The sequence below is a fragment of the Meles meles genome, chromosome 7 (genome assembly GCF_922984935.1).
Source record: "Meles meles chromosome 7, mMelMel3.1 paternal haplotype, whole genome shotgun sequence".
Classification (NCBI taxonomy): domain Eukaryota; kingdom Metazoa; phylum Chordata; class Mammalia; order Carnivora; family Mustelidae; genus Meles; species Meles meles.
Genome location: NC_060072.1, coordinates 41,929,845 through 42,180,617, shown reverse-complemented (window position 1 = coordinate 42,180,617; position 250,773 = coordinate 41,929,845). Strand labels below are relative to the sequence as shown.

Genomic DNA, 250,773 nt, shown 5'->3' with positions numbered 1-250,773 from the left:
TTGTCTTTTCAATGTGCATGCTATGACTTTTTAACACCATCTCTGGATATAGTTAGAAATCTATGCTCAGGATTTAAAGATTGACTCCTGAGTTTTTTGTTTTTTTTTTAAAGATTTTATTTTATTTATTTGACAGGCAGAGATCACAAGTAGGCAGAGAAGCAGGCAGAGAGAGAGGAGGAAGCAGGCTCCCTGCGGAGCAGAGAGCCCAATGCGGGGCTCGATGCGGGGCTCGATGCGGGGCTCGATCCCAGGACCCTGAGATCATGACCTGAGCCGAAGGCATCGGCTTAATCCACTGAGCCACCCAGGCGCCCCTACTCCTGAGTTTTAATTAAGCTCAGAGGGCATCCTGAACTCCAAATAAATTTTTGTAAAGGAAGAAGAACCCGTTTCTTTCTGATATCTGCCTAGCCTGCACATTCCCAGTTGTAAATATGTTCTTCATTTCAATTTCAAGAGAGTGTATAAAAAGCTATTTATCATAGTTATGTAAACATGTAAAGCATAGGACACATAATTCCTTAAATTTCTGAAGTTGTGGTAACTACAATGCAAAGAAATTATACCTTACTTTTTTTTTTAACCAAAGCTTTACTCTTTCTTTTCCTCAGCCACATAAGATTATTTGAAACATATTTACTTCTATAGTACTTTCCTGAGAAAACCAAATCATAATTTCACTGGACAATGTCCAAATGACTTTCATTACTTTATATTTTTTAACATATAAGAGATTATATATTACTAGAATAGATTATTCCAGTTAGCTTTCTCATACCTGTGTTTATACATCCATAAACCTTCTGACAGTTCACAAGTAATTCATATAAACCAGACTGTACATTAATTCTTTCAACTTAGTAAGTTACTGGTTTTTACTCTGTCCAAGGCTCATCCTATTTACAAAAAAATTATTTAAGTATCTGTAGTTTACTTCACCTCTTTTCTGAAATGAATGGGAAGCTAGCAAGAGGCCTCACTCTACAGTGTTTCAAAACTGCCATTTGTGCTCTTCTCTCCTAGCAATGAAGGTGCCATACGTACAACATTATCAGGTAGCAGCCATCTACCCACCCCTCCCAACAAGGACAGGAGCTACCTAGATGACTTTTGTCAAATCTCCTACTAGTCATTTATTATCTTTTTTTAAAGATTTTATTTATTTATTTGACAGATAGAGATCACAAGTAGGGAGAGAGGCAGGCAGAGAGAGAGAGAGAGGAGGAAGCAGGCTCCCTGCCAAGCAGAGAGCCCGATGCGGGGCTCGATCCCAGGACCCTGGGATCATGACCTGAGCGAAAGGCAGAGGCTTTTAACCCACTGAGCCACCCAGGTGCCCCTATATATTATCTTTCTTATTCTTTCAGAACACTGGTGCCCAGAGGTGACAAGGTGAAGAAAGAAGGCACCTTCCCTATATTCCAGTAATGTCTGTCCAAAGCATTCTTGTCAGGTTCATCCCTTGGTTCTAGGCCCTGTTGATATTTTCCCATAGGTGTTCTCAGTCAATTCCTATGGGAGCCTAACTTACTGGTATTATATGCAAAGACAGCTGAGACCAGACTCCCAATCCTATTCCCCAGCTGTTTCCTTTAACCCCTAATCCCTATAACACCCTCTTGGAATGGACTGGAGTTAGGATACATCTATTTTTTTTTTTTTATTTTAAAATATCAGCTCCTTTCCAGAGGTGGCCAAACACTTTGCCCCTTGTGGTCCCACATTGTGTTAATTACTTTGACTTTCTTTTGCTGTCAGCCAGTAGTCTTGGACTTAACATTGTTTGCCTCCCAAACCCCCTTCCTGAAATTTTTAGAAAAACAGTATACCATATGAATACATTGCTATAAACTAAGAACAGGGAAAATACTAGGAGAAAATTACCTTTATGCAATAAATAAAGGCAAGGAAATAACAAGGGGCACTATTATTATTAAAGTAGACTCATCAATGAGAAGGAAAGAGAAAAAATGGTGTCCACGGATTACAGTATGTATAGCCAGGCTGCAGCCCACTCAAGAATATGCACAGACCATCCAGGCATATGGGCAGCGAAGTTATGGAACCTATGGACAACCCACAGATGTCAGCTTTACCCAGGCTCAGATCACTGCAACCTATGGGCAGACCGCCTATGCAGCTTCTTATGGAACAGCCTCCTCCTCATTACACTACTCCAGCTGCCACCCAGGCATACAGTCTGCACTGTATGGCACTGGTGCTTATGATACCCCCTGCTATAGTCACTACCATCCAGGCCTTCTGTGCACCTCAGTCTGCATACAGCACTCAGCCTGCTTACCCAGCCTACGGGCAGCAGCCAACAGCCACAGAATCTGTAAAACCGCAGGATGGTAACAAATCTGCTGAGACTAGTCAATCTCAATTTAGCACAAGAAGTTACAACGAGCCCAGACTATGATATGGACAGAGTAACTATAGTTACCCCAGATACCTAGGAGCTACCCCATGCAGCCAGTCATAGCACCACCATCTTCTCCTACCAGCTATTCCTCTGCATAGCTAGCTAGATATGATCAGAATAGTTACTCTCAGCAGAACACCTATGGGCAGCCCACCAGCTGTGGACAGCAGAGTAGCTATGGTCAACAAAGCCGCTATGGGCAGCAGCTGTCCACTAGTTATCCCCGCCAAACTTGATCCTGAAGCCAGACTCCAAGTCAATATAGCCAACAGAGCAGCAGCTACAGGCAGCAGAGTTCATTCCAACAGGACCATCCCAGTAGCATGGGAGTTCCAGGAGTCTGGAGGATTTTCCAAACAGGAGAGAATGGAACATGAGTGGGCCTGATAACCAGGGCAGTGAAAGAGGGGTATTTGATCAGTGGAAGCATGAGCAGAAATGGGCAGGGAGGAAGATGCAGAGGAACGGGTGCTGGAGAGCAAGGTGGCTTCATGGTCAAAGGACCAGATCTTTATCTAGGCCCAAATGTAGATCCAGATGAAGACTCTGGCAATGTGCAATTTATGTGCAAAGCTTAAATGACAATGCGATTCTAGATGATCTGGCAGACTTCATTAAGCAGTGTGAAGTTGTTAAGATGAACAAGAGAACTAGACAACCCACGATCCATATCTACTTGGACAAGGAAACAGGAAAGCCCAAAGGTGGTGTGCTACAGTGTCCTATGAAGACCCACCAATTGTCAAGGTTGCCATGGAGTGGTTTGATGGGAAAGATTTTCAAGGGAGCAAACTTAAGGTTTCTCTTGCTAAGAAGCAGCCTCCGATGAACAGCATGCAGGGTAGTATGCATCCCCGTGAGGGCAGAAGGATGCCAAAGTCACACTGTGGAAGTCCAGGTGGTCCACGAGGGCCTGGGGGTCCCATGGGTCACATGAGAGACCGTGGAGGAGACAGAAATGGCTTTCCCCCAAGGGGGTCCCAGAGTTTCCAAGGGAACCCATTCGGAGGAGGAAACATCCAGCACAGAGCTGGGGACTGGCAGTGCTCCAATCCAGGGTATGGAAACCAGAACTTCGCCTGGAGAATAGAATGAACCATTCTAAGGTCCCAGAGCCTGAAGGCTTCCTTTCACTACCCTTCCCACCACTGGGTGGTGACTGTGGCAGAGGCAGCCCTGGTGGCAGGCAGGAAGGAAGAAGCGGCCTCATGAGCTACGGTAGTCAGGGTGGGATGTTCAGAAATTGTCATGGTGGAGAAAGAGTTGGCTTTCTGGTGGCCGGGCATGGACAGAGGTGACATTGTGAAGGATGATGGGGTGACCCTAATGGGTCCCCTGGACCTTTGATGGAACAGATGGGAAGAAGACGATGTGGGCGTGAAAGACCTGGAAAAATGATAAACATGAGCACCATCAGGAAAACAGACCAAACCTACTAGATGCAGAGACCCTGCAGAGCTTCACTGACTACAGATTTATTTTTAAACCATAACATGTTTTAAATTTATAATTCCATATTTATAATGTTGGCCACAACATTATGATTATTCCTTGTCTGTACTGTCGTATTTTTCACCATTTGTGAGGAAACATTAAAACAAGTTAAATGATTATGGACGTTGGGGAGGGTATGTGCTATGGTGAGTGCTGTGAAGTGTGTAAACCTGGTGAGTCACAGACCTGTACCCCTGGGGATAAAAATACATTATATGTTTATAAAAATAAATAAATAAAAAAATTTTTAAAAAACCAAGTTAAATGGTAGTGTACTGTTTTTTCCCTTCTTTTAAAGATGGTTGTTTAGGGGTGCCTGGGTGGCTCAGTCATTAAGCATCTGCCTTTGGCTCAGGTCATGATCCCAGGACCCTGGGATCGAGCCCAACATTAGGCTCCTGCTCAGAGGGAGGCCTGTTTCTCCTTCTCCTTGTTCCCCTGCTTGTGTTCCCTTTCTTGCTAGGTTTTTCTCTCTTAAATAAATAAATAAAATCTTTAAATAAATAAATAAATAAATAAATAAATAAAGGTGGTTGTTTAAGACAATAATGGAAACCCCTTGTGCACATTGCTCAGTATCATTGTGGAGAACCAAGAGGGCCTCTAATTGTAACTGTTCATGATTGTGATGTTCTATTTTTATTTAATAAAAGTACAAATGTTTATTTAAAAAAAATAGAATCATCAGACATATCAACCAAATACAGTATATGGACCTCTTTTAGATTGTTTCAAATCACTTTTATAAAAGACATTATTGAGATAATCAGGGAGATACTAATACTTGTTGAATATTACATGATATCAAGGAATTATTATAATCATCTTAGGCATAATAATATGTGATTATTTTTTTAAATGTCTCATTTCTTAGAGGTATATACTGTATAATTGGGCCCCTACTTTAAAGGAAAAAAACCCACGTTCAAATTATGTCACTTTCTTTTCTCTATCTGTAGGTCAAATCCATGGGAATGTACTCTACAATTACTACTTGTTATTTTCTACCCTAAAGATAGTAATCATTTCCTCTTAATGATTTCTATTTTTTTAAGATTTTATTTATTTGAGAAAGAGAAAGATCATGAGCAGGGAGAGGGAGAAGCAGACTCCCTGCTTCAAAAGCAACTCATGCTATCTGTTATTTGCTCCAAACCTCCATTAAATCACTGTGAAAGGCCAAATATCTCATGACCTATGGTAAATAAATCTGATTAAGCACATTAACATGTTCAAATTTTTATAAAGCATTCTGCAAATATGGATTACTCTAGAGATGCTAAGAAGCAGATGTACTGATCTCCTTGGCATTCACATGATTCAGCTACAAATAGAATTTGAACACATTCCAAATGCACAACTGTCAAATTCATAAAAAGTAGCAAAAAAAGTCAAGTGAAAGTTTAGGCTTTACCTTGATTAGCACTGACTGTTTTCCAGAAAAAAAATACTTGAAACTATTCTGTTAATGTTTTATTTCTTCAGTCCTAATATTTGACAAAAACTAAGTACTTTCATTTTATGCAGAGATGTTCCCATTAGGTTAGCAGTAATAATCCAGAAACTGTTATGAGTTAGTATTACTATTAAGTTGGTAGAAAATCTTGAAATCAATTTAATCAGTTAGTTAAGCAGCTGATTCTTGATTTCACCTCAGGTCATGATCTCAGGGTCTTGAGATCAAGCCCCACATTGGGCTCTGTGCTCAGAGGGGAGTCTGCTTGAGGATTCTCTCTCTCCCTCTGCCCTCTCTCATGCACACACTCTTTCTGTCTTTAAAATAAGTAAGTCTAGGGGCACCTGGGTGGCTCAGTGGGTTAAAGCCTCTGCCTTCGGCTCAGGTCATGATCTCAGTGTCCTGGGATGGAGCCCCGCATCGGGCTCTTTGCTCAGCAGGGAGCCTGCTTCCCTCCTCTCTCTCTCTCTCTCTGCCTGCCTCTCTGCATAGTTGTGATCTCTCTGTCTATCAAATAAATAAATAAAATCTTTAAAAAAATAAGTAAGTCTAAAAAATAAATACATAAATAAAAATAAAATAAAATAAGTAAGTCTTGGAATGCTTGGGTGGCTCAGTTGATTAATCATCTGTCTTTGGGTTAGGTCATTATCCCAAGGTCGTGTAATCAAGTCCCACATCAGGCTCCTTGCTCAGCATAGAGCTGGGCTCTCCATCTACCTGCTGCTTCCCCTGCTTGTGCTCTGATAAATAAAATAAAATCTTTAAAAATAAATAAATCTTTCTAAAAAATCAATTCAATCAATATTACAAAATTCATCAATATAAACTTGACTCACTGAAGTAGTATAGTGCAGTGGGGTTGAACGCCGACTCTAACATCAGATAAATAATGCTAACCCCATCATATACTGGCTGTAAGACCTCACCAAGACTCTTTCCTCATATGTAAAGTGGAGTTAAATTTTTTTTTTTAATTTTACAGTGTTGTGATAAGAAAAACTCAAGAAACATAAACTGTTATGATTACTCTTTGGGGAATATTATACACAATATTACTAACTGTATTTTCACTTTTCTCAGTTGTGAAAAGTATTACAAATAGACTATACTCTACCAACCTTCCATTGATACCAAAACTTTGTGGCAACTGGCCTAATTCTGAGAATTATAGAAGATACATAGATGGGCATAACCTCGGGCCATGGAAGCAGATTTATTTAAGAATCTCAAACACCCCCATTCAAGTATCAGGTCTCACATGAGATGTGAGAATGAAAGCTATTTCTTCAGCAACCAGGAAATGGACTCAATTTGAGAGTTGTATTTTCTGTTCAAATAAGACTTCAAACAGACATTAGAGTGTTGCAATACATGAAGTCAACACTCTAAGCCAGTCCTCTCTTGCCAAACTTATTTCTTAAGTACAATGAATCATAGTAAAACAAAATTTATCTCTAAGCACAATGCAGTAATGCATACGTTTCCTTATTCTCCTGCCCTTGCAATGGTACTTAGCAATCCAGAACACCTTGTTTATGATAGTCAATAGATATAAAAATGACCTTTTGGGGACGCCTGGGTGGCTCAGTTGGTTAAGCGGCTGCCTTCAGCTCAGGTCATGATCCCAGCGTCCTGGGATCAAGTCCCGCATCGGGCTCCTTGCTCCGTAGGGAGCCTGCTTCTCCCTCTGTCACTCTGTCTGCCTGTGTGCACGCTCTCTCTCTCTCTCTCTCTCTCTGACAAATAAATAAATAAAATCTTTAAAAAAAATGACCTTTTGAAATATTTGAGAGGTATTAGATGTAAAGATTTGGTAGATTCAAGTTAAACCTTTGAGCTAGAATAATCATAGGTAATGTAGTATATTTTGTATAGTATCTTTCATGTTATTCAATTAATGTTCAATTAGTAATGCTTAGACTGATATTGAAATAATGATATGGCAGTCTCATCCCTACGTTATAAACTCATGACTAGGAAGTTATTTGTATGGCATTACTTTGATACCATGCATATGCTTAGTTTCTCTTCAAACAAACCTCATGTATTAACATGTTGAAAAGCCTTGTACAAGTCAATAATTTTGATAAGAATTGCAAGATAATTTTAATACCATCATGCATTCTATATTCTGGCTTTTTTTTTCCCCAGCAAAATAGAGCTTGACTTTATACCTAGAACTATTTGGTTACCTTAAAATACAGTTCATACAGGAAAGGAAAAATAAATAATTCCTTAGTTTTAGTTAGTTATTTTCAGAATAAAGATAATTTGGTGACTAATGGGGAAATCTGCATTTGGGTTTTAGATAAGATGAAAATTCATTGACTAGGAAAGGTAGAGATTGTTAATTTAAAAAAAATAAGTTTGTAAAACTGCACACCAGATATGAAACCATTTGGATTAAAAATATATATATTTATTGGGGCGCCTGGGTGGCTCAGTGGGTTAAGCCTCTGCCTTCAGCTCAGGTCATGATCTCAGGGTCCTGGGATTGAGACCCGCATCGGGCTCTCTGCCTGGCAGGGAGCCTGCTTCCCTTCCTCTCTCTCTGCCTGCCTCTCTGCCTACTTGTGATCTCTGTCTGTCAAATAAATAAATAAAATCTTTAAAAAATATATATATATATATATATTTATCTGCATATATAGAGATAAGTAAAGGTATGGAAAGATATATAATAAGTTGTTAACAATGGTAATAGATGGGAAATATGGGTTTTATTTTTCTAATTTACCTATATATAGTTTCCAACTTTCTACCATGTGTGTACTACTTTCATAGTAACAGAAGTTTATTTTATTTTATTTTTTTAAAGAAAATCACTATTTCCTACTGGGCCTACATATAGCTTCTGAGTCATCATCAACATGAGACTGTAAACATTTCAGCATGAGGAACTTCCAGGGCACCAACATAGCTGATTACTTCTTTAAAGCCTCTCTGTTTGCAGATTTCCATTGCCTTTGCATCTTACCCATGGTTTGTAGGCTGCCTCAGCACTAGATCCATGTACCCCTCACACTGTAGCAGTCTTCATGAATTGGCAGCTTCTTTGGCCTTGGGTAGAAACTCACTTCTTTACAGCTTTTATGTTATCATATTTTCTTCCTACCTTTCTGTACATTCCTCATTCTCTACAAGTTTATCCTTCCCTCATTTTATTTATTACTCCAAAATTTCATACTCACTTCTTCTCTTTTCACTTTACATCTTCTTCCTAGAAAAGAGAGGAGAAAATGGATCTTGTTTTCTCATTCTTTTTGATCTAATATGTATCTCTAGTCTAGTCCTCTCTCCTGAGCAACAAAATCGTATTTATAGTCAGTAATTATTATACTCTCTAGTTAGACATTTACATATTTATAAATTATTATATTTACATATTTAGGTGCTCCCCTGCCTGACTATTAAAATAGGAATATGCTACTTTCAGAACTTTCGGGAAGAGTAACTTCCATTTTTATTTCTGCCACCTTCCCTAAGAAGAAAGAGTTATTTCACATATTGGGTGATTTAAGAAGAAAATAAGACCCAGCCCCTTTCTTGCCACGTTTTTCAAACCTACCTACCCACAACAGATTATATTCTGTTCTGTTTCTCATTCTGCATAATAATCTAAACCCACATGGATCGAGCTTAGGCTTGCTTTCTAGAGGCAGGTCTGAGTCCTAACCCTCATTTTTTTCTATGGTTGACCTCACTGGGTATGGAAAGCAATGATTCTGCTCAAGCTTATCTGTTTTGTAGACCCAATTTTTCCTTTTATTATACCATTTCCCATTTGGACTTGAGGAGAAGTATTGAAAAGCCTGGTTGTGGCTATACCTTGAAGTCATATTGTGTTTTTTTTTTTTTTGTTTTTTGTTTTTTTTAAATTTTATTTATTTGACAGAGAGAGATCACAAGTAGAGAGGCAGGCAGAGAGAGAGAGAGGAAAGCAGGCCCCTGCTGAGCAGAGAGCCCGATGCGGGACTCGATCCCAGGACCCCGAGATCATGACCTGAGCCGAAGGCAGCGGCTTAACCCACTGAGCCACCCAGGCGCCCATGTCCAAACAGCTTTATCAGAAAGATGGTGGTTTTTCATCTTTCTCTATCTGGCTCCCTATTAATTGGTTCTGAATTCAGAAGAGAGTTAAGATAAATGAGCAGCTCTCACTGCCCAAGCTCCATTATTGCTAGGACAACCCTATCCAAAAGTAATTGTTTAATGAGAACCTAGATCTGATAAAAGGACTGGAAAATGAAATCTTACCAATCTTACCAACAAGGAAATAAATGATCCCAGAATAAAATGATAGCAAATATCAGAGAATCAGCAAAATAAGAATTTGTTCATTTATTTCTGAATGCCTACTGTGTGTTAGGCATTGTTTCAAGAAGTTTAAAGAGTAAGAATACTTTAAACAAAAGTTACCTGGTACTCTATGGGGCACCTGAGTGGCTTAATTGGTTAGGTCTCCAGCTTTGGGGTGTAGCTCAGGTTGTGATCTCATGGGTTCTGAGACTGAGCCCTGCTTTGTCAGGCTATGGGAGTCTACTTGATGATTCTCTCCCTCTGCCCCTGCTCCCACTTGAGTGCTAGCTCACTTGCTCACACATTCCCCCCCAATAAATAAATAAATAAGTTACCTGATACTCTAATTTGACAGAATTTTGAATCATTATAATAATCAACAACAAAGCAATACCTTATATTCAAAGCTAATATGACTGATTCAATATAATCCAATATATTGAATTCAATATAACATTCAAGTGCTATTATTTATCAAACAAGAAATTCCCATACCATATCTGATTGAATCATCAAAACAACTCTATGAGGCAGAAGAGAATAGTCTAGGTTATTCTGCAGTTGAAAAAAAAAGTCAGTGATTTAACCAACAAAGATTTATTTCTTATTCTAAAATGTTGGCTCCGGCTGCAGGGAACTGTCTTCCATACAATGGTATGATAATCTAGGCTCTTTCAACCTTGTGGTGCCACCATCTTAATATGATTCTTTTTACCTGATTGCCCCGGTTAGGAAAAGGGATGGGGAATTTCATATTGGCTTTTCATGGCTTCATCCAGAAACTGGTACATGTCAATTCCACAGTATTTCATTGCCGGACCAAGTCACATGGACCCATCTAGTTGCTGGGGTGCTAAGAAAGAAGAGTCAATCCACTGAGTGCCCAGAAGAGGAAGAGAACTGAATATTGATTAATAAAACAATGTGTACCATAAATAGCTATCATTACTGCTCTTTTTGTATAGGTGAGGAAATGGAGGATTAGCAAAGTTAAGTAATTCATCCAAGGGTACGTAGAAAGTAAGCAGAAAGAGCATTATGTGAACCTAGATCATCTGACCCCAGAGTTCATGCTTAACCTCTATCCCATAGTACTTCCCAACTCCACAGTGGAACCCTAGCAGAGCCCAGCCACCACTAGAGATATGTAATTCCATTTATGTAAATTCAGTTCAATTCAATCCACATATGTTTACTGAATGCTCTCGTTGTGAGGGTCATTGCACTTGCATCTGAAGGGAGTTTGGATTATTTGACCATAGAGATCTCTTCCAACACACTGGTTCTGTTTCTATGAAGAATCATGACTAATACAACAACCTTAAAATTAGTCTCTATAAAAGAAGGTTAGGAAATGATACTTTATTAAATTTTATGTTAAAGATGAGATCTTATGCAATTCTTAATTACTTTGATCTTAGAATGTCAAGTGCAATAGAAGAATCCTAGAATAACCAGAAATCAGTCAATGTTTATTATATTTTCTGTAACACAAAGTTAAAAAAAAACCTCATTGGTTATAAAATATATAGATTTTTGCAAAGAATCTTGTGAACTGAAAGAACAATCAAAACAACCTGCCAATTTTACTTAGGGGAGTGTTCTAATTATCTTCACAAATTCAATATTGTGAGAATGTGATGAGGTTTAATTATCGTTTTAGAAGGAATTTAGTACTACTGAGAATGCTCATAGTCTCTCCAATTTTAATGTGTCCCTGTACATGATGTTGTTTCTGAAGTATTTAGTTGCCCCCTGCTGGTCACATAATTATAAAATTCCTAAAGATAACGTATTTTTCAGATTTCACGGAATGACAAACTTCTGAGATGCATTAAACTTTTTCATCAAATGAATTTACAATGGATTTCCAGTGTTCAATTGAGATATGTAAGTTAACCCAGAGTTCTTAAATACAATCTTCTTCCTATAAAATGTATTTCATATTTTATATCTCTTTAAGTCCTTTTTGAAACCATGTGGGGATAAATTGAGAGGGAAAAATAGCACTTGTTCAAATATTTTAAATACGATTTTTATCCTATCTCTGCTCCTGCCTTTCTTGCTAATGTTGGACAAGGCTCTTTAACTTCTTTATATCTGTTTCCTAATCTGTAATATGAAGAATAATTGACATACAATAAACTGTGCATATTTAAAGTATAATTTGATAAGTTTGACATATGTGTTCAGCCGTGAACTATTGTTACCATAGTTCGAGATAGCTCAAGATAGTGAACATATTTATTATTCCCAAAGTCTTTTTTTAAATTAACTTACTTATTTTGAGAGCGAGAGGGAGAGAGCACACAAGTGGAAGGAGGGACAGAGAGAAAGAATCCCAAGCAAACTCCCTGCCTAGAAGGGAGCCTGATGCAGGACTGGATCCCATGACCCTGCGATCATGACCTGAGCTGAAATTAAGAGCTAGAGGCTTAACCTACTGAGCTATCCAGGCACCCTATTCCCAAAAGTTTTTTTGTGCCACTTTGTATTTCCCACTTCCTGTCTCCTGCCCCTCCCAGCCCTCTCCCATCCTCCAGTAACCACTGATGTGCTTTCCGTCACTATAGATTAGTTAGCATCTTTCAGAGAAAAACAAAAGTCTTAAGCTCACTAGTTTAAAGACTGAAACGAGGTATGGAAACATTTAAATTCTTTTTAAATATTAAAAACTTTACTTGGATGGTGCCTGGGTGGCTCAGTCAGTTAAGCATCTGCCTTGAGTTCAGGTCATGATCCCAAAGTTCTGGGATTGAGTCCTCATCAGGCTCTGTGCTCAGCCTCCTTTTCCTTCTCCCTCTGCCTGCTGCTCCTCCTGTTTTTGCATGCTCTCTCTCTGTCAAATAAATACATAAAATCTTTTTTAAAAAGTTTAAAAAAGAAGGCTTTTAACTTTAGGGTCAGCAGATATGAGCTTGGGTCTTGGCTATTTTGTTTACTAACTGTGTGACCCTAGGCAAGTTATTCAACATCCTAACTCCAAGGTTAACAGTTTCCCCATACTTAGGAGAAAGGATAAGAATATCATCTATTCCCATAGAGTTGTTGGGAAATTGCGTGCAAAGCAATTAGCTCAGTGCTGGGCCTGTAACATAATATACTCAACCAGTAGTAGCCATATACCTTTAGACATTTCAAAGAGCACCAGTCCAGTTTTAAGAAAAGGAAATGAGATCCCTGACCATGTAGCCAGTATAACCTTAAGGTAACCATTTTAGAAGTTTTATGTGAGAATAATTCACGTGTTAGCCACAGTATCCAGATGACTCTGACTCAGGTCCTTTTCTTAAGCACCCCATTGGTTTTCCTTCCTCATAACTCCTTCCCCAATTGTCATAATTTTCCTTTCTTTGTAATTCCATCCCTACCAAACATATGACCTGACAGTCCTCTCATTTCACCTTTATGATCTGACAAATAACTTGACCAATGTAAAGTGAAAGTTACTCTACCAAAGCAAAATGAGTGGTGGTTACCACTTGAAGTGACAGACATCATGGGAATAGAGATACCAAAGAAACTAGTGTGTTTTTGTTTGTGTTCTTTTATAGTTTTCTCCTCTATTTTCAAAGACTTCTGTCACTCTTTTTGAGCTGGTAAGCTCTGCCAGGTTCATACTTGATAAAATCCTCTCTCTACAACAGAAATTTATTGAGCTCCACTCATCAGCCTAGCCCAATCCAGTACCCAGGGCAAGTTCTGCCTTTCCAGAAGAGAGATACTGTATCTTGGAATCCTTTTGTGTGCTTTCTTCCATGAAGTTTTAGTATTGCATTTAGCATTGAATCATTACTTCTGAGAAATTATGTGTGTGTGACAAATAGGCTAAGGTCACTCCCAGTGATCTGTGTCTTCCAGTAGGAGTGCCCCTACCCCCAAACATGGGTTGCTAACCTGAAAAATAAAAGGCAGTTATTTTATCAGCAAAAATGGATTTATTTGGGAAAAAACAGAATTGCAATTCAGGATAACAAATTGTAGCAAAATTATTGACAAGTCTAACAAAGGAAAGGAGTGATATTTTATGTAAAAGGAGGAAGTTGGGAGTTTTTTTGATCCAAAGTTGGAGAAAAACACGAGTCTAGGGTAATGAAAGCCTCTCATTGGCTGAGTTGCAGGGGTAGCTAATTTCTTGTAGCAGATGCAATGTACATCTTTCCCTCTTGGAGCCTGTATTTGATGATTCTTCCCTATTGAAGATTCTTTTTTTAGGGGTCTGTAATTGACAATTCTTCCTATAATTGACATTGAGTAGTATGGTTTCCCATTCCAGCTTTCCCTTCTATTATCCCAAGTTCACTTTAATGAGGTTTCCCCTTTATTAATTTTCACAAGATACAGTCTGTGAATTGCTTCTAACCAATAGAATATGGCAAAGGTGATAAGAAATTACTCCCATAAATATATTACATTGTATCATAGATGTGGTAGGATACATCACTCTCACCATCATGTCACATTTTATAAGAATCCATCTTGTTAGCAGAATTGTTCTTTCTTACTCTCCTGCTGGCTTTGATGAAGCAAGCTGTTACTTTGTGAGCTGCCTGTGGAGAGGACCATGTGGCAAGAAACTCAGGTGGCCTCTAGAAACTGTAGACAGCCACTGGCTGACAGCCAGGAAAAATCCTCCAAAGCTCTTACTCCTACAGCTGCAAGGAAGTGAATTTTGTTAAAAATCTGAGGGAGTCTGGAAGCAGATTCTTCTTCACTTGAGCCTCCAGATGGGAACACAGCCCAGCCAACACATTCAGTGTAGTCTGGAGAGACCTAAAAGTGGAAAGCCTAACTGGCTGTGTCTGGACTCCTGACCCACAGAAACAGAGATAATAAAGTGTGTTGTTTTAAGCTGCTAAATTTATGGGATTTGTTACACATAAATAGAAAACTATACAGATTTTGGTTCCCAGAAGTGGGGTACTGTTATAACAAGTACTTAAAAATGTGTCTGTGGATGGAGTAGTGGGTGGAGGGTGCAGAATGTTGAAGAGCATGATAAAGTCTAACTTGCCATGACCAGATTATCAGTAGAAATATGGAACTGAGTACATTACTACTGAGGGCTCAGAAGGAAATGAGGAACATGTTACTGGGAACTAGAGGAAAGAGAATCCTAGTGGCAAACAACTTAGTGAAATTGGCTTCTGCCATTACGTTGAAAGCAGAACTTGTAAGTGATGAACTTGGTTATATAGATAAGGAGATTTCCAAGCAAAATGTTGGAGGTGACAACTGGTTTGTTCTTGCTACTTATAAAAATTCAAGAAAAGAGATAATTTAAGGGAAGAGTTGTTGAGCAAAAAGGGGTCAGGACTTGATGATTTTGAAAATCTTCATTTTCCCCAGGTGGTAAAGATAATAACACTAGGAGATGGTTTCTGAACACTGTCAGGGAATCTTACCTCGAGAAAATGCCCAGGGAGTAACTCCACAACCTTTTGTTAAGACCTCAAAGAGATCAAAAAAAAAAAAAAAAAAAGACAAGGTGCTTAAGCACGCAAAGGACTATTTCAAGAGATTGAGGGTGTCCTCAGGTCTCTTCAGTCAAACCTTTGGGCCTCTAAGAAGTTTAAAGGTGCGATTCCTCAGTTCTAGGCTCTTAGCAGGAGACAAAGATAGAGATGAGATTATTTTATGGAAATCAACTGTAGTAGATTGTGTGGTCTTTGTCTAATGGCGCGAACCTCACTGAAATACTTGAAGACCCACTAAGTTCCTGAGAAATTTATTTCAGCAGAAACAGTGCCAGCTCAGAACGAGAAAGACTATAAAACAAAAGGAGGCTATAAGACTGCCACATTCCCAAATTTATAGGCAGGAAATAGGCTGATAAACCTACTCATTTGTGAACACATGCTACCTTCTATTAAAAATGAAGGATGACTCAGAGGCCAAACCAGGCCAATCCAGGGGCCAGACCTAAGAGCCTTGCAGGTTTATCTGCAAGCCAGAGAACCTAATCAAGGAACTCCCAACATTCATCCAGTTGCATTTCAAAATGCTATGGACCAAGAAACTTACCTTTCATTTTTTCTTTTTGGGTATGTTGGAGGCAGATCACTTGTTACTTTAGTTTCTCAGGTCCTTAGATGAAGAGTAATTGTACTCAGGAGCTATCTTTTTGAGTCCATTCAAAATGGGCAACCTTCCAAGTCACCCCAAGTGTTGTATATGATGGTTCTCTGTGCCTTTTTCCTAGTGGTAGGATACTTATCACTTCATTCTCCTTTCCAGCTTTCCATCAGTACCTTCTATTGGCTGAATCTAACTAGAGATGAGTTGACAAATGGGTACTGGGAAATATGGTTTAACCTGGTCATGTCCTGTGATTCAGAGTATGGAGCAAGGGAGAGTCTGAGAAGGATGGATCTAAGAGAAAATAGGTTAATGACCACCACCGTTAGCACTTAGAATACGTTTTACATCTGGGAATTTGCTACACCTCAGCCCTAATTTGGTCTGTTCTCTGATGAAAGATTAGACCCTCCTTCCCATTTCTATCCTGTTTTTGTCAGTGTTTTTTGTTTTTCGTGTTTTTTTTTTTTTTTTGCTTTGTTTTGTTTTGTTTTACAGCTTAGGTCAACATTTGCTTTTTCCTTTATTAACTTTGTCTAATTTACAGACCATTGCCTATAGTTGAGACAAGTAATTAGACCATTTTCCTTTTCATTACTGAATTCCTCCAATAGCAGTAATACAGCCCTCCACTTTAAATGTCAAACCCTCCTTTCCACATTAACTATATTTTCCATTTTCTTGTCCTCCGTGTCTTTCACTATACTTTAGCCATGTACAACTAGTTTGGAGAACTACAAACTATTTAAACCTGCAAGTAAATGCTCTTTCATGAAACTGATGCAGTTCTGAAGGTCTACTACAACTTATGTCAGGGACACTCTTGCATAGAGGAGACCAGATTTGGGCTGGTTATGAAAATCTCATTCCTAATGCCCTCGAAACACACCCAGTCTCTTCTTGTGCCTCCTCTCCACCACGAAGATCATAAAACTAAAACTCCTCTTCATTTTCTCTCTCAGTCGATATTTGACCAGTTTCTCTTCCTCTAAAGCAAAATAAGCTCCCCAGTTTCTTGCAGCCCACATTCTCCTCTCCCATTCTAGTGGATGATATAGATTATGAGCTTAGACCATCTGATCACCTAACTACAGTGAAAATAATTGTAGTTTTCCTAACTAGGAAAGGTATGCTTCAGAACAGACGTAGGAGCTCAGCACCCAAATCCACAAATTGCAACCAATCTGGGAGTTCTATTGTCATTAATCCCAGGCCCCAGTCTGTCTTCGAGAGGCTACCTTGAGGTGGGCGCATCAAAACTCTGACCAAATAAAGCTAAAGTTTGGATCAGACATCAATAAACCAAGGGATGTAGATAATCCTAACTTCATCTGACTCTGCTACTTTGGCCAAAGAACAGATTTGAACAATTTCTGAACCAAAAATACGTAGTCATTTATGCAGTCATTTATGCTACCCCTTCCTTAACCTCTGTTTCCTAACAGTCCTAAGAAGATTGCCCTGGGGTAGGGCTATCAAGGGCAGCAGTTCTTAAATGTTTGATCTCAGGACTCATTTATACTTTAAAAAATTATGGAGAATTCCAGACAGCTTTTGTTTATATGAATTATATTTGTTGATATTTACCATGTTAGAAATTTACAGCGTAATTTAAAAAAAATTATTGATTCCTCTAAAAATTACAATAATAAACTCATTATATTTTAACATAAATAACATATATTTCATAAAGTTTAACTGTAGTTTCCAAAATAATTTAGTGAAAAGAATAGTATTGGTTTTTCATATTTTGCAAATCCCTTTAATGGCTCGCTTTATAGAGGACAGCTCAATTCCTTTAGTATTTTATTTTTTTAATTATTTTTCTTTAGATTTTATTTATTTGTTTTAGAGAGAGGGAGAACACGGGGAGGGGGAGGGCAAGGGACAAGCTGACTTGGTGCTGAGTGCAGAGCTGACGCAGAGCTTGATCCCACAATCCTGAGACCATGACCTTATTTATTTATTTAGAGAGAGAGAGAGAGAGATCGGGCGCACATGAGTGGGGGGAGGGGCAGTGGGAGAGGGAGAAAAACAGCCTCCCTGCTGAGGGAGCCCAACCCGGGGTGATCCCATGACACTGAGATCATGACACAAGTGAAAATCAAGAGTTGGATGCTTCATTGACTGTGCCACCCAGGTGCCCCTGGTATTTCTATTTTTAATTTTTTGAGGTAACTCTATACCGTTGTCCACAGTGGCTACACCAATTTACATTCCCACAAATAGTATATAAAGTTTCCCTTTTCTCCACATCCTTGCCAACACTTGTTATTTCTTGTATTTTTGATACCAGCCATTTAGACTGGTATGAGGTAATACTTCACTTGGTTTTGATTTGCAATTTCCTGATGATTAATGATGCTGAACATCTTTTCATCTGTCTGTTACCATCTGCATGTCTTTTTTGTAAGAATATCTGTACAGGTCCTCTGCTTATTTTTTTTAATTGGATTGTTTGTTTTTATGTGTGTGTTGAGTTGTATGAGTTCTTTATGTATTTTGGATAGTAACCTCCTGTTGAATATTTCATTTGAAAATAAATTCTTTCATTCAGTAGTTTTTTTTTCATTTTTTAAAATCATTTCCTTCATTTTTTAATCATTTCCTTCACTGTGCAAAAGCTTTTTAGTTTAATGTCATCCCAACTTTTTTTTTTTTTTAGATTTATTTATTTATTTATTTGACAGAGAGAAATCACAAGAGAGGCAGGCGGAGAGAGAGGAAGGGAAGCAGGCTCTCCGCTGAGCAGAGAGCCCGATGTGGGACTCGATCCCAGGACCCTGAGATCATGACCTGAGCCAAAGGCAGCGGCTTAACCCACTGAGCCACCCAGGCGCCCCAGTCATCCCAACTTTTAATTTTTGCTTTTATTTCCCTTGCTTGAGGGGACAGATCCAGAAAAATACTGCTAAGTCCAATTTCTAAGAGTTCACTGCCTATGTTTTCTTTTACGAGTTTTATGTTTTCAGGTCTTGTATGTAGGTTTTTAATCCATTTTGAGTTTATTTTTGTTTATGGTGTAAAAAAGTTGTCCCATTTTGTTCTTTTGCATGTAGCTGTCCAGTTTTCACAAAACAATTTATTGAAGAGACTGTCTTTTCCCCATTGTATATTCTTGTTACATTTACCAGAAATTAATAGACTATATAAGTATGGGTTTATTTCTAAGCTCTCTATTTTGTTCTGTTGATCTATGTGTCTGTTTGTGCCAGTACCATACTGTTTTGATTACTATAGCTTTGCAGTATAGTTTGAACCCTGGGATTGTGATACCTCTAGCTTTGCTCTTCTTTCTCAAGATTGCTTTGGTAATTCAGTATCATCTGTGGATTCATACAAATTTTAGGATTATTTATTTTAATTCTGTGAAAAAATACTTTGGTATTTTGATAAAGATTGTGTTGAATCTGTAGATTGCTTTGGGTGGGATGGACATTTTAACAGTATTAATTATTCCAGTCCATGAGCATGGTATATCTTTTCATTTGTGTCATTTTCAATTTCTTTCATCAGTGTTTTATAATTTTCAGAGTATAGATCTTTCACCTTCTTAATTTTTTTCCTAGGTATTTTGTGTTTTTTTGATGCAACTGTAAGTGGGATGATTTTCTTAATTTCTTTTTCTGTTACTTTGTTACTAGTGTTTAGAAATGCAACATATTTCTGTATAATTGATTTTGTATCCTGCAACCTGAATTCATTTATTAGTTTTAATAGTCCTTTGGTGGAGTCTTTAGGATTCTCCACATACTGTATCATGTCATCAGCAAATAGTGACGGTTTTACATTTTCCTCACCAATTTGGATGCATTTTACTTCTTTTTCTTGTCTGATTTCTGTGGGTAGGACTTCCACTATTATGTTGAGTAAAAGCAGTGAGAGTAGGTATCCTTGTCTTGTTCCTGATCTTAGAGAAAACACTTTCAGTCTTTCATCATTGAGTGTGATGTTAGCTATGGGTTTGTCTTTAGCTATGGCCTTTATTATGTTGAGGTATGTTCACTCTAAGCCCACTTTGTTGAGAGGTTTTTTTTTTTTTATCATGAATGGATGTTAAATTTTGTCAGCTGTTTTTTTCTGCATCTATTGAGATGATCATATAATTTTTACACTTCATTTTGTTAATGTGATATATCACATTGATTGATTTGCTAATATTGAGCCATCCTTGCATCCCCATATTAAATCTCACTTGACATGCTGAATGATCCTTTTGATGTATTTTTTTAAGTTTTAGTTTTAATTCAAGTTGTTACCATATTAATGTATTTTTGAATTCAGTTTGATAATTTATTGAGGATTTTTGCATCTAGGTTTATCAGGAATATTGGTTTGCAATTTTCTTTTTTTGTACTGTTTTGTCTGGTTCTGGTAGAATGAATTTGGAAGCTTTCCTTCCTCATCTGTTTTTTAGAATAATTTGAGAAAAATAGATATTAATTCTCCTTTAAATCTTTAGTAGAATTCACCTCTGAAGCTATTGAGTCCTGGACTTTTTCTTGTTCAAAGTATTTTAAAGTTATAAATTTTTATTTTTATTTATTTTTTTAAGCTTTTATTTTATTTTTAATTTGACAGAGAGAGATCATAAGTAGGCGGGTGGGGTGGGGGAGCAGGCTCCCTGCTGAGCAGAGCGCCCGATGTGGGACTCCCAGGACTCCAGGATCATGACCTGAGCCCAAGGCAGAGGCTTAACCCACTGAGCCACCCAGGCGACCCCAAGATTTTATTTATTTATTTGTCAGAGAAAGAGAGAAGACAAGCAGGAAGAGTAGCAGGCAGAAAAGCAGGCTTCCCTGCTGAGCAGGAAGCCTGATGTGGGGTTCCATCCCAGGACCCTGAGATCATGATCTGAACCAAAGGCAGATACTTAACCAACTGAGCCACGCACCAACTGAGCTCAGTTGGTTTTTTGGGTTTTTTTTTTTTTTTTTGTTAATCATCAGCTCATTTCTTTACTAGTAATTGGTCTGTTCAGATTTTCTATTTCTTCCTGATTCAGTCTTGGGATTTTGTATGTTTCTACAAGTTTATTTATTCCTTTTAGGTTATTCAATTTTTTGGCATGTAATTCTTTATAGTTGTCTCTTATAATCCTTTATATTTCTGTGGTGTTAGTTGTAACTTTTCATTTCTGATTTTACTTATTTGTGTTATCTCTTTTTCTTGATGAATCTGGTTAAATGTTTATCAATTTTATCTTTTCAAAGAACCAGCTCTTAGTTTCATTGACCATTTCTATTTTTTTAGTCTCTTTCTTTTTCTTTTTTTCTGCTCTCATCATTAGTTAGTTAATTAGAGCTTTCTACTAACTTTGGGCTTTGTTTGTTTTTCTTTTGGTAGTTCCTTTAGGTGTAAGGTAAATTGTTTATTTGAGATTGCCCATAGCACTTCTGTTCCTGGGAAAAACTCCTGCAATCACTGCCCCTCTGGCATATGTCCTAAAATTAGTAAATCTCCTCCATGTATAACCTAGGCACTTTCAAACTCTTGCTTCTCTCCTGGATCTTGGACCTAGTGGTATAGCATGCTGGTCCTTTAGGAATGGATATTCAGTTTTCTGTAGTCTCCTGGCAGAGTTAAGCCCCACTGATTTTCATAGTTCATGGAATTAAGCTCACTGATTTACAAAGCCAGACTTGTGAGGGCTTGTTTTCCCAGTGTAGGTCCCCAAGGCTGGGATGCCTAATGGGGACCCTTGCTCCTCAACACCTGTGTGTTGCTGTACTGGTGGTTTGGTTCCTCAGCAAGTCTCTACCCTTCCTATCCTCCTTGATATGACTTTCTTTTTATGACTTTACTGTGAGATCCATTCTGCTAGTTTCAGAGTGAATTACATTACATGTAGTTTTTGGCTTAGTGTATCTATGGGAGAAAGTAAGCTCAAGATCTTCTTACTCTGCCATCTTCCCCTGACTATTGGTGAACTCTCCTTTCTGAAACCTAAAATCATTCTTATTCGGACATCATGATTGTTACTATTTAAACAGGAGAGTATTGTTAACATCAGTGGACATTTTATTTCTAAATGAGTCTACTTTCTCAATAGAGTTGCCATAGAGCAAATTCAGGACAACTCAATTCTTTTTTTTTTTTTAAACTTTTTTTTTTTAAGATTTTATTTATTTATTTGACAAAGAGAGAGAGACACAGGGAGAGAGGGAACACAAGCAGGGGGGGTGGGAGAGGGAGAAGCAAGCTTCCTGCTGAGCAGGGAGCTTGATATGGGGCTATATTCCAGGACCCTGGTATCCTGACCTTAGCTGAAGGCAGATGCTTAACGACTAAGCCACCCTGTCACTCCAAGACAACTCAAATCTTATATCTACTTCTGTATTCAATCTGTCCTGTATTTGTTTTGATTGAAATAAGTTTAGAAATCCAGTCTCACACATATATGTAATTGGAAAAGGAAGGAATGTTTTAGTTTTTTAAAAAGGTAATTGTGAATATTCTTCTTTGATATCATACTGCCAAAATCCTACAAGTGATAGTTTCTTAAAGATAGTAGCAATGTGGAATATGTATGGACATTTATATACTATAATATTAATGATTACTGATATGTTATGGTATATCTGGAACTCTGAATGGATCTTTTACCTATGCTTTATTTTGTAACATCATGCATTGGTCATTTGGAAAATAGTGGTTTATTGAGGTATGCATATCTTCCAAATATTGATACATTTCATATCAATGAAATGATATTTCATTTGAAATATCAAAGACTCACATTCATGACTATCACCACTGATCTCAACAGGAAAGTCCTTAAGAATTAGGAAACCGTCAAACTCCTGTGTAGATACAAGTTTCCCAAAATTCTGAATTTTTTCTTGAAAGCTTAAATTTTATCTTTAACAACAAATGCTGTACGTTGTTTTCATTGAAGTGACAGACTTCACTAAGTTTTGAGACAATGTCTGCCAAATACCCAAGTCTAAATAACTATATTTTATTTACTTGTCATTCTTTTTAAAATTTTTATTTTATTTAAATTCAATTAGTTGGTGTGCCTGGGTGACTCAGTTGGTTAAGCCTCAGCCTTCAGCTCAGGTCATGATCTCCCGGTCCTGGGATGGAGCCCCATAGCGGGGAGACTACTTCTCCCTCTCCCGTTCCCTCTGCTTGTGCGCTTTCGTTCTCTCTCTCTCTCCCTGCCAAATAAATAAATAAAATCTTAAAAAAATAAATAAATTCAATTAGTTAACATATAGTGCATTAATACTTTCAGAGGTAGAGTTCAGTAATTCATCAGTTGCATATAACACCCAGGGCTCATTACATCACATGCCCTCCTCAATGCACATCACCCAGTTACCCCATCCACTTACCCACCTCCTTCCAGCAACACTCAATTTGTTTCCTATAGTTAAGAGTCTCTTATGGTTTGTCTCCCTCTCTGACTTTGTCTTATTTTATTTTTCCCTCCCTTCCCCTATGATCCTCTTTCTTGTTTCTTAAATTCCACATATGAATGAAATCATATGCTAATTGTCTTTCTCTAATTGACTTACTTCACTTAGCATAATACCCTTTAGTTCCATTACGTCATTGCAAATGGTAATATTTCACATTTTTGTTAGCTGAGTAATATTTCTTGTATATATGTTCCACATCTTCTTTACCCATTCATCTGTTGATAGATACCTGGGCTCTTTCCATAGTTCGACTGTTGTGGATATTGCTGCTATGAACATTAGGGGGCAGGTGCCCCTTTATATCATTATGTTTGAATCCTTTGGGTAAATACCTAGTAATGCAATTGCTGGGTCATAAGGTAGCTCTATTTTTAACTTTTTGAGGAACTTCTATGCTGTTTTCCAAAGTGACTATACTGGCTTGCATTCCCACTAGCAGTAAAGAGTGTACTCCTTTTTCTGCATTATCACCAATATTTTTTGTTTCCTCACTAGTTAATTTTAACCATTCTGACTGGTGTGAAGTGGTATCTCATTGTGGTTTGATCTGTATTTCCCTGATTCCGAGTGATGTTGAACATTTTTTTCATGTGTCTGTTGACCATTTGTATGTCTTCTTTGGAGAAATGTCTGATCATGTCTTCCATTTCTTGACTGGATTATATGTTTTTTGGATGTTGAGTTTAATAAGTTCTTTATAGATCTTGGATACTAGTCTTTTAAGACATTTGCAAACATCTTCTACCATTCTGTATGTTGTCTTTAGGCTTTGTCAACTGTTTCGCTGGCAAAAGCTTTTTATCTAGGTGAAGTCCCAGTAGTTCATTTTGTCATGTCATTCTTTCAAGTAAAAATAGTGTTCCATATAAAAAGTGGCTTGTTCAACTCACAACTGAATCACATAAATCCTTTTTCTCAGAACAACCATTGTACCTTGGTATTCAGTAGGAGTTATTTGTGCATTTTTTATCATAGAATTTTTAAAAGACATGTAATCAGAAGTTCAGATTAAATAAAATTATTAATTGTTGCTATTTTATCAAGCATATTATTAAATGAAACTCTTTTTTTCTTGTGAGTATATAGCAGTGACCAATACAATGGCTATTAGTCTAGGCTGGTATTTCTGTCTTGATTTCTATTAATGCACCAGCAATTTTACCCACCATTACCTTTGTACTATAATACAAATGTCAACATAGTTTGAAAGGCAAATAATGTCACAGTATTATTTTGAAAATAGTTCTGACCTTGCAGATACTTGAAACGTTTTCAAGGACTCCATGGGGTCTACAGACCACAATTTTTAAAAACAATATTTTATTTATTTGACAGAGAGAAATCACAACCAGGCAGAGAGGCAGGCAGAGAGAGAGGGGGAAGCAGGCTCCCTGCAGAACAGAGAGCCCAATTCGGGGCTCGATCCCAGGACCCTGGGATCATGACCTGAGCCGAAGGCAGAGGCTTTAACCCACTGAGCCACCCAGGCGCCCCTACAGACCACATTTTGAGAACTGCTGGCTAAGAGCAAACCTAACTTTTAAGCTAGCAATCCATTTTTCACACAATTTGCCATCACACAGTATTTTTCACACTCTGAGAAGAGTCTATGGTGTTTTAACAAATCTTAGCCTAACTGTTCTCATGAACCTCTTCTGCTTACTGGTAATCGTAACCCATCATATTCTATTCTGGTTCTAGCTTATTTCCCCATTTCTAACCCTCCATTCTTCTTGTCAAAATAAAGAATACTGGCCTTTTTGTCTGCCTAATCAAACCCCATATCAATTTTCTAATGATTCCAGTTTAATTCTTAATATTATTGCCAGGAATCAACCTAGCCCTTCAGGGTAGAATTTTATTTCTTTGTATGTATGTATGTATGTATGTATGTATGTATGTATTTAATGGATTAAGTAAATTCATTGATTTTAAAATGGATTTTCTGCAAATCTACTATTTCACTTGCTAGAGATAGAGCATTTGCTTGGGCTTTAAAGAGTGACATGATTAGGACAGGTGAAATGAGACTGCATATTTTTCAAAGTATAAGAAATAATAATAGTTGTATGAAGGTAAAAAAGCACAGGGATTGCTTAGGAAAAGGCAAGAAGGATGCAGATAATAGAGTAATTAAAAGACATGGTCAGAAATGTAGTAAGGGGTCATGTCATGGAAGGTGTTGAACGCCTAGAGTTCATTTAGTAAGCAGTGGGGAGCTGCCAGAGATGTTTCAGAAGAGGCAGAGTTAATGAGGTAAAACAGGTTCAATAATCAAAGCGTTATTTGTTTATTTATTTTTATAAATAAAAATTTATTTATTTATTTATTTATTTATTTATTTATTTATTTATTTATTTTTAAAGATTTATTTGGCAGCTACAGATGAAAAGAATGTGATGGAGAAAAGAGCCTGAGGCAAGAAAACCAGGTTGGAGGCCTGAATTAGGGTGGTGGCCCTTAATGTGGAGACAGGTGGAAATAGATTTTGAGAACACTGAGGAAGTAAGACCAGTAAGTGGTCGTGAGGGAGAAGTGGTTGTGAAAAAATGATTAAAGTGTTAAGTATGAGTTACTGAGAGAACGGTGATGCTATTCATAGAAATCAGGAAGTCAGAAAAAGGAGCGGTTTGTGTGAGGCAAAACGATGATTTCAGTTCTCTGCCCATTAGGCATATAAGCAGTATACCCAAGGGGAACTAATTTTATACCACTTACAAGAACTGGAACCTAACAGATATTAGAAGATTGTGGTTATTACGTGTTTAAGTGGCTACTCTCAGGGGAAACTAATTTTATAGCACTTATGAGAACTGAAACCTAATATATTAGGATATTAGAAGATGGTGGTTATAACTGGACTGACTTTGTATTGTCTCTTTACAATGTAGATGTAAAGGGGAAAATGCAGTCAGTATTTTAATTCTCTGTAGAGTTTCTAGACATCTGTAGGTTTCTTGTGGTCCATGTAACACAAAGATAGCTCTAATAAAGTGATACATATTATCAAATGATTTACATGTATTATTTATTATGCTAAATTTTGTCAGTCAGTCCTCACGACAACTCTTAGATAGTATCACCTGGATTTTCATAAGAGAAATCAAGGTGCAAAGAGGTTAAGTAACTTTATTGAGGTCAAACAAGAAGTGGTAGAAGGACATTTGAAACCAGGTTCTGTGTGATTTCAAAGTTCTTTTTTCTTCTACTCTATGTAGCTACATTATTTATTCGCCTTTCTCCCTTTTCCTTTTCACAAAATGAAAAGGAAATAGCGCATTTTAGCATGGGCTATGGTTTTTACTATATGATTGTATCCAGAGATTTATTTAATGCATGCTTAGGACATCTATGTTAAGAAAGGCTTGTGCTCAGGGACCCTTTTTTTTTCCTTCAAGTTTTTTTGAGATATATTTGATATACATTACTGTATAAGTTTAAGGTATATAGCATAATGATTTCACTTATGTATATTGTAGAATTATAACTGCAAGAAGTCTAGTTAGCATCCATCATCTTATATAGATAAATAAAGGGAGAAAGCAAAAAAACAAACATTTTTTTCCCTTGGTGAGGAGAACTCTTAGGATTTGCTCTTTTAACAACTTTTCCATAAATCTTACAGCCATGTTGACTATAGTCATCACGCTGTATGTCATATCCCTTGTACTAACTTATCCTGTAATTAGACCTTTTTACCTTTTGACCGTCTTCCTCCAGTTCCTTTCTCCTTAGGGGTAAGGAGTTAACTTGGTAACCATAAATCTGATCTTTTTTTGTGAGTTTGATCTATTTTTATTTTTTTAATTTAATTTTTATTTTTAAGGATTCTGCACGTGAGATTTTACAGTGTTTGTCTTAATCTGTCTTATTTCCCATAGCATATTGCCCTTAAGGTCTACCCATGTTGTCCCAAATAGGAGGATTCCCTCATTTTTATGGATAAATAATATTCTAGTGTGTGTGTGTGTGTGTGTATGTGTGTATCTCACAACTTCTTTTTCCATTCATCCACTGATGAACATTTATGTTGTTTCCATGTCTTGGTTATTGCAAATAATGCTATGATGAACATAGGGGTACAGATGCCCTTTTGATTTAGTGTTTTTGTTTCCTATGGATATATTCCCAGAAGTAGAATTGCTGGATCAGATGGTATTTCTATTATTAATTTTTTTAGGATCCTCCATAATGTTTTCCATAATGGTTGTTCCAGTTTGCAATCTCACCAACAGTGCACAAGAGTTCCCCTGTCTCTACATTCTTGCCAGTATTTGTTATTTCCTATCTTTTTGATGATGGCTAGATTAACAAGTTTGAGGTGATACCTAATTGTGGTTTTATTTGCATTTTGTTAATGACTAGAGATATTGAACATCTTTTCATGTACCTGTTGGCCTTTCATATATCTTCTTTGGGAAAATGTCTATTCAGATTCTTTGCCCATTTTTAATTGGATTATTATTATTATTATTATTATTATTATTATGGCTATTGAGTTGTATGAGTCCTTTATATATTTTAGTTGTTAACCCCTTATCAGATATATGCTTTGCAAATGTTTCTCTTCCCATTCTGTGTGTTGTCTTTTCATTTTGTTGGTTGTATTTTTACTGTGCAAAAGTTTTTTAGTTTGATGTATTTCTACTTGTTAATCTTTTATTTTGTTGCTAGTGCTTTAGGTGTCACATCTGAAAAATTATTGCCAAGACCCATGTAAAGGAAATTTTTTCCCTAATTTTCTTCTATGAGTTTCATGGCTTCAGGTCTTGTTTTTAAGTTTTAAATCCATTTCAAGTTAATTTTTGTGAGTGGTGTAAGATAAGGGTCTAGTTTCATTCTTTTTCATGTGAATATCAAATTATCTCAGCAGTATTTATGGAAGAGACTTTCTTTTCTCCAGTGAGTGGCTGTCCTTGGGGGACAACTACTTTCTTCGCTGGAATGACAATTCCTATCTTTTGTTATCAAATGTAACTATAGTAAAGTCATTTAAAAAATAATAAAGGGCTAGGTAAGTTCCTAATGCCACTTTAAATTTACACAAATAGCAGAGAATGCTCTTAATAGCAAATCTGAGCATTCAAGTGTGGAAGTCTTCCTCTAGACAGAGGATGATGAGTCTAGAAATTAATGTTATAATTAGATGCTCCCACAAGGTGCAATGATCAGGGATCCAAGAAAGACATGCCTGTGCTATGTCCTTTACATGAGCCACATGGCACTTGGTACTCAATGAATTTAAGCCCCCTCCCCTTTTGCAGTTTGCAAGATGCTTCCATATATCTCATTTCATTTTTCTATATATTAAAAAGAAAATCCCAAGGAATAGGCCATTATTCTTATTGTACTAATACATAAGAATCTTTATTCACTGAGGTTGAGAATGATTGGATAATTCTGCTGTTCAGTCTCTGTAAACTGAATGTTCCGGACTGGCTAAATTGATCATATAGGAATTGATCATATGTCCCTCTGGCCGCTAAGATATGATAATGACAGAAAGTCTGATAGGAAAGGTCTTCTTGTTTATAATCCAAACTGAACATGGTTCCCACTTAAGTGAAGACTCATGACACTTTCTGTGTAACACCATTGAACTTGCCTTGTGCAGTGGCTGAAGACACTACTATTAGTCCCTTTATCCCTAGGGTTGAATGGGTAACATTTTGTATTGCAAAAATATACCAGTTGTTTAATTTCACAGAGTTCTCAAAGAAAGTCTCATGGAAAGTCTCAGACATGAGATGGAAAAGGTGGAGTTTCTAGAACTGAACATTTGTGTAAGTTAGAAAGAGCTTTGAAAGTGTATCAGACACGTAGAAAAGCAAAGCATGTTGCAATCATGTCACACAAAGGAGACCTCCATGCAAACAACATAAAAGGAAAATAGAAGATGAGGTTAACTAGACAGGTATTCAAAGTTCAGACAATAGAAGTTACTGACTAGGAAGATTATAGATTATGACTGTGATGTATTTAAGAAAAATTTGACTATTAAGAAGGAAAGAATTTATTTACAAGTAAAGCCATATAACCTTATTTAAGACATGTTCTTATGCCTTTATTTCAGGCTCCTTCATTCTGTGAAGAGAAAAGGGCAGTAAAGCATAATGACTGAGTAACTCAGGAGAACCACAGACCTCATGTTCTCTAAAGGAGAGTAGGAAGAGTAACTCTCAGAACAGTATGGGTGATTGCGGAGCCTGGCTGGCTCAGTCGTTAGAGCATGTAACTCTTGATCTCAGGATTTTGAGTTTGAACTCCACGTGGGGTGTACAGATTACTTAAATAAGAAAAAAAAATTTTTAAGGAGAAAAAAGAACAGGGGCGCCTGGGTGGCTTGGTCAGTTAAGCATCTGCTTTTGGCTTGGGTCATGATCCCAGGGTCCTAGAATTGAGCCCCACATAAGGGTTCCTGCTCTGCAGGGAGCCTGCTTCTCCCCCTGCTTGTGTTCTCTCTCTGTCTCTTTGTCAAATAAATAAATAAAATCTTTTTAAAAAAGAAAAAAAAAGAACAGTATAGGTGACTTCTTCCCTCAGCTAGTGTCTAGTGTCTGACACTAGGAAACTCAGAAAATTTCCTTATTATTACTAATTTCGGGCCCTTACAAAATCAGAATCCTGTATATCATAAGATAGTTAAGCTAAGCTTCCTAACTCTCTTTTATACAATCACCTAGAAAAAACAGAGTGACATCCTGAGTGAGCCAGAATATCTGCAAAAAAAGTTTAAATAGATCTGCATTGGATCTAATATCTATATATCATACCTAATATCTATATTCTATTAGTTCATTCAATCATTATGTATAAATTCCCTACTATATGTCAGGCACTGAGGATACAGTGTTTATGAGACAGATAAGATCCCTGACCTCATGGAACTTGCAGTCTCCTGTGGAAAACAGGCATTATATAGCAATGCATTAATTTTTTCCTGTATACCTTTGTAAAAAGCAGATATCTTTTGAGGTTTTATGCAAGGTGTAAATGATACCAAAATTGCTGTCTTCAAGACAGTGAAAATTGAATCCACTTTGTGGGAATGTATTACATTGGTAAAATTTTGCTAATTGTTACTTTTAGTGCCCAGTTATGCTGGACATTTCTATTACCTTATAATGTAATTCAACCCAAATCCCCTTTCTGTTCAAATCCCCATCTCAATCCACTTGCAGCTATTATAGAATATATCACTAGTTACTACTGAAGGCTAATCAAAAGAGCCTGTGGATTCTTCCACTGAACAGAATTTCTCTGCCATATTGAACCTCAGTTGATATGAAACAGGCCTATTCACTTCTGTTTCAGAAAGTAGAAAGGTGCATTTTCTTTTATCTGAGGGCTTATGGAACTCACAAGATATGAAAAGCCCATTTTAGAAAATGGAACAGATAAAGACCCTGGTCCAATAGTTTTATTTTTAGGACTTGTCCATATGTGTTAACAATTGAGTTTCAGATTATAAGAAGTTTGTAGTTTAGGCCACTTTAAGGCAATATAACTAGAGGCAAAGGTAAGCACACTGCCCTCAAAAAACATCAGAGGGACTATTTCTGAGTCATCAGACAAATACAGTAAGAGCTTATATCTTTTGAGTTCACCCCTCTAAAAATAGACCAGGAAAGTCTCAGAGCATATAGAGCATTTAGGTTTCTGGTCTCAGTTTTGGAGCTATAGAGTGATTCATCGCATCTATTAGCTGACAATCATCAGTACAAGAAATCCAAAAGTAAACACTGTCAAAGGTTCAACTAAGACTGCAATAATTTGAGATATATTACCTTTATGCAATAATTTTAATAGTGAATAACCTTTTAAAAATTCAGTCTGGCTCCTCCAACTAAAAGAAAAGAAAAATATAAAACTCAAATAGAATTCCTAAAGGAGGGGCGCCTGGGTGGCTCAGTGGTTTAAGCCACTGCCTTCGGCTCAGGTCATGATCTCAGGGTCCTGGGATCAAGTCCCACATCGGGCTCTCTGCTCAGCAGGGAGCCTGCTTCCCTCTCACTCTCTCTGCCTGCCTCTCTGCCTACTTGTGATCTCTCTCTGTCAAATAAATAAATAAAATCTTAAAAAAAAAAAAAAAAGAAAAAGACTTAAAAAAAAAAAAAGAATTCCTAAAGGATTCCATAGTGTCACAAATTTGGAAATGTATATTTAAATAAAATTTTAGGGACACCTGGGTGGATCCGTGGGTTAAAGCCTCTGCCTTCAGCTCAGGTCATGATCTCCGGGTCCTGGGATAGAGCCCTGCATTGGGCTCTCTGCTCAGCTGGAAAACTGATTCCCTTCCTCTCTCTCTCTGCCTGCCTCTCTGCCTACTTGCGATCTCCGTCACTCTACTAAATAAATAAAATATTAAAAATTTTTAAAAAAAATATTAACAACTGTTCCATGGAATGCTCTCTCTTTTTTTTTTAAATTGGTGAATTCAAGGCAGAGCAGAGATATGTATGATATGCTGATAAACTGACTTTCTGAAAAACAAAAACAAAACCCAACAACTCTGATTTCAAGTCTTCCTCGATTTCTTTAGCATAAATACCCCCACCATGGCCAATTTCAAGTTACCAACCTGAAATCACTGAGCTTAGAGTTGGAAGAGATGTGCACAATCTACTCTTATGAGCCTGTGGAAGCCAGCTCTAGCACCCACCGACTGTGATCTAAGGAAGAGAAAAATATTACTTTAGCTTCTGTTAAGGAGCCAAAAGACTACATTTTTTCTGAGATAGTTCCTAGAAAATCCAGTCTTTGGAATTATATCTGTGTTTGATTTTAATGTTTTATCATGCTAAAGATTCCTTTTATAAATCTTTTCAACGATGCACACTTTGATGTGATTTAGGTTGAAACGTGGCAATCGGTTTTCCCTAATGAGAAATATAAAGATACAAACATTTGTTATCAAGGCAATAATATTAGAAAGATTTCTAATAAAATTTCAAGTTGCTCAACTTAGCAGTAATGTTTCTATTCCATTGGATGAAGTGAATTTATATTTAAATTTTATTTATTTACGTCCACTAGATGGCAGACGTTTCACAGTAACCTTACAAACAAGGCACATCATTTCTACAAGGCTGAGCAGTAATTTTTTAGATGCTAAAGGGAATTAAAAGAACTTTCATTACACAAGAAATGCAGGATCGCATTTGCAACTTGGATTGCACTCTTATTTCCCTTCCTCCAGCCCGTTTCACTTCTTGGGTTCCAGAGGACATTATCTCACTTCTCTTGTCTGATATTTTTATTACAGAAACATGCGAATTTAAACACAGTTGAAACTGAACTTTCCTTCCTCTCCACTTCTCTTTTAGTCTTTCCTTCCAGCTGCTGATTTCAGAAATCTGGAAATCACCTTTGATAGTTTCACTTTTCCTGCCTTCTCTATTGAATTCAACATCAACCCTACAGATTCCTGTCTATCATCTTTTCTTGGGATGATTACCACAGTCTCCTAACTCACCTCCTTTCTATTCTCCACACAACAGAAAAAGCATTGTTTTAAAAATATAAATCAGGGGTGCCTGGGTGGCTCAGTTGGTTGGGCTACTGCCTTCGGCTCAGGTCATGATCCTGGAGTCCCAGGGTTGAGTTCCACATCCAGTTCTCTGCTCCACAGGGAGTCTGCTTCTCCTGCTGACCTCTCTCCTTTCATACTTTCTCTCCATCTCTCTCAATTAGATAAATAAAAATCATATATATATATATCATATATTTTTATATAATAAAATCATATATATATTTTATATAATAAAATCATTCATACATATATATATACATATATATATATATCAGAACATGTTATTCTTTTAAAATCCTTTAGTGGCTTGCATGAACCTGAAGAAAATTTTTCCTTTCCAGTGTTGATCTTTTTTACCCCTTAAGGTAATTAGCTTCTTACTTTTTTTCTTTTAGCTTTTTTTTTTTAGCTTCTTACTTTTTAAAACAGAGTCTCAGAAATCAATAAATCAATACAAACAAAGTCTCAGAATGAACTAGTAAATGTGAGTAGATAAAAGGAAAAGCAATAAACTGCAATAATTCCACTGGATACAGCTAGTAGTATGATGTAGTGCAGATGCTGTTCTGTAGTTTGTTCTGTAGAGTAGTGCAGGTGCTCTCAACAGAAAATAAGTTGTTACTTTAGTGTCCTTAGGGTCATAATCTATATGCCACCTACCACAGGAAAATTATTTGCCTGTCTACCTCAGAGAGGTTAAAGGCGGATTTTAGGATCTTATTTTGAGGGAATGGAAGTCTCTTGAGAGAAATTGTGAAGGAAAATTTGGGATGATGGTTAGATCTGAAGACAATAATATTAAGTGCTTCTGACCAGAAAATATTGAGATAAATCTACCTCATTTCCTTGGGAGTATTCTTCTCTGTTCCCATTATCTATAGCTGTATTACAAACCACCTCAAATCAGTAGCCCAGAATAGTAGTCCATTTTGTATTATTATCATCACTCATGGCTCTGGAGGCTAACTAGATTCAGTTAAGCCCAACCTCTCATGGTTACAGTCAGACTGGCTGGAGCTGGAGTCATCTTGAGGCTTCTTGCATCTACATGTGTACAGAGATATGGGCTATTGGCTGGAACCTTAGCAACAGCTTTTGACTGGAACATGTACACATGTCCTTTCTATGTGGTTTGGGCTTCTTCAAAATAATTGATCAGTGTGGAAGCATAAAAACCATCTTGGGGCCAGCCTGGGACAGTGCAGAAGGGCCATTTCAGTTCTAGAGCTCCCTGAGCATCAGCCAAGGTTGTCACTGGGACTGCATCACAATTTAACTTCTCCCTCTGTCTACTCTTGCTTTGCTTCCCTTCCCTTCCCTTGCCTTCCACAGGTGCTAATCCCAAGGCATTCCTTAATAAAAAATCATACACAATAACTTAATCTCCTTTGGGACCCAGCTTACAACAACATGGGAACTATAAATTTGGTTGGGAAAACTAACTTGTGAGAGTCAAATGAAGTGTACCCATATGAGGCCAGTCAGTGCTGATGCCAGAATTTTCACTTGGGGACATTGGAAGCGGCATTATGTTTTGCATATGTGTGTTTTTAAGGAAATTGGAGTGGGGAGGGGAACTTACTTTGGGGGTTTATTTTGAAATTGCTTATATAGAAGTACACTATGACTTCATTGTATATTTATTTAAGGGGCTTGTCTGGACAGCTGATGGAGATAAAGGGATGAGAATAAAAGACCCTGTGTACCTATACACAAACACTCCACTCCCCACTTGTCACCCTTAGGATGACCATCTAAGGTTGGCTGAAAGAGTTGTGGAATTCTCCAGAAAGTCTTACAAAAAACTAAAGCACTTAACATTGTTGGTGGTGTTTTGTGGCCAAAGATGAGCAAGAGAATAATTGTAGGAGCAGAACCAGAAACTGCCATGACAGAGCTGAGGGAGGAGGGCACATGAACCAGTAACAGTCACTGCTTAAATTAAGATGGTCTTGTAAGAAAATTCACTTGATGACTTTAAGAAGATTGTTGGAGTCTGAGAATCAAGGAAAAAAAACTCAGGGCTTCAAAACTCATTCCCTCCCAAATATTAACATAGTTTACTCACTTTGTTTCCTTTAAGTTTTTATCAAGTATCACCTTCTCAAAGCTGTTTCCTTGACCATTCTCTCTACTTAGACTAGAACCTCTTTTGATGGTAGATATTTTCTGTCCTATTGTCTGCAGAACAGAGACATCTAATGTACAGGAAGAGAGAAGAATGTAGACTTGGAAGGGAAGAAGAGACCCCCTCCAGAACTGAGAGCCTCTCTTGATTTCCCATTGGTGCTTGTGGCCCTGGATCCTGTATCTCTGCTCTTTTCCCGTTTTTTTCCCTCTTCATGTAACTCAGTTTGTTCTCTATCAATTGCCACCAAAGGTTCTAACAAACATGCTTTTCTTTAGTAATTTTTAGGTTTTACTCTTTCCCCTCTAACTACCCCTGAAATTTTTCAGAAAAGCAAAAAAGTATTCAAAAAACACTTTTCCATGGGGAAAGGTGTTCTTTTTTCTCTTATAGAGAAGCAGACAGTCCTCAGCATCATAAAGGTATTTCTGATAAAAGGTTGAGTCTAAGATGTTCAGGAAAATATCATTCTAATATTTCTGTTCCATTTGAGGGCACTTGTAAAAACCTCACCCTTGGAGAACCTGAGAGGCTCAGTTGGTTAAGCATCCAACTCTTGATTTTGGCTCATCAGGTCATGATCTCATGGGTCATGAGATCAAGCCCTGCTTCCAACTTCACCCTCAGTGGAGAGGTTGTTTGAAGATTGCTTCCCTCTGCAACCCCTCACGTGCGCGCACTCTCTCTCTCTCAAATAAATAAATAATAAATCTTAAAAAAAAAACAAAAGCCAACCCATAATCCTGTGCTGTTTTCTGTTGTTTTAAAATTCTCTGAAAGATATTTATACAAAGAAGTCTTTTAAAAGCAGGCAGACTTGAGGAGACATTGCTATGTCCTCTGAGAAGTTCTGTACAACCTGGGACACTCTGCAGATCTAACCGGTTATCTTAATAATTTAATTCCCTAGTAATTATTTTTTTTAAGATTTTTTTATTTGACAGACAGAGATCACAGGTAGGCAGAGAGGCAGCCAGAGAGAGAGGAAGGGAAGCAGGCTCCCCGCTGAGCAGAGAGCCAGATGTGGGGCTCGATCCCAGAACCCTAGGATCATGACCTGAGCTGAAAGCAGAGGCTTTAACCCACTGAGCCACCCAGGTGCCCCCCTGGTAATTATTTTTAAAATGACATATTTACTCTTTATTTTTTTTATAAAGATTTTTATTTATCTATTTGACAGATAGAGATCACAACTAGGCAGAGAGGCAGAGAGAGAGAGAGAGGAAGGGAAACAGGCTCCCCGCTGAGCAGAGAGCCCAATGCGGGGCTCCATCCCAGGACCCTGAGATCATGACCTGAGCCGAAGGCAGAGGCCTTAACCCACTGAGCCACCCAGGCATCCCAACATCTTTACTCTTTAAAAGGTAACTAAATATTTGTGAGGTTTCTTTGTTAAACCAGAAAAAAGATTTTAGAATGTCTTTTTCTTTCCTTTTTTTTTTTTTTAATATTTTTTATTTATTTGACAGAGAGAAATCACAACTAGGCAGAGAGGCAGGCAGAGAGAGAGGAGGAAGCAGGCTCCCTGCAGAGCAGAGAGCCTGATGTGGGGCTCGATCCCAGCACTACTGGGATCATGACCTGAGCCGAAGGCAGAGGCTTTAACCCACTGAGCCACCCAGGCGCCCCTCCTTTTTTTTTTAAATTTTCAAAAATATTTATTTATTTGTCAGAGAGAGCAAGCACAAGCTGTGGAAGCTGCAGGCAGAGGGAGAAGCAGGCTTCCCACTGAGCAGGGACCCATGTTGAGCAGGGAGACTCGATCCCATGACCCTGGGATCATGACCTGAGCCAAAGACAAATGCTTAACCAACTGAGCTACCCAGGCATCCCAAGAAAGTCTTTTTCCCTTTATGCACAAATGAATAGCATCTTTGACTCTTGGCTTCCTTATTCAAGTAGGTGAGAGCTTTTGTCTCATTAACTGGAACAGTCAAGGTTGCAATTGCTTCCCAATTCAAACTTATCTTAACTGTTATCACTCAATTTATTTTAATTAACTGGTCCCTAATACTAGGGAAAGTATTTTAATTCTATGGGTATTTATTTCTTATTATTTCCCAAACAATATTAAAAGACAGAGTTTTTATATCTATAGTATAAGCTTACTGCTTCTCAGGATCCTAGGGCCTGAATGAATATGAATGCTACTTGAAGAAGAAATATTTTATTTTTGCAGTCTCTTAGAAAAGCATAAAACTCTCTGTAACATCATTTTGTCAGGAAAACAGATTTGCATTTGAGTGCATCTCCAAATACTGTATATCTTATTTGGTATACTTGAATGGTGTCTTCTAAATTTTAGAGACTTACTTGGTTCTAGGATTGTTTATTTGAGTACATAGTCCAGGTCTGGGCAACACAAGTTAAGGAAGGGACCAAATTGTTGGTTAACTGGGGCCTTATTATCTTTGGTGAAACTAGTCAAAGGTATCCTTTAACTGAAGCCTGACTAGGGTTTCTCAAATGTAGGTGTTGTTTTTGTTTTTGCCATATTTATCCAAAGAATGGATTTTGTGTTCTTCTTTCCTTATTGCTCTTCGTCCACTGGGTCATCTACCTATTACATCTTAGCTATGCAGTTAAAGCACAAAGCTTTTGTAATATATGTGGGGAAATATTGGTATACTTACAAAAAGGTAATCTGATTCACAACAAATTTCTTCATTTGCTTCTAGTCCATATAGAGAACTCTCTTACTTTTCCTGATTTCCTAGGAAGTGAGATTTCTTTCCTTCTTTATTTTTCTAGGTTAACTTTTGAAATGAAATTCATTTCATGGGTGCTTGTAATGTCCTATACACTTTAAGTCTCTTACTCATTGAAGCTTATTCTTAACCAGTCCCTCTTCTCCCCGGGCACATAGGCTCTGAACAATATACTTGATTTTTTTTTTTCTTTTTGAAAAAGAATTTTCCAAGGGTGCCTGGGTGGTTCGGTGGGATAAGGTGGTCCGACTCTTGATTTCAGTTCAGGTCATGATCTCAGGGTATTTAGCTGGAGCCTGCTCAGCAGGCAGTCTGCCTGAGAGTCTCTCCTTCGGCCCTATCCCCACTCACACCTGTGCGCTCTCTCTCTTTCAAATACAACAATAAATCTTTAAAAAAATTTTCCCCCAATTCTTGAGAGTTTCAAGGCCATCTAGCTGGTCGATGAAGATGTCATAATTCAAAACCGGGCAGTCTCTTTCTAGAACCTGGAGTCTTAGTCACTTTAGTACCTCTTCTAAAGAATGGACATGGGATGAGCATGAGGCAGAGGACAGAAGATTGGAGAGAGGTTCCAGTGCAGTTATTTCACATATCTTGAGAATAAGTGGGGTAATACAGCCAGGATAGATTTAAAAAAACAAAGCCAAAGGCAGGGTGGGTATAGCTTTTGTTTCATCATTTTCTTGTGGTAAGTATTAATTGTGGAATACTATGAAACTTAATACCAATTCCAAATCTTTATACTTTCTTCTTGTAGACTTTTGGGTCTACGTGAAAATAGAATTCTTAGGTAACTTTTTCTTTTTAAGTTCCCAAAGTAGAACATACAGATTTGTACCCTCCTCCCCAAGTAGGCACATACCCATGAGCAGACACACACACACACACACACACACATGCACACACACACACACACATGCACACATGCACACAGACATATCCATTCTCTATATGACATGTGCTGTAATTAGCTCTTTAAAAACTACCAAAATACAAACTTCTCTCATTTTCAGTTCTTTCCCTCTCAGGTCTTCCCAGTATGTATTTCTTCCAGTAATACTAACATACTTATTCCAGTCATAATTGCTGTGTAAGAAACCACCTCCAACGTAGTGGAGTAAAACAACAACAAACATTTTATTATGGTTTCTGTGAATCAGGCTCAGAGACTCTCATGCTAGTGACATCAGACACTGACTGAAATTGTAACAGCATTTGGGGCATTTTAGGGCTACAAAATAAGAGTGTTCCAGCCAAAAAGACAGAAACTGCATCACCTTTAGTGACCTAGCCTCAGAAGTTATATAGTGTCTTTGATTATAAGTAAGTCACAAGCCTGTCCACATCTATTAATTTCATTGCTTTCTGCCTTTCCATTGATAATAAGATCATGATGGAATCATAAGCCCAAAAGGAACCTCAAAAGTTACCTAGTCCCATCCTCTATTTCATGCAAGTTATAATAACTCTCTGAAAAAAGTTTCTGTTATTTACATTGACTTTCTCTTCAAATTTTAATCATTTTCTTAAAAATGTGAATTCTAACAAGTTTTGCACTTCATTTTATTTTTAATAATCATACATGTTTTTGCAAAACTACTTAAAAACATAATACAGTAATAATTATGTTCAAGGAGTTAACAGTTCAAATGAGACAGGATAACCATACACACAGGAAAAGGACAAGCATAGGCCCATACTTTAAATAAATACTCAAGGAAAGGACAGTTTAGGGAATAGTCAGAAACGTCTACTTAAAGACTACAGGCAGGTGGGGTTTGCATGATGAGATTAGTGCTTGTGCTCCTTCTCTCTCTCCCTTTCTCTCTCTCCCCTACCCCCCCCCCCCCCCAATTTTCCATATGAAGATAGAGCAAGAAGTCAACCATCCATAAACCATAGAAGGTACTGGCTCCTTAATCTTGGAATTTCTAGCCTCCAGAACTGTGAGAAATAAATGTCTGTTATTTAAGCCACCCAGTCTACAGTATTTTAGTGGCTTGAATTGACTGACACTAAGGAAATTGAATATTTAGGTTTAGAAATGCATTTTCCTATAGGAAACTTGATTTAAATAAAGATTCATTTCTGAAATAGGCCATTAATTGAATCCATAATATAGTTGAAATAGCAAATATTTTAAAATAAAAAGACAGTTTTAAAAAACTGTTATAATATTGATTTTTATTTATTTTATTTTTTTAGATTTTATGTATTTCTTTGACAGAGAGAGACCAAAAGTAGGCAGAGAGGCAGGCAGAGAGAGAGAGGGAAGCAGGCTCCCTGCCAAGCAGAGAGCCCGATGTGGGACTTGATCCCAGTACCCTGAGATCATGACCTGAGCCAAAGGAAGCGGCTCAACCCACTGAGCCACCCAGGCACCCCTATAATATTGGTTTTTAAATGCAACAGGTAAATAAAGCTGGGTTGTCTTGTCTGCTATTCTCTGGCTGTGTTAATCTGACCACATCATCTTACCTCTCTGGGTATCCTTTTCTTCACTTATAAAATGAAAGGGTAGGTAAGGTTGTGGAAAAATAATATTTAAAAAAATTCCTTCCAATTCCACACCCACTAAAAGGAACTCAAAGAAGCTAGTTAGTGAAGGAAACTTTACCCACACTGAAACTGGGAAATGCCTTAACTTCATACTGCAATCTCTGATGAACATTAACCACAAGTCAGCAGAGAAGCCAGGCTATGGTACATGGTTCTCTTGCTCTTGCACAAATGCAAACTATGTAGGTAAGACTGAGGCACATCTAACTCTATTCAGTTTAGAGGAATGAAGTCTTCAAAGGAGGGTGGCCTTCAGGAAAAACAGCAAACAGCTGAAGAACAGTTCAAAAACAGCTGAAAAATAGCTCAAAATTCTTTGAGTTGTTACCCTGCTAAAGGTCTCCAGGAGAACATGGCATGTCTAGAAGTTCTATTTAAGATGGGTGTGAGGCTGTAGATTGGTTAGCAGGGGAAACTTAAAGCTGATTTTGCAAAGTATATAAGACTGAGGAAATGTCAAACTTCAATATTAAAGAATTGGGGAAGGGATACCTCTGAAATTATGGGGCCTGCAGTCCCTAGGTAATGTTCAGCTCTGTCATTGCCAAAAGTAATAGGAAAGGAGGAGAAAGCCTTCAATAAAGAAGAAAATTATCTTTCCTTTTTAGAAACTACTTGGAAGGCAGTAGTGGGAAACAATGCTGAAGCCCCAAGCTCAGAACAGCTGATAGCTGTGCCATCCTTTGTGTCTTGCTGGGTGTCCCTAATGTAACACAAGAGGAGTAAGGAATTGAGGCCTTGGAAGCCTAACATTTAACCCATCTCATGGTTAACTTCTGTCTAATGGCTGGACAGGAGAGTTTTGCAGGTTTTGGCATGACTCAAAATAATTATTACTGATATCGGCAAAGAGTGAAGCCAAGTTCTAGCCCTGACAGGATTACCCCTTTGACAAATAGTATGAACAACAGCATGACTGTTACTCTTTCTGGCTATAGTTGCAGCTGTCATAGATGGAAATGGACACCACCTTATTTGTGCTCATGAGAACTCTGGACACCCAGCTGAACCTTTGGTTACACCTGAGGAGACCACAGATTTAGCTGAAAAACAAGATGAAAAACCACTAGAAGATCTGTGTCTTCATTTGAATATTGAGAAATTAAATATTTTATGGTGAAACATGCAGAAATCTACAACTTTCTCTTTAATTGCCCCTGGCAACCTCTGGACACACTTCACTCTAAAATCCCAGATGAGACCTCAAAGAAGCCATGTTCATTAAGTTACCCAACTATTATATTAATTGTATCCTGTTTTTGGTATATATATATATATATATATATATATCCATATACACACACACACACACACACACACAAATTTCCAGAGTGTAAATGTGATTGATGTGATAAAGTATAATGTAAATAAATTTCACTAGCACAACAACAAAAGAAGTGAGACCTGCCAGAGACATGGCATGCCTAATTGCCCAACCCAGCTCTAACACAGGCCTTCCTTTATGAATGACAGCAGGGACTGTGGAGAAAAATGTAGAATCAGAAGCTGGTCCCATCAACCAATCAACAAATGTGAAATAGATTTTAGGTGACAAACAGAGTAGAACCTTAAACAGAAGTGTTGAACTCTAGGGGCACGTAGGTGGCTCAGTCAGTTAAGTGTTTACCTTTGGCTCAGGTCATGATCTTGGGGTGTTGGGATGGAGTCCCTAGGATTGAGCCCTGTTTCAGGGTTTCTGCTCAGCAGGGAGCCTACTTCTCCATCTCCCTCTGTGCCCTCTCTTTCATTCTCTCTCAAATAAATAAAAATCTTAAAAAAAAAAAGGTTGAACCCTAAATCTTCTCTATGGCTCCTTCCATCTCAAATATTCTAAGACAGGATGGGTAAGAAATCATCTTGAATGTTGGTACTTAGCAAAATATAGATTTATTTATTTATTTACTTATTTTTTAAAGATGAAAAAAAATTTTTTTATTTTCTTATAAACATATAATGTATTATTAGCCCCAGGGGTACAGATCTGTGAATCGCCAGGTTTACACACTTCACAGCACTCACCATAGCACATATCCTCCCCAATGTCCATAACCCCACCACTCTCTCCCTCCCCCCTCCAGTCCCCCTCAGTTTGTTTTGTGACATTAAGAGTCTCTTATGGTTTGTCTCCCTCCCGATCCCATCTTGTTTCATTTATTCTTTTCCTAACCCCAAACCCAATCTCCAGGTTAGGTTGAACCCTAAATCTTCTTTATGGCTCCTTTCAACGCAAATATTCTAAGACATGATGGGTAAGAAATCTTCACCTTGAATATTGGTACTTAGCAAAGTACCAAAATATAGATTTATTTATTTATTTATTTATTTATTTATTTTTAAAAGATTTTGTTTATTTGACAGAGAGAGATCACAAGTAGGCAGAGAGGCAGGCAGAGAGAGAGAGAAAAGGAAGCAGGCTCCCTGCTGAGCAGAGAGCCTGACGCTGGGCTTGATCCCAGGACCCTGAGATCATGACTTGAGCCGAAGGCAGAGGCTTTATCCCACTGAGTCACCCAGGTGCCCTTAGACTTATTTTTTTTTAAGATTTTTATTTTATTCATTTGACAGAGACACAGTGAGAGAGGGAACACAGAGGAGTGGGAGAGGGAGAAGCAGGCTTCCTGCTGAGTAGGGAGCCCGATGTGGGGTTCGGTCCCAGGACCCTGGGATCATGACCTTAGCTGAAGGCAGACTCTTAATGACTGAGCCACCCAGGCACCTCAAAATACAGATTCAAGTGAAAGTGAATGAAACGGTCAGTAAGAACTTCATGATGATTCTGAAGAGGACTCTGAACAACTTTCAAATATATTAGATTCAATTTTTCTGTTATCATTGATTTTACCCCCAGCATTGAGACTCTCCTGCAGGAAGGTCAAGAGCATGATCCTCAAGGTGGTAGGCACATGGACAGTACACTTTGAGATTGTAAATGGCAAAGACAGTGGGAGTGGAATTTTTCTATGAATGCACCAAGATTGGAAGTAGAGGGGGTGCCTCAGTGGCTCAGTGGGTTAAGCCTCTGCCTTCGGCTCAGGTCATGGTCTCAGGGTCCTGGGCTCTCTGCTCAGCAGGGAGCCTTCTTCTCCCTCTCTCTGCCTACTTGTGATCTCTCTCTCTGTCAAATAAATAAACACAATCTTAAAAAAAAAAAAGAGTAAATTGGCAGCCCATTCCTTTCTGATGGCCATAATTAAAAAAAAAAAAAAAAGATTGGAAGCAGAAAGAAAGACCAGTTGAAAATGGTGTGCAGGCCATGGCCTGCTCCTTGCCTCCAGCAGGGTCCTCTGCTAAATCTAGATTTTATTTATTTATTTGACAGAGAGAGATCACAGGTAGGCAGAGAGGCAGGCAGAGAGAGAGGAGGAAGCAGGCTCCCCGCGGAGCCGAGAGCCTGATGCGGGGCTTGATCCCAGGACCCTGAGATCATGACCTGAGCCGAAGGCAGCGGCTTAATCCACTGAGCCACCCAGGCACCCCTCCTCTGCTAAATCTAAATGTAGATCAAAGTGGCTGCAGAGATGAGTTCTCTTGAGGGGGACTTCTCCATACACTGTTGGTGCTTACATCCTTGATGTCTTGCCCTCACTGTCTTCTGTGTCTTGGTCCTGGAACCCCACCAGCCCTGCACGCAGCCTGCTCATCAAGGAAGACAGAGGCAAGCTGGTTGAGCAGGCTGATCACCTGTATGAAGACCATGACAGAGCATAGCACCAAGCTGCCCAGTCAGAGTGTAGCCTGCTCTAGGTGGCCTATAAGAATGTCTTCAGATGCCCCTAAAGGATTTTTTAAACTATGGAGCAAAAGATGAACACCTCTGATAAGAAGTCACAACTGAAAAATCTGAACTGAGATTCATCTGCACCACTGTCTGACAATTGTTGGTAAGAACTTAATAGCCGATGCAACCAATCCAAAAAGTAAAGTCTTTTATCTGAAAATGGAGTTTACTTCCAGTAACATTTGTTGAACATGGTGATGATTAAAAACAAACTATAGATAATTCTGGAGGAGCTTTCCAAAAGGCATTTGATACAAACTATAAAGAGAGGCAACCCATACACCCAGTCCACATGGGGCTGGCTCTTAACTTCTCTGTACTCTACTATGAGATCCTTAATAACCCAAAGCTTGCCTGCATACTGGCTAAAACTACTTTTGTTGTTGTTCTGTTTTATTGAATTATAATTAACATACAGTGTTATAATGTTTTAACATAAACATTATATAATGATTTTACATTTGTATACATTACTCAGCGCTGGCAACTTTTAATCCCCTTTATCTATTTCCCCATCTCCCCACCGACTTCCGCTCTGGCAACCATCAGATTGTTCTCTGTATTTAAGAGTCTGGATTTTTTCTTTGTCTTTTTCTTCTTTCTTTGTTCATTTGTTTTACTTCTTAAATTCTACATATGAGTGAAATCATATGGCATTTGTCTTTCTCCGTCTTACTTATTTCACTTAGCATTCCATCCTCTAGGTCCATCATTTATATTGTTGCAGATGGCAAGATCTCATTCTTTTTTTGGGGGGGGGGGGCTAAGTAATATTTCACCCCACATCTTCTATATCCATTTATCCATTCATCTATCGATGGACACTTGTATTTCTTCCATATCTTGGATACTATAAATAATGTTGCAAAGAACATAAACGTGCATATATCCTTTTGAGTTAGTGGGTAAATACCCAATATTTTGTGGAATTACTGGATTATATGGTAATTATATTTTTAACTTTTTAAGCCACCTGCAAACTGTTTTCCACAGTGGCTATACCAATTTTGTTCCAATCAACAGTGCAGGAGGGTTCCTTTTTCTCTTTATCTTTGTCAATGCTTGTTTCTTATCTTTTTAATGCTAGTCATTCTGACAGGTGTAAGGTAATGATATTGCATTGTGGTTTTGATTTGCATTTCCCTGATGATTAATGATGTTGAGTATATTTTAATGTGTCGGTTTGGCCATCACTATGACTATTTTTTGAAAAATGTCTATATGAGTGTGCTGCCCATTTTGATTGGATTGTTTGTTGTTTCCTTTTTGGTGCTCAGTTGTATAAGTTCTTTATATATTTTGGATATGAATCCTTTCTTGGAAATATCATTTACAAAGATCTTCTCCTAGTCAGTAGGTTACCTTTTCATTTTATTGATGGTTTTCTTTGCTGTGCAAAGGCTTTTTAGTTTGATGCAGTCTCAATAGTTTGTTTGCTTTTGTTTCCCTTGCCAGAGAAGACATCTAGGAAAAAATGTTTCTAGGACCAATATCAAAGAAATTACTCTCTATGTTTTTTCCTAGAAGTTTTATGGTTTCAGGTCTCACATCTAGGTCTTTAATCCATTTTAAGTTTATTTTTGTGTATGGTATAGGAAACTGGCCCTGTTTTATTCTTTTTTTTTTAATTTTATTTATTTGACAGAGAGAAATCACAACTAGGCAGAGAGGCAGGCAGAGAGAGAGGAAAGGAAGCAGGCTCCCTGTGGAGCAGAGAACCTGATATGGGGCTCGATCCCAGGACCCTGAGATCATGACCTGAGCCGAAGGCAGAGGCTTTAACCCACTGAGCCACCCAGGCGCCCCTACCCTGTTTTATTCTTTTGCATATAGCTGTCCAGTTTTCCCAGCACTATTTATTGAAGATTCTGTCTTTTCTCCATTGTATATATCCATTGATCTATTGTCTATTTTTGTGCCATGCCTAAAACCAATTTTGATGAAGCCATCACAGAACTTAATACACTGAAAGAAGACTCATACAAAGACAGCACCCTTATCATGAGGTAGCTTAGTGACAACCTAACACTATAGACATTGGACAATGCAGAAGAAGAAGGTAAAGTGCAAAAGAAGCAGAAAACTAAATGTATACAGGATGTCATCCTTTTTACCTACAAGAAAACTTTTTACAATCTCCATTCCTTGGATTTTCTTTCTTTCTTTTCTTTTCTTTTTATTTTTTTTCCAGGATTTTATTTATTTGTTTTTGCAAAACAGAGAGACAGAGAGCCTGCGAGCCCACAGGCTAGGGGAAGGGGCAGAGGAAGAAGCAGACTCCCCACTGAGCAGGAAACCCCATGTGGGACCTGGGAAAATGACCTGACCTAGACATGACCCTGAGATCATGACCAAGAGCTGGACACTTAACTGACTGAGCCACCCAGCTGCCCACCTCCACTTGGATTTCCTACAGTAAAGAAACCCATTCATGTTTATGGAATCATCCATTGGGTATTTCACAATGGATTACATTTCTTAGGGTACGTGTTTTACTATAGATGTCTCATAAGCCGTATCTTCTTAGATAGAAATAATATATGTTGAGTTCTGTAGAGAATAAAGTGGATATTTAAAACCAGAAATAAAGCAGTGAGAGCAATGTAGAACAAAATCCGACTAGAATAGAATTATAGGAAAGGTACTGAGTCAGACAGTTCCCCATGCTGATCAACAGGTGGCATTAGAGTAGCTTGGATGTCAACTGGAACAGAGGGGGGAAATATTCAGGATCAAGGCAAACCTTGGTTGAATGTGTGGGGAGGCAGTGTGACTGGTTGTCTATATTTAGTTATGTCTTATCTCTCTAAATTGTTTATTTCTTAAATATAGGAACATTTTCACATACAACTAAAAGTTGTACTGAACTTTTCTGTGCTTTTTCTCCCTTTAAAATGGATATAACAATGATAGCTACCTCATAGGATTATTGTGAACAATGAAGAGTTAATGCATGTAAATGAACAATGCAGATTGCAGGGTAAATGCTCAATAAATGTTAGTCAGTATGACTGCACAATGACCTTGAGGCACATAGTAGGTACATGTAATATCAGCACATATTAGTGGATGCATAAATGGAAGGATGCTCTTAAACCTGATATTTATAAAACTCAGAGACTACCTGGCATTAAAATATTCGTAGAACATATTGGTAAGGGAATAATCATTCACACTGGTAATATGATACTTTACTTTAAAAAGTATATAGTCTTGGGGTACCTGGCTGGCTCAATTGGTAGAGCATGCAACTGACCTTGTTGTTTGAGCCCCATGTTGGGTGTAAAGATAACTTAAAAATAAAAACTTTAAAAAAAATTATATAATCTCAAGAGTCCATTAAAATGGTATCTTCCTGAGTATTATTTAGAGTTTATGCATAACTCATTGATTCTTTCCAGAGAGGTGTTATATTAATATTGCAAAGCTAGGCAAACCTCTTTTAGTTTGTTCCTCAGGTAAGAAGGACGGTCCCTACAATGTTCAGCTCTGTCCATACACAGACATGTCTGTTCAGCCTCATGAATTCAGTTCTATCACTACCCAGAAGGCTACTCAAAAAAGAGGCTGGAATTAGTCTTCCTGTTCTAAGCTTGATAGTCAGTGGACCAGATGAGGATTCTAGGATACTTGCTTAGCCTTCAAGCTACATTTTCCCTTCCTTATTTTTGACTCCAGGAGTTCAGGTGTTAGAGAATGGGGCTTCTACGCAGATGCCTGGTTTTTATGTCAATTTTTCCTGAGACTATTACTCAGTTCTGGACCCCCAGCTAGGGTCTTGACAACCTACCTATCCATTTTTCACTTTCTTATCCTGATATCCCAACTATGCCACTGTCCCTTGAATGTTAGATGAGAATCTGCTTCAAACATCATGGCTCCCTCTGGAACAAATATCACTGTCCCTTTGACAAAAACTTCTGTAGTCTAAGAGACAGTAACAATTATCACATCCCGTCCTGGATGTGGATCCAAATTAACCCTGAATTCCCCATACACTTCAGACCCTATTATTGTGATTTCTAACAGGCTAGCAAAAGCTGGTCAAGCTACCGGGTTAATCTTCCCTTCCCTAGTCCGTGCTCATTTCTACCTTCCATAGTGGCTCAGAAAGCCTCATTCATGGCTGATAGGAAAGGAAGATTGGAATGGAATAAGAGAAAGGCAGATGTTGCAAGGAAGAGGAGTGATAAGAATACTTTTAGCTCCAGAGATATAAATTCTATATGTGGAAATGGAAAATAAAATGATTCTGAAATTTTACCATGATTTCATAGAGGCAATATGGAAATAAAACGGGATTTAGCATTTTGAGTCCCATCTCTTCCACTTACGGGTTATTTGACTTTTGTGCAAGCCTAAGCTCTCTGAGTCTCAATGTCCTCATGTGTAAAATGAGATTATAAAAATATTTATTTTGCAGGGTTGTGATGATTAAATAAGATAAGGCATGGAAAAATGCTCCATTTTGGAGTGATGCTTGTCCCTTTTTTTTCTTTTCCTTCCTTCCTTCCTTTCAACTTAGATGCCATTCTTCAAAAATTAAGAAATTTCACTCAAGATTCCAAGTTCCTTGTGAAAAGTCAGATATTGTGGCAACAATAGATTCATTTTCCCACAAGGAAAACTGGCAGTCCCCTTTAAATAAGGCTTAAATTCCTTTAAATTCACCCCCATCTCTATCACTGTCAGTCTTTCCCATGTTGAGTTGAGTGCCGATTGCCATTTAATGTCATGTTTTTGTAACTGGCCATGAGCTGCTTGAACCAGGAGTGGCCAATGGACCAGAGTACAGGAGAAAAAAGCAGACATGTGAAATACCAATGGGTCATGGTAATTAACAATAATACAGAAGGGTCACATCTATGAATTTCTGCTTGAGGTCCCAAGAAATGCCATGTATCCAGAACCCCATTTCTTACACTATTACAGCAATTACTTATGGGTATTCTAGGATTGATATGACAACAGTTTTATTGCAATGTACTATATAAACCCCTTTCATTTAAGTTAACTTGAATTAGTCTTTGTTCCTATCCACCCACACAGATTACTGACTGGGATAGTGGAAATGTAAATAAAACATTGCATTTATTGTCAATTAGTACTTTTTAAATCAAACTTATTGCTATCATCGTCATTGCCAAGAATAGTTGGAATGGACTAAAATATGTCAATAGAAAGGAAAATCTTGTTCAAAGGAAATAGGTCTAATGAATATTCAAGTAGTTCTACATATCAATGTATGCACTTATTTACTAACTCAACAAATGTTTACCAAACACCTACTGTGTGACAAGAAAATAATATATAACAAAATAAAATTTTATCTTTATATTCCTAACATCTAGAAAAGTACCAGGCCAGGAGTTTGGATTCAATAAATGTTTCCTGACTTTAAAAATAATGTTCACTTATAAGGAGATCTAGAAACCCAAGCATAAAGATAATGGAAATAATTTTATTCTGTACAAAAAGGGAGAAATGCAATGTATATTACTGTAGGATTATGCTGCATGTTACATACCTAGACAGATGTTTGAGATGTTGCTTTCTAATTCCAGTTACAAAAGGCTAAAGAAGAAATTAGGGAAGCTTACACTCTAGACTTGACTTTTTCTAATAAGGAAAAACTAGGTAGTGAAGTATACAGAAGCTACAAGGAGATCAAGAGAAGAGCAATGTCACATTAGAGTTGGACACTGGGAGTAGAGTCTGAATTTGTTAGTATTTTTAGTTGTCAGTGGCAAGAATCCAATTCAAATCGACATGGGGCTCAACATTGGGTTCCATCCCAGGATCCTGGGATCATGACCTGAGCTGAAGGCAGACTCTTTTTTTTTTTAAAGATTTTATTTATTTATTTGACAGAGAGAGATCACAAGTAGATAGAGGGGCAGGCAGAGAGAGAGAGAGGGAAGCAGGCTCCCTGCTGAGCAGAGAGCCCGATGCGGGGCTCGATCCCAGGACCCCAAGATCATGACCTGAGCCGAAGGCAGCGGCTTAACCCACTGAGCCACCCAGGCGCCCCTGAAGGCAGACTCTTAACGACTGAGCCACCCTGGCACCCCGGCTTATTTTATTTTATTTTTGATGTTGTTGTTGTTTTGTTTTTAAAAGATTTATTTATTTTTCTGGTTCCTAAACTTAAATTTAATGTAAAAATAACAGAGGGATGATAGATATGATTACATAAAAATGTAAAAGTTTTACACATCAAAACACAAAATAGAAATAAAACACAAAGAATAAACTGACAATAATATTTACCATATATAAGACAAAAACTTGATGTCATTAGTATATAAAGATTGCATACACATCTATGAGAAAAAAGTAGTGAGATCTTTTTAAGGGGGTAAAGTGTACCAATAAACTAGTTCTCCGCGTCTTTGAAAAATGGCTAATAAGCATAAGAAAAATGTATTCAACCCTAAGAATAATCAGGAGAATGTAAATGTTAAAAGCTATAATTTTTACAAGTTAAAGTAGCAAATTGTTTTGGATAAAATATTTCATACTGGCCTAGGTATTGTGAGACAAATTCTTGTGTGCTCTGTTGGAGTGAATATAAATAAGGCCATCTTTTCAGGAAAACAGTTTGGTTGTTTGTCTCAGAAGTGTAGGCTTATTTTAGATTCCAGACATATAACAGTGAATAATAAAGACAAAAATCCTTTTTTATTGGACCTTGCACTCTAGTGGGATGAGAAAAAAATAAACAACTACATTAATAAAATATATAATATTTCAGGTAGTGATATGTGCTGTAGAAAAATATCAGGGAAGATGAATGAAATTGCTGCAATTTTATGTAGGGTTATCAGAGAAGGCCTTATTGAGAAGGGGACATTTGAGCCAAAGTAGACAAGAGAATGAGCTCTGTAAATATCTGGGAAAAACGGGAGAAGGAAAGCAGTGCATATGTGTGTTTTTATCTTGCAAAAGTGAGCCAGGGGAGAGTAAGAGATGAGGTCAAATATTGTAAAAGGCCTTAAAGGCTATTGACTTTGATTTTAGTGAGTTGAGAAGCCGCTGGAGAGCTTGAGCAGAGTAATGACATGAAGTAGCTGACATTTAAAAATGTAAACGAAAGGGAGGGCACAAGAGATAAGGTAAGAGATCAGTACAGTAATCTAGATTAGAGACGTTCATAGTTTAGACCAAAATGGTAACAGTGGACTTGGTTAAAAGTGGTCAGATTCTCGATATATTTTCAAGGTAGTGAATTGTGGGGGCCAGGAGAAGTAAAGGAATGTATCAAGGATAACTCTGAGGTTTTTGGCAAGAGTGATCAGAAGGCTGGCATTGCCATTAACTGAGATGGAGAAAACTGTCAGAGGAATAGGTCTGTAGAAGAACAGGAGTTCCACTGCATTATTGTTAAATTTGAGATACTTGTTAAAAGTGGAAATATTGATGGGCAGTTGAATATATGAGTCTAGGATGCAGGTAAGAGTTCTTGGCTGCAGAGTTTATCAGTATACAGATTATACAACGGCACAAGACTGGATGAGATCACTGAAGGAGAGAGTATAGAAGAAAGAACTCCAAAAATGAGGTACTTCAATGTTTAGATGTCAAGGTGATGATAAGGAATCCCTAAAGAAGACTGTAGGCTGAGAAGCAGCAGTCACTGAGATAAGAGGCAATCTAAGAGGATGAGATCTCCTGGAAGCAAAAAGCATAATATGCTTCAAAGAGGGAGAGAGCACTCTTCAAATGAAGAGAGGTCAAGTGAAAATAAGGACCAACCTTTGGATTTAAATTACTTGGAGGCCTTGCCATGAGCAGTTTAAATGGTCTGAAGGTAAAAAATCAATAAATCAATAAATCTCAATAGAGTCTGTTCAAGAGAGAACGAGAAGGGAATTTGGAGATTGCAAATATTAAAAACTATAACATAGTTTGTATCTGTGTTTTGCAATAAAACAGAGCAGAGAAATGGGGCAGTAGCTAGAACAGGGATGTTAAGAGAAGACTTTTTTTAAATGGAAGAAATTTATATGTTATAGAATGATCCAGTAGAGAGAGGAAACTGACGGTATAGGAAAGGCAGAATTGATAGAGCAGTGTTCTTGAGAAGACATGCAAAACAACAGATGTCCACTACAAAAACATATGGGAGATTTTAGAAAAACAGATTTCTCAAAGCCCAGAGGAAGGCAACTATGGTTTTATGGCCAACATCATTTAAAAAGGACAATAGATTAAGAAAAAGGAGAGAGACTAAGGGGTAGAATTCTGATGCAGTGGAGGATTCTGGCTCGAATCTAAATTTTAATCACCACTGACATTCAGACATGTCTGCATGTGTAGTGTCAGGGTATGAATCCTCCGTTGTGCATGACAGGAAAAGGAGTCTCCTGGGAAAGAATTCATTCTAAAGGAAGAGAAAGTAGTACACTTAGGTTTGGACCAATAACTGGTCACACAGGAGGGAAAATTAGTAGAGCATGATGTCTATCTGGCCCAGAGGCTATAAAACCATGTTAGAATCCTAAGGAGAGAGGACTACAAGAGATGAAAGCTCTGTTTCAACCAACTATGTAACATACCATGATAACAAGACAATGCCATTTTGTTAATCATCTGTTAATGCTTACGCACAAAGGAGAAAAGCCTTGATCCTACTCTGGTGCAGCAAGCTTCAGTGCATTAAAGATTCTAAAAATTGCCTCCTCCAACTTTGACCTTCATTGAGTCTGGTAGTGGTGGCCAGTAGAGGCCAACCCCCATCATCCTGCAGCACAGAAAACCAGTTCCAAGAGTGGGAGATATTTTAATAGTTTGTAGCTTCAGGAGAAAATACCTTTAATATGGATTTCACTTGCAGTAGTGGTAATGGCCGGACACTACCAAGTATCTTCATGGGAAGCAAAGGTTTTGTCAGCAGATATCTCCAAAGGTAGCCTGGGTAGGAGAGAATCATGGCAGACAGAGGAGATTGCTGACATGACTTGTTAATGGGCACATGTGTCATATCACCTATGAACTTCATAGAGACAACTGGATGAGACTTTAAGAGTCACTATAAGTCCCACAGTAGGTTTGGGGTGAAAACCAGAAAAAGAATACTATTTATTACTGTTATATGATTCCATTTTATACTTAGGTTGTTGTAAATTACAATCACACAAAAAGTTGATGAGGAAAAAAATACCAAGAGAAACAACATGTGGCTGAAGAGAATGGGCTCTGTTGTGATAGATGCTGATGATAGAGGTGTGCCCAACCAAGGACACAGGCGGAGGGAAACTTGAAAGGATAAAGCACAGAACAAGCTGAAGTTGAGGACAAAAAAACAGTTCAGTTAAAACAAAACAAAACAAAGCTATGTTTGGAGGAAGAAAATGATGTAATGGTGACAGATGGCAGAGAAAATATAACCACTTAACTATTGGTTTACTTCTTTTTTGTTGTTTAAAGAAAATGGTCTTCAAAGGGGAAGGTAGAAAATATAACTAAACAGGAAAATGAGAAATCCTCCTCATTTTTACTTTTCTCCATTTTTTAAAGTTTTAGAATGAGTATTACCTTTCCTTACTTAAACAAAGGTTTTTTAAAAAATATTTTGTTGAAGGGGCGCTTTACCCTCAGTGGGTTAAAGCCTCTGCCTTCGGCTCAGGTCATGATCTCGGGGTTCTGGGATTGAGCCCCACATGGGGCTCTCTGCTCCACGGGGAGCCTGCTTCCTCCTCTCTCTCTGCCTGCCTCTCTGCCTAGTTGTGGTTTCTCTCTGTCAAATAAATAAAATATTAAAAAAATATATTTTATTGAAAAACAAGGGATTAAAATTCAAAATATATAAAAGATTTAGTAAGAGTCCAATCAATGCTTTAGATGATGCCAAGTCCATGGTTCCAGATGAATTATAGCCTAAGGTATTGGGAGAGTACAGAGGTAATAATGGGACAACAGCTGATAGTCTTTAAACCATGATTAAGAACAAGAAAGTTGCTAATAGATTACATCGAATTTTGATATTTTATAAAGTAACTTTATATGTCTAATATTAGCTACTGATATCTGCTACATGCTAGGCATTATGTTAGACCTAAGGTCAGTAAAGTAGGGCTCATAGACCAGTTTCGGCTCACTGCCTATTTTTATGCTAAGAATGGTAAATTAAATGGTTTGAAAAAAATTAAAGAAGAGTATTTCATATCATGTGAAATTTATGTGAAAACCAAACTTCAGGGTCTTATTAGAACATAGTCTTATTAGAACACAGCCATGCCCATTTGTTTACATGTTATCTATGGTTGCCTTTGTGCATCAGTGGGAGAGTTGGGTAGTTTGTCAAAGACTTATGGCCTGCAAAGCCTAAAATACATATTTAGCCTTTATGAAAAAAAAATTCACTGATTCATGGGCTAGATATTTATCTGATGCTATCTCTAATCCATGACAACTATGAAAGTTTGTATCTCATTGAGTCTTCTCCAGGTCTTACCCAGGGATGTGGTTTATACAGCCACTATTATTCCTGTGATCAGATGCAAACTCAGTACATTTAAATAACTTATGCAAGCTCACACAGCTTACATGGGGTTTGTGTTGATCTTCTGTTCTCAATGCCCATGGTCTTTATAGCATACCAGACAGCCAGAAGATGAGCGATGGCAAAATGTTGCTTCCCGCCCCAGTGGAGAAAAGGATACTAAAAATTTTATTCTAGTGAGTTTCATTTTATAAAGTTTTTATTTATTTATTTATTTATTTGACACAGAGAAAGCCTGAGCAGGAAAGAAGGGTAGAGGGAGAAGCAGACTCCCTGCTGAGCAGGGAGCTTGATGAACTACTTCATCCCAGGACCCTGGGATCATAATCTGAACTGAAGGCAGACACTTAACCGAGTAAGCCACCTAAGCGCCCTCTAGTGAGTTTCATTTTAAATCTCAGAAAAAAAAATTAAATTGCTAAATGAGTGACTATAAAAATGCAAGAAAAAAAAATTCACTAAGAATATTTTCCTGCTTTGATCATGTTTCTATTTTATAAAACATTTCATATAATATAAATGCCTTAAAATAAGATTTATGATTAAAAAATTATAAAGAAGGACTTTGACTCTTACATTTAGATAGTGCTTTACAGTTTTCCAAACTGCTTTACATTTTCCATGTGCTTTGGAAAAATAAAATTAAAGTTGTATGATAAAAATAAAAATTATATGATAGTATGGTATAATATTCTTCACCATTTTATGGCTGACTTTTGTAGTACTATCATAAATTTGTAACAAAAATAATTTGAGGCCCTCATTATTTCCAAAGAGTTTCTTCTAATCTTTGATAGCCGAATCATTCTCTTTTGAAGTACTTGTCATCAGACCTGTTGATTTTCTTTTAGTACACACACGTCAGGTGGAACTTGCTTTTCCGTGGCTTTTATGTGATCCTACAGTTTTTCAACATTATGTTCACTGACTTTATGAAGTATACCTTGTTTTTAAAAAATTCACAGTCCACTTTAGGGTCAATTTCCATTATATTTGTGGATGTTTACATCCAACATTCAGGCAGTGGCTGCTGGAGAAGCACTTTGACAGGATGGGTGGGGATGAAACCTAGGGTTAAGTTAGAGGATGTTGGGTGGGGGCAAATTTTACAAGTGGTCAGGTCATTGGCTGAATATGGGCATATTATGATAACTACTGGTTTATTAGGTAGCCTCCTAAATGGGATGGTGGGATAATGGAAACTCAGAGAACAATGACGCAAATATTGAGTGTAAGTATCTCCAGGCAATACAAGTCCATGTAATTTTTATTTCCTTTTTTGTGCATAACAGTATTTTTTAAACTTTTTAGAATGAATGCATGTTATTTTTGCAACCAGAAAAAAGACCTCTATTACTTAATAATTTTTAAAATTAGGGTATAGGGGCGTCTGGGTGGCTGTGGGTTAAAGCCTCTGCCTTCAGATCGGGTCGTGATCTCAGGGTCCTGGGATCGAGCCCCGCGTCGGGCTGTCTGCTCAGTGGGAGCCTGCTTTCCCCTCTCTCTCTCTCTCTGCCTGCCTCTCTGCCTACTTGTGATCTCTGTCTGTCAAATAAATAAATGAATAAATAAATATCTTTTAAAAAAATAAAATTAAGGTATAGTTTATGTGACATGACCCGATCCGGTGGAGCCCGGCGAGGCTTGCAGTGAAGGAATTCACCCTAAGCACAAGAAAAGAGATAGAAGTTTACAGAATACCTTGCAAGGGAAAAGGGGGCAGGAGGGGAAAAGGTGAAGGAGATATGGGAACGTATACAATTTTTCTTTTTTCATACCTGTTCCTGGATGTAAGTAACCCATTGGTCAGCTAGAGCTTTTGGATATTTTGAAGTGAGTCACCTAATGGGACTGTTTGTATTCAGCCCAGTGGCACCTGTGGACCCTTTTACCTTACTCAGGTTTCCATTGCTCAAGTTGATCACCTAAAAGCAGCCTCCACAATTTACATTCAATAAAATACACAGAGATCCTAAGTGGTTAGTTCAGAGTTGCAACAGTTGTATACACCTGTGTACCCATCACTCCAAACAAGATATGAACTATTTCCATCACCCAGAAGGTTCCTTTGTGCCCCCTTTAAATCAGAAATTACCCTAATATAGTGTTCCTTCTGTGATAGACACTGCCTCCACGGCTTTCTAACCTCTACAGTTATTTCAATGTACTGCTCTGGAGCAGCACACTGTTTCCTTTTGGATTTTAGCAAATAGACGTTTGTGTTGGCCTCAAGCACAAAACTTAGGTATACAGAGGGAGTCAGTGCTGCAGTCTGCACTTCTTTCCATATATTCCTCTTTGTGTATTTCCAACTCATAGTTTGTGGAAAATGAGAACAATAATTTCCCCTCCCCCATAGCCTTTCCTTTCTCTTATTTCCTTCCTGCTTTGAAATAGCTACTTACTGCACAGCCAGCAGACGATTCTATTAAGATGAAAGCTTTGTCCTTGCCACGGCAGACAAAGGGCTGTAAATAGAGCCTGCTTGCCAGTGTCTAGGAGAATAAGAGGCATGTGTCGCCCCTCTCTCCCATACCATGTCCCCACTGACGTCCACATCTGCCTCTCAAATGTCTCTTATTGTTCTGGTTCATGGAACAGTTGAAACAGCAAAAATAATGTTGACTGAAAGATAACTCTTCCTAAAGCTCTAACTAAAGCTCTTTCATAAAGGTTATCTCATTTTGTTAGGCATCCCTGCAATACTACTTAAATTCTGTGGGGGAAATTCTAGCTTTCATTAGTTCTTTCCTTTGTTCATTCACATAGCACATATTTATATACATAGATACTGTGTTCTAGAAAAAATATTAGGCACTAAGTAACAGTGGGAAAAAAAAGTCCCTCACAAAACTTATTATACAGTGGGGGAAACAGATGAATAAATAGGCATTTCTGACTCAGTGTAACAGTTTGTGTTGTAACATACTGAACTCAGGTTAATTATAATACTGAAAAATTGGAAACAACCAAACTATCTTAACAATAGGAAGAGGTCAAATTACAACACAGTTGCTTGATGGAATGGTTTGTAACCATTAAAAGTCATTTTTGGGGAAGATACATTTCAGGATATATTAATAAACACACATTACCTTTATAATTAGGCAAAAAAAGTTGTAAGGTGAAAAACACAATTGTTAAAAGTATGCTAAAGTACCACCTAGCCAACACATAAAGATGGTAATATTTATCTTCATATACACCTTAAACAGAAATTTATTTTCTAATGAAGTTTTAATTTTAAAATGTGCCCTTATAATTCTTCTCTTAATAGGTTATCTATAATTAGTTTTTTTGGGTTTGTGTGTGTGTGTGTGTGTGTTTTAAAAGATTTTATTCATTTGAGACAGAGAGATGTAGACATAGATATAGATGAGACAGAGAGTAAGAGTGAGAGCATGAGCGGTGGGAGAGGCAGAGAAAGAGGGAGAATCAGACTCCCTGCTGAGCTGGGAGCCCTACCTAGGGCTTGGTCTCAGGACCTGGAGATCATGACCTGAGCCAAAGACAGATGCCTAACCATCTGAGCCACCTAGGCAACCCTAGTTTTTTATTTCTAAATCTAACATTAAAAACAGAGTTTTCAAATGATACCTATATTCGTATAACTGTTTACAGTCTTTCATAGATTATTTCACTTCATCTCAAAAATAATCCTGTGAGGTTAGTGTTGTTAACCCCCTTTACAGAAGGAAATCAAGGCTCAGTGATATTCAAGAAAATAACATCAGAGATAGTGGGAGGCAGATCTAAAACTCCAATTTAGTTTTCTTTTCTTTTCTCCAAATCCAGAGTTTCTTGCATTTCACATTGGTATCTCACTAGTTTTATTACATCCTGATGGGCTGCAGACTTTTCAAACAGGGGTGTCTGAACTAGCATAGTATATGTGCTTAAATTTATTTTCACTGTTCCTTCTTAGAATTAATTATCGAAATAAAATAAACTTAGTAAGTGCCTAATACATAGAAGCACCGTATCAGTAAGTCCAACTCACATATGCTTTATTTGTGTATTTTAAAGTATTTTTAGTGTGTACTTGTATTTTCCTGATTACTAAAGTAACACCTCTTCATGTAGAACTTTTTATACTTAGGATTATTGTTATAACTGGTAAAAAGAAAAAAAAAAGAAAGAAAACAAAACCTTTTTCCTCCTCAGCGTGGTGGGTCTGCTATACAGTTTTTTCAAATTCAATGTTTTATCAAAATAATACATGGATTCAGATTTAAACAGTCAAATAGTATGATTAAGGTTGTAGTGAAAAAGAGCAGTCCCTCTTCTATTCCTCTTAATCCCAGTCCCCATTCTCCAACAGGTAACTAACTTCTTTTGCAAATTTTTAGCTACTTGGCGGGTATATATTTTGATGTCAAAAATACATGTGTATACCACTATTTTCTTTCTTCTTCTTTTAACTGCAGTTTTAGCTTTTACATGGTGGTTTTTGGTGGGGGGGGGGGCATCCCTTGCTTTCTCCTGTGACACTCACTCCTCCAGGAAGGAGTGTACCAGACTAGCAAGCAGGACTGCGTCTGCCCACTCCTCTTTTCTCTTGCGTGCGCCTGCCTGAGGCAAGATACCTCCTACTTCCATTCCTCCAGCTGAGGCAGTCTGCCCTATGCCTGAGGCCAGTGAGGGAGCAGCTAAGTGGGCATAACTTCTAGTTGAACCATTAGGAAGCTCACCCTTCATGGTTCAATCCAGCTTCTCTTTGACAGAAACTGTTAACACCCCACCCCATATTGCCACACCCGTCTCTATCTAAGCTTACTTGACTGTGGATGTAGCAACAACTTGCATCTGACTTCCTCACACCTCCTGCATCTTTGTTCCTTCACAGGAAGCCTTTCTCCGGCCCCACAACTGCTCTTAGTACTACTGGAATCAGAAATGCAGAGTCAACACCACCTTCAGCTAGTGGAACCAGCTTCCCTATTCCCTGGTGGGAAAATTCGAAGGTGGGTTCCACACAGTTTTTCAGAAGGCCCCCTCAGGGTTTGAGTTCACTGATACATATTTTACTGGCTTTTTTTTTTTTTAATTCTCTCTTTCTCGTTTTTAATTCACAGATTTAAAAAAAAAAAAGATTTTGTTTATTTATTTGAGAGACAGAGAGAGCATGAGAGAGGAGAAGGTCAGAGGGAGAAGCAGACTCCCCATGGAGCAGGGAGCCCGATGCGGGACTCCACCCCAGGACCTGGGGACCATGACCCGAGCTGAAGGCAGTCGCCTAACCCACTGAGCCACCCAGGTGCCCTTAATTCATAAATTTTAAAAAATTGTAATAATTAGATACAATACTTTTTTTGGTGTTTATCAGCCTTTATTACTTCTTATTTTAGAAAATGCCTTTCATAGTTTTTTAGTAGGCAAGAAATTAAAAAGAAACCAGAACAAATGCTAAAATTCTTCTTTGGCTCACAGAAAAAATGTATTCATTTAAAGACTTATAAAGCTTTGCAAACTGAAATCAAAATGATACAGTGAAATATAAAAACACAAAAATTTCCCTCTTCAGCCAATCTAAGATTTACTCTTCTTCTTCTGGCAGAGTCTAGTATTTATAATCTATATTTCTTTTAATTTTTTTAAAAAATATTTTATTTATTTGACAGAGAGAAATCACAGCTAGGCAGAGAGGCAGGCAGAGAGAGAGGAGGAAGCAGCCTCCCCGCGGAGCAGAGAGCCCGATGTGGGGCTCGATCCCAGAACCCTGGGGTCATGACCCGAGCTGAAGGCAGAGGCTTTAACCCACTGAGCCACCCAGGCGCCCCTAGTCTATATTTCTTTTAAAGAAGAGAATAAATTCCCATGAAACGCTTCTTACCACAATCATTACTACCAAGTGTCCTGTAAAATTTCTGGGTATCTGTGCTGCCAACAACAGACTTATTAGGTAAAGTCCAGTGCTACTAAAGAAACAGTCCTTTAGTGAAGCAGCCACAGGCAGCTTAAGTAAGAGGGAGCAAGTGCTTGACTTGAACTAACAAAAATTACCTGAATAACTTCTGGCAGTTATTTTTGAATTGTAAAGACCTGACCAGAAGGTCAAGGAACAGATAGAGGCACTAAAAATGTTTCTCTAGGAGAATCCTCAAAGAAAATATTGTCCACAGGTGAATGCCAGTTTTCGAAAACACTGAGCAGTCTGAATCTGATTACTGGGATCCAAATTCTGTCAACCCCACCCCCCCATCCCAGCCAGTGACTTGGCCTAGTGGTTTCCCCCTTCTTAGGAGATCCTGAGATGGGTATTGTAGGGTATGTCTTATCCGTTATTGAGACAAAGCCTGTATTTGGCTCATTACCCTGGTGATGATTCTGCCAGACTCAGCTGAATCCCATTGAAAGGTAGCTGATGTGGCTGCATTTATGAAATTGACCCCAGAAGAGCCTTCTTACTGAAAGTAACTTTTCTTGTACTATGGATGGTGCTCAGGAAATAAGACAGCACTTTCTGAAAGGACTGAAAGCCTCAGAGAGCATCAGGAAGGGTAGCTTTGTGTCCATTTTTATAGATAGAGGACTTTAGTGTATAGTTGTACAGCACGTATTTCAGCAATATTTGCCAGAGGCCTGTCTGGGTTATTGGGAAAGGTCCCCAATAGTTGAAAATAGAGGGTTAAGCACTTGAGCATGGCATCTGACAGACATGGATTGAATTCCAGTTCTACCACTCACCAAGGGCAGGCCCTTTGGTGAACTGCTCAACCATTTTGTTTGTTTCATTCATTCATTCATTCATATCACATGGGGACCAAAGATGTTAAAACCTCATAGACTTTTTATATGGATCAAATGAGAAAATATATGTGAATGTTAACACAGTGCTTTGCAAGTTGAGTTGTCACACTGCTTTGCTATCAGCTTATATCCATTTATGAAGATTGTCATATAGTTACTTAAAACTATAGACTTTTTTTTAAAAGATTTTATTTATTTGACAGATAGAGATCACAAGTAGGCAGAGAGGCAGGCAGAGAGAGGAGGAAGCAGGCCCCCCGCTGAGCAGAGAGCCCAATGCAGGGCTCGATCCCAGGTCCCTGGGATCATGACCCAAGCTGAAGGCAGAGGTTTTAACCCACTGAGCCACCCAGGCGCCCCAAAACTGTAGACTTTTAAGTACCAAGAGAGACACGTGAGTGAATCAACTTCTTGAGAAAAATGACAGAAATAAATATTTTGCTTGCCTCTTTGGACATAGCAAGTGATAAATCTCGGCTTGTGAATCACCATTCTGGAGTCCCCTTTAGGACAGAAAAACCAGGCTTAGCAACAATCCAAGCAGCAATTTACAAAGCTTCCTTGAGAGTGGGTGGTTCTTGTTTCTTCCTAAGAGTCAGTGACCAACCATGAACAAAAGTCCTCAGAAATTATAAATAATAACATTAATGATTAAAAGAAACAGGCAACAGAGGCAACACAAATTGGTTCTGAGTCAAACTGATAGGGATGGATCCTGAAAATTCTTGTACTTTTATTACATTATTTTGAAATTTCTGTGTTTCCTTTTGAAGAGTCTTCCTTGATGTGGTGAGGGAAAAAGGAAGATATGGCAGGAGGGCAAAATTAGGGGGGATCTACAAATGAAATTTTAAGTTTCTTTTAAATGATTATCATCTGTGTTGCAAAAGGATTTAGGTAAAGCTGATACTTATTGCTGATCTCCCCCTAAATTGGGAGAGCAGACCTGCCCAGATTTTTTTGCTTTGTCTTGGAGTCGTTGTTTTTGACTCATCCAACAGTCCTGACAGAGTGGAGGAATAAGAATCGAGAAGTGAGAAATCCTATCTTGCTTAGATAATAACATGTAAAGTAAATATAGGTTAGGATGACAGTCTGAGATCTTCAGTACAGGACATTTATAGGCCTCTTTTGAATTTATATGTCCCAAACAAGCCTAGTTTTATTAAGGCACTTCAATTTTTTACCCTCGAAGAATAATTGTCTTGTTGGGGAGAGAAATCTTGCAAATACATAAAACAAAATGCTTAGCACCATGTCTGGAGCACGGCATAGTACTTGTTAGGAGTTAGTTGGGCAGTTCAGTAGTCAGGGCCAGGGTCCCCAACAAGAAAATATGGAGTTGGGACAGCTAAGACAAAACCTGTTTTGTCTATCAACCTGTTTTGCAGCTAAGACAGGACCACCCTAGCATTCTGCTTTGCAGCCTTTGCAGAAATGACTTCTGCAAAATGTCCCAAAATAAAAGCTAACCACAAAGCCTTTGTCACTATCACGAGCAAAGGGCAATTAAGACATAAGCCCCAAGGTATCAGCCCAAAAGACCATCAGCATGTGGACATTAACCTAATAGGCAGACACATATGTGACCAAAGCCCTGGTTGGCATGACTCAGCACACCCTGCTTGCTTAAGATAGTTCTGCAAAAGAGCTCATAAAACCCCCTAAACTTAGAAACTCCAACAAGTCCCCTCCCTCTTCAGGAACTTTATACTCTTGCTCAATAAATTTTGCTTTGGTGCCCTCCCACTCTTGTCTGGTCCATCTCTTCATTCTTCAAAGTGGGGTAACCAAGAACTGTAGGCACTAAAGGAATAGAAATCCTGTAACATAGTTACCAGCTTGGAATCTGGAGTCAGACTGCCTGAGTTCAAATTCAATTACTGGGCGCCTGGGTGGCTCAGTGGGTTAAGCCGCTGCCTTCGGCTCAGGTCATGATCTCAGGGTCCTGGGATCGAGTCCTGCATCGGGCTATCTGCTTGTCAGGGAGCCTGCTTCCCTCTCTCTCTCTCTGCCTGCCTCTCTGTCTACTTGTGGTCTCTCTCTGTCAAATAAATAAATAAAATCTTAAAAAAAAAAAGTGATCTTCCTATGGTCATATTCTTCAAATTCAATTACTTGTTGTATAACTTTTGGCAAGCTGTTCAACATCCTAGTATCTCTGTGCTCTCTTCTGTAAAATGGGGATGATAATATCATCTACCCGAAAGAATTGCTGTGAAGATGAAATGAGCTTATACATGTGAAGCACCTAGAATATTATTATCTGTGATAATACGGCATATGTACTGCCATATATTATTTTTTGAAGTCTCCCTAAGAACTCTAGAAGTAGGTGTTATTAACTCAAGTTTTCAGGTGGAAGATACTAACCGTTGGGGCCCGAGAGCCCTTGATTTGAATTCTACCTCTTAGATGTTTGGCCCGGGCAAGATATTTAGATATAACTAAACTAATATTCATGAGATAATGCCTACTTGTCAGCATTCTGTTAGAATTGAATGAGTTGTGGGGCTTCTGGATGGCTCAGTCATTTGAGTGTCCGACTCTTGGTTTCAGCTCACGTCATCATCTTGGGGTAGTGAGAGTGAGCCCCGAGTCAGGCTCTGTGCTGGATAAGGGACTTGCTTGGGATTCTCTCTCTCCTCCCTCTGCCCCTCCCCATGTACATGCTCTTTCTCTCTCAAAAAAAAAAAAAAAAAAAAAAAAAAGAGAGAGAGAGAGAGAGTGAGAAGAAAAACTGAATGAGTTGATGAATGTAAAGCACCATGCCTGGCAAAGGTCGCCAGACCTGCTGTATTACATGTCTCTAGAAAGCACTATTCTCCTTATATTTTATGAAATTGGGACCCAATATCATTTCCAATACAGAAATCCTTATTTAATCATACTCAGCCTTAGTTGAAGTTTTTAGTGATGAAAAACTCATTACTTTAAATGGTTTATTATTTTTGAGGATTTTTAATTGTTGAAAGTTCTCTGTTATGATGCAATCTGTCTTTTTTTGGGGGGGTGCAGTTATATCATCTTAGTGTTTACTTCTAAAATATTCATCGGAAGTGAAACATGTTGTTATTCAAATGCTTCTACTGGTTGTTGTGGGCTTTTTTTTTTTTTTAATTCCAGTGTAGTTAGCATACCGTGTTATATTAGTTTCAGGTAGAAACCTGTCTTTCTTATAACATGAACCCACTGAGCCTAGTTGTGCTCTTTTGAATGGCACAGAATGAGTCTAGTACAGGGTCCTTATAGTTCTTACACAGGGTGGGTGAATGGAAGGCATGAACCACAGATAACTATGCCTATACTTTAAGGGTCCATGAAACTAGATGGGGGAAAAATGACGTCTTTATTTTCATTTATCTCTAATTAAATTCAGACTGCCTTCTATTATGAAGGCAACAAACAACAGCAGTCTTAATAGTTTCTATGAATTTGTCAACAGAAATTATACCTGTTTTCATATCACATTCCAGTTGTTCCAGAAATCTTAAATTATCATTCACAGCATAACTTGGCAATTTCAAAGTTATTGGGTCTGTTGCTCCATCATATTATTTATTATGCTAATAAAAAATCATATACATTGCTATATTACAAACTTGACCCTTGCATCTCTATGTCTTTGCTCCTGTTCTTTCTTTGACTGATTCCTAATAGATACCCCTCTTTGACAATCAAACTCTACCCTTTTCTCCCTTAAATAGACCGAATGTCTATCAATGGATCATCTCTATTCAGGGGCCTCATCCAATTTATAACACTGTTCCTTACCTTCCACTTAGATATTTTCTTTCTCAACCTGGTGTAACCTAATAAAGGCATGCAGAATCAAAGCATTTATCTTCAACAAAGATTACTAGTTTACCTATAAAATCACAATTAAATGACTAGCAAGAGTGTCAATGAGGGTATTTCTAAATCAGTCATTATTCATCATTGAGTTTTCCCTCAAGTATTTTCAAACTCACTTATATAAACTGTTGTTTAAAAAACATAATATTAATTATTCTTTGTGCAAAAGGTATGTTGGATATACATCAATGAGGCTGAAATAGTATATAAAGGATGAAGGATTCATTTTATCATTGGTGTTTGGATGTACCATAATAGTAACAGAATTCATTTTAAGAAGCATTTACTGAGCAAATGCTATTAATGGAAGGTACTTATTCTGGGAGATAAATCGGTAAACAAGATAAGCTCTCTGCCCTTGAAGAGCTTTTCATTTAATGGGAGAGACAAGTATAATATTGAAGTGTTTATAGATGCTAAACAAAGTGTGAAATAGCAATACCTTCTTTCCAAGTAAAAATAAGTTTTTGGAAGACAGGCATTGCTTTTAGCTTTCCTTTTTCCCTCCTTCCCTCCCTTTGTCCTTTTATTAACTTTAAAAATCATTCATGGCAGCAAATATACATGTTTCCTGTAAGACATTTTAATACATTTCAGGCTGACATGTTGAACTCAGGTATTCTCATTAAACACTTTGAGATGGGAAGCCTTAACCATTAGACACTATACAGTGTGTGTCTACATGAACACTGTAAGAGTAGTTCTTTCTGCAAATTACTAGTTGTTTTTTCTTTTAGCTATCTTTTTGATGATGATGATGATGATAATGATGACATCAGATTTTACCTTTAGAGACAATGTGAGTGTTACAAGTTAGGTTGATGTCTCTGAGCCTTTGTTTGTAAATGACAATGCTAGTCCAAATGATCTCAAACAGCACTAACATATCTGTACTTTATTGACATGTATCAAGAGAGGCCCATTTTGTTTATGTATATATCACTGAATTTCCTAATAGTCATTTGGTTCTATAATGGTCACAAGACCAGTATAAGGGAAATGTCAAGATGATTTAAGTGTAACCATACTATACCATGGTTTAGCATAAAGAAAAGTGTGTGTGTATGTGTTATTGGTCAAACCACAGTCTGACAAATGCCCACATAAATGAAAGTTCTTTATAAATTTTTAAACTGATTTTGCTGGTAAGAATCTTCTTACATAATACGAAAAAGACTTTTATGGAATTAAAATCAATTCTCCTGCTTACATTTGCATGTGAACTTTCAACCACATAAATGAAAATTACTTTTATGTGTATCTGGAAATGGAAAGAGGTCTTTAATATTGAAGCAGCCATGGATTTCACCTTCAGGATATTTAAAATTCCAATTAAAATGTAAATTATGAATAGTTTGAAAACTGAAACTTCTTTTTTAAAAATCACTTCTTTGAATTAAAATATTGAGTGCTTGAATAAAGTGGAAAATATACCGCACACTTAAAATGATTTGTTCTTAAGGTTCACAGAGGTTTACAAGTGTGAAATAATATACAAAAGCATTAGCTCTTGTTATTTATGACAATTCAGTTAAAGAAAAGTAAAAGAATAGTCTTCAGGATATCTTTTTTAAAAATTAAAGTTCTTCAATTACTGATATTGTGAGTTTCAGTTAAGTGCCATATGTTGGGGTTAAGCTTTTAACCTTCCTTGTAATGCAAGTAAATCCTAGAGGAACATGGGGGCAAAGGAAAAGTGTGTCAGCTGGGATGTGTAATAGTGACAGGGGAACAAAAGATGTGAAGCTAGTTAGAAAGGAAAGGTCCAGGCAACTGAAACTTCCTTGTTGCCCCTCCTAAGTTCTTCCAAGGCTTAATGCCTCATGTCCAGAACAATCCTGATCCCCATGAGAATATACCTCTGAATACCATTTGCTTGAGGGCTAACTCCTGTGCCTCTTAAAGAGGGGTATTTGAAACTGTAAAATATGTAAATGGAATGATGACAAGAAAGTGTCATTTCCCGAAGTGTGAATATGTCCTAGGCTCTATAAAAATGTAATAAATGATAACTCTCCAGCAGAACATTTCTTTAAGACTTGCACTCTTTTGTACCATTTGTCCCCTGGTGTTTTCCACTAGGCACCTACCGGAGAAAAGAATTTTAAAAAATTGAAGTGTGATTCAAATAATATAATCACTGGCAGAAATAATACTCTAAAATATCAGTGTGATGTTAGATATTACAAAGGCGCATGAAAATGTAGAGTATCAAACTTTCTCAAAATTTGGAGTTTTAGTAATAATTACATATGTTGTCAATTGAAGTAGATAAAAAAAAAATAGCACCAGAAACCACCACCACCCCCCTTTTGTAGGTCAGTGCTCACTGCTGAGTGTGCTGTAATTATGTACACTAAATGCACTACAGCTTGAGCTAATAATACCATAGTGAGTACTAGAAAGCTGTAATTATACAACTACATAATGTATGCTTGGCAAGATTTTCAGTATTGGAGAACCTACTGTCAAATAGCATCTGGCAGAGTTAAAAGTCCAAGTTGGAGGTTAGAATAATTGGTCTAGACCGAACAAATGCATGTTATTGTGGCTCAAGCAGAGTAAGTTATATGCCTATTAGATAAACCCAGTGATAATGAATACATCTAGAAATAGTGCAAAGTCTTAAATCATATAATCAAATTACTTTAAAACACGAAGCATTTCCAAGACTAAACACCTACTACACACCTATGTACCATGCTGGGTGCAAGAAATTTTAAAACAAACAAAACAGGAAAGGAAGAGATAATTTCTGACTGCCAATTGCTCAAAATTATGACATAGGGTGGGTGAATCCGTGTTTTCATAGAGATATATACAAGAGATAATGAGTTAGCAATACCATTGACAGCTCTGCTCCCTTTAATGATGACCTCCATTAAGTCACTACTCTACTGCCTGTTTAAAAAATGTTCCATTAAACCTCATATTCTCATTTTTCCTGTTAGAATTACAGGATAAACTTCATAAAGATGTTTCTGTTACGATTTTCTTCTTCCTTGCTAACCATTATATTTTACTTTGAGTCCTACTCTACAAAGGGTAGCTAAGATTATCCCATTGTTACAAATTTGTCTTTCTATCCGTCCCACTTAATGGATACAGAGAAGTCTGTTCTCTTTCATAAGAGCTAGTCTTAGTGTTTCTTATGCCTTAGCTCTGAATTTAATTTAACTTACAAAAACCTTTATGTAGAAATCCAATTCATGCTGTTTAAAATACATATGCCTGGAGATACCTGGCTAGCTCAATCAGTACAGCATGTGACTCTTGATCTCAGGGTTTTAAGTTCAAGTCTCATGGTGGGCATATAACTTACTTTTAAAAACCCAATTTTTTTATTTTTAAAAAAGTTTTTTATTAATTATTTTTATTAACATATAATGTATTATTTGCCCCAGGGGTACAGTCTGTGAATCATCAGGCTTACACACTTCACAGCACTCATCATATCACATACCCTTCCCAATGTCTATAACCCAACCAGCCTCTCCATACGCCCCCAGCAACACTCAGTCTGTTTTGTGAGGTTAAGAGTCTCTTACGGTTTATCTCCCTCCCCATCCCACCTTCTTTCATTTTTCCCTTCCCTATCCAACAAGTCCCCCACTCTGCCTCTCAAATCAGGAAGATCATATAATTGTTTCTCTCTGACTGACTTATTTTGCTCAGTACAATACCCTCTAGTTCCATCCACATCATTGCAAATGGCAAGATTTCATTTCTTTTGATGGCTGCATTCCATTATATATATATATACATATATATATATATATATATGTATATATATATATCACATCTTCTTTTTCCAGTCATCTGTTGATGGGCATTTAGGTTCTTTCCATAGTTTGGCTATTGTGGATATTGCTGCTGTAAACATTGGGGTGCATTTGTGCCTTTGGATCACTACATTTGTATCTTTAGGGTAAATACTGAGTAGTGTGATTGCTGGGTCATAGAGTAGCTCTATTTTCAACTTTTTGAAGAATCTCCATGCTGTTTTCCAGAATGGCTGTACCAGCTTGTATTCCCAACAACAGTGTAGGAGAGTTCCCCTTTCTCTGCATCCTCTCCAACATCTGTCATTTCCTGACTTGTTAATTTTAGCCACTCTGACTGGTGTGAAGTGGTATCTCATTGTGGTTTTGATTTGTATTTCCCTGATGCCGAGTGATGTGGAACATCACTTTTTCATGTGTCTGTTGGCCATCTGGATGTCTTCTTTGCAAAAATGTCTGTTCATGTCCTCTGCCCATTTCTTGAGTGGATTATTTGTTCTTTGGGTGTTGAGTTTGCTAAGTTCTTTATAGATTTTGGATACTAGCTTTTTATCTGATATGTCGTTTGTGAATATCTTCTCCCATTCTGTCAGTTGTCTTTTGGTTTTGTTGACTGCTTCCTTTGCTGTGCAAAAGCTTTTGATCTTGATGAAGTCCCAATAGTTCATTTTTGCCCTTGCTTCCCTTGCCTTTGGCGATGTTTCTAGGAAGAAGTTACTGCGGCTGAGGTCGAAGAGGTTGCTGCCTGTGTTCTCCTCAAGGATTTTGATGGATTCCTTTCTCACATTGAGGTCTTTAATCCATTTTGAGTCTATTTTTTTGTGTGGTGTAAGGAAATGGTCCAATTTCATTTTTCTGCATGTGGCTGTCCAATTTTCCCAACACCAGTTGTTGAAGACACTGTCTTTTTTCCATTGGACATTCTTTCCTGCTTTGTCAAAGATTAGTTGACCATAGAGTTGGGGATCTATTTCTGGGCTCTCTATTCTGTTCCATTGATCTATGTGTCTGTTTTTGTGGCAGTACCATACTATCTTGATGATTACAGCTTTGTAATAGAGCCTGAAGTCTGGGATTGTGATGCTACCACTTTGGCTTTCTTTTTCAACATTCCTCTGGCTCCTCGGGGTCTTTTCTGGTTCCATATAAATTATAGGATTATTTCTTCCATTTCTTTGAAAAAATGGATCGTATTTTGATAGGGATTGCATTAAATATGTATTTTGATTTAGGTAGCATAGACATTTTCACAATATTTGTTCTTCCAATCCTTGAGCATGGAACGTTTTTCCATTTCCTTGTGTTTTCCTCTATTTATTTCATGAGTACTTTGTAGTTTTCTGAGTACAGATTCTTTGCCTCTTTGGTTAGGTTTATTCCTAGGTATCTTATTGTTTTGGGTGCAATTGTAAATGGGATTGGCTCCTTAATTTCTCTTTCTTCTGTCTTGTTGTTGGTGTATAGAAATGCAATGATTTTCTGAGCACTGCTTTTATAGTCTGATACTTTACTGAACTCCTGCACGTGTTCTAGCAGTTTTGAAGTGGAGTCTCTTGGGTTTTCCACATGAAGCATCATATCATCCGCAAAGAGTGAAAGTTTGACTTCTTTGCTCATTCGGATACCTTTAATTTCTTTTTGTTGTCTGATTGCTGAGGCTAGGACTTCTAGTACTATGTTGAATAGCAGTGGTGATAGTGGACATCCGTGCCGTGTTCCTGACCTTAGCGGAAAAGCTCTCAGTTTTTTCCCATTGAGAATGATATTTGCTGTGGATTTTTCATAGATGGCTCTGATGATATTGAAGTATGTAGCCTCTACCCCTACACTTTGAAGAGTTTTGATCAAGAAAGGATGCTGTACTTTGTCAAATGCTTTTTCAGCATCTACTGAGAGTATCATGTGGTTCTTGTTCTTTCTTTTATTAATGTATTGAATCACATTGACTGATTTGCAGATGTTGAACCAACCTTGCAGCCCAAGAATAAATCCCACTTGGTTGTGGTGAATAATCCTTTTAATGTACTGTTGGATCCTATTGGATAGTATTTTGGTGAGAATTTTTGCATTTGTGTTCATCAAGGATATTGGTCTGTAATTCTCTTTTTTGATGGGGTCTTTGTCTGGTTTTCGGATCAAGGTAATGCTGCCCTCTTAAAATGAGTTTGGATGTTTTCCTTCCATTTCTATTTTTTGGAACAGTTTCAGGAGAATAGGTATTCATTCTTCTTTAAATGTTAGAATTCCCCTGTGAAGCCATCTGGCCCTGGGCTCTTGTATGTTGAGAGATTTTTGATGACTGTTTCAATCTCCTTATTGGTTATGGATCTGTTCAGGTTTCTATTTCTTCCTGGTTCAGTTGTGGTAGTTTATATGTCTCTAGGAATGCATCCATTTCTTCCAGATTGTCAAATTTGCTGGTGTAGTGTTGCTCATAATATGTTCTTATAATTGTATTTCTTTGGTGTTGGTTGTGATCTCCCCTCTTTCATTCATGCTTTTATTAATTTGGGTCCTTTCTCTTTTCTTTTTGATAAGTATGGCAGGAGGTTTATCAATCTTATTAATTCTTTCAAAGAATCAGGTCCTAGTTTCATTGATTAGTTCCATTTTTCTTTTGGTTTCTATTTCATTGATTTCTGCTTATCTTTATGATTTCTCTTCTCCTGCTGGGTTTAGGCTTTCTTTGCTGTTCTTTCTCCAGCTCCTTTATGTGCAGGGTTAGATGGTGTACTTGAGACCTTTCTTGTTTCTTGAAAAAGGCTTGTATGGCTATATACTTTCCTCTCAGGACTGCCTTTGCTGTGTCCCACAGATTGTGAACAGTTGTGTTTTCATCATCATTTGTTTCCATGAATTTTTTTCAATTCTTCTTTAATTTCCTGGTTGATCCATTCATTCTTGAGTAGGATGCTCTTTAGCCTTCATGTATTTGAGTTCTTTCCAACTTTTGTCTTGTGATTGAGTTCTAGCTTCAGAGCATTGTGGACTGAAAATATGCAGGGGATGATCCCAATCTTTTGGTACTGGGTGAGACCTGATTTGTGACCCAGGATATGATCTATTCTGGAGAATGTTCCATGTGCACTAGAGAAGAATATATATTCTGTTGCTTTGGGATGGAATGTTCTGAATATATCTGTGATGTCCATCTGGTCCAGTGTATCATTTAAAGCCTTTATTTCCTTGTTGATCTTTTGCTTGGATGATCTGTCCATTTCAGTCAAGGGGGTGTTAAAGTCCCCTACTATTATTGTATTATTGTTGATGTGTTTCTTTGATTTTGTTATTAATTGGTTTATATAGTTGGCTGCTCCCATGTTAGGGGCATATATATTTAAAATTGTTACGTCTTCTTGTTGGACAGACCCTTTAAGTATGGTATTGTGTCCTTCCTCATCTCTTATTATAGTCATTGGCTTAAAATCTAATGTGTATGATATAAGGATTGCCACCCCAGCTTTCTTTTGAAGTCCATTAGTATGCTTAATTATTTTCCACCCCCTTGCTTTCAATCTGGAGGTATCTTTGGGTCTAAAATGAGTTTCTTTTAGATAGCCTATTGATGGGTTTTGTTTTTTATCCATTCTGATATCTTGTATCTTTTAATTAATTATGACATTTAGCCTATTTACATTCAGAGTAACTGTTGAAAGATACGAATTTATTGCCATTGTATTACCTGTAAGGTTACTGGTTCTGTATACTGTCTCTGTTCCTTTCTGGTCCACTACTTTTAGGCTGTCTTTGCTTAGAGAACACCTTTCAATATTTCCTATAGGGGCTGGTTTGGTGTTTGTAAATTCTTTTAATTTTTGTTTGTCCTGGAATCTTTTTATCTCTCCTATTTTCAATGATAGCCTAGCTGGATATACTATTCTCGGCTGCATATTTTTCTCATTTAGTGCTCTGAATATATCATGCCAGTTCTTTCTGGCCTGCCAGATCTCTGTGCATAAGTCTGCTGCCAATAAAATATTTCTACCATTGTGTGTTAAAGACTTTTTGTCTCGAGCTGCTTTGGATTTTCTCTTTGTCGCTAAGACTAGTAAGTTTTACTATTAGATGATGGGGTGTGGACCTATTTTTATTGATTTTGAGGGGGGTCTCTGTGCTTCCTGGATTTTGATGCTTGTTCCCTTTGTCATATTAGGGAAATTCTCTACTATAATTCGCTCCAGTATACCTTCTGCCCTCTCTCTCTTTCTTCTTCTTTTGGAATCCCAATTATTCTAATATTGTTTCATCTTATGGTATCACTTATCTCTTGAATTTTCCCCTCGTGGTCCAGTACTTGGTTGTCTCTCTTTTGCTCAGCTTCTTTATTCCCTGTCATCTGGTCTTCTATATCACTAATTCTCTCTTCTGCTTCATTTATCCTAGCAGTAAGAGCCTCCATTCTTGATTGCACCTTATTAATACCTTTTTTGATTTCAGCTTGGTTAGACTTTAGTTCTTTTATTTCTCCAGAAAGGGATTTTATTTTTCCAGACAGGGTTTCTCTAATATCTTCCATGCCTTTTTCGAGACCTGCTAGCACTTTGATAATTATCATTCTGAACTCTGGATCTGACATACTACCAATGTCTGTATTGTTTAGGTCCCTAGCCATCGGTACTGCCTCTTGTTCTTTTTTTTTTTTTTTTTTTGTGGTGGTGAGTTTTTCTGCCTTGTCATTTTATCCAGATAAGAATATATGAATGAGAGAATAAAATAGTAAAAGGGTGGCAAGGGCCCCAGAAAAATGTATGCTAACCAAATCAGAAGAGACCCCAAACTGGAGGGAGAAGAATGGAGGTAAAAAGAAATTTAAAAGATTTCTGGTGATTAGAACAGAGCCATCCACTTGATTTTGGGTGTATTTTGGTTTCTGAGAAGAAACTACCTCCCAAAATTGTAAAGAAAGGAAAATAAATAAATAAATATATATATATATATATATATGTAATAAACACTATGAAGGGATGGAATATGACTGTAAAGATGAAATTTTAAAAAGTTCTAAGAAAGGAATTGATAAGTTGGTTGACTAAAGAAAGTAGGAAAAAAAAAAAAAAAAAGGAGAGAATGTGCTCAGGCTGGAGACTAGAACAAAGCCCTGTGCTAGATTTAGGGTATTTTTTTTTCCATTTTATTTATTTTTTTCAGCGTAACAGTATTCATTGTTTTTGCACAACACCCAGTGCTCCATGCAAAACGTGCCCTCCCTATTACCCACCACCTGTTCCCCCAACCTCCCACCCCTGACCCTTCAAAACCCTCAGCTTGTTTTTCAGAGTCCATAGTCTCTTATGGTTCGCCTCCCCTCCCCAATGTCCATAGCCCCCTCCCCCCTCCCAATCCCACCTCCCCCCAGCAACCCCCAGCTTGTTTTGTGAGATTAAGAGTCATTTATGGTTTGTCTGCCTCCCAATCCCATCTTGTTTCATTTATTCTTCTCCTATCCCCCTAACCCCCCATGTTGCTTCTCCATGTCCTCATATCAGGGAGATCATATGATAGTTGTCTTTCTCCGATTGACTTATTTCACTAAGCATGATACGCTCTAGTTCCATCCACGTCGTTGCAAATGGCAAGATTTCATTTCTTTTGATGGCTGCATAGTATTCCATTGTGTATATATACCACCTCTTCTTTATCCATTCATCTGTTGATGGACATCTAGGTTCTTTCCATAGTTTGGCTATTGTAGACATTGCTGCTATAAACATTCGGGTACACGTGCCCCTTCGGATCACTATGTTTGTATCTTTAGGGTAAATACCCAGTAGTGCAATTGCTGGGTCTTAGGGTAGTTCTATTTTCAACATTTTGAGGAACCTCCATGCTGTTTTCCAGAGTGGTTGCACCAGCTTGCATTCCCACCAACAGTGGAGGAGGGTTCCCCTTTCTCCGCATCCTCGCCAGCATCTGTCATTTCCTGACTTGTTAATTTTAGCCATTCTGACTGGTGTGAGGTGATATCTCATTGTGGTTTTGATTTGTATTTCCCTGATGCCGAGTGACGTGGAGCACTTTTTCATGTGTCTGTTGGCCATCTGGATGTCTTCTTTGCAGTTTAGGGTATATTTTGATCTATTAGAAGAAATTGTATCCCAAATTTTCTAGGAAAAAAAAAAACTCCTATAGGTATACAAAAAATAATAAATACAATGAAGGATAAAATATGACTATAATAATGAAGATTTTAAAAGATTTTTTTAGAAAGGTATTGTTAAGATAAACTAGTTAAAAAATGTTAATAGATGAAAGAGGAAAAGTTAAAAAAATAGAATAAGAAAAATAAATTAAAAAAAATTAATTTAACTTTGAAAGACTAAAGGATTGTGGGAAGAAAGCCATGAATTCCATGCATTGCTTTCCCCTACCTCTGGAGTTCCACTGTTCTCCCTGATCGGTGAGCTTGGTCCTGATCAGTTCTTGCTGATCTTCTTGGGGAGGGGCCTGTTGTAGTGATTCTCAAATGTCTTTGCCTGAGGCAGAATTGCCCCGCCTTTGACAGGGGCCAGGCTAAGAAATCTGCTCGGATTTGCTCTTGGGAGTTTTTTTCCCTGAACACTTTCCATAGAGCTCTGGAGGATGGGAATGAAAATAGTGGCCTCCCAATCTCCAGCTCGGAGGAGCCGAGAGCTTGGAGCCCGACTCCTCAATGTGTCCTCAGAGAAAAGGGGTGAATCACTCCCATCTCCCTGGTCTCCGACCATGCTCTGGGCTCACCTGGCCTGTGACCGAGCATTTCTGTCTCTGGCAGGTGTCCAAACCCAGCAGATACTGCCTGCTGCTTCTCCAGAAGAGGAAGGTGAATCTCCCTGGTGAATCACCAATTTTGGGATCTCTGCTCAAAGAACAGTGGCCCGACTGTGCTGTGGATCATGGTTTAAGGTAATCCTGAGCTGAGAGCTCACACCTCACCTCTGTCTCTGTAGTCGGCTTCCCCGCTCCAATACCTGTAGCTCTGCCACACTCAGACACCTCTGATCTTTTAGTGACCCCGCGGGCCCTGAGACCATACTGTCCCCGCAAGGGGTCCAGCCCTGCTTAGCCTCTTGAGCGATGTCCCTCAGTGGAGCAGATTTCTAAAAGTTCCGATTTTGTGCTCCACTGCTCCACCGCTTGCCGAGAGCCGGCCCCTCCCCCTCTTGGTCTATCTTCTGTCCATTGGGATTCACTTCTCTGCATGTCCTACCTTTCAGAAAGTGGTCGATTTTCTGTTTCTAGAATTGCTGCTCCTCTTCTTTTTGATCTCGTGTTGAGTTTGTAGGTGTTCAGAATGGTTTGATTACTATTTAACTGAATTCCTGTGACCTGATGTCATTTCAGTCTGCTACTCCTCTGCCATCTTGCCTCTAAACTAAAAAGGTTTTATTTATTTAATTGAAAGAGTGAGCGAGTGAGAGAGAGCACTGGGTGGGGATGGGGGATTGTGAGGGTGTGGAGACAGAAGGAAAAGGAGAAGCAGGCTCCCCACTAAGCCAAGAATCTTATCCAAGCCTGGAACCCAGGACCCTGGGATCATGATATGAGCTGAAAGCAGACACTACTGACTGAGCCAACCAGGTGTCCCCAAAACCCAATTTTTAAAAATTAAAACACACATGCTTAAATTTTTCAAGTGCTACACTTTTATTCTGGTAGAAACTACTTATTGGTCCCAGATATTTCTTGGATTTTTTAAATGATGAAGAAATTTTCAGTCCAGTTGATATGATAATTTTCAGAAATTTCTTTCTAAAGGCATCTAGTTTTATTGTGCCTATTTTGGGAAATTTCCAGATTCTACAGACGTGTTTGAAACTTTGTCCAAGTTTATTACAATGGAACATTATTTTATTCTGTAACTACCATTTGATTTAGGGAATGGTGTGTATATTTTGATGCAACTAATTTCTTGAAGCTCTTATCAAGCGATAAGTTTGGATCATCAGGAGAAAATGATCATTTTAACTTAGCCATTTTTGATAGTTCATCATTTAGGAAACTACCCAAGAGATTTTCTCCTCCTATAAATATATGCTTAATTTTTTTCTTCATTGTGAGTACTGGTAAGATGTTCAGAGTTATTAAATATGGTTATTCAAAGAAACCCATAGAATATTGATTACTGCTCTACTCACCGAGATAAAGCAGTACAAGTGCTTCTAACCTTTTATAACATAATACATTCCTGAAATTCATAATTATTTAGGACAAAAAGGACTGAGCATATGAATAAGGAAGCTAAAAGTACTTATAGATATTTATTAGATAGAACTGAATAAGCTGATCTTTGCAAATGCAAAGCAGAAATTACCTGTGCCATTAAACAGACTAGCTGTTTTTTAAAAGATTATATATTTATTTATTTGTCATAGAGAGAAAGAGCACAAGCAGGGGAAGCAGCAGGCAGGGCAGGCAGAGCAGGCAGAGCAGGCAGAGCAGGCAAGGGAGAAGCAGGATCCCAGCTGAGCTAGGAGCTGGATGTGGGACTCTATCCTAGGACCGTGGGATCATGATCTGAGTCAAGGGCAGTTGCTTAACTGACTGAGTCACCCAGGCATCCCAGACCAGCTAGTCATTATAGTGTGCTCCACAGGGGTTCAATTCTCCATTCTACTTGTTACATATAGATTACTAGATTATTGGTTTCTCCCTATCTGCTTCAGAGAAAGTATCAATTTATTTTTCTTTTCTCTCCTTCTTTTTTTCTTTCTTTCTTCTCCCCCCCCCCCCTTTTTTTTTTTTTGGTATGGTGGCATAGGTAGGGGAGAGCATTAATACAGTCCCCCACTACCTCAAATTATGTAAAGTTTCTCCACATTTGGGGAACTCACAGGGATCAGCACATCCAGAGTGCAATGGATAAGATTTGCCCTGAGAAAATCACTCCCCTGCCAGCTAAGTATCCGCCCCCCCTTTTTTTTCAGATAAAATAATCCCAGCTGAGTCAACAGAAAGACTATAGATCTAATAAGAGATTTCATAAGAATGCTAGATATAGATCTATTTTACAAAAATCAGTAATTTTCCTCTGCATCAGCAATAGCTAACTAAAAATGTAACATTCTATGATGCTGTTCCTAATAACAATCAAAATTCTAAACTATGAATTTAACTGAATAAACAATGTATATGATCTCTATGGAGAAGAAGTTTTAAATTTGTTAAGGGCATAAAGGTCTTAAATAAATGGAGTGTTATACCATGGTCATGGAATGGATGACAACAGGGTAAAATGTCAGTTTTCCAAAACTAATCTGTAAATTTAATTCAATCCCAATGAAAATTCTAGTAGGACTTTTTGTAGTAGGTCTTTAAAAAAATGAATTCAACACACTTCTGCCATGTATAAGAAGACTAAATATATTATGAAAATTTAAAGTGATTTTGAAAAAGGATCAGAAGTGGTTCACTGCAGGTATCAGACAACTGATATGTGCAGATAGAGAAAGGATTGATAAAACGTTTAACAGATGGTATCAGGAACGTCTCATAGAGAAAAGTAATACTGGATTCTTAGCTTATAGCAGTGTTTCTCAACCCTTTTTTCATTGTTGTCTACTTAAGAAACTTAAAAAAAAACTTTTTAAGACATTTCCCCCTAATTTTCTACATTTTCCAGTGAAATTTTAATACCACAATTATTTTATATATCTATATTTGTTTATATCCCCTGAGAGGGTGAAATTTAGTTGGATTAAAGTTCTAAATGGGCAATGTAAATTTGAAATATTAATGATAAAGGAAAAAAAGAGATACACAGATTATTTTTCTGACTTTGGGGTGTGGAAGAACTTCTTAAACCAACTCCCCAAAGCACAAACTCTAAGATAAAAAAAGAAATGGATGGAAAATACATTAGAATTAAAGACTTTGTTTGCTTCGTTGAAAGATATAATAGAGTTCATATACAGATCACAGATTAGAAAAGGATATTTGAAATAATTAAGGTCAATAAGAGATAAATATCTACAATGAGGAAGACATCTTGCTAATTATAAGAAAATGGTAAACCCAGGATGCCTGGGTGGCTCAGTCAATTAAGCGTCTGCCTTCATTCAGCTCACGTCATGATCCCAGGGTCCTGAGATCAAGTCCTACATCAGGCTTCTTGCTCAGCCAGGAGGAGCCTGCTCCTCCCTCTGCCTGTCATTCCCGCTGCTTAGAATGTCATGCTATCTCTCTAGTCAAATAAATAAATAAAATCTTTAAAAAAGAGAGAGAGAAAGAAAAGAAAACGGTAAATCCAAGAGAAAAATGGGTGAAGGATATGCACATGGCATTTGCATAAGGGGAGACACTAAGGAACACCTGGGTGGCTCAGTCACTTAAGTGTCTGCCTTGGGCTCAGTCATGATCTCAGGATCCTAGGATTGAGTCCCACATCGGGCTCCTTGCTTAGTGGGAAGCCTGTTTCTCCCTCCACCTGCTGTTCCCCCTGCTTGTGCCCTTCCTTTCTCTCTGACAAATAAATAAACGAAATCTTAAAAAAAAAAAATAAAAGGAAAACACTAATAACGAACATATGAAATGATACTCATTTCAACTTCAAAAATAATCAGAAAATAGAGGTTTAGATCATTGAAGGAGAAGTCATGGAACCAAAAGGCCACTGTAGTGAAGGATCATTAATACACTGATTTCTTCAGAAATCTTCAGAAAATGAGAGGTTTGTAAATGATTGCAACAAGAATGGGTTATCTGATATTATAAGCTTCATAGAGGGGTATTTTAGAAAGAAAGAGAAAATTGCATAGAAGGAGGTTTGGAAGACAATCTCCAAGGATCTCTTGAATTTTGCATATCTTGTGAGCAGACTGCCTTTGTTCTGGACTATCTTTTCAAGGATGTTCTTTTTTTTTTTTTTAAGATTTTATTTATTTATTTGAGACAGAGAAAGAATGCACAGAAGCAGGGGGGAGGGCAGAGGGAGAGGCAGGCTCCCTACTGAGCAGGATCCTGATGCAGGACTCCTTCCCAGGACCTTGAGATCATGACCTGAGCTGAAGGCAGACACTTAAGACAGCCACCCAGGCATCCCTCAAGGATGTTCTTATTGTGAACAGTTTTGGAAGATTGATAACAAAAGACAGGATTGTTTACTGTCCATTATAATGAAAATAATGTCTCTCTATATGGCAAAGATCAGGAAGGCTTCTTATCCATTTTAAAAGATTTCTGTTGCCGAAGCTCAGGGCTCCTCTCCTGTAAAATCTTAGTCCCTTACAATTCTTGACAGGAACATTCTTAGATACCTCCAAGCCCAATGGAAAAAGTTATGTAGGCCAGAGAAAAAACTTCACAGGTATGTGGGATTAGCTCTGTTGTTCTATTTATAGGTAGACTGTGGTGAGGTAAAGAGTGGGAATCTTTTCAAATGCATAGGACTCTGGGAACTTGTCTTCATTCCTGGAGCACAGAGTGCTGTCTTCCTTTGGGCATATTCAGGACATACTCACTATTGACAACGAAACTGTAAAGGTCGGGAGAATGGGGGTCTTATCTAAATCATGTGGAACTCTGGGTTCTAGTTAGTTCTTTCACATAATTACTTTACATAATTTGGAATTTACAAATTACAAATATGCAAAATAATGCTATATATTTTACAAGGTATAGACATATATAAGGACGTATATTGTTTATACTTTAGGGTAGGTTCTTATTCTGGCAAGGGGAACAAGGGTGGGAATCAACAATTAAAGAGGAAAATGAAACAAAATGAAATAAGAGAAGGCCCTTGCCCAGACTGATGATAGCACTATGCCATGATTAAGTAAGTTCTTGCTACCTTGGGTTCAAAACCAAAACCAGCAAAGTATAGATTTGATCACTTTCCACCAAGCAACTTGGAATGGTCCCAAACATGAGAACCCTGATTCCCATTTCAATTTGAATTGTTTCATTCTTTTTTTTTTTAAATTTTCAGCTCTGTTAACTTTTTATGATGTCACCTCAAATGCTCTAGGCCTTTGATTTACTGCTTTCTCTAAAGGAGTTTCTATCAAACATGTCCCTCAGTTTCATGAATGTTTATTACCTCAGGATAAGATCCTCCTGGTCCTTCAGGAACCAACCACTCTGCCCCACCCTACATAGCTGGCACTGTGGCCAGGCTGTAGAGGACCTACAAGTGGAACCACCAGTACATGGAAAGTATCTTGGATAAGCAGGGGGTCTCAGAATTGGTTGGGGCTATAAAATCTCTTAGGGATACTGTGAGCAAGTTTTTCTGGAACAAGGCAATGGTGGCGTGGGTGATGGGAAATAATTGAAGGGTGAGTGATAAAAGGTTAAGGAGTGAAAGAGGAGCATAAAGTAATGAGAAAGGAGTGAAAGAGGTGACTATGACAAAAACTAAAGTTTGTTTCTCATTATAGTTGGTCAGAGTTCAGCATGTGATCTATGAGTTTCAGAGTAAGCATGTTGAAAGTAAGAAAGCAGCCATACTTGAGTGGCCTGAGGGCAATAAAAGGACAGGAACTAGAATATTTGACTTCCACCTCTTTGGAGTTGGACCAATGAATATTTATGTGGTAGACAAATAGCCTGTGGAAATGTTAAAAGGAGAGGTTTTTCTCTCACTTCACAATTATAAGATTTAAATCTTAAAATTTGATAGTTTATAAAAGAGATCCTGACAATTTCATATCTCATCTACTGACTTAATGTGGGCATTAAAAAAAAAAAAATATATATATATATATATATATATATTTGAGAGAGAGAGCACAAGTGGGAGGGGAGGGGTCAGAGGGAGAGGGAGAGAATCTCAAGCAGACTCTGTTGAGCATGGAGCACTACGCAGGGCTCAATCTCACCACCCTGAGATCACAACCTGAGCTGAGATGAAGAGTCAGACACTTAACAAAGTGTGCCACCCAGGCGCCCTGGTGTGATTATTTAGATATTAAACTTCTTGTTTTGTGCCAAGAGCATTTGTAAGGTATGACAAATAAGAACACTAGCTGGTTCTATGGAATAAATATTTTAATGTGTACCACACACCAAAGTGGTTATTCAGTGATCTGAATGAGATAGAAGAGTATTTTTCCCTCATATAATACATAGTTTAGGAATGAGCAGTCCAGGACTGTTATGATAACTGTGTTGTCAGGTCCCAGAATCCTCTTAGCAGTTTTTTTCTACCATGTCTAGAGGAGGGTCTTTGTCTTTAAGGGTGGAAATAGTTCATCACTATATCCCTCATCCAAATAGTAAAATGCAGAATGTGGAGGTAAGAAAGTATTCTCCTTCTCTTTCCTGACACAAGCTGGGAGGGAGAGTCCACACTTTACTCACAACGCAGTGCCAAAACTTCATTGCAAGACCTCATCTAGCTACAATAGAATCTGGGAAATGTATTTACTGTATTGTTTGATGCCCACCTAAGATTTTTGTTACTCTTAAAAGAACAGGAAGTATTATTTGGTGATAACTACCAGTCTTAGCCATACTCTAGGACATTCACAGAAAATCTTGATGAGTTTTTTGGGGGGCAGAGCTTACTCTGACAATGATGAAGGCTATGAAGAGTTCAGTTCAAATAATTAAAATGTCTGATACAATCCCTGTCCCTGTAAGTTCCATGAAGAGCCTATAGCTTCACCAAGAAAGACAGGAATATAAACCAATGATTTCAATATAAAATACACAAAATACAATAGAAGACAAACATGAGAACTGATCCAGATATAAGCTCTTAGAAGATGCTCTCACTGAACACCAAAGATGAACCAAGTTTCTCAAAAGAATAAACATACAGAGAGCTACAGAAATTAAATGTTAAAACAATTTTTCAACAGTACTCCATAACTAATAACTGTAGATTAATTCTTTCAGCAGAGTGCTAAAATTATCGGTTGTTCTCAGCGGCAATGTTCTCAGTGACATCTTCAGTGGGTCAGCAGCACCCCAGAAGCAAGCAGCACATTCCAGTTTTTAACTCCTGGTGCCAAAGCACGTCAGGAGTTAGGCCTGAACAACATGGATCTCCATCTGTCTTTTGAAAGAAAGACATTAAGAGTCTGTTCACTTGGTTATTCCCTGCAAAGTAAAACCACACTTAGGAAAAGAATCATCTGGCCCCCTGGTTTCACTGGCTCTTGCTCCCACCTGCTATTACAAGATCTCAGTGTTCTGTAAGGGATCCTCTCAAACCAAGTATTTATGAAGGTCCCCCATGTGTCTCTCCAAACAATGCTGGTCAGTTAAATTACAGAAACAGCCATTTTATTTCCTCCTCTCACCTCAGGGCATGTTAAGCTCCTTCTCTAGAGGGAGCCCATCTGTGAGACCCTGCCCTCACTTCCACTGGCTATGCCTGCTGGGCAATACAGATTCCTCACACTTGATGCTTCTATAGAGTGAAGCCCTGTAGGTGCCAACAGTGTGTGGAAATTGGCTCTCCTTTTAAAGATGGCCAATACAGTCCTGCTGTCTCATCAAATTTTTGTGAACAAATAGTTTTTACTTAGAGTGTTTTCTCTACTAGCCATTCCCACATCCTAGGTGGAATGTGAGTCTTTGGAGCCTGAACCGATGGACAAGACTGGATTGAGGACACTATGTAGTATTTGGAATAGCTCCTCCCTTCCTACAGCTGTGATGTCTATTCCTTTTCTCTGGGAATGATTCTCTCCAGAGGGCTCTTCCTCTTGCAAATTCTTGAAGCCCCATTCTTGTTGCTCACTAGAAGAGCCCTGAAATGTCTAAATTCCAATTTGAGTTCAAAGTGGGACACCACCCAGCAGCAAGTTAAGGAAGGAGGAGGCACAGATTAAATTACACTCCCTATTTCCTGACATTGACTGTGAGCCACAACTCCTCCCCCAAGCTAGCTGTAAATAGCAAATTTCATTGGAAACCCTTAAGCCCATCTCTTTGCTGTTTGGGCAAAGAACAGTCATCTAGAGCTGTGCAATAAAGATTTAAATACTCAGTGCAATAAAGATTTAAGAAATAGCTCCCGATGTGTTTTCCCTTGGCCAAATGTCATTTTGCAGAAGAGAAGGATATGAGGTGTGGGCTATGCCTGTTGGGCAGGAAGAGGAAATTGAGAGCCTCTCCTGTATTAGGTGAGAGAAAAAAAAGGAAGTAAAGTTTACAGCATTGGATGAGAGAGTCCAAGCACAATAAGAGAAAACAAACAATTCACTTAGGTGAGCCACCTAAAGCCAGGAGGCAAGAAACCTGTGGGATTTCAAAAACTCTTCTTTTTCATGCGAATGGACCCTTTGGATAAGTGGTGCTGACCTAGGCAGCTCTCCACAGATTACCTATTGCCTTTTTTCTTCTCTCTCTCTCTTTTTTTTTTAGTAATCTCTACATCCAACATGAGGCTTGAACACATGACCCTGAGATCAAGAGTCACATGCTCTACCTACTGAGCCGCCAGGCGCCTTACATGTTTAATTCTGGCCAAAGCTGTTGTTATCTGGCCCTTAACAATAGCTTGCCCTTTTATGCCTAATGTTAATCTGAGTGACGCAAAGCTAGAGTAAATCCACATTGGTTTAACAACATGGATTCATGACTTTTGCCAGCATCATAATTCATGCTGGCAAATAAATATTGCTTCACTTCTTAGGTGATTTTAGAAGTGAGTTATTCAGAAAGCATCAGCTAACTCCCAGGGGTAGCCCCTTAACTTTGGGCTGAATGGCAACAGATGCCAGCATGAGTTGCAAACAGTGACTATGCATTCAGCTGTGAGCTTTTAGAGCCCAGCTTCTGTGACATTTAACCACTCACTCTTCTGCCACACATTTTTTTCCAAGTAGATACTGCATGGTTCATTTAGTTGGTCAGGACAACAAGGACCCTTAGCTGGAAAGGAAATAATGATTTAATAGTTTGTCTTATTCCTAGTGAGGGAGAAAAACATTGTTTTCGTGAATTCAGCATTTGGAGCTGAACACATAATTCCCATCATGACAACAAAGAACAATAAAAGCAATTCTACCTGTTCAGAGGCCTTGCTCTCCCCACCCCTTAACCCCCCTGAGGATTATCATGAGGATTATCCTGAGGATTATAAAAGACTGTACTGGATGCTTTATAAGATGGGGGAATCTGAATCCTTTAAGGAGAAGAGATAATGGTCTCTGAATTTCATCAACAATCTATATTCCTCAAATAGAATTAGAATTGCCTCTTATATAGAAAAATGTTTATCAAATGGAAATTTTATTATCTGAGTATTGAATTCAGTGATACCAGCGGCATTTGTAGACAAAGGTCTTGCCTAGGTTTGATTTCTATCCTTTTACTAACTTAAGTGCATTGAATAACACCTTTGAAATACTGTTCAGGTTTTTTGGTGGGGGAGGGGTAGTCTTTTTTTTTTTTTTTAAGCCAGTTGAACATTTCTTTTGTAGCATCAGTTCTTTTATATACACTTTCCCTTTATACCCATTGTAAGCCAAGACTTACTAAGGATCCGTCATCAGAGGGAGCATAGCTTGTGCAGACATGTGGGGGGGAGCGTCATAAAGAAGGCTCTTCCCTTGGGCTCTTTTCTTTCCTGGTGTTGACACTGCTCCCTCCAACATTTTTTTCATCATGGTTGGAGAAGCAGTGATTTTTGTCACATTAAAACTGGACTGGTTTTCACCAATTTGGGAGAAAGTGCTGGAGAGAAACAAGTTCAGTGCCTGCTGATGCCTTCTGCTTTCTTCCTTCCCTTCCCTGCAGGCAAGCAAACTCATCATCAGTCCTTGTCTAGCACTGGTTTAGTGACTAGATAACTGGTATGATTCACTCTGATTCAGGTTTTGCTTTGTTTTGATAACATAATTTTCCTAAGTATTTTGAACTATTTTGAATTGCTGGGGGAAGGGAGAATGAGTCCTCAAAAAGATTAATACTGAGTGTACATGGTGTGGATAAAGTTATATCTGGATTAACAAATCATTTGAATGTGTGTTCAACTAATAACACATTTCTGGCATTTCTTTAACTGCAGTCATATTTGTGAAATCCCCTTCTTTTATGCCTCTCCTTATTTTTGTTGGCTCACCTAAGCAAACTAGAGATTTCCTCTTATTAAGTCTTATTATGTCCGTGTCCAGGGTTTTTCAAAATTCTCTCCAAGGAGCTTGAAATCCCGCCATTTGCACCATCCCTAGGCCTTGTTTCCCTACTTTCTTTTCTTTCTCCTCCTTCTCCATTTTTTTTCTGCTTCCTTTTCCCCTTTGGTTCGTCCCTCTCCCCGGCACTCTACTCTAAAGAGTGTAGAGTACCACTAATTCCACTGCTTAGTATCTTTGCTCTCCTCCTATCTGCACTACTGACTTACATGAATTCTTCTAGGTTAGTGGGACTTCTTGGCCATCTTGAGCAAGTGGGGCTGCACTTACTTCAACAGGGAGACCTGTGATTTGAGTAGGAAATAATGGGAATCCAAACTGTATTCCCCAGATTCAGTATTCTTATCAGAAAACAAGGCTTCCATCTCTGTAGTTTGCTTGGGCAAAGTACAATTTTCAAAAATTTAAAACCATGCCTCTCATACATAGTATGGGCCTGTGTCAGGGATTTGTTCAATCATTAGTGAAGGAAGCAATAAAATGGGAAAGCTGATTCAAAGACCACTTAAGTAAATGGGTATTTAAAGACATTGAAAAAAAGAATATTAGAATAAGATTGTTGGGTTAGCTATAAAACTGGTTAATATCCTATGAGGCAGTAAAACCATAAGTTTGGGATAATTCTTTCACTAGACAGAAATCGTTTACATCTGTCCCAGAGGAAAAAAAATCTAAGTTAAGACGTGACTTCACAAAATCTGGGTTTTTAAAATAAGTGCTAGATGGTGGGTCAAGGATTGACATTTAAGTAATCCTTGCATAGCTTTGTTAAAATGTTTCATATTGAAAGAACATGCTCCTTTTAACTTATTTCTAAGTTTTGGATTTTTTTTCTTTTTTTCTTTTTTTTGTTTTAAAGATTTTATTTATTTTTTGGCAGAGACAGAGATCACAAGTAGGCAGAGAGGCAGGCAGAGAGGGAAGGAAGCAGGCTCCCTGCTGAGCAGAGAGCCCAATGCGGGGCTCCATCCCAGGAGCCTGGATTTTTTTTCTTAATACCTCTTTCCTTTATTTTAAAGTAGCCCAGGTGCAGGGATTAAACACCCTGGGCTATGCCACTCAGCTCCATATGGTAACTATTTCTCAACATATCTGCTCTAAGTCTGTGATAACCTATTTCATGAAGTGGTCCATTAAGCCAAGGTATTGTTGAAGTGTGGTGGGGAATGCAAGAATGGCACAGAAGTGATCCCTTTGTCCTATCAATATTTTACCCTTAAAAGTTTGTTGCAAAGGAGCCACTTTTGAAGATTATGCTCCAGCAGAACTCATTACCACTGTATTTGATCTGGTAGTTAGGTGAGAGAAGTGTATAGCTATTTATTCAATAAAAGAACATGAGCACATTTCAAGTGTCTACATACTATAGTGGCTAGAGAAACAGATCATTTCTAGTTGTAGTAATTCAGAGAGGCTTTTGCTGATTAAGAAGGAAGAAAGGAAGGAAAGAAAGGGAAAGAAAAAAGGAAGGAAGAAAGGAAAGGGAAAGAGAAAGAAATTCAAAATAATTTCTAGAAACTACTAGTTCATATTTAGAATCTTTACCATATTTGAAATGCTGTCTCATTTTTTTCTTTTTAAATATTTTATTTATTCATTTGTCAGAGAGAGTGACAGAGAGCACACACAAGCAGGGGGAGCAGCAGGCAGAGGGAGAAGCAGGCTCCTTGGTGAGCAGGGAGCCTGCTACAGGACATGATTCCAGGACCCTGGGATCATGATGTGAGCTGAAGGCAAATGCTTAACCAACTGAGCCATCCAGGCATCCCTAATTTCTCATTGAGAAATAAAACAAAGCTAATGTAGGTTGCTCTCAGTGACAGCTTCTTATGCAGCCCAAGCCAACTGCAGGATACAAGATCACGAGCCCAGCCTGTGATGGCCCTTTTAAAAACCAAAGCCTCTGAAGGTGATAGATGAAAAGAAAGTCTTATTTTTATGGGATCTGCAAAATCCAGATGGTACAAAATTTTGTGGGCCACACCTAGCAAGGTGCTGGACTTGGAGCTGAAGTTCAACCATTATTGATTTCCTTGAACTAAACGTGCCTACGGGCACTTAGTTGTGACTTCTGGAGAGCTAAAGCTATCTATCCCTTTGGTAGTGGGAGAGGCTACACACAGATGAAGCACACTGTGTCTCCCTGCTGTCTGCAGTGAACTTTACCATTGGTGATTGGGGGTGGAGGAAGGAGACAAGGCGAAATGGTGTTGGAAATTAAGAGCCAAAATGTATGCATGATAGAGGTGAAGTCTGGTCCCAGAACTGGAAGTTCCTGTGGGGAGCAGTTATTTGGTATTACAGTGTTTCCCTAAAAAGCCCTTATCAAGTCTGTGCTAGAAGAGTGTTCCTCTCTGTGAAGCTCTGTAGGACACCAGGAGTTGGGATTGCCCTGGTCACAAATAAGACAGTAAGGCAAAGAGAGTTGTTCTAATACTCTGGTTTTCACAGCACAACATAGAGGTTAAGAATATGATCTTTGGAGCCATACAGTCCAAGAGTTTAAATTCTAGTTCCTTTGTTAAGGATTGGAGCCAGAATATCTAGATTAAAATCCTGGTTTAGCTACTTATTAACCCTTTGACCTTACTTAGGCCTTAACTTCTCTATGTCTCTGTATGTGTCCATCATAAAATGGGGGATAATCAGTGACTATCTCATTGGCTTGTTTGTGAAAATTAGATGAGACAATATGTGTTGGGCATGAAGTAAGTAGTTGATAAACATTTGGTCTTTCCTTTCTACCAGCTTAGCTTAAACACACTGTGTAGGATGCAGAAACCATGTACAGCTAGCCGAAGCAAAACCAAAAAAGTTGGTAGGGTTTATTGTAGGAATTTAGGGATGACTTATGAAAACCTAGGGACAAGAATGAGATGGACCTCTGATGAAGAAATAGGAACTGAGATGCCATTATAATATTTTTATCCAATGCCTTAAACCTATAAGATTTTGCCCTTCACTCCCCAGTTTTTAATTAGTAATTGACTTACAAGTGTAGTATGATCTAATAACATTTTTTTCCATTTGGATCACCAAATGTCTGAGAACTACTCATTGAATATCTTGTCCTTTTCCCACTGACCTACAATATCACCCATGTAATATGTCAGGAACATTACATATGTGGTTGTCCTTCTAGGTTCTTCATTTTATTCATTTGTTGTCTATTCCTATATCAGTATCATATTGTCTTAATTAATGGTTTTATAATAATCTGATCTCTGATACAGCAAAACTTCCCCAGTTTGTTGTTCTTTTTTCAGGAGTGTCTTAGCAATTCTTGGGTCTTTTTTCTTTGGGATAGTTTAAAAATATAGGTGTAGATTCTTTAAACACTTACCATTGAAAGGTGGGATCTATGTTTCTTCCCCTTGTCACATAGCGCCATTTCTGTTTATTCTCTTGGTTGAAGCAGCCACAAGCCAACCCATATAATGTATGATCCTGGACTAGAAAAATACATTAGCGACACAATTAGTAAAAACTGAATAAAGCCTGTGAATTAGTTTATAGTATTATACCAGTGTGAATTTCCTGGTTTTAGTCATTGTAGTATGATTATGATTTGGGAAGAACCTTAGAACACCATAACTCTGATCACTTCCCTTCTGAATTTAAGGATATTTTGTCCATTATTTTACCCTTTAAAAAAGCCTCTACAAATTAGATAATATTTATTTTTCACAGACAATATTTAAATATTTCTAGATGTTTACCAGTTTCTTTGCTTGCCATTTGTCTTGCATCTCAGACACTCCTTCTGGGATCATTTGCTTCTTTCTAAAGAACAACCTTTAAACATTTCTATAGTGAAAGTCATTAAATCATTTGTAATATCTGATTATTATTCTCATTTGTATAATGAGGCAAATACAGGAAGTAACTTGATGTGGTAAAAAGACCCCTGGACTGAGCATATATTAGTATAAAGCCTAGTTTAGCTTTGCTACTATGATTAAACTTTGTGGGCCTCAACTTCCTTGCACTTACGGTGGTTGATTGCTTCAGCTATCCTCAGCTATAAAATGATACAGTCAGATAAACTTAAAATGAAATATTGGCCCTTCTGTTTTATCACTTACATGCACCTTCTCTCAAAGTATAGTTGCAGGAGAAGATTCACATATGATAACTTGGAATCTTTCTATAATTATAAAAATATGAGATATTGACTTGATTTCCCATTATTAGACATTTTCCCCATACAGATCTACTGTCCATATAAAAACACTTGTCAAATATAAGAAAGGACAAGCACTACAATACATGTCTTTTCTTAAAAATGACAAAAAAACAAAACATGCATTCTCCTAAAAAGAAAATGCAGCCAGTTTACCTCTCTATAAGTAGAAATAAGGAATTAAGAGTAATAAGATCCCCCTGAAATACTATCGTAGATACAATTAAATATGAAAGAACTCAGAAAAGTCACATCTTTGAGTCAGGGAAGCTTTGTGGCAAGCTCATTATAATTTTCCATCTCATGTTTCTTAGAGAGCTGGCAATGAGCATTTCCAGATGGATTTCTTTTTCCCTTTGCATATTTATGACTATTTCTGTCCACAATGAATTTTATGCGTATTTTTCTTATTAAAAATATTCCCTATACTTTAGCCAGCTTCTCTAACCAGGCTTCAGACAGAACTTGGTTGTGGAAATGGTTCATCTCCAGTGGCCTTACTGCCCCTTTTTACTTCAATCTTTGTCTCATTTTCCTTTCCTCAACCAATTAAAGCTAATTTCCTAGAAACTGAATAGAATGTTGGTTGCCAGGGGCTCTAGGGAAAGAGAGATGAGGTGATAAAGGTCAAAGGTACAAATTTGTAGAATATAATATAGAGCATGGTGATTATAGTTATTAGGGTATTGTAAACTTGGAAGTTGCTGAGAGTACATCTTAAGCATTTTTACCACATACACAAAATTAAATACTTTATGTGAGGTGATTATCTAGATCTTGGTAACCATTCTACAAGTGTCTATGTATATCCAATCATCACATTCTTCAAATATATACAATTATATTTGTCAATTATTTCTCAATAAAGTTTTAAAAAAACTAGACAAAAGGATATAATCACAGCCATTTGACAATTTGGTGTGAATTTGAATTGATAGGTTACATTCCCTGAGAGTATTTCTATTTCGCTTATCTGTAGCTTTATTATTCATTGCAGAAATACAAGTTTTATCTTTTTGATAATGATATTTTCTGATCTCTCAAATTTCAGCCATCAGAAAAGTCTATATGGTCAGACATTTAAAGTTTTTTCCTGTTTCTTGTGGGGTGGGAGGAGGTGGGTGGTGGTCTCAACATACTATCAAATGGCACAGACCTGTCCCTCCTGTGCTTAACATGTGAGCAAAAGTTGAACCTCCTCAATACCCTGGGGAAATTTCAACTTTTTCTTTTGTCCTCCTGTGTATTTGGTGAGAACATTTCTATAGAGAATAAGTCAGTAGGATTTTAGAATTTGAGAACTTAAATTCATCAACTTTTTCTCCTGTCTCATGCTATTCTTAGGTATAAATCACCTATTAATACAATATCTCAACAGGGTAGGGATAAGCATCTCCTGGAGGACTCTTATCCAAACAAACCTCCTCAGTACACAGACCAGGAAAGGAGAGCTAGTTGGACAAAATCCAGACTAGTGGAAAACCTTATACAACTGGGGGATCTTCTTTAAGAACAAGAGTGCACAAGTACGAATGAAACAAGGTATACAAGCAAATAGCTACTTTTAATGAGAAAAAAACACAATATATTATAAATTTTTAAAAGTTGATAAATACCACAAATACTACAAAATCCAAAAAATGTCAAAATATTCTTATTAACCATCTGCTTGACATACCTGTTATTCTTTCCTAACTTTTTTGACTACATACTTCTTAATCACCTCTCCAAATGATAATGTCATAATGTTTTCTTTTTTAAAAAAAGATTTTATTTATTTGTGAGAGAGAGAGAGGGTGAGCAGGGGAGGAGCAGAGGAAGAGGGGCAAGCAGACTCCACGCTGAGTGCAAAGGCCGACACGGGGTTTAATCCCAGGACTCCCAGATTGTGACTTGAGCAGAAAACAAGAGTTAGAAGCTCAACCGACTGAACCATCTTTCAATTGGAGAGAATCAAAAGGTAATTTGATCTTTTCTCCAACATGGCTGACTAAAGTTTGGTTTTGTTATAGTTTAGAAAAGTTTTTTTTTTCCCGTTTCATAATCCTTATTAGAAGGTTTTGTACAATTTTAGGATTGTCCAATTTGAAAAAAAAAAAAAAACCTCTTTCATGTATAAACTGCAAGCTTCTCAGGGCATTTAAGGTTTTTGGGTTTTGTTTTTGCTTTTTTTTAAAGATTTTATTTATTTGACAGAGAGAGAGCACAAGCAGGGGGAGCAGGAAAAGGAGATGCAGGCTCCCTACTGAGCAGGGAGTCCCTTGCATGGCTGATCCCAGGACCCAGGGATCATGACCTGAGCCCAAGGCAGATGCTTAACCTACTGAGCCACCCAGGTGCCCCAGGCATTTAAGTTTTCTTGAGTAATGACTCATTTTATACTCTTTAAATTGATGAGAGCTGGGATGCCTGGGTTGCTCAGTTAGTTAAGCATCAGCTTTCTGGCTCAGGTCATGATCCCCCCACCACCGCTTGGGATCTTTGCTCTGTGGGTAGTTTGTGTTTTCCTCTGCTTCTCCCTTTCTCTCCACTCCTCCCCCTGCTCTCTCACTGTCTCTCTCAAATCTTAAAAACAAACAAACAAAAAAAGCAAACCCACAGGACAACTTAAAAAAAATAGACAGCCATTAACTACTTTATCATCAACGTTCTCATTGTAGTTGTGTAAAATGAGTTTTGTGTTATTTTCATAGATATCAACATTTCATGTTTTATCAGTCTGGGTCCAACCAGGAGAGAAAAAACACACGGTAATTTGATAGGAAAGGCTTAATAAAAAAACATAAAAATAATATGGAATATATAAATAGCAAATAATAGAGGCAGCTACTACCTTCAGGGCTTAGATAGAGAGCATGCCAAGCGCCCTCACCCTCAGTCAAGGCTGAGGTGCATTGTCCAACTGTGACTCACTCAACAGCAGAGAAGTTGCTGTGGTGTCCCCTAGTGGAACTAGCTGAATATCCGCCTACCGAGTGTTGGGAAGCGGCTTGCGAGGGGGCGCCTCAGGCTGCCGGGCACAGCAGGAGTTGGGTGCTGGAGAAGCTTCAAGCTGGAGAAGCTTCAAGCAACATCCCAAGATGTTGGAGAAACCATGCACTGCAGGAGTCTGGGGCTGGAGAAGCTGTGAGGAGTCTTGTGTGCGGCAGGAACCGGCCAAAGCACGCCAGAATTCAGAAGCAAAACTCTTTTTTCCTCCTGCATTGTGTCTTCAGCACCCTCTAGTGACAGTACCCTCTAGCCTCAGTGCAAGCTAGGAAAGAAAACCCATTTTAGGGCCTACATCCATTTTTCAAGAGCAGAAAAAAAGGGTGATTTGAAATTGACAGGCAGTAATAACTACAGACATATCAAATGAATGAAAAATGTCAGCCTTTCTCCATGTGATCACCTTCTCTTAACAGAGTATCAAACAATCCAAGAGTCTTATTTTTTTCTTCTTTTTCATTAACAAGTTACTGTCTTTGTTAGGCTCAAAAACCTCTTGTTACTGTTTGCCGCTTGATGTCAGAATAATTTCCATTGGTTTCGTTGCTCTTCTTTACCCCTTTTGTTTCATATCCCATTAAATTTGTATGACTTTCTATCAGCTCTTTAATCAATTTAAAGCTGACAAAAGAAGATAACTTTGTATATTTTCATATCAGAAGTCTATCATTTCTGGGTAGTTTTGCTGAAACATTCAAAAATGACTTTCCAAATTGTAGTTAAAGTGGTCCATTTCCAACTCAGCTTTCCTTAGCTGGAGTCTCGAGATGCCTATTGCCATTCCAATGACATCTGACATTTGAGAAAGCCTAAAAAATGGGAGTTCTGAGAGGAAAAAATAGTGGTTAAATATCTTATTTTTCCCATTTTTAGGAAAGCATATAATCACATTAAAAGCATGCGATCATGTAAAATCATATAGCCATATAGCAGCAGTCCCTGACCACTAGTTCATTCTTTTTTCCATCTTATTAAACTCTCTGGTCTACTCTTATACTTAAAAAAAAAACAAACACAAAAAAAACAAAAAACAGACCCTATATACCATTACAAGCCCATGGTGGGACCAGGCAAAAAAGTGATCTCAGATGGCCACATACATAGGTGTCTAGGCCTGCTCACCACTGCTGTTTTACTCATGGCTTTCTAGATGCTTTGGATCCACTTCATATAATATCCTGGCTCCTGTTCTTTTACTACCCTAGGGTTTGAAAATTTTTCAGAATTTAGAAGCAAGCAGGTATTGTAAATGAGAGCAGCAGCTCTGTTAGGAAAGGGGGAATTATGAAGAAGAGGAAAGATGTTTCCCATTGAAAGGATTACTATTGTCATGCAGAAATATCCACCCAGCATAATTATATCTTCTGATTTTTCAAGACAAAGTAAATTTAGATTTAATGTGAAATCTCCCAAATATTAAAAATTGGCAGTTAATGTTAAAATATTTAAAACACCGTAGATCAAACAGTTTTCTTCTGAAGTAAATCTGATATGTGAAAGACCACTCAACCAAAAGTGGCCATCTTCTACCCTTCCAGTCCCACCTTCTTTTTTTTTTTTTTAAGATTTTATTTATTTATTTGACAGCGAGAGAGAGAGAGATCACAAGTAGGCAGAGAAGCAGGCAGAGAGAGAGAGAGAGGGAAGAAGGCCCCCTGCCGAGCAGAGAGCCCGATACGGGACTCGATCCCAGGACCCCGAGATCATGACCTGAGCCGAAGGCAGCGGCTTAACCCACTGAGCCACCCAGGCGCCCCCAGTCCCACCTTCTAATCACATCATCTTGTTTTATTTTAATAATAGCACTTATTATTACCTGATATTTATTAATTATTTGACACACACATAGCCCATGCAAAGAAAGCTCTGTAAACCATATATAAATTGTTCACAGCTGTACCCCAACACCAAGAAGAGCCCCGACCTCAAATATATTCAGTACATCTGTTGAATGAATGAATGAATGATGTATGATTTAATGCTTTTGAACTGCCCATCTTCGTTTCTTTTTCAATATGAGTATAAATATATTCCCTCTTGTCCTAGGAACACAGGCAGCACTTTCCCCTTCTGTTCAAGCCCCAAACTGACAAGAGAGGAAAGGCAAAATTAATTATCTTCATCTCCATTTCAAAAAGGCACAGAGTTTTTAATATAAAGCATTATAGATCAAGATTTTAAAATTTACATTTCAATTGAATTTCATTTGAATTTTTAATTATATTTGAATCAAGAATGTTAGTGTGTTGGTCAGAATATAAGATTCAGACAAATATATTTAGCCAAAAATAGAAAAGATAACTGATAGAAAATACAAAAAAACAGGAGCACCTGTGTGGCTCAGTGGGTTAAAGACTCTGCTTTCAGCTTGGGTCATGATCTCAGGGTCTTGTGATCGAGCCCTGCATCAGGCTGTCTGCTCAGCGGGGGGCTTCCTGGCTCTCTCTGCCTGCCTCTCTGCCTACTTGTGATCTCTCTCTCTCTTTTTCTGTGTCAAATAAGTAAATAAATAAATAATCTTTAAAAAAAGAAAATACAAAAAAAAAAAAAAAGAAGAAATCAAAAGTTGTTATAGTCCCATGAAAGTGGTTTTTTTGGTTTTGTTTGCTTGCTTCATCAGAGCCAGTGTGTGGGAGGTCCCCAAAACCAACTTCACATTCAGAGATGAGCTAAGAAGCACTCATGGGACTTACCATGTAGTTGTAAGTGACTAAAATTTACTAAAGCAATGGAGTAAAGATACATGGTTGAGTCGTAAAGGAAAGAGTCTGGAGGAATCTATTTGCAGGAACCCCCATGCTCTCGCCCTCAAATAAGGGCTCACACAGATCACACACTTCTCCCAGCCAAGAAAATGTAGCAATGTGTGTACAATGTTTCTGCCCAGGAAAGCCCACGGAAGACTTAGCACCTGAAGATTTTATGGGGGGGCTGCTCATATAGGTACCCTCTGTCTAATGTATACCGAAATTCTAGACTCCCAGGTGGAAAGCAGGTGTTCAGCATAAGCATATTGTTTGCATAATCAGTCTAGGCATAGTGAGTCACCCTTATCAGTCAGGGAAAGTTTTATAGCCATGTGGGGAACTGTTTACCAGCCAAGTTCCCAGATGCTAGCCAAGGGCCAAACTTACATGTTGGCCTTTCTAAGGATAGCTGTCTTGGGCCCACCATGTTAACTTTTCTGCACAGTGCAAAAATAAGACAGCAAAAAACACCCAAGACCAAAGCCACTGTCTTTTTGCAACAAAATGTCAGCAGTGACATTCCATCACCTCTGCCACATTTTATTCATTAGAAGCTAGTTACTACATCCAGCCCACATTCAAGGGGAGGGAATTTCATAAGGGTGTAAATACCAGTAGCCAGAAATCATTGAAAGCCATCTTAGAGGCTGCGTACCATACTGGCCTACTTTTTATTCCTCAAACACCCTCAGGATTATTCCTGCCTCAAAGCCTTTAAATGTAATGTTTCCCCTTTCTGGTATTTTCTTCCCTCACTTAATTCAGGTTTCAGTTTAAACATCCCTCCTGAGGGACACCTTCCCTGATTATCTAATTTCAAATAGTACACACTCCTTCCTAACAATTTTCATCCTTTTATCCTGCTATATATATTTTTATAAAAGCTATGGTTATCTGCATTTATAGATTTGTTGACATAGTTTGTACACATTGCATGACAGTAATGATCTTGTCTGTTTTGTTCACTGCTTATATAAAGATATAGCAATACCTAATACATAGTTAATACTTAAAATTCATTAAATGAATGAATGAGTAGAATTCCAGATCACCCAAAAGCTATATTTCTTGGAGGACATAAATATCACTTATCCATCAGGCTCTTAAGAGTTTGTTTAGTCTGAGTCTACCCCCAAGACAATAATCAACTTTGGCTAAGGCCCAATGTTGAGTTCCTAGGTCTGTAGAGCTGAGGACCTATACTGGAGCAAACCACCTCACTGAGATAATGCCAACTTAGAAGTCTGCCCAAGTTGCTAGTCACATACCTGTGAGATGACACGTCTATTTCATCTATTAGCTCACAATGTACCTCCTTCACAAATATTTACTAAGGATCCACCTGTGCCAAGCACTATGCTGGAAAATAAAATCCATTTGTGAACAAGACAGTCTCTGCCTTCTAGAAGCTTATAGTCTAGTAAAGAATCTTAGATTAAATAAGATGTAATTCAGAATATAAATAGACCGTTTAAAAAAAGACATACCAACAAAGGCAATATTAAATATAGCTCTTAAGGAACGCCTGGGTGGCTCAGTGGGTTGGGCCTCTGCCTTTGGCTCAGGTCATGATTTCAGGGTCCTGGGATCCAGCCCTGCCTTGGGCTCTCTGCTCAGCGAGGAACCTGCTCCCCGTCCCCCTCCACCTGCCTCTCTGCCTACTTGTGATCTCTGTCTGTCAAATAAATAAATAAAATCTTTAAAAAAACAAAATAGCTCTTAAGTATGGAGCAAAAGCACTAAAACATCATTATAAAATTCAATACTTAGATGAGATTAGGACATGTTGTTAATAACTGTTACTCATAGACACATTTATGGAGGACTCTCAATTAGTCATTGTGCTGAGTCTAGGGGTACAACTAAATAACCAAATCTCTTGGTAGACAGCAACCAAAGCTAACGGGGTTGTTACACCATAAGAGTGTAATCAGTGGTGATCAGTGGCTCATAGAACTGCCTGAAAACCTGGAGAAACAGGCTCTCAGCTGAATTTCCAGGAATGACGACAGAAACAAAACTGGGCTGATAGAGGAAACTGCTGTCACTGTCACAAAGCACGAAATGGTACAGTTTGTAATGATGTCACTTCTGCACTGGAAACAGTTTTAAGCGACCCATGCCACTGTCACGCCTCAGAGCCCTGACTGGGAGCCACCACTGCCACAACGGACCTGAAGCTGCGCCTCCTGTAGTGCTTCCCTCCTCTGCCACGGACGCCTGCATCAACACTTCATTAGAGCTGCAGGAAGAAGCCCAAGGTTACCTGTTTCTGGCTTCCCTTCAAGGAAACCCAGCAAACAGAAGTGTGAGCACTTGAAACACTTACAGAGTAAGACGATCTTTGTTCCACCCAAACTCATAAATAAGAACTTCTACGACATAGAATTTAGATGCTGAGATGCCTAAAAGAATAATAGCATTTCAGTGCTCGCTTTGGCAGCACATACACGAAGAATAAGAGCATTTCATTTGATCCTCACAACTCTGGGCATGGGTATTATTTTCCAAAAAAATCAGAGTTGAGGAAATACCTTACTCACGATCACACAGTTAATGAGTAGCAATGTTGGGACTCAAACTCTCGTATGTTTGGCTCCAAAGCCATATTCTTAACCAAAATTCTATACTCCCACTGCTCTGGAGGAGTATTTATTTCCTGGAAGTGTGCTTTAAAAAATTTGAGACTAGTTTGCCTTATAGAAACAGAATATTCCACTGGTAATTCTAAATGGAATCATCTCTAAAGCTTCATACTTAGTAGCAGTAAAAACTGCCTCAACATATGTTACCTTTTTTGGTATGTGATGATAATGCTACTGACAAATAAAACACAGCACATATCTCTTTCCAATTAATTTCTAGTGGGTGACAGATTTGTACTGGATTATATACATAGAATTATCCAGACTCCACTATGGCAAAAGGCACTTGTAAAACAAATAGATGATGTTATCACAATTGATGTAATTACAGTCTAACTATGATTTGTGACTATGACATAGCCCCAAATTGAACTGATCTGCATTGTGACTGAACCCACGGCTTAACATTATCTTTCCAGCAACTGACTTTACTGGGTGAGAACATTTAAGCACAAGATCCTCAGGCAGCCATTTGTTCACTCAAGCGCCGTTTGGAAATGCCCTTTCACGTCCACTGCATACTGGCGCTGACGTGGGTCAGGTATTGAGTGATAAACAAGCTGTAGAAGTTATAATAGAAGAAGGAGAGGCAGTGAGTATAGAGAGAGCTTGAGCTCAGGGACTTTTCATATCTTGCCCAATCCAGCAGTTTATACCACCTCTTTCTGGACTTTTGCTGTCCGTTTTTCAAAGAGCAACCACATGAGTGAACTTTTAAAAACTTGTCATACTACACTCCCCCACTCCTGCCTTGGACTTTGCCGCTGTTTCCAACTGCACTTTGAATGACATCCAAACTTCTTACCACAGCTATAAGGAGCTGGCTTGTCTGGCCCCTGCTTGCTTCTCCAAACTCAACAAAGACTCTGTCATTACTTATTCAGTGCCAGGCACAGTGGTCTACTTACTGATGAAACATAAGTATGAAACATAGGGTCGTACTTGCCATTCTCCTTAATTGAAAACTTCTGTCCCTCTGACTTGCCTGTGGGGAACTCCTTCTTGTCATTCAGGTCTCTGTTCCTATGCTGCCTCCTCAGACAGTCCTTCTCTGGGTCGCTGCCACCAGAGCCCACCAATGGCCCTATTTCTGATAACCTTGTTCTACTTTCTTTATAGCACTACCCCTGAGTGGAATTATTTTATATGTTAATCTATTTACTTCTTTATTTTAGTCAACTAGAATATATGCTTTCTGAGGGCAGGGCCTTACCCATCTTGTTCACATCCATGTTCCTCAGAACATAGAATGATGCCAGGCTTATCATACACACTCAAAAAATGTTGTTTGAATAAAGCATGAACTACAGTAATCTTTTATCTTCTTTCTCTGTCTTCAATCTTGCTTGCCCTAATTCATCTACCATATTCCACAAAAATCTTTCTACAGATTTTTGATTGATCCTACTGTTTCCCTATGTGTGGCCTGTATGATGAGGTTAAAAGCTACTGAATGTGGCCTGGGAGACAGATAGCTCCAATTATGGCATTATTTATACATCTATATGTGTATATGTGTGTGTACTTTATTTATTAAAATTACTACTTTTATCTCCTTTTTAACCTCCACTTTCTACCTTACTACTTTAGTATCTCAAGGGAAAAAACTTTGCCAGATACATCTTTGTATTAGAGAGCCCAATGGGATACCTGATAATGATGAACTTACTGATGGAATTCACTCATTTATTCATTAATTCATTTCAACATTCAAGAAATAGTTGTTAAGCTCCAGGGTGTGTTATGAACTAAGCACTGTGTTCTGGTCACTGACAATACAACAGTGAATCAAAGTCCCTGCTCTTAGGAAGCTTGCATCCTGGTAGGGAAACTGGCCATAAAATCATACAAAAGTAATTATATTATATGATGTTGGGTAGTGCTACGTGTCTTGAAAAAAATGAAGAAATTCACTTATTGTAAGTGAATTTTTCTTTATAAAGCAACTCTAGATCCCACATGAAAAATAGACCTTGCTGGTCTGATAAGCATTAAGAAGGAGAAAAAGACCATGGGCCAAAATAAGACCGGCAAGCCCCAAATACAGGAAGGACAGATGGATTTCCTGAAAGTAAATGCCAACATTGGCACTGCAGGAGAGGAGCTCTGGACTAGCAGCAAGGTAGGGGAGGTGAGGCAGAGACTTTTAGGCTGAACTGAGATCCCAAAAGGGAACTTGCGTGGTGCCAGGTCAATAACATTTTTGGATCCCAGAAAAACATCACAAAGCCTCTTCGTATAAAGCATCCCCCCCCAATATATGCTCTTAATATTAGCTCACAATAAAGTTCAAATCCCAAATTCATACACCACAAGAGTCAGCAGAAACAACAAACACAGTAGACCCAAGCACTATACATATATTGAATATCGGACATAGAATGCAAAAGCAGGGGCGCCTGGGTGGCTCAGTGGGTTAAAGCCTCTGCCTTCAGCTCAGGTCATGATCTCAGGGTCCTAGGATTGAGCCCTCATTGGGCTCTCTGCTCAGCAGGGAGCCTGCTTCCCACTGTCTCTCTGCCTGCCTCTCTGCCTACTTGTGATCTCTGTCTGTCAAATAAATAAAATCTTAAAAAAAAAAAAAGAATGCAAAGCCAATATAAAATATTTAAAGAAATAAGAAAACAATTGCAATATTAAGCAAGAAATAAGACTACAAAAATTATTTGGAAAAGAACCAAGTAGATGATTATAATTGTTACAGTGAAAACTCAATGGATGAGTTAACTAGCAGATTACATATGGCAGCGAAAAATAGTAAACTGGAAGATAAATTTGGAAAATGCAGCATAGGAGATGAAAACAATGAAATATTAGTATTGACCAGTATCCTCCCATTTTGTGAAACAGTTAGTCAAGGCAGACAAAATAACACTAATAATAATGGCTGCCCTTAAGAGAGTAGCTTCTACTTGCTAGGCATATGTAATCTTAATTAATTTTCAAAGTGACCTAGGAAGTACGTATGGTTCCTGTTTTACTAGTGAGAAAGCTGAAGGCAGAACTTGAAATTGAACCTGGTTTATTTGATTCTCAAACTTGCCATTTTATGAAGACATGACTATGAATTGATTATAACCAGTTTTACTTGTTTTGTTTTTACTATTTTAAAATATGCCATTTGCTACTTTTTACTAACATTCACATAAGTGATAATATTGATACTTTTTAAAATCCTAGCTTTCTTCATACTTTCATGTTGTAAATAGTACAACAAATTCATTGAATTTTTGATTCATAAAATTGTTTCACTTGGATAGCTCCTTTAAAAAGTTAGGTAAAAAAAAAATAATAAAAAAATAAAAAGTTCATATCGGGGTGCCTGGGTGGCTCAGTGGGTTAAGCCACTGCCTTTGGCTTGGGTCATGATCTCAGTGTCCTGGGATCGAGCCCCGCATCGGGCTCTCTGCTCAGCAGGGAGGCTGCTTCCACCTCTCTGTCTCTGCCTGCCTCTCTGCCTACTTGTGATCTCTCTCTGTCAAATAAATAAATAAAATCTTTAAAAAAAAAAAAAGGTCATATCATTGCTCTGCTCGAAATCTTCTATGGTAATAAAAGGCAAGGTACTTAACATTGCAGTAAGGCCCTCATAATCCACCACCCTTCACTGTTCTCAGGCTGTGCTCGTCTCAGGACCTTTGCATTTGCTGTTTTCTCATACTACAATATTTTTCTCTTAGATACACACATTATTGGCATTTACTTCTTTCAGATTTCTGCTCAGATGCCATTACATCAGTTTTTCTGACCACCCCTGTCTAGAAGTAGAATTCCCTCTCTCTCATCCCATTGCACTTCATTTTCATGTCCCACCATATTGGTGTATGTAGGACTAACTTTATACCACATATTCTTTGGTCCTGGTATATGGTTATTTTCTTATTTGTTATGGCCTGCTTCCTCACATTAGAATGTAAATTCCATGAGGACATACTGGACATATGTTTCTTGAATGAATGAACAATGTGGAAATGTCTAGAGTGAGTTATTTGGCAGCTTTTATCTTCTTGGTGGTTCTCACAGTCTGCCTTTTTTAGAATCACCAGGGTACATCTTAAATATACCGATTCCTGGGCCCCATACCTAGAGATTTCCTGGGTCTGAATGCAAGGACCCAAGAATTTATATTTATCCTTTATGGCTACTTGTTAATGTTTTTTTTTGTTTTTGTTTTGTTTTAAGTAGGCTCCATGTCCAGTGTGGGGCTTGAACTCAACAGTTGCATGCTCTACTGACTGAGTCAGTCAGGTGCCCCAATAGTTTATAATTTTCAACTGATTCCTTTACCAAAGATTCCTTTATACTTAATTTTACATGCAGAGCAACCAGAGGTCCTGTTCAGTTGTTTGTATGATTTGGCAAATTTGAAAATTTGAATTGGGTAGTTCTTCTAACATAAAAATTTACCCTGGAGATGGTACCCTGTAATCAGAGGTATGCCAAGAATGTACCAGTACTAGATATTCTTTCAAATTTGTGCACAAACATCTTGCTATCAGCAGGGAGGAAAAGTTTCCAGCACTGTCTATGTGATACGTTTCTTAAAAATTTCTTTGTGCTGCAGAGTCTTGTGTCATGATTACTACAGCAGTGGGTACCCTACTAGGTAAAGTGGCTTGTGGACATTGGTTGCAGGAAGATCAGAAGCTTGGGTTCTGTGTCTTAGGTCAGTGCAGCATCGTCCAAAAAGAATTCCATTTTTTTTTTCACTCAGCCACCTAATGCGCCAAAATTATTTTGGGTCTTCATTATCTTCAGTCAACTCCCAGATGTCATTTTTTTGATTGTTTTGATTTTGGTTTTTATAGTCCTATACTATAGAATCTAATCTAAGGTTATCATGGAAGACTATCACAGAGATCATGGGAATTGTGGACCAGAAACTCTTATTGTACAGTGTGTCTTAATGATAGTCTCTGTCTGTATTCTATTGGCAATACCCACTCCCCCCCCCCTCATTTTTTATTAATTTGGGAGAGGTTGATTTTTACAAAGCCTTTCCTCCTTAAGCATGTGCAGTAATGATTTGACTGACTAAGGTAAGTGGAGGTGGCTGAAGGTCCAAGGCTTTCTTGGCCATGTATTTGCAAGGATCTGGTAGATGGGTATACCAGTTGCATCATGCACAAGGGCACCAGGCCTGGCAAGTTGCAAGTGGAGGCTGACATCAAACTGTGCTTTAGTCATCAAGCTCTATGCCCTTGGAAGGGACTTCAGTGGCTGATAGGAAGAGATTTCAAAGCCTCTCCATAGTCCTGTATTAGACTTCAGTTTAGTACAATCATGATTTCTTGTAGACTTCTGCATAGGAGTGACTGGTTCTAAGACCCAACCACCAGGGCGCCTGGGTGGCTCAGTGGGTTAAGCCGCTGCCTTCGGCTCAGGTCATGATCTCAGGGTCCTGGGATCGAGTCCCGCATCGGGCTCTCTGCTCAGCAGGGAGCCTGCTTCCCTCTCTCTCTCTCTCTCTCTCTCTGCCTGCCTCTCTGCCTAGTTGTGATTTCTCTCTGTCAAATAAATAAATAAAATCTTTAAAAAAAAAAAAAAAAAAAAAAAAAAAAAAAAAAAACCCAACCACCACAGTGATAAACAAGACATCCAAGGACCCAAGAAACCCATGTAATTACATATGTATATCCTGGCAAACATACCCCCTTACAAAATGCTTATTTTAACTCATTCTTTATTGGTTCAAATCTAAGAGTTCATAGTGGACAGTAATCACATTCTTATGAGGAGAGTGGAAAAATCAGTAAAAATCAGGTCTTAATTTATATATATTTATATATATATATAAAATATATAATTTATATTGTGCTCCTGTATGGTGTCCATGTATGGTTTCCATACAGGAGCAAAATATAAATGTAATGAGTGTGGGAAAACCTGTGATTCTAGTTCATATGTCATGTGACACCAAAGAGCTCCTATTCAATTAAATATGTGGGTATGCAATAAATATGGAAAAGTGAGGACTTAGTGGAATGGAAATTTCCCATTTGGATTGAAGGTCCTTTAGCAGATATTTGGCTTATCAAGAATAAACCCCATGTTTTTCTAATTGCATTTTGATTTTACCCAGCAAAACGCTATTTAGTGGTTATTGGTGAAGGACTGAAGATGAATGAAAAATCTCTTATGTCCTTGAGATTTTTCTTTTTTCTTTTCTTTCTTTCTTTCTTCTTCTTCTTCTTCTTTTTTTTTTTTAAAGATTTTATTTTTTCATTTGACAGAGAGAGAGCACAAGTAGGCAGAGTGGCAGGCAGAGGGTGAGGAAGAAGCAGGCTCTCCGCTGAGCAGGAAGCCCAATGCAGGGCTCAATCCCAGGACCCTGGGATCGTGACCTGAGCTGAAGGCAGATGCTTAACAACTGAGCCAGCCAGGAGTCCCAGTTTTTGTTTTTCCTAAATGTCTATTGCCTGAGGCATAATCTCTTGCCTTTTCTTATACTGTTTTCTATGCCTGGAATTTTTTCCTCATCTCTCCAACTAAAAATTTTAAATGTCAGTTTCTTTTCTATCTTTTAAATGTCCAGCTGCTTTTAACTTAGTTCAAAGCTGAGTTAGTGACTATATCTAATCTGAATTTCATTCTTTATTCATAAATGTACTTCAGCTCTTGGCACTATAATGGTTTGTTTATCACTGCTACTCACTTATTAATTTTTATTGTTGTTTTAGTTTTTGGATGAATGGATATTTTGGCAGTGCTAAAAGAAAATGTTTTCATTTAGTTCAATGTTTTTAGAAACATTTGTAGCTAAAATAAAAAATAAGAGTTTAAATCGGTATTTTTTATTGTGTTCATACCAAATGGAAAGCACTACAGAGAAATAGTTAGATGGGATCTTTTTCCTTAAAAGAAGTAACAGCAGTAGGAAAGATAAAACATTATTTTATTTTTAAGATAAATAAATAACTACAGGGGTGCCTGGGTGTTTCGGTCAGTTAAGTGTCTGGCTTTAGCTCAGGTCATGATCCCAGGGCCCTGGAATCAAGTCCTACATCAGACTTTTGCTTCTCTCTCTCTCTCCCCCTTCCCCCTGCCTGTGCTGTCTCTTTCAAATAAATAAATCTTTTAAGGAATAAATAAGTAAATAACTACAAAACAAGGCAAGATGAGTGTATTAGGTTTGTCAAGAGAAATACAGGTAAAGTGCTATGAAAGAGCAAAAGATTACTTCCTGCTTTGGGTTGGGAGTGGGAGGATTAAATGAAAAATACTGTTTTTTTGTCTTATGTCCATTTTTTGGTCTTTTATTATAACTAGTTTAATAGATGAATATAATATTGTGATTTATAATAAGAAATACATATTTGGTCTTCATTTCCATTTCTAGCACAGAGCTCCTAACATCCTTGGAATTTCCTGAATGTTGAAAACAAATAAAATATCTTTTGTTATGTTAATGAGGTGGCTCTTGGAAAGCTGCTATGTAACCAAAGAATGGGGGCTGGTTTCCAGTGGAGTCAACCATGTCATTAGAGGGTTGGAACTTTCAATCTCCCCCACTCCCCACTGACCTCCTAGGAGGGGAGAAAACTAGAGGTTGAATTTAGTCACCAGTGGCCAGTGTTTTCATCAGTTGCTTATGTAATGAAGCTTCCATAAATCCCCAAAAGGATAGGGTTCAGAGAGCTTCCAGGGTTGGCCAACATGTGGAGATTCAGGGAGAGTGCTGCTCTCCAGTGTATGGAAGCTTCATACCCTTCCTCTATACCTTGCCCTATGCATTTCTTCCAACTCATTCCTGAATTATATCCTCTTATAATAAACCATCAATCTAGTGAGTAAAATGTTTCCCTGAGTTCTCAATAATTAATGAGCCACTCCCATAAATTAATTAAACCAAAGGTGGGCGGAGAGGTCATTGGAACCCTCAATCTAGAACTGGTTGGTCAGAAGCACAGGTGACAACCTGGACTTCCAACTGCATCTGAAGTTGGTGGAAAGACAGTCTTGTGGGACTGAGCCCTTAGTCCAAGGGATCTTTATCTCCAAGTAGAATCAGAATTGAGTAGAATTGCAGGACACCCTGCGGGTGTTGGAGAATTACTTGATGGTGTTGGGAAAACCACCACACAGTGGAATCATAGGCCAGAATCATTAGTGAAAAACAAAGTTAAAATATGTGTAATCCCAGAGGAATGTTTGGAACATGGAAAAGATAAAGGAACATTCTGGAACATCTAAGCAAAATCCAAAGTAGTTTTCTATAAGGATACCATCATTACAAACCTTTGTTAGCACCTAATCTTCTTCATTAATATGTAAATTTCTATGGATAAAAATGGCATTGTTATATATTTGTCCACATCAGGACATAAAATTTTAGGCATCAATAAATTAACAAGCATAACAAGATTGTAGATGTTTTATCAGTTAAGGTTTAAAGGAGTATTTATAAATGTGAAAGCTTTACAAGTTTCTGCAAGATATAATGCCCTATTAAAGTAGTAAAAAGGGAAGTAATGAAAAAGTTATGGACAACATTATCAGAGAAGGGCTATTTCAAAAGCTTCAAGAAATGAAAGCAGAACTTTCTCTTCATAAGCATACTGAATGTGAGAGGAAAAGAGTCACATGGTATGTTTGACCAGAAAGTAAATTGTACAAGGGGAAAAAGCAAAGTTATCCCCAAATGAAGGTTCCAGTTTCATTTTGAGAGTAAAATTAAGAGAAATCATGTCATGAATGAAATTAGTTGTGGTAGAGAGGCTGCTGGGCACTTAGCTCGGTAACTTTTCCCAGTCTCCCTTGCAGTTAGATGCAGGTGGGTGCCTGAATTCTGGTCAATCAAATCTGAGTTGAAGTGATGTATGCCACCTCCAGAACTCAGCCTCACCCCTGGCTGTTCTTTTCATTATCTGTAGTTTGGTGGAGATGAACACTGTAGTTTAGAAGTCATATGTTAAAGATGAAGGCGACACAAGATGGGCTGACTCTTAGAAGGGAGCCATCTGCCAGGAGGAGCAATCATTTTGGACTTCATGTATATGTGAAATAAACTTTTATTGTATTTGAGTTATTGTACATTTGAGGTTTGTTTGTCACAGCAGCCTTAACCAATACCTTAACCAATATAAAATGGGTCTGTAAAAAATTTCTTATTGATAGTGGCACACTTCAACCTAGATTAACTTAAAGACTTTCCAACCAAAATGGCTGATATATTTTGCCTTTATCAGGCTGTCAGTACAACCCATCCCCAGTATTGATATAGGTGTTAGATAAAGGTGTAATTGGGTAGTCTAATTTAATGTCATGAACTCTCGAATCAGTTAGCTTGAGTCGAATCCCATCCCTGCAACTTACTAACTGTATGGACTTAAGCATGTTATTTAACTTCCTCAACTTCCTCATCCATTAAATGAGTATAATAACCCTACTTTAGAGTTTGCTGTAAAGATTAAAAGAGGTAATATAAGAAAATTTCTCAGAATAAGTTTCCCGCAGGATGTTTAGTAGTTAGGTTAGCTATAACTAAGATCATGTGGGAAAATACATCCTTGCTTTTTGTCTTTTTCCACCTTTGGATTCTTTTTTGTATTTCTCTTTTTAGTTTCTTTGGAATTCCATTTAAGTCCTTCTGTGAATTATCTCTCATGAAACTCCATGTGGCTAGTGCCATAAATGGCATAGTAGAGCCCATCTTGTCCTTCTGGTCCATGGGAAAAGAGATCTCTCCCAGGCCTTCTTCCAGTCCAGGCAAAAGGAATAATCTTAACTCAGCCTAAGCACTAAGTTCCCTTAGAGCTTTCATCCATAGCTTCAGAAAGAAATATTGAAGGATTTTGTAACCTAATAGTTGTTGTCGTGGTTTTGGTAAGTAGCTGGCTCAGGATACCAGACTTGGGGCATTTTCTTGTCTCTTTCTGCCCAGAAGACATGACTACCATTCAGAGATATGTTTCAACTTTCCTGACCTCAACTTCTAGGAATTAGACAAAAATGTTTTTTTAATTTTTTAATTTTTGTTTTTTAATTTTTTAAATTAAAAATAGGGAATAGTTAATATCAATTGAATATTTAATTTGTGCTGGTTACTGCTTTTAAGAATTTTGAAGTATTCTTTATTGCTTGAGATAAATGAGAGTGTTTTCTCCTCATAATTCATATCTTTCCCAGTGTTCTCTATACACATCACTATTGATCCAGGTGTTCACATCAAAATCCTGAAGATGTTTTAGATTCCTACTTTCATCGCATCATATATGCATCAGCAAGTCTTCTAGGCTCCACCTACAAAATATATAATTTCACCATTTCTTAGTTTTTTTTGTGGTCACTGCTCTAGGCTAAAGCTGTCTCTCTTTCTCTCTCACCTAATCTACTGTTGTGGCCCTTTAACTGTTCTACTTCTTCTCTTGACCTACTGGAGTGGATCCCCCCCTTTTTTCTTTAAGATTTCATTTATTTATTTGGCAGAGAAAAAGATAGCACAAGTAGGCAGAGCAGCAGGCAGAGAGAGAAGGAGAAGCAGGCTCTTCACTGAGCAAAGAGCCTGACACGGGGCTTGATCCCAGGACCCTGGAATAATGACCTGAACCAAAGGCAGACACTTAACTGACTGAGCCACCCAGGTACCCCTAGTGGATTCTTTAAGCAACAGTGAGAGTGACCATGCTATAAATATAAGACATATCATATCCCACCACTCATCCTCCTTACTCTCCTAGTGGCCTCCAGCATCCATTCCAGTCTTCCAGTGTACTTTCTCATCCTGCAGGGACTGGAAAACTGAAAGACAAGTTTCTTAGACTCTCTTGCAGCTATGGCTTGGACACGTACGAGAAATTGGGAGGGTGGAAGTGTGATAGAGGCCATGTTCTAGCTGCTCAAGCTGTGATAGCCAATAAGTATCATAGAGACCATGCTTACATTGATGTGGGTTTTCAGAGATGGTTGTGGTAGCAGCAATGAAGGCTAGCGAATGTTCCCTGGGTCATAGCCACAGCATCTGTTCTGGAAATTATCTTTTCCTTTCCTTAGCAAACTTTTTTTTTAAGTTTTATTTATTTATTTTAGAGAGAGAGAGTGTATACAAGCAGTTTGTGGGTTGGGAGGAGGAGAGGGAGAGAAATAGACCTGATGACTGCAGAGGCAGATGTGGGGCTTGATCTCATGACCCCGAGATCACAATCAAAAGTCGAAATCAAAAAAAGTCGAAATCAAGAGGTGGATGCCTAACTAACTGAGCTACCCTGGCACCCCCCTTTTGCAAACTCTTGGTTGCCCATATTCCTGATGGTGACAGAGGTAGTAGCTTTTCTGGAAGGCTCGTTTGGTCGTGGTGCTCTGAATCTCATTCTTGAGGATCAGCTTAGAACTTGCTTTATAGCTTTTTTAATGGTCTTATAAAAGTAAGTGCCTGAATCTCTTTCTCATTAAATAATGAAAGTATTTTCTTTTTCCTTCGACTGAAAATTAATTGCTATACTTTAATCACACTTAGAATCAGTCTAAAGTCCTTATGAAGGCCTGTAAGTCCTGGGTGATCTGGCCCTTAACTGCTCTCTCCCAGGGACTCCATGTAAGCCACACTGCACGTTTGCACTGTGCTCTTCATTGAGTGCGCCAGGTCTGCCTCTCCTTAGCGATTTTGCACCTACTCTTCTTGTTGCCCTAGGTCTATAGCATGACTCATTCACTTTTTTTTCATGTTTCCACTCAAACACCACTTCTTTAGAGAGGTCTTCTCTGACCACCTATGTAAAATATCACTCTGTCACTCTTGTCCCTTTAAATTCCTTTCTTTTTCTTCAGATACTTAAATATCTGTCATTAAGGCATATATTTGGTTAAAGTGTGTCTGCCCCCTGGAAAATAAGCTTTCTGTTTTGTTAATGGCTCTATCCTCAAGAGGGCCAAACAATTCTTGACAAACAGTAGGTATTTCATAAAATTTTTTTAACAGATTCCCATTTTACAGAAGAGGAGACTTGAGGCAAAGAGTGATCAAGGAGCTCATCCAAGCTCATATAGGAGTGGCAGCTTGATGTGGGAGCCGTTAATGTCCTTTTAGGCAGGATACCATACTGCTTGCCCAGCATAGCTTGCCTTCAATCAAGTACTCACAGACTCCATCTGAAGAAAGACTGATAACACCACTGGGTGGTGGAGAGCAGGTACAGCAAAAAGGTTGAAAAAGAAAAGGAACAAAAATGCTTACGGGGGGCGCCTGGGTGGCTCGGTGGGTTAAGCCGCTGCCTTCAGCTCGGGTCACGATCTCGGGGTCCTGGGATCGAGCCCCACATCGGGCTCTCTGCTCAGCGGGGAGCCTGCTTCCCTCTCTCTCTCTCTGCCTGCCTTTCTGCCTACTTGTGATCTCTCTCTGCCGAATAAATGAATAAAATCTTAAAAAAAAAAAAAAAATGCTTACGGGTTTGCCTGCCCAGGAGAGGGATGTCCCGACCCACAAACACAACTGCTGCCTGTGAGGCAGACGCATCCCTGAGGTGGAGCCAGGTGGCAAAACACAAAAGAGAGATGGCTCAGTGCCTCACATGTGGGACTCTCCAACTAACTCCCCAGCTCAGCCTGATTCTAAAACCACCAAATCCTCTGCTTCCCTATCTCCAGATATACCGAAAAGCCTTCAAAATTACACTACCCCGGGGCACCTGGGTGGCTTAGTCCGTTAAGCTTCCGACTCTCCATTTCAGTGCAGATCTTAATCTCAGAGTCCTGGTTCAAGCTCCACTTTTGACACCACACTGGGCAGGGAGCCTACTTTAAAAAAAAATTACACACTACCCTACTCAGCAACTGGACATTCTCTAGGTTGTTGTGGCTATTTTTAATACTGCAAGAGCTAAGTTTTTTTTTTTTTTTTTGTATTTTTTTTTTTAATTTATTTATTTGACAGACAGAGATCACAGGTAGGCAGAGAGGCAGGCAGAGAGAGAGGAGGAAGCAGGCTCCCCGCTGAGCGGAGAGCCCGATGCGGGGCTCAATCCCAGGACCCTGAGATCATGACCTGAGCCGAAGGCAGCGGCTTAATCCACTGAGCCACCCAGGCGCCCCAAGAGCTAAGTTTTTAAAAAATATTTTATTTATTTGACAGAGAGAAATCACAACTAGGCAGCGAGGCAGGCAGAGAGAGAGGAGGAAGCAGGCTCCCCGCGGAGCAGAGATCCTGATGCGGGGCTTGATCCCAGGACCCTGGGATCATGACCTGAGCCGAAGGCAGAGGCTTTAACCCACTGAGCCACCCAGGTACCCCACAAGAGCTAATTTTTATTTATTTATTTGACAGACAGAGATCACAAGTAGGGAGAGAGGCAGGCAGAGAGAGAGAGAGGAGGAAGCAGGTCCCCGCCAAGCAGAGAGCCCGATGCGGGGCTCGATCCCAGGACCCTGGGATCATGACCTGAGCGAAAGGCAGAGGCTTTAACCCACTGAGCTACCCAGGCGCCCCCACAAGAGCTAATTTTTACTCTTCTTTATTTTCCTTTTTTTAAAAAAAATTTTCTCTTTTTTTGTTTTCTCTTTATAGCTTAATAAACAAAAGCAGTTCAGTGCTAATTTTATAACCTGTTAAAATTCAGGAGTAACAGAAAGTGTTAACTTGTTCACATTTCCACTTCAGGCCACCAGAAATTGAGGTTGAGGTTTTGTATCATCTGTCCCTTTTGTCACTAGCTGAAGGTCAATATCCCCATCATTTTCTTTCACATGAAACCTTATTGTATCTCTCTGGGAGTCTCTCTGGGAGTCTGTAGGCCAGTTTAAATACAGGCCTACAAGTTTCTTGCCTCAGCCTGATTCCTTATCTCTAAAATCAGAACAAAAACATCTTCCTTGGGGGTACCTGACTGGCTCAGTCAGTAAAACATGCCATTCTTTTTTTTTTTTTTTTTTAAAGATTTTATTTATTTGACAGAGAGAGATCACAAGTAGGCAGAGAGGCAGGCAGAGAGAGTGAGAGGGAAGCAGGCTCCCTGCCAAGCAGAGAGCCCGATGCGGGACTCGATCCCAGGACCCTGAGATCATGACCTGAGCTGAAGGCAGCGGCTTAAACCAATGAGCCACCCAGGCGCCCCAAAACATGCCATTCTTGATCTCACAATCACGAGTGCAAACCCCACGTTGGGTGTGGAGCCTACTTAAAAAACTTTTTTTCCAATAAATTAAAAAATAAAATCTTCCTTGCTGAGATTTGTATTAGAGATCATATACATAAAGAACCTGGCACAAGCAATAAAAAAAACAATCAAATTACCAAAGGAAAGCAAGAAGCTTTCTTTTTCCTCCATGTTAAAGCATAACAACATGAAATGATTATTGTGATTACACATGGAATTAATTTGCACAATTCACTTTCTGAACATACATGTTTTCTACTGGAGATTATACATACTTTAAACATTTTTCCTTAAGTGCCTGTTGCAAGATGTTTCTCTTGAAGATGATTTAAATTGACACTCTATTTTCTTTTGTATCTGAATTTTCTAAAAGCCAGACTTTCGTAAAAATAAGATAGATTTTTTGGGGGGTCTGAATTTTAATTTTATCATGTAACACTGTGCTAGTATAACCCATTTATATTTAGACTGAAAAAGCTCTACTGTGGTCTTCTCCCAGAATGAAGTCATATTAGTCAAAATAACATTATATTGGGAGCAATACTATTCTGATGCTCTGTGCTGACTTTAGCACTTTCCACAAATAATTTTTAATTGTAAATGCTGGATACTTAGGGTGCCAGGTAATGGGTGCATTTAAACATTCTGATAGAGGTATCAATTGAAGCAATCTTCTTGAGAGCTACAGGAAAATGTTAACAGTACTCACTCCTGGGTGGTAGAAATTCTATTTTTTCTTTGTCATTTTCTGTACTTTGTTAATTACCTACAATAAAAACATATTATTACATATATAAACCCTTCTCTTCCCTACTGTTCAATCCCTGCTCCTTGTCCCTATGGAAAAAGCTAGTTTTGCAGTCATTTGTGAAATTCCTTTCAATGTTCTTTTCCACCACATAAATTTGCGATTCTCTGACTTCAGACTTGTTTTAATATCTTTATGATTTCCTCATTAGAAATACATGATAATAATCTTTGACATGTCTTCATTTTATAGCTATATGAGAGGTTTGATTTTAGACTTTTTGAAAATTATCCTTAACATGTAGAAAAGGTTTTGAAAAATGAAATCTATCTTTTCTAGTTCCATCTTCTCACTTTTGAATTACCCATTTAAATCTATCTTCTGCATCCCATCCCACACCAAATGTATATATACACTCATCAACCCTATGCTGAAACCACTATGGAAAAGATCAGACAGGGTGAACATTTTTCAGTCTTGCTGTAATTTGCTGCACTGATAGTGTTAAATCCAAATGACATTTACTGGTGGGAAAGACAAAGAGTCTATCTCCTGGCCTCATTTGTACAACCAAAACTGTTCTGGCACAGTTATCTGTGACCTTGGTTTCGTATTTTACATAGTTCTTTCTTTCCTTTTTTTTTTTTAAATTCTGGAGGAAGAAGCTGGGATAAAAAGTACAGATGTCTATGTAACCACAACTGTCTCTCATTCTGTGCTTATAAAATCTCCTCATCTTGGTAGGGAAAACTGCTCCAGCTATACAGCTGAACAACCCTGAAGCTTTATACATTTAAAAAATAATGTTGTCCTTTCCCATAATGTCCTGCAAAATTTTTTGACTCCATTAATTTTTTTTGAAGATTTTATTTATTTATTTGACACAGAGAGAGAAATCACAAGTAGGCAGAGAGGCAGGCAGAGGGAGGGAGGGGAAGCTGGCTCCCCACTGAGCAGAGCGCCCAACTGGGGACTTGATCCCAAGACCCTGAGATCATGACCCAAGCCAAAGGCAGAGGCTTAACCCACTGACCCACCCAGGCTCCCAACTCTATTAATGTTAATGTCTTCTTTCAGGTGGAGTACCCCAGAGCTCAGTCTTCAGACCTCTTCTCTATTTATGCTCACTCTTAGTCGTTTTCATCTAGTCTCAAGGCTTTATATATCGTCGGTTCCCTGAAGATTCCTAAATTTACTTCTCCAGCCCAGACTGTTCCCTTGAACTCCAGATTTGTATTGCCAACTACCTTCTCAGTGTCTCCTCTTGGAAGTCTAAATGGCACATCTAACTACTTACCATGTCCAGTACTGAACTCTCGATTTTCCCCCACCACCTTTTAAACCTGTTCCTCCCACAGATTTACCCATCTCAGCAGAAGGCAACTTCATCTTTCTGGTTGCTTAGATGAACTAGAGTCAGTTTTCATCCCTATGCCCACCCCATTCTCTTACTGACATTCAATTCATCAGCAAATCCTGTTGGCTCTACTTTCAAAATGTGGCAAGATGCCCATCCCTTCTCACTACTACCACTGCTACCACCCAGTTGCAAGCTTCCATTGTCTCTTGCTTGGATAATGGTCTAACTGACCTCTTTATTTTGGGGCTTCCCCTCAACCACCTATTCTCAACACACCAGATAGGGCAGTTTCTATAAAACACAAGTCAGCTCATGTCGCTCTTTCACTCAAAACCCTGCAATGACTGTCCACCTCCTTCAGCATTAAAGCCAGAGTGCTTAGAACAGCCACCTCTGATCCCTACCAGAATCTTGACCTCATTTCCCATTTCCACTTCTTTATCATTCATGCCTCCTTGCTTGTCCTTGAATATAGTAAGCATACTCTCACCTACAGGTCTTGGTACTCCTGAACTCTCTGCTTGGAAGGCTCTTTGTCCAGACACCTACAGACATCTCCCTTCTTTCACACCTTCATTCAAATATCAGTTTCTCAGTGAAGCCTTCCCTAACTCCCTTATAACATTATAACTGCCCACTAGCCCTACCCTCTAGCCCTCCCTGTCCTATCCTTTGCTTTTTATTCTCTATAGCACTTGTCATCATTACTTGATATTCCATGTATTTTACTTCTTTTGTTTACTATTTAACTCCCCAGGGAAAGCTATCTAAAACACAACATTGACAATGTTTTTTTCCTTAACGAAAGGCATCATAATCATGTTTATGATCCCAGGTTATAGATATAAATAGAGTATCTCTATAAATATAGAGATAGTCAGACTACCTGGATTGCGCTCTGCTTCTATCACTCAAACTCTCTATACCTCCCTTTTTTTGTTTGTTTTTTTATAATATGAGGATAATAGAAGTACTTTTCTCATAGCATTGCAGTAAGGACTAAATAGGACAATGCATATAAAATACTTAGAATAATGCCTGGTACATGGAAAATGTAGAAATGATAATTTACTGGTTTCAGGGCATAGGGTATGGGCAGGTATTTGATAGTGTTTCCTTCTCAATACCTTTTTTCTTTTCTTTTTATTCTTTTTAATTGTCTGGTGTTAATTTGGTAATTAGGGTGGATAAGTGAGGATTGGTTTGAATAGATTCAACCACCATTTGTCCTTGGGCTCAGAGATGCTGTAGAACACCCAAGCGAAAATGTGGACTCCTTTGCTCTTTGGGGCAGATAGCAGAACACAGCTAACAGCGATTCCTGAGTTTTACACATTTATTACTTAGGCATTGAGAGGCTGACTAGACAGACCCTTTTGATCTCCAGTCCATTGGCCCATTGTCCAACATGAGCCAAGTATTCACCTCTAGTTCAATCACTATGGTGAGAGCATGAAGTCAAGAAGTCCTGGTGGCATGGAGTCACTATGGAGCTGCTCCCACTGTCATAAATAATATGGTTGGAATTGGCAGAGATAATTTTTGAAATAAAGCAACGGGGAGAAAATTGTGTCATAGGCATCCATTGCACTGGCACAGTATTATTACAGAAAATGATCAAGATTTCCCACAAGTTTATCAGATTTGAGTCAAAATGATAAGATGTACCCATAACAAATCTGTATATTTTAGCTTCTTCCAAGGCACTCCACATCTTGCGTATTCAAAGAGGCTTTAACTTCTTGAATATTTTACCTGGCAAATCCTGCCCTCTGAGAAGGATATATCATTGACTTGGTAAATTGGGGTTTTCTCAGTTCTTACTTCCTTGTGTTTTTGTTTTTGCTTCTTTCTTCTACGTATAAAGAGAAAACTGCAACTACATCAGGAACTGATACAGCTGATGTTTCTGAATCTTTCTTCTGATTAATGAGTTTTCAATATCTGAATTTTTGGTAAAATGTAAATTAAAATTTACTAATAGCTTTATAAATGTGTATACTCAGAGCCTTAGCCATCCTGGCAAAAGCATTACAACCACAAAGAAAAATGAAAGCAGCCAGACTCCTCTTTCACCTGCTAGGAAGCTTACAGATAATAAAATATGAAAATATAATTTATTTCATCTTGCTCAGCATGAGCTTATGCATTCTCCTATGATGAGTGTCAGACTGTGAGTTATATGTCTTATGATCTAGTAGCTACTATCTATGACACTAGACAAGTCACAGTTGCTGTGGCTTCAGTTTTCCCACTGGCAAAACAAACTGCTTAGAATAAATGTCTAAGGTCCTCCCAACTTTAGAAATCTCATTTTGCTAATTGTGAGTCTCAGAGCAGGTACATAAACTGTTATTTATAGGACTAACACCTACAATAAAGGCAGGGAAGCAAAAACAGCAAAGAATCTTGAACTCCTCAAAATATAAGTGGACAAACTGTTAATAAGCAAACATCAGTTTATTTACCAGTTTGTCAGGGAAAAACAGTGCCTTAACAGAATCAAGAGCGAAGAGCCAGAGGATTGTATAGGATTTAGAAGTCGGGACTCAAGTGGTTTATGGCAGGTATTTCAAAGTGAGGGCCAGATTTCAATTGGGCAAGAGTGTGAAATAGTAGTTGAGAGTTGATGGACAGAGTGAGGTGAGAATTTTGAAATGAGTCTTGATAAATAAACTATGGATTGATAAGGGAGACTGTTGTCTCAGATAAACTCATTTGCAGGGATTTCCTAAAGGAAACAGTGAAGTTATTTATTGGCTTATGATTTCATCTTCTTTGGGCAATGTTTCCTAGAACAAATAGCTAAGTTGTGTTGACACAGGTGGTCTCAGTTCTTAGGCCTTCCATAATACCATACTGATGCAGGGGACCACAGATATGAACTTTATTTAAGTTGATACAGAACAAAATAGCCTGCAGCAAGAAGTGTTTGATCAAAGTTCTACTCCGGGGCTTTCTTGAATTCCATACTCATATATTCCACTTCCTACTTGACATTTCTTTTTGGATGTATTATATATTTATCCAATTCCAAGTAGAACAAATAAATTCCAAAGAAAATTCTGTTTGACATTCTACAGTTTCATAAATGGCACCTCCACCTACACAGTTACTTAAGTCAAAAATGTAGGCACCTCTCTTTTCCTTATATCCCCTCATGCCTTAACAAGTCCTGTTGGTTGGATCTCCAAAATATGTACCATAATCAACCCCTTTACATGTTCTGTGTTAACACTAATTCATCCCATCATGATGTCTTGCCCAGGCACAGAGTCATTGCATAAAATGTCACTTGGGTCTTTTTTTTTTTTTTCTAAAATATGCATGTTTATTCCTGTGTCAGAGTTCTTGTACTTGTCTCCCGTCTAGACCACTATTTCACTGTATCTCTTCCCAAATCCTTCTCATTGTTAAGATTTCATCATTGAGAGCCTTTATTTCCTCAGAGAAATCACTACCTAAAGTTGGCCTTTCTCCTCTCATCACTCCATCTTATCATCATATGTTATTTATTTCATAGTAATAAGCAATTGCTGAAACTATATTATTCTATACTTAATTTCCCATCTGTCTCTACCCCATGAATACAAACTCCATCAGGGTAGAGATTCTGCCTGTTATGTACCAAACTTTGTATCCAAACTGCCTTGAATAGAAACTAGCACATAGTGGAATTCCAAGAAATAACTGAAATGATTCAACAAGAAATTTTCAGCAAAAATAAATTAGTGGGTGATATAAATATAAATTAAGATGTTAATTATTTAAAAAGTAATAACCATTTAGTGTTAATATAGTCAAAGATGCCAGATATATAATCTCCCTGTCCTTATTAATGGTTTAACACACTTATCATCACTTAGATTATATTAATCACCATCTTTCATCCAATGAATCCCAATGCTAGGTGATAAAATTTGTTTTGTGATGGAATTGAATACTATCAGATTCATAAGTGGCATATGTATTGGACTACTTAAAGAAGCAGGAAAGGGAGAATGGTTACTGATGTTCAGGGAACATCAGAATGGTTAACTAAGTAGCTGAGACCTGAAACCAAAATCATGAGAAAGGCTTGGCTTAAAGCTTAACCCCCCACCCAAACTTAAAAGTATTTTTTTTACCATAAGAGACTATGGACTCTGAAAAACAACCTGAGGGTTTTGAAGGGTCAGGGGTGGGAGGTTGGGGGAACAGGTGGTGGGTAATGGGGAGGGCACGTTTTGCATGGAGCACTGGGTGTTGTGCAAAAAGAATGAATACTGTTACGCTGAAAAAATAAATAAAATGGAAAGATTTAAAAAAAAAAAAAAAAAGTATTTTTTTATTTATGCAGATGCTAACTGTTAAAATAACTTTCTGGGGTTTGCAAATATATTTGAAATCCTACTTCTTTACCTCAGAGTAGCAAAATTGAATTTAGTGGTTAAAATAAAATACTAATTTTTACATCTACTCTACTCAAGCAGTTTAAGAGCTGGATTTCAGTTGATGAAGGGGAAGCGCTTCCCAGGCAGTACTCTGGTTATGGTATTATGCCACTGAGTTGTACATGTCAGGAAAGCAGAGTGCCATATTGAAGGAAATGAAAGCCTAGTGAAGATCTGGGAAACAATCATAAAGATGAGTCTGGAAGAGCTGATGGAGAATTCAGGAAGCTTGTTCACTTCATACAAGCCTAATAAATTGAAAGCATATTTTTTAAACCACAGAAATAGGCCAGAAACTTCTTAACAAATATTAATTGTACATCTACTATCTCTCAGGCAGTGAGCTGGCAGTGAGAACATAAAGATTAAAAAACCCCACAAAACTGCAATTGTTTCCCTTCTGGTTCTTCCTATGAAGTGGTTATACTTATGGAGACCTAAACAAGGTCTAAATAGTCCAAGGCCTCATGTGCCAGCCTTTGGGGTTTAATTTTATTCTGAGAGCACTGAAAAGCTGATGAAACATTTATGTAGCAATCACTTTTTTTTTTTTTAAGATTTTATTTCTTTATTTGACAGACAGAGAGATCACAAGTAGGCAGAGAGGTAGGCAGAGAAAGAGAGAGGAGGAAGCAGGCTCCCAGCTAAGCAGAGAGCCCAATGCGGGGCTCGATCCCAGGACCCTGAAATCATGACCTGAGCCAAAGGCAGAGGCTTTAACCCAGTGAGCCACCCAGGCGCCCCTCACTTTTTGTTTTACAAAGAATAAGTAGTCTGTTAGAATTTTAGCGTATGACTGTGGGTAGGAGGTTGGTGGTAGAGGTCAGAGGCAAAGAACCTGAGAAACCACTTAGGAGGCTGCTGTAGTCAAGCCAAGCAAAGAGATGATGGTGTCCAGAGGTATGAGAACTAACTGCACCAGAAGTAGACATACACAGATGGGAATGTTAAGGGTACGGAATTGGCAGGACCCAGCGAATGTTTTGATAACAGGAAATGCAGAATTAAGGAAATGGAGAAGTCAAGGTTGAAAACCGTTTGGCAGAGAAAAGGTAAAAAGTTCATCAAAAGGATTTTGCCTTTTTAAAAAAAGATTGTATTTATTTATTTGTGAGAGAGAGAAAGATGGGATTGGGGGAGAGAGAGAGAGAGAGAAGCAGACTTCCCATTGAGCAAGGAACGTGACATGGGGTTGGATTCTGGGACTCTGCGATCATGGCCTGAGCCAAAAAGCAGATGTTTAACGGACTGAGGCACCCCAGATTTTGACTTTTGTTTATGTGTTTTTTGAAGTTTTATACCCCGTGTTTTCTGCAGTAACTTGTATTCCAAACAAGTATGTATGTATGTATATATTTATTTAAGATTTTATTTATTTATTTGGGAAAGAGAGAGAGACTGCAAGAGAGGGAACACAGCAGGGGGAGTGGGAGAGGGAGAAGCAGGCTTCCTGCTCAGCAGGGAGCCTGATGTGGGGCTCCATCCCAGGACCCTGGGATCACGACCTGAGCTGAAGGCAGACACTTAATGACTGAGCCACCCAGGCACCCCACCCAAACAAGCATTTAAAAGAAATCCTTACAGTATTAATTTATTCCAAAAAATTTACTATTATAAATTGTGTTTGTGACTAGAAATCAGCAAATAGTAAGGAGGGAACTTTCCTTAGTTACAAATTTTCTCATCATCCTGCTTAAGATTTTGAAGTAAATTAATGAATATATTTAACAAAAAGACTGGTAAAGATACCTGTACTTTATGTGTGTACACTAAGTAAATTCTTTGCGTGGTTGGCAAATGCATAGTTCTCAAATTTTAAAAGAATGCTCTGAATGTAAAGTCATGGGTAGTGATGATGAGACCACCCACATGGGTTTTATATAGACGAATTCTAAATTATCCATATTAGAAATGTTCTAACCACAATCTTTTCTAATCACCATGTTCTCAAAAAAGTACCCTTCATTTAGTCAAATAGATTCAGTCAATTCTTTCGTACATCAGCATAAAGCAGTTTTAATAGTCACTAAAATTAAAAAATAATTTAAAAATTGGACTTTTCTTTAGAAAATAAGCAAATGAAATAAGACTTTTATTTAATCCAAAGGTAGAGAAAAGTGGTTATTACTATTATATATCATATAATATTTCCCAAAGGACTTTCTCTACCAAGACATAATTCATAAGAAACCTGTGGTTGCATCTGTTTCCATTTTTAGCAGAAATTCTACAGTTTACGAATTCTTTTTCTTTTTTTTTAAAGATTTTATTTTATTTTATTTTTTGACAGAGAGATACAGCAAGAGAGGGAACACAGCAGGGGGAGTGAGAGAGGGAGAAGCAGGCTTTTTGCTGAGCAGGGAGCCCAATGTCTGGCTCAATCCCAGGACCCTGGGATCATGACCTGAGCCAAAGGCAGACGCCCAACAACTGAGCTACCCAGGTGCCCCTCTTTTTTTTTTTTTTTTAAAGATTTTTTATTTCTTTCTTTGAGAGGGCATGCGTGTGCATGCACCCAAGCACAAGGTGGGGCTGGATCCAGGAGATCATGATTCCTGAGGTCATGACCTCAGCTGGAGTCAGACATTTAACTGGCTGAGCCACTCAGGTGCCCCAGTTTATGAAATATTTCAATTGGTATTTTATAATACAAGAACTTTATAAGTCTTTGCCCAATAAAAATATTTTCTACACAAATGGACATCAACATAAGTGTTCATTGTATAATTGTTGTGCAGGCAGTAAATTGGGCAATAGTGAGGTGAAGCATATAAGGTTGGAAACAGAGTTTCAGTTAATTATAAATTTATAAAATCTGTAAGAAATGGATGTACTGATAGAAGCAAAATCATCTTAAAAGGTGAACTCATTGTCTGAAGAAGCCCTGATTAGGGTCGAATTGATTGCATTAATATGTTCAAAAGATAGGAGTTACCAACCATACAAAATATGACAGTAAAGGCAAGCCAGGTCCCCGGTATTTAATTGCCTCAGTCCATGGCAAGTGTGGACGTACACAAAGATCTCAACCTATGGACAGACTTGGGCAGCTTCAGTATTTCCTACGGAAGGGACTTATAGAAGGCAGTCCTTCTGTCATGAGAAGCTGGGACCTGTTTTGAAAACTACATTTGCAAATGAAGATACTATTTTTACTGCAATTTAAGTTGCTTATAGGAATGCTGAAGGATACTGGGGGAGGCTAAAGGGCCACCCCTTGGTACTCTATTATAGAGCTGAATGTCTCAGGATATCTTGAGGGCACTGGGACTTAAAGGAATGTGCCTTCATATCCAATACCTATTATATCAATTATTGACATGATACTTTCATAAAATTATTCAATCTTTCATAATCTTGGTTTGCTTGGTATAATAATATCTTGACCTTGGTTTAGATATTTGAATCAAGACTGAATGTATAAAAATGCCTAGTATGTAGCCAGCAATGATTAAATGCTAGTTATTATTATAACAGCTTAATGCATTAAATACTTGTCATTTTGTCACTCAAAAATTTTCTTTACCACTGTATTAGTTTCCGAATGCTGCTATAACAAATTACCACAAACATACTGCATAAGTTTATTATCTTATAGTTATGGTGGTGAGGAGTAGAAAATGGGTCTCACTGGACTAAAATCAGGGTGTTGAAAGTACTGTGTACCTCCAAAGCTCTAGGGGAAAATCATTTCCTTGTTTTATTCAAGCTTCTCAACACTATCCTTGGTTTGGGACTCCCAGCTAGCAGTTCTGTCATTTGACCCTCTGCTTCTATCATTACATCTCCTTCTCTGAGTCTGACACTTCTGTCTATCTCTTATAAGGATGACATTGGGCCTACTGAATAATTTCAGATAATCTTATAATCTCCCCCCCCCCCCAAAATCTTATAGTCTTCCCATTCTAAGACCTTTATGTTAATCACACTTGCAAACTCCCTTTTGCCATGTGGTAATACATTTACCGGTGTGTTAGCCAGGGTGCCCCATAGAAATAAAATCAATGTATCTATGTAACCTATTATAAAGAGTTGGCTTATGTGATTATGGAGGCTGTCATATCCAGCAGTCTCAAGACCCAGGAGAGTGGATGGTGCAGATAAAGTCTGAAGGCAATCTGCTGGAGAATTCTTTCTTGCTCAGGAAGGCTAGACTTCTTTTTCTATTCAGGCCTTTGGCTGTTTGGATGAGACCCATCCCTATTATGGAGGGCAATCTGTGTTCACCCATTTAAAGTTAATCCCTTCCAAAGACACACTTCTAGCCTGTAGAGGCTGCTATTAGGCAAAGAGGCTTGAGCGATGAACTACAGACAAGCCGATCAGGCCACCCACCTCAAAATATCCATTGGCCCTAACTGACCAATGAGCTACCATACAACCAGGCACAGTTATTGAAAAGGGGAGAATTCCATACTTCGTCATACCTCCTCACCTTCTCCCTTTAAAAACAGCCCCCACCCACTCTCTCATTGCAGACAGCCTCTCCTCCGCTGTCCTGCCTTCTGCTCTCTTGCAGTGTATTCAAGACGCTTGTATCTCTGTTATGCCTCAGGTGAATTCCTTCATCTCCCATGCCACCCGCTTCCACCCAGTCATTGCCCCACATCTGGATACCCTCATCCAACTGAGAGACACTCCATTTGGGTACCACATAGTTGACACATAAATATCATCACAACAGTTTCGGGGATTAAAATTAAGACTCTTTTGGGAGAGGGGTGATTATTCTGTCTCCCACAAATATCTATCCATATACTGAGCTCTGTGCTAACTACTAAGTCTATAAAAACAAGTTAGCCTAGTTTCTGCTTTTAAAGAACTCACATTTAGTGGAGAGGACACATAAATTGATAAGTACAATACAATAGAGTAGGTGTAATGATATAGTTATGCACAGTATGCCATGGTAATACAGAGGAGAGGCAAGTAATTCAGCTTGGGGGTGGGAAGTACAGGTGGAGAAGGTGGTAACAAAGAATGCATTCTAAAGGGGATAATGCTTAAGCTGAATTTTAAAGGATATGTGGGAGTTTTAAGAAGTAAAAGGCATTACAGGCAAAGGAATCAACCTGAACAGAGAGAAATAACTACTCTTCTACATCTGATTCTAGTAGATTTTTCATTATATTTTAACTTCACTTGAAGAGATTTTTGTTCTATAAAGAAATAATATGTTGGCTAGAGAACTCAAGGGTTCAGTTCTCTTGGCAATAATACTTTTCGTATAAATGAATAAATTGGCGTTCAGGTGTGTAATACCAGTCTTTGTGGTGCATAAGAGCTATTGGTTACTGACCAAACAACAATCTTACCCTTATTCTTCCTAATAGAATCCAGTTTGTTCAGAAATTTAGTAACAGAATACTCGGGGGGGGGGGGGGTCCCTCCTTTGCCCCAGGAGACAAATTGTGAGTTTTTCTAATTCAGTGGAAATATTCATTTCTTTTTGTTATGATTCCTTTAGGGGAGGCAGGTGACACTATTTGTTGTGGTCATTGAAACAGAAGAAAAAAGAGAAGTTGGCTGGGGAGCTTCTAGAAAATAGTTTTCTTCCTGATAAAAAGGTTATATATATATATACACATATAACTATATATATATATAGTTATATGAGGAGAGGCTCTTAGCCTTCCTTTCTTGTTTATTTTTTGACTTTGTTGTTTGTAAATGTGATGTTTGGAGCTAAGGCAGCTATTTTATAACCTTGCGAAAAACACTATTATATACCAAGAACGAGACCAGAAAGATGGAAAGAGCCTGGAGTTTTAGTTACATCCTTGAGCAGGTAGACCACAGGTACAGGGTGGAAGCCAGTGAAGACTTCATGTTGAATGCCCGAAGACATCTGCAAAGTAATCAAGCATTATATAGATTAACTTCCTCTACATTATTTGTAAGAGCATTTGTCCTTTTTATCTTATCATAGTCTAGTATGCCAGACTCCAGGAGGATGTAGGAGGAAGAAAGAAAATTCCATCCTAGAAAAGGTATATTTATTTTAAATGTGTTCTAAACTCTACAAACAACTAAGTTTTGGACTTAGAATTCAGGAAAAATTGTCCCACCTCACATTATCCACTTTTCCCTCCTATTTTTGGAACATTCTTGTTCTAATCAGGTCTTAGACACTAAGAAAACTTTTTTACTTATAGTATTTTTGCCCTTACCCATTATTTTAGAAAGTTTTTAACTATGCACAAAATTGTTTTCAGAGACATGCAGAAATGTTTAAATTTAGAAACAACATGGCTTATTTTCCTTTACACCGAAGTAATCTCACCTAGTGTGGGGCTTGAACCCACAATTGTGAGATCAAGAGTCGCTTTCTCTACCAACTAAGGCTGCCAGGTACCCTTCCCTTTCCTTTACATTTTAATTTATGTTTTTACATATGTAATTATATCCTCCCTGCAAGTATCTAAAAAGTGTGAAGTTTGCACATACACATCTTTAGAATCATGGATTTCACTGTTTTGAGTGTCACATTAGCAAATAGTGAATAAAGAACTAGAGAAAGTACCTACAATGAATATTCAGTATTTTGGATATTTAAAAACTATTTCTATTACTATTAAAGTATAATAAATGTTCTGAGCCATTATTGTGTGTCCTTGCATTATATATTGATTTATAGCACATTTAAGTAGCAATTATACTCACAGCTGCTAAGTGCTTGTGCTCTGCTCACTCAACATGCAGACATTTCAAATTACAGTACATTAAGATGTCAATGACAGAAGGGAACATTCTAAAAATAAAGTGATTTTTAAGCATTTTATAAATTGACTAACTCCTCGTTTACCAGTGAGGACATACTCTACATTCCTTCAAATTCTTCTTAAAAACCTTTATGAACAAACAGACATTCTTCTAATTCTTCCATACTGGTGAAATATTATCGGGAAATACCGTCTCCCTGATTCTTTAGCATTTTTTTACCATGGAATTAGACTGGCTTTTCAGGCAAGAATGAACTTTGCTATGTACAAAGATAAATTACTGTATACTTTGTCGATCTTCTTGATGACCTTATCATTTCCATTTTTGCCTAAAGCAGTACTTGATCTGATATCTTTTTTTAAAAGATTTTATTTTCTTTATTTGAGAGAAAGAGTGTGTGTGGTGGGAGAGGAGGGGCAGAGGGAGGGGGAAAGCAGACTACCTTCTGAATGTGGAGCCTGATGGTCATGACCCTGAGATCATAACCTGAACAGAAACCAAGAGTCTACCTTGCAACCAAATGAGCCACCCAGGCGCCCCTGATCTGATGATAGCTTTAGGCAAGATTTATAGTGATTCTCAATTCTCATTCATGGAATGAAGGAAACGCTCAGAAAGTTCCCCTTCTGTGTGTTAGTAAAATTAATTTGCCACTTCTTTGCCCCCATCATGGACTTGAAATTTTTCTCTGAAATGCCCATGTATGAGTCAGGAATTTCAATACCATTTTAAGAGTCTTTTGGAGTCTAGTATATTTGATTAAAAAAAAAAACCCTTTTTTGGATGGGTTATGAAAATATTGTTTAAGGCAAGTCTGATCCCTGGTGAGCCTAACATTTTGGATGGCCCAATTCAGAAAAGAGTTTTATTAATTTATTCTTTCAACAAGTATTTATTGAGTGCCTGCAATGGGGTAGATGCTAGAGATATATCAGGGACCAAGACAAAACTGGTTCTCTGTTTTGTTTCAACTTGGAGGGAGAGGGATATGGTGAGACAGGATGTAAGAGAAGGAAAACAGCTCACATTAACTGAGGGATCTCTCTCTGTGCTACTTACGTCCAGGTGTGATCACATTCAAACCTCACAGAAACCCTATGAAAAACGTATTTTTCTCATTATCCACATTCTACTGATGAAGAACTGAGACTGAGGAATATCTAACTTGCTCAAGACTAAAGAGCGCATAAGCAGCAGAGCAAGGGATTCATCTCCAGTTTGCCTGAATTCACTCTATCCACTTAAACACAATGATAAAATACCTCTCTATTATCTCATGGTGATAACTACCACAGAAAGAAAAATATCTTGTTTTTCTTATTTGAAAAAAGCATTTTCCTTCATATTGAGTTAAAGCACTTTCTCTATAGGTTTGCTGGTCTGATTGGATATCCTTGGGCCTGAGTGCTATCCTTTCTCATTGAGAGAAAGTGGGTTGTCATCTTAAAATAAGCAAACCAGAGTGGCCTCTGGGGTGTGTGTGTGTGTGAGTATACACCTTATTTCCCAATATATATTGGGATATATATATGTATATTTCCCATATGTATGGGAAATAAGTTTACAATATATGTGAACAAATGGAGAATTTCAATAGAGAAAAATTTAAAAATCAAATGAAATGCTAAAAATGAAAATTGATATTAACTACAAAGAATTCATTTCATGGACTTAAAAGCAATCTGGATACAGTAGAGAAAATAATCACTGAACTTAAAGACATTTGGGCCAATAGACATTATTCAAACTAAAACACAAAGAGAAGAAAGAGATAAAAATAAAAACAGATTGCAACATCTAAGAACTTGGGAACAATACCACTGATCTAAAACATGTAATTGGAGCCCAAGAAAGAGATGAAAGAGTGGAGAGTTTCTAATAATTTTCCAAAATATTTTTAAAGACATTAACTCACAGAATCAAGAAGTCCAACAAATGACAAGCAAGAAAATTAAAGGAAAATGCACATATTTATCTTATAGTCAAACTAAAATATCTTAAAGTTGCTAAAAGAAAGAAAAAAAGTCAACTTATACCCTAATGATTCTTTTAAAAGAAATACAAAATAGGGGTACCTGGGTGGTTTAGTCATTGAGCATCTGCCTTCGGCTAGGGTCATGATCCTGTGGTCCTGGGATCAAGACCCACATCAGGTTCCCTGCTCAGCGGGGAGCCTGCTTCTTCCTCTCCTACTCCCCCTGCTTGTGTTCCCTCTTTCACTGTGTCTCTCTCTGTCAAATAAATAAAAAAAAGAAATACAAAATAAAGACATTTTCAGATAGATTAAAGATGAGAGAGAATTTATTGACAGCTGATCTCAACTACAAGAAATATGAAAAGAAATTCTTTCGTTTAAAGGGAAATGATACTCAATAAAAGCTTCCTCAGCAGGAAGGAATAAAAAGTACCAAAAGGCCTAATATAGGGGCGCCTGGATGGCTCAGTGGGTTAAAGCCTCTGCCTTCAGCTCAGGTCATGATCCCAGGGTCTTGGGATCGAGCCCCACATCAGGCTCTCTGCTCGGCGGGGAGCCTGCTTCCTCTTCTCTCTCTGCCTGCTTCTCTGCCTACTTGTGATCTCTGTCTGTCAAATAAATAAATAAAATCTTTTTTTTTTTTTAAAAGGCCTAATATGGGGCGCCTGGGTGGCTCAGTGGATTAAGCCGCTGCCTTCGGCTCAGGTCATGATCTCAGGGTCCTGGGATCGAGCCCCACGTCGGGCTCTCTGCTCCGCAGGGAGCCTGCTTCCTCCTCTCTCTCTGCCTGCCTCTCTGCCTACTTGTGATCTCTCTCTCTGTCAAATAAATAAAATAAAATCTTTAAAAAAAAAAGGCCTAATATATCTTCTTAATGTTCTTTATTTCATATATATATATGGTACATATATCTTATATATATACTTACATAGATGATACATAGGTAATACTCAGAGACAGAGACAAAGATATAGACAGATTCCTGTAACCTACAAAAACTGGAGGGAAAATAGGGTCCCGTTTATAGGGACAAGGAAAAAACCTGAAAATAATTTACGGAATGCTACTAACAGTGGTATGGAGTCCTTATGAATGCAGTTTATGCATTGGCGAGAGTGCCCTCACCCTAAAGTTCCGAGTTCCAGATATGATTGGCTCAAACTTCCCATTTCCATGCCCTGAATTCTTTGTATTCTTTGCATGTCTGTGCCTATTCCTTTATCTCTGCTGTGACTTTAACACAAGCCAGAGCACATAGTACCTGCTCTGTTCCCCCTCCCAAAGTAGTTTTGAAATAAAAGATTGTATCAAGTAGCAGTAATTTTACTGAAGATGTAAACCTGCAATCCCAACTTCACACTTCAATCAACTGAACCTTCACAACATTCCTGTTTTGTAAATGTCTCACTACTGAGATTTTTCTCACTGGCCTCTTCACCAATGTTCTATGCACCCTTCCACCATCACAGAAGCTTCTCTTTGTCTGGTTACCATTCTGATCCTTTTCTCTCTCAAGAAATCAGTAAAAATTTCCTCCTGTTTTCATGTAAAGAAGCTTAGCCATTCCTCTCATTGCTTTGGCTCCTCTCAACATTCTTACCCTCTTCCCAGAGTTACTTCACTGCATGGTTCCAGGGGCCTCTCTTACATTGTAGTTCATGTAAATGGAGCTCCCTGGGCTCGGATCTCTCACAAACTGAGCCACAGTATGTGGCAGGCTTATCTCTATTTTATTAAAATATTTTCCTAATCAAAGACTGTTCTGATGTCAGCTATTATGCTAAAAATAATATATTATGTAAAAGACCTACAGAAATTTTTAGGAGATTGAAAAAAGTTGAATAAGTGGAAAACAATGCTGTGTACTTGGATAGGAAATCTAACGTAAAAATGTCTCCTCTTTTCAAATTACTCCTTGGTGTCATAAATTTTAATTAAGATATCAACAGATTTTTTTCTTTTCTTTTTTGGTATATGACAATTTGCTAAGACCTTTGAATAACTGCACAGAAAAGAAGAGCAAAAATAAATTTTTTGGAAAAAATAATGAGAACAAATATTAGACCTTATAATAATCATTTAATACATGTAACCATCATCTAATTAGCTAGTTTCCCATTAAGCTAGCTATCTTTGATCTATCGTTGGTGGACATTTCAAGCATCTCTCTTTTTTTTAAAATAACATCTCCCCTTCTTCAGGAGAAGGGCATCACCCTCACTATGTCACTATGCATCCCATATGGTTTTTGTGGAGTTGCCAATTGTAGGACCAAGTTCCCTGGCCAAAAAGTGGATATGTAACATATGCAGGATCAGAGAAAACTCTCGTTTTGACCATAATGACTGACCCAGGGATAGGTAAATGACTCAAGTCAGCCAGAGCTTTCTTTGGAGAAATCCAAAATGAAGCTGAGAAAATATTTCCTTTTCTGAGAAAGATAACTGGGATGATAGAAGCCCAAGACTCCCAGCAGATATGTTTTCTGCCAGTGCAAAATGTCCATCTGTTCTGGAAGAGAGCAAAGCCAAGCAGAAGGAAGTAAACATGAGAGATGGAATGAGTGAAAGAGAAGATCCTAGAGGTATTAAGTCCCAGACTGAATTTCTAAAGATCCAGAACCTATCTGGTTTCAGGTCTTCTCTCAATTCTCAAAGTTTCTCTAGTTAATTTCTGATCATTTAGACAGAGATTTACTGATACAGATACAACAATGACAGGGAATATTTGTGTCCATTTCTCTCCTGGTTACCATCCAACGGAAGAAAGGAAGATGCACACCCTGATTGGTCAGGATCCCAGACACGTTTTAGGATTCTAATTTGCTATGGGATAATTTCACTCTGAGTTAATGGTAGTGGTTATGGTGATGATGGTAATGGTGGTGATGATTACTCATATTGGTCTCAAGGTTGGGAGTTTGAGCCTCATGCTGGGTGTAGAGATTATCTAAAAACAAAATCTTTTTAAAAAAGCCTATTTGTTTATATATATATATGTGTATATATATGTATTTTTCCTTAAGAGTATTTATATTTGCTGTAATAGTGGCAGTAGTAGGTCTGCTCCTGGGTGTGCCGGAAGGTGCCTGGATGTCCTGAAGTTTCTCTAGGTATTATTTGCCTTCAGGGTTTAAGTGGGGATCAGTTGCTTAGGAAAGTAGGTGCTTTAGAAGTCATAATTGGGGGGCGCCTGGGTGGCTCAGTCGGTTAAGCATCTGCCTTTGGCTCAGGTCTTGATCCAAGGGTCCTGGGATCCAGCCTGCATAGGGCTCTCCGCTCAGCTGAAAGCCTGCTTCTCCCTCTCCTAGTTCCTCTGCTTGTGTTGTCTCTCTCTCTGTCTCTCACTGTCAAATAAATAAATAAATAAAAGAAGCCATAATTGGTATGGAGTAATAGAATCTGAACACACAAATGACATGAATTATTTTATGCAAATTCTGTGGGAGTTTTACCATGGATGGAACTCTCTCCCAAATTCTCCTTTACTAGAAACAGTGGGGTGCTCCTTATTTGGGGGGAAATCTGAGCATACTCTATCTTAGCTTTAAGCTGTCTGACTTCAACTGTGTATTTCTCTGGGTTATCCTAGGTTACTCAAGGATAATAAGGCCTCCCACACCATTGAGACAGCTCAAGATTCCCATTCTATCTCTTCCTGTCATATTTTTCCGCCCTCCCCCCTCATTCATTTCACCTGTATGTTTTTATTTCCCTTCATTTAGGGAGTTTGTGAAACAGATGAGTATTTCATCTGTCTTGAACATTCATCCACTGATCCATCCATTTATTCAAATCTGTATTTAATGAGTGCCTACTATGTGCTAATCATGATGCTAGTTTTACCCCCAGGAACTTTTAGCCAGGTAGGAAGACAAATATGGAAACATTAATAAATAATTGTTAAACCCAGCCGCATGTAGCAAGGACTTGATATGGTTGGTCTAGCAACCTTCCTTCAGTATCTCAGTGTTTTCTGCCCCTTCTTTCCTGAACACGGGAAACCTCTCAGGAGGTTTCAGGCAGAATCTAGTCCCCTCCCAGGAGTATAGCTGAGGACACTAAGTTTGACCTTCTAATCATAAACAAATTCAAGTATACCCTACCCATCTTATTTATTTGCTTACAAAACAGAGAAAGAATAACTGCCCCAGGGGCACCTGGGTGGTTCAGTGGGTTAAGCCTCTGCCTTCGGCTCAGGTCATGATCCCAGGGTCCTGCACTGGGCTCTCTGCTCTCCCCCACTCCTCTGTCTGCCTCTCTGCTTACTTGTGGTCTCTCTCTGTCAAATAAATAAATAAATAAATAAATAAATAAATATCTTAAAAAAAAAAAAGAATAACTGCCCCAACTATAACACATGATGTTTTCCTCCATATGCACATTATATTATCAGAGTCCCTGGCCATAAGTCCAAAAAAATCTCTCTTTTTCTAGGGCAGGGATAGGAAGGAAAATTCCATATCCCTGGTCCTGCAAAATACTTTCTACTGTTCTACCAAAGATGGCGGTGGAAGGGCAGCAGGGGAGGATGTAAACTTGAAGACAAGGGATTTCACTGTTGGTGGTGAAATTATAATTCCATGCAATAAATCTGCTTCCATAAAATAGGATTCAGTAGTTCATTTATATTAGTATTTGTATTATCTTTTTTTGTATCTATTAAAGAAACTTAATCCATCGTTTAATATTTTTTAATTAATTCAAATATAACTTATTTGTTTCAGGGGTTAATGTAGATTAAAAAATGACTAACCTTGGGGCCCATGGGTGGCACAGTGAATTGAGTGTCTGACTTATGGTTTCAACTCAAGTTATGATCTCAGGGTGGTGATCTCAGGGTTGTGTCAGATGGAGCCCTGCCTCAGGCTCTGCCCTCCTGGCTCATGGTGGAGTCTGCTTAAGATTCTCTTTTCCCTCTGCCCCCCACCATGCTCTCTCTCTTTCCTCTAAAAAAAAAAAAAAAAGCGACTAACCTTTAAATTTCACTTTTATATGCTTTTGTTTACTCTGCTCTCATGCTTTAATTATCATCTTAAAATACCACCTACTATGACAGTGGCATGTAAGCTTTAATTACTGTTTAATTTTATAGCCAAGTATAATTGTATTTTCTATTGTTTTATGGATTGTGTTGGAATGCAAAATTGTGACTGAATTAAAAATGTATTATAAAAGTAGCGTATATAGTACAAATAGAAGTAGTTGGGAAATAGAAAACATTACCCTGTTTTTTTTCCTCTCAAATTCCACTTCCCAGAAGCCACATGTTTTAAGCATGACAGTTTTTTCCCACAAATCCCACAAATGAGTTTAGACACGTGCGCACGCACGCACATAAACACACACAAACAATCCTATAATCATCTTTCTCCACTAAACAATCTGCCCATGTCATATAAATATTTCATAATATTGATGTGCTATGTAGTATATCTGTTTGTTGAAATACAATTAGAATAATTTTAGCTTTTTCACTATTACAAACATACTATAATAACTTTGTAATATATAATCTTGTGTGATTATGTGATATATCTGTAAGGCAAACTTCTAGAAATGGAATTTCTGAGTCAACGAGTGAATATATTTGAAATTCAGATAGATACTATGAAATTGCCATCTAAAAAGGTTGTGGCAGCCTGTGCTCTTACCAGCAGCATGTATCTGAGAGCGCCTGTTTGTAATCTTTGCCAAGCTGGTAGTCAACATGGTATTGTTACTTTAATATGCATTTCTTTCATTGTGAATGAGATCTAGAACCTTATCATATATTTATTAACCACTTGTATTTCTGTTTCTTTGAACTATATCCATGTTGTAGCAGGATTTTTTATATTGCAGATAATTTCCAAGAATATATATTATGTACATGTTTTTGAGTTTCACATTAAATGACTAAAAGTTTTTAAGCATACTGTTTACATTAGACATAGATAGATGCCAGGGTCTTATAAAATGAAATAATGATTTCTGAGGTGAGGGAAATATCTGCCTTGCATCTGGGTCCCTGGGATCCTCCTCTTTCCCACACTGCAGAGCAGCACTGTGCTTGCATTTGCAACGTCATTTTTCAGTCCCCGAGGATGACAGTCGCAGACATTCACATCCTCTCTAAACAGCAGCACAGCGTGGTTTCTGTAGTCTCAAAAATTGTAGCTCAAAAATATAAAAATTGTAGAGGATGGGCTAGCTCTGTGCAAACAGCACAGAAAGCTTTTCAGAGGTTATGTAAGAAGGAGGTAAGGAACATGACTATGCCGTGTGTGACGCTAAAAAGCTAGGATTGGCTCAGGTCTCAAGTGCACCTGTGAAATAAACGGGAGACAGGAGTCAAATGCAAGGGAAAAGACCGCTAGTGTTGGGATGCGTCTGATACTGGAACGCCACACAAAGATTAAGCAAAGGATCTATTTATCTTTGTTTAAATTCTATTTAAGTAGTTCACTAACATAGGGACATCCCTAGGCAGAACAAACCAGCTGTTTTAGTTTGTTTGTTGGTACTGGTGGTTTTTTGGTTGTAAACTCAGGTCCTGACTCAGATGAGTTAAGGCTAAAAAAGAATTCACTGGTTTATGTAAAAGAAGTTGAGGATTAACTACTTTCAAGCAGCAGTGAGTTCAGGGCTGGCTCTTGAGGGCTGCCCCTTATCTCTGGCTCTGGCCTGTTTTTCTCCACATGGGCTCCTTATTCTGTGGGCTTTCCCTATGGTCACCAGCAGCATTAGGGTTTTATCGAACAAATGTCAGGTGACTTCTTAAATGCTGGGAGTATAAGCATAAATGAGAACATAATCATCCCTATTCTTTTTTTTTCCATTTAATAAATATTTATTATTAATTCCATTTTTAGAGAATTTATGTCTATTCCCTTTACTTAAACAGTTAATTCCTTATCTTCTTGGATTATTTTTGTTCTTTTTCTACCCATAACCTATTTAGTAAATTCCAAAGTACATACAGTTTTTTGCCTTTTCACTTGGATATTTCATTTCAGCTAGCCCAAGAATATAATCTTTATATTTTTATTGTTGTCTGTTTATTTTCCCAGTCTATCAATATTTTCATATTCAGACACTTTAGGGTTTTTTTAAGGAGCAGTTTTAGGTTTGCACCAAAATTGAGGGGGAAGGTACAGACATTTCCCATATACTCTCTGCCCCAAAACATACATAACCTCCCCCATTTATCAACACCTGGCACCAGAGTGGGACATCTGTTACAACTGATGAACCTACATTAACGTTTCATTATCGCCCAAAGTCTATAGTTTACATTAAGTTTCACTGTTGGTGTTGTATATTCTATGTGTTATTACAAATAAAAATGACGTACATCCATCATAATAGTATAATAGTATCATACAGTGATGCCCTAAAAGTCGTCTTTGTTTACCAGTACCCACCGCTTCCAACCCCACAACCCCTGACAACCACTGATCTCTTTATTATCTCTATAATTCTGCCTTTTCCAAAATGTCATATAGTTGGAATCACACAGTTTGTAGCCTTTTCAGATTGGTTTCTTTCCCTTTGTAATATGCCCTTTAGATTCTTCTGTATTCTTTTCATAACTTGATAGCTCATTTTTTTTCCAGCCCTGAATAAGATTCCATTGTCTGGATGTACCACAGTTTATTTATTCATTTACCTACTGAAGGACATCTTGGTTGATTCCAACTTTGGCTATTATGAATAAAACTGCTATAAATATCCATGTGCAGGTTTTTGTGTGGACAAAAGTTTTCAGCTCCTTTGGGTAAATACCAAAGAGCAAAATTTCAGATCATAAGCTAAGAGTATGTTTAGTTTTGTAAGAAATGAACAAGCTGTCTTTCAAAGTATAGGTACCAGTTTGCATTTCTACTGCTGTTGAATGTGGACTTTTACTGTTCCACATCCTAGCCAGCATTTGTTGTTGTTAGTGTCCAGATATTGACTATTCTAATAGGTGCATAGTGGGATTTCACTGTTGTTTTAATTTGCATTCCGCTGATGACACGTGATGTGAAGCATCATATGCTTGTTTGACATCTGTATACCTTTGGTGAAGTGTCTGTTAAGATCTTTGGCCTAATTTTTAATCATGTTGTTTGCTTTCTCTTATAGTTGAATTTCAAGAGTTCTTTGTTAATTTTGGATGACAGTCCTTTAATAGATACGTTTTGCACATAGAAATGTTTTGCAAATATTTTCTCCTAGTCTGTGACTTGTCTTTCTTTTTCTCTTTTTTCCTTTTCCTTTTTTTTTTTTAAAGATTACTCATTTATTTATTTGACAGGCAGAGATTACAAGTAGGCAGAGAGGCAGGCAGAGAGAGAGCAGGGGAGGCATGCTCCCCGCTGAGCAGAGAGCCTGATGCGGGCGGGACTGGATCCCAGGACCCTGGGATCATGACCTGAGCCGAAGGCAGAGGCTTTAACCCACTGAGCCACCCAGGCACCCTCCTTTTTTTTTTTTTTAAAGATTTTATTTACTTGTTTGACAGAGAGAGCGACAACGAAAGACGAAACACAAGCAGCGGGAGTGGAGAGGGAGAAGAAGTCTTCCCACTGAGCATGGAACCCTGTGTGGGACTCCATCCCAGGACCCCTGGGATCATGACCTGAGCCAAAGGCAGATGCTTAAGGACCGAGCTACCCAGGTACTCCTTTTTTTTTTTTTTTTTTTTTTTTTTTTTAAGAGAGTGGGGAGAGAGAGAGATGGAGAAGGAGCAGAAGAAGAGAGAGAGTCTTAAGAAATGCAGGGACCAATCTCACAACCCTGAGATCATGACCTGATCTAAGTAAAGAGTTGGACACTGAACTGACTGAGCCACCCAGGCATCCCTCTTCTAATTGTCTTGATACTGTTTTTCACAGAACAGAAGTCTTTAATTTTAATGAAGTCTAGCTTATTTATTGTTTCTTTTATGGACCATACATTTGGGGTGGTATATAAAAAGTCATTGCCATACCTACTCATCTAGGTTTTCTCCTACTTTATCTTCTAGGAGTTTTTTTTTTTAATCTTTTTTTAAAAAGATTTTATTTATTTATTTGACAGACAGAACACAAGTAGGCAGAGAGCCAGGCAGAGGGCGAGGGAGAAACAGGCTCTCCACTGAGTAGAGAGCTCAGTGGACTTGTGTATATTAATCTTGTATCTGGGAAACTTGCTATAATTAATTGTTAGTCACAAGGGTTTTTTGTTAATTCTTTCATTCTTTCAGATTTCCTGCATAGATGATCATGCCCTCTGCAAAGAAAAGACAGTCTTCTTTCTTCCTTCCTAATCTGTGTACCTTTTATTTCATTTTCTTGTCTTACGGTATAACATTCCAGTACAAAGTTAAAAAGGAGTGGTGAGAGAGAATATCCTTGCTTATCCCTTGTCTTAGTAGGAAAGCTTTTTCTTTTTTTTTTTTTTTTTTTTAAGATTTATTATTTGTCAGAGAAAGAGAGAGAGAGAGAGAGAGAGAGAGAGCACAAGCAAGGGGGAGCAGCAGACTGAGGAAGAAGCAGGCTCTCCACTGAGCAAGGAGGTGGGACTCAATCTCAGGACCCTGGGGTCATGACCTGAGCTGAAGGCAGCTGCTCAACCAACTGAGCCACCCTGGCATCCCAGGAAAGTTTTTCTTATTAAGGTTTCTCACCATTAAGTATGAGCTGTAGATTTTTTTTTTAATTTTTTTAAATCAAGTTGTGTTTCCTTTTACTCCTAGTTTACTGAGAGTTTTTTTGATGAATGTGTGTGGGTTTTGTCAAATCCTTTTTCTGAATCTGTTTATATGATCATGTGATTTTTCTTTTTTAGCTTGTTAACATAATGGAGCACATTAATTGATTTTTCTAATGTTGAACCAGCCTCGACTACCTGGGATAAATACCACTTGATTGTGGTATATAATTTGGATTTAATTTGTTGGATTTGAATTTAATTTGTTAATATTTTGTTGAGGATTTTTGCATTTATGTTCATGACAGATATTGGTCTATAGTTTTCTTTTCTTGTAACATTTTTGTCTGGTTTTGGTATTAGGGTAATGCTGTCCTTACAGAATGAGTTAGAAAGTATCCCTTCTGCTTCTATCCTCTAAAGAGATTTAGAGAATTGGTATACCTTTTTCCTTAAATGTTTGCTCAAGGTAAAATTTTAAAGTAGAGGTTTCATTTGGAAATTATATAGTATCATAGAGTAAAAAGAGCCCAAATTCTAAGCAGGTTTCCTGAATAATCGTCAAAGAAAATGAAGTGCTAGATCACATAGAAACCTGTCCTAGGCATTGTGTTAGGTGTTTGACAAACACACACACATACGTACACACCCCTATATGAATAAATAAATATATATCCATTTATTTTGTTTAAATTTAAAATTTTTAGCTGTGATATAATTTCAGACCTTTGTTGCAATAACTGTATGGAAAATTTCTACATATCCTTCACCTAGATTCCTCAGACATTAATATTTTATTATCATTTTCTCTGTGAGACTTTCAGACATGATGTTCCATTACTCTTGAATACTTCAGCATATATTTCCTGCAAACAGGAACATTCTTTTATAAAAACAGAGTACAGTTATTAAAATTAAGAAATTAACATTGATGTAAAAATATTGTCTGATATATGGATTATATTCAAAATTTGCCATTTGTCTTAATAATGTCTGTTAAAACAGAAGTCTGGGTCATATGTTGCACTGAGTTTCTATATAATTTGAAATAATTCCACAGACTTTCTTTGTCTTTCATGACATTGACATCTTTTTGGAATACAGACAATATATTTTGTAGAATATCTCTCAATTTAGGTTTGTCAGATGTTTCTTGACGATTAGATTTTTTCTTAACGATTTTGGTAAAATGTTGCAGAAGTGATGCTTTCTTTTCTTTTTTTTTTTTAAAGATTTATTTATTTGACAGAGAGAAATCACAAGAGAGGCAGGCAGAGAGAGAGGAAGGGAAGCAGGCTCTCTGCTGAGCAGAGAGCCCGATGTGGGACTCAATCCCAGGACCCCGAGATCATGACCTGAGCCGAAGGCAGCGGCCCAACCCACTGAGCCACCCAGGCGCCCCCTGATACTTTCTTTTCAATGCATCACTTCAGGAGGCATATAATATCAATTTATCCCATCCCATGTCCCTCTTTTTAAAGTACTTAGCATCTAGGAGTCGTGACAGGCACACAGAGAAATAACTGTATTATAGTCTGATTAACACAATAAGAGAGGCATGCATGAGAGAGAGAGAGAGTGTGTGTGTGTGTGTCATCTTTTATTCCTTTCTTACATTCTCTTGGCTCCTCTTTTTGCCCCAGCCATTGCTGCCACAACAAACTATGTATGTTCTTCCATGATCTTGCCTCAAGTGCATGGATCATCTGTTGCTTTTTGCAATAAGGGCTTTTCTGCTACTGCCCTGGGGGATTGCCTGCAGAATGCCAGCTGTTTTGGCATAGGCACAAACTGGAAAGTGTAAGGGACTTGACCCTCACTGAGGCAACCTTCTACAACTGAGATGTAGAGCCAGTGAATCCATCCTCTTCTGTGTCAGGCAATACTCATGATTCTGAGATACAATTCACACAGCTCTCAAAGGCCTCTTCAGTACAAGTTCCAGGTGGCTACAATGGTGACTAGCCCAATAATGCACCCTCGGATTAGCTTTCTTTCTTTCCATTTATCATTCTTATCCAGACTTCTCTGCCCTTTGCTCCTGCCCTCTGGAATTATTTCCCAGAGTAAACCAACTACATCTAAGTTCTTGTCTCAGACTTTGCCTTTCAGGGGAACTCAAGATAAGACATTTGATATGAAGAGTAGACCTAGAAAGCAGATCAGCTGGAAGAGATTCTGGAATTGAATTCCTTGCCTGTCGGACACTTCCAATGTGGGTAGAAAGGTACGTAGTGATAACCCCTAGCCTGAATCAGGACACTAAGACTTTCACTGGTAGATGTTTGGGATGAGGTACAGATGGAAAGTCAAGCATTTGCTTATGGACTGGGAATGGACCTTGGACAATTTAAAGACAGTAGTATTTTTTTTATTCAAGTATAATTAACGTAGAGTGTTGTATTAGTTTCAGGTGTACCATATAATGATTCAACAATTCTATACATTTCTCAGTGCTCATCCAGGTACCTGTATTCTTAATCCCCTTTAACTGCTTTCCCCAACCTCCTACCCACCTCCCCTTTGGCAACCACCCATTTGTTTTCTGTATTTAAGAGTCTGGTTTTTTGTTTGTTTTTCATTTCTATTTGTTTGTTTGTTTTGTTTCTTAAATTTCACATGTAAGTGAAATCATATGGTATTTGTCTTTCTCTGACTTTTTTCAGCATTATACCTTTTAGGTCCATCTGTGTTGCAAAAATCTCTTCAAATTAGTGTCTCCATTTTGGGGGGGTCAACATCCAGTAGTGTAATTACCAGATCATATGGTAATTCTATTTTTAATTTTTTTAGGCATCCACATACTGTTTTCCATAGTGGCCATACCAACTTGTGTTCCTCTCCAACCCTTGCTATTTCTTATGTTTTTGACTTTAGCCATCTGAGAGGTGTGAAATGATATCTCATTGTGGTTTTGATTTGCATTTCCCTGATGATTAGTGATGTTGAGCATCTTTTCAAGACAGTGGTATTTGTAAGACCTATGGATTGACTCACTTTTGTAGAGGACTTTTGAAGACTTTTTAAAAAAGAAAAAAAAATAGGCTCAAGTTACCAAATTTCAATTCAAGACAGGCTGTAAAAAATCAGAAAACCTCCAAAGCAGTATTTAAAGACATGATTATCTTTTGTACCCATACTGGAAACTGTGCTGATAATCAGATCCAAGATTGATCAATAAGGTGGTAAGCTACAAGGAGACTGAATGCACTGCCTTGACAAGTCCTCCATGCTAAAGGAAGGGTCTTGGTACAGAAGGAAAAGAACCCTAAGACTTGCTACTGTAGCATGTATGTCGACAAGCCTGAGAAATTCAAGCCCCCAGATTGTTTTGAACTCTGTATTAGCACAAGTTGCTCCCTGTGCCTTACTTGAGACTAGCCTCCCATTTTCTGGAGACACTACAAAAACCCTGGATGAGGCAATAGCATATAATTAAACAAAGAATGTTAATATTTGGTTAATATTTTACCTGAAAGCACTAAGGATACGGGTATAGGAATGGATTTTTATTTTTATTTATTTATTTTTGAAGATTTTATTTATTTATTTGAGAGAGTAAGACAGAGAGTATGAGCAGGGAGAGAGGCAGAGGGTAAGGGAGAAGCAGACTTCCCATTTAGCTGGGAGCCCAACATGGGGCTCGATCCCAGGACCCTAGGATCATGACCTGAGCTGAAGGCAGAGGCTCAACCATCTGAGCCACCCAGGTGTCCCCAGAATGAATTATTAAAGTGTTGGGCAAGGAGGGTGGAATACAAAGATGGATAGGAAAGAATTTATTGACATTGAAAAATACTTTCATGACATCGCAAGCTTATAAGGAACTAGAACCAATATATTGCTGGGATGGTTCTCTAAAGTTTGGACAGAATGAAGGGCTATTGGAAACGAAGGAGAGATTCTAGACGTGTCTTAACTGCCTTACATAAGGTGTCAGAAGGCTCAGGGAGGTTGGAATAAATTTAAATTTTGAGACCTGAGAATCTATCATCTGACTATGTTTCTTGTAAGGGCCCAGAAAACATACCCATCTCCAAGGCAGTAAAAAACACAGTAATGAGGGTACATTGGCATCTTTGAAAAGCTCAGTCATAGCTACTCACTATAGTTGACAGTAAGAAAAGCTCAGTCATAGCTACTCACTATAGTTGACAGTAAGAGAGGCTGTGGAACTGGGCATCCCAGTATCAATTAGACTGATAAAAATCCAAAATAGCAGAGGCCAGATGGAGCACATGACCAACAGAACAAAAGTTTACATAATTATAATAATGGACTGCAAGGCCAAAGTGGCAACCAGAAGGTCCTCACCCACAGGGCTCTGTGATAGTGATTAATAGACCATGCTGTTCCTCAGGGCAAGTTAAACGAGTGTCCACTAGGGTGTTACTTGACACATAAGTATAACCAGAAACAGTGAGCAGCTGTGAACAGAAGGCTGATCCCAGCAAGCACAATGAAAAGTTGCAGGTTCTCACCCACTTTCCAGATTAAGCAAGTTCTCAGACCTAAGGGTCATCATTTGAAGGGGAGGCTGAGTAAAGACCCACCAATACTAAAACAAGTATATACACTACATATTCTACTAATTATTCTCCAAAAGGACATATGCCTATTTATGGGGAAATTGTATGTTGAGAAAAGGGAAACATACAGGCGTTTCAAGCTAGTTGGACACAGGTTCTGAATGGACGCTAATTCCAGAAAGCTAGAAGCACTATCATAGCTTTCAGGTAAGTGGGAGCTCATGGAAACTGTTAGGGTCCGTGATCAAAGGAACGAGACTGACACAAAGTGAAAATCAAGCAAAGCTTTATTTCGTGCCATGCATCAGAAATGAAACTGACCTGTAGGCGCCCAAGCCCCGTACATTAGAAACCAAACTGACCGGTAGGCGCCCGGGTAAACCTTGTCGCCTGACTGAGTGGCTTTACCTTGGAAATCCTTGAAATGTTCGAGAACACGACCTAGGGGTGTCACAGGTCCCTTACTCCCTGCTTGTCCCATTTCTCCAAATGCAACAAATAACACAACAGACAATTAAAAACAAGGCAGAGACAACCACAGGCCCAGCAGCAGGCTCTGGATGGGGATCACTGGGCCTGTGGTTGTCTCTGCCTTGTTTTTAATTGTTGTGTTATTTGTTGCATTTGGAGAAATGGGACAAGCAGGGAGTAAGGGACCTGTGACACCCCAAGGTCGTGTTCTCGAACATTTCAAGGATTTCCAAGGTAAAGCCACTCAGTCAGGCGACAAGGTTTACCCGGGCGCCTACCGGTCAGTTTGGTTTCTAATGCACGGGGCTCGGGCGCCTACCGGTCAGTTTCATTTCTGATGCATGGCACGAAATAAAGCTTTGCTTGATTTTCACTTTGTGTCAGTCTCGTTCCTTTGATCACGGACCCTAACAGAAACCAGATGGCTCAGGTTCCCTAACAGTGGTCTCATGGAGTCACAGACCCACTTTTGCTTATATCCCTGGTTTCCAAGTGAACAGTTGGAATGGATATTCTTAGAAACTAACAGAACCTTCACTTTGGTTTCTTGTCCTCTGCAGTAAAAATTATTATAAGAGGAAGGACCAGGGGAAGCCTGCACATTCTCACTGGCTACGATAGTGCATCAGAAGGAATTCAGCATCCTGAGAGGAAATACGGAGACTAGTGCCACCACCAAAGAATTAAGGGATGCATTGATGTTAGTAGTCTTTATATCTTTATTCAACTCACTGATTTAGCCTAAATCAGTCACTGCAGAAGCCATCGTAGATAGCTATGGTAGACTACCATAAACTTAACCTAAGAACAGCTCAATCACAGCTGCTGTGTCAGATGTGATATATTTGATAGTATAACCACACAGCTTTTGGCACCTAGTACACAGTTATTGCTCTAGTGAATAGGTTCTTTTCAATCCCTGTCAGTAAAGGGAGCAAAAGCCATTACCATTTATGTGGGAAGGAAAGCAGAACACATTCACTATCTTGCCCCAGAGCTATGTTAACTTTCCTGCTCTCTATCAAAACGTGTGTAGTCCACAAGGACATTGATCAAGTTGACATTCCATAGAACACCATGCTACACTGATAAGATGAGTAGCAAGGTGCTTCCACACCCAATGATAACCATAAATGGACAAATGCAACAGCCTTTACTCAATCAGGCTAAAGCAACTAAAGTCTTTAGCCCCTCCGAGATGAAGAAGTAGGTAACCCACCTGGTCAACACCCTAGGTAAAGAAGAGTGGTGGAAGAGAGAGAGAGGAAGAATATTAATTATGGCCTTGAGATCAATTACAGCTTATAAGGGAATGTTGCTTGTCTCTCTAACACTCCTGTTTCACATCTTTTGTGGGCATTCCTGTCAGCTACCACCTTGAAGGCTCTCTGGTAGACTACATATAAGTCAGGCTACTAGCACATCTGAGTAATACACGTATCTTCATATCCAGTTCATATCCACTTCCACTACCCAGTTGAACCAATGTGACCTGATAGATGATAGTTGCTACCTTTTCTTTCTACCCTGGGAATTTTCTGCTCCACAAACTTGGAAGTATGAGAGTAAACAGTCCCTAAGGCAACAAAATCAGTAGGGGAAAGATGCTTCCTTCTATCTGTGTATCAGCAAACAATTCTTTTTTTTTTTTTTTAAAGATTTTATTTATTTGACAGAGATCACAAGCAGGCAGAGAGGCAAGCAGAGGGAGAGAGGAAGGGAAGCAGGCTCCCCGCTGAGCGGAAAGCCCGATGCGGGGCTCAATCCCAGGACCCTGAGATCGTGACCTGAGCCGAAGGCAGAGGCTTTAACCCACTGAGCCACCCAGGTGCCCCTCAGCAAACAATTCTTAATTCAGCCCTCTCACAAGCTCTCCAGCAAGGCAGAGCCCCTATTGCCTGTAAAGATGATTAGATCAATAATGTACCTCTGTACTGATTTTTTGTTATCCTGTTTTACTTCTAGTCCTCTACACCCAACTTTTCCCCTTGGAATCATGTCCCAAACTAAGTGAATGTGAATGTGAACCTTGTCTCAGGTTCTTCTTTTTAGAAAACCCCAGCAAAGACAACAAAGTAAGATAGAACACCAAATGTGGTACTATAAGGTTTTTCAGAGAAAATAAAAATTGAGTTATGCCTTAAAGTCTCATCTTAAAAATTTTCCATGTGGATAAGAGGGAAGAGTGTTCTGGGTAGAAGTAAAAGCATGGACAAAAGCAAAGAGGTAGGAAAAGGCTTGGTAAATTCAGGAAATTGGAAGTGTTTCACAATCGTATGAGCAATAGAGTCATGTGCTGGAGGTGGCAGGGATGCACAGAGATAAGCAGGACTCTGATACAGAACATTTTGTGTGCATGTTAGTTGGGACTTCTTTTTGTAACAAGGAAGAAACAGTTACATTAACCCTTATACCAAACTTTCTGCCTAGCCTGAAGGATTGTGAAAACAAGCTTACTTTTTAATTTCCAGTTGAAATGTGAGTTGCCATTACCTATGAACATTTAAAGATGAAGCTGTTCTGAGAGAGTTCATTGAAAATTCTAAAGAAAATGTGTGGTAACATAAAACAGACACTGTTGGGGTGCCTGGGTGGTGTGGTCAGTTAAACATCCAACTCTTGTTTTTTTATTTTTTAGCCATCCTGACAGGTGTGAGGTGATATCTCATTATGGGTTTGATTTGCATTTTCCTGATTATTAGTGATTTTGAGTATCTTTTTGTGTGTCTGTAAGTTATCTGTAGGTCTTCTTCAGAGAAATATCTGTTCATATCTTCTGCCCATTCCTTAATTGGATTATTTGGTTTTTGGTGCTAAGCTGTATAAGCTCTTTATATACTTTGGATACTAACCCTTTATCTGATATGTCATTTACAAATAACTTCTCCCATTCAGTATTTTTTTTTTTTTTAGTTGATTGTTTCCTTCACTGTGCAGCGGTCTTTTACTTTGATATAGTCCCAATAGTTTATTTTTTATTATTTCCCTTGCCTCAGGAGACTTATCTAGAAAAATGTTGCTGTGGCTGATGTCAGAGAAATTACTGCCTGTACTCTCTTCTAGGATTTTTTTTTTGGGGGGGGGGAAGATTTTATTAATCTATTTTATTTTAGAGAGAGAGAGAGAGAGAGAGTATGGGGGAGGGGGCAGAGGAGAAGAGAGAGGATCTCAAGCAGATTCCACACTGAGTGCAGAGCCTGATGCAGGGCTTGCTCCCACAACCCTGAGATCATTACCTGAGCCAAAACCAACAGTCGGACACTCAATCGACTGAGCCACCCAGAAACCCCTCTTCTAGGATTTTTAGGGCTTCAGGTCTCATATTTAAGTAATCCATTTGACTTTATTTTTGTGTATGGTGTAAAAATGTGGTCCACTTTCATTTTTTGACATGTAGCTATCCAGTTTTCCCAGCACTATTTGTTGAAGAGACTTTTTCCCATTGCATAATCTTGCTCCCTTGCTGTAGATTAATAGACCATATAAATGTGGGTTTATTTCTAGTCTCTCTATTCTGTTCTGTTGATCTGCATGTCTATTTTTGTGCCCATACCATACTGTTCTGATTACTGTAGTTTTGCAGTGTATCTTGAAATCTGGAATTGTGATATCTCCAGTTTTGTTCTTCTTTTTCAATATTGCTTAGGCTATTCAGGGTTTTTTATGGCTCCATACAAATTTTAGGATTATTTGTTTCAGTTCTGTGAAAAATGCTGTTGATATTTTGATAAGGGTTTCACTAAATCTGTAGTTGCTTTGAGTAGTGTGGACATTTTAAGAATATCATTCTCCCAATCCATGAGCATGGAATAGCTTTCTATTTCTTTGTGTCATCTTCAATTTCTTTCATCAGTATTTTTTTTAAAGATTTTATTTATTTATTTGACAGAGAGAGAGATCACAAGTAGGCAGAGAGGCAGGCAGAGAGAGAGGAGGAAGCAGGCTCCCCGCGGAGCAGAGAGCCCGATGTGGGGCTCGATCCCAGGACCCTGAGATCATGACCTGAGCCGAAGGCAGCGGTTTAATCCACTGAGCCACCCAGGTGCCCCACTTTCATCAGTATTTTATAGGTCAGAGTATAGGTCTTTCACCTCCTTGGTTAAGTTTATTCCTAGGTATTATCTTTTTAAAGATTTTTTTTTTTATTCACTTGAGAGAGAGAGAGAGGGCACAAGAAGAAGAGGCAGAGGCAGAGGCAGAGGGAAATGCAGACTCCCTGCTGAGCTGGGAGCCTGACATGAGGCTTGATCCCAGGACCCTGGGTATCATGACTAGAGCTGAAGGTAGATGCTTAACCATCTGAGCCACTAGGCATCCCATAATTTATTATTTTTTAGGACACTATAAATGAAATTGTTTTCTTAATTCCTCTTCCTTCTGCTTCATTATTAGTGTATAGAAATGCAACAGACTTCTGCATATTGATTTTATATCCTGCAACCTTACTGAATTCATTTATCAATTCTAGTAGTTTTTGGAGGAATCTTTCAGTTGGTTTTTTTTTTTTTTTTAAGATTCATTTATTTATTTATTTGACAGAGAGAGAGAGATCTCAAGTAGGCAGAGAGGCAAGCAAAGAGAGAGAGAGAGAGAGAGGGAAGCAGGCTCCCTGCTGAGCAGAGAGCCCAATGCGGGACTTGATTCCAGGACCCTGAGATCATGTCCTGAGCTGAAGGCAGCGGCTTAACCCACTGAGCCACCAGGTGCCCCTCTTTCAGGTTTTCTATGTATAGTATAATATCATCTGCAAACAGTGAAGTTTTACTTCCTCCTTACCAGTTTGGATGCCTTTTATTTCTTTTTTAAAATCTGATTGCCATAGCTAGGATTTCCAGTATTATGTCAAATAGAAGTGGTTGAGAGTGCACTTGCACTGTTCCTGACCTTAGGGAAAAGCTCTCAGTTTTCACCATGAGTATGATGTTAGCTGTGGTTTTTTTCATATGTGGCCTTTGTTATGTTGAGGTATATTCCCTCTAAACCTACTTTTTTGGGGGTGTTTTATCAAGAGTGGATGTAGTACTTTGTCAAATACTTTTTTTGCATCTATTGAAATGATTATTTGGTTGTTATCTTTTCCTTGCTGGTGTGATGTACTGTGTTGATTGATTTGCAAATGTTGAATACTTTTGGATTCCAGGAATGAATCCCACTTGTTTGTTGTGAATGATTTTCTTAGTGTATTATTGGATTCAGTTTGTTAAAGATTTTTGCATTTATGTTCATTAGAGATATTGGCTTATAGTTTTCCTTTTTTGTAGTGTCTTTATCTGGTTTTGGTATCAGGGTAATGCTGGTCTCATAGAATGAATTAGGAAAATTTTCTTCTATTTTTTCAATGGTTTGAGAAGAACAGGTAGTAACTCTTCTTTAAATGTTTGGTAGAATTCACTTACGAAGTCATCTGGTCCTGGACTTTTTTGTTGGGAGTTTTTAAATTACTGATTCAATTTCATTGCTGGTATTTAGTCTGTTTAAAATTTCCATTTCTTCCTGATTCAGTTTTGGGAGGTTATGTGTTTCTAGGAATTTATCTATTTCTTCTAGAGTGTCCAATTTGTTTGCATATAATTTTTCATAACATTCTTTCATGGCTTATATTCCTGTGGTATCAGTTGTAATTTCTCCTCTTTTATTTCTGATTTCGAGTCCTCTCTCTCTCTCTCTCTCTTTCTCTTTTTAATGTCTTTGGCTAAAGATTTATAAATTTTGTTGATCCTGTCAATGAACCAGTTCCTGGTTTCATTGATCTGTTCTATAGTTTTTATAATTTCTATTTCATTTATTTCTGCTCTAATCTTTATTATCTCCTTCCTTCTACTGGCTTTGAGTTTTGTTTGTTCTTATTCTGCTCCTTTATGTGTAAATTTAAGTTGTTGGTTTTTTTTTTTTTGTAGAATTCTTTTTTTTTTAAGATTTTATTTATTTATTTGACAGACAGAGATTACAAGTAGGCAAAGAGGCAGGCAGAGAGAGAGGAGGAAGCAGGCTCTCCACGGAGCAGAGAGCCCAATGAGGGGCTCCCTCCCAGGACCCTGGGATCATGACCTGAGCTGAAGGCAGAGGCTTTAACCCACTGAGCCACCCAGGCACCCCAAATTTAAGTTGTTTATTTGAGATTTTTCTTGCTTCTTGAGGTAGGCCTATATTGCTATAAACTTTGTTCTTAGGACAGCTTTTGCTGCATCCCAAAGTTTTTGGACTGTTGTATTTTCATTTATCTCCATATAATTTTTAATTTCCTCTTTGATATCTTGGTTGACCCATTCATTGTTTAGTAGCATGTTATTTGACTCTATACATTTGCGTTCTTTCCAGATTTCTTTCTTTTGATTGATTTCTAGTCTCATAGCATTATGGTCAGATAGATACATGGTAGAACCTCAGTGTTTTTGAACTTGTTGAGACTTGTTCTGTGGCCTAACCTGTGATCTATTCTGTAGAATGTTCCATGTGCATTTGGAAAGAATGTGTATTTCTGCTGTTTTAGGATGAAATGTTCTGACTATATATGTTAGATCCATCTGGTCCAATGTGTAATTCAAAACCATTGTTTCCTTGTTGATTTTGTTTGATCTACCTATTGTAGTAACTTGAGTGTTAATATTCCCTACTATTACTGTATTCCTACTAGTGACTTCTTTTATATTGATTTTAAACTTTATGTATTTGAGTGTTCCTGTGTTGGATGCATAAATATTTATAACTGTTATATCTTCTTGCTGGATTGTTCCTTTTGTGATAATGTAGTGTTCTTCTTTGTCTCTTGTTACAACCTTTGTTTTAAAGTCTACTTTGTCTCATATAAGTATTGCTACCCCAGCTTTCTTTTCACTTTCATTTGAATGATAAATGCTTTTCCAGCCCTTCACTTTCAATCTGCCTGTGTTTTTAGGTCTGAAGTGAGTCTTTGTAGACAGCATATAGATGGATCTTGCTTTTTATTCATTCTGTCTCCCTATACATTTTGAATGGAGTATTTAGCCCATTTACATTCAAAGTAATTATTAATATGTATGTATTTGTTGCCATTTTGTTACTTGTCTTATGGTTGCTTTTCTAGTTATTCTTTGTTTCTATCTTCTCTTGTTTTCTTGTCTCACAGTTTGCTGACTTTCTGTATTTCTCTTTATTTTTTGTATACCTATTACCAGTTTTTGATATGTGGCTACCATTGTTTATATATAACACCTGAAGATATAGCAGTCTATATTAAGTTGATGGTTGCTTAAGTTTGAACCCATTCTAAAGGCACTAAATTTTTAGTCCTCTCCCCTTCCATGTTTTAGGTATATGGTATCATAATTTACATCCTTTTATTTTGTGAATCTCTTGAAAGATTTTTATAGTTATACTTAATTTTACTACTTTTGTGCTTTCTAGTTTTCTTACTCCTGCTTATGGTCTATCCTTTCCACTCAGAGTCCCTTTTAACATTTCTTATAAGGCTGGTTTAGTGGTGAAGAATTCCTTTAGCTTTTGTCTGTTTGGGAAATGATTTCATTTTATATTTGAATGATTGCCTTGCTGGACAGAGTATTCTTGGTTTCAGGTTATTTTCTTTTTTAACACTGTGAAACACTCTGTCCTGCAGTTTGGTGATCCATTCTTCTGCTTCCTCTCATCTACTCTTGATTCCCTCTAGTGTATTTTTTTTTCTTTCTAGTGTTTTTTTTTTTTTTAATGTCAGTTTTTGAGTTCTTCATCTGTGACTGGTTCTTTTTTATGTTTCTATCTCTTTGCTAAGGATATCACTTTGTCCTCCATTCATTTCTCCAAGATGGTATCTTTATGATCATTACTTTACATTCTCTACCAGTCATACTACATCTCTCTGCTTTTTTAGTTCTCTTGCTGTGATTTTTGTCTTGTTCTTTAATTTGGGATTTATTCTCTGTGTCCTCATGTTGTATAACTCTCAGTGTCTGTTTTTTATGTATTAGGAACACCAGCTACATCTCCTGCTTTTGAAAGTCGTGGTCTTATGAAGAAGAGACCCTGTGGTGCCTTGAAGAGCAACGTCTTCTGGTCAGCAGAAACTGGCATTTTAGAGGTATCTCCTATGTGTGTTGTGTGCACTCTACTGTTGCGGCTGAGCCATATTTGCCTTTAGTCCAGTAATCTGCAATGGCTTTCGTTGCCTGTTGTGGGCACAGTTTGGTCCCTGAAGTGTTAGTGGTCCAGACGGGGGCCACCTGAGGCTTGAGTTGAGTTATGGTCTATCCGTTCAGTCCCAGCATTTGCCAGAGCTGTGGTAGCACCAAACTGCAGAGTACTCTCTCTGTGTTGTCCCTGAGAAGCTTTTATTGGAGGGTGGAGCTGCAATCAGACCAGATGTCTGCCCCCTGCCCACTGGTAGGGCCACAGTTGAATTAGTGTATGTGGTTTTCTTCCCATCTTCCTGCGATAGAGTCATTTTGGGTTGGTGCTGGCCCCTGTCATGGCTGTTTGTGCACCGCCCTGTTTGTGCTGCTGCTTTGGATGGACACCTGCCATGTGTATTGAAAGGGGTGGGTCTGCAGGAGAACTTGGGGGCGGGATGTGCTGGTGCAATGCAGGAGGGGACCTGCAGTAGTTCAGGAAAACTGCTGAGGCCAGACTGGAGGGGGCAGGCCTGCATAAGAGTATGGGGGCAGCGATGCTATTAGCAAGCTAGGTGGAGTGTGTTTGGGCTGTGCTATTTCCCTCAGGTATCAGTGTATCTAGGGTGGGGCGCAGGGGAGGGAAATGGCGCCCTCCAGCTCCTTTGTTGTTGGTGAAGTCTCCCAAAGACCCCTGCCCCTCCAGTACAGGCTCTGAGGTTAGTAAACTTTTCCTCCCATATATCCCAGGCATTTTTCAAACTGTAGCTTCTATGCTATATTTCCATGGGGCTGTTTTGTGTGTGTGTGTGTGCGCGCGCGCGCGTATGTGTGTGTTTGTGTGTGTGTGTGTTTTAAGATTATTTATTTATTTGACACAGAGAGACACAGCAAGGGAGGGAACATAAGCAGGGGGAGTGAGAGGGAGAAGCAGGGTTCCTGCTGAGCGGGGAGCCTAATTCCGGGGTGAGGGGGTCGGGAGGTGGGGCTGGGTGGAGGGTTGGTCCCAGGACCCCGGGATCATGATTGAGCTGAAGCGAAGGAGAGGCTTAACAATTGAGCAACCCAGGTGCCCCTATTGTGTTGTCTTTTTAAGGGCAGGGAGGGAATCAATTTTCAATCACCCTCTCAGTTCTCTCATGTGTTAAAGTTCCAGGTGATAAACTCCACTAATCTGCAAGAATTTGCAAAGCTAGGTCCTTCCGGTTTTTAAAGCCAAATATTAAGGGAATTCATCTTTCCAGTGCAGGTCCCCCATGGCTGGGGTGGGGTCTTCTCCTCACCCCTCTCCATTCTTTGGACATCCCTCCCTTCTTTGGACAGTCCTGTGAGTTTGCTTGGCTCCTGATTGTGCCTCTGCCCTTCCTATCCTATTTGACATGGTCGCTTCTCTCCATTTAGCTTGGAGAGTCTGTTCTGCCAGTCTTCAGGTCATTTTCTGGGTTATTTATAGTGATATGGATATTATCTACCTGTATTCAATGGATGAGGCAAGCCATCTTCCCCGGAAGTCACTTAAATTTTTCTGTATCGCAAAGTATTAATCTTCTTTTGATATTTTGCAACTATTTAAGACTGTAAAAACCATAGTCCATGGCCTGTACAAAAAAATCTGGCAAAGAGCCAGATTTGCTCATAAGCCATAGCTTGTCAACTCTTTGTATAAGTTAAATCAGGATGGTCTAATTTCCTTTGCTGAAGATTGGCTTTAGCATGGACAGGTAGTTGCATCTTGACCAATGCAACTTGAGGATTGGTTTGCTGCAAGCTTTCCTTGATTTAAAAAAGAGGCATATGAGAAAGAACAGTCCTTTTATTGCCTGTAGATACTGCTGATGATGAATAATGTCTATAGCTGCTCTAACCATATTGTGACCATGAGGCTTCTTGCCTTTTTACTGAGAATAGTGAGTAGAAAGAAAGAATCTGAATCTTCATAATATTAATGAGCTGTGGCATTAACCTGGAAAATACTTGAATCTTCATGAAATTACTCAAGTGTTAATTAGCTTGACTATAGACTTCTTGTTGTAAGAAACAATAAAGGTCCTTATCATATAAGCCACTTTTGGTCAAGTTTTCTGTTACTTGAAGCCAAAAATATTCTGATACTAAAGGATCCAGAAGAATACTACTTAAGCCACTAAATAGAATAACATAGAACTATAAATGCTGCGATGGAAGGATATCCAAGTCAAATTCTTAAGTGGAAAAAAATCAAAGTATGGGACAGTTTTTACAGTTAGAATGTCATCTTAAGGATATATAGGTATATACATTAAAATCTGGGGGAAGACTGATTAATTATGATTAACTCTGGAAAGTGTTATTGGAATGAATGGGGAGGAAAAAGAGACTTAATTTTAATTGTAGGTATTACCTTATTATTTAAATGTTTTAAAGGATATGCAATTATTACTTTTCAGATTGAAAAGCTGATTTAAAAATAGAAAATTGTTGATGTTTAGATAAGCAAGTATTGTGAATAAGACTCTGCAGGATTCTGGAGATGCTGCAACTCAAAGCTGATGCCTAAGATGTGGTAAGGCCCTAGATTCAGATAAATGATTTCACTTCTATTTTATTCTCTTAATGTGGTATCTTTATCTATGCCACCTTCTACCTGAGTGAAGCTCAGTAAAGTATAATCTAGAAGAACAGAGAATAACAGATACTGCAACTATAATAGTTTAGCTCCTCTTACCTTTCTGAGAGACAGAATATTTAATGCATTGCCTTTCGTCATTACGACTGTGTCTTGTCTCAATTACCATGTATTAATGATTTAAAAGTGGGAAAAAGGGTAATTAGTAATGGAAGTCCTTCCTTAAGTTCCACTTGTGAGACTTAACTGTCTGGGAATGATTTGGGTAAGGAAAATATAAGAGAATAATAAGAATACTGAGAAGAAAATAAAATAAAAAGAAGATCTACAGCATGAGGGATTTAGGATAGCAATCAGCAAGAAATTTCTAATAGTAAAAACAATTACAAACAGAACATAATGGAACAGAGGTTAATTACACACACTGTGGACTTTTCATTATGACAGCTTATTGTATTTTATTATAAAGATTTTTATTTATTTATTCGTCGAGAGAGAGCATGTGCACACAAGCAGGGGGAGCAGCAGGCTCCCTGCAAGGAGCCTGATGCTGGACTCCATCCCAGGACCCTGGGATCATGACCTGAGCCAAAGGCATATGCTTAACTGACTGAGCCATCCAGGCATCTCCATTGTGACAGTTTAAAAGGAAATAATCATCTGTGTAGGATGGTATTATCGTTAGAATCATAAAGATGAAAGAGAGTGGAGAGAGCTCCTATTCCAAGTCCCTTCATTTTACAGATGACAAAACTGAGGCTGAGAAATTAAAGTGACAAAGATCATTCAGTTAATTATCTGTAAAGCCAGAATCAGTGTTCAGTTTCTTATAATAGACTCTATATACCACATTTACTGAGAATGATTTTGTCTGAAGGCTGTAAACTAGATGACTTCTCAAAGTCCTTTATAGCTTAAAGACATTACTCAAGAACTAAAGCTGGTTTGGGATTTTTTTTTTTCCCCAACCTGAGGTTCTTGCTCAGGGAGTCTTGAACCCTTTGACATTTATGCAAAATTATGTGTATGTATGCTTGGAAATCTATAGTTTCCAGTGCCTTCTTATGATAGAAGAATTTAACAGCAAGTATCCCAAAAGTTGAATCTGAGATTAATCTCAGAGAATGAAAGTAGGTAAAATCATGCCATTAGAGAGGTAACTAGTTAGAACCCAACCTCAGCAATGAGGTGGGAAGGAGTTAGGGGGATTCTCCAGATTCAGTGATAGGGGAATATTCTCTAGATTCTAGAGATAGGGGATAGGGGAATATCTCTCTAGAGTCTCTATTCTATAGAGACATCTGGTTATGTCAGCATATCAAAAGTTAACTGGGTATGGAGGAAAACTCTCATGGGTTGGGGATTTTTGAAAGTCCAGGTGGCCAACTAAAAGTGCCCAAGAAACTTTTTCTCCTTAATACCTACCCCCTCCCCCTCAAAAAAAGGCCTAGAAAATTCACCAGTTTAGCAACCAAAAAATGAAAGGGGCATACTCTAAAGTTAAAAAAAGAAAAACCAAAAAACTTGCAGACACACAAACACAACATTCTGAAACAAGTACCAAATTATGAGATTAGCACAAATATCTCCAAATTTGTAGAGAAATAAACCCAATGCATCTCCTTATATTTTTCATTTTCTCACTGTACATTACAGAAATAGATGAAAGAAAGGCTGGTGATATGGGGAAAGTGAACTAGGGGTCTGACTCAAAAAGGGCTATTCACTAAAATGGGGAGACTATCTGATGTCCGAGGATATTTTTTTTTTTAAAGATTTTATTTATTTGACAGAAATCACAAGTAGGCAGAGAGGCAGGCAGAGAGAGAGAGGAGGAAGCAGGCTCCCCGCTGAGCAGAGAGCCTGACGCGGGGCTCGATCCCAGGACCCTGAGATCATGACCTGAGTCAAAGGCAGAGACCTAACCCACTGAGCCACCCAGGTGCCCCCCGAGGATATTTTTTTTTAAAGGGAATAAGATATAATCCTTAGCTAGGACAAACATACTCAGCAAAGAGAGCTGGCAGGGGTTTTCTAATGCAAGTTTTATCTTTCAGAGCTTATCTCTCCTTCCTACCATTTCCTTGTGGTACAGAGAAGTAAACAGAAGTTGAAATACTCTGCTAAAAGAAATCGAGTGGAAGCCAAACTGGACTCAGAGATGAAGGAAAGGAAGTAAAAACATCATCCACACCATATTACAGCAAATAGAATGTCTGTCAGACTATTTAACCCTGAGCAAGATGAAAAGAAATGACATGGCTACCATGTACACATGTTATACCCAGAGACTGTATGTAACTTTTCTCAGGTCACAGAATTAAGATGGTAGAATTGGGATTCAAAGCCAGGTAGTCTGACTAGCCTGGAAGATCTGGATAGAAAATGTTTGATTTACTAAACTGTTTCCTAAATGAAAGAAAGCTGTTGAGCCAACTGTAGTCAGATTTCTGTTTGATTCTTAGGTATAAATAAGATAGAGAAAAGCCTCTGGTACCTGTTCTCATGGCCTTAGGAGACAAAAATCATTCAGGATCTCTCTCACCAAAGATAGGCCAGAAGCCTGGGGAAGAGGTCAGGGACAGGAATGCTGGGGAACATTATGGGTGTGGCCTGGCTAGATCTACAATAGCTTCCATACTTTCATACTGCCCTAATGAAATCCTGCTATAAAAGTTTACATCTTTTAATATTCTCTTAAACAGGAGCCTTGGCAGAAGTCCAGCACAGTGAGTCAAGGCCCTATTAGCCCAATGGTTACCCTTTCCATTACTAAGTTAAATATGTCTGAAACATGAGTATCTTGTTCTAGAATCTGGGTGACAAAAGAATGGATGTCATAGTTGGGGCCATTTCCTTCATGCACGACAACAATCAAAGCCTTATTCTTTTTTTAAGACAAAGCGTGAAGAGCACCCTATCTGTTCCTGGCATGGGTTTGATCTGTACTCCTGAAGTCCAGCAGCCATTCTGAAAAACATAAATGACACTAACTATATTGCAGCATACATGGGGCAAGCAGAGGATAGGCAGAGATGTGGAAAAGATGTGGAAGATGACCGAAAACACGTTTTGACTTCTGTATTTCCTGACTCAAACAGAGGGCTATGGCACAAAGCTTCTCTCAGTTGTTTTCATTGCCTAACGGTAGCAACAAAAAAGATGTATTTTTAATAGTAATTAGCTTCATTTCCTCTTAAAGTTGTGACTAATTTTAAGTACTATTAGATAGTCAATGACAAAAAAGTTTTCTGCAATTGTTGAACTGTCATAGAAAAGCAAATAAATAGTGTATTTGACATTGGGTCAAAGAGGTAATTTTATGGCAACGGAAGTGTATCTTTCTATCCAGTCATAACATAACCAACTAGCATATAGCAACCTAACAGCTTATTAGTTGTTGTCTACATATTTGATTTCAGGGCCTGTTGACGCATCATTATTTGTTTGCAAACTACCTAATATGTAGATGTCCCACAGAATCCCATGTAGCCATCGTATTAATTCACTCTAAAGGGTCAATTTACCTGTAAAAGGGAGATATTTACAGTATTTACTTCTTAGGCTTCATATAAGGATTAAGCGGGATCACGTACATGAAGGACTTAGAACAACTACTGGTACGTAGAATGTATATCATCAGTCAGGGCCCTTCCAGGAAATAGAATTCCCTCTACATGACTCAAAGAAAGAAGTGTTAGTGAAAGTACTACATACAGTGATGTGGGTAGGGTGAAGGGAATAAGGAAGGCTGGTCGACACCCACAGACTAACAATACTCCTCAGGCTGAGGGGATATGGGAAAGAGAGCCAGCTGCCAGCTGGAACTGTAGAAGAGGGACCACCAGGTAGGCACTACAGCCTAAGAGGGATGAGGCTGCTGACAGAGATGGTTTGTTAAAGCAGGGGAAGGGGGAAGAGGTGGGCAGAAATACTCCGACCTATTTCTTATGCCAGTGCCTCCCTCAGCCAAACCCAAACAGCAGCCAACTTGGCCAGATAGCACAGGATATGCAGTCCTTGGTGATCAGTTTGCTGGAGCATAAGGCAAAAAAGAGCAAATAATGGACTGGGGGGTGGGTAGTAGGAAGAAGGGGTAATGCTAATTAACAAGCACACTCCAGTTCATTTTCTATTTTAAACCAAAACATACTATCTGAATCCTAACAAAGTTGGTATAAATGCATCTTTTCCCCACTATAGAAATAAATTATGTGGAATTTTATTCATATAAAGGCTCATATATGCTTTCTTTTTTTTCTTCATTTATTATCCAATCATGTAACATAATTATGGAATAACTACTTTGAGAAAGCAATATGCTAAGTATTATGTATAGGATTGGTATTCTTGTCCTCATGTAGATTGTCATTTGCAAATCACTCATGTAAGTTAATACCATGTAAATAACATAGTAATATAGTAAAAATGCCCAATATAAATTTTCATTTATGTAAAAGGGAGCAGCACTTCTAAAAAAAAAAATGGAGATTTCACATTTTAAATGTTTCTAGATTTGAGCAACCTTTTTTGGATCATATACCCACTTGAAAATCTGATGAAAGCTATAGAGATTCTCTCTCCAGTAAAAATAAGTGCATATGCATATAAGGGCTTTCACTGATTGCTGTTTTAGTCTCAAGCTTGTTCACTTGAGCCTTTCTTAGGCAGGTGCTCATGTGATCTTTTTGGGCTCAGAGGTGCCCAGGAACACTGCAGAGGGTAGAGAGCCAAAAGACAAAGAGTAAAATAAAACTTTAGTGGCATTGTCTGGCATGGCCATACCTTGTATTCCTAAAGAGTAGTAAAATGATGGAGCCCTGGTGCTTATCAAGAAAAATTTGCTTCCATGTACAGAATGGGTGTTGCAAAGGGCTCTGATCCATGAGGATCCTGCACGCTCAACGTGCCTTCAAAGGGGACTCTTCTTGTCTTCTTCTATGAGTGCACTCACTTCCCCCAACTCTCCATTTCCTGGAGGCAGGATATTTTCTTAGACAAGTTCAGATCCAGCATGCCATACTCTTGTTACCTGGACAATCCTTTCTCCTTGTTTCCCTTCAATATATACACTGTCATTTCAAATCCACATTATTTTTCAACACAAAGTTCCATTATCCTTCACACTGATGGTCCTTGAAGGCTGACCCCAAGTTACTAGTACTGATTCCATTCTCTTTAGGGATGTGACCAGCTCAGTTTTTAAACATTCCTTGGAAAGGAAGAATTTGCATGCCACACTTCCTTGTCCCCCACCAAAAGTAACAAGGGCATCTGTGTGGGTTCGTAGGTTAAGAGTCTGACTCTTGATCTAAGCTCAGGTCTTTACCTCAGGGTAAGAGTTCAAGCCCCATATTTGGCTCCATGTTGGATGTGAGGCCTACTTAAAAAACAAAAATAAATAAACAAAGAAAAAACCCAAATTCAGTTATACATTCCTTTTAAGGGAGTAGAACTTAGGAAAAAATCGAACAGTTTTTTAAATCAAGATCGATGTTTCCATCCTGTTGTATTCTTATAAACATGTAACTCTGTAAATGATTTCAGGGTTTCAGGCTTTACATACTGTATTATTTACTTCGTATTTTATATATATATATATATATATATATATATATAAAATAAACACTTAATATTTTACACAATTTAGATCATGGTGCAGTTTAGGTGTGTGGTTCTGGATCAGGGTCTCTCATGAGCTTACAGCAGAGATGTCAGCTGGTGTTGCAATCATCTGAAGGCCTGACGAGGGCTAGAAGATCTGCTATTAAGGTGGCTCATTCACAAGTCTGCCAAGTCAATGCTGGCTGTTGGCAGGAGGCTCCACTTCCTTGCCATGTGGATCTCTCCGTAGGGGCTGCATGAGTGTCTTCATGACGTGGCAGCTAGATCCCCCAGGATAAAATCCAAGAGAAAATAAGACAGAATCCACAATGCCTTTTATGATCCAGCTTCCAAAGTCACACAATTTTTCTGCAATATCTTATTGGTTATGCTTATCAGCCCTATTTAGTGTGGATGGCACTACCCTAAAGTGTGAATACCGGGAGATGAGAACAGTTTGCTTAGCAGCTGGCTATCACACGTCAAATTCCACGTTTCCTTTAATTCTCCAGCTTAATTTTATTTATATCAGTGATTCCTACAGAAGATGAGTGCAAAAATATTGTTTTCATTTCATTTAAAATAGAATTATAGAATATTGCTGTTTGTGCCTGCTTTTCTGTGTTAAAATAGCAATACTTTGCCTCATCCCAGTTTTAAGTATGTAGTATCTTATCTGGTTCTAGAGTCCACAATTCTAATGAGATACAGACATTTATGAAATGGCTTATAGGAAAATCTTACACTCAATGGATCTCATTAGAATTCAAAGGACTGTAACTATGGAACTGCATTTATCTAAGTCGAATAATCTGGTATCTTAAAAATCATCTCTCTGTTGTGGTTACTAATTCTAGCATTTCACAGAATAAGTGTTTAATAAAGTATTCATTCACTGAGGATAATTACCACAGAAAATGTGTGGGGTAGAACTAAGAACAGTAGATGGGAAGAGTTAGGAGGCTTCTAGACATGATTCTGCTACTTTCTAGTTTTATGACTTTAAGCAGGTTTCTTAAATTCCCCAATTATCATTTCCCCATTTGTGAAATTAACATTAGAGTTTGACTAGAACTGGATGACCTCTAATGATGTCTTTAGTTCTAGCAGTCTCTGATGTTACACGAAGCTACATCTACACAATAATTCCCCATTCCTCTCTGTCTGCTTCTAAATCCATTTCGTAATGCTTTCAACAAGGTCTACTTTCTCTTCGTATTTTATTCTTTCAGCAACTATTTTGCATACCTTCATAATTCTATGCTATTCTTCTGCCAACTTATTGACATGTCTACTTTCTTGGCTGTCCTTCACAGTACCTTGAATACACTGTCTCAAATCTGCATGTAGATGAGAACTCTGCAATTACCAAGATGGACCCTGATTATATCTATAGGGTTCATTTCGCTACACCCAAGCCTCACCTTCAACATATTTTCCCAAGAATAGCTGCTCTTACTCCTAATTTCTTTCTTTCTTAATAACTATTGTTTTCAGTCATACAGCAGTGATCTCTGGGAAGGCTAAAGATTTCCATTTTGTGAAAACTCATATACCCCAATGTTCCTAATATAGGGGCACCCATGAAACATTCTTTGCTGTCATCTATACTTGCCTCTATGTCACTTCCCCACAATTCAGTATTTTCTTTATCCCACCTCCCAATTGTTTTTTTTCCTTTACTCTCATCTTCTATTTCCAGTAAATGCATGATATAGGGTAAGGAGGAGCAAGATGAAAATTGATTATTGAGGTGAAAATTACTTCTGTCCATGATAAAATGCATCTAAAAGCAGTTTGGAGTTCCAAAGGGAGAACCCTAATTCTGTCTAGTTCTGCATGCTGGGTGAAAGAGTCAAACCATAATTCTTCCTCTGGGCTAGGACCAAAAGAATTAAAATCAGCTCAGACTGAAATGAGAAAAAGCAGCAGTGCCAGAAGACAGAGACAGATACGCCGGCTGCAAAGTTAACAGAGAACCTTGCTCTTACCATGGCCATGCAGCAACTGTAAAAAGCTGTATCCACCTCTCTGAGTGATGCTGCTCTCTTATAAATGACGCCATGGCTATTTATTAGCTATGCAGCTATTTAATAGCTATTCTTTAGCTAATATCTGGCTCTTTAATAGCTAATACCTAACTATTACTAGCTACTTAACTATTTTTATTTATTACTGGGTGCACCCAATTAGTAAACGGTCCTCTCCTCATGAAAGCGTTCAATCCCCAATTAATCCCTGCTTTTCCTAGTTCCACCTCACAAACAGCGTCCAATCCGGAACTGGTATTCCTTCTCCCTAGACGCTCCTGACTCCCTTTGGCGGGAACCTAAACCTTACGAAAGACACTTCATCCTCCCCTTTCCCGTGGTCTCCATGCTTCCACTGGGGTGCCCTTCCTCCTGATTTACACATAAATCTGACCTTATCAGATGGCAGGCTTCCTAGTGGTCTTGGCTGCTTTGGCTTTAACGGAAACAGGTTAGTATCACGATCTTTATTGTCATGTTTTGTGATGTCTGCTAAATCTTCCTCTTAACAGTTTAGATTAACAGTTTTTAATAGCTAAAAACAGATACATGTTTTCTATAATTTTTCCATCACCACGTACCTAGGAAGGAATTCCCCCAGCCCCCGCGCATCATAAAACCCCAATATCCATTCAAAAATGGCTTTGGTCATTTTATCGGGGTCGAATTTCAGAGAATTCAGTTTAAATGACAGGTTCTGCATTTCTGGGTTACATTAAAATGTAGCAGACGGGGGTGTGTGGGCTTTGCGGGTGTACATTTTTTATGTAATTACTGTTAATTCAAGACCAACGAAGGCAGGTTGGGTCATTTAAAAAAGGCTTCTCTAGGAGGAAGCCCCAAACTGCACCGTTTTTCCGGGCACCTCCCGGAGGCATAAATTGCGGGATGACCTTTTTGAGTATGGAGGAAGGGAGCGCGTCTATCGTCTTCAGGAGCGACGAACGTCTTCATTCAAGTCTAACATCCCGAAGTCTTGTACCTGGAGCCGGGTAAAGGTTCCGCCCCGGGTCTCTGGGAAGCAGTCCCGGGGGTCTCAGAGCCGGTCAAGGTGCTCGTGGGCGTGCGCCGCCTCGGGAACACTGGGCCTCCAGTCCTCCGCTGTGCGGCGCCGCAGTTCCATCTTGCTCCCACGGGGCCGCCAGGTTTCCCACGTTACTGAGTCGCCCCTTGGCCGCCTCCCTCGAGCGGATAGTGGCGCACATCTGCCTCGTGCCCGGGGGCCCGCCCCCGGGCCGCGCTGCCCACGCCCAGAGTCTTCCGCCCGTCTGGCCCGGCGCAGTGCAGCAGAGCGCGCTCCGGCTCGGGGCCGGCCCGGTTCGCGCGCGCGCGCGCACGCGCGTAAGGACCCCCGCCCTCCGAGGAGGGGGTGGGGGCCAAGGGGGCGGCCCGGGGGGAGGGGTAGGAGGCGGAGGAGGCGGCCGCATCGCCTCCCGCGGGGCTGGAGCTCGCCCTCGCGCGTGCCCTCCGCTGCGCCCAAGCCCTGCGAGGGTGAAACGCTTTCTCCCGGCATGCAGCGGGAGGAGGGATTTAATACCAAGATGGCGGACGGCCCGGATGAGTACGATACCGAAGCGGGCTGCGTGCCTCTTCTCCATCCAGAGGTGAGGAACTGCACCGAGCGCATTCTTCGCCCTTCGGGCTCCGACCTTTCCGCCGCCCCGGACTTGCGGAGGGCTGGGGCCTAACCGTGTGGGGGTGGTGGAACGTGCCGAAGTTGGGGAGGGCGGGGAGGCAAATCCAGGCCCGAGCGCAGCTGCGAGCGGATAACGGGGTGGAGATAGCGGGGCGGGCCTGGTCGGGGCGGGCTTTGGGACGCAGTCCCTGGCTGTGCCCAGGGGACAGAGGTGGAGATGTTGTTGGTTCTGCTCCGTCGCCACGCTGCTCGTGAGTGCACCGGCGACGGGGGCCTGGTGCTGGATTGGAACCGCAACTTACGCCCCTAGTCGGGCTCCAAGCTTCTCGGGGGCGAGGAGGGAGCGCGTTTGGTTTTGATTTCTTCTCTTTTGCTTCGTTAGGGTGAATGACAGTATCTGTTCCTCCCATGTAGCTCATCACTGTGGGGGAGAACAGTTTTTGGGTAAAAGTGGTGTCCTTCCAGGTTATGCCATAGGCAGCACCTCGGGCACCTTGTGTCGGATGTCCTCATTTGAGCGTTTGTCCTTAAGCGATTAAAGAGAGAGGTCAGAACTTTTGGGAATAGACCCACGCTTACACTAGCTTGTCAAAGTACCGTTTGTTTTTGTTTTGTTTGTTTTTTTGGAGCCAGGGGAGGACAGTGCAACACGTTTCCCATCACAACATGAGTATCTTCCCATGTAAGTAAACAGTGCCCTGCTCCAGGATCAGTCACATTCTGTACTTGTTTACCTCTTAGTTTATAGCTGAGCTAGTGCTAGTTCAGTACTGGAAGTAATTTGTGATGCATTCCAGTTTCTAATGATCCACGGTTAGGTGCGGATCAGGCAGCAGCAAAGCTTCCTGAAAAACTCCTGTAGTTTTTTAGAGGTTAAGGGAAGAAGACAATCTTTGTGTTGTTGTGGGGGGGAACAAACATGGAAGTATCTACCTGGTTACTTTTTTTTTTAATATTTTATTTATTTAACAGAGAGAAATCACAACTAGGCAGAGAGGCAGGCAGAGAGAGAGGAGGAAGCAGGCTCCCTGCGGAGCAGAGAGCCCGACGTGGGGCTCGATCCCAGGACCCTGAGATCATGACCTGAGCCGAAGGCAGTGGCTTAATCCACCGAGCCACCCAGGCGCCCCTCTACCTGGTTACTTTGCAGTAGAATGATTCTACTTATTTCTGAAATTTGGGTTAAAGCGTTGTTTTTATTGTTTAGTAAAATGTAAATAAAGACGCACACTTAAACATGCTATGTATTAGTATTCAACCACTCTCTTATTCATCACTTTGATTTACCAGAAACAGATGGGATGTTTCCAAAGGAATATGCTCGAGCCACTCTCAATCGAAAAAGCTCCTCTGGATTTCTAAGAAATAGAGCTGTACAGTAAAACTAAATATTTTTGTGACCAAGGTAGTACCATATTTAGAACTGGCATTGGACACATCCTTCTTTTCGTTCACACCTAGGCCTTAAAAATATGCCAGGAAACAAAGTTTTCAGATGATAAAAAATGTTTCTAAGGAACATTTCTATTCATCTATTCCTGTGACAGTTTCAAATACTTAAATGTTGATTTTATATATTTTAACATACTGTTCGTTTAATAAACGTTTGCTTTGTGAACTAGTACGTTGTTTGGTACCTTAGGAATAATTTTAACTAACAAAATCAGAGAGATACTGCTTGTAGTAATGAAATGGCCTGTAGGCTTGAAATTTAGAGACCAGTCTTCAGGTTGCCATTTAAAAGAATATTATTAGAAAATCAGCTTATCGTTGAAAAAGGAAGTTGATAAAGGTGATACCTGCCATTCTTTTTCACTAGCAAACACAATGTCTGATTAGTTTAGATGTTTTGAATCTTAAGATTAGAATTATAAGAGCTAAGGTCTTTCTGCATTTTTTCTGTGGTTAATGTTGCATGCAGACCTGGTGCAGATATGTAAAGTTCTGCTTCCTTGCATTATGTTCTTGAGCAAGCTACTTCTCTGAGCTCTGGCTTCATCATTTATAATAATGGTATGAAATGATAATAACTGATAGGCTATTGTGAGGATTGTGATAATGTATTCTTTTTTTGTTGTTAAAATAAGCAGTGTTTTCAGTCTCCCTTGGAAAGAAACCCATTCTCTGGCTTGGTGAGCAAATAAAATAATAATAGTTTTAACTCTTTTTAGGAGAGAGCATAGACTTTTGGTCAGACAGACTTAGGTTCCAATTCTATAACTTGTTGTAATTAGCTAAGGGGCCTGAGACAAGTACTTAATCTTTTAAAGCCCAAATTTGTTCATCAGAAATGGAGATGTGGCCTGGTTCAGTTAGCTGTAAGGGATTAGGTGAGACTATGTTAAGGATTAAGAACTGGCACATTGTAGGTGCTTAGTTAATGTTATTTCTTTTTCTTTTCCCAGAAGAAGGAGGGAGATATCCACATGTATTTTGGTTTTGGTAAATGATTTAGAGACTTGTGTGGGTTTTATTTTATGGAATAGAATCTTGTAGGAGCAAGTTTTATTTTATTTATCTTCATACTTAACACTGTGTCACAAAAATAGTTTCTCACTTAATATTTGCTGAACAGATGAATTATTTGTAAGAAATTAGCCATTCCTTAAATCTTTTGTTAGTATGCAAACTGGTCACTGTTAAACCTTTTCTCAGGGGATTATGTAATTAGATGAACAGTGAAACCTTCTTTTTAGAGGTATTTACTGTGAGAGAGCCTTACTTTTTAATTAATTAAATGACCCATCCATTAAGTCAGTGTTTTAAACATTTCTTTATTTCGTTTAGGTTAGGTACTTTGCTGGACTCTTGAGACTTTGGGATTTTTGTATTAAATACCAACAAGAGGTAGTAAAGGATAGTGGTTAAGAGCCATTTGTGACAAGCAGAATCTAGGTTCTGCCACTTGTTATCATGGTCAATTTACATTTGTAAAATTAGGTTAATACCTCTTAGAGTGTTTACTGGGAGTATTAAGTAAAAAAAAATAAAGTTTATAAATGTTTATATAATGTTTATAAAGCACTCATCCCAGACTAAGGCACATAGGCTGCCAAGCAAATCTGACTTTCTGAAAGCCCTAGCGTGTAGTGAATACTGGTGCTATTGTTTTCTGATGAAGTAGGTGATTATTCATTTTATCATAATGGAACAATTAGAGGCTCTTTGGAAAAAGATGAACTGATTATCATGGGATTAGGGTGTTAATCCTAGCTCTGTGACTTTAGACTTTTGGACATTTAAGTAGTTTTAGTTTCTTTGCTGTTGAGATAGGGTAGGGACACCTGAGTGGCTCAGTCGGTTAATGTCTGACTCTTATCTCTGCTCAGGTCCTGATCTCAGATAAAAAGATAAAGAGGCTAGACTAGATCTTGCTTATGCTTAAGATTTCTTTAAACTCTAGTGTTGTGATTGTTGTGATTTTTCAGAATCAGTAGGTTTGAGTATCTATCTGCTACATGCATAGCATTGTGCTTTTATATGGGTGAAAATAAAATAGCTAAGATAGCTTCTGCTCTCCAGAAGTTAATGATGTAGTTGGGAATACATACACATGTGAAATACTTAATAGAAGCCAAATAAGTGCTGAATTGGTTAGTGTAGCCTATAAGCAGTATCAGATTTCTGTCACCTCAGATGGTTAGAAGAATGACTTCAGCAACAAGATAGAGACCATATGTTGGTGTACAATCCAGCTAACTTGCTATCACCAATCTTCCGTTTCATCTACTAGTATAATCTCAGTAAGCCTTCCTAGCTCTTTCATAGAATGAGACCGCAGTACCTCCTTTTGCCAGAGTATTATTATGGAGGCCCTCTGTTTCAGCAAGATCTGACACAGAGCTTTGAACTGGATTGCCTAGATTATCTAGGGCTTTCATCTCTTGTTTGTTTCCTTTTTTTTTCCCCTCAATTTCAAAATTTCAGTTACTGCCTTTTCTCTAGTTTCTCTCTTTTTTAAAATGGCACTTTTTTTTTGCTTCACATTAATTTTGTTCATATTCGAGTCTCATTTTTTTCTTTGTTTAAAACGGTAAGTATTACTACTTTTCTTAGCATCAGATTTTATAAAATCTCTTTTTTCAAGTTTTTCTTTAGTGAAAATGATTTTGCCTTTTCCCATTACTATTTTTTGTCCTATTATGTAGTTAGGGATATACATGTGTACACATAAATAAATCATTTACTTTTGCTTTCAGAAAGTAGATAGAAAATTCCTTTGAAAATTTTTTTCTTCTTCTTATAAGATTACTGGCATACTCTTTCCCTTTAAAGCATATCTTTCTGAAAGTCTTTAGAATCTGATGCCTTTTTTTTATTCAGGAAGAATGCTATAGATCACGTAGTTGTAATTTAGGTTTAAAAATACTGTACCTTAAGCATAGTAACCACTGAATCAATAGATATAAAATGAAAGTGCAACTAATTGGTGACCTCATAGATTGTAGCAAAGCCAAAGTTGAACACTATTGACCTGCAAACCAAAAAATTATATTTGGCTGTGAGAAATGCCATTTTACAGTTTTGACTTCTTTGTTTTATTTTGCCTATTGTTTTGATTTAGTTTGAGAGAATCACCCAAAAGTATTTAAGAATGGACTGTGGAGTAGATAGATGTAAGAAGATAATAGATTAAAAGTGTGACTGGTTGAGTTTAAATCCTAGTGTTGCCACTTACTAGCTGTGTGACCCTGGGCATGTTACTGAACTGTGTCCTAATTTTCCAGACTAAAATGAGAGTATAATAGCACCTACATCATGAAGTTGTTGTCAAGATTAAGTGAGATAATATATATAAAGTTGAGTCTGGCACTTAATAACACAATACATGTTAGTATTAATGTTGTGGCAAGAAGTAAGTAATTCGCAAGCAGTAGTAGTATACACATACTGGATATGGACAACTAAATAGCTAAGATAATTAAAATTGATTGAGGAATGAGGAGAGGTTGGGCAGATGACTTTATTATAAGCTTTTAAAAATACTATTTAATTTTCTTAAAAATGTGTGCTTTGATATGAGGAGAGTTTATGGAACATCTAAGTATGATCTTGGTGCGTTGGTAGGCCACAAAGTAATGGGGAATATAAAATAAGGCATTGCAAAATAACAAAAGATTAACTGTAGGCCTTCAGATCCCTCACAACACACAAAAGTGAGCTTGTTAAAATTTTATTAAAAATTAAAAACTCATGGCAAACCTCTTTTCCTTTAGAGAGTATCCTAAGGTTATGTTAGGGTAGTTAGGATTAGTTAGTTAAGGCAGCTTGATGCAGTGTGCTTTTTAACAGCTCTTAGAAACACATAATCCACAAAGCATTTCAGTATCAGGATTATGTGAAATGCTCTTTCATAGGATCATCTAACTCTAGTATTATTATTTTTTTAAAGGATTTTTATTATATTTATTTCACAGACAGAGATCACAGGTATGCAGAGAGGCAGGCAGAGAGAGAGGGGGAAGCAGGCTCCCCCAAAGGCAGAGAGAGAGGAGGAAGCAGGCTCCCCACTGAGCAGAGAGCCTGATGTGGGGCTCGATCCCAGGATTCTGGGATCATGACCCAAGCCGAAGGCAGAGGCTTTAACCCACTGAGCCATCCAGGTGCCCCTAAACTCTAGTATTATTTTATAATTAGATTCCAGTACAGGTAGGTAATTTAAAAATAAAATATCAAATACTCTAAACTTTGGAGCTTGAAAAATTGATTCAAGGTGATACTGTATTTATAAAATATGCAAATAAGGTTCTCATCCAGTATAATAATTTTCCAGTGGTAGGATAGTATATTCTATTAAAATTGGAGCACTGGGTTGATGCATAAACAATAAATTCTGAAACACTGAAAAGAAATTAAAAAAATAAAATACAATAAAATAGAAAAAAAATACCCTTAAAATAGAACTACACAGGCAGCTAATTTGAAACTGTAATGAAACTTTAGCTTTCTGTAAAGGAGATGTTGCAAAGAACTTAATTTCCTGAGTTATAAAGGGATATTTTTTGCTTTTTTTTAATCATTGTTGAAAATTTGTCATATGATTATTGTATTTTCTAGGGTTAATAAACACTAAATATAGAATCTTTGATAAGTCACAATATTATAATGTCTTAAGCTTGTCTTTCTGATTATCAGTGATGATTATTGAGGAGATGGAGATGAGGATGCTAAATGTACCTGAAGCGTAGGGTTTTCCAAAACCCTCCAGGGGGCGGTTTTGGGCATATATATTAAATTGCTTATATTTTAAAAAATCAGTTCTTTAATACTAGGAAAAATCAAGTGAAAAATAGTAACTACTGATTGAGATGTTACTGTATTATACCCTTGTCAAATTTTTTTTAAAGATTATATTTGATTGAAAGTGCGTTCATGAAGGGGGCAGGAGGAGAGGCAAAGAGGAAGAGGGAAAAGCAGACTCCCCGCTGAGCAGGGAGCCCAGTGCGGGAGGCTCCTTCCCAGGACCCTGAGATCATGACCTGAGCTGAAGGCAGATGCTTAACTGACTAAGCCACCCAGGTACCCCTCCCCTTGTCAGTTTTTTAAAAAACAAATTTCTGTATTACCAATATTTGTTAACTTAGGATTTAATGAGGGATGAGCAGAACTACCCCTGTTTTCATGGGGGAAAAAAAAAAACAAAACTCTTCCATGCGCTGAAGAGAGAGGTTGCTTTAGTGTTAGAATCCTTGAGTTGCAGACTCTTTTGAAATGTACTTGGGCAAAAAAGGGAAGTTACTGATTTACATAACCCTAACTTAGGATAGCAGGGATGTATTTGGATTCAAGGATACCTGGAACTTGAGCCAAGAATGTCACCAAGACTCTGTTTTCTATCTGTTCTCATCTCTGGATTTTAGCTCTATTTTCTCCTAATGTAGAGCAGCTTCTTTCTTCTCTATAGTGGAAACATGGATGCTGACTTCTTTTTTTTTTTTTTTTTTTTTTTTGGCCATATCTCAAATTTTAACTAACCATTAGAGAAGGACTTCATGTCTTCCCTTATTCCACAGTGGAAAGTGGCAGTAAGTTTTCCTGATTCTTATGACCATGAAATAGGGCCTGTAATTTGCTCAGATCTCTTGGTTGGATTTGGGGGGAGAATAGTTTCCTTAAAGAAGGAATGCTAGCAGGCAAAATCATTTCTATCCTCTATCTTCTTAATTGAAAGAACAGTTTATTTGCTTTGTTTCCAGTCATCTAGTTTTTTACATGATGTTCTAGTTGAGTTACTGAATAGCATTCTGTATGAACAATGTAGACCAGCAGAAACTTTTTGTAAAGGCCGGGTAGTAAATATTTTCAAGTTTGTGAGCCATAAAATCTCTGTAGCAATTACTTAGCCTTGTGGTAGTTGTATGAGAGCAGCCAAAGACAATATGGAAATGATTGGGTGTGCCATGTTTCTATAAAACTTGATATATAAAATCTTGATATATAAATAATATATATATATATATATATATAAGATATATATATAAAACTTGATATATAAAATCAGGGATTTGACCTGTGGGATGTATTTGTCAGCCCCTTATTGGGACAATATGTAGAAACTCCAAGAAATTTATATTCAAATGTATGTTTCAGTACATTGAATCCCGCTAGTCATTGATATTCAGTAACTTTATCAGACGTGGATTTGTGTGGGAGGTGGATTGTGTTTGTATGTATTAGAATCTTATGGAGAACTTCGTTACAATACACCTATTTCCATGCAAACCTCTTAAAGGTTCTAATTTATATGTGGATTTTTCGTATGTATATTTTGAAAAAGTTCCAGAGGTGATTCTTATAAATTCTCTCATATTTTGTTCTCCATTCATTGATACAAATTTGATATGTGGGAAAAGTTCTATTACAGGAGGAGGAAAGAAGCTGATTTGACATTTAATGTAGGAGGCATTGTACTGTGTGCTTTTCATGTTATCTCTTTGGTTTGTTAATAATAATGGTAATTGCTAACATTTGTCAAATTATAACTCTAAGCTAGCCACTATCCTGAACAGTTTTGCATATATATTCATTCATTTACTTCTCACTTTTTTAATACCTATTTTACAAATGAGGAAATGGAGGCATAGAGAGAGTAAGTTCCTTGTTGGTAAGTGCCAGAACTGAATTTGAATCCATGTTTAAACTGCTTAAATTCAGTTGCTCCTTTTTTATAGAGCAGCACAATGTGAAAGTGATAATATAGTCATATGAGTTGAATGAATATTATTTTCCAGGCACTGGTTAGCTATGATTGCAAATACCCTCATTTACTTTTTTAAAAATTCTTGAAGTTTTTTTAGTAGGCTCTATTTTTTAGACCAGTTTTGAGTTCACAGCAAAACTAAGCAGAAAGTATAAAGATTTCCTATATACTTGCTGCCCCAACACGTGCACCACCCTCCCCTGCATTGTTATGAGCCTATATTGACACATCTTTATCACCCAGAGTTCATAAATTATGTTAGGGTTCACTTTTGGTATATATTCTTTGAGTTTTGACAAATGTATAATGACATATATCCATTGCTACAGTAGTATATAGAATAGTTTCACTGACCTAAAAATCCTCTGTGCTCAATCTGTATTCATCCTTCCTTCCCTTTTAACTCCGGCAACTACTGATCTTTTTACCGATTCCATATTCTTGCCTTTACCTTAATGTCATGTAATTGGAAACATATACTATATAGCCTTTTCAGATTGGCTTCTTAGTAGTATGCATTAAATTTTCCTCCATGTTTTTTTTGATGACTCAACAGCTCATCTTTTTAATGCTGAATAATGTTTCATTGTGTGGGTGTACCATAGTTTAGTTATTCATTTATCCACTGAAAGACATTTTGGTTAGTTCAGTGTTCTGCTCATTTTCTTTTTACAGTTCTGCAAAGCAGGTATTAGTGAACTGTTCATAGGTTAGGAAGCAGAATCAAAGGGGTGAAGCAATTTATTCAGGTTCACATCATTAGTAGTTGGCAGTTTGTATGAGAACTTAAACTAACTCTCTGACTCTAAACCCATAATCCTCATATATATCCTGCTGTATAATTTAATAGGTCAAAACAAATTATTTTTGACTAAATTAAAAAACTCTGTCAGAATTACTGTTAGCTTTTGTTAAAAGTGTTGGTGAGGCTCAATTTTGGTGTTGCTCTTAAGTCTACTTCTCTGAGTAATATTTGATTTGAAATCCTAAAACTGGATTTTCTTAACACTCTTCTTCAGAATTTTTGCTTATTCCATTTGTTGTTTTTTTCTTCCTCTGCTTACTCTGAATGCATAAGGTAAAATATGTCTTCATTAATAAAATTCCTTGAAAAGAAATGAAATAACCCTAGGTGTGATCAAGGGGAAGGGATCTGAGGGGTTGGAGATAAGTATTCTTAGTATTAAATCTGTGAAATAGCTGATGAGAGGACAAGTGTTGCTGGCTTGAGTCTAGGCACCTTGGAGGTGCCTTTAATGAGTCCCACTGTTGCTTGTGTTATCATCCTTTGCTGTATATAAGTATTCACTACTCTCCATTTGTGATTCTGCAACTATGATAATGAATAACCTGTAAACAATAGAATTTTGCGTTCTGATTGAACACCCATTATGAATATCCAAGATCTTTCAGCTATTTATATAAGAAGTTAATTGAGTTGATTTCATAAGTTTCCATTATTTAAATTTGTTTTTTCCTTATTTGTCTTTTTTTTCCCCCCTGTAGATAATTGAATATAACCAAATCCAAGAAAAGGGTGCTTGGGGGAAAAAACTTAGACAAACTAGAATCTGGAACCATATAACATAGCAGAACAAATAAAAACTTTCTGAACTCTTATCCTAACATCTGATTTGTTCTATATTGTTGAATAGTATATATTAATTTTTAAGGTACCAGAAATGTAAATTCCAGTATGGATTTTTTGGCTTTCAAAAAAGGTGACAAGGGCGTACAGCTCAATGGTAGAGCATTTGACTGCAAAAAAGGTGATGTGTCAAATATTTAAGGAGTACAGAAGGTGTATAGTAGAAGATAAAAGTATATAACCAATGCATTTTTTCTGAATACAGTTTGGATGTAGTGCCATTGTAGCGTATAATTATCTTCCTCATTCTTTGCCGTGTCTAGACCTGTCTTGTTTAATGTGGTAGCCACCACCAATAACATGTGGCAATTTCAATTTAAATTAGTTAAAATGAATATCATAGGAAATTCAGCTTTTCAGTCACACTAGTCAAGTTTCAAGTGTTTATTAGCTATGTGTGCCTGGTGACTGCTGTTTTGAGACAGCATAGAAATGTGGACTATATCTGATTGTGGAAAGTTCTTTCAGACAACACTGATCTGGACGATTTCTTAAAAAATGTGTATGCCTTTTAAAAATATTTTCTACTGCATAACTTTTTGTTAAGACTTATTTGTGATAAGTTGTACAAATTTAACATTTTGAAGTTTATAATTTTTCTTTAAGTTAAACTTTTTATTTTGAGATAGTTTAGATTCACATGCAGTTGTAAGAAAAAGTACAAAGAGATCTTGTGTACCCTTTACCCAGGTTCTGCCAGTGGTAACACTTTGCAAAATTATAGTGTAATATCACAACCAGGAAGTTGATATTGAATCAGTAAAGATATGGGCCATTTCATTACCACAAACATCCTTTGTATTGCCCTTCTATACCATGCTAATCTGTTACCCATTTCTATAATTTTGTAATTTTAAGAATGTTATTTAAATGGAATCATATGTAACCTTATGGGACTGACTTTTTTCAATCAGCATAATTCTCTGGAGATTCATCTGGTTGTAGCAGCCAGTCATTAGTTTTTCCTTTTTATTACTGGGTAATATATGGGTTTACTACAGTCTGTTTAACCATTTATCTGTTGAAGGATATCTGGATTGTTTCCAGGTTTTGGTTATTACAAACAAAGGTACTTTAACCATTTGTGTACATATTTTTCTGTAAAGTAAAGACAGGTTTTCATGGGGCACCTGGGTGGTGCATTCAGTTAAGTGTCTGACTCTGGATTTCAGCTCAGATCGTGATCTCAGGGTCTTGAGATTGAGTCCCAAGTTGGCTTCTATTCTGGGCATGCAGCCTGCTTAAGATTCTCTCTCTCTACCCTTCTTCCCTGTGCACATGCTTTCTCTCTCTCTAAAATAATAAATAAATCTTAAGAAAAAAAAAAGTTTCATTTCTCTGAGATAAATGCCCAGGAGTACAATTACTGGGTTATATGGTAGTTGTATGTCAGTGTTTTCAAGAAACTGTCAAGCTGTTTTCTGGAGTGGCTGTACATTTTACATTTCAGTCAGCAGTGTATGAATAATCTGATCTCTGCATTTTCACCAGCATTTGGTACTGATACTTTATGATTTTAGTCCATTTGAATAGTAGATGATAAAGAGTCATTGTGGTATTAGTTTGAATTTCCTTAATGGCTAATGATTCTATGTTTTCATGTATTTATTTGCCATCTTTATATCCTCTTGGGTGAAATGTCTCTTTGTATTAGTTTGCTAGAGCATAGAAATACCACACATAAGGTGGCTTAAATAATGGAAATTTATTTTTTCATTGTTCTGAAGGGTGGAGGTCCAAGATCAAAGTATTAGCAGGTTTGGTTTCTTTTGAGGTCCCACTCTTTGGCTTATAGATGGTTGCCCTCTTGCTGTGTCCACACATGTTCTTTTTTCCTGTGCTTACAGTCCCCTTGGTGTCTGTGTCCAGATATCCTTTTCCTTTAATTACACCAATCAGATTGGTTTGGGGCCCACCCTGGTGACGTCATTTAAACTTAATTCCCAGCTGTCCCTTTAAAGGGCTTAGCTCCAAGTACCGTAGCAATCTGAGGTACTGGCATCTTGACTTCAACAAATGGAATGGGCGGGGGGGGGGACACAGTTCAGCCCATAACAATGCCTTTGCCACTTTTTTTTTCAATTGAGTCTTTATTTTACTGTTGAGTTTTGTTTTTTTTTTTAAGATTTTATTTATTCATTTGACAGAGAGCACAAGCACAGGGAGAAGCAGGCTCCCCACTGAGCAGGGAGCCCAATGTGGGGCTCAGTCCCAGGACTCTGGGATCACGACCTGAGCTGAAGGCAGATGCTTAATGACTGAGCCACCCAGGTGCTCCTACTGTTGAGTTTTTAGTGTATCCTAAACACTAGTTCATTGTCTAGCCTGCAGATATTTTCTCCCAGCCTGTCAACTTGTTCTTTTGGCCTCATTAGGGTCTTTCTCATGGCATAAGTTTAAATAAGTTTAAATGAGGTCCAGTTTATAAGTTTTTATTTTTATGGACTGTGTTTTTTTCTTTTAATTCTAAGATTCTCTTTCCCTAGCCATAGATCTCAAAGATTTTCTTTTTTACAGTTAGAGTTTCATAGGTAACACTGAATTTCAGGATCAGATATTTTTTTGCATTAAGTGTGAGAATTAGGTTGAGGTTTTTTGTGTTTTGGGCTTTTTGTGGCCTGTAAATGTCTAGCTGCTTCAATACCATTTGTTGAAGAACTTATCATTCCTCCATTGAATTGCTTTTACATTGTTGTCAGAGATCATTTGAGCATATTTGTGTGTGCCTATTTCTGGGTTCTGTGTTGTGCTTCATTGATCTTTGTGTCCCTCAGCCAATACTATACCATCTTGATTACTATAGCTATATAATAGGTCTTGAAATTGAGTAACTGCTTTCTTTATTCATTTTTTTCAAAATTATTTTAGCTACTTTATTTGCCTTCCCATAAATATTTTAAGATAATCTCATCTATATCTACAAAAAATCTTGCTAGGATTTTGATAGGAATCGCTTTAAAAGGTAGTTGCATTAAACTTACATATCAGTATGGGGAGAATTGACATCTTTACCATATTAAGCTTTCCAATCTATGAATATGATATATCTGTCTATTTGTTTAGATCTTCTTTGATTTCTTTCATCAGTGTTTTATGGTTTTCAGCGTGAAAGTACTGTATGTTTGGTTACACTAATTTTTATTCTCTCAGGCTGACTCATGGCATCTCTCCAGTGGTTCTCACACTCCTACATCATCAGTTTTTAGCCTTTTCAGATTATATCTACTAATGATCATTTCTCCAATCCTTAAAAAAAAAAAAATCCCAAAGTCAAATCATATTTTCTTTGAGGCCACTTACATTCTGTTTTCTGCCCTGTTTCTTTGCTTTTCTTTATGGCAAAATGCCCCAGAAGAGTTGCATATATTTGCTGTTCCTGATTCCTTTTCTTCCCATCTTTTTTTTTAATCCACCCAGCCTGGCATATGCCCCACCTTATGAAGGTAAAGCAGCATCTAGATTGTCAGGTCCAGTGATCAGCATGTGGTCCTTCTCCATCAGCATTGATCTGGTTGATTTCTCCTGGATAACTTTTCTTTGCATCAGGGAAATGGCAGATTGCAACAAGGTGTAATTTGGTACCCATCATACTTCCTCAAAATTAAGTCTGGTAAATCTAAATGTAGTGAAAGGAAAACGCACATGTTGCTAGTGAGAGTTTAAATTGGTGCTACCACCTTAGAAGGCAATTTAATGTTAGGAAAGTTGAAGATACTAAAATTTCTTTATCCAGAAGTTCTATTACGAGGTGCTTACTCTAGAGAAAGTTTTACAGGTGAGATCTGTTGTAAGATTGTTCATTGTAGTATGGTTTATAGTAGCAAAAAGTCTCAGTAGGAAAAACGGAGTACCATCTAGCAGTTGCATTGAACTACATGTATCAGCACAGAAAAATCCCAGAAACATAATGTTGACTGAAAAGTACTAGGTATAAAAGAATAATTTATATGTTTGTGTATAAGATATTAAGTGGGGCTTTTTGTATCATCTAAGCATTTTTCCTGCAGCTCAAAGCTGAGTACAGTAGCTGAGAAAGGATCCCTACAGGGTAAACAGAGATGTTGAACTTGCTGGGAGGTGGCCATCATTTGTCCTGGAGCTCTGTTACCTCCAGCTTATACAAAATAGAGACTTAAATGAGAGGAAGGGCTCTTTAAAGGGTTATTAATCCAAAAAGGAGTGCTGTAGTATTTATATGGCCCTCTATATGGGTTGCAGATAATTTCTCTGAAAGACTGGGGGGCTTTTCAGGAGCTAAAATGTGTCTGTCTATGGCTGGATGCCTGCTGGGATGCTGTCTTAGTGGAGTGTTAGAGAATTCATGGAAAAATATGATTTGGGTATTGAAGACCAGGAGACTGGGGGCTGCTGCTGCTTTCCTGGGGAAGCATAAAGATAAGGGATATATAAAATAGTCTTGTAGTGGAAGAGCCAGAAGAGAGGGCTGCCTCTGTGTGTGTAGTGATCTTAAAAGTGTTTCGTTTGGACCAGGCAGACACTCCAGAGGCTAGTTAGGCTATAGCCATTATGAAAGAAACTTGCCAAAAGATAGTTTCCTGCTTGGCATAAGGTTGTGGTAACCTATTACACCTGTAATGGGAAACTAATACTCAATCATACGGTACTGTAATTATTTGTTTGCAGAGCATTGGGAACACAGAAAACTGGATTGTTAACTCTGCCTGAGGGAAACAAGGAAGGCTACGGTGACATTTGAGTTGTGAGTTGAAGGATTTATAGAAGTTTGCCAGATCTGAGATGAGATGTGCCTTCTAAGTGGAATAGCTAACATGAGCAGAAGAACCCTGACGTTTATAATACCCAAGACTTCTTGGGGTGGCTGTTAGACATAAACATTTAGGATGCTTAGAAGGGAATGGTGGATATTAAAGCTGGAAAAAAGTGGGGCCAGTTCATGCAATTTTGCATGCTTACTAAAATGTTGCCACTTTACCCTGTTTACATGATTATAAGGATTTTAAGCAGGGGATTGATTAGAACAGCAAGGCAGATAGACCATTTGAGATGATATTGTTGAGAAAAAACAAAGAAGTGATGGATTTGTTTTGAGAAAAGAAGTAGTATAAGACTTGGTAGCTAATTAATTGCACCTGAAATTTTGAGGGCTTGAAAGAGATTTATTGTGGACATTTTGCTAGTTGGAAATGCCTTTTAGTAAATTATACAGGAAGGTGGAAGAATATGTTGTGGAGGTGGTGAGAAGGAAAAAGAAATCATTAGACGATGTTTTATTTTTTTTTATTTTTAAAAGATTTTTATTTATTTATTTGACAGAGAGAGAGACCACAAGTAGGCAGAGAGGCAGGCAGAGAGAGAGAGGAGGAAGCAGGCTCCCCACGGAGCAGAGAGCCCGATGCGGGGATCGATCCCAGGACCCTGGGATCATGACCTGAGCCGAAGGCAGTGGCTTAATCCACTGAGCCACCCAGGTGCCCCTAGACGATGTTTTAAAATTGTATATCTAATCTGTAATTTCCTTGCTCCCTGATTATCTATTGCCTACTGAACTGGATGCCTAATAAGTGCCTTTGTTTATTCTCAATTGAAGATGGGATTTGTGCATTTCTTCTTTTAGGATTTTCAGTTTTTCTTTGACATCCTAGTTGCAATTTGGTAATTAAATTTAAAGCTTACTGTACACGTGCACTTGACTCATATATTTAAAAAAAAAGACAAAACTTAGACTGCTTAAAAAGTACTTCCTCAGATTTGCCACAGATGGGACATTTTGTGTCTGCCCTAGCTTTCTGGGGCCAAGTTGGAAATGGGGCCAGCACCTGAGCTTGGGCTGCTGGTTAAGAGTTGGCTGTGTGTGTGTGTGTGTGTGTGTGTGTGTGTGTGTGTAAAGGGCAGGAAGCAGAGAAGTGGAGAGAGACTTCCATAAAATTTTCAGGCGAACTAATAGATATAGTGAAAGAACACTAGTCAGAATCCTATAGTTGCAGGATAAAATTGAGAGTTAATCTCAAATGAAATATGAAATTGAACATATTTTTTAAAAAGATTTTATTTATTTATTTGACAGAGAGAGATCACAAGTAGGCAGAGAGGCAGGCAGTGAGAGAGGAGGAAGCAGGCTCCCTGCTGAGCAGAGAGCCCAATGCGGGGCTCCATCCCAGGACCCTGAGATCATGACCTGAGCTGAAGGCAGAGGCTTAACCCACTGAGCCACCCAGGTGCCCGAAATTGGACATATTTTATAGTGAAGGGGTGTGGTGGTCTACTGGGTATTTATATTCAAGTATAATGTTATTCATTCTCTGGAATGTATTTGAATACTATTTAATTTTATATATGATGTTATATATATTTTATATATATTATTTTAACTTTGTGTATAATGGAGAAACAATGAAGGCATTGCCTTTTTAAAATGGAAAAAAAAAGTTAAGGAAATAAGGATTTACTGTCTTCATTTTTTCCCCAATATTGCATTTGACATTTTTGCCAGTGCCATATGCTGCAGAAGTGAGTGACCACATTTACTTGCAGAAGTAAATGTTTGGAGTATTTGTATTCTTAGACCTCTCAAATCATCAAAAAAAAAATTAGTATTTTTAATCATGTGTCCAGATACAGGATAAATTTGAACATTAGCAGTATACCTGTGTAGTAATTATTACATTCAAGGTCTTGAGATGTGGAGATTATCCTGGATATTGAACTCCAAAATAGAATGAAAATGCTTTATGTAGTATGGCCTTTGCATACTCTTTACCAAAATGATTCTCAGAGTTGTATTAGTCAGATTAAACTAGGTTTTACTGCAGTAGCCACGCTAACGTCTTAGTGTCTTAACATGTTAGTGTACAGTACACATGCATTGTGGGTTCGATAGTGGCTGCTTTGGGACTTGGACTGATTATCTACTCTCGAATATTGCCATTTTCCATGGGAGAGAGAAAGAGAATAAGGAATTGCATACTGGTTCTTCAAACCTATTCTCTGAAAGCAACATGTCTCTTTTATTCATATTCTATTAGTTAAAAAAAGTCACTTGGACTCACTTACTTACAAGGGGCCATGGTGTACAATCCTATGTGCTATGTGCTTAGGAAGAGAACTGGAAATATTTAAGGGGTAGCACTAATGATTACAGTAGCATTTAAATGTAAAATTCAAGACCAAAAAACCCAAGAAAAAGATTGTACGTGATTATAAAAAGTATAATTCTTGAACTATATTGAGAGGATAAATAACAGCTCAAGAAATAGAAGTGCTTTAGATCAGTATGAAAAAGGTTAATAGCTAATCTTCTCAATAGGTGAAAATCTGATTCAAATCTATTAAACAAATTTCAGGCCTCAAATAGAATAAAATGGCCAAAAGATAAGAACAGGCAATTCTCAAAAGATGACATAGAATAGGAAAATTTATGTATTTGAGAGAGGTGCATGAGTGGGGGGGGGGTGGCCTGGTGGGGGTGCCTGGAGAAAGGGGGGGGCAGAGGCAGAAGGACAGGCAGACTCCTTACTGAGCAGGAAGCCTTACATGGGGCTCAAGCCTAAGGCAGATGCTTAACCGGCTGAGCCACCCAGGCACCCAGTATTAAATAATACATCAAGTATTATTTACTTTATTTAAATTAGGGGAAGAATTCAATAAAAATAAGAGTATTGCTAGTGAATTTATAAAGAGATGGTTATCATAAGATGCTGGTGGGATTGTAAGTATAATCCTTTTGTAAAACAACTTACATATTGTATCAAGAACAATAAAAATACTCATCCTCTTTAAGAATTCCTCTTTAAAAAAAAAAAAAAAAAAGAATTCCTCTTTAGGGGGCGCCTGGGTGGCTCAGTGGTTTAGGCCACTGCCTTAGGCTCTGGTCATGATCTCAGGGTCCTGGGATCGAGTCCCGCATCAGGCTCTCTGCTCGGCAGGGAGCCTGCTTCCCTCTCACTCTCTCTGCTTGCCTCTCTGCCTACTTGTGATCTTTCTCTGTCAAATAAATAAATAAAATCTTTAAAAAAAAAAAAGAATTCCTCTTTAGGAAGTTTACTCCAGTTAAAAAGAAGAAATATTAAATGAGTTAAAGGTAGTATTTTTTTAGTAGTGGGGAAAATCCATCCATTTGTTTTGTAATTTCCTTTAAGGACACTAAATACCGTGCCAGGCTCTGTTTGTGCTAAGTACTGGGAGTACACAAATGATTTAAGGTAGGCTTCTTAACATAAACATAGTTTATGTTCAGTGGTGAGGAGAATGTTAGGCGAAGACAAAGAATGGAATGCCTAAGAAATAACATCTGAGTTTAGTTCGGAAATATAAGAATAACCTAAATTTTCAGTGATTGGGAAGTGTTTCAGTATGTTTCAATGTATCAATTTAATTAAATATTTTGCAGTGGTTCAAAGCATTACTTATAAAAACTACCTATAATGTCATGAAGAAGTGTAAAATGGAAGAATATAAAATATGAGTACTATGATTACACACTATGTGAAGATATGTGGATGAATAAAGATTGTTATAGCAGTGTTGAAAGAAATTTTAAAAATTAGGTTAAATTAGAAAACAACACTTTCTTCTAAAAATACGTAACTAGACTAATAATGAAAAAAAAAATCAGACAAATTCCAAAACCGCAAATCCTAGTAGAGGGTCATTCTGCAAAATACCTGACTACCTCTCCTCAAAACTGTCAAGGTCATTAAAAACAAGGGAATGTCTGAGAAATTGTCACAGCCAAGAGAAACTTAGGGAGCCATGACAACATAAATGTAATGTGATGTCATAGATGGGATCCTGGAAAAGAGAAAGGATATTATGGGATCCCTGGGTGGCTCAGTCAGTTAAGCGTCTGCCTTCAGCTCAGGTCATGATCTCAGGGTCCTGGGATCTAGTCCCACATTGGGCTCCTTGCTCAGCAGGGAGTCTGCTTCTCCCTCTGCCTGCTGTTCCACCTGCTTGTACACTCTCTCCCTCTCTCTCTAGCAAATAAATAAATAAATAAAATCTTAAAAAAAATAAAAAAAAGAGGGGCACCTGGGTGGCTCAGTGGGTTAAGTCTCTGCCTTCGGCTCAGGTCATGATCCCAGGGTCCTGGGATCGAGCCCTACATTGGGCTCTCTGCCCAGTAGCCTGCTTCCCCCTCTCTCTCTGCCTGCCTCTCTACCTACTTGTGGTCTCTGTCTGTCAAATAAAATCTTTAAAAAAAAAAAAAAAAGAAAAGAAAAAAAGAAAAAGGATACTATATAAAACTAAGGAGATCAGAGTATAGACTTCAGTTAATAATAATGTATCAATATTAGTCCAGTTAATTGCAACAAATATGTGGTACTAATGTTGGATGTTAATGCTAGAGGAAACTGGGTATGCACAATATGAGAACTCTGCATTGTTTTTGTAACTCTTATACTACCCTAAATAAAAATCCTAAAAATAAGGTTTATTTTTAAGGAGATAGGAAAGGGAGAAAAATATACATATAGGCATTTGTACATCAACTGCCTGTTGAAAGAAAGAAATATATGCCAAATTTATGTATATTATTACAAATATTTGTATATGCGTGGATTAATCCTAGAAGGAAATGAAGTGGAAACCAGTTTTTAAAGAAATGAATGAAGTAAATGAATGAAAGTAAATGAATGAAAATTTGTTGGAAGCAAGCAAAATTAATTTGATAGTTTGGATTGAGGCAGTGGTGATACGTATTACTGCAGTGTGAGAACCTGTGAGTCAAGTTGGACTCTATTAGAATCTGCAATCATGTAGTGTTAGGCAGGGATCCGGAAATGCAGCCAAATATGTAATATATGGGACCTGTTGCTTACTGAGAAAAAAAAGATTCAAAATCTTTCTGTTTGATTATCAAATCATTTGTCTAATCTTCCTTTAACGTGAGAGTGCCAAAAAAAAGAAAGTATTCTGACTTGAGTGTAGTGCCATCTGCTGGCAGTGTTAACTAAATACACTTTTAAAATCATTTCATAATCTTGTGATGGCTACTGCTTTTCCTTATTTATTGTTTCCTTGGTATTTGTTTTATGCTTATGCTGTTTTTTGGTTATATATAATTGATATTCCTTTTAAAAAATCCTTATGGTATACATAGAATGTAGTTCATCACTACCTCGGGTTTTAAGAAGTTCTCAGATTTGGCATGACAGTTTTAGCTGGGAACTAAAAATAAGTCAAGTATGCATAGATCTTTTTTCCTTTCCTTTCTTCTTCTTGCCAGTAACCCTTTATGGTGTTTTAATTTTATCTTATACATTTAATGGAATTAAATTTGAGTGACTCAAAATTATATAATTAAGTACATTTAGCTTCTTGATTCAGAGTCTACCTTATAAGAGTGATACCTGACAGCAGACATTTACCCAGTGCAAATCATGAGCATATAGTTAATCCCTGCTGGTTTACTAATTCACTATGTACGTGGTAGGTAGCACGTGCCTGGTAGGTAACACCTGCCTTGTAGGTAACACCTGCCTTGTAGGTAACATGTTTGTGCCCTAGAATGTTGTTCAATTGATTTCTCTTTTTGGTGAGAGGGTTTGGGAATGCATTTATTTAATTAACTTCAAATTATGGCGTCTTTTTCATCCCTTTTGTGCATGTGCTCTCTCCCTCTCTCTGGCAATTATATTTTGCCCCCTTTGAATTATCTTCTTATTCTTTGCCCATTTTGTCAAATGTGATGTTATTCATGCTTTTATCAGAGCTTTGTTTTGCTTATCTAAGACTATTATTGCCAGTATTCTTATATTAAAGTCTTTGATCTGGCTGGAAGTTACCTGATTATGAGGAGTGAGGTGGGAATGGGTAGGCTGGAGTCTGGTCCTGCCAGGGGATAGTCACATCTCCAGGAAGCCTGGGAAATTGACCTGCAATTTACCTTGTTCTAAAGTAAACATTGAAGAAAATCCTAGAGCCTTTTGAACAAGTTACTTAGACTTGGTATATGGCCAGTTTCCAGAACAGTCAGGAGAGTCCACAAGGGGCACACATTCCCCAAGAAGAGGAAGAGGCACCCTTTCCTCATGGGGAGAACGCTATCCTTCTCTCATATAGGCATCTGTATGTTCTTACGGAAATGTGGCTGACCTGGGAAGCCTCCATTCATGCTGCTCTGAATTTTGTTTTGTGTGGCCCTGTTATTTTCAAACACATTTCAGTATCATCTGGCATTAAGGAAGCTGTATCTTTGGCTATATTTGTTAGCGTCTTTCCTTCAAGCATATCAGCCTTTATGTCGGACATTGTTGATTTTTTTTTTTAATCCCAAGTGGCTAGCCAGTTGTCCCTTTATACCATTTATTGAATATTACATCTTTCCTTCCTGATTCTAATTCTTATTCTTCAAGCCCTATTCCATTGCCCTGTTTTTGCATGTGTTTCCTTCCTAATATATTGTAGTCAGTGGTGGGGCAAATCTCTTACCCTTTTTTTTCTGAATATTCCTGAATTTACTCTACTTGCACATTTACTCTTTCAGAAATACTCTACCATTGAATCAACTCTTAGAAAACCTTTTCTGCTAGAGCACTTATAAAACATCTGCATTAATAAACATAATAAGCACTGGGCCATAGAGGATTCTTCAGACAATGCTGCTTCCTTCTTTTTTTAAAATAAAAATAAATGTGAACTAAAGATTTAAATAGATCTAACATTCTAAAAAAAGTTAACTAGATTGCACACAGACACTTGGTAACTAGTTGATTGGTTGTATTCCACTGGGGTGTGTGAAAAAAACATGTATTATGGCATCTATCATCTTGATATACCTGTCAAGCGTTTACTTGTACCTGCTGTATAAGTTTAAGTTCTGTCTTGTTGATTTCCCTTTGCAGCAGTGTGCAGCTGCTCACCTCATCCCATCTCTTCTCATTTGTGTGTGCTACTTTAGCATTACATTTTGGAGATGCTTTCTCCTTCCTTCAATTCTCTTCAACAACTACCTGCACTGTAAAAACCTATGGCTGTTGGGGTGCCTGTGTGGCTCAGTCCATTGACTATCTGACTCTTGATCTCAGCTAAGGTCTTGATCTCAGGGTGGTAATCAAGTGCTGCGTTGGGCTTCATGCTGGGTGTGGAGCCCACTTTAAAAACAAAACAAGGGGTGCCTGGGTGGCTCAAGTCAGTTAAGTGCCTGTATTTTAGCTCAGGTCCCGATCTCTGGGATTGAGTCCTGCTTGAGTCTTGCATCGGGCTTCCTGCTCAGTGGGGAGCCTGCTTCACCCTCTCCTTCTGCCTTCCATTTCCCTTGCTTGTTTGTGCGCTCTCTGTCAAATGAATAAATACAATCTTTTTTAAAAAATCAAATTTCTTTTACCAAAAATTAAAAATGAAAACCTTATAGATGGTTAAAATGGAGATTTAATTTAAAAATGTAACTAAGAAAATAATTTCTAGAACATTTGTCAATGCCATTGAGACAGAATGGTCTGTGGAGAAACTAAGTACAATTTAATCATTTTGTACAATGAGTGAGGTTTCTGGGGATAAAAGTGGAATTAAAGTTACATGGAAAGAGGATAGTAAACCTTAAAAAGAGATATATTTTTTATTTTATGAATATTTGTTTTTTTGTCTGTAAAAGCAAAATGTTTGTCCTTAGTAAATAAGAATAGCAGTTTGCCCTAACAGATTTTCAAATTGAAATAGGTTTTAAAGTTATTACTTTTTAGATCTTATGTTGTTTTTGTTTAGGTTTTATTTATTGGAAGGCTCTTGCTTCTAGTATGTGACTTAGGTTTCTTACCTGTTTTGTCCTTCCACTCTGGATTGTAAAGTCCTTGAAGGCAAGTGACTGTATTTGGTGTATGTTTGCAGTGCTGCTCTGATCCACAGTGGAGCCTGTTGCAAAAGGAAAAGTCAGCAATACTGATACTGTCTATATTTAAAAGATTGATGTTTGGGATTTTTTTGTGTGTGTTGGCCTTTTACTTTTTATTCTTTAAAAGATTTTATTTATTTATTTGAAAGAGCGAGTGCAGGAGCAAAGGGGAGGGACAGAGGAAGAGGGAGAAGCAGACTCCCTGCCCAGCAGGGAACCAGGAGGTGGGGCTGGATCCCAGGAATCCAGGATCACAACCGGAGCCTAAGGCAATAGCTTAACCACGTGAGCCACCCAGGCATCCCTTGGCTTTGATTTTTAAAATAGAATCCATTAAAATATATTTTTCAAAATTTCCAGTATAGTTAACATACAGTGTTGTATTAGTTTCAGGTGTACAATATAGTGATTCAGCAATTCCATATATTACTCAGTGCTCATCATGGTAAGTGTAACTCTTTAATCTTATCTATTTCACCTGTTCCCCCTCTGCCTTCTGGTAAGTTTTTCTCTATAGTTAAGAGTGTTTTTTGATTTGTCTTTTTCTTTGCTTGTTTTGTTTCTTAAATTGTACTTATGAGTGAAATCATATGATATTTGTCTTTCTCTGACTGACTTATTTCACTTAGCACTATACCCTCTTATCTATCCATGTTGCTGCTGATGGCAAGATTTCATTCTTTTTTATGGCTGATATATCACATCTTCTTTATCCATTTGTCTGTTGATAGACACTTGGGCAGTTTTTATCTTGATTAGTGAATTTTTTGGCAACCTCTTAAACTTCGTATTGGCCTTACCGTGTCCTGGCCTGAAGCTGCAGTACATCATGTAATGCTTTATGTATAGCAGGCCAAGCACACTTAGTTTTCTGTTGTCATAGAAAAGAAAAATAATTGTATCTTAGTGCTGTGTTATATTGAGGGAGCTGACTATGCATAATAAATTTTGTATTTTAAATAGAAAATTACATACAGCATGTAAGCTTTGATTGGATGTAACATTCTGTAAAACTGTTTAAAATTAAGCATGTTAACCTTATTAGAACTGTTTAAGCAGATTTACACTTTATCAGAGCTGCCCTATTGTTCCTTACTCACTTAATGGTAGATGCTTAACTAGCCTTCAGCATAAAGGGATATAAGAGATAATATCTGAAAATAATAGAAGGCGAATCTCCACTGTTTTTTTTCTCTACCACCTTAGAGTTTATTTGGCATGTGATGAAGGTTTTAAAGTAGAGTGTTAGGTGTTAGAGTTTAGAGTGTTGTTGAATCATTGTGTTGTATACCTGAAACTGTAATGTAATATTGCATGTCAACTGTATTCAAATAAATTTAAAAATAAAAAAATAGAGTGTTAAAGGTAGGGGTTATACTGGAATAAAAAAATGGTCTGAGAGAATGAGAGTTGATTTGATGAAGTAAGAGTTCTGTGGAGCCCAAGATAAATTTCAGTTTCAAATATGTCACTAATTTCTAGTCTCACAGCTTTTCTATTTTGAGAGTGTGCACAAGGGGTAGATCTATTGAACATGCTTTTTCTCTGAAGAGTACGGACTTCAGAACAAGGTAAAACTTAATTTCAATAATGAACATTCTTCAAACAGTGCAAAAGTGGTAGTAAAATATTGAAATGTTCCCTGTACCTCTCTTCTGAACTTTTGCCTTTGTGTGATTTACTCTTTAACAGGAAATCAAACCCCAAGGCCATTATAACCATGGATATGGTGAACCTCTTGGACGGAAAACTCATATTGATGATTACAGCACATGGGACATAGTCAAGGCTACACAGTAAGTTTTTTGTTGTAGTTGTTTTCTTTGACATCTGTATTTCAAGTGAAATATGAGCACATGCATTTATTTCTCTTTATTGATAATTCTCTATCTGGTGAGACATTGTGAGACATTGTTCTCATACTTGAGCTCTTTGTACGGATTTAGCAAATCTGATTAGTCTTTGTCTAGTCAGTCCAATGTCTGGGATTCCTCAGGGACTTTTTTCGATTAATTGCTCTCCCCCACCATGGTTATATTTTTTTGTTCCTTTGCATGTCTTGTAATTTTTTTGTTGAAAACTGGACTATTCAAATTCTATGAGGCGATAGTTTTTTCTTTTTCTTTCTTTTTTTTTAAAGATTTTATTTATTTGAGAGAGAGTGAGGGGGAGAGAGCGAGCACTGAGGGAGAATGAGAGGGGGAAGCAGACTCTCCATTGAGCAGGGAGCCCAATGCAGGGCTTGATCCCAGGACTCTGAGATCATAACCTGAGCCAAAGACAGACGCTTAACTGACTGAGCCACCCAGATGCCCCTGAGGTGATAGTTTTTATATCAGATTCTCCCAGGGTTTATTGTCGTTTGTACCATTTCTAAACTAATTCTGTAAAGTCTGTATTTTTGTCATGTGTGACCACTGAAGCCTCTGCTCAGTTAGTGGTCAGTAAATGATTGGACTTTTTAATCCCTAGAACCAGTTAAGTCTGATCTTTTTTGAGGAGCTGTGTGTGTGTGGACACTCAGCACTCTGCCAGGCAGCTTATTAGAGCCTTAGCATTCGCTTTTTGATTGCCCAGAACCTCAAGCTCAATTAGATGTGAGAGCTTAGGGCCTTCCTCGATCTTTGTTGAACATGTGCACACAACCTTAATACTTATGTACGCCGTTCTAGATTCCCAGGGATATGTCTGAGCTTTTCAAAGCCCCTTTGGGTATCTTACTCTTCAGCTTGTGCTTTTAAACTTTTTGATTTGTGTATTGTTGTTGTTGGACCCAACTGTCATCCATCCTCTAAAGCAGCTGTTTTATCAAAAAACATTTGATAAATAGCCCCCAGGATGAAGCTTTTAAAGAGTTTAAGTAAGGTTCAATAAATGAGCCTTTCTGGTGGACTCTTCCCTATCTGGGAAGCACCAGGCAGGTCAAATAATGACTTCTCTTTTGGAATGAGGCTTTGAGAGAACTCCATCCCTGTTCTGCTCACTCTGGTTACTAGTTATTAGTGTAACCAAACCACTGTGAGTTCACTCCTCGGTGAGTCACAGATACACCAGGTGGAGTTGTTGCACAGGTAAACATTATTTGCAGCAAGTGAGGAGATCACAAAGAATAACTTGCAAAGCTGTGATTCCCTGAGCAAGTGTGGTTGGGTTCCTTTTATTTAGGGATATGATGAATATTTTAAAAAGGGATTCTTTTCATTGGATGTAGAGGTGGGCATAAAGTTGCACACTTGCCTTAAGAAAAAGGAAACATGTCTTTTTGTTGTATGTTATGTAAATGAGGCTTGTGTTCCTCCTTGGGCAGATATTATAATATTATAATGAATAAAGGTAATTATCAGTTATTCTAGAGGTTACTCCATAGTCTATCTGTACAGGTGCAATTCAGGGATTAGAACCGACCTGGGCTAGGTGGTCTGGACCAGCTGGAGATCTTGTCAGGGCAGTTGCTATCACTTGAGAGGTGGTTTTAGTTTCCAAATGCCTGAGTTGAGCTAGCTGGAAAGAGAGCTTAAGGAAGAATGTGGGACCAGGGTCAGTGAGTTCAAGCTAGGTGGACAGTAAAAGGTCACGTGTTAGGCTCTAGCTGATGACACTAGTACCAGGAATATATTTTTTTTTCAAGGCTGCTGGGGAACAGAAAGGCTAGTACTATGATCAGTTAAAATACCACAAAGTTCTTTGTTCTGATTGAAATTCAGCTGTTTTTTTGACTGAATGCTCCTTGGATTGCTGACAGCCTTTTCTTAATTCCCAGAGTTCTGAAAAAGTTGATTTTGACACTTTCTGCCAGTTTTTTCATTACTTTTGTGGAAAGACAAACTTCTGCAGGTCCTTATTTCACTGGTGGCACTCTTCCTTTCTTGATTGTTACGTATAGTCAAAAATCAGAGCACCTTGTGTCACCTGTATTTAGCTAACAAATTACACTGCATTACATTCATCTTTCCTATTGAGATTGCTCCTTTCAATACCTCCTTTCTCTTGTTTGTGATTAATCTGTCTCACCCAAATGCATCATTTCCTTCAACAAATAGACTCCAGTATCTTTTGTCTTAAGAAAAAAATAACCACCTTTCTTTGTATTTCTCATACTCTTCTATTTCTTGAAAAGTATCTATGCTGTCTGTCATTTCTACGTTTAAAAACACTTATTTAAATGAAACATTTCAGTTCTACAGTAAAATATAGAGAAGAATATAACTGTCAAATTAAGCAGATGCTACTAACATTTTGCTATATTTGCTACAGGTTGCTCAGTGTGGTCTCTTCCTTCTCCCCAAGGAAACCTCTCTTGAAACTGCTGTGAATCATTCTCATGAACATTCCTATACATTTATTTCTACAAACATCTACAAACAAAATATGCCATTGTAACATGTGCCTAAAATTTATATAAATTCTATTCTGCATATCAGTTTTCAGCTTCTTTTTTTTTTTAAATAAAACTATATAGCTTTGTGATTTATCAGTGTTGATAAATAAGGACTTAGTTTATTGTTCAACTGCTTTGTATTATTCTATCATTCCTTATTGAAGGACACTTAAAATTGTTTCTACAGTACTTTTTCATTACAAACATTGCATCAGTGAGTATCCTTTTTCCTGTTTTCCTGTGTGCATAAGCAAGAGTTCTTCTAAGGTAGACAGCTTAGGTGGAATTTCTGGCTTCTTCAGTTTGTTCTTTCAACTTTACCAACTATTTGCCAAATTGATTTCCAAAATGGCTGTACAGGAAATGAGATCTTCTTTGACTACTTCTTGCTTAACTCCTAGTTTTGTCACACTAATAATTGTTTTCAGTTTAATGGTTGTGAAATGGTTTTCTGTTTTTATTGGCCTTTCTCTGATTACAAATGGTGTTGAATATATTTCCTATGTTTATTGGTCATTTGGGTTTCTTCCCGAAAAAACATTTCTTCCTTCCTGAAAAATAAAAGTCTTTTTGTAATTGATTGTTAAAGTTCTTTATGTATTTTGATGGAGTCCACAAGGAAATTAATGGGATCTATGTCCCTCTAGTCTTCTCCAGAATCCTGTTTTGCTGCTCTCTTAGCCCCTTCTCATCCCCACCCCCCATCATGTAGCTCATCATCTAGTACTCCTCTCCAGTGTGTCAAAACTCGTATTTCTTTTCTGCAGTAATGTGGTGGAACTTTTCCTCTGGAAACCTGGACTTCTATAACTGTTCTCTCATTTTTGAATAGTTCTCTGAGACAGTGTTGTTCTGGGTTCCCAGACCACTGTCAAGAAGAACTGGAGCCAGTTCATGGGCCCCTGCAGGGTCCATGACTGGGCTGAAGCCTGTATTGAAGTCTGTATGCCTGTTACCCTATATATGGGTGGGTAAGACTTCTCAGCTCCCATCAGCTGCGGTACTGGATCCCACAACTCCCACAGAGGCTCTTTTGTCCATTACTAGATGCCAAATTACTGTTGTTAGAAGGCGGACAAAACGATGGATGTCTTATTCTACCCTGATGGCTGATGTCACTCTGGTTCATTTCTAAATGCTTTTTTATTTGTTTCATCTTGTATAGTACCACATTGTTTTATTTTTATTTATTTTTTGAAAGGTTTGTTTTATTTATTCGACAGAGGGAGACACAGAGACAGAAGGAACATAAACAGGAGGAAGTGGGAGAGGGCGAAGCAGGTTTCCCGCTGAGCAGGGAGCCAGATGCAGGGTTGGATTCCAGGACCCTGATGACTGAGCCACCCATGCACCCCAGGACCACATTGTTTTAATCGTTTCTTAATCTTCACGGTTGTCTTAGCTATTTTTGGCCTTTTACTCTCACAAATGAATTTTAGGTTCTACTTGAGACGTTCATGAGATATTTATTTGTAATTTTAATTAGAATTTCATTGAATTTATAGGTCAGTCTGGGGGAAATTGGTATATATATTTCTTTAGTCTTTAATGTCTTATAAATCTTATTTATAGTGAGAGTAGTATAATTAAATATGCTTTTCATTATTATTTTAGCTGGTTTAACATTTCATATTATAATGATATAGCAATCTGATCCTAAATTTTTTTTTTTACTTGGTTACTTTATTTTAATGATTTTTTTTTTTTTTTTGGGCTGGAAAAAAGATAGCCTCACAAAGATACATAATTACCTAATGGGAGAGTAACAGAATATGATGCATTTGCTAAGTCACAGTAATTACTTTTTCAGTATTACTCACTAGGCAAATATTTTACTGAACTTTACCTTGCAAATATCCATTTTTTAATGCCAATTCTTGAACACTATTCAGGTTTTGGCGTTTTTATCATAAATGGTTTTGCAGGTGTTAACAAGATTGTTTCAAAATATTTTAATGCATTCACGTGAAGTCTTTATAGGTGATATATTTAGATATTCCAGAAATTTTATTATATAATGATGCAAACATTTCCCAACATACAGCTTTAAAAAATGTATTTTTTAAAGATTTTATTTATTTATTTATTGAGAGAGAGACGAGCATGCGAGGGGAGAAGCAGACTTCTCATGGAGCTGGAAGCCTGACATGGGACTCGATCCCAGGACTTCGGGATCATCACCTGAGCTGAAGGCAGTTGCTTAACCAACTGAGCCACCCAGGTGCCCCCAAAATATTCTCTTTATAGCTAGTCTTTTTCTGAAGTAAAAGTAGTTCCTTTCTCACTGTGTTTAAAATACCCCTTTGCTTTGAAGGGGAACAGACCGTACCCATTTTAAGACTATATGGTCAAGGAGCACCTGAGTGGCTCAGTCATTAAGCGTCTGCCTTCAGCTCAGGTCATGATCCCAGGGTCCTAGGATTTAGCCCCGCATCAGCTCCCTGCTCAGAAGGAAGCCTGCTTTTCCCTCTCCCACTCCCCCTGCTTGTGATCCCTGTCTTGCTAGGTCTCTGTTAAATAATAAATAAAATCTTAAAAAAACAAAGACTATAATGGTGGATAGTATACTGTTTCGATAATAAAGAGCTTAAAAACTTTATGTTGCCACACAGTGATCAAAAGCTGAAAGGGAGGAAAGGCTCAGGCTCTCCATAAATGCCTTTCTTCTTTATCAAATAAAACTCTCCCAGTACACTGTCTCTTCTGCCTCATTGGGTTGAACTCACAAGACTCTTTACCTACCCACCCTGCTTCCCATTCCCACACATCCTTTTTCATTTGCCCTTGAAATATAAATGAAGAATCCTGAGGCTTGGGAACACCCTTTTTTCTTTTTGTTTTTAAAATCATAAGCTCTTTGTTACTGTTTTTTTGTGATTTAATATTTTTAACAGAATTGTATTTTTTTATTTTTTGAGATTTATTTTATTTATTTGACAGAGAGATAGAGAGGACACGTAGGCAGAGAGAGAGAGGGAGATGCAGGCTCTCTGCTGAGCAGGGAGTCTGATGTGGGGCTGGATCTCAGGACCCTGGGATCATGACCTGAGCTGAAGGCAGCCACTTAATTAACTGAGCCACCCAGGCGCCCCAGTTGTATTTATTTTTATAGGCAGCCTTAAGAGTTTTTTAGAATAAGTGGTATCCTTTTCCCTTCCAACTGATGAGATACTGCATTCTTATATGTAAGATTTTATATGTAAAAATTTTACTAACTGGATTAGTAAAAGCTGTTGGAATATTGATTTTTTTAAAAGATTTTTATTTATTTATTTATTTATTTATTTATTTATTTTTATTTGACAGAGAGAAATCACAACTAGGCAGAGAGGCAGGCAGAGAGAGAGGAGGAAGCAGGCTCCCTGCCGAGCAGAGAGCCCGATGCGGGGCTCGATCCCAGATCCCTGGGATCATGACCTGAGGAGAAGGCAGAGGCTTTAACCCATTGAGCCACCCAGGCGCCCCAAAGATTTTATTTATTTACTTGAGATAGAGCAAGTAAGAGAGATAGCAAGGGAGAGGGAGAAGCAGGCTCCCCACTGAGCAGCAAACCCGATGTGGGACTTGTTTCCAGGACCCCGGGATCATGACGTGAGCTGAAGGGAGATGCTTAACTGACTGAGCCACCCAGGTACCTTGGAATACTCATATTTTTAAAGTAACATTTTACCTTGAGAAGTCCATTTTAATATCCAGGTATCAGGACGCCTGGGTGTCTCAGTCAGTTAAGCACTGCCTTTGGCTCAGGTAATGATCCTGGAGTCCTAGGATTGAGTCCAGCTTTGGGCTCCTTGCTTAGCGGGGAACCTTCTCCTCCCTCTGCCTGCTGCTCTGGCTGCTTGTGCTCTCTCTGACAAATAAATAAAAATCTTAAAAAAAAAAAAAAATTTCCAGGTATCAAAATGGAGCATTATTTTCTTCTGAAAATGTTACTTTAAATTTTTTGTCAAATAGTAGTAACAGTCTCGTATTTTCTTTTTTCCCCAGATATGGAATATATGAACGCTGCCGAGAATTGGTTGAAGCAGGTTATGATGTACGGCAACCAGACAAAGAAAATGTTACACTCCTCCATTGGGCTGCCATCAATAACAGAATAGATTTAGTCAAGTATGTGTTTTCTGTATTTTAAAATATTACTTATTATAAAATTATTAGAAATAATTATAAAAATGAATAATTTCCAAAATTCATTGCTTTAAAAATAGAGATTCTGTGTACCTTTCTTTTTCCTGAAGACCGTTTTTAACATATATTGAATGCTTATTTGTACAGGGTACTGTGCTGAGTGCTTTTTCCTGTATCTTTCCTTTAATTTTAATTCTTGAGATAACCCTGTGTGAACACTAATTAATTGTTCTCCTGATGTGGAAACTGAAGCATAAATAGATTATATTACCAATGATATACAGCTAATAAAATTTGGAATCAGGATTTCAGCAGTGTAATTTGCAACTCAGATTCTAAATGGGAATTCTGTGGGGAAAAGCTACAAAAAAAAAGAGGGGTTACAAAGATAATAGGTCATCATAATCTGTTTTAACTATTCATGCCAGCATAAGTGATGAATACATACTAAGTGTAAATGATTTTTGTTACTTACTGCTAATCTGCTGGCTTAGTATTAATAAGAGGTAGTTAGAAAGCAAGAGTTAGGGTGATAGGAAGTGTTAGTAAATCTAGTTTAGTAGTCTCTGAGAATTTGGACATAAGTTCTTCAGATGAAGATACGAATCTGAAATAAACTAGTTGTAGATGTGCACTTAGGTACAGCACACAGGGTCTAGAGACAACTGGGATATTAAGGCCAGTGAAAAGAATTTGCCCTTTTGAATACTAAAGGAAGGTTAAGCAAGTAATAACTAAAGTATTGAACTCTGAATCACTTTCTTCCAGAGAGCATAGTCCATTTTATTTGTTCCTTTTTTGTTCTTGTATGTGTAACCTTCCCTCTGCCTTTGATAAGGGTTTCCTGATGTCTAATTCTGTTTTTGTTTGTCAGAAAATGTTTTTATTTAATCTTCACTTGTGAAAGAAATTTTCACATGGTATAGGAATCTTGGTTGGCAGTTTTTGTTTTATTTTTGTGTTTTACTAATTGAAAATAACATTCCTCTATTTTCTGGCTTCTGTTACTATTGAGAAATTAGTCTAAATATTGTGCTTTTGAAGGCTTTTTTTCCCCCCTGTCTGCTTTTAAGATTTTTCTCTTTGTTTCTGGTTTTCTGCAGTTTCATGTTGATGTAAGTAGATGTGGATTTCTTATTTACCCTGAATGAGATTGCAAGGAATTCTTGATTCTTTAGATTGATCTTTTCATCAGTTTTGGAAAAATATCAGCTATTATTTCTTCAGCTATTGCTTCTACCCCATTCTTTTTTTGCTCTCCTTCTGGAACTCCAGTTAAATGTCTGTTTGACCTTTTCATTACATACTCTGTGTCTCTTCTCTTCTAATACACTATCCTTCATTGTGCTTCATTCTGGAAACCTCTGACTTACCATCTAGTTTGTTTATTCTCAATGTATTATCTGCTATTAAATCTATTGAGTGTGTTCCTAATTTTATTTTCCAGTTCTAGAATTTTACCATTTACCTTTTTCAAACCTGTATTACTTAAATCATCAGTGGCTAAAATTTTTAATCTTGTCTTGTATACTTGAATATAGTAAATATAGTTATTTCATAATTGTATCTGAGAAGATAGTCTGTATCTGTTAATGTTGTTCCTTCCTGTGCCTGATTATCTTTAAATATGTACTGGACATTGTGTTTGAAAATTAATTGTCAAATAATTTGAGACCCAAGATGAGACTTCCTTTTGTTTCTGCGAGATCCACCTTTAATTTAATTTCAAGGCTTTAGATTTTCTGGATTCTTCAGTGGCTGAAGACCAAGCTAGAGCCAGGTTTACTTCTGGTTCATAATTACTGCTACAGTGTAACCTTTGGGGTCCCAACCTTTGTTTTGCTTTTGCCTGTTTAACTTGCTTCTTGGCCAACTCTTTCATATCAGCAAATTATTTCTAGGGCAGATGGTGTCCAAGCAGTTTTCTGACTTCTCCACATTTTAACACTCTCCTGAATCTTGGTCTGGTTAATGCTCTTAATCTTCTTAGGTTTTACTTTTTAGGAAATGTTTCTTTGATTTCATTGAACATTTTTAATTTTCTTTAATGGGACTGTTGATTCAAATGATCTAACCTTTTAAACCTCTGTTTGTTTTTCAGTTAGTATTATTATTTTTTTTAAATATTTTATTTATTTATTTGACAGAGATTTCAAGTAGGCACAGAGGCAGGCAGAGAGAGAGAGGAGGAAGCAGGTGCCCTGCTGAGCAGAGAGCCCGATGCGGGGCTCGATCCCAGGACTCCGAGGTCATGACCTGAGCTGAAGGCAGAGGCTTTAACCCACTGAGCCACCCAGGCGCCCCTTCAGTTAGTATTATTTTAATTAAAAAAATAGTGTATAAACATTTTGAAAACTCAAATAGTACTTAAAGGCTTACAGTGGAAAATGGCAGTCTCCCCCACATCCTGTAGCCCAGAAATAACCTTTTTTTTTCTTTTTTAGCCCTTGAGCTGTTTCTTTCAGTATTTACTTTTATATATTTATGTTGCTACATTACCAGAAAAAATGACAGCAAGCATTTTTTCTGCTTTAGTTTTATATGTATATATATAGTATATATATATATATATATATATATATATACCTTCAAGATTTCTCATTATCAGTACAAATAAGAGCTGCATCATTCCTTTTAAACAGCTATATAATGTTCAATTACATGAGTTTAATTTATTTAATGGTTTTCTTGTTGATGGACATTTAGATTGATTGTGGTGTTTTTACCATTAACAACCAGTGCTGTAGTTGATATCTAGGTCACATATCATTTTGCTGTGTTCATATATATCTGTAAAATTTATAGGAATAAGAAAGTTAGAAAGATGAATTTTGAATTATAACAAATATTGCCAACTTTTATGCTGTTATTTCTTGATTTATCACTTATTATATTTTGACTTTCTATTTTGGGATACCTAGATGTCCAAGATCTCCTCACCACTAATAATCCTCCTATCTGCTACTGTAGTTTTAGTTAAATCCCCATGCAAAGTTTAAGTTGTTGTATGTAAATTCTCAGTGTCAAGCCTGGAAGTGTTCTTTGATTATCTGTTCTTGCCTTTTGGAATTTTGACTTCTGCCTGAAGTAACGGTTACTTCATTTTTAAAACTTTGTTTATGTTGTAACTAATTCTTCCCATATTCTTAGAAGCATAAAATCCTTCTGTATACAGACAGTATGAGCTAATTTTTCTGTTCCATTTTTGGATGTGGGGGATAGAGGAAATCATTCCTGGAATTCTCCACTTTTCTGCTCCAACCCAGATTATTTGCTCTTTAGAGCTACTATGCAAGCATTATTGTGAGATTTCCTTTGCCATTACTCGGGGAAATCCCTTTGCTCTAGTGTTGGTCTCAGTTTTCTGGATCTGAGTTTTTTGTCTCTGTTGGGTTGCTACCTGGTTTTAGTAGAGCACAATTTCTGATAGCTTTCTGAGAGAGAGAGCACTTAGGAGGTAAATGTTTTGAAGTTACTCTCTTCTGCCCTCGCACCTTATTGGTTGTTTGGCTGAGCATGGATTTACAGATTAAAAGTAGTTTTCTCAGAAATTTGAAGCATTACTGTATTATTTTCTTTCTTTCTTTCTGTCTTTCTTTCTAGAGATTTTATTTATTTATTTGACATATAGAGATCACAAGTAGGCAGAGAGGCAGGCAGAGAGAAAGGGGGAAGCAGGCTTCCCGCCAAGCAGAGAGCCTGATGCGGGGCTCAATCCCAGGAACCTGGGATCATGACCTGAGCCAAAGGCAGAGGCTTTAACCCACTGAGCCACCCAGGTGCCCCTATTTTCTTAATTCATATATTACTATTGAGATTATGTTGGTTAAAAAATTGACATTTGTCTTGTGGTTAAAAATAAACAAGAAAGTCTGAAGTGAGAAATACAAAAAGACTTGATGCTGCCTGCCTTACAAATGTCCCAAGCCACTTGTGGATTAATGACATTATAGAATAAAGTCAGTAATTGTAGAGTGGGTTAATAATTGGTGTCTGAGCATATTATATCTTCAGGTAGATAAACTTAATTTTTCACAATGCATGATATAGCAAATTACTTTCCTAAAACAAACATAGTGAGTAAAGGCAATTTTTAATAACAACTGGTATTCATAGCCTCAAGATTACTTTTTACTGCTGAGTCTGGAATTATACCCCCACTTAAAAGTTATAGCATATCCATAACACAGAAAATAGTATGAACATCATATTTGCATAGGGCCCTCATACTCCTAGGTCCTATGGGAGTGGCTTGAGGTCATCCAGATGGATGCAGCACACACGGTGGATTTGTATTGCATCTTGGGGAATTCAGTGCTTTTATAATAAGAGCAAACTTGCTCTTTGGTCCAGAAAGAGACATTGCTTCATCTCTCAAGGTTGCTTGATACAAACACAACTCAAAAGAAATGACCTGTGTAAAAATGGTCAGGGCCTTGCATTCTCCTCATACACCTAGCAAGACATGGGAATGTGAGAGATCCAATGAAAAGTGTCTCTTCTAACAGTTATGTTCCATCAGGGTATATTAAAGGCAGTTATGCAAACAAAGAGTTGGGTCACTTTCATGATGATAAAGTATAAATATAGAAAGGAGGAGACCTTCACCTTAGCCTAGATTGTTTGTATTTCTAATGTTTACAAATGAAAGTTTTTATTTCTCAGCTTTCCCCTCAATGTAATGAAATAGAAAGGATTATCTCAAGCTCTTAAACAGTCTCATTGTCTTAAGATTCTTTGTTAAGAGTAACTAATAATACTTGATTTCTGTTTGATTTCAAGTCAAAGCTTTATTAAGAAATATGGGGCTTTGTTAAAATATCGAGTTTAAAAGTTTCTGAGAACACATTATATGCATTATGGGTTTTTTTTCCTTTATCCCTGACTTTGTGAAAGCTCATGTTATTGTGCACTGATACGACTTTTATTTATTTACTTACTTACAGACTTACTTTAAATCCAGTTTATGGCCATTAAATGGCCATTTTTTCTGGAAACTTGCTTTTTTGCATTAGGGAAGTGTTCTTGCATGGTGGCCTTAAGAGTGCCTCACTTTCGTTTTCTCTGTTTTTTCCCCGAGGAACTCAGGTACTGAAACCAACCAGACTAATTCTTTTTCTTATCATTATCACAAGTACTCTTTTTTCTTTTATTTATTTAATTTTGCTTTTTACTTTTAAAATTTTTATTTATTTATTTTATTTTATTTTATTTTATTTTTTTTTTTAAAGATTTATTTATTTGACAGGCAGAGATCACAAGTAGGCAGAGAGGCAGGCAGAGAGAGAGAGAGGAGGAAGCAGGCTCCCAGCCAAGCAGAGAGCCCGATGCGGGGCTCGATCCCAGGACCCTGGGATCACGACCCGAGCCGAAGGCAGAGGCTCTAACCCGCTGAGCCACCCAGGCGCCCCTATTTATTTATTTTAGAGAGAGAGACCATGATCGGGGGTGGGGGGGTAGGGATGGGCAGAGGCAGAGAGAGAATCCCACGCAGACACTGCACTGAGTGTGGACCCCCACGTGGGGCTCCATCTCACAACTCTGAGATCATGACCCAGCTGAAATCAAGAGTAGGATGATGCTCAACCAACTGAACCACCCAGGCATCCCATATCCCAAGTAATTTTTATCTCCCAGTATAACTGTTGTATTTTGGGGAGATTGTCTTAATTTATGTAATTTATCTTCTAATCTTGCCTTTGAATTTCTAATTTTATCTACTGCATTTTCAATTTTCAAGCATTTTTTTTTCTTGATCTCTGCACCCCCCTTTTAAGAAAATATTTTGTTGTTCATATCATGAGTATATTATCCTCTCTTATTTTTTTGGAGGATATTAATTGTAATTTTTGTTTTTTTCCTTTTTTCTTCTCTCTGTATTATCTCTTTATGTCAGATTTCTCTTTATTTTGTCTCCTTCCATATTTGAAACTTTCCTCAATTATCTAGTCATATTTAGGAGAGACATAACAAAGTTGATTGGAAGTTGTAGAACTTAGATCACAACAGGAACCTCCCAAATGTCTGTTTCTAGAAGTTTTTCTCTAGGGTTGTTCAGTGTCTCTTAGAGAAAAATCTTCTCTTCTCTTTGTGAGAAGGAGTTGTTATCTGTCTGCCAGCTGACCTGAACAAGGATAGGAGCCAGGGGTTGTAGTTGTTTAGAGTGTGAACTTTCAAAGAATTACTGTAATTTTAGTGTAGTGTCTCATATGGTTCTCTGATTTAATTCCATGAGTTTCAAATTTCTCTGGTAAAGGTGCACTGAATACACTTTTCAGCAAATGCCAAATGGTTGAGTGTTAAAGTCAGTGTGAGCCTGAGGCCAGATATCATCATCATATAATGAAGCTTAGGGACATTAGAATGAATCTGAACTTGAAGAGTTTGAGTTATTATTATAATAATATTAAAATTTTGAGTAGTTACATTTTAAAATTGAATATACAATGCACAAAGAAATACTTGTCAAGCACCTTCAGCTGCTTGATTGTTACAGTGCATTAAAATGCCCATTTGTGATGCTAAATACTGAACTTCCATTGAGAATATAAGTTACAAAACAACAGGTTTTTCAGCAATTTTTATAAACTTTCAATCAGCGTTTCTATTTATACTCTAGTTTCTTTATTGCATTCTACAGAGGTAACAATTACCTTTAATCCCTTAGTCTTTCTAGGGTTTTATAACATATATTGGTTTTCTTCTCATTGGTATCCCCCTCCGGAAACATTTGAGTTATAACTGTTAACTTTACATCTTTCAAATACTTGTTGATAACTCTTGTGCATTGATGATCTAGTCTCAAAACCTAGGGATCATTAGTTAGTACCTACAGCAACATTCCTTGCTAACTTGTAGTATGCTGGGAGACTTGAGTTTAAAAATAAGAATTACATGATCATTTCAGAGTTGTGTAGTTTTTTTTTTTTTTTTTTAAAGATTTTATTTATTTATTTGACAGAGAGAAATCACAAGAGAGGCAGAGAGAGAGGAAGGGAAGGAGGCTCTCCGCTGAGCAGAGAGCCCGATGCGGGACTCGATCCCAGGATCCTGAGATCATGACCTGAGCCGAAGGCAGCGTCTTAACCCACTGAGCCGCCCAGGCGCCCCAGAGTTGTGTAGTTTTGAACTAGGGTCTACAGCTGTAAAGAATAACATATTATGAAAAGTTAGTAATTCTCCAGTGGTTTACAATGAAAAGGTGATAGAAGTTCTTTAGTTTGTAGAAAAAAAAATTCTCCTATCTGTGTGTTTGTATGTGTGTGTGGGTGGGAGGGTTGTATTTTAGAATTAGTCTGGAAATCATTCGTTACCGAAGCCCTAGCAAAGATTTGAAATATGAGTAAAAAATAACTCAGGAACAAATATTTTACTATAGAGAAGGTAATAAAATTGCCTTAAAAAAAATCCCAGCTCTTATCAAAGCTGTTCTTTGGCTGAGCTATACTTCTCTTTGGGCTCAAAAAACCATTTTCAACTATTATATGATGCCTACCAAGTTCCTTAAGAAAGAATTTAGGAATAGTTAAATGTTTGTGTTCAGACTAATGTCTCTGATATTTTGGAATGGAAATATTTTAGTCTGGAAATACTTTGTTACGTTACTTTAAACTATATTACATGATAGAGTGGAGTTTGGCCCTTCATTACATAATGCTTTAAAAATGCCAGTGTAATAGATACATAAAGCAATAAATTTCTGAATCAAGCATGTAAGTATGAGTATATTAAATGTTTAAAATTGTACATTAAAAGTGAATGCATTAGTGATCTAAAGCAGTAATCACTTAGAACAATTTAAGAATCTCAGTAATATTCACCATCAAGCATTTGACATCAAAGGCTTGAAATCATTTATATTCAAGATTCATTCATTGATCAAAGTAAACATTGTGATAACCAGCTAGGTCCTGTTTATTTCAGAGGAAATCAATATGTTATAACATTAATACATTAAGCAATGAAGTGGTTCTTTTTAAAGCAAGACAGCTTTAAAGGTATAACAAGGCATTGTAAAGAACTTCTGTGTTATACTTAAAATTTATAAAATTCTTGCACATATATTGCTTGATTCAATCTATAGTAATTTTGTGAGGAAAATAAAGCTCATAAAGCTGAGCTTCTCCCTGTGGTAGACTCAGTGGCCTATTCTACAACTTTCTCTCTGCTGTTGCTCTCTGATCCAAGTCTTGGTGGTTCTCTGACTGCCTTGTTTTTTATATGATTGTTACTTGGCATTGCTATTCTTTTTTGTAACTTTAAAAAAAAATTACTTTCCTTTTACTTCTAGAAGAGTGATATGTTTGATATAAAATTCTACTAAATATATTTTTTAAATATCACAAAAGATTGTCATCAAAGACATAAACTAGCATGAGGTCTACAATGGAAAACATTATTTATTTTTTACTTAATTTCTTAAAATGAAAATTAAAGTTGTCTCAATCATTTAAAATTTTGTCTTATAGATACTATATTTCGAAAGGTGCTATTGTGGATCAACTTGGAGGAGACCTAAATTCCACTCCATTGCACTGGGCCACAAGGTTTAAATTTGCTTCTGGATTTTTTTTTTCTTTGGTTCCCTTATTAGTCTATAACTAAACAACTGTTCTTTTTTTAATGATATGCTAAAATGAATGAGAGAAATAACAGTTAATATCAACAGTGTACTAATATATTGCTGTGCAGTGTTACCTGCATTGGCAGCAAAGTTTATTGTCCCGAAGTTTCTTTAGGAATTCACCATGCTGATATTAATCCTGTTAGTTTATGATTGAGTTAAACTTTAGATTTGTAAATGTAATACTTATGCAGCCTCTATATATTTACAATTAAAGAAGTTTCACAGTTCATGGGACAACTAAGATTATATTTGAATAGGATTAATAGAATATAGTAACTATTACATATTTAAAGAAGTTTTAATTATCTGCATAAAATTTAAAAGACTCTTTTTTGGCTGAGACTTAAGAACTGTAAAATACTAAGCATGTCTTTACATATACATATTTTAAGAAACTTCAAAAAAATTGTGTAATCTTTTTCACCATTGCCCTATTTAAGAACGATCTTTCCAGGAGATCCTGTTTGAAATGACTTTATATATTTAAGTGTTTATTCTTTTATGTTTTAGACAAGGCCATCTATCTATGGTTGTGCAACTAATGAAATATGGTGCAGATCCTTCATTAATTGATGGAGAAGGATGTAGCTGTATTCATCTGGCTGCTCAGTTTGGACATACCTCAATTGTTGCTTATCTCATAGCAAAAGGACAGGTAAAAAAAATCACAATGGTGTGGATTTTAATCCGATGTTCTTCATGGTTTAAATGCCTAATATCATTGGTGTTACAAGTGTAACAACCTGGTATTATTTAAAATAGTTCTTTCTGGTGGATGAAGAGAATAAATAATATAGTTAGTTTGATATTGAGGTAATAAATATAGCTAAGTTAAAAATAAGAAAGTCAAGAAGCAGATAATGATCCATTAAGATCCATTTATTTCTGAGAATGATGAGAGTTGAATCCCAGAAAGTAAGAAAATTTAGGTATCTATTTTTTCCCTTACTTACATCTTTTGAATATATACTCTGAATTCATTTATACTTTTTTGAATATTTTACTGGTTATTTTCTCTGTTAAGTTACTTCTCCGAGTGGGGGATAAATTCTTTAGGATCAGTTTCTGTGTTTCTGCTGCATAATATAATGCTACTTCTTACATGTCAGGAAACTTCTCATGATTTAAGTGGTTCTTCCTGATTTTTCATGAATATGTACCAACTATAGTCACATTAATCAGGTACCAGTCTATATATACCATGTTTTTGTAATAAATGTATTTTGTCGAAATTAATGTCATTCAGTTTTTCTTTCATGTGTTTTCTCTGGTTATACTTAAACATTAGCTTTGTAGCTAAGGATCTCATCACAAGAATAAGACAAATGCACATCTGGCGCTCTGCTCCGCGGGGAGCCTGCTTCCTCCTCTCTCTCTGCCTGCTTCTCTGCCTAGGTGTGATTTCTCTCTGTCAAATAAATAAAATATTTAAAAAAGAAAATAAAATAAGAGTAAGACAAATGATTTTAATTCATTGCTATTAACACTTATTTTAAATTTTATGCAGATTTAGAATTTGAATAGTATTGATTTTATGAATACTTAAAGTACTTATTGTTCGCAGTCACTCACAATGATAGTTGTGCATTGTGCATTATAAGAGGCATAGACTGGCTAATTGCTGGAAGAGGAGGTTATTATCTAATACGGTGTTTACAGACTACCCCCAAAATCTAATGGCTTTAGAACAATACCAGCCATTTATTACCTTGGGTTGACTGGGCTTGGCTGGGTGGTTCTTTACCTTGTGATAATGGCTGGGAGTTACAGGCGTTTGGGGTCTTGACTGGAATGGAGGATGGCTCACTGACATACTTCATGCCTTAATACGAATGGCTGAAAGTCTGAGTTCAGTTGGAGTGCTGAGATAGCAAGTCTTCTCTTTTTCTCCATGTAGTCTCAGTTCCTTCTCCATGGTACTCCTGGACATAGTCTTTGTAACAGGAAATTAGACTCCTTCCATGGTGGGAGCTCCCCAAAGAACAAAAGCAGAAGCTGTCTGCCTTTTTAAAGTCTGATCATGGAATCCCCATAAGCTTTTAAACTGGCACAGCAACATTTCTGTTCCATTCTGTCAGTTAAAGCAAGTAACAAGGCCAGTTCATGTTCATTGTGGGAACATACGGGTATACTAGCAAGTGAGGTTTGTCGAGGGCCATGTTTGGATACCAGCTGTCACAGGAGATTACGTTTGTTCTCCTGAGTTTCTTCTAGACTGGGGTTTGGAGCAGTAGATGGTGCTGTAATACATGATTACAGCATGTATTGTCGTTAGTGGCCTTTTTATTTTGGGGATAACACATTCACTTTTTCTTTTGTTTTTTGTCTTTTTGTTAGCTTTTTGATTCTGAGGTTTGGATGTTTCAGGTTTCAGTAACCTTTTTAACTCTGGTAGAGGATGTTGGCTATAAAATTCTTATGGGACAGGGATTTCTATCTGTCACACCACCTTTTCTATAATAAATGCATTATAAAAGTCTGGCGGTTTGTTTTCTTTTTCATGAGTAAGTTTGTTTTTGGTGTTTTTTTTTTTGCTACAGAAATAACATGCTTATTGTAAAGTACTCAAACATTAGAGAATGAAACTCTACCTCTTCTCTTACTGCTCCCCCCACTGAGATCACTCTAACAGTTTAGTATATATTTTTCCAGAATTTTTTCCATGTGTACACTAATTATAAAAGCAAACTCCTGTAGTGTTCATCACATCATACTTTGAATGGAGTCCAAAGTCCTTCCCTATAGAAGGACTACAGAACCACTTGTAGTCTAGTCTGAGATACCTCTCAGGCCTGTCTTTTGTCATCTCCTCCATACTCTGCTTTGATACATCAGTCTTCCTGTTGTTCCTTGAATAGTTCTGATATGCTGTTGTCTTTGGGCCTTTGTGCTTGATCTCATCTTCTGCTTGGTAAATCCTTTCCTTAGAAGGTTACACAGTTCTCTTTCTGTCTTATTTCAATCAGATATTTGCTCAAATTTTATTAGTTCTGATTAGTTCCCAATTATAAGTAATAATAAAAATTAGTATATTTTATTTTTTCTTTCTCTTCCCTTCCACTGACTTTAGTTGTATATAATATTTTTTTTTTAGTGTTAGCTTTGTTTTGATAGCTATAACCACATTTCTTTTACTTGGTTTTTCAGCTTTCGATAATATCCTATGACTCATAGCTATTACAGATTAGGTACTTAAACTTTCTTTTCAACCTTTTTCCATTTTCTCCATTTTTTGTTATTTGTATCAGTTTTATATTCTTAGGGCATATAACATTTCCATTTAGTTTGTCATTCTGTTCTTCACATTTGTTTCATTTTAGTTATACTGTTAAAATATATTTAGTGCTCACTACCAATTCTTTTGGATGATTTTCAGGAGAAAAGGGAAAATGCTAAGTTATGGAGCCCTGTTGATCATGGAATCCCCATAAGCTTTTGATCTGGGCTTGTTAATTCTTCCTAATAGAGAATACCCATACGTCCAGGCTGAACTTGGAAAAGAAGTACCAAGTTTTAAACCCCGATCCAAAGAAAGAAAAGGTTGAATTTCATTTTTCTTTTAGTACTCTAGAGATATGGCATTATTTTACATTTTTAATTTTACTTACATTTTTTAATACTATCACTTTTAAGAAGGATATGAAAAGACAACTAAGAAGGAGGAAGAAACTAAAACAAGAACTTACATGTTTGTTTTAATTGGACATCACTTTTAGTTGCACTCTGGAAATAAGGACCCTAGAGGAAGTAAAATAAGTTACAGTACTTGACTCATATAAAAAAACTAGGAAGCTTGTCATTTTTCAGAAGATTTTCTTGAAGATTTTTATTTTAATGTGTATACTGGAAATAGGTTACATAAGATGCTCCCAACCACAGTTAATGTAAATCTGTGAATGTATTTATAGTGGATAAGGTGTAACTCTTGATTATAGTTTTCTTGATGAGGGATTAAGACTAATAATGTCCAAGGATGTGTGTTCTAGCTTGTCTAATATACTGGTTCTCAGCATTTTTTCTGCTTCAGTATCCTTGGTTAATTTTCACATTTGAGACATATTCCCATCAATAATTGTGGCTCACAGACAACTGCTGTATAGAGGTATAGAGTGTTGTGCAGCATACTCATTATAACTCTGTCCTCTCTGTGCTGGCTGGTGTATTAGATAACACAATTTGGATTAGAACTGCTGCCTTTATGTAATCCAGGAATGGGCAATAGGGAAGGGAAGAAGAAGAAACTTACTATCTATTGAATGTCTCTTATGTTCTAGGCTATAGACTAGGTGCTTTACACACATTATTCCATTTAATCATCACAGGGGTCTTATGAAGCCATTACTTATATTTGCATTTTTAGATGAAGAAGCTGAAGCACAGAGAATTAAAGTAATTTTGCTAATCTTATAGCCATTAAGTGGTGCAACTAAGAATTCAAAACCATGTCTGCCTTATTCTAAACCCTATGCCCTTCCCAAACAAATAGGTAGATAAACATGTCTTTTCACTTAGCAAATGGTTTTTGATCATTTACTCTGCTGGGCACTGAGAATACAAAGATGAATTTAATATAAGTTAATATAAATTTAATTGCCAGAGAACCTGTTCTAGTTAATGAGACAGATGTCTCAGGCATATAGGATAATATATAGTCCAGGTTGGAGTTAGGAGAGAGAATTTTAGGGAAGTGAAACTGATGTCTTGAAAGGAGATCTAGATAACTAGGGAAGAATTTTGGTTGAATAGATGGTAGTTTTAATTGTAATTTGTTAAAAAAAGAAGCAAAAGTCGGGTGGGGGGGAAGTACCATAGGAAAGCAAAAAGTTGGATAGGAGAAGAAAAATAATCATAGTTTACTACACAATTTTACTGGGAATAGTATTCATATACATTTATAATAACGTAAATATCAAACATTTTTAGAACCAAAAATATAATAGATCTCTTGAAAGATTAGAGAGGCACATATTTGTGATGGGTCAGGAAGAGTAAAGAGCGGAATTCTCATTTCGCATATTGAAGTCTCAGAAGATAATGCCTAAAACTGAAAAATCAAAAAGTAGCAATTCAAGCATCTTATTTTAAGATGTGAAGGGCTAAAAGAGGTGAAAGTAGTGAGGAGTAAGGCAGAGAATTGCTTTATCACCAGAAATTTTACAGAATTATTTGACTCTAAAAATGTACCTGCAAACAATAAAAGGCAAACAGACTTTGAGTTTATTGAAAAGATAAGTCTTTTTATTTTTTGTTGTGAAATACCTAGAAATAAACAGGCTTTTATTGTTTCCTCTTATCATGAATTAGTTTTATCAGTTTTTCACAGACTTAAATCATTTAACTTAAACTCTGTGGATGAAAGGTGAAGAGTAGGTCAAGATCTTTAAGTGTAAAACATTGAAAGCATGATTAAACCATCTGAAAAAGGGAATCTGTAAATATATGTTAATTAAATACATATTTATAGTCAATTAAATGTATGCCCATTAATTAAAATATTTAGTGATAATAAATAGTTTTATTTGAAAAAAGTTAAAGAAAATTTTCATTAATCAGCCTTGATGGAGGAGTCTTACTGGCTTCTGTGATATGTAAGTTAGATTTTTCTGAGTAAATTTGGTAGGAACTTAGAAATTTTTACCATCTGACTTTTTTCTTTTTATTTTATCAGGATGTAGATATGATGGATCAGAATGGAATGACACCTTTAATGTGGGCAGCTTATAGAACACATAGGTATGTAATCATTATAAAATATTTATTTGTATCATTTTCAGCATATTAAAATGTAAAATAAATGATGAGAAAAGGTAGTTAATGTTCTATTTGTTAATATTTAAATTCTTACTATGAAATATAATGAATTACCTTTTTGATGTTTGAGTCTCTGTGCTTACTTTGATCTTGGTAATTGTAGTATTATTAATGTATTCCTCTTTTAGCAGTTTTTAAGAATGAAAGATGTTACCTTATCTTTAAAATTATTTTTTCATGTTATTTGTATATTGGCAGGTTTAATATTATTAATTAGTAAGTTGTCTGTAAACATTTTTGTAGCAATCCAGATTTAAATTTAAACATTTACTCATTTAATTATATAAATATTAATGACCTTACTCCCTAATCAAAATTAGAAAATGTCAGGACCAAGTATGCCCTCTCCTGGTGTTGCACATACTTAATACTTCATATTAGAATGTTCTCTCAATACCTATTATAAGGTTGAGTATAGGTTAGATTAGAAGTGTTCCAAGATGGAATGCAAATACAACCACGATTAGTTTAGTATCTGTAATGATTTCTATAATTGAAATTAGGGTTGTTGTTGTTGTTTTTTTTTTTTTTCCTTTTCAGTGTGGATCCAACTAGATTGCTTTTAACATTCAATGTTTCAGTTAACCTTGGTGACAAGTATCACAAAAACACTGCTTTGCATTGGGCAGTACTAGCAGGGAATACTACAGTCATTAGTCTTCTTCTGGAAGCTGGGGCTAATGTTGATGCCCAGAACATCAAGGTAAAAATATCCTGTATTGATTATGCTATGTGAGATGTTATTAAGATCTTAATTTCTCAGTAAAAAATAGATTTTTTCACAGACTGTCAAAGATGGAAGAAACCTCTTATTTAAGGTTAAACCTATGCTTCCATGCAAGAATTTCTTTGGAAAGACTGGTTTATTTACTTTTGTCTTTTAATGTTGAAGTAATTTTTAGATTGTAATGACCTTTTTCGTTAGTGAATTCTTACTGACTTCTGAAAATTTAATTTTATAATCCATATCTTCATAGCTAAAGGGAATTGTTTTCTGGTTTCTTTAAGATCAGTATGGAGAATCACAAGTTTGTAGGTAAACCACATTATGCAGTTCTTTGAGTTGTTTTCATCTTATTTTAAAGGTCACGACCTTTAAATTTAATAGACACTTTTATGATGTTTATAGGAGAGTCCCTACATATTTTGGACTAATCCAGGAAAAGTATACAAAATTATCTAAGAACAAAACACAATTAACATTTACATTCTGAACATTTTGAAATTTGTAGACATTTTATGAGTACTTGGAAGAAAATTCTATCGGTAGTTTTAAATTTTGGTTAACCATTCTCATGTTTAAAGCTTCAGGATCTACCACGTCTTTCAGCAGCTCTTTCTGTGAAATTACTTTAAACTTTCAAACATCATCTTTCAGTAATGTAAATTCATAAGTAACTTTGTACCCTTTGACAAATGTTCTTTAATTTCGGCTTATAAACCATAGTATTTTCTGAGTCATGTTTCTTAAATTTCTAAGGGATATGTGCTAATTAAATTTGAAAGAGATTTGAGCCACGTAATAATCTGAAATGGCAATCAAAAAGTAGGTTATCTCCTGCTGGATCAGGGCATCTATTTATGTTCCAGTGAATAATTCTTTCTGTATTCCATTACTCTAGTTTGAACTACTAAAATAATACAGCTTAGACTAGCTATATGGAGCCTAATGTACTTAGAATTTTAACCAGTTTTTAAAAATGAGTTTAATTAAAAATATTTAGTTAAAAGTAAATATTAAATATCTTGTTGGAAACTATAAAAAATTGAGAAAGCCATGTATTTTCTTTCTTTTTAAAATTTCGAGTCCTTTTGTCTCTACCCAGAGTGATCAGAGTGGCCTAATATCTACCAGTAAAATACGAAAAGAGGAAAGTCTATTTCCATAGTGCCTGACACATGAGGGGCACTCTAAATATTTGTTGACAGATTGAATGAAGATTTTTGTAGTCATGAATTTTATCTCTAAGCTAGTATTCATAACTCTGCTAGTAAACCTCTCTGCCACTTCTGAAATTATAGAGAAAAAATTTTACTTTTCCAAATGTTTCTAAGTAGGAAGCTCAGAAAAGTTCATAACAATGTGATTAGTAAATTAGGCCGATCGCAAGGACTAAAGGATCAGAAAAATGAGTTTGATTAAGGCTAACCAGTATCCCCATAAGAAAAAATTACCTGATGTTTTATATTTGAATTGCTTTAGAGCATTACTTTCCTTCTCTTCAATACTGGACAGCCAATCTCAAAATGATCATGCCCCAGGAATGTATTTCAAAATATTTAGTATTAATATTATTGAAAAGATAGAACCAGTTTTACTATGGCAAATGTTGAGTCTCCATAGACTCTGCCAGAGCCACAACAATATATTGAAATTCCAAGAATACTAAAAATTGTGACAACATGACTCTATAGTTCTGAAATTTGAAGCTAGTAGTATGTATTTTTAGATCACTTAAAAATATCTTTTCTATCCACATAGAATTTAGGTAACTTCACTCATGATCTTTAAGTATTTGAAGAGTGGTTTATAAATTTAATGCCTTTTTAAAAATTTATTTATTTATTTGACAGAGAGAGATCACAAGTAGGCAAAAAGCAGGCAGAGAGAGAGGGGGAAGCAGGCTCCCTGCTGAACCTTAATGTGGGGCTCGATCCCTGGTCCCTAAGATCATGACCTGAACTGAAGGTAGAGGCTTAACCCACTGAGCCACCCAGGCGCCCCATAAATTTAATGTCTTTTCAAATAAATAATGAACCTTGCACTTCACATTAACTATTGCATAAACTTTTATTAGACTTAGCAGAAGAAATCTGTAATGAATTTCAACAGAAAGGTAATGGTAAGAGAGATTTGAGATGATTTATATGGTTTGAGCCTTATATTTTTAATGTTTTGCAGGTTCAGGTACATGAATTATTTGGTACCAAGATAGGATAAGCTCCAGTAGAGCTTTCTTTTTATTTATGTATGTATTTATTTATTTGAAAAAGAGGGAGAGCACTCATGAGCAGGGGGAGGGACCGAAGAGAGGGAGAAGCAGACTCCCTGCTGAGCGGGGAGCCTAATGTGGGACTCAATCCCAGGACCCTGGGATCATGACCTGAGATGAAGGCAGATGCTTAACCGACTGAGCCACCCAGGTGCTCCTCGAATGTAACTTTCTTAATTAGTATGGTTTATACGAATACTTCCAGAGTTACAGTGTCATATAATTAATGTACATATGGAACTTTTTTTTTCTAAGAGCACAAGCAAGTATGATTGGGGGGGAGGTGAGCAGAGGAAGGGGGGAAGAGAGAGACTCTCAAATGGACTCCTTATTGAGCGTGGAGCTGTACTTGGGTTTCAATCCCATGAGCCTGAGATCATGACCTGAACCAAAACCAAGAAGCAGACACTTAACCAACTGAGCCATCCAAGTGCCCCCCAAAAGAAGTTATTTTAAATGTGAGTTGCTCGTAGCTTCTGGAGTGAAATCATCATCATTGTCATCATTATCATCATCATTTTATTTTTTTAATTGAGGTATAGTTGGCATACAACATTATGCTAGTTTTAGGTATGCAACATAATGATTTGAACATGTGGGATGACCACCACAGCAGATCCAGTCAGCATTGTTACCCTTACATAGTCACAAAATGTCCTTTTTCCTAGTGATAGGAGCCCTTAAGATTTACTCTCTTAGAAACTTTCTGATATATAATAGAGTAGTAACTATAGTCGCTGTGCTATAAATACATCCAGGACTTGACTTATTTTAAAACTAGAAGTTTGTGTGTTTCAACTGCCTTTGCCCAACCCTGAACCCTGCTTCTGGCAACCATGAGTCTGTTCTGTGTTTTAGTGAGCTTGGTTTTGTTTTGTTTGTTTTGTTTTTTAGATTCCACATAGAAGTGAAATCATATGGTATTTATCTTCCTCTGACTTATTTGGAGTGACATTATTTTTAAAGGAAATAAAGTCTAAGGAGTTGCTTCAGTTACTCAGGGAACATTTAATACCTTCAGAGTAAAAATAATCTTTCTGTCCACACTGTTGGAAAAGTAGCTTTTTGTCTTAAAATGTACTTTTCATGGAAGTTAAAAGATGAAATAAGTATCAGCTGTTTTTTCTGGTGGACTCCGGCATTTCTATTATGCTGCAGTCTAGTCACCACCTTCCAGTGGAGACCATTCATTCATTCATTTAACAGATATTAGTCCTGGGGAGTCAAGGTGTATAAAATAGCTAAGTCCGTATTCTCTCAGAATTTACATTGTATTAAGGAGCTAGACAGTAAGTTAATTGAAACACACATATGCATGCATACAGGCAGATGTGCAGTGATGAGGGCTGTGAGAGACTTGTGAATACCTCTGAGGAGATGGCATTTGCTTTGAGACTTGTCTGATAAAGAAGGGATCAATTATACAAAGATAAGTGGGAAAAAACTTCCCATGTAGAGGAGCCTCTACATAAATGCATGTCCCAAGGCCAGGAGTAAGCTTGCTGTTAGAGGTCCAGAAAATGACAGCCTGGGCAGAGTGCAGTGAGCAGAGGAATGAAGTCACTCAGCCAGGTGCCAGATCACGTAAGGCCATGATAAGGAACTTTCTATGTTCTCAGTCCTGAAAAGGAGTTGGAAGGATTTGTGAAGGATGGCTTTATATTCTTTGGGTTTCAAGTATTTTTAAAAGACTACTTTGGTTGCTGATGGAGAATGCATTGAAGAATTAAGAAAATGGAGGGGATGGCTGAAGATCAGTTGGGCCATTTTAATAAATCAGGCAACTGGTGTTAGTTTAGCCTGCAATTTTAGTAGATTTGTGGATTCGGGAATGATAGTTTAGAGTAGATTAGATATGAGGACGAAAGGCAGTCTTGATAACTGAATAAATAAATGTTTTGTGATATATATTGAGATTGCGAAGACTGAAGGAAGACTTTCTTGGGGCGAGGGTGATAGGAATTGGTTCTATTTTAGTCATATGTAATATGAAGCGTTGTGCCTTTTAGCCATGTGGAATGGCAGACTAATTAAGTAAACAAATTGCTGTGAATTTCAAAAGGGAAAAATTCATTAATTAAAAGCAATCTAGATTCTTTGTTCAGGAATTTGACAAATAAAGTTGATCTATACTTGTATATTTTTCCATTTTTAATTTTAAGTGTTAAGAAAGAGAGTATAGTTGGTAATCATAAATTATAACCAAAAAGATGTAGTCTGCAAATCTGGATATGGCTGTAATAGGAGTAAAAGTTGCATTCTTTAAAGAATATGAAAAATTATACTTTGTATTATAGTTATACAACTATAGTTATAATTAATCAACTATAGTTAGTTGATCCCATTTCTTCTAAAGTAGCTATTTGCTAAATAAGATTGAACTTAACTTTCTTAGAAATCTGTCTTTATAGTATATATTTACCCTTGTAAATTAGTTATTTGACTAAGGAATTCAATTCATCTAATATATAAATAAATGTGGTTTTTTTCCCCCAAAATAAGGTTACTTTAAAATGCTACTTTGATTCTTAGAAGGCATAGGAATATACCTTAGATTAGAAATTTTTAATTTGGGACCTACCAGAGAATTTTGGTTAGAGGGTGGGCCCCTAAATTGTTACAAAAAATTACTTGTATCAGTGCTTTTTGGGGAGAAGGCCAATGGCTTTCATCAACTATGACTCAGAAGAATTTAAGAACCATGGCCCCAGGTAACAGTTACATGGAATAAATCCAAGTCTTGTGTGATAACAGTAAGGGAAGGAAAAGTGACTTGGGATACTAAGAATATATATATTTTTAATGACGTATGCAGTAATTCCTCTTTATGGTAGCATCTCATTTGTGAATTTTTAAAAAATAATATTGTATCCCCCTCCACATGTTTCGGTTTTATGGATAAATTTAGATGAATTTTGGGAGAACAGCTAATCTCTGAGGGCTGCCCAAGCATTTCCAGTTTTTTCTTTCTAAAACCTATCAAACAGCATAATTTTTACTTTGTGCAGGCTGTAAAAGCTTTGTTAATAGATTAAAAGACTCTTATATGGTTTCTTGAAATGAGGTAAGAAACTTTTTTTCTAAAAATGGTTTTCTTTACCTCTTAAGTACCTGACCTAGATGGTCTCCAAGAAAGAATTTTCTTTAGTTTTAGTAATGAAATCCACTCTCAGGCAAAAAGTTACTTTCCACCCTCCACCTTCCATTATGTTTCTCTCACCAAAACCTTTGAAAAATTTCTTTTATTACCAGTTATATAGTCTGTAAATACTCCATGATTCTTGTTGTTATTCCTCTTGTTACTATCATTTACTATTTTGGCTGATACATGGAGTAACCAAATATAGACAATTCAGAACCCGGGCTTTAGTATCATTCTTTGCATTAATTGCTTGTTTATTTTACCAGCCGAATAAAAGAACTATACAAAAGCAGTCAGAAGACTAGAGGAGTAGTAGTTGAAGATTTCTTAAAGCTCCCTCCATCTTTTTATCTAGGCAATCCTTAGGTGTCACATGGCCCTCTAGTGGAAGGGATGCTCAGCTGGACCGAGGCAACAGCAGGATATTCTCTGGGAATTGTTACCCAAGGGATTGCTTTTATTCAGGTAATCTTTATAGTTTGGATTAATTAGCTGGTTCTTACAACTTAGGTGATAGAAGTTTTGAGTAGGCAAGGAGATATTTTACCATAAATATCACTATTTGTGGAAGACTCATCTAGATTAGCCCGTTCCTTATTAAATACTGTTGATCTTTTACTAAAGGATTGGTTGGGCTTTTTGTTGTTATTGGTATGTTGTTATAGTTGTTGCTATTGGTGGCCGTGCTTATTTTGTTGTTTGCTTTTTGTTTTTTAGTGTTTTTCTTTTAAATAACGTGTACTTTATACTTGATAATCATCCCTCATAAGTAAGGCACTGCAAGGCTTATTTTTTTGTTTTTATCCAGTTTTTCAAAATAAAATTTCAGTATTTTCCTTTTTTATTAACTAAAATATTCATCCATACATTCTTAAAATTTTGGCACACAAAATTTTTCATTTTGCTTTTCTATTTAAAGAAGTAGGTAAATAGTGAAGAATATCAGATAGAATAGAAATGTAGGTGTCTGACAATGAGACAATGAAAATGACAATGAGAAATAAGATTTTAAATTAATAAAGTCAAAAAGAAGCATGAATCTAGAATTGGGGGCGCTTATGTCTTATTTCTATCTATAAAGCACTTAGTTCTATTCGCTTATATACTCTTTGGCATTCTTGTGGTTAAAGGGAGCTGTAGGTCCGTAAATTGAGTTTCACTACTTTTTGTTACTGTTCTCATTCTCTTTGGAAATTCCTGGATGGGTGAATGAATTTAAGATGATCAGAATGCCAGTACAACAGTAGTAGAAATAGAAGTTGACTTTTCTTTTTCTTCCCTGTTGTCTTCAGACTTTGTCATTACTGAAATTAAACTGAGAGGTTTCTGGCAATTTGGTATGATAGTTGGATGTTTTGTAGTAGTAGTGTTACTAATAAAACCCTTAAAGAATGTGAAATAACTAATAAACTGAATGACAGCCTCTGATCCAGCAGGTGGTAAAATACCTACTTTTTGATTTACTTTAATATAAATGAAAATACAACCAAAAATAGAATCTATAGAATAAGACAAGTAAATGCATTTACTGATTGTACCTTGAATGGAAAAGCATAATAATACATAATGTTTTAGATTCTTTTAGTATTTGACTTTGCCCAATTGTTCAATTTATTTTTATGGGAGTACTTTAAAAGTAACTAAAATATTTTACTTTTTATTTTTAATGTGAATTTTTTCTGCTTATCAGGGTGAATCAGCACTTGATTTGGCAAAGCAGAGAAAAAACGTGTGGATGATCAACCATTTGCAAGAGGCGAGACAAGCAAAAGGATATGACAATCCATCCTTCCTTAGAAAGCTGAAAGCTGATAAGGTAAATTTATGTTTGAAGATTTTCAGCATATAATCTTTTTAAGCAGGCATACTTTCTTAGCTGAGCAGTTTTAGCTTTTAATTTTGCCATTGGCCAGTGTAATTTTTAAAATACTAAATTACTCAGGACAAAGTCAGATAGCAAAGTTTTTCAGGGCTCTACCTACTTGGTAATTTGATAATTAAGAAGGATGGTTATATGTAAAATTGTTTAAATCTCCCTAAGCTAACATAAATTTTAGTTCATTGATTCAACTGGCCTTTGTTAAGCAATGGAGAGATAGTAAGTCCTTCTTGTTTAAGTGCATTTATTAATATGGTAATAAACTATGAAAAAGTATAGTCCAAATACATATCTTTGTAAACTGGTCACAACTCTAATTGATTAAAGCTGCCCATTCTTTTGTAATATGTTGTAACTTTTTTAGAGTGAGAGAAACACATTCTTCCCTTCTCTGTGGAAAGCCTGTTTTAGATCTTCCATATACCTTCAAGGTTAAACTGTATGACTGTTGGTTCAACTGCCTAATTATAATAATATGATTTCAAAAATAATATTTCCCCCAAAGAGGGGCCTCTATTCCTTAAAAATTTCTTTCCTTTTAAAAATGTAAAAATCAGCTGACAGTTTCTTTAAAATACTTAAATAATTGACAAGATATTTGGTTAATTTGTCAGTAATTCACAAGTCGAAGACATTAAGCCTTCAGTACCTTTTTATTTAGTCTGTTCTAGTGGCAATACTGTTTATTTAAAGTTAATGATCTTTGTGTTATCAGGACAAAATGACAAGATTTGGACAAAGGAAAATATGAATACATGTCTCATTTATTTATAGTTCAGACTTCCTTAGTGCATTAAAACCATTGGTCATTACTTTAACATGAGAAAAGTCAGATTTATAGTGTATAAACTTGCCTTTCAAGATGCCTGGGTAGCTCTGTTAGTTAAGCGTCTCCTTTTTGCTCAGGTCTTGTTCCCAGGGTCCTCTGCTCAGCAGGGAGACTGCTTCTTCCTCTCCCTCTCCCCACTTGTGCTGAATCCTGCTTTCTTTTTGTCAAATAAATAAATAAAATCTAAAAAAAAACTTGCCTATTTTCAAACCCATGGTTGAGAATAATGAGCAGTTTTTGCATGTCATGTTAGCTCTTTCATTTTACTATTAGATATAACATAGAAAATGGTTTATTTTTTAAATTTTCATTAATTTTGTTCTGTTCTCTAGGAGTTAAAGCAGTTTTTCTCAACACAGTGAATAAATCCTGATATCTCATTGTAACTAAGCTTATAACAAAAGTGTCTTGTATTGCTTTGGAAAATCCCATAGTATTTATGCCTTCATTTTGTTTAGTGTAAATATTCTGAAGGATTTTAAAAAAATACATTGTCAGATAAAAATGACTTTGTAAATTCTAGATGTTTAATAATATGTAGTTACTTATTATAGCAGTATGAACTGTCACGTTTATGTGTTTGGATATGATTTCTTTTTAAAAAGAGAGCTTCAGGGATTCCTGGGTTGTACAGTCAGTTGAGCATCCAACTCTTGGTTTCAGCTTGGATCATCACAGGCAGTGTGGGACTGTGCACTCCGTATGGAGTCTGCTTGGGATTCTCTTTCCCTCTGCCCCTCCCACTCGTTCTTTCTCTCCCTAAAATAAATCTTTTTTTTTTTTTTTTTTTTTAAGATTTTATTTACTTGACAGGCGGAGATCACAAGTAGGCAGAGAGGCAGGCAGAGAGAGAGAGGAGGAAGCAGGCTCCCCGTGGAGTAGAGAGCCCAATGCGGGGCTTGATCCCAGGACCCTGGGATCATGACTGAGCCGAAGGCAGAGGCTTTAACCCACTGAGCCACCCAGGCGCCCCTAAAATAAATCTTTAAAAAAATAAAAAAATTAAGAGAGAACTTCATTAAAGAATTTAGCACAATTTCATTAACATGTGTATATTATTGTGGTCAGTTCAGAAGTCAAGTGTTCCTGTTTTTTGTTTTGGTGGTGTTTTTTGCATTAGTATTTTAAAATATATTACATTTTTAGAAAAGATTACTAAATAAAAACATACAATGGTTACGTGCTTGTATAATTAAGTATTTGTATTTTCCTTTTCATCTCATTAGAAATATTTAAATCATAAACTTGACTTGATTTGCTAATCTGTAAAGTATGTTCTGTATTTAAAACCAAATAAGAAATAGTTACACCTAGGATTCAGTAGCATTTTACTAAAAATAAGTCATCCCAATGGGGGAAAAATATTTTTGGACAGTGCTAGTAGATAGATGTGGAGAGAAACTTAATTTTAGAAAACTATTTTAAAAGCTCTTGGGTTTTTAAGGTTAGAAGGTTTTAGACACGGGGGAGGGGCAGATGTAGAGAGAGCAAGTGTCTCCTAAATAAATGCTTAATAATAAGTTAGAAGGAAATCTCTAAATTGTATTTTTCAACACTTAAAAACCTCCAATCCCTTTGGTTAACAGTGGAAATCTCACATATTGTCTTTTTAAATATTGTTTATTAATTATATGAAAATAAGTCTGGGAAGATGGAGAAGCACAACTGAAAAACCCGGACATTATGTACAGAACAAATGTAGGGAAACTCTGGGAGATGAAAAGAAGAAGACTGAATGGATAGGTGGCTCAGGACCTGAAAAATGTGTTCTCTTTTTTGCCTCATATATCCCAAAAACAGAGCTGACAAAGCCAACAACCTAGAATCACAAATGGATACAGACCAAAAGGGCTCCAACAAAATCCTGCTCTCTGGCTAAAGAACCTTCACAAAAGAGTCAGCTTAGCAAGATAGAGACTTTCAGAAAATAGCTTTCTACCACAGCCAAATAGTGCAGAAAAATCTCTGGCCCCACAGTTTTTCATACCAGAAATCATACACAGTTAATCATACCAGCAAAGGCCTAAACTTCTACCCTTACCAGGCTGTAATGAGGTGCCCCAGCTTCTTTCCTGGGGTTGTTAACAGAGCAGGTTTAAATAAGGATTTGGGAGTTTTTAATCCCACTGGCTGTTAATAAGGTCCCATCCCCTGCTCTATTAGGAAGACCACATAGGACACAATAATGAGGCACTCCTAATCTTCCCAGCCAGGGAGGTATTAGTAGAGGTATAATGGGGAGCTGGAAGTTCCATCCTTGCCCAGCAGTAATGAGGAATCCCCTCCTCAGGCAGTAAGGTCAGTGAAGTTGATATCTGAACTTCCACCCCACCTGGCAATAATGAGTAGGTGCTTCACTCCCCTTATTCAAGCTACATCAGAGGAATCCATCTAAAAGAAAAGGTTTAAGTAAGATCCAGTGTTTCATTATATCCCAAATGTCCAGTTATCAAATGAAGATTACTCATCATACCAGGGACCAAGAAGATGTGAAACTGATGAAATGAGAATCAAATAGATGCCAACAAAATGATGACAGATAGTAGAATTATCTGACAAAAGATTTTAAAGAGCCATTACAAAAAGGCTTCAATGAATAATTATGAACATGCTTGAAAGAAATGAAAAGTAATCTCAGCAATGAAGTAGAAATATAGAAATAGAATATACAGAAGAACCAAATGGAAATTTTAAAACTGGAAATTGCAGTAAACAAAATTTAACAAACTGAGTTAATGGGTTCAACAGCAGAATAAATGGCACAGAGGAAAGAATCAGTCACCGTGAAGATAGAACAATAAAAAATAGACATTTGGAAGAACAAAAGAAAATAAATTAAAAAAAAAAAAAGAACAGAGCCTAAGGGACCTATGGTTATAACAGATTATCTAACACTGATATGATTAGGGTCCCAGAAAAAGAAGGAGGGTGGAGCTAAGAAAGTACCTAAAAGATACAGTGGCCCATAAAATCCCCAAGTTTGGCAGAAGACCAACCTACAGATTAGGAAGTGGAATATACCCTAAAGAGAATAAACTCAAAGAAATCCTGCTTCCACACATCATAGTCAAACTTCTAAAAACCAAACTATAAAACTCTAAGTCTCCTTACTAGTAGGAGTGAAACAGTTCAAATGACAATGGATTTCTCATCAGAAACCACAGAAGCCAGAAGAAACTGGCACATTTTCCAAGTGCTGAATGGAAAGAACTGTCAACCCAGTATAAAAATATTTTTCAAGAATAAAGGAGAGGGGCGCCTGGGTGGCTTAGTGGGTTAAAGCCTCTGCCTTCTGCTCAGGTCATGATCCCAGGGTCCTGGGATCTAGCCCCACATCAGGCTCTCTGCTCAACAGGGAGCCTGCCTCCACACCGCCCCCCCCCCCCCAGCCCCCGCTCCACCCTGCCTACTTGTGATCTCTGTCAAATGAAAAAAAAAGAAAAAAGGAATAAAGGAGAAATCCACATATTCTCAGATAAAGGAAAATTAAGAGAATTTGTTGCCAGCAGACCTACCCTAAAAGAATGTTTAAGAAATGTTCTCTAAACAGAAAGGAAGTGATAAAAGGAAAAATTTTGATAAGATCATAGTAAACAAAATTATGCATAAATGTGGTAGACTTCTCATCTTATTCCTCCCAAATTATGCTTAGCAGTTGGAGCAAAATTATAATATTGTTTGATGTGTCTCTAAATGTAGGTATATATGTGAGGCAATTTGTAAAATTAACAGGGGAGGGTGGAGGGACATAAAGGCAGGTAAGATTTCCATACTTCTTTTGAACTTGTAAAATGATGACACCAGTGTGATAAGTTATATTTATATAATAGAGTAACCACTAAAAAAAGCTATACAGGAGGATAAACTGGAAAATATTATAAATTCTGAAAAGAATTCTGAAAAGCTTTCCAGTTACCTACAAGAAGGCAGGAAAAAGAGAAACAAATACATAAGAAAACAAAAAGTAAAATTATAGACTTAAACCCTATCATGTCAATAATCACATTAAATTAAAATATTCTCTCTTTTTTTTTTTTAAGATTTTATTTATTTATTTGACAGAGAGAGATACAGCAAGAGAGGGAACACAGGGCAAGTGAGAGAGGGAGAAGCAGGCTCCCCGCTGAGCAGGGGTTCGATCCCAGGACCCTGAGATCATGACCTGAGCCGAAGGCAGACGCTTAACCGACTGAGTCACCCAGGTGCCCCTAAATTAAAATATTCTAATGTACCAAGTAAAACACAGTTACTGGCTCTGTGTATTGTAATGCATGATCCAACTATATATTGTCTATAAGAAACTCCCTTCATGTGTAAGAATATTGGCAAATTGCTTATATAGGCAAGTAACAGAGTGGAAACAGTCTGTGTTACCCTGATACCAAAACCATACAAAGACAGTACAAAACAAAGAACCATAAACAAACATCCACATGAATATACAGCTGACCCTTGAACAACACAGATTTCAACTGTGCGGTCCACTTACGCAGGTTTTTTTTTTTTTTTTTTTGGTAAATACAATATTGTAATGTATTTTCTCTTCCTCATGATTTTCTTAATAACATTTCCTTTTCTCTAGTTTTGCTATAAGACTACAGTATATAATACATATAACATACAAAATATGTTTAGTCAGCTGTTTCTGTTATTGATAAGGCTTCCAGTCCAAATAGTAGGCTATAAGTAGTTAAGTTTTGGGGGAGTCAAAAGTTATATGCAGGTCTTGGATTGCATGGGGGTTGGTACTCCAACCCCTGTGTTATTCAAGGGTCAACTGTACACTTAAAAATCTTTAACAAAATGTTAACAAATAGAAATAATCATTACATAAAAGGAATTATTCACTATGACCAAACTGGGCGGCTCATTTAGTATTCAGAATTATTCAGTGAAATCTACCATATTAACAAAGAAGAAAAATCTCATGATTATATCCATGCATAAAAAGCATTTGATAAAGATCAGTGTCTGTTTATGATAAAATTCTCAGAAAAATAGAAATAGAGAATTTCATGAACTTTATAAAGAGCATTTCTAAAACCTTCAACTAACAATGGTGAAAGACTGATTTCTTCCTAAGGCAAAGATCTCCCTTTTACTGTTCCTGTTTAACTTAGTGGGGGAAGTTCTAGCTAGTGAAATAAAGCAAGAAAAGGAAATTAAAAGGCATATAGTTCAGAAAGGAAAAAATAATAAAATTGTCCCTCTTTGTGGTAACATGATTGTCTCTATCCCAAGGAATCTATAAAATAAACTCCTAGAACTAATAAATGAGTTTAGCAAGTCACAGGATATTTTATTTCCGTACACTTGCAATAAACACGTGAACTCCAAAATTACTACAATATTACTTACAGTTGCTCAAAAAAATTGGAATACTTAGGTGTAAATCTAACCAGACATGTAAAGTTACTTGTATACTAAAATGTTCTTAATGTCAATGAAAGAAATAAACGATGATCTAAATAAATGGAGAGACATGCTATGTTCATGAAGTGGTAGACTCAGCACAGTAACTATGTCAGTTGTGCCCAAAGTGTTATACAAACTTAATGTAATTAAATAAAAATTCCAGTAAGATTTGTTTGTCTTTATAGCCAAGATTATATGGAAAGGCAATAGATCAAGAATAGCTAAAACAGTTTTGAAAAAAAAATTATTATGTGGAATTTTAAGATATGCCCTGTAGCTATAGTAATCAAGACTGTGTGGTATTGTTGGAGGAGCAAATTCTTAGATCACTGCAACAGAATAGAGAGCCCAGCAACAGAACCACAGAGATAAATGCCTACTGACTTACAGAAGTGCAAAAGTAATTCAGTGGAGGAGAAACAGCCTTTTCAACAAATGGTGTTGGAACATTTGGACATGCATAAGCAAAATAATAATAAACCTCTACTCAAACCTCACCCTGTATAGAAAAGTTAACTCAAAATGGTTCACAGACTTAAATATAAGACTCTAAAACTTTTAGGAAAAAACAAAATCATCAGAATCTAGGGCTATACCAAGAGACTTGACATGAAAAGTATCATCCATGAAGGTAAAAATTGATCAGTTAGACTTCATCAGAATGAAAAACTTTTGTCCAATGAAAGACTCTGTTAATTAGGATGAAAAGACAAACTACAGACTGGAAGAAAATATTTGCTAGTCATATATCCCAATGAAAGTCTAGTTTCCAGAATGTATAAAGAATTTTTTGCAATTTAACAGTGAAGAAATCAAACAACCCAGTTAGAAAAATGGGTTAAAGACAAGACATATTTCACCAAAAAAAGATATAAAAATGGCACATAAGCACATGAAAAGCTGTTCAATATCATTAGTCATTAGGGAAATGAAAATTACTATAAAATTCTTTCAAACTTACTATATATTTAAAAATTCCCATAATATTCAAGAAAAAATAGATTTATCATATCTATAAAAGCAGCACATCACCATTACACCTTTTTTTAAAAAAAAAAATCTTTATGGTATCAGAAATACAAATGTTAAATGACATTTTAAAGAAAAAACATTTCCAGAAGCCCACACATAGATATTTATCCAAGTGAAATGAGTTTATGTTCACACAAAAACATATATACAAATGTTTATAATGGCTGTATTCACAGTCTTCAAATTTGTAAACAACCCTAATCCTTTAGCTGGAAATGAGTAAATAAACTGATATATCCTGTGATAGAATAGTAGGCAGCATTAAAAAGGAACAAACTGCTGATACATACATGAGTGAATGTCAAATGCATTGTCTAAGAAGCCAGACTTCAAAAACTGCATCAGTATGATTCCATTTATAAGACATTCCTGCAAAGCAGAAAATATAGGGATAGAGATTAGTGTTTGTTAGAGGCTGGGACTGGGAGCAGCAGGATATTTCAGGGCCTGATAGAACTGTTCTGTGTCTTGATTTTCATGCTGACATACAGTGTATGTTAATCAAAACTCGGAGAACTATGCCCAAAAGATGGTGAATTTTACTATATGTAAATTGTATTCTTATTTAATTATGAAAAAAATGTGGCTATTGCTGAGAGAGAGCAAGCATCTTAACTAAAAACAAGGCAAATTACAGATAATTTTAGAAAATACTTCTCCAATGACATATCTTCCTTCTCTCCCACCAGTACCCACCCTTTACCATACATTCTGTCCTCCAAGTTATAAATCTTCTCTAATATCTTGATATAAAATCCATGCATACTAGAGTTGAAAAAAAAAGATTGGAAGGAGGGTGCCTGGGTGTCTCAGTGGGTTAAAGCCTCTGCCTTCGGCTCAGGTCATGATCCCAGGGTCCTGGGATCGAGCCCCACATCGGGCTCTCTGCTCAGCAGGGAGCCTGCCCCCCCCACCTGCCTCTCTGCCTAACTGTGATCTCTCTCTGTCAAGTAAATAAATAAAATCTTTAAGAAAAAGATTGGAAGGGTTAATTATTTTACTACAGCATAAAATTAAACTCTGAAGTTATGTTTAATTATTTTTTAAGCTAAAATTAAGCACCATTCAGAAAATGATTTACAGTAGCTAAGTTGGGAAAGACATTGCCATTTGTATGAAAAGTATTTATTTCACTGAAAGCCAGCAGTATAAATGGGGCACTAAAAAAGTGTAATATTTTAGCCTTCAGAAAGGTAAATAGTCAGGGAGGATAGTAATGTTTATACTCTGAGCTTTGTTAGATCATAGCTGGGAGATTTTATATTGTTCTGTCACTTAAGGTACCTCCAGAGACTTGGTACCTGCCTGTGAGGGGCTGCAGTGTGGAGGAGGCAATACACTTGACTTTGTGTTGCTCTGAAGATATAACTTTGATGGATGTTATAAGGAAGTAGATATAGATAGGTCTTGTACTTAGGAACAGACTTAGTAACAACTGGTCAGTACAAAAATGCAGTGGAAGTACCTCCAGAGTATTAAGCACTATGCTTTAATATGTGTTTAGAGGCACATAATCTTCATTCTCTGGACTCTGGGACCCTGTATATTACTTGATTTTATTTTCTATCTCATTTTAAGGTTTTAGCATACTGTTTGTATGTATCATTCAAAGTATCTTCTTCAGGCTAAGGATTCTCAGGTTTCTTAACCTGATGTAGCTCTTAAAACATCAAGTCATTCTGGTTCTCTCTCTAGTGATCAATGGCTGTGTTAGTGGGGTATCATCATTATGAACTATTTTCTAGTTCATCCACGTGTTGACAGGTGGTACTGCTGTCTTTATCTGAATATCTATACCCACTCCTATAACTTATATTCTCATTTTCCACAATTTTACTTAAGTACTTTTAAATTGTCTATTTAATGCCTGTCTATAGAAGACTGAGACTAGCACCTTGAATAGTAGCTGTGCATAGTAGGTATATTTGAATGAATAAATTGCACTTTCTTTTGGCATGTTTACACAAAGATAACAATGGTTCACATTCAGATTACTTGAAAAATGCAAACTTTCTGGTTTTTGTTTTTTGTTTTTTGTTTTTTGTACAGGAATTTCGGCAGAAAGTAATGCTAGGAACTCCATTCCTAGTTATTTGGCTGGTTGGGTTTATAGCAGACCTAAATATTGATTCTTGGCTCATTAAAGGGCTAATGTATGGTGGCGTTTGGGCTACAGTACAATTTCTTTCAAAGTAAGTATATTGTTTTTAACTATATTTTTAACTCTGCATGAGAGGATATAATTTGGACCCTGCTATGTAAAATTTATGTTTTGTATATTTAGAACACTGCCTTTATGTAGCATGTTTCATTTTAATTTAAAGAATTTTGGCAGACATACCTGAAATCTTCCAAGTTTTTTAATGTTGAAATTCTTTTTTTTCTTGTATCTTTTTAAATTTAAATTCAATTCGCCGACATATAGTACATCATTATTTTCAGGTGTAGAGTTCAGTAATTCATTAGTTCCATGTAACACCCAGTGCTCATCACATCACGTGCCCTCCTTACTGCCCATCACCAGTACCCCACCCCCCCAACTCCCCTCCTGCAACCCCAGGTCAATCAGAGAAAGACTGTATCATATGGTTTCACTCATATGTGGAATATAAGAAACAGCATAGAGGATCATAGGGGAAGGGAGGGAAAACTGAAAAGAAAGAAATCAAGAGAGGGAGATAAACCATGAGAGACCCTTAACTATAGGAAACAAATGGAAATGTTGAAATTCCATAAGTACTTTCATTGACCAAAGTTTAACATATAATTTTTAAGGCTAAAATACAATTTTAAAATATTTCAGTAGAAGTAGACTTAAGTTCTTTCAACTTATAACTGTAATGTACATATTTATATTTCTAGGTAATTATAATGCTTGAGCTTACCTTCCCATAGGAATTATATTTTCTTTGGTTATAAGCAATATGTAAGAAGGAGGTTTGATTTTAGTACTAAGGTAGAGAGTCTAAGCATATGCAGTAAGACTCAGTCTTTGTGTTTTTTCCTCCCTCATTTTTCTTTAGAACATTGTGATCTTTCCCTTTCTTCCTATCCTTGGATCTCATTCCTTTAAGTTGCCCATTCAGCAAACCTAGGCAGTTGTCTATGATCTAGAACTTTCCATGTACCTCTGTTTCTTTAGTACTTTGTTTTCACTTGAATTTCAGAAAAAAGGAGTTCTGAAAATAATTCACACAGAGACGAGAATGGCTGGTAATACACTAATGTGTTAACTGTTAGGAAGAGGCTTATTAATTCTAGTTTAGTTTTTCTGGGAGCTCCAAGGGATCCCATAAGTAGGAAGAGTTCCTACTTAGCCTATATGGATAATTGATCCTGCTTATGTTTAATAAAATTCATTAATATACATTTTCCCCCAGTCTAAATTCTGTACATAATGACCTTCAGTTCCATTACATTGACCAGTTCATTCTATTTGAAAAGCTGTGCTAAAAGCTTACAGGAGTGTTTAGGTAAGGAGAAATAATGAAACATTAAAAACTGGAGGACGACTTTGTACTCAGTTGTCAAAATTGTGTGTCTTTGGTGAAGAATATGCCAAATGATAGTTACTAAATATTACTAAAGTGAATTATTAATTTAAGAGAATAAGAATAGACTGAAATTCTGAGGTTGAAAAGTACACAGAATTATAATTCTATTTCTTGGCAAATTAAGAACTTCAGAATCTTGCTGACTGATTCAGCTGTGCACTTATTTATTATTGATTACCATGAAAAATGCTCTTGGTATTTAAGCATCCTAGATTTCTGGGTTTTGATTAAACCAGAGGAAACCATTAAACTATGTGGAATGTGTATAATTTTCATTTAAATTATTATTCATTTTTACAAGAAAATATGAGCTCAAATTTTATAAAAACTTGTATTTTGCAGATCCTTTTTTGATCATTCAATGCATAGTGCATTGCCCCTTGGAATATATTTGGCAACCAAATTCTGGATGTATGTAACATGGTTCTTCTGGTTTTGGAATGATATCCTTTGGTTATAAAGGTCGTATCTAAAGCAATTTTTGTTATTTAAATGAATGTTTTATAACAATTTAACATTAGGACTGAGCAACTAATGATTTGCTACAGTAAAACAGTATTTCTAGGAAAATAATAAGTGTGAACCAAAGTAAATATTGTTTTCAAATGTTTCATATTTTAGAGATCACTTTTGAAAGCTGCTTTTAATGACTACATCAGTAATAGTAGCTATTATTTATTGAGTATTTAAAGGGCATTTTCTTAAATACTTTGTATATAATACACATTCTATATGTTAATTTTTTTAAAAAGATTTTATTTGTTTATTTGACAGAGATCACAAGTAGGCAGAGAGGCAGGTAGAGAGAGAGGAGGGAAGCAGGCTCAGAGAGCCTGATATGGGGCTCCATCCTAGGACCCTGGGATCATGACCTGAGCCAAAGGCAGAGGCTTTAACCCACTGAGCCACTCAGGTGCTGCTATATGTTAATATTTTTATCTTAATATTTTATAGATGAGAAAATTTAGGCTTAAATAAGTTAAGCTGTTATCCTTGCCCAGAGCTATACAACTAGTCTCTGGTAAGGCTGGGATAGAAACACACACTTTAAAAAAAAAAAAAGGAAAGCAAAAAGGAAACACCGGCTAGTCTGTTTCAATCTTATTCAACAACACCTATTTGAAACCTTTTTTTTTACTAAACTGTGTTTGTCATGTTTCAGTATCAAACTGTTTTCTCTAAATCTTAAACTTAAAATTTTGTGGTTGGTAGCAGTTAATTTTCTCTTTTGCATCATGAAAGGCACACAGTTCTGTATCTTCAAATGTTTGCTGATTATTTCAATGTAGTATGCTTTAAAAAAGTAATAATTAGACATTGTAATCATGTGGCGTGCATGTGTGTATATCGAAGAAATAAGACCAAGGTCAACTTTTGACATTTTTATGTAGAAAAAGCTCAATCAGTAAGACAGTCTGTTTTATTAAAATAAAGGCACGTGTTTCACAAATGTCTATTAATAAATCACTTTTCAAAACATTACCATAAAAAACATAAAATAGGTTTTTAAATGGAATGCATTTTTTGTTGACTTATGACTATTCTGAATAACTTTAATTAATACCTAGTTTTACTTCACAGTCTTGCATTTTATATCATAGTGTTCTTTTTATTGTCTTGTTTTGTTTTAAATGAAAACAAATTATTGAAAAATAAAAGTGCTTATTTTGAGACTGAGGCATAGAATTGTGCCTTGTCATTCTTACATTTTTATAATGTTAAATGACTACTTTTAGAAAGTATAGTGCTTAAACAATATTTCCTTAGCATAAGTATGTTTTGAAATATTTCCGTGTGGTAGTTTTCACAAGCTAATTCTGCCTTGTACTAAGCTTTGACATAAAAATTGTTCTTCAAGGATTTATTAAACATTAGAATTGTCTCATTGGAACATTTAGTCTAGGTAAAAACGGGTCTGCTTATTTTTGTTACCTTGTCTATTTTAAATTTACAAAAAGCACTGACCTCTGAAATGACTTCAGTATTCCAGACATATTTTCTTTTTTTGTTTCCTAAATTGGACAGTAAATTTTATATCATGAGAAAAGTCAGATTCACATCTTAAAATAATTTTAGACTGTTGCTGTTCTCTTAATCTGTTGTGCATATAAGTGGAGAGAAAAGCAGAACAATTAGTAAATTACAAATAATGAAAACTTTATGCCAGAGCGTTTTATGTAGTCTGACTTGAGTTTTTTTCCTTCTTCCTTATTTGGAGATAGAATAAAATAGCTATGCAAGAGATAGAATAAAATAGCTATGCAAGTTTCCAAAGCTAGGGAGTTGAGAATGTAAGAGGTAGATTTTCAAAGGAAGGTCAGCCCAATCAAGTCAATTTAACTTGCCTTATTTGAATAATTCTGCCTTTAGAATAGATTGGTATAAAGTTCATATTTTAGATAACTGAACAAATTGCATGTATTTAATTTTGCAAATAAAATTATAGTATGAGAATATCAGGTTTTTATACTTGTCTGTAAAGGAGGGATGATCATAGTATTACCTCATAGACTTCTTGAAATGAATGTAATAAAACTTAGGACATACCTGACATGTAAAAAATGTTAAGTAAGCGTGACTGGATCATTGTGTCCACATAGGTTTTAAGTGGCATTTATGATTTCTTTTATTTGAATGTTTGTATATGTGTGTGCTGCTCATGGAATGTGGAATGAAATCACAAATAACTTTAAATTCTGATTATTAAAGAAGAAAAAGTTTATGCTTCTCTATGTTATAAAAGAACCAGATCTCCATGCCCTATGTGATTTTAGAGCTGTATTTTTTTTTTTTTCCTGTTTTTCAGTATTAAACTTTGAGGGCAGAGCTAAGCGCTCAGGAAACCTATATAAGAAGGGGACAGAAAGAGCCCAGAATAATTTATAATGGAAGCACAAAGGATGTTAGGAAAGAGTCATAAGGTTCATGATACAAGATAATGATTAAGATAATGGAGTTAAAAATGGCAGCTCTTGTCAGCGAGTATCTGTCTTGTTGACCTTGGCCTCTTTGCTGTTGATTCTTCCACTTTCCTCGTATGTAATTAAAACTGATTTAGACCAGTTGTGAAAAATACAGTTACAGTCAATTTTCATTATATGCACTAATTATGTTCTCTGAAATTGCTGCAAACACTGAATCAGCAAATACTAAACCTGTTGCTCCTAGGGTAAAAATAAGTGGCAAATCTCTGGTCACAACGTTTTTGTCAGCCATCAGTACATAACCTTGGTTTTATGTGTTTCTGTATAAATATCAAGTTTAATATTTATCACTAATTAACATCGAACTCACAGCCAGCTGCATTATAAACCATTCCTGAACAAAGCGTATCTAACACACCTATTATTTCTGTAAGGCACATCACAGCCCTCTTGTGTTTAGGAAAGCATTAGATAACACGTCAGCACTACAGTAGGAGGCCATTTTAAATAGCAAAATAGCCAACAAAAAGCACTAATAGGGAAAAAGTGTGGCACAGAATCGACCATGAAAAGATAACTTGTTTACAGTATGAGAGCTGGAACAGGTAGGCAACTATTGCCTCGTTCAGCTCAACCGGCATTGTGTACATAGGGTGACTTGTGTTTTTTGCCACTTTGCATATATCCGTGTATGACTGTAAAAGCGCCATGGTAATTGATTTTGGGGTTACAAATAAATTTTAGCAAGTAGGCACGAGGATCAACTGTATAAATTTTATTTTAGTTACCCATAATAGGATACCCAGCTTAAGTGTTTTGTAGTATAATGAATTTTATATTGATCTAAATTATTTGTCCTAACAAATAAGTTCTTTGTCTTTTCTACCGTTCATTAAATAATTATCATCTCATATATACCTTACATTTATTTAGTGTTTTTTGGTTTTATAGTTGTTTCAGATCTATTGTTTGACTTAGTTCCCAGAGCAATTTTGCCATTAGGAAAACAAACCACATTAATCCTAATCCTGTTTTCTAACTGATGGAAACATTGAGGTTCAGAGAAGTTGTTATGTCTTGCCCAAAATCACATAGATAGGTAATTATCAAGATTCTTGCCCAGCTTTTTGACCTGATAACAGTGTATCTTCAGTTGTCTTATTTTATACTCTGAACATAATTTTAAGATTTTTAAACCTTCCTGAAAAGCAACATGCAGAAAGAGCTTTAAAAAGACACTTAATCAGATTTATAAAGGAAAACTAATTTGGGCATATTTATAATAGGTGGTATTAAAAGTAAATTTGAAGGTTAAAGTGATTTAGAATACTTGGCCAGTAATCTAAATAAAAATTAAGAATATCATTATGCTAATGCTGGGTTGCTACTTCCTATGTCAGTTCTTAGATATTTTTAAAATTGAGAGATTTAGAAAAAATGAAAAATATATATATAGGCTTTGAGTAAAATAGGCTTTATCAGAAATGTTAAATTTAATAAAATGTGACGGATGCAATTTCTTTGGACTTAAGTTTAATCACTGAAAGGCTAACCTAATACAAAAGACTAAAAATGGCAGTGATCTGAAATCTAAGGTTGCAGTGGTGAATCAGGACTGCAAATATGAATCATATCAATGTTATGCAAAGCAGGATTGTGCAGCTTTGTACTAAGAAATACTGCAAAGTAGCCCAGGCCTGTGTATCTCAAAAATTTTTAGTAATAGGTTGTCAAAGAGTATGTACATATGATATCATTAAAATTAAGATTTGATGGATGTAGAAGTGTAAGTTGTGTTGGGCAACTCTTCTTAGAGTTTTAAGGATTTTTGCTAAGTTTCTTTAGGGGAAAAATCTTTAGGAGATTATCTTTAGGAGAAAGAATAATATACAAATATAAAAAGATTATTACTTAAAATGCCCCAGATTTATCAAACTAGCAGATTTAAGATTTTTAAAGGATTGAACTTTTCAATTAATGTAAAATAAGGTAAAAGTAGAAAGTTTAAAAAAACACACTTATTCATAAGTAAATCATCAGAGATAAGATTTAAATTTATTTACAAGGTTGTTTGCCATAGTACTATTTATAATAGGGAAAAAAATGGAAACAACATAAGTATCCATTCTGAATGGGGAATAGTTATCAATTAGCTTTGTGTAGTATGGGATAAAATAGCCGTTACAATGCTTTTCCAGGACTCGATGTGGGCTTATACTTAGGATGTAGTAAGTGAAAAAATATTGATGATAGGCTATTAGAAATTTTATGTCTAAAAACAAATTAGTTTTCAGTCAGGTTTTAAGTTAAATAAGCTTAAACTGAAGATGGAAGCTGGGATGATTACATATAAAAATGAAGACATTGCTAAATTAACATTTTCACCATCTTCTCTTACACATTTTCCTCCTAAGTGTTTTTTCCTGCAGTTTACTGTTAGGACTTCTTCAGTTTTTTTGTGTGTATCTTCTCTAGTTTTCTTATAATATTCTCTAAGCTTTTTAGTATCTCTCTTCAGGTATCCAGTCACTACTTTCTGTGAATTCTGGCAGTATTGCTGTAAATATTCTGTATATCATTTGTGTGAGTGTGCGTGCATCTGCAGGTGTTTCTGAAGTCATTAAAGATAATTTATTTTTTAATTCATGTGTATTTGACTACTGTGTATACTGAATGATGTGAGGGTGTGTGTGTGTCTGTCTTTTTGCTTATTATGGAACTCATTGCTCCAATATACCCTCTCCTCACTCAATTGTAATATCAACCTTGATATTTTATCAGTTTTCCTGTACTCTATTCAGTATATTGGTCTCTTTGCTTGTGTCAGTACTGTTCTTACTCTAGCTTTCTCCTTTCTTCCTTCCTAACTTCTTAATTTCCTAAGTTCCTTCCTCACAGTACAGATAACATACAATGTTATATCAGTTGGAGGTGTACAATATGATTCAATAATTCTCTATAGTACACAGTGCTCATCATGATAATTGTACTCTTGATCCCCTTCTCCTATTTCTTCCATCCTCCCCCTACCCCACCTTCCCACTAAAGCTTTAGTCTTAAATCATGATATCTGGTAGGCCAAGTTTTCCAGCTTTTTTGCACTTTGTTCTTTTGTTTAGATTTTTTAGAATAAGTTTTTTAAGTTCTGTGGAAAGCCTAATGCAATTTTGATAAAAATTCTATTTAAGTTGCAGAATAATTTGATGTTTAGATCTTTGCTGTTACAAAGTAACGTAGACTGGTTAGCGTAAACAAAGAAATTGATTTTCTCACAGTTCTCGATAAGGATGCCAGCATGATTATGTTCAGGTGAGGATTCTTTTCCTGGCCTACAAACAGCCACCTCCTCCCTGTGTCTCACACAGCCTGAAGAGAGAGTGAGATTTCTTTCTTCCTCTTAAATCTTACACAGCCACAGTCCTGTTGGATTAGGGTCCTACCCTTATGACCTCATTTAACCTTAATTACCTCCTAGAGACCCTATTTCCAGAAATAGTCTCATTAGAGGTTAGAGCTTCATACGAATTTGGGTGCGGGGGCTTTGGGGGTGGGACAAGATTCAGTCCACAGCAGAGGGCCAGGTGGGACTGATGAGAATTCTGACTTTATCTTCTCATCTGCCTTTTCCATGCTATTTATACAAGTGGAGGTGGGATTAAGAGCTACCCCAGGCAGCTTGCCTTACCAGAGCTGTCTTTTGTTGATCTCCAGTTGAACTTTATGGGGTAGTGTGGCTAGTCCCCTTTCTGAAGTTGTTGCTGGTATTTTGCAGTTGATTCATTTGGTTTACTGTTTTTGTTTTATTTTGTCGGCTATTACAGTAAGTTAGAGCTGCAGTTCACAGCAGGCATCAAAATAACATCCAAGTAGATGAAAGAGTTAAGTATGAAAAAAGACTCCATAAACATTTAAATGAAAACATTGATGACACATACTTCTTTATCTAATTGGAGGACTGTTGAAACATAAAAACAAGTACAAATTAAGACAATAAAATAGGTTTATTTTGCTTCTAAAATTGACAGCTCTTTTCTTTCCTCGAAGCTGATGGAAATGTAGTAATCAAGCAATATGTGATGTTAGTGGGATTTTAAATTGGTATCTTTCTGGAAATAATCTGACAGTATAAAAATATACATTGAACCTTAAGTATGTTCATACCCAAAGATATTTTCTGATATCTAAGGACCGAGTATCTTCTGCTGAGTGCATTAGGAGAGGCCAAATAGCCCAGGTAAAAAGAGCCAGGATTTTAATACCAGCTCCACCTTTAATTTACTCTGCAACTTTGGACTATTTAGTTAGCCTCTGTCTCAGGTTTGTCATCTGTAACATGGGAAAAGAGTTTTTGCGCAGATTAAAAACCATTTAGTTGGGCACCTGGGTGGCTCAGTGGGTTAAAGCCTCTGCCTTCGGCTCAGGTCATGATCCCGAGGTTCTGGGATCGAGCCCCGCATCGGGCTCTCTGCTCTGCGGACAGCCTGCTTCCTCCTCTCTCTCTGCCTGCCTCTCTGCCTACTTGTGATCTCTCTGTCAAATAAATAAATAAAATCTTTAAAAAAAAAAAACCATTTAGTTGATTAATAGGTGTTACTTGCTTTACTAATGTTCATAAAAACACTATAATCTCAATTATTAAAAATGCAGACTACCGAGTATAAAAGGAATTGTCCCTGGGTTGTGGAGGTATTGATTTTGCCTTTGTACTTTTTAGTGTTTTCTGATTTTATAGGGAAAAAAAGAGTTGTTTTAAACCTTTATAAAAACAACCATACCATTTGTGGAGAGTTTGTAAATTTTTGTATGTAAATTTAAAAATTAAATGGTGTGACTTATTACTAAAGCTAAGTTCGAACTATCATTTAAAGATCTAATCTCTTTATTTTTAAAGATCATGCAAAGAAATTCTGTAAGTTCATCTGATATTTAATTCTTGAATATCCTATCTTTTTTAAATCTGTAGTGCTTTCTTGAGCTGCTGTTTATTTAGCCCCCTTGCAAATTTAATCCAGGCTTTAAGAACCTGAGCTATTTATGTTAGCACCTTTTAAAACGTAAAGTGTATAAAGGTCCTGCTCCTGAAAAATTCCAGGGTTCCATATTCTTTGCATGTACATTTACCCAGCTTTATTCTCAAGAGATTTTTAGCTGTTGATACTTGTACCTGCATAAAATCTTGAAAATAGTATTTGAGTATTTCAGATATTTTGTGCCTCAGAAGTATGTTGCTCTAGTAACATTATTTTTCTTAGTGTTAAGTAATTTTTGATTCCTCATTTATATTTATAAAGCCTAGTACCTTTCTTACATTTTCATTAGGTGAAATAGGAAAAATGTAAACATAGAAACTTTCTGTTTAAAGCAAGTTTATGAATACTTTTCTAAAATTAGGGTCAGTTTGAATGTGTTCAAAAAAGTCAATGAAGAGAATTTAAAAGCAGTCTTTTAAATAACTGGGTGTGCTATCTTAAGTGGTAGATATAAAGACTTTAATGCATATAAAATAATATGTTATAACTTTGAACATGAGAAATCCCTTCATTTTTGATCAGAAGAAATAATGATCATTTAAAAATAATGTATTTACTGAATTTTTAATGTGTTACTGACTTTTTAAGTGTCAGAAAGCTTATCCTTCATGGTTTAAAGTTTATAAAGAAATCACATTTTTACTTTTTATATTCAGTTATGAAAAAATTTAGAAATATATTTTGATATAATAGATAAATCAGCTTGTATTTTTTTCTTGGTAGGTGTTCTCTCTGTGTGTGTGTGTGTATGTGGTAAAATATTACAGATTATAAGTTTACCTATGATAGTAACTCATTTATCATTGCTTCTTTAGATTCCTTAACTTCAGGCACATCTCAACTTTTTATTTATCCATCTTCCATTCCTTGCCAATAGTGTTGCACTTTTCTACAATTTTGGAAAATCTTGGAAATCAGATCCAGGGATTATTAAAGCTACAGAAGAACAAAAGAAAAAGGTAGCAAGATAGAATCTAACTAGTCACATGTATTTAATTGCCAAATTATCAGGATTTATACCGGATATTAGAGTACAAAGAAAGAAACTATCTTTTAGAACATAAAGAAGTTTCAAACCAAATTGAGATTATGCGTGGTTGTTGCTCACCCTTGGTACTCCTGAATACCTGTCCTTACACTTTCATGACATTTTTAAATTCCATGTTTCTCTCCTTTATAAGAGTTGTGATTGCTTTGAGGGATGACTACAGCATTTAAAACATCTCTGAAAGCCCTCAGCAAATAATATGAATTCAGCAAATGTTTATTAAATAACTGTGTAACTGGAGGATCAGTAAACTGATGATATTTCAGATACTCTGTTTCAATAACATATATTTATGTGTGTGTTCAACAACAAATATATGTGTGTGTGTATGTACATATATAAAATTCAAGGCACCCCTCATCTAAAGCCCAGGTACTTTAGAAAACCAAATTTACAATCCAAAGATGGTGTGTAAGTAGAGAATTAAATTAGATTGGAGGCAGTTAAACTATGTTAAGAGCTATTTTATCCAGTCGCCAAAAACAAAACAAATACTGATGAATTGTTACTGTCCACAGTAGACTAAAACAGTAACAGGTTCTTAGGGTCTAATCCCCCCTTTTCTAGCCTACATAGAGATTGCTACCCTTACATTTACAGTATTCTTCAGACATTACTGCTAAGGGGTTCGGTAAGGTTTTCTTAGTTCTACATTATCCAGTTCTGAAGATTCAGTTCTTTACTGAACTTAAGTTTATTTTCATGTCTTAGTCTTCAAAACCTAAACAGAACATTTCTTAGGGTAGGTGACTTAGTTTTATTCTCAGAGGAGTATTCCCCTAAGTTCAGAGTTGCATTTTCATAGACCCAAGAAAGAAAATTTCTATACTCATATTATAATGAAATAGCAGAAGTAAACAAATAAAAGATTTTATTTTGAGCAGAAAACATTGGTTAAATAAAAATGAGAACATCATGTTTATTGTTTCATATTGATGGCACTGTAGTTGGTGAACATTGTTCAGTTTTGAATAAAATATATATATATATTTTTAATTCACAGACAATAGTTGAACTTGCAGAGACAGGAAGTCTGGACCTCAGTATATTCTGCAGTACCTGTTTGGTAGTATTTTTTTCTTTATTTTTTCTCTCCTCTTCCCATAGCAGCAGCATAGCATAGAAGGGGTGGGGAACAAGGAGAATAGTTTGTTCTGTGGAGCACATTTCATCTGCCCCTGCTGTGACATTCCTTTTAGACCATAGTGTAAGGAGAAAGATGGTAAAAAGATGTCTCCTCCCAATGTGCTTGTTCCCCCTGATGGTAGACCTTGACTATACTTCTGATTTGAGGTACCATTCATTTGTATTCCTCCCTAATCTCATTTTCTTTCTTAATGTAACTCAGCAAAGAAAAAATTAATGAAATATTTTAAAAATCAGAGGTTTATTATGCTTCCCTAATATTGTTTCCCTAGATATTTTAAGAAAACATTTATTCTTATATTTAGAAGTCACAGTGGGAAAACCTGTTAGATAAGACAGCATGGCTTCTAAAATGGTTCAGTTTGAGTAGTTATCTCTTTGTCTTGGGGGATTTATGGAACTTTGAGCACTATTTTGTCATTGATATTAAAAGTTGTCGTCTTCAACCAGGTCATAAAGAAACATAAAAATGAAATTAAATAGCATTTACTTATGGAATCAGGTATAGTAGTAATACATTGTTTGTGTTATTATTATAGATTTCAAATTTCTGTAGAATAATAGTTTTGTGTCTTAATTATTTTGTTAATTTTTATAATTAGTTCTTGAGAAAAATACCGACTTTGCCACAGTAGTTAAATCATGTTTTCCTAATCCCTAAATGATACCTGAAACTCAATCCTTTTATACCTTTAAGTTATATACTATCACTGAACTAATGTCTTGACACATAAATAAGAGAATTGACTTAGTTTGGGATTATGGAATGAGTCTTTGAAATGGAGCTCTACTCTACAGATTCTTTAAGTTGTTCCACCTAACATTCCTTGAACAAACAGTTACAATTTTGAATATTCAAAATGTATACTGCTTTACTTTTGGTAACAACTTTAAGGTGCTGACTGGATTCTTTTTGTATTTTCAAGCATTCTTTAAAAAGGGTTTTGTTTCTGTGCTTTACAGTGGCTAGTTTACAGGATTAGCACCTTAACGTTCAGAACATTTTAATATTCTGGTGCTCTTGGGACATATTATTCCATTCCACAAAGCTAAGTATGCATTGCTGATGTTTGCCATGTGGCAAACTCTTTACAGAGTCACTCAGTATAGTTTCATTGTTAAATAAGTATCCGAGGGCAAGAACAAGGTCATTTTTATCATTCTAGCATGAATGTTTTATTATATTATTACAAGCCAGGTACTTCTGGATAGGTGATTTGGTGTTGTAAAGAAAAGAGCATATCCTATTATAAAATAATTCAGATTGGCAGAGGTATTTGTCATTATAGGGGTATCTTTCCCTTTGATAAATAAGACAAGTCCCTAAGAAGCCACATGTAAATCAGAATTTCCTAAAAAGGAATTACTCTGTAAGTGAATGAGGAGCCTGTCATGTTCAGGAGCCTCGTTTCTGTCTTTGTTTAGAATTCATTGACAAATATTGCCCAAAGGGGAAATGTAGCTGAGAGTTGGAAATGGAGATAAAATTTGTTTAATACATCCTTCTTCTTTCTCCTAAATAGATGTAGTTTCATATCTGTGGTGAAGAATAAGTGAACCTTTTTTTTAAAGAGTCCACAGATCATTTTAGTACATGTAAGGACTGCATAGTCAACCGATGCTTTTTCTTAGTGCCTCAGAATGATATAACCTCATACAAACTGGTGGAGAAATGGCAGTGCTTTTATTGAAAGAGCAGTGAGGGATATTATAAATTTTGTTTCTGGAATGGTTTAATAACTAGCTCTTGTCATGTACTCTGCTTTAGGACTAGCAGCCCTTCAAAGATCACTAATGAGTTCTAATGAGCTCTTTATTCATTTGGCTAATTCAGAGTAATACAGAGTGAGACATTTCACTACACCTGAAACAATAAGGCATCATAAGCATGAATTCTTTATTGCCTGTCAGGAGCTGAATAATGAATGTATTTTATGTTTTTGAAGTAATAGGGACTTCCTAAGCTTGGTAAGCATGGTGTACTTTCTTAGATGGGTCATGGAGTTCAGCAGAGGAGATGTAGTACTTTTATCTGAGATCTCAGGAGCCACTGAAAGAGAAAGATATGTGTACGCTTACTGGTTTTGGTTAGATTTGTTAACTTTGGGAAGACATGTTATTAATGATTTTGAATTTTAAAAGCTTCTTTTATTCATTTCTAATCTGGCCTTCCTTTTACTAAGAAACAGTTTAATTTTGTTAAATAAGAACCAGTATTCTTATTTATGACCATTAACACAATAGCTTTTATTTAGAAGCCTGGAGAGTGATGTTTTTATTATTCAGAAACTTGAGGGATGTGAATTAAATATAGTATCATTCATCGCAACAGCAAATTGGTCTTAGATCCTTAATTATTTTTGTAAAGTGATGGTTCTACCCCATTCTTATATTCCACAGTGGCCTTATCCTTTTTATCTTTGTTGTTGCACTTGACATCTCGTTAAACAATATAGTAGTGGTTTTTGTTTTTTGCCTTTGGAAATACAGTTTTATTTTCTTCATAATTGCATTTTGAGAAAATAAATGCTCAGCTTTCCTTTCTTCAGTGTAATGCCTTTCTTAATCTTTTAAAATGCTTATTAACAGATACGGAAACCAGTGAGGTCCAAACATTGTGGTGTGTGCAACCGCTGCATAGCAAAATTTGATCATCATTGCCCATGGGTGGGTAACTGTGTAGGTAAGTTTTATTAATAATTCCTGAGTGCATTGTTCATTTAAGTTATTGTAGGTAACTAATGTAGGTAACAGCATTAAAGTAGATGGTAGAAACTTCACTCCTACACTCTATTATAGCCCTGCTCCCCTGTGCCCCCCAGTTAATCTTCTGATTGACAAACAGCAACTCAGTTGAGAGAAAGAGGGGGGCAAATAAAATCAGTCTCTGGAAAAGATTGATATTTATCAATTCTTTCTGGTGCCTATTCTTTCTTATTTTCTTTATTGGATAATAGTGAAATCAATAAGGATGCAGATAGTATTGCTTTTTAGTTAAACTGGAGAAGTAAAAATATTTGGAAGGCTTTTGTGTACAGAAGCAGAGAGGAATGACAGATTTAAAAACTCTATATACCTTAGTGTTCAAGAATGGTGTGTGAGGAAGTGAACTAAGTGGTCTAAGAGATGGCCCTGGATTTTTATGAGGTGACAACAGGGAAACATTGCAAAGGTTGCATGACTGTTGGGAAGAAGCCTTTTTTAAAAATTGGTTTATAAAGTTCATAAAAATAAGATAAAATTGGTTATTTTAAACCTTACAAAGCAACAGCAGGGTAAAACTCAAAATTGTGGTTCATTTGGTTCATTGGGACTCTTGACTTCAGAATGTCATTATAGTCATCACATCTTTGTAGTTATGAACATTCTTATTTTAAGCTTTATTTTTAAAAATATTTTTATATTTGAGAGAGAGCAAGAGTGAGAGGGTGTACAAGTAGGGGGGAAGAGGGAGAGGCAGACACCACCCTCCCACCCCCACCCCCCACTGAGCAGGGAGGAAGCCTGATTGAGACTGGATTCCAGACGGGGTCATGACCTGAGCCGAAGCCAGATGCTTAACCAACCGAGCCACCCGGGTGCCTTTATTTTAAGACTTTCATAAAACATTTATTTTCCTGAAGAACATTTTGTAAGATAAATAATGTATGTAATTATTGTCCAGATCGTATCATTCATGGCATTCCTTTACCCCCATCCCCAAAAGGTACATTTCCAGTTGTTTTTTTCTTAGCTGAAAAAATTGCTTCTCTGTTGTTCTTTAGGTGCGGGCAACCATAGATACTTTATGGGCTACCTATTCTTCTTGCTTTTTATGATCTGCTGGATGATTTATGGTTGTATTTCTTGTGAGTACAGTTAGCTTTTTACTTTCTGAAAACAAATGTTTGTATACTTTTGCTTACCATATTAACAATATATGATAATGACAAGTCTTTTAACTAAAAATTATGGTTTGGGGCACCTTACTACAATGAACCATAAAGAGAAGAACAGATGTGGAACTATAAATGTATTCAACATACAGTATAAGCAACAGAATAATCAGCTGTTTTAATATATGTGTCCTTTGAAAGACATGTTGGTTTAATAGTCTTTGAAATGCTTCTGGGTGAAAGACGCCAACATTTTTTATATTGCATGCTTGCTTTCCTCTAGTAACTTAAAGATTTTATGACTTTGCTAGGTGCTCTTTAGTACCAAACAGCTGGGAAAATGCAGTTAACTTCACGCAGAACTAGAAATGTTTCAAAAAGTAAGGTGTAACTATTGCCTATTAGAGAATATTAAAAGGGGTTAGAAGATACTTTTTTTTTTCTTCAGGATTTTATTTATTTGACAGACAGGAAGAGAGGTAGCACAAGCAAGGGGAGCAGCAGGCAGAGGGAGAAGCAGGCTTCCCAATGAGCAGGGAGTCCGATGCAGGGCTTGATCTCAGGACCCTGGGCTCATGTCCTGAGCTGAAGGCAGATACTTAACGACTAAGCCACCGAGGCTCCCCTAGAAGATACTTTTTTAGGAATAAGTTGTCATTCACTTGATCATATGGGCATAGGGGCAATGATGGGTTTTTATTGCATTGAGAATGTCATTTGAAAAGAGTTTAAATGAAGGTATTAGTTACTATGCTTCAGGACTTGGTGTACTTAACATAAATATGTATTAGATCATGGCTTAAAAATAAGTTGTAGAAGGATGATTTCCTAGTCCTATTTTCAGACATATTAAGAATAGTGTCTCTTATTCCCCTAATAACAGTCTACTTCCTTATATACATATTAATAGGGAGATTTGGTCAAAGGTCTTGACTTAGTTTCTGGTCCAACAGACCTGAGGAGAACATGGTCCTGCTAACAACAGTAGTTTTTTTAATGGCAGCAGCTCTAAAAGAAGAGATTTTTGTTTTGGAAAAAGTCCTCTGTCATCAAGTTGGTCTTCTTGTGCTATATGCCCCACCCCCCCAAAAATTTCACTTATATACGTATCATCTCTGTATAAAGGTAATGTTAACTATTGTATGTATGCAGTACCAAACAACTAAAAACTGTGTATTGTTCAAGTACAGTAGTATTTTTTTTTTTTAGATTGGATGGTGCTTTTTCCATTTCTGTCTTTGTGGTGTTTTTTATTTTACTAATTATGGGGTATTTAGGAGTACAAAAATTTGCATTCAAAGTCATCGGCTAAATGTAGACATTTGTATCTTGGTTTCTAAGTGGTGCCAATTGCAGATGGCTTTGTGAAGTGGTTGGATGATTACTGAGGGAATGTGAAACTTCTGTTCTCATTTTAGATTGGGGACTCCACTGTGAGACCAGTTACACCAAGGACGGATTTTGGACATATATTACTCAAATTGCTACATGTTCACCTTGGATGTTTTGGATGTTTCTGAACAGTGTGTTTCATTTCATGTGGGTGGCTGTGTTACTCATGTGTCAGATGTACCAGGTATGTGCATGTACATGATTGGTTCTTCATTAACACTTAACTAACACTTCATTCCCTGTTAAAAAAGATAATAATGCATTCTCTTTTTAACTACTTCTACTTTTCAAGGTTTAAAACTTTCAATTTATTTTCCTTACTCTTCCTTTATTCTTTCTTTACTTTTCCTTTTTTTTTCCTTTCTACTGCCCACTTTCTGTCCTCCTCTCCTTCTTCTTCTATTATGACCTTTGTTCTTACATTATGAATTTTCTTTTTTTATTTTAAGGGTTTTATTTATTTGACAGAGCGTACAAGCAATGGGGAGCTGCAGAGGGAGAGGGATTAGCAAAGAAGCAGGGCTCCATCCCAGGATCCTGAGATCATGACCTGAGCTGAAGGCAGATGTTTAACAGATTGAGCCACCTAGGCACCCCTGACTTTTCAGTGCTACTTTTGACAGAACTTATTTCTATTGTTCTTGATTCAAATATATTCAGTTGAATATAGGTGTGAGATTAGATCGATGATGCCATTAGTTTTGTGTTTATTAGGAACGTTTTATTACCTATAAATACCAGTATTTATTCAAGAACCTTTTCTTAGTTAAGGATTTTTCTAAAAGCTCAATTTTTAAGGGGCCGATGGAGAGGTGGTCTATGTACATAGTTTCCATCTCTCCCCATACACAATGCCAATTAACCTGTTTTTTAAATATTTTTCTTGTTTAACTGGCTACTTCTTACAAGAGTCAAAGTGATATGTAAACTAGCCTGATGATCTCCCATTGGAAAAGCAAAATCAAACTTCATTTTTCTCTCTATCCTGGTCTTCTTGAGAATTAACTTATTTTACATTAATACTTAATTTATATCAGAGAGAGTTAATAGTTTGCTTCTCTTACCTCTTAGATATCATGTTTAGGTATTACTACAAATGAAAGGATGAATGCGAGAAGATACAAGCACTTTAAAGTCACAACAACATCTATTGAAAGCCCATTCAAGTACGTACATGTTTATAAATTTAATATTTTCTTTTGGCATATAACTTAGCATATATCTAGTGAATACATTAAAGACATCTTTAAGTCAATAGGATACGAAACGGAGTATTTCTTGTGCTTAGCAATGTGTAAAATAGCTTATAAATTCTACTGAATTCTAAGATTCCTGCCAGATATAGCATTGGTTAGTTTGCTATTACTTTAAAATTCATGACATTAACTGTATATAAATCTGTGTCATTCTTTTTCTTAGTTGCACAATCCAAAATCTGTTAAACTACTAACATTTAGTATAAACATATTATTATACATTAACATACAGCTTTAATATTGCTGTAAGTTTCTATAAATTTTCATTGATAAATGTATACACAGAATTGAAATATGATTTTAAAAATACAACTGAAATTCATGTTTAGGGAAATTTTCTAGACTCTGGGGCAGCAGCTTTTCAGTTTGAATTATTTTATTTGCCCTCTTCATGACACAAAAATTTCTATACACAGTTTTATTTATTTTTCCTTTTTAAAATTGAGGTATAATCAACATATAACATTATATTAATTTTAGATGTACAACATAATGATTTGATGTGTGTGTATTGCAGACTGACTCGCACAATAAGTCTGATTAACATTTGTCACCAAACATAGCCACAGAATTTTTTTCCTTATGGTGAGAACTTTTTAGATGTGTCTTGGCAACTTGCAAGCATGCAACAGAGTAGTAGTAATAATAGTCAAAATGCACACTGAAAAAATAGAATTAAAAAAAATAGGCACAGTGCTGTTCATTGTATCCCCATGACTTACTAATTTTATGTTTGTACTTCTTGACTCCCTTCACCCATTTCGCCCACACCCCACCTCAGCCTCTGGCAACCACCAATTTATTCTCTGTATCAATGAGTTTGGTTTGTTTGTTTGTTTAGATTCCATATATAAAGGAGATTATATGGTTTTTGTCTTTAGGTTGTTTCCATGGCTTAGCTGTTGTAAATAGTGCTGCAGTACATGTGTCTTTTCGAGTTAGAGTGGATTTTTCTGTTTGTTCCATTTTTTATTTTTTGAGGGTTTTTTGTTGTTTTGTTTTGTTTTTTGATAAATATTCAGAATTGGAATTGCTGGATAATATGGTAGTACCATCTTTTTTTTTTTTTTTTTTTTTGAGTACTTCATACTGTTTTCCTAGTGGCTGCACCAATTTACCCTTCTACCAGTAGTGCACAAGGGTTCCCTTTATCCACATCCTCACCAACACCTCTTATTTTTTGTCTTTTAAGTAATAGTCATTCTAAGAGGTATGAGGTACTATCTCATTGTGAGTTTGATTTGCATTTCCTTGAAGATTAGTGATATTGAGCATCTTTTCATGTATCCTTTGGCCATCTGTTTATCTTTGAAAAAATGTCTATTCAGATCTTCTGCCCATTTTCTAATTGAATTTTTTTGAGTTGTATGAGTTCTTTATATATTTTGGATATTGATCCCTTATTGGATGTATGATCTGCACAAATTTTTTACCATTCAGTAGGTTGCCTTTTCATTTTGTTGATGGTTTCTTTTGCTGTACAGAGGCTATTTTAATACAGTCTCACTTGTTTCTTTTGCATTTGTTGCCTTTGCTTTTGGTGACTTATTAAATATTTCACTGCCAGCATCCATGTCAGGGAGCCTACGACATGTTTTCTTCTAGCAGCTCTGGTTTCGAATGTTGCATTCAGGCCTTGAATCCAATTTCAATTTTTGTGTGTGGTGTAGAATAGTGGTTCAGGTTCAGTTTTTTGCACTTGGCTGTCCAGTTTTCCCAAAACCGTTTATTAAAGAGATTCATATATATACATATATATGTATTTCTAAATATATATATATATTTAATCTTACATTTAGTTTGATGCTGAGAACTAGTAGTTTCCTAATTATATGAAATATTTAAAACTTGAGTTTTACTCAAGCTACGTGCCTACTACCTTCAAGCTTTTGTAATGCTATTAATTATTGCATGCTTCTGGAAGGCATACAGACCTTTAAATAAAAGCAAAAATAAAGGAGTCAGTTGGGTAATTTTGAGAATTCTCCCATAGGCACAGTTATTGCATAAAATGTAAAACAGTGACAGCTCTTCCAGAAGTGTTCTTGAAGTCCTAAAATTCCCTGAATTTATTCTTGACATATCTTTTCTTAAATTTTTATTTTTAGATACGTTGCCAGCTACATGCTATTTATAATTATTTTGTGTTTTACTTTCTCAATTTTGGATATAGTTTGTCTCCTTGCCAAAGAGCCACCCATCAAGGAAATGTTTTATCAAAAATTACATATGACACAGTAATGAAAGAAATGCAGATTTGAATAACTTTAAAATATCATTGTGTCACCCAATTAAATTACCAAAAGAGAGAAGAAAAATTATTGTTGGCAGAGCTGTGAAGAAACATGAATGCATGTATATTTTATAGAGTTATAAACAGGTTCTTTCTGGCAAGTAACCTAAGTTTTTAAGTTCAGAGAAAAATACCTTAAACAACAAAATTATATTAAACTCATATTTTAAATTATTGTACTAACAGACTTTTCCTTTTTCCTTTTGTTTGGGGGGTGTTTTAGCCATGGATGTGTAAGGAATATTATAGACTTCTTTGAATTTCGATGCTGTGGCCTCTTTCGTCCTGTTATCGTGGACTGGACCAGGCAGTATACAATAGAATATGACCAAATATCAGGATCTGGGTACCAGCTCGTGTAGCAACATCTTTATCCTATGAAGCATATTGCTGAGTGGTGCCTGAAAATTGTGTCTGTCCGTGTCTCTCTCACACTCGAATCCACATTTTTTGAACAATAGCATGCTATATGTAGGGCTAACGGTGAATTTTAGTCTTTTTTTCAAAACTTTTATTAACAAAAGTAAACATGGACAGAGCACACTGCCACTTCTGGGAAAAATAAAGATCGTTAAAGGAATTTTAATGGTTCTTAATGTGGAAATTCACAACATACTCAACTTTTTGGTTTTGTTCTCATAACATTCTTCATGAATAAAGAATGAACTTATTCTGTTGACAGACATGGTATACTGATCAGAAATGTTTGATTCTAGCTAAAACTAAATTTATGGTATACAGCTAAATTTTATGATGCAATCTACTATGACTGTTGCATTTAATTCCAGGAGAGTTGTCTTAAATTGATTCAGGCTAGTATTATGTACATTTTAGAATGTACATGTAAATACTGTGATAAAAATCATGTGGTTTTATTAGGGATCTGCTGTAATATGTCTTCAAGGGCACAAGAAAATAATGTTCACAAAAATATGTGCTAATAATATTTTATTGCCATCAGCTGTTGCAATGCTGATATATTTCTAGTTCAGTGAAATAATTTGTAGTAACCTTGCTCTGAGGTTTTATGGTCTGATAATAAAGCACTTGCATGAGTATAGTAAGTCATGTTATTTTGTTCAAACTTAAAAGCCCTACTAAGTAAGTGCATGATACACCTCATAGAATGTATACTAGCACATACTATCCAGTAAAGCATAAATTAGAATTTAATTTGATGTGCAAACAGTCCAATTTTTAAGAGTTGAGGTAATTTCAAGGCAGAACAAATAAGTTAATGCAAAATTCTCAGTAATAGAGATAAATGGATATACTTCTAGAATTCTGAGCTGCAAAATAAATTGTACACAAAATAATGGAGTATAGCTAAAGATGGAGCATGATCTCTGTACATACAGCACATGTGAATAAAAGAAAAGCTAAAGGTATATTCTGGTTTTTAAAAAAGTGACCTATCAGAATTTAATCCTCAAGATTATTTCAATTTTCCCAATACCAAATGTTTTAAAATTTGTGAAGCTGTCTGAAACAATTTCAGAAAGGTTTTCTTATTGTTAAATGTGATGCACTGATCAATTTTTGTTGCAGCATTTCCATACTCTCACGGTGAACTACTAGTCACTGCTTCCATAAATATTGTTTACTTAGTGAGACTTGGTTTAGTCCTTTTAAGTGCTGTAGCAAACTGTGGTTCGAGCAACCTGTGGCAAACCTGTGAGAGGGAATGGGCTCGGGGGAGGGTGGGAAAAGGGTGGTCAGACTGCTGACAGATCCTAGACCAGTGTAAAGATTGTGTATCTGTATATAAATAATTTATCAAATAGTTTTCTCTTTGTGTCTCTATGTGTTAGTGTATTTAAAGCTGCTCATTTCATTTTATCCAACCAAAAAGAAAAGGGAGATAACTAATGAGCTTCTAGTGATGTTCAATATTGCTGTTAATAGGCATTATACCCTGCAAGTTCACTGCATGTCTGATGCTTGGTAAAATTAGTATTCTCTGTAAAATGCAGATTACAGGTATTGCAGCAATCTAGTGGTATACCCGCCCCTTGCCTTAGTAAGAGGAGCAGTGAAAATTGTATATAGTTGATGTTCAGTATTTCCAAGTACCATTTTTATATAGTAGTTTCTTTGACCATAAGTCACACATCAGAAAGATTACCTTTAGTGTATTTGAGTGTTTTAATATTAGAAAATTGGCATATGTACTTTATTTTTGAAAAGGGAAAAGATGGGTGTGGGGTGGCAATAGCATTGTGCCATTTTGTCATAGAATGTAAAAAATTGGTTAACTTTACAAATGTCTCTGCTAGTTTTGACTACTAATTGGGGGAAATTTTAGATAATTTTTAAATTCAAAGTTATTTATAAAGGCTAGAATTTGTTTTAATTTTTTGTATTTTGAGCCACTTCACATAAAGACTCAGTTGTAATTTTTATTGAATACATTTTTATTAACAGTTGAATACAATGGTGGTATTCTCAGAGTTTGGATAAGAGTGTTGTTACCATATTCTTTCTTTGTGGTACAATATTCTTTTCGGTGCAAAAGAAATGTCTTTCAGTTAAACAGAGAAAATACTATAGATCTGTAAATACATGGAACATACTAGCAATGTTAATGCTTTAGTACTAACCATCTCACAGTACTGGTGAAATCTAAAACTTAGAGATGGTCAGATGGTGGGGAGCCAACTATGCAGCAGTGTACTGTATTGTCTGTTTACTTATTTTGTAAGTCCATGTGTGGAACCAGCTTAACCCAGTTCTAAAGTTGTGTATGAAGGTGACCCTTTGGGGGATAGTTCGTATCAGCTTAATGGGATACTTTTAGCAAATAGGAACTTATTTCTCAGCCCTGAACATAAATTACTTATTTTTTTTCTTCATATTTTTTGTTGTTCCCAGAAGTTTATTTGAAATATTAATAGGCATAAAACAGCATCATTATACTTAAGCTATGAGTATTTTTATTTCGTATTTTATTTATAACTGTGCCAAGTATTATTTTGCTACTTACCATGTTACTCTGTGGAAAGAAAAACCTGTAAAGTGTTTAATAAATTAGCTCTCCTTACGTAAATTAAACCTGTCAAAATTTTGTAAAATATTAATCAGAATAAATATTGACTCTTAAGTGTGTGCTTGTTTGTTATTTTGCTCAGTTCACTTCGAGAAATTGATGAAACACTGGTAGTAGTACTACTGTGATATAAAAAGATTATTCTGTGTATTTATATTTGGGTCAACTAGAATGCAAGCAGCAGGACTAGAAATTAGCAAAAGTAAAAGGTGTGGTGGTAGCATTCTTTCAAAATATCCAATTCCGTGTGTATGTACATGTATGTGATTAATACTTTTTAAATAAAAGGCATAAATTTTTCTTTAAGTATTTTACATTCCATAGAATGCATAGAATTGCTCAGGGTATGAATCTCCAAATTTTAAATGTGAGTGTTGTCTAAAGACACCAGTGAAATTTTGGAAAAGGAAATCTATCAAACATTGATCTCAGTTGCTTTAGCTGTGCATGACAGCTTCATTGGGGAATTTGAAAAGCAAAATTTTTGAAGGACCTCTTTCCTGCCTGTTCACAGGATTGTTTATGGTTTGAGAACCCAGTGATATTAAATATTTTCAGATTGGACTGATACTCATTTCATAATTATTTTATGATATTTAAAGTGATGCATCCAGAGCTGTATAGAACTCAAGTAACAATATTTTGAACTAGTGTAAAAATGAAACAAATTCTATAGCAAGTCATCAGTTTTCTTGGCAGGTGCATTCCTCCTCCTCCTTGTTTACTTGTCTGGCTCCCCCAGCCCTTTCCAGTTTGGTAGATAGTACCTATGATAAGGATATCTGGTTCTAAGAGTTTATAGAGATAACTGGAAACAAGTGATACATATCAGGACAGTTAGTGTTAGCTTCTTGTCAAAATAAATCTTCAGTTCCATAAAGTTGTTGGTTTAAGAGTTATTTATTAAATATCTTTATGTGGTATATAAAATAGAAAAGTCTGTAACTCAAAGTGGAATGAATATTCAAAATGTTCTTGATCTAGGTCAGCTAGGTCACAAACTCCAGAAACCAGATGTGCCTTTTAGAAAACTTTTTGCCTCTGAGTATGAATTTTTTGCTCAGAGAAATTTTAGAAGAATATCTATCAGACATTTATTTGGATTAAAAAATACTTTTTAATAGGCAGCAGTGTTTCGAGTACTCGAAGAGCGACTGTTTCCTTACAAAGCATCAGAAAGCCTCATTGCTGCTGGTACTGCTTGGATCTGTAGGTTTATAGTTTTTCATCAAATGGAAATTTATCAGTCATTGTCTTCAAATATTTTTTCTCCACCCCGCCTCCCCTTCGGGAAACTCCAGTTACACATGTATTAGGCCACTTGGGATTGTCCTACAGCCCACTGATCAGTTCATCTTTTAAATTCTTTTCCCCTGTGTTTACTTGGATCATTTTTATGTCTTTAAGTTCACTTAAATTTTTTCACGTATATGGTTTAGTCTGTTGTCAATATGTCAGGGTATTTTTACACATACACAATATGTCAGTGTATTTTTCATCTTGGACATAGTTTTCACCTACAGTGTTTGATTTAGACCATTTTTTATATCTTCTATATCTCTACTTTTTTGAAGATATGAAGTATACTTACAATTAACGTTTAATATCCTTGCCAGTTTTCACATCTAGGTCAGCTTGGATTGCTTTTGATCTTTCATTATTATGGATCGTATTTTCCTGCTTCTTAGCATGACTAATAATTTTTGATTGGCTGCCAGATACTGTGAAGTGGGTGTGGATTCTTCTGTATTCCTACAAAAAGTGCAGAACTTTTTCTGGGATGGAGTTCTTTAGAAGCTTCCATCCTTTCAGGTTTGTTTTTTTTTTTTTTTTTTAGATTTTTATTTATTTATTTGACAGACAGAGATCACAAGTAGGCAGAGAGGCAGGCAGAGAGAGAGGAGGAAGCAGGCTCCCCACAGAGCAGAGAGCCAGATGTGGGGCTCGATCCCAGGACTCCAGGATC

General features: G+C 37.1%; 1 protein-coding gene and 3 pseudogenes across 1 annotated transcript; 3 read left to right on the top strand and 1 right to left on the bottom strand.

Moving 5' to 3' along the window:
• Window positions 1-1,953: 1,953 nt before the first annotated feature.
• Window positions 1,954-3,920, top strand: LOC123946327 (annotated as a pseudogene).
• Window positions 3,921-43,686: 39,766 nt separating this feature from the next.
• On the top strand, window positions 43,687-155,879 carry LOC123946326 (annotated as a pseudogene).
• Window positions 77,523-77,666, bottom strand: LOC123947677 (annotated as a pseudogene).
• Window positions 155,880-161,549: 5,670 nt separating the features above from the next.
• On the top strand, window positions 161,550-248,863 carry ZDHHC17 (zinc finger DHHC-type palmitoyltransferase 17). Its single transcript, XM_046011456.1, has 17 exons — window positions 161,550-162,319; window positions 186,703-186,806; window positions 193,376-193,498; window positions 201,985-202,062; window positions 202,653-202,797; window positions 207,811-207,875; window positions 208,494-208,656; window positions 215,779-215,904; window positions 225,293-225,435; window positions 227,140-227,240; window positions 235,586-235,710; window positions 236,803-236,865; window positions 239,535-239,628; window positions 240,710-240,793; window positions 242,239-242,396; window positions 243,284-243,378; window positions 245,985-248,863. The coding sequence occupies exons 1-17, from the start codon at window positions 162,227-162,229 to the stop codon at window positions 246,121-246,123; spliced, it is 1,899 nt and encodes a 632-aa protein (XP_045867412.1). The 5' UTR covers window positions 161,550-162,226; the 3' UTR covers window positions 246,124-248,863.
• The last annotated feature ends 1,910 nt before the right edge of the window (window positions 248,864-250,773 follow it).

Coding starts and splice junctions, on each gene's coding strand:
- ZDHHC17 (XM_046011456.1), top strand. CDS start 162,227: ATGCAGCGGGAGGAGGGATTTAATACCAAGATGGCGGACGGCCCGGAT. Junction 202,063..202,652: donor CCATTGCACTGGGCCACAAG/GTTTAAATTTGC, acceptor TTTATGTTTTAG/ACAAGGCCATCTATCTATGG. Junction 235,711..236,802: donor CAGAAGAACAAAAGAAAAAG/GTAGCAAGATAG, acceptor TTTAATTCACAG/ACAATAGTTGAACTTGCAGA.